Source organism: Entelurus aequoreus, linkage group LG18 (assembly GCF_033978785.1).
Source record: "Entelurus aequoreus isolate RoL-2023_Sb linkage group LG18, RoL_Eaeq_v1.1, whole genome shotgun sequence".
Taxonomy (NCBI): Eukaryota; Metazoa; Chordata; class Actinopteri; order Syngnathiformes; family Syngnathidae; genus Entelurus; species Entelurus aequoreus.
In genome coordinates this window covers 43638789-43913788 of record NC_084748.1, presented here as the reverse complement: position 1 = coordinate 43913788, position 275000 = coordinate 43638789, and the positions used below count along the sequence as shown (strand labels likewise).

Here is a 275000-nt window from a genome sequence, read left to right as displayed (position 1 = left end):
AAGAAGCTTATGACTACGGCATCAGTGTCAGGTTCAAACACTGATGACATCTATCAAACAGACAAGAAGCAAGGAATCATGCAGAGACAGAGTTCAATTTAGCTCATGAGGAGAACGCATGGAGCTGCACACTTAGTCACAGTCTCGCCCTACGCTCTAATGTACAGCTCCTGCGTCCCTCTATTTATTCAGGAGTTCCCCAGTCGACATCACTGAGGCCGCCTCTAAAAGGAGTGGTCACACGTATCATGCAAAGCAGCTCCAGTACGCACAATACGTGACGGAATGTGTTGGGCCTTGTGATTTCATCTTGTCTCTGTTTCGTCTGCGTGCTGTCGTCTTTCCTAGGCTGTTAGCGGGCTAAAACAAAGATAAACATCTGCGGCTGAGGCCACCCCTCTGACAAGAAGTTTTGTCCTTGCACAGATAGAAAAAGTACAGCTTGAGCACAATAGCTAATAACTATAGCAACGGACTTTAAGCATACTAAAGTTGTGAGATAACTTACACATAATTATTCAGCACGGACTAAATGGCGGACTTGCACACATTGTCATGCTATGTATTAAGATCGTGTGGCAAATGTATCAGGATAGATTGGGAACTAGATCCACACAAACCACATGTATTTGACTTGATAACCATATAATATGAAAACACACTTTGACTGATGAATGAGCATCCCATTTGTGGTTTTGGATTTATTTTTGTTTCCCCCTTTTGATTTACCCTCTGTTTATTACTGGTGTGCATGCTGTCAACTGGTAGAACAATGGAGGTGCAGTTGATGCCGATGAACTAGCTGAATCGCTCCATCGTGTTAATACCGACAACGGCCTCAAAGAGTCAGACCCTCTCTCTGGATCTGTGACCAACGTCCACGGCGCCACCTACAGGGTAACAGCACAATCTACAGCGTGTGTCGGCATGTCTGCGTGAGCATGTAGCATGATGCAACCAGTGTGTTGGAAGGCCCTCACCATAGAGAACCAAAGGAATGGTGTCAGCAGAGTAAAGAATAAGCATAACAATTCAAAGTACTGACATTTTACCAGCTGTAAGTTGTTGATTTATTGAAACCTCAAAAATAGCAATACGAAGTATTCATATGTGCAACATGAAACAGAGCAGTTGGGATTATCGACATGTACAGTATAAAACATGAGTGGACAGGTCATAGATGGGGTTAGAATGAAACATACTGTACATTTTAATGGAATAAACCATGAACATTTAATTCACAATTATTACTATTGATACACAAATACAGTCGAACCTCGATTTACGAACGGAACTGTTTACCATGAATTGATTAACGTTGAACAAGTTGAAAAACGTATTGGGGTGTTACCATTTAGTGGTCAATTGTACGGAATATGTACTGTACTGTGCAATCTACTAATACAAGTTTCAATCAATCAGTCAAAACCCACGGAAGGATTATGACCTTTTTCAAGAGGAGAGTTTAATATTTCTGTGAAACTAAGACTTATCTCGTACTCTCTAAAGACCATCTGTCTGCACACAACAATATTTTTCTAATATTTAAAAAAGATATGATGAAGGCAATCAATGTATCCTTCAGCTTCGCGCCACGGAATGGAGAGAGTATGTCAATACCAGATGATTCGACGGTGAGGTTGCTAGTCGAATCGGACTCCTCTGAATGGAATCATCAAATCGCAGACTATTTGTCTTATCAGGTAGTGCTGTAGTCGTCTGTAGTACATTTGCCAGCAAAATTACAACCCAGTAGAGTAGCCGTAGCCTTTCCTGAAATAGGGATTGGGTCCATTGGTCATAGATGTGGTTAGAATGAAACATACTGTACATTTTGATGGAATAAACCATGAACATTTAATTCACAATTAATACTATTGATACACAAATACAGTCGAACCTCGATTTACGAACGTAACTGTATACCATGAATTGATTAACGTGGACTCCGACTTAAATAAGTTGAAAAACGTATTCGGGTGTTACCATTTAGTGGTCAATTGTACGGAATATGTACTGTACTGTGCTATCTACGAACCCCGTTTCCATATGAGTTGGGAAATTGTGTTAAATCATTTTCAACCCATATTCAGTTAAATATGCTACAAAGACAACATATTTGATGTTCAAACTGATCTTTTTTTTTTTTTGCAAATAATCATTAACTTTACAATTTGATGCCAGCCACACGTGACAAAGAAGTTGGGAAAGGTGGCAATAAATACTGATAAAGTTGAGGAATGCTCATCAAACACTTATTTGGAACATCCCACAGGTGAACAGGCAAATTGGGAACGGGTGGGTGCCATGATTGGGTATAAAAGTAGATTCCATGAAATGCTCAGTCATTCACCAACAAGGATGGGGCGAGGGTCACCACTTTGTCAACAAATGCGTGAGCAAATTGTTGAACAGTTTAAGAAAAACCTTTCTCAACCAGCTATTGCAAGGAATTCAGGGATTTCACCATCTACGCTCCGTAATATCATCAAAGGGTTCAGAGAATCTGGAGAAATCACTGCACGTAAGCAGCTAAGCCCGTGACCTTCCATCCCTCAGGCTGTACTGCATCAACAAGCGACATCAGTGTGCAAAGGATATCACCACATGAGCTCAGGAACACTTCAGAAACCCACTGTCAGTAACTACAGTTGGTCGCTACATCTGTAAGTGCAAGTTAAAACTCTCCTATGCAAGGCGAAAACCGTTTATCAACAACACCCAGAAACGCCGTCGGCTTCGCTGGGCCTGAGCTCATCTAAGATGGACTGATGCAAAGTGGAAAAGTGTTCTGTGGTCTGACGAGTCCACATTTCAAATTGTTTTTGGAAACTGTGGACGTCGTGTCTTTCGGACCAAAGAGGAAAAGAACCATCCGGATTGTTATAGGCGCAAAGTGTAAAAGCCAGCATGTGTGATGGTATGGGGGTGTATTAGTGCCCAAGACATGGGTAACTTACACATCTGTGAAGGCGCTATTAATGCTGAAAGGTACATACAGATTTTGGAGCAACATATGTTGCCATCCAAGCAATGTTATCATGGACGCCCCTGCTTATTTCAGCAAGACAATGCCAAGCCACGTGTTACATCAACGTGGCTTCATAGTAAAAGAGTGCGGGTACTAGACTGGCCTGCCTGTAGTCCAGACCTGTCTCCCATTGAAAATGTGTGGCGCATTATGAAGCCTAAAATAGCACAACGGAGACCCCCGGACTGTTGAACAACTTAAGCTGTACATCAAGCAAGAATGGGAAAGAATTCCACCTGAGAAGCTTCAAAAATGTGTCTCCTCAGTTCCCAAACCTTTACTGAGTGTTGTTAAAAGGAAAGGCCATGTAACACAGTGGTGAACATGCCCTTTCCCAACTACTTCGGCACGTGTTGCAGCCATGAAATTAAAAGTTAATTATTATTTGCAAAAAAAAATACAGTTTATGAGTTTGAACATCAAATATGTTGTCTTTGTAATCCATTCGATTGAATATGGGTTGAAAAGGATTTGCAAATCATTGTATTCCGTTTATATTTACATCTAACACAATTTCCCAACTCATATGGAAACGGGGTTTGTACTAATAAAAGTTTCAATCAATCAATCAATTCCTGAACAAGGGTCGTAAATAAAAAAAGTTTGTATCGTGAAGCAAATTTCTCCATAAGAAACAATAGCTATGTGCACATGGACACATTTAATTGGATTAAAAGCCTAACCGAATTAAAAATGCTTCATGTAAACACGCCATTTGGAATATTCTGACCCGATGAAACACGTAAAGATCGAAACGGGTGGCTTATGCCGAAAGTCATTCGGATTATATATAGCGCATGAAAACACGTTTTCCAAAATCCGGGTTAGAATGATCCTTACTGCGCATGTCTTTGATGTCAGCTATACTTTGGTGGTGAAGCGGGGACTAAAATTATTAGTCTCGGAATGAAGCGATTGTCTTGCTGCTGTCTTGCCCCATTCAACATGTAATGAAATAGTGTTATTTACTGTTGAGTTTGTTGCTTTAAAACGAGACTAGCAAAAACAAAAGTGTGGTCTGGAGTGTCATATGTCGATGTAACAATAGAAGAAGGGATCCAGTTGTCATCTTAGTGAGCTGTTTTATTCACGATATTACATCTACTCCAAATGCTAGCCACAAACACACACACACACACACACAATGTTGAAACATGTACATAATCACAACATAAAAGTCACAGAAAAGCTCCATTTCAAAAAGAGAGGTAAAACAAAAGTAGTGAACAGAAGGGAAAAATGACAAATGCTGTGATAACGTCGGACAAGCAGAAATGCACAGAGCCATGTTTGTTTACAGTGGAAGTTGGTGGTTAGTCAGCACCTGCAGGGAGCAAACTCGTCCAAAAGATGGCGCCATACCACAAATAACAACACACCTTCCCGTTTATGCTCGGCTCCGCACATGTCAAAATAAAGTATTCCGATTTAAGGTGTGATTTTTTTTTCAGGGTCCATGCACACAGGAACATTCTAATCCGAATGATGATCAGATTAAATAAATGTCCATGTACACGTGGCTATTGTAAATAAGTATAATGGGTTCCAGCCTTGACAAAAGTCCATATTTTAGTGAAGGTTCGTACACTTTGAACACAACATAAAGTGCTATACAAGTACTGTTTATCGGACAAACGTAACAAGGAGGTGGCGGATCAACTATCTCTTTATTAACAAGCCAAAACAACAACGGCAAGCTGAACTTGTGCATGTGCTACTCTGCTAACATGTGCGCACACACAGAAGTCCCTTTGGTGCCCTCATAAAGAATTTTTAAAAAATCACAAAAATCCTTAACTTTAACAACCATTTTGCTACAATTATAAACATTTTTAAAAACGTAAAATCCCACTTTACATTGTCATCGGCAAATAGGCAGGAGGAGGGGTCGTTTGTCCGTGCGGCGTCGTCACTGAACGAGTGTTTTCCCGTCCGCTGTGATTTAATCCACTTTGGCACAGTGTTGTCCTGATACCAATATTTTGGTACCGGTACCCCAAAATTATTGTGATACTTTTCGGTACTTTTCGGTACTTTTCTAAATAAAGGGGACCACAATAAGAAGCATAATTGGCTTTATTTTAACAACAAATCTTAGAGTACATTAAACATATGTTTCTTATTGCAAGTTTGTCCTTAAATAAAATACTGAACATACAAGACAACTTGTCTTTTAGTAGTAAGTAAACAAACAACAACTCCTAATTTAGTCTGCTGACATATGCAGTAACATATTGTGTCATTTATCATTCTATTATTTTGTCAACATTATTAAGGACAAGTGGTAGAAAATGAATTATTAATCTACTTGTTCATTTACTGTTAATATCTGCTTACTTTCTCTTTTAACATGTTCTATCCACACTTCTGTTAAAATGTAATAATCACTTCTTCTTCTGTTGTTTGATACTTTACATTAGTTTTGGATGATACCACAAATTTGGGTACAATCCGATACCAAGTAGTTACAGGATCATACATTGGTCATATTCAAAGTCCTTATGTGTCCAGGGACATATTTCCTGAGCTTATAAACGTAATATAATTTTTTTAAAATACGAAATATGATGTTGTCGACGTAATCATAGTAGTATCAACTAAAAACGCTCCTGTACTTGGTATCATTACAGTGGATGTTAGGTGTAGATCCACCAATGGCGTTTGTTTACATTTTGAGGCCCGTGAGCTACGGTGTGTAGTGAAGCATGTTTAGCTATTCCTCGTCCTGCAGGGGATGATACTTGTAAGAAACGTACTTTATTTGTCGCCATGGAGACGAGGATTAGTGATTTAGAAGTAGCTAAAAACACTGCAGACTTTGGCTGGACTTTAGCCGCTAGATATCTTACAGCACCTTTTCCAGTGTTATAACTTCACCTTTATTGTTAGTTTTTAAGCCAAAATGTGTCCGTTCTCCCTTTTCTGTCTACACACTGTGTCTGTTTGTAAGTACTCTGTGATTGTGCGCTGCCGAACTTGCTCGTAAACCAGCAATGTCACGACGTGACGACGACGGGGGGACCGGTACTTTTCAGAGGCAGCATAGTACCAAGTATGATTCTTTAGTATCGCGGTACTATACTAATACCGGTATACAGTACAACCCTACTTTGGCATAATTGTCCAGAAAAGTCTAGTCTAATCACAATTAAAAACTTGCTGTGGCTAGAAGCCCGCTTTGTCATTCCCTTTAATACGAGCAACCACACTTTGACTAGGTTGTGAATCGAAAAGTTTGCAAAAAGAGGGGTTCGTAAGTCGAGGTTCCACTGTACTGTATACAGTCGTGGTCAAAAGTTGTAAAGAACATCATGTCATGGCTGTCTTGAGTTTCCAATCATTTCTACAACTCTTATTTTTTTGTGATAGAGTGATTGGAGCACATACTTGTTGGTCACAAAAACATTCATGAAGTTTGCTTCTTTTGTGAATTTATTATGGGTCTACTGAAAATGTGAGCAAATGTGCTGGGTCAAAAGTATACATACAGCAATGTTAATATTTGCTTACATGTCCCTTGGCAAGTTTCACTGCAATAAGGCGCTTTTGGTAGCCATCCACAAGCTTCTGCTTGAATTGTTGACCACTCCTCTTGACAAAATTGGTGCAGTTCAACTAAATGTGTTGGTTTTCTGACATGGACTTGTTTCTTCAGCATTGTCAACACGTTTAAGCCGGGACTTCTGGGAAGGCCATTCTAAAACCTTCATTCTAGCCTGATTTAGCCATTCCTTTACCACTTTTGACGTGTGTTTGGGGTCATTGTCCTGTTGGAACACCCAACTGCGCCCAAGACCCAACCTCCGGGCTGATGATTTTAGCTTGTCCTGAAGAAATTGGAGGTATTGGATTCTAAAACCTCAATACTAGCCTGATTTTGTCACGGCGGGGTTGCAGCTCGCTGCCAAGTTTGTCCCCCCGGGATGCAAACGGATCACTCCGGACAGGACTTGCAGGTAGGAGCATGGTTTATTAGTGATGGGTCCGGCAACACCCTGTGTCGGTGCGCGTACCGCTTTTAGAAAGTCACGTGACCGATCATGAGCTGTTTTGGTCACGTGATCGATACGCGAACTGTGTCGCACTGACGCCTCCTCTGTGCCCTGTGAGGGTCTTTTCTACAGCCGGAGAAATAATAACTAAGAAGAGAAATGGTCTAAAATTGAATACGTTGAAAAAACTTTTTTTTTTTAATAAAAATGTGTAAAAAAAAAAAAAAAAAAAAAATTCCCAGTCCACAAGCATCCTCATTCACAACACGTTCTCTTAGATTCCCATGTTATGATACATGTTCACATTATTTATTGACTGTATCTAAAAAAAGATACAAATATATTTTTACTTAAATGAAGATATGAAATAATCCTAAATGAAATACAATGACTTGGTTTATATTATTGTATATACTAGGTCAGGGGTCGGCAACCCGCGGCTCTAGAGCCGCATGCGGCTCTTTAGCGCCGCCCTAGTGGCTCTCTGGAGCTTTTTCATAAATGTATGAAAAATGGAAAAAGATGAGGGGGAAAAAAATATATTTTTTGTTTTAATATGGTTTCTGTAGGAGGACAAACATGACACAAACCTCCCTAATTGTTATAAAGCACACTGTTTATATTAACATGCTTCACTTATTCAAGTATTTGGCGAGCGCCGTTTTGTCCTACTAATTTTGGCGGTCCTTGAACTCACCTTAGTTTGTTTACATGTATAACTCTCTCCGACCTTCTAGGACGTGTTTTATGCCACTTCTTTTTCTGTCTCATTTTGTCCACCAAACTTTTAACGTTGTGCATGAATGCACAAAGGTGAGTTTTGTTGGTGTTATTGACTTGTGTGGAGTGCTAATCAGACATATTTGGTCACTGCATGACAGCAAGCTAATCGATGCTAACATGCTATTTAGGCTAGCCATATGTACATATTGCATCATCATGCCTCATTTGTAGCTATTTTTTAGGTAATTTAGTTTACTTTAAGTCATCTTAATTAAATGTATATCTCATGACACACTATCTGTATGTAATATGGCTTTTAATTTTTTGCGGCTCCAGACAGATTTGTTTTTGTATTTTTGGTCCAATATGGCTCTTTCAACATTTTGGGTTGCCGACCCCTGTACTAGGTCATAAAATCAGTGTCAATTGAGTCGGTCCATAGGTTGCCTGTAGGGATTTTTAATGTCCAGCAGATGTCAGTACTTAGTGACACAGTATCAATACAGTTTTGCAATGTGTCGAAACGCTTCATGACGCCTCATCAACCCATCACTACCGATCGCACTTGAAGCTAAGGCAAAAACTTAGCGCAGGAAACATAGAACTATGGACATGGAACACTCGCGAAACTGTGGCATGAGACAAACAAAACTTACGTGACTAGCATACAGCAAACAATGACGCCAGGCCGACTGACCGGCAAAGGCAGGCTTAAATAATGCCTCTGATTAGTGCTCGGGCAGCAGGTGAGCGGGCGAACACTAATCAGAGGCAGGTGGAAATAATAAGTGACCATGGTAACTAAAACAAACAAGGGTGCACAAAAACAGGAACTAGTGGAGTCCAAAACTAGCAGAACATAACAAAACATGATCCGGACCACAGATCATGACAGTTTTAGCCATTCCTTTACCACTTTTGACGTGTGTTTGGGGTCATTGTCCTGTTGGAACACCCAACTGCGCCCAAGACCCAACCTCCGGGCTGATGATTTTAGCTTGTCCTGAAGAATTTGAAGGTAATCCTCCTTTTTCATTGTCCCATTTACTCTCTGTAAAGCACCAGTTCCATTGGCAGCAAAAAAGGCCCAGAGCATAATACTACCACCACCATGCTTGACGGTACACTGCAAAAACTGAAATCTAAGTAAGATTAAATATCTCAAATAAGGGTGATATTTGCTTATTTTCTGTCTGATAAGATAATTCTTCTCACTAAGCAGATTTTATGTTAGAGTGTTTTACTTGTTTTAAGGGTTTTGGTCCTAAATGATCTCAGTAAGATATTACAGCTTGTAGCTGATATTTGATGACCTATATTGAGTAAAACATGCTTGAAACTAGAATATCAACTGTTGCAAAGCTGTGTCATCAACACTCACAAGTATAAAACTACTTTTTTAAAGGCCTACTGAAATGAATTTTTTTATTCAAACGGGGATAGCAGATCCATTCTATGTGTCATACTTGATCATTTCGCGATATTGCCATATTTTTGCTGAAAGGATTTAGAAGAGAACGACGACGATAAAGTTCGCAACTTTTGGTCTCTGATAAAAAAAAAGCCTTACCCCTACCGGAAGTAGCGTGACGACACCGGAGGAAGGACTGCTCATATTTTCCTATTGTTTACACCAGCAGCGAGAGAGATTCGGACCGAGAAAGCGACGATTACCCCATTAATTTGAGCCAGGATGAAAGATTCGTGGATGAGGAACGTAAAAGTGAAGGACTAGCGTGCAGTGCAGAACGTATCTTTTTTCGCTCTGACCGTAACTTAGGTACAAACTGGCTCATTGGATTCCACACTCTCTCCTTTTTCTATTGTGGATCACGGATTTGTATTTTAAACCACCTCGGATACTATATCCTCTTGAAAATGAGAGTCGAGAACGCGAAATGGACATTCACAGTGACTTTTATCTCCACGACAATACATCGGTGAAGCACTTTAGCTACTGAGCTAACGTAATAGCATCAGGCTTTACTGCATATACAAACAAAACAAATAACTCCCTGACTGGAAGGATAGACAGAAGATCAACAATACTACCAAACTCTGGACATGTAAATACACGGTTAATGCTTTCCAGCTTGGCGAAGCTTAACAATGCTGTTGCTAACGACGCCATTGAAGCTAACTTAGCAACGGAACCTCGACAGAGCTATGCTAAAAACATTAGCTCTGCACCTACGCCAGCTCTCATCTGCTCATCACGACCCGTGCTCACCTGTGTTCCAGCGATCGACGGGAGGACGAAGGACTTCACCCGATCACCGATGCGGTCGGCGGCCCGGAGACGGAGGAAGTCAAGGTGAGGTCGTTCGGCTAGCGCGTCTTCTATCCTCAAAGTGCTCCTGGTTGTGTTGCTGTAGTCCGCCGCTAATACACCGATCGCACCTACAGCTTTCTTCTTTGCAGTCTCCATTGTTCATTAAACAAATTACAAAAGATTCACCAACACAGATGTCCAGAATACTGTGGAATTTTGGGATGAAAACAGAGCTTTTTTGTATTGGATTCAATGGGTCCGAATACTTCCGTATCAACCGTTGACGTCACACGCATACGTCATCATATCTAGACGTTTTCAACCGGAAGTGTGGCTGGAAATTTAAAATTGCACTTTATAAGTTAACCCGGCCATATTGGCATGTGTTGCAATGTTAAGATTTCATCATTGATATATAAACTATCAGACTGCGTGGTCGGTGGTAGTGGCTTTCAGTAGGCCTTTAAAGTAATCATTTCTTACTTCCAGCATGAAAAAAAAAATCATGATGCCGAGCGCATATCATTATGTCAAGATAATGACACTAGCATTTGTTTAATTTAAGAATATTTTTCAACATATTGAGCAACAAAAGGTCTCTTTTTTTTCTACCACAAAAAGTGCACTTGTTATTAGTGAGAATATACTTATTTTAAGGTATTTTTGGGGTTCATTGAGGTTAGCTAATTTTACTTGTTTTGGAAAGTCTTGACAAGGCGAATTTTCTTGTTCTATTGGCAGATAATTTTGCTTAATTAAAATAAAATACCCCTAATTTTGTATCTTTTTTCTTGTTTTTGAACACTGACTTTTTGCAGTGTAGACATGGTGTTCCTGGGATTAAAGGCCTCACCTTTTCTCCTCCAAACATATTGCTGGGTATTGTGGCCAAACGGCTCAATTTTTGTTTCATCTGACCACAGAACTTTCCCCCAGAACAGGGGTGGGCAATGAATTTTTACCGGTGGCCGCATGAGCAACTCGAGCATTGCTGGAGGGCCACATCGACAATATTTCAATTAAATTTTGCTCAATATTATTTTTGATATATACCGTAAGATAAATAATAATAATAATAATAATAATAATACTTTCATTTAACCTAACTTAACTTTATACCAAAAGCACTGCTTTGGAAATCATTTGTACCCCTTTCAGAGATCACATTTAGTTTCCCTTAAACATCCTCATGTTGCACAATGACATGTAAGCATAGGATGAAGTGTGCAATCCTGTAACTTTCTCTAGTAACAGCATTCCATGATTAATATCAATAAATTAACATTAATAATAAATGACAGTAAAATAAGCACACGTATGACTGAGGAGTCATAGTGTAACTTTGTGTGGTGTTTGAGTTATCCGACTTTTTGTGTGGCCATAAACGCACCAGTGGTTTAGTGGTATGCGTGCTGGTGACAGATGACAAGTTGGTTTTGGCCTGGTTTGTATGGCAGAAAATTACTAGTTTTTCGAGATAGGAGTGTTTTACTCATGTTTTTGGTGTGGTTATGGCCGAATATAAACAGTTTTGTTCAATAAAGTGATCGATATAATTCCTGGCCTCGAAGCATCTCGATAGACGTTACAATAATTGAACGGTGTTGACGAACACCGTTAGGGCCGCTTGTTGTCACTGTCACTCAGAGTTGCATTGCAAAATTACACAGAATAAATGTGTTTATTTTGTTTGGAATTCAGATGGGATTTGATTTGGTGCGCGGCATATATTTGCTGTGCGCAGAGGACGCTTGAGCAGCGCGCACCTTAGAGGGAACGTTGCTTGGCAGTCCATGTCTTGTTGAAAACACGCCATTCGTCATCAACTTTTCTCTTTCTAGCGTCTCGGGGGTAAACCGTGCATCACTTGTCGCTGTGCACCTTCACTCACAGGTTACACCCGGACATACGCCCATAAATAACACTTTTCAAAATAAAAGCAGCACGACATAGATGTTTTTTTCAACTTTATTTTGTCATTTGTGATGGCAGCTGTTCACATTCACTCACAATCACGCACGCGCATACGTCCACACGGAAGTAATACAAATAACGCTTTTCAAAACAAAAGCAGCACCGTTGTATTGCAACACTCGACATAGATACTTTTTAAAATGTATTTTGTAATTTATGATTGGCCTCACGCGGGCCGGACAGGGTCGCACAAAGGGCCGGATGTGGCCCGCGGGCCGCAGAATGCCCAGGTCTGCCCTAGAAGGTCTTATCTTTGTCCATGTGATGTCAAAAGTGCCTTATTGCAGTGAAACTTGCCAAGGGACATGTAAGCAAATATTAACATTGCTGTATGTATACTTTTGACCCAGCACATTTGCTCACATTTTCAGTAGACCCATAATAAATTCATAAAAGAACCAATCTTCGTGAATGTTTTTGGTAACCAACATTTACTCTCTGTAAAGCACCAGTTCCATTGGCAGCAAAACAGGCCCAGAGCATACTACTACCACCACCATGCTTGACGGTAGGAATGTTGTACCCGGGATTAAAGGCCTCACCTTTTCTCCTCCAAACATATTGCATATAGATTTGCTCACATTTTCAGTAGACCCATAATAAATTCATAAAAGAACCAAACTTCATGAATGTTTTTTGTGACCAACAAATATGTGCTCCAATCACTACATCACCAAAAATTGTAGAAATGATTGTAAACTCAAGACAGCCATGACATTATGTTCTTTACAAGTGTATGTCAACTTTTGACCACGACTGTATATTTGTGTTATTCTACATAATATAGAACATAAATCAATTTATACAATACTTCTTGACAGAAACTAAAGATCTTTTTTCAAAGATCTTAAGAATAAGCTTGGCCAGTATGATAATAAGACCCCCTGGTGTGTCCAACAGGAAGGGGAAGGACAGGAGAGCAGGCTGACCTCCGCGGCGGCTGTGACCTCCACTCCCAGCAACAGCAAGGACTCCAAGGCCAGCACTAACAATACCGTCACTGTGCTGAACACTTCGGGGGCGACAGCAAACGCCACCCAAAACCCCCCAGGAGTGGCTTCCCGTGGAGGCGGGAGAAGCACAGAGGAAATGAGAAAGTTATTCATCGACCGCGCCAAAAAGATTGACACGGTATCAAGGGCCGGTTTCCCCCTGGCCTTCCTCTTTTTCAATATATTCTACTGGGTTCTTTATAAAATCCTTCGCCATGAAGATGTACATAAGTAATGGAGCATTTGACACTGTATACAGTAAGCACACACACACACATACTGGTTATCATTTGGAATGGGGACCAAGTTTTTGATCATCACTTGTGGGGACCACCCTTTCTACAAAAAATGAGGTAAAACGGCCACGGCCCAGTTAGCTCATACACGTCTTTAAATCTCTGGATTGATGAAGTAATGTGCTGATCATTCTTACTGGGGACCCTGGGGGAAAAAGAGTTAATATGGTTCATGGGGACCAAATTTAAATAATTTTGCATAATTCACACAAATTTGTACGTGACTACTGAGGACCATTTATTAAAAAAAAATTTAATAAAAAGTTCAAATCAAATATGACATGATCCTCAGAATACTACGGAGCCCCTAAAGGGACATGGGGGGGGGAAAAATTGTTATAATTTTTTTTATTTTTTTTTTATTTTTTTTTTAGACATGTATTTCGTGCACACGAGAATTTTTTTATAAAGTTATAAAAAATAAAAATAAAAATTTTATTATTTTATTTTATTTTTTTACACATGTATCTCATGCGCACTAGAAAGTTTCTCGTATGCACAAGATAGTTTCTTGTGCGCACGAGATACATGTCTAAAAAAAAAAAAATTGAATTATTTTTTTTGTGCACGAGATACATGTCTAAAAAAATTTGAATTTTTTTTTTTTTTTTAGGACTTTATAAAAAGTTTCTCGTGCACACGAGATAGTTTCTCGTTATAAAGTTATAAAAAATGTTTTTAAAAATGTTATAATTTTTATTTTATTTTATTTTTTAGACATGTATCTCATGTGCACAAGATATTTTCTCGTGCGCACGAGATACAGTATATGTCTAAAAAAAAAAGTTATAATTATTTTTTTGTGCACGAGATACATGTCTAAAAAAAAAAATTATAATTTTTTTGTTTTTTTTTGGAACTTTATAAAAAGTTTCTCGTGCACACGAGAGTTTCTCGTTATAAAGTTATAAAAAAAAATTTAAAAAATGTTATAATTTTTATTTTATTTAATTTTTTAGACATATTTTCTCGTGCGCACGAGATACAGTATATGTCTAAAAAAAAAGTTATAATCATTTTTTTTTTGTCCACAAGATACATGTCTAAAAAAAAATTATATTTTTTTTATTTTTTTGGAACTTTATAAAAAGTTTCTCATGCGCACGAGAAAGTTTCTCGTACGCACAAAAGAGAGTTTCTTGTGCGCACGAGATACATGTCTAAAAAAAAAAAATTTGAATTTTTTTTTGTGCACGAGATACATGTCTAAAAAAAAAAATTGAATTTTTTTTTTTTAGGACTTTATAAAAAGTTTCTCGTGCGTACGAGATAGTTTCTCGTTATAAAGTTATGAAAAAATTGTTTTTAAATGTTATAATTTTTATTTTATTTTATTTTTTAGACATGTATCTCGTGCGCACAAGATATTTTCTCGTGTGCACGAGATACAGTATATGTCTAAAAAAAAAAGTTATAATTATTTTTTTTGTGCACGAGATACATGTCTAAAAAAAAAAATTATAATTTTTTTTTTTTTTTTGGAACTTTATAAAAAGTTTCTCGTGCGCACGAGAGTTTCTCGTTATAAAGTTATGAAAAAAAAATTAAAAAATGTTATAATTTTTATTTTATTTTATTTTTTAGACATGTATCTCGTGTGCACAAGATATTTTCTCGTGCGCACGAGATACAGTATATGTCTAAAAAAAAAGTTATAATTATTTTTTTTTTGTCCACAAGATACATGTCTAAAAAAAAATTATAAATTTTTTATTTTTTTGGAACTTTATAAAAAGTTTCTCATGCGCACGAGAAAGTTTCTCGTACGCACAAGATAGTTTCTTGTGCGCACGAGATACATGTCTAAAAAAAAAACATTTTAATAATTTTTTTTTGTGCACGAGATACATGTCTAAAAAAAAAATTTGAATTTTTTTTTTTTAGGACTTTATAAAAAGTTTCTCGTGCGTACGAGATAGTTTCTCGTTATAAAGTTATAAAAAAAATTTTTTTAAATGTTATAATTTTTATTTTATTTTATTTTTTAGACATGTATCTCGTGCGCACAAGATATTTTCTCGTGTGCACGAGATACAGTATATGTCTAAAAAAAAAAGTTATAATTATTTTTTTTGTGCACGAGATACATGTCTAAAAAAAAAAATTATAATTTTTTATTTTTTTTTTGAACTTTATAAAAAGTTTCTCGTGCGCACGAGAGTTTCTCGTTATAAAGTTATAAAAAAAAATTTAAAAAATGTTATAATTTTTATTTTATTTTATTTTTTAGACATGTATCTCGTGTGCACAAGATATTTTCTCGTGCGCACGAGATACAGTATATGTCTAAAAAAAAAGTTATAATTATTTTTTTTTGTCTACAAGATACATGTCTAAAAAAAAATTATAAATTTTTTATTTTTTTGGAACTTTATAAAAAGTTTCTCGTGCGCACGAGAGTTTCTCGTTATAAAGTTATAAAAAAAAATTTAAAAAATGTTATAATTTTTATTTTATTGTATTTTTTAGACATGTATCTCGTGCGCACAAGATATTTTCTCGTGCGCACGAGATACAGTATATGTCTAAAAAAAAAAGTTATAATTATTTTTTTTTTGTCCACAAGATACATGTCTAAAAAAAAATTATAATTTTTTTTTTTTTTTGGAACTTTATAAAAAGTTTCTCGTGCGCACGAGAGTTTCTCGTTATAAAGTTATAAAAAAAAATTTAAAAAATTTAATATTTTTTATTTTATTTTATTTTTTAGACATGTATCTCGTGTGCACAAGATATTTTCTCGTGCGCACGAGATACAGTATATGTCTAAAAAAAAAAGTTATAATTATTTTTTTTTTGTCCACAAGATACATGTCTAAAAAAAAATTATAAATTTTTTATTTTTTTGGAACTTTATAAAAAGTTTCTCGTGCGCACGAGATAGTTTCTCGTTATAAAGTTATAAAAAAAATGTTTTTAAATGTTATAATTTTTATTTTATTTTATTTTTTAGACATGTATCTCGTGCGCACAAGATATTTTCTCGTGTGCACGAGATACAGTATATGTCTAAAAAAAAAGTTATAATTATTTTTTTTGTGCACGAGATACATGTCTAAAAAAAAAAATTATAATTTTTTATTTTTTTTTGGAACTTTATAAAAAAAGTTTCTCGTGCGCACGAGAGTTTCTCGTTATAAAGTTATAAAAAAAAAATTTTTTTATTTTATAATTTTTATTTTATTTTATTTTTTAGACATGTATCTCGTGCGCACAAGATATTTTCTCGTGTGCACGAGATACAGTATATGTCTAAAAAAAAAGTTATAATTTTTTTTTTGTGCACGAGATACATGTCTAAAAAAAAATTATAATTTTTTTTTTTTTTTTGGAACTTTATAAAAAGTTTCTCGTGCGCACGAGAGTTTCTCGTTATAAAGTTATAAAAAAAAATTAAAAAATGTTATAATTTTTATTTTATTTTATTTTTTAGACATGTATCTCGTGCGCACAAGATATTTTCTCATGTGCACGAGATACAGTATATGTCTAAAAAAAAAAGTTATAATTTTTTTTTTTTGTCCACAAGATACATGTCTAAAAAAAAATTATACATTTTTTTTTTTTTTGGAACTTTATAAAAAGTTTCTCGTGCGCACGAGAGTTTCTCGTTATAAAGTTATAAAAAAAAAATTAAAATTTTTTATAATTTTTATTTTATTTTATTTTTTAGACATGTATCTCGTGTGCACAAGATATTTTCTCGTGCGCACGAGATACAGTATATGTCTAAAAAAAAAAGTTATAATTATTTTTTTTTTGTCCACAAGATACATGTCTAAAACAAAATTATAAATTTTTTATTTTTTTGGAACTTTATAAAAAGTTTCTCATGTGCACGAGAGTTTCTCGTTATAAAGTTATAAAAAAAAATTTAAAAAATGTTATAATTTTTATTTTATTTTATTTTTTAGACATGTATCTCGTGTGCACAAGATATTTTCTCGTGCGCACGAGATACAGTATATGTCTAAAAAAAAAGTTATAATTATTTTTTTTTTGTCCACAAGATACATGTCTAAAAAAAAATTATAAATTTTTTATTTTTTTGGAACTTTATAAAAAGTTTCTCGTGCTCACGAGAGTTTCTCGTTATAAAGTTATAAAAAAAAATTTAAAAAATGTTATAATTTTTATTTTACTTTATTTTTTAGACATGTATCTCGTGCGCACAAGATATTTTCTCGTGCGCACGAGATACAGTATATGTCTAAAAAAAAAGTTATAATTTTTTTTTTTGTCCACAAGATACATGTCTAAAAAAAAATTATACATTTTTTATTTTTTTGGAACTTTATAAAAAGTGTCTCGTGCGCACGAGAGTTTCTCGTTATAAAGTTATAAAAAATGTTTTTAAAAATGTTATAATTTTTATTTTATTTTATTTTTTAGACATGTATCTCGTGTGCACAAGATATTTTCTCGTGCGCACGAGATACAGTATTATGTCTAAAAAAAAAGTTATAATTTTTTTTTTTTGTCCACAAGATACATGTCTAAAAAAAAATTATAAATTTTTTATTTTTTTGGAACTTTATAAAAAGTTTCTCGTGCGCACGAGAGTTTCTCGTTATAAAGTTATAAAAAAAAAAAAAAAATTTTTTAAATGTTATAATTTTTATTTTATTTTATTTTTTAGACATGTATCTCGTGTGCACAAGATATTTTCTCGTGCGCACGAGATACAGTATATGTCTAAAAAAAAAGTTATAATAATTTTTTTTTTGTCCACAAGATACATGTCTAAAAAAAAATTATAAATTTTTTATTTTTTTGGAACTTTATAAAAAGTTTCTCGTGCGCACGAGAGTTTCTCGTTATAAAGTTATAAAACATTTTTTTTTAAATGTTATAATTTTTATTTTATTTTATTTTTTAGACATGTATCTCATGCGCACGAGATACACTACCGTTCAAAAGTTTGGGGTCACATTGAAATGTCCTTATTTTAGAAGGAAAAGCACTGTACTTTTCAATGAAGATAACTTTAAACTAGTCTTAACTTTAAAGAAATACACTCCATACATTGCTAATGTGGTAAATGACTATTCTAGCTGCAAATGTCTGCTTTTTGGTGCAATATCTACATAGGTGTATAGAGGCCCATTTCCAGCAACTATCACTCCAGTGTTCTAATGGTACAATGTGTTTGCTCATTGGCTCAGAAGGCTAATTGATGAGTAGAAAAACCTTGTGCAATCATGTTCACACATCTGAAAACAGTTTAGCTCGTTACAGAAGCTACAAAACTGACCTTCCTTTGAGCAGATTGAGTTTCTGGAGCATCACATTTGTGGGGTCAATTAAACGCTCAAAATGGCCAGAAAAAGAGAACTTTCATCTGAAACTCGACAGTCTATTCTTGTTCTTAGAAATGAAGGCTATTCCACAAAATTGTTTGGGTGACCCCAAACTTTTGAACGGTAGTGTACATGTATAAAAAAAAATTTAAAAAATTAGAATTTTTTTTTTCCCCCCCCATGTCCCTTTAGGGGCTCCGTAGAATACAGCACTACAGCTGTCCTCCTATAGGAAGTTTCACCACGTAAATGTTAAAGAAAATCTCACACTCAAAACATGTTTTATGGGCCCAAAGCTTAAAAAAATCACTTAGGCATCTTCAGAGTGGATCTGACTATCATATAAAAAGGCTTCCCTTTAGGGGGACCTGTTTTTTTGTCCCCATACCGTCAGAGGTCCCCTAAAGGTGACTGTGTAAACCGAGCGATGTCCCCATTAAGTTAATTACCAGAACACAAACACACACACACACACACCTTTGTACTGCAGCTCCTTTCCACTCTTTCCAATAACCTGTGATTCTTCACCTCACAATGCTAAGTCCCAGTCCATCTAGACCAGGGGTGTCAAACGTACGGCCCGAGGGCCGGGTCAGGCCCGCGAACAGGTTTTATCCGGCCCGCGGGATGACTTTGCTAAGCATAAAAATTAACCTTCAATTTTTGAATGAAAGAAACTGCTGTTCTAAATGTGTCCACTGGATGTCGCAATAAATAATAATGATAATAATGAATTACATTTGTAACGCACTTTACATTTGTTAAAATCTCAAAGTGCTACAAAGTATAAAAATATTGACGTAATCAGTAGTATCGACTAGATACGCTCTTGTACTTGGTATCATTACAGTGGATGTCAGGTGTAGATCCACCCATGGCGTTTGTTTACATTTTGACGCCGGTGAGCTACGCATGTTTAGCTATTCCTCATCCTGCAGGGATGATACTTGTTAGAAACGTACATTATTTGTCGCCATGGCGACGAGGGAAAAAAAAGGTAAAATAATAAAAATAAAAAGTTAGAATATATTATAGAAAATTAAAATAGAAATAAAATACATGAAAAGCAATAGCAATTTTTTGTATCAAAAATAATTGCTACATACACGTTTACATACGGTATAGCTCGGTTGGTAGAGCGGCGGTGACAGCAACTTGAGGGTTCCAGGTTCGATCCCCGCTTCCGCCATCCTAGTCACTGCCGTTGTGTCCTTGGGCAAAGTTAAGTTAAAGTACCACACTAGGTGTGGTGAAATTTGTCCTCTGCATTTGACCCATCACCCTTGTTCACCCCCTGGGAGGTGAGGGGAGCAGTGAGCAGCAGGCGGTGCCACGCCCGGGAATCATTTTAGGGGATTTAGTGATTCAACCCCCAATTCCAACCCTTGATGCTGAGTGCCGAGCAGGGAGGTAACGGGTCCCATTTTTATAGTCTTTGGTATGACTCGGCCGGGGTTTGAACTCACAACCTACCCATCTCAGGGCGGACACTTTACCCACCTGCTCCCAGTGCCACACCCACACTGGTGTAACTGTAACTTGGGTTTCACTGTGTAAAAGCGCTTTGAGTCACTAGAGAAAAGCGCTATATAAATATAATTCACTACAAAATATAAAACCACATGTTAGTGCACCATTCGAGGAAAATGAGAAAACTACATCCTGTAATTTGATTTTGATATTTTTTTTATCTTCATAGATTGAAAAATTAATAACATAATTTATTCAGAAAGTATAAATAACGACAAATAAAGATAGAATACTATTAACCGCAACATGTAAGTGTAAAAAAACAACAACAACATTATGATTTGTACATTTTCAGAATGTGCTTGTTCTATTTTTAAACAAAGAAAACAATCTGAAGTTGTCTTTATTTTTAAGTTATCGTGCCGTGATTTTACCAGTCCGGGCCCACTTGGGAGTGGATTTTTCATCCATGTGCCCCCCCCCCCCCATCTAAAATGACTTTGACACCCCTGCTCTAGATCATTCTCATTGGGATACATGTAAAGGAAGGGGAAAAAAAGCACCCACACAGATATAAAATAGCCATGAATTAGAGTAGTTAGTGCAACACTAGTGTAGAGTTAGGTGAGATTCAGTATGATGCAATAATGTTTTGGTAACCCTAAGCCTGGTTTACACTACAGATACAATTAAGTGCCTTTTTTAGTTCCGTCAACATCACTTATGTCAACACCTGAAACCTAATATTGGGCAGTGCCAAATTAGAAGTGAGGCTTAGCTGCTATTACCCATTGTTTTCTGTGTAGTAAATAACCCATGAACCCTTAGAGGTTGTGCTAAGTTTAAGTTTATGTTTAAGTTTGGTGTTTTCCGAGTTATAGAGAGCACCGGAATTCAAGCCGCACCCACCAAATTTTAGAAGAAGTAAATATGTTTACATATATTAGCCGCAGGTAAATACTGGTGCAAAATATTTTGGTGAATGTTTATTTTCGCACATTAATAGTTTTGAAACTGCAGTAAAACGGCTGATCAAACAAAACAGAAGCCACCGTCATGCAGGAAGCCAAAAAGCTTAACCGACTCAATAACTCCACGGTGACGTTTCGAATTTTAGGAAATTGAAACAATACAAAAAGAATGTCTTTGTAAGTTAAAAATACTAACACAGCGTGTTAGCATATTGGCTAATGCTAACGACGCTAGCTTGATGACATTACGATAGCGTACAAATATGCATGAAAACACTCATGGGACGGTTTAGTAAGTAAGAATTGTTTTAGTTGTATTGAAAGGCTTACAAACGTTGCTTGGAGTGATGAATGAAGAATCCCTTTGAGCAGAAACGTTATGGACGGTTATACTTCCGGTTCGAGGAACGAAACAGCACCTGCAGTGAGCGAACTCGTCCCAAAAAATGATACACCTTTTTAGTGTCTCTCTCGGTGTAATATGAAAGCATTTTGTTGAATACAAAACATAAAAAAATCCATAAATTAGCTGCCCTGTTTTACAAGCCTTAGGGTTCAAAGCGCAGGAAAAAAGTAGCTGCTTACAGTCCGGAAAATGGGGTACTATTTTCTGAGACAGTCGGTTGTGTAAATACCATTAGAGGGGAACTGCACTTTTTTTTTTAAAAATCTGCCTGTCATTCACAATTCTTTGAACTCACAATCTAATTCATGATTAGGGCTGCAACTAACAACTAATTTGATTAGCGATTAATCTGTCGATTACTTCGATTGATCGATTAATAATCGGATAAAAGAGACAAACTACATTTCTATCCTTTCCAGTATTTTATTGGAAAAAAAACAGCAAATTGGCACCATAATTATTTTGATTATTGTTTCTCAGCTGTTTGTAAATGTTGCAGTTTATAAATAAAGGTTTATAAAAAAAAAAAATTTAAAGTAGCCTCTGCGCATGCGCATAGCATAGATCCAACGAATCGATGACTAAATTAATCGCCAACTATTTTTATAATCGATTTAATCGATTAGTCGTTGCAGCCCTATTCATGATGGTATGCATCAATTTCACAAACGCATCACGACGTTCGCTATTTCCTTCGACAACATCGCTGATTACTGCTCATTACGGACATCACGAGAGCCCACAAACGTAATAAAACATCACTTACTGTACAATGTCTGCTTTCATGAGGATGCCGACTGATGGAATGTTGATATATTCCCGTTTTTAGATGAAGAACGACTCTCGACATAGCGAGGGAAATTGTCTTTTCGGGTCTTTTTCGACATTTCTGGGTCCAGGTTGACTGTACAAACTTCTCCGTTTATGTCCTCATCATTTTAATATGCAGGTAAGAGGCATTATTTGTAATCTGGAATAAACTTTCACAAGCTTAGAGGTGAGAAAGCAGCTCACCTCTCTCTGATCAATGCGTTTCTAATTGTAGGTCCTTAACATTAGCGCTTATAATAATAATAATAATAAAACAGAGAAAAAACTGCTTTTTAGAGGAATACTCAGACAAAACTGCTTATAACTTCCGGTAGGAACGTCTTAGAGACATGAAACAAATACCTCTATGTAGGTCTCGCCTAGACCTACATTTCATAGATTGACATCCTTCAGCAAAAATCGACAGGAAGTTTGCTATTCCTCCTTCAAAACAACATTTTTGTTACATACGGTCACCAAACATCAAACGTTATCTCCTCTGAGCGCGTTTGTTGTTTCGGCTTCAAACTGCTACAGGAGAGAGATTGAACCCTTCTGATTAAACTGTCTGTACGGATTTTTAATAAGTGCTACCGTTTTGATTTTACGAGCCTTCAAAGACCCGCAGCACTAAAGTTGCTCCGGTGCCAAAAATGACAACGAAAAATTGCTCTAGAGCACAATTTTGAGTTTCGGGGTTCGATTATTTTTTGAGATCACAATTTCTACCAGTCTCGATGTGTGTGAGAAGTTTGGTGAGTTTTGAAGTATTTTAAGGGGGTCAAATTACAGCTCAAAGAGGCAAAAACGAGTTTTTTTAGTACAAATTTGTCTTGAAGGGGAAATTGACAACTTCCTGTTGGTTTTTGCCCGAGGATGTAAAATTATGAAATGTAGGTCTAAGTCTGACCTACATAGAGGTTTTTGTTTCATGTCTCTACGACCTTCCTAGTGGGAGTTACAGGCAGTTTGTTTTTATTTTTTCCTAGGGGGCGCTAGAGCGCAATTTTTATTTTTGGGGTTTGGTTTTGTTATTAACTTGCAATTTTCGCAGGTCCTGATTTGTGTGTCAAATTTGGTGAGTTTTGGAGCATGTTAAGTGGGTCAAATTGCTGCTCGAAGAGGCGGCCGGTATAATAAAAAGAAGAATAATAAACATTACAATAACAATAGGTTCCTTTGTAACCAGTACAAAGGACTCCCTGAGGGAGTCCTTTGTACAGGGTACAGGGCGGACCCTAATAATATCGCTAATACTTAGTCAATATTCAAGTCACAAATTGTAAATTGAATATTGTTGGCACTTTTTTGGATGGTTACTTTAATGGGTTTTATGGTCGAAATAGTCCAAATAGATGCAATTACGTAATTTGTCCCCCTGCCTCCAATGTAAGCAGACTTGTATTTACATTTATTTACAAGTTCAAATGGATTTTTAAAATAAGTGTTGCTGTCTCTCATAAGAATTGTGAATTGTGGACAGGAATTGGAAATTCCCCCACCAAAAAACTAGTTCAGAAGGGATTGACTTGAATTGATTTGACATCTTTGCCTGCCCAGCCCTCGAATGTGACATTACACAACAAAGTGATGTATGGTAACTGGAAATTTAAAGAAATGTACCTCCACCTTATTGCAAGTAAGACTGCTCTGTTATTTTCTCACACCACTACAAAGAACCGCTGTCATTTCTACACCAAAAACTAAGCAGGGCTAGACATCAGTGTCGTTGGACGGTAATAGTAATCAAAGAAATGTTTTATTTACAATTATTTCTTCCCTATTTTTCTTGTTAAAAATACATGATTCTACAGGGGCTACTCCAAGGAACTTCGAACTTCCACTGCCTCTTACTAGAGGTTGAGGTGCCGGGACCATAATAGCTGAATACACAAGCGTTTTGTCAATAACAAATCTCTAACCAACACATTTTACACAGAAATTAGGCTATTTTCAGGAAGAAGTACGTCATGCCTGCGTACAATATCACAACAAATGGCAATCATATGGTTATTGTCAGTACTATCAGAGACTAAAACGAACTACAACCAACACTAGCAAAGGTTATACTGGTGAAAATAAGTAGAGCATGCTTAGCAGCCTAATGTACGCCCAAAGCTACTGTTTCAAACGTTTCAGATTGCCATATAACTTGGTACATGTAGTCCATAATATGCATACGCGTCACATTGCCATGATGACAGCCGTGCTAATGTCGGAAGCCATTTCCTCAGCGTATCAGCATATTGAGAAGGAAATAGGCACTGACACTACCCACATCCACATAGGTTTTATTTGTCAAAAATATATTTTGCCTTGTCAGTTCGATTAAACATCGACACACATATATAATATACGGGCATATATTTCCCCCATTAGCCTGTACGTCAAGCATTGGTTGCAGGAACATACTAGCTTTGTTAGACAAGGTCATAGACTGTATTGGACAATATAGTTTACATACAAAATGTAAATTTACATTTATTACAAGTAATAAGAAAACGTAAATGCCCGACTTACCTATCAAGGAGGAAATTAGCAAGTTTGGCGTCAGATGAAAAAAATCTTCTGCGCCTTCAATCGTCTCCATTTTTCAAAGGCATCCCCCATACAAATCCTCGTTTTGTTCCTGGCTTTGTCACGAATAAGTTGAGAATGGTAACGACACCTTTTAGATTTACTAAGGTCTGACATGTTTAGTAACTTTACCAGTGGCAGTAGCCAGACGAAGATGACGGTGTGTAACTGGCAACCTGGATGTGACACACTCACAGACTTTCTAATTGGTTAAAACGGTGGAGGGCGGGACATCGAAATGGAAACAATAAGATTTCGGGGCTGTAAATCTAATTTTGAAATGAGCATATCCCGGCTGAACTACTGTTATCAGTTATAAAGTTATTGGAAAAGAATGTCTTTTGACATATCATGGCCATTTAATGACTTGACATGAAATGATTACATACTGTATGGCTCCTTTAAAATATTCTACACTCTACTGCCGTCTTGAGTCTGTAGTGGATAGTGCATCCCCCCCTTCCCAATTTGTCAGGTTTCCGTGTCGGGTAAATCGCGATAAATGGGGCCATATAAATCCCCTTCCTACTCTAGTAATAAAAAAAATAGACCACTATGCTCAACCAAAATATGCACAATATTATGTACAATAAAGGCCTCTTTCTCTCAAATATTGTTGACAAATCTGTCGAAATCTGTGTTATTGAGCTCCGCCTCAATAAAAACGATCCTAAATAGTTGTTCAGTACGGTAGCATTGCTAACCCAACAAGGGACTCCTCCCAGTAGCTCCACGCACTCGGCAGATGACTTCATGAATTTCTTTAATAAGAAAATTGAACGCATTAAAAAGGAGATTAAAGACAATGCGTCCCAGCTACAACTGGGTTCTGTTAACACAGATATGAAGTATATACGACGGATATTGCCCTCTTTTTGATGAAATAACATTAGAGGAACTCCTGTGACGTGGAAACGGGACAAAACAAACAACATGTTTACTTGACCCACTTGCTGGGAAACTTATCAATGAACTCTTTGTAGTATTAGGACCATCAGTGCTAAATATTATAAACTGTTCCCCTAGCATTCAAAAAAGCGGTTATTCATCCTCTGCTCAAAAGACGTAACCTGGATCCTGACCTCGTGGTAAACTACCGGCCGGTGTCCCACCTTCCCTTTATCTCGAAAATCCTCGAAAAAATGTGACCTCGGAGTATGTTAAGGTAACGTGTGGAGTTCCATAGGGTTCGGTTCCTGGCCCTGTGTTAGCTTTCACTGTTTTGCTGATGACACCCAACTCTACATGCCCCTAAAGCTGACCAACATGCTGGATTGTAGTCGCCTGGAGGCGTGTCTTAATGAAATTAAACAACGGATGTCCGCTAACTTTTTGCAACTCAACGCTAAGAAAACATACATTCTGATTATCAGTCCTCTCACATTATTAACTAGATCCACTCATTGCACCGGGCGCACCTGTGCATTAATTATGCTGTTTATTCATCATCTTGATATGCCACACCTGTGAGGTGGCATGGATTATCTTGGCAAAGAAGAAATGCTCACTAACACAGATTTAGACAGATTTGTGAATAATATTTGATAGGAATAAGTATTTTGTGTATATAGTAAAAGTTTTCGATCTTTGAGTTTAACTCATGGAAAATGAGAGCATAAACAAACGTGCTGCAATTATAATTAATCAGTCCAAATTAACCCTCCTGTTTAAAAAAAATTTAAAAAAATGCACCTAATTTATTTCACATTGTATGTGTATTTAATAGCCACTATTGGCTAATGTATATATATAAGGTGGGAGTTTAGCCTGCATGGAAAAGTCCAAAGGAAACATGCTCCAGCTTAAAGAACTAAAATCAAACAAGCAAAACAATGCTGTGTCAATAAAGGCAAAGTTTGCAAGGGTTTTTCTTTGTATCCATTCCTGCCTTCACTAACACAACAAGTTGTTACATAACCCAGAAACCACCCAGGTAGGCTTGTGCCATCATTGGTAATTGCACTGTTTATGTTATAGCAGCAGAAAACCAAACCTAATGCCAAAACAAAGACTTTAAGAGGTGCAAAGTAGAACTTTCAGCCAAGGACACAATTAAAATCCGGGGCAGAGGACCAAGTCGTTCTTTTTACCACAATTCCTGTGTTTGTCGTCATGTTTAGTTTTTATATGCCAGTGATGTCTAAATGTCAAATTTGTTTATTTATAAATAATTTTTTAATAATTTATAAATTTATCAAATCATTTATTATCATTATTATTTATTTATCATTTATTTTTTTGTGATAGAGTGATTGGAGCACATACTTGTTGGTCACAAAAAACATTCATGAATTTTTTTATTTTTTTTAATGAATTTATTACGGGTCTACTGAAAATGTGAGCAAATCTATATGCAATATGTTTGGAGGAGAAAAGGTGAGGCCTTTAATCCCGGGAACAACATGCCTACCGTCAAGCATGGTGGTGGTAGTAGTAGGCTCTGGGCCTGTTTTGCTGCCAATGGAACTGGTGCTTTACAGAGAGTAAATGTTGGTCACCAAGAACATTCATGAAGTTTGGTTCTTTTATGAATTTATTATGGGTCTACTGAAAAGGTGAGCAAATGTGCTGGGTCAAAAGTATACATACAGCAATGTTAATATTTGCTTACATGTCCCTTGGCAAGTTTCACTGCAAAACGGCGCTTTTGGTAGCCATCCACAAGCTTCTGCTTGCATTTTTGACCACTCCTCTTGACAAAATTGGTGCAGTTCAGCTAAATGTGTTGGTTTTCTGACATGGACTTGTTTCTTCAGCATTGTCCAGTCAGGACTTTGGGAAGACCATTCTAAAACCTTAATTCTAGCCTGATTTAGCCATTCCTTTACCACTTTTGACGTGTGTTTGGGTGTCATTGTCCTGTTGGAACACCCAACTGCGCCCAAGACCCAACCTCCGGGCTGATGATTTTAGATTGTCCTAAAGATTTTGGAAGGTAATCCTCCTTTTTCATTGTCCCATTTACTCTCTGTAAAGCACCAGTTCCATTGGCAGCAAAACAGGCCCAGAGCATAATACTACCACCACCATGCTTGACGGTAGGCATGTTGTTCCCGGGATTAAAGGCCTCACCTTTTCTCCTCCAAACATATTGCATATAGATTTGGTCACATTTTCAGTAGACCCATAATAAATTCATTAAAATGAATGTTTTTGTGACCAACAAGTATGTGCTCCAATCACTCGATCACAAAAAAATAAGAGTTGTAGAAATGACTGGAAACTCAAGACAGCCATGACATTATGTTCTTTACACGTGTATGTAAACTTTTGACCACGACTGTATCTGTCAGTCAATCCCATATGGAAGCGCTAAAAACTACAAGACAGTTGAAGTGGAGGCACGTAAGTAAAACAGTGCACCCTGGATAGACGGTCAGAAAGTGGTTTAAAGGTGGTCTGTAAAACATCATCTATGCAAAATGTTTACCAAAGAACCGCCATTACATGTTATGTAGAAAAAAATCATAAGACCTTTTTAGAGTGTATTTTCCTGAAAAATATTCTTGCATTGGAAATAAATAAATAAAAAGCATCCTCGGTTCAACTATAGTGTCGGAGTGATGGGAATGGAACTGCACTGAGGTGAAAAGAAAAATGTCATCGATATTCATGTCTCAAATTATGGAATCTTCCTATCTAAATGTGTATTTTTCTCAATTGAGAGTTTTGCGATTGCACTATGTTTATTAAATGTTTCACGGTTGGGTATTTGTATTGACGGTTGAAATGTGGTCAAAGGATTTTCATTAAAAAAAACAGAATGGAAAAACAAAGTTGACTTTATATGCTTCATTGTGTTTCATTGTGTCCATTAAACCGCATCCAATTGTATACAATCCACAAAGTATGTGACAATACAGTCTACACATCACAAAATGCCACAATTTCAGACGGCCAATTATTCAGTGACTTTGAGTTGATGAACAATTGACTTGTTCATTCATGATGTTTGAATCAATGTTTCAAATTTTTGGGAAGCTGCATGTACACTTTACCAGATCTTCAGTTTTTTGCAGTGTGATTTCGTTAACTAATCATTTTTGTCTTAGTTATCGTCAACAACCTGAACAAACAGTTAAAGGCCTACTGGAATGAATTTTTTGTATTTAAACGGGGATAGCAGATCCATTCTGTGTCATACTTGATTATTTCGCGATATTGCCATATTTTTGCTGAAAGGATTTAGTAGAGAACATCGACGATAAAGGTCGCAACTTTTGGGCGCTGATAAAAAAAAGCCTTGCCTGTACCGGAAGTAGCGTGACGACACCGGGGGAAGGACTGCTCATATTTTCCTATTGTTTACACCAGCAGCGAGAGAGATTCGGACCGAGAAAGCGACGATTACCCCATTAATTTGAGCGAGGATGAAAGATTCGTGGATGAGGAACGTAAAAGTGAAGGACTAGCGTGCAGTGCAGGACGTATCTTTTTTCGCTCTGACCGTAATTTAGGTACAAGCTGGCTCATTGGATTCCACACTCTCTCCTTTTTCTATTGTGGATCACGGATTTGTATTTTAAACCACCTCGGATACTATATCCTCTTGAAAATGAGAGTCGAGAACGCGAAATGGACATTCACAGTGACTTTTATCTCCACGACAATACATCGGTGAAGCACTTTAGCTACGGAGCTAACGTGATAGCATCGGGCTTTACTGCATATAGAAACAAAACAAATAAGTCCCTGACTGGAAGGATAGACAGAAAATCAACAATACTATTAAACCATGGACCTGTAACTACACGGTTAATGCTGTACCGCCTGGCGAAGCTTAACAATGCTGTTGCTAACGACGCCATTGAAGCTAACTCAGCTACGGAACCTCGACAGAGCTATGCTAAAAACATTAGCTCTGCACCTACGCCAGCTCTCATCTGCTCATCACGACCCGTGCTCACCTGCGTTCCAGCAATCGACGGTACGACGAAGGACTTCACCCGATCACCGATGCGGTCGGCGGCCCGGAGACGGAGGAAGTCAAGGTGAGGTCGTTCGGCTAGCGCGTCTTCTATCCTCAAAGTGCTCCTGGTTGTGTTGCTGTAGTCCGCCGCTAATACACCGATCCCACCTACAGCTTTCTTCTTTGCAGTCTTCATTGTTCATTAAACAAATTGCAAAAGATTCACCAACACAGATGTCCAGAATACTGTGGAATTTTGGGATGAAAACAGAGCTTTTTTGTATTGGATTCAATGGGTCCGAATACTTCCGTATCAACCATTGACGTCACGCGCATACGTCATCATATCTAGACGTTTTTAACCAGAAGTGTGGCGGGAAATTTAAAATGTCACTTTATAAGTTAACCCGGCCGTATTGGCATGTGTTGCAATGTTAAGATTTCATCATTGATATATAAACTATCAGACTGCGTGGTCGGTAGTAGTGGCTTTCAGTAGGCCTTTAAGGATGCACCTTAACTGGTTGGTGGTATAGCTCGGTTGGTAGAGCGTCGGTGCCAGCAACTTGAGGGTTCCAGGTTCGATCCCCGCTCCCGCCATCCTAGTCACTGCCGTCGTGTCCTTGGGCAAGACACTTCACCCACCTGCTCCCAGTGCCACACCCACACTGCTTTAAATGTAACTTAGATATTGGGTTTCACTATGTAAAAGCGCTTTGAGTCACTAGAGAAAAGCGCTATATAAATATAATTCACTTCACCTTGAAACAAAAGTGGCTGAGTCATGTTTCTTAATTTTTAGCGGCTACATTATTAAATCTTTTGGGAAGGGATGAAAGGGCCACATTGAATATAGGGGACACTCCGTGTTGCATCCACCAATTTGTTTTCTAACAAGCAACCACACAGAACCACTCTCATGTCTCAACCAAAAGCTAAACTGAGATTTTCACATATAATAACGTCACCTACAAGTTACGGAACACATTAAAGCAAAGGGTTGATTATATTCACGAAATATATACATTTTTTGGTTGAAAGTGCAGAGGAGCTCCAACTACTGCTCCACCAATTACTATAACCGTGAGTAGGACTTCTATTGGACACAAATGATCAGCTTGAAATAAAACAAGTGTCCCCAATGGGGGGGATATTTAATATCCATCCATCCATCCATTTTCTTCCGCTTATCCGAGGTTGGTCGCGGGGGCAGCAGCCTAAGCAGAGAAGCCCAGACTTCCCTCTCCCCAGCCACTTCGTCCAGCTCCTCCCAGGGGATCCCGAGGCGTTCCCGGGCCAACCAGGAGACATAGTCTTCCCAACGTGTCCTGGATCTTCCCCATGGCCTCCCTAGGGAGGCGTTCGGGTGGCATTCTGACCAGATGCCCGAACCACACTCATCTGGCTCCTCTCCATGTGGAGGAGCAGCGGCTTTACTTTGAGCTCCTCCAGGATGGCAGAGCTTCTCACCCTATCTCTAAGGGAGAGCCCCGCCACCCAGCGGAGGAAACCCGTGATCTTGTCCTTTCGGTCATAACCCAAAGCTCATGACCATAGGTGAGGATGGAAACGTAGATCGACCGGTAAATTGAGAGCTTTGCCTTCCGGCTCAGCTCCTTCTTCACCACAACGGATCGATACAGCGTCCACATTACTGAAGACGCCGCACCGATCCGCCTGTCGATCTCACGATCCACTCTTCCCTCACTCGTGAACAAGACTCCGAGGTACTTGAACTCCTCCACTTAGGGCAAGATCTCCTCCCCAACTTGGAGATGGCACTCCACCCTTTCCTGGGTGAGAACCGTGGACTCGGACTTGGAGGTGCTTTACACTCGGCTGCGAACCGATCCAGTGAGAGCTGAAGATCCTGGCCAGATGAAGCCATCAGGACCACATCCTCTGCAAATAGCAGAGACCTAATCCTGCAGCCACCAAACCGGATCCCCTCAACGCCTTGACTGCGCCTAGAAATTCTGTCCATAAAAGTTATGAACAGAATCGGTGACAAAGGGTAGCCTGGGTGGAGTCCAACACTAACTGGAAACGGGTCTGACTTACTGCCGGAAATGCGGACCAAGCTCTGGCACTGATCGTACAGGGAGCGGACCGCCACAATCGGACAGTCCGATACCCCATACTCTCTGAGCACACCCCACAGGACTTCCCGAGGGACACGGTCGCATGCCTTCTCCAAGTCCACAAAGCACATGTAGACTGGTTGGGCAAACTCCCATGCACCCTCAAGGACCCTGCCGAGAGTATAGAGCTGGTCCACAGTTCCACGACCAGGACCAAAACCACACTGTTCCTCCTGAATCCGAGGTTCCGAGGTATTTAATATCATTATACAGAAATGAAAAGAAGAAAAGCCTGCTCAGTTTGAATTTGGAAAACAAATAATCAAAGAACTACAAAGGGAATAAAGCTGGCTTAGTGGTGAGAGTGTTCGCCCTGAGATGGGTAGGTTGTGAGTTCAAACCCCGGCCGAGTCATACCAAAGACTATAAAAATGGGACCCGTTACCTCCCTGCTTGGCACTCAGCATCAAGGGTTGGAATCGGGGGTTAAATCACCAAATATGATTCATGGGCGTAGTCACCGCTGCTGCTCACTGCTCCCCTCACCTCCCAGGGTTGATCAAGGGTGATGGGTCAAATGCAGATAATAATTTCGACACACTTAGTGTGTGTGTGACAATCATTGGTACTTATAACTTTTTTCTTCAGGAACACACTAAATAATCTTGGGAAACGAAAACTGGAATACAATAATACAACGGAAAAAAAAAACAATACAAATTTGAATGCAAATTTTGAACATGGCATAAAAAATGTGTGACATGCTGAATGTAGCACTTAAGACAATAGAAACAATACAAGCAATTAATGCAATAAAACAGTTAATAATAGAATAAACAGTAATAAAATAACAGCATATTTCTGTTGAAAAAAACAAAACTGTTGAGGTAAAAACAATATAAAGCCAAGAAGTTATTTGCGGAAAGCTTGAGAAAATAAGTGAGTTTTTTAGCAGGGTTTTTAAAATGCTCTGGTGCAGGTGTGTCAAACGTACGGCCCGAGGGCCGGATCAGGCCCGCAAACAGGTTTTATCCGGCCCGCGGGATGAGTTTGCTAAGTATAAACTCAGGGTGGACCACTCATCTGTGCATCAGTTGGGGACGTCTCTGCTCTGCTGACCTGTCTCCACTCAAGATGATCTCCTGCTGGCTCCACTATGGACTGGACTCTCACACTATTATGTTAGATCCACTATGGACTGGACTCTCACACTATTATGTTAGATCCACTATGGACTGGACTCTCACACTATTATGTTAGATCCACTATGGACTGGACTCTCACTATTATGTTAGATCCACTATGGACTGGACTCTCACTATTATGTTAGATCCACTATGGACTGGACTCTCACACTATGATGTTAGATCCACTATGGACTGGACTCTCACTATTATGTTAGATCCACTATGGACTGGACTCTCACACTATTATGTTAGATCCACTATGGACTGGACTCACACTATTATGTTAGATCCACTATGGACTGGACTTTCACACTATTATGTTAGATCCACTATGGACTGGACTCTCACACTATTATGTTAGATCCACTATGGACTGGACTTTCACTATTATGTTAGATCCACTATGGACTGGACTTTCACACTATTATGTTAGATCCACTATGGACTGGACTCTCACACTATTATGTTAGATCCACTATGGACTGGACTCTCACACTATTATGTTAGATCCACTATGGACTGGACTCTCACACTATTATGTTAGATCCACTATGGACTGGACTCTCACACTATTATGTTAGATCCACTATGGACTGGACTCTCACTATTATGTTAGATCCACTATGGACTGGACTCTCACTATTATGTTAGCTCCACTATGGACTGGACTTTCACACTATTATGTTAGATCCACTATGGACTGGACTTTCACACTATTATGTTAGATCTACTATGGACTGGACTCTCACTATTATGTTAGATCCACTATGGACTGGACTCTCACTATTATGTTAGCTCCACTATGGACTGGACTCTCACACTATTATGTTAGATCCACTATGGACTGGACTTTCACACTATTATGTTAGATCCACTATGGACTGGACTTTCACACTATTATGTTAGATCCACTATGGACTGGACTCTCACACTATTATGTTAGATCCACTATGGACTGGACTCTCACACTATTATGTTAGATCCACTATGGACTGGACTCTCACACTATTATGTTAGATCCACTATGGACTGGACTCTCACACTATTATGTTAGACCCACTATGGACTGGACTCTCACACTATTATGTTAGACCCACTATGGACTGGACTCTCATTATTATGTTAGATCCACTATGGACTGGACTCTCACACTATTATGTTAGATCCACTATGGACTGGACTCTCACTATTATGTTAGATCCACTATGGACTGGACTCTCACTATTATGTTAGCTCCACTATGGACTGGACTTTCACACTATTATGTTAGATCCACTATGGACTGGACTTTCACACTATTATGTTAGATCTACTATGGACTGGACTCTCACTATTATGTTAGATCCACTATGGACTGGACTCTCACTATTATGTTAGCTCCACTATGGACTGGACTCTCACACTATTATGTTAGATCCACTATGGACTGGACTTTCACACTATTATGTTAGATCCACTATGGACTGGACTTTCACACTATTATGTTAGATCCACTATGGACTGGACTCTCACACTATTATGTTAGATCCACTATGGACTGGACTCTCACACTATTATGTTAGATCCACTATGGACTGGACTCTCACACTATTATGTTAGATCCACTATGGACTGGACTCTCACACTATTATGTTAGACCCACTATGGACTGGACTCTCACACTATTATGTTAGACCCACTATGGACTGGACTCTCATTATTATGTTAGATCCACTATGGACTGGACTCTCATTATTATGTTAGATCCACTATGGACTGGACTCTCTCACTATTATGTTAGATCCACTATGGACTGGACTCTCACACTATTATGTTAGATCCACTATGGACTGGACTCTCACACTATTATGTTAGATCCACTATGGACTGGACTCTCACACTATTATGTTAGATCCACTATGGACTGGACTCTCACACTATTATGTTAGATCCACTATGGACTGGACTCTCACACTATTATGTTAGATCCACTATAGACTGGACTCTCACACTATTATGTTAGATCCACTATGGACTGGTCTCTCACACTATTATGTTAGATCCACTATGGACTGGACTCTCACACTATTATTTTAGATCCACTATGGACTGGACTCTCACACTATTATGTTAGATCCACTATGGACTGGACTCTCACACTATTATTTTAGATCCACTATGGACTGGACTCTCACTATTATATTAGATCCACCATGGACTGGACTCTCACTATTATGTGAGCTCCACTATGGACTGGACTTTCACACTATTATGTTAGATCCACTATGGACTGGACTCTCACACTATTATTTTAGATCCACTATGGACTGGACTCTCACTATTATGTTAGATCCACTATGGACTAGACTCTCACTATTATGTTAGATCCACTATGGACTGGACTCTCACTATTATGTTAGATCCACCATGGACTGGACCCTCACTATTATGTTAGATCCACTATGGACTAGACTCTCACTATTATGTTAGATCCACTATGGACTGGACTCTCACACTATTATGTTAGATCCACTATGGACTGGACTCTCACACTATTATGTTAGATCCACTATGGACTGGACTCTCACACTATTATGTTAGATCCACTATGGACTGGACTCTCACACTATTATGTTAGATCCACTATGGACTGGACTTTCACACTATTATGTTAGATCCACTATGGACTGGACTTTCACACTATTATGTTAGATCCACTATGGACTGGACTCTCACACTATTATGTTAGATCCACTATGGACTGGACTCTCACACTATTATGTTAGATCCACTATGGACTGGACTCTCACACTATTATGTTAGATCCACTATGGACTGGACTCTCACACTATTATGTTAGACCCACTATGGACTGGACTCTCACACTATTATGTTAGACCCACTATGGACTGGACTCTCATTATTATGTTAGATCCACTATGGACTGGACTCTCATTATTATGTTAGATCCACTATGGACTGGACTCTCTCACTATTATGTTAGATCCACTATGGACTGGACTCTCACACTATTATGTTAGATCCACTATGGACTGGACTCTCACACTATTATGTTAGATCCACTATGGACTGGACTCTCACACTATTATGTTAGATCCACTATGGACTGGACTCTCACACTATTATGTTAGATCCACTATGGACTGGACTCTCACACTATTATGTTAGATCCACTATGGACTGGACTCTCACACTATTATGTTAGATCCACTATAGACTGGACTCTCACACTATTATGTTAGATCCACTATGGACTGGTCTCTCACACTATTATGTTAGATCCACTATGGACTGGACTCTCACACTATTATTTTAGATCCACTATGGACTGGACTCTCACACTATTATGTTAGATCCACTATGGACTGGACTCTCACACTATTATTTTAGATCCACTATGGACTGGACTCTCACTATTATATTAGATCCACCATGGACTGGACTCTCACTATTATGTGAGCTCCACTATGGACTGGACTTTCACACTATTATGTTAGATCCACTATGGACTGGACTCTCACACTATTATTTTAGATCCACTATGGACTGGACTCTCACTATTATGTTAGATCCACTATGGACTAGACTCTCACTATTATGTTAGATCCACTATGGACTGGACTCTCACTATTATGTTAGATCCACCATGGACTGGACCCTCACTATTATGTTAGATCCACTATGGACTAGACTCTCACTATTATGTTAGATCCACTATGGACTGGACTCTCACACTATTATGTTAGATCCACTATGGACTGGACTCTCACACTATTATGTTAGATCCACTATGGACTGGACTCTCACACTATTATGTTAGATCCACTATGGACTGGACTCTCACACTATTATGTTAGATCCACTATGGACTGGACTTTCACACTATTATGTTAGATCCACTATGGACTGGACTTTCACACTATTATGTTAGATCCACTATGGACTGGACTCTCACACTATTATGTTAGATCCACTATGGACTGGACTCTCACACTATTATGTTAGATCCACTATGGACTGGACTCTCACACTATTATGTTAGATCCACTATGGACTGGACTCTCACACTATTATGTTAGACCCACTATGGACTGGACTCTCACACTATTATGTTAGACCCACTATGGACTGGACTCTCATTATTATGTTAGATCCACTATGGACTGGACTCTCATTATTATGTTAGATCCACTATGGACTGGACTCTCTCACTATTATGTTAGATCCACTATGGACTGGACTCTCACACTATTATGTTAGATCCACTATGGACTGGACTCTCACACTATTATGTTAGATCCACTATGGACTGGACTCTCACACTATTATGTTAGATCCACTATGGACTGGACTCTCACACTATTATGTTAGATCCACTATGGACTGGACTCTCACACTATTATGTTAGATCCACTATGGACTGGACTCTCACACTATTATGTTAGATCCACTATAGACTGGACTCTCACACTATTATGTTAGATCCACTATGGACTGGTCTCTCACACTATTATGTTAGATCCACTATGGACTGGACTCTCACACTATTATTTTAGATCCACTATGGACTGGACTCTCACACTATTATGTTAGATCCACTATGGACTGGACTCTCACACTATTATTTTAGATCCACTATGGACTGGACTCTCACTATTATATTAGATCCACCATGGACTGGACTCTCACTATTATGTGAGCTCCACTATGGACTGGACTTTCACACTATTATGTTAGATCCACTATGGACTGGACTCTCACACTATTATTTTAGATCCACTATGGACTGGACTCTCACTATTATGTTAGATCCACTATGGACTAGACTCTCACTATTATGTTAGATCCACTATGGACTGGACTCTCACTATTATGTTAGATCCACCATGGACTGGACCCTCACTATTATGTTAGATCCACTATGGACTAGACTCTCACTATTATGTTAGATCCACTATGGACTGGACTCTCACACTATTATGTTAGATCCACTATGGACTGGACTCTCACACTATTATGTTAGATCCACTATGGACTGGACTCTCACACTATTATGTTAGATCCACTATGGACTGGACTCTCACACTATTATGTTAGATCCACTATGGACTGGACTTTCACACTATTATGTTAGATCCACTATGGACTGGACTTTCACACTATTATGTTAGATCCACTATAGACTGGACTTTCTCACTATTATGTTAGATCCATGGTGTGGTATAAACTAAACTTTCCGTCCTCGTGGCTCACTAGAAAGCCCGCCAAAGAGTTAGGTGTTATATTTTATGGATAGGTATAAAATATATGTTGAAAACTCTGTATTACAAACCACAGATTCATGTCATTTTGTAGTTTATTATGACGGTGATTGTGCAGAGAAAACAAAAGTAAGAGGAGGGAAAGAGTGCAGGAAAAGAGGGAGGGGACGAGGGAATTGGAGGAGATCGCAGGGCAGGTTGCAATCAACCTGTAATTATTTTCCAGCTGTTTACTCAGGCCACATGACGCTCACACACACACACACACACACACACACACACACACACACACACACACACACAGAATATTGGGACAGACTAATAAGCAGAGTGAGAGTGAGAGCCAATGTAAAAAAGGGGGAGGGAAAGAAAGAAGGAGGAGGACGACCCAACCAAAAGAGTTAAAAACACAGACTGGAGAGCGAGCCTCTGAAGTTTGTCAAGTCAAAGGTGTGTGAGACAACCCAAGGCAGACGTAGAGGTCTTGGATCATGTCTCTTTGTGGGAAGGTGGCTCTGGTGACCGGGGGTGCTCAGGGCATTGGCAGGGCCGTGGTCCAGTCTCTCCTGCAGAGCTCAGCAAAGGTCAGTCCTGTTCCGGTTTATTTCCCCCGCCACTTCTTTTAACCACGTTTGCCGTCGCTTATGTGACTTGGCTATTCGACGTACCCTGTGTGTGTGTGTGTGTGTGTGTGTGTGTGTGTGTGTGTGTGTGTGTGTGTGTGTGTGTGTGTGTGTGTGTGTGTGTGTGTGTGTGTGTGTGTGTGTGTGTGTGTGCGCACGAACCGAGTCAACTCTTACACAACTGAAAGTACTTCTTATTTGCCGCACAACCTGTTTTGACCTCACTACTTCTCCCGTCAGTTCAAAGTCCTCACGGTGTTGGGTATCACTGATCAAGGGGTGTATTGCTGTGACACTTCTCGTGGTTCTCGCAGCCTTTTGACGTACTGAATCGAACGCACGTTGATAGACGAGCGAAGAAAGCAGCGAGTTTTTTGTCCCGTGAACTTAAAGCTATTGTGTCCTTAAGGTATCTGTGGTCGACCTGAACAAGATCTGTGGTGAGGAGTGCAAGACACAGCTGGACGCTGAGTTTGGAGAGGGCAACAGCACTTTTATTCAGTGTGATGTGTCCGATGGAGACTCACTGCGAGGTAACCCTCACTTACCGTGTGTGGTGTGACATGATAACCACAACTACACTGTGCATACACTGTTGGGATTTTAGCAATACATACAGTCCTGGTCCAAATTTGACATAGACTTGTAGTAATGTCATGGCTGTCTTGAGTTTCCAATCATTTCTATCACTCTTTGTGATAGAGTGATTGGAGCACATACTTGTTGGTCACAAAAAAACATTCATGAAGTTTGGTTCTTTTATGAATTTATTATGGGTCTACTGAAAATGTGAGCAAATCAAGAGTATACATACAGCAATGTTAATATTTGCTTACATGTCCCTTGGCAAGTTTCACTGCAATAAGGCACTTTTGGTAGCCATCCACAAGCTTCTGCTTAAACTTTTGACCACTCCTCTTGACAAAATTGGTGCAGTTCAGCTAAATGTGTTGGTTTTCTGACATGGACTTGTTTCTTCAGCATTGTCCACACGTTTAAGTCAGGACTTTGGGAAGGCCATTCTAAAACCTTAATTCTAGCCTGATTTAGCCATTCCTCTACCACTTTTGACGTGTGTTTGGGGTCATTGTCCTGTTGGAACACCCAACTGCGCCCAAGACCCAACCTCTGGGCTGATGATTTTAGGTTGTCCTGAAGAATTTGGAGGTAATCCTCCTTTTTCATTGTCTCATTTACTCTCTGTAAAGCACCAGTTTCATTGGCAGCAAAACAGGCCCAGAGCATAATACTACCACCATCATGCTTGACTGTAGATATGGTGTTCCTGGGATTAAAGGCCTCACCTTTTCTCCTCCAAACATATTGCTGGGTATTGTGGCCAAACGGATCAATTTTTGTTACAACTTTCCTCCAGAAGGTCTTATCTTTTGTCCATGTGACGTCAGATAAAACAAAAATTGAGCTGTTTGGCCACAATACCCAGCAATATGTTCGGAGGAGATAATTTCACTGAACTGCACCCATTTTGTCAAGAGGTGTGGTCCTAAATTCAAGCAGAAGCTTGTGGATGGCTACCAAAAGCGTCTTATTGCGGTGAAACTTTCCAAATATTAACATTGCTGCATGTTTGATTGATTGAGACTTTTATTGGTAAGTTGCACAGTGGAGTACATATTCCGTACAATTGCACACTAAATGGTAACACCCGAATAAGTTTTTCAACTTTAAGTCGGGGGTCAACTTAAATTGATTCATGATCCAGATATATACCATCAGATATATACTATCATCATAATGTATACCTTTAGATCAGGGGTGTCAAACATACGGCCCGAGGGCCGGATCAGGCCCGCGGACCGGTTTTACCCGGCCCGCGGAATGAGTTGGCAAAGTATAAAAATGTAGCTGAAATTTTTGAATGAAATAAAACGCTGTTCTAAATGTGTCCACTGGATGTCGCAATAGCAATTATTTGTCTTTGTAGATACAGATGTACAAAATAAACCACATGATGTTAGTACATCAGTCGAGGAAAATGATGGAACTACATAAATAACATCCTGTAATTTGATTTTGATATTTTTTTATCTTGATAGATTGAAAAGTAACACCAATGATTTGACTAATGAACATTTATTCAGCAAACATTAACGACAAATACAGTATATATACTATTAACCGCAACAGGTAATTGTAAAAGAAACCCAACAACATTATGATTTGTACATTTTCAGAATATGCTTGTTCTATTTTTTTAAAAAGAAAGCAATCTGAAGTTGTCTTTATTTGGAAGTTATCGTGCCGTGATATTACCAGTCCGGCCCACTTGGGTGTAGATTTTTCTCCAAGTGGCCCCCGATCTAAAATGAGTTTGACACCCCTGCCTTAGATCCAGCATATTTGCTCACATTTTCAGTAGACCCATAATAAATTCATAAAAGAACCAAACTTCATGAATGTTTTTTTGTGACCAACAAGTATGTGCTCCAATCACTCTATCACAAAAAAAAAAAAAGAGTTGCAAACTCAAGACAGCCATGACATTACGTTCTTCACAACTTTTGACCAGGGCTGTATTTGTCATTGTCGTGAACCAATCCACTTGCAATGGACCCGGACTAGCAGCTAAAGGGTTAAATTACAGTACCATAGAATAAATAATACTAGGTATATTTGAAATAGGCTAAGGACAAGCTGCTTCACAACACGGCAGCAAACACACAAAAGTTGTGTGTCCATCAAACGTCCTTGTGACGAATTGGGCGAAGTTTTGTGGCAAGCTTTAGAACGGTTGTACTGCGAGAGGGCGATCCGTGACAATCTGGTCACCTGTGCATCTCACCGACAAGCTACAATCAGGGTTCAGTTCATAGAAGGCCTGTCTGGTCTTGCTTGTTAGTCACATGACTGCTTGTTTCGCTGCATTTCAGCTGCTGGTTCAACACTGGCGCTGACTGCAGACTGTGCACAGTCTATGGTCAAACGGGACTCCGTTCAGACGAACCAGTTTTCATTGGTTTCATTACGTGTCACGCAAAAAAGGTAATGCTAAAGGAATGCTGTTTGATACGATGAGCCTACCAGTGTGTGGGTGCAGAACGGATGAGTCTGGTAAAGTCGGGTATGTGTGCAATTGCGGGATGTCTAAGTATGGAATGCAGCCAATGTTGACAGATGCAGGTTTTACCACCTCAGGTTTCATTAATAGTTTATGTAACCCGATGTGTCTGTAAAGCAGGGGTCACCAACCTTTTTGAAACCAAGAGCTACTTCTTGGGTAGTGATTAATGCGAAGGGCTACCAGTTTGATACACACTTAAATAAATTGCCAGAAATAGCCAATTTGCTCAATTTACCTTTAACTCTGTTATTAATAATTAATTATATTTACACTTAATTGAACGGTTTAAAAGAGGAGAAAACACGAAAAAAATTACAATAACATTTTGAAACATAGTTTATCTTCAATTTCGACTCTTTAAAATTGAAAATTCAACCGAAAAACTAGCTCATTCGAATCGTTTTGAAAAAATTCAAAAAATAATTTATGGAACATAATTTGTAATGTTTCCTGATTTAGATTAATTTTAGAATTTTGATGACATGTTTTAAATAGGTTAAAATCCAATCTACACTTTGTTAGAATATATAAGAAATTGGACCAAGCTATATTTCTAACAAAGACAAATCCTTATTTCTTCTAGATTTTCCAGAACAAAAATTTTAAAAGAAATTCAAAAGTCTTTGGAATAAGATTTAAATTTGATTCTACAGATTTTCTAGATTTGCCAGAATGTTTTTGAATTTTAATCATAAGTTTGAAGAAATATTTCACACAACAGAAGCTAAAATGAAGAATTAAATTAAAATATATTTATTATTCTTTACAATAAAAAAAATTTACTTGAACATTGATTTAAATTGTTAGGAAAGAAGAGGAAGGAATTTAAAAGGTAAAAAGGTATGTTTTTAAAAATCCTAAACATTTTTAAGGTTGTATTTTTTTCTCTAAAATTGTCTTTCTGAAAGTTATAAGAAGCAAAATAAAAAAAATTATGAATTTATTTAAACAAGTGAAGACCAAGTCCTTTAAAATATTTTCTTGGATTTACAAATTCTATTTGAGTTTTGTCTCTCTTAGAATTAAAAATGTCGGGCAAAGCGAGACCAGCTTGCTAGTAAATAAATACAATTATAAAAAATAGAGGCAGCTCACTGGTAAGTGCTGCTATTTGAGCTATTTTTAGAACAGGCCAGCGGGCTACTCATCTGGTCCTTACGGGCTACCTGGTGACCCCTGCTGTAAACTGTAAACAGGGGGGGGGGGGGCAAGACACTTCACCCTTGCCCCTGACGGGTCGTGGTTAGGGCTTTGCATGGCAGCTACCGCCATCCGTGTGAATGTGGAAATAGTGTCAAAGCACTTTGATTACCTTGAAGGTAGAAAAGCGCTATGCAAGTATAACCCATTTACCATACAAACGTGATGGTTGCTGGTTGTAGTGGTCAATGATCTCTATATCCATTTTGATGAACTCATAGCTTTCTAAGGAACTGTCCTTAACTCCTTAGTGCAGGCGTGTCCAAAGTGCGGCCCGAGGGCCATTTGTGGCCCCCAGCTAATTTGTTAGCGGCCCCCGGCACATTCTGAAAATACCACGATAAAAATGTAAAACATAAAAAAGTGTAATAAAAGAGCAAACAGGTTAAATGGAACAAGAAAAAGTGGCAATGTTGACACTAATAACACAAAGCTGCCATGCGGACTGTTATCGACCTATTGACGGCTCCAATTACTTCACTGGAACAATTCCACTTGGAAATATTGCATATTTTGTGCGAAACAAAGTTTCTTTCACAAAAAGGGCAACAAACAAACAAAAAAATTAAAAAGTAATAAAATCTTATAATCAACAGGGGCCGTACTTATCAAGCTTCTTAGAATTACTCCTAAGAAGTCTGCTAAGAGTTGACTTAAGAGTAAATAAATTCTTCGCTGAAAGCTGCACTTAAAAGTTAGTTATCAAGCGTCTTACTCACACTTTCAGCGAAGTGTAGGACTGAATCTTAAGTGTCACACTCAGAGCTGAATTACGACATTACTATGTGCCGTAAACGCAATTTTAGGTGACGTCATTTCTGTGTCCATAGAAATGACCAATCACGGAAGGGAATCCGTTGTCTAAGAATAAAGAAATATCTTGGAAATATTTAAGTGGACAATGGGAGTGTATATTTTGACAATAAACTACAAAATAATACAAAACAAACTAGTCCCCGCCGGCACTCACGCTACCGCTCCCTCTTCTGTCGCCCACACACTTACTGACGTCACTCACCTCACGGCCACACACATACGCTACTGTCATAGCATTTTCTTTCCAATTCATTAATTAGGCAACTAATTTGAAACTGGTGTGGGTGGCTCTATATATACTAGCCCACTGCAGCCACATGCAGAAATCAACAAGGAATCGAAAAGTATTAAATCTGTGACAAAAATAATATCCGCTCTGTCTAAACGATACCGTTTGATCAGCTGCTCGTCATCAAAAAAAACAAAACATTGTTCCGTTCACTGAACGTTCGCGCACGTCTCTCGCCTCAGTGCCATCCCCTGCTGGCAACTCCTAACCACTTAAGACACCTCTGAAGGTCTCTTGAATATCGTGGAGAGTAGGAGTGATTCTTAGACTTAATAACGTTGATAAAAAGCTTTTATTCTTAAGTTTGAGAGTAGGACTAAATTTCGCAAATTCTCAAGACTTAAGGGTAAAATGGCACTCTAAGAAGCTTGATAAGTACGGCCCCAGATCTACAGACTTAAGCATTAAAAGTAAAACATATATACATTTGGCTTATTTTCAACACTTATTCTTTTTCTTTTTTTATTATGAATTATTGACCTATTTAAGGTTACAATTACTTCACATCAAATATTTCACTTTGAAATGTTTTGGGGGGGAAATGTTGCATAGTTTGTGTGTTTAACATATAAATAAGGGTTTTGACATAAAAGGCATAAACATAAAAACGTTATAACGACAGACAGACCTGAAGTTGATAATGAGATTCAAGCGTTAAATGAAAAAAAAATAATTTGACTTATTTCTAACATTTTTTTATGACCGAGACCCTTCCGGGGACCAAACTTGAAAGCCATAAAGGTTAAAAAAAAAAAAACACACAACCTATATATTGTATTGGTTTTAAAAAAGGAAAAATATAAAAATGGCCCCTGCATGCTTTGATTTTTCAGTCTGTGGCCCTGACTGGGAAAAGTTTGGACACCCCTGCCTTAGTGTCTTTTTATAACAACCAACTGCTGAACATTTTTAGCTGACAAAATGTTCATTTCGGAATCTGAGTAAACGGTATTAGTTAAGTTAATTTAATCACAGGTGCCTCCAAAGGGCTGCACAAACCACAATGACGTCGCTGGTCTGAACCTCACGTACAGGCAAGGGAAAAACTCAAAGCCCAAAACCCCTTTTTTATTCATTAAATCACGATTTTTGAAATTAAACGATTTGGTGCAAACGGCTAAAGGGATGTACAAAGCAAACTATAACCTGCTACCCAAGAATGTACAACAATTCTTCTCAACAAAAGAGGATTATAACCTTAGAGGAAAATCTAATTTAAAACATTTGTATGCTCGTACAACACTTAAAACCTTTTAATATATCCCTACTCGGTGGCCTAGTGGTTAGTGTAGTGGAATTGGGTAGTTAAATCACCAAAAATGATTCCCGGGCGCAGCCATTGCTGTTGCTCACTGCTCATCACCTCCCAGGGGGTGATCAAAGGTGATGGGTCAAAGGCAGAGAATAATTTCGCCTCACCTAGTGTGTGTGTGTGACAATCATTGGTACTTTAACTTTAACTTATTTAGTACATAGTGTGATAAGTGTGACCAGTAGATGGCAGTCACACATTAGAGAAATGTGTAAACTGCAAGCAGAGGGTTGTAAGCGGTCTCCATCTCGGTCATAGAGTAGTTGTCCTATGTATGTATGTTATTTTATTTTTTATAAATTTGCTAATTTTTAAAGGGAAACTTGGAATTTTGCCTATGGTTCACAATTATGATTTTTTTTTTTTAATGCATCCTAAATATTAAATAAACCGCCCATAAAATCCAATAACCAACCATCCAAAAAGCACCAACAATACTCCATTTACATTTCCTGACATGAATATTAACCAAGTCTTGGTGATATCATTAGTACTTTAACTTAACTTATTTAGTACATAGTGTGATAAGTGTGACCAGTAGATGGCAGTCACACATTAGAGAAATGTGTAAACTGCAAGCAGAGGGTTGTAAGAGGTCTCCATCTCGGTCATAGAGTAGCGGTCCACGCTGGGACATGACTTAGAACAGCGAACGCCCCCTCCAGACCCGGTATCTCTCCAGGGATTGTCTGGGGCCACCTAGTAACCTCCCTATGCAGGAGAGAAGGTAAAACAAGAGAAGTGGCAGGTCAACTGGTTCAAAAGCCAGAGTTTATAGATGAGTTTTAAGGTAAGGTAATGCTTCTAAAGCTACTGGTTCCAACGTAGGAAATCGGCATATCAAGTCATTTGATATTGTAGCCCATGTCATTTGGTCTATTTAAAAAATAATAATAATAATAATAAAATACTTAAGGCCCTAGTACAGAGGCGTCAAACGTACAGCCCGCGACCCTTTTTTAAATTTTTTAATTTAATTTTATTTCCCCCCCATTGTTTACCTGTATCTTACCTTTTTTGTAAGGGGCGCCGGAAGTTGGCAGACCCGTCAGCGATCCTGTTCTGTCTCCCTGTAAAGTTTGTCTGATCTTGAATGGGATTGTGCTGAAAATTTTAATTTCCCTTCAGGGATTAATAAAGTATTTCTGATTCTGATTTTATCCGGCCCCGTGGGATGAGTTTGCTAAGTATAAAAATGAGCCAAAATTTTTGAGTGAAAGAAAATGCCGTTCTAAATGTGTCCACTAGATGTCGCAATAGCAATTATTTGTAGATGATGCTACATATGTACAAAAATAAATAAAAATAAACCATGATCTTAGTGCACCAGTCGAGGAAAATTATCAAACTACATAAATAACATCCTGTAATTTGGTTTTGATATATTTTTTAATCGTGAATGAATTTTAACACCAATGAGTTGACTGATAAATTTGCGCATAATTTATTCAGAAAGTATAAATAACGACAAATAAAGATATATAATATTATTAACTGCAACATGTATGTGTAAAACATGAATTTGTAAATTTTCAGAATGTGCTTGTTCTATTTTTAAACAACGAAAACAATCTGAAGATGTCTTTATTTTTAAGTTATCTCGCCGTGATTTTACCAGTCTGCCCCACTTGGGGGTAGATTTTTCCCCAGTGTGGCCCCCCCATCTAAAATGACTGACACCCTAGTACAGGGGTCGGCAACCCGCGGCTCTAGAGCCGCATGCGGCTCTTTAGCGCCGCCCTAGTGGCTCTCTGGAGCTTTTTCATAAATGTATGAAAAATTGAAAAAGATGAGGGGAAAAAAATATATTTTTTGTTTTAATATGGTTTCTGTAGGAGGACAAACATGACACAAACTTCCCTAATTGTTATAAAGCACTGTTTGTATTAAACATGCTTCACTGATTCGAGTATTTGGCGGGCACCGTTTTGTCCTACTAATTTTGGCGGTCCTTGAACTCACCGTAGTTTGTTTACATGTATAACTTTCTCCGACTTTCTAGGACGTGTTTTATGCCACTTTTTTTTCAGTTTCATTTTGTCCAAACTTAACGTTGTGCATGAATGCACAAAGGTGAGTTTTGTTGATGTTATTGACTTGTGTGGAGTGCTAATCAGACATATTTGGTCACTGCATGACTGCAAGCTAATCGATGCTAACATGCTATTTGGGCTATCTATATGTACATATTGCTACATTATGCCTCATTTGTAGCTATATTTGAGCTCATTTAGTTTCCTTTAAGTTATCTTGATTCAATTTATATCTCATGACACACTATCTGTATGTAATATGGCTTTTAACTTTTTGCGGCTCCAGACAGATTTGTTTTTGTATTTTTGGTCCAATATGGCTCTTTCAACATTTTGGGTTGCCGACCCCTTCCCTAGTAGTATAGTGTATTCACAATTTCATTGTTACAAAAACAAAAAAACACGACCGACTAGCAAATTATATTATCAGTAGTTTAAAAGAGCAGATTATATATTTTTTTTAAATTCTCAATTACAAATAAGATTGTATAAAAAAAAAAAAAAGTATGACAGTCATCCATGACTGTCTTACATACACACATGCCCAAAGAATTGTACGCCTCTATTCCTGTTGAACCTGTTGGTGACATGTGCTTTTGTGGCATGACATCATATTGTCACTGATCTCCTGCGCGTGTAATGTCGGGTGTTGCTTACAATGCTCGGAGCTGCGTGTTGAAAAGTTGACTCCCTCTAGGCACCTGTAAGTGTGGCAAACAAACCCCTTTTAACACTAACCTGCGATCATGTGAGTCGAATGTATCGACCTATTATCGGCGCCGATATTTAGTGTTTCAGTATTTTATTTATGCCTTTATTTGACAGGGACAGTAGAATTTTAAACATTGCTACCCACAGGTAGCCCATGTCAAAGTACACAGGCTAATTTGCAACCTTTGTCCCTGGTTAGGCTTTTTTAAGAAAAAGTTGAGAAACGTGAAAAACACAAACAAAAGGATTAAGAGTACAAAAAAAATAAAAAAAATGTTGGGAAGCTGGACAAAGTGGTTGAGGAGAGGGAAGTCTGGGCTTCCCTGCTTAGGCTGCTGCCCCCATGACCCAACCTTAGATAACCGGAAGATGATGGATGGATGGATAAATTAAAAATAAACTATTATAAATAAATAAATATCTGCCTTTTTTATCGGTATTTTAAAAATTAAAAAAAATTAAAAGGGATTGATGGATAAAATAAAAATAAACTATTATAAATAAATAAATATCTGCCTTTTTTATCGGTATCGGTATTTTAAAAATGGAAAAAAATTAAAAAGAAATTACCACAACGGAACTACATCAGATTTTATTAAACTAAGAAAATAATTTCTCAAATTGTCAATTCTCCACAAATGTGTTGATATCTGACAATATATTTTTTTGAATTCTTGTGAGAATTTTTCCTCAGTCTGCTCAGCTGCTTATACTGCGTCGCTCACTACTGCTTATAATGCAGTGCAGATCACCTACAGTACGTGTCTTCTGTATACCTGTCAAAACTTGCCGTTTTTGCGGGGAAATCCGGTTGTTTTCTTGTCCCATTTCAGGGTCAAATTATTACCTATTGCTCTGCTTTTGCTTGCTGCGCGTACACGTGCTGTTCTGAGTATTTAATCTCCACAAAATAAATTCAGTGTCTTGTGCACTCGCCTTCTTTTGTTTTTTTCCCCCACTCCCTGATGAGTGCGCTTTCTTTTGATCATCCATCCATTTACTACCGCTTGTCGTCAAATATTTTTTCTCTGTCTGGTGCATCTTGGGGTCATGGCACTAAACCTAGGTTCTAGATCAGGGGTCCCCAAACTACCGGCCCCGCCAGCGTCCAAAATCCGGCCCTCTAGAAGCCCCAAGTTTAAAAATAAATAAATTAAAAAAAATAAAAAATTAATTACTTAAAAAAATGAATTCTATTTATTTTAAAATCTGTCCTTTCTAATCCATTTTCTACCGCTTGTTACTCTCGGCGTCTCCTAGCCACTCAGACAAATCATATTGTCCAAAAATGCTTTTTTCCATCGATAATGTGACATCAAGTCAACTTTCAGTCAATAAGTGTGCTATGTATGTACGTACATTTTATTTTAGTTTTTAAATTTTGATAAATTTGCTAATTTTTTTAAAGAAACTGCCCTTTTTTGGGGAATTTTGCCTATTGTTCACAATAATGATTTTTTTAATGCATTCTAAATATTAAATAAACTGCCCATAAAATCCAATAACTAACCATCCAAAAAGCACCAACAATACTCCATTTACATTTCCTGACTTGAATATTAACCAAGTATTAGTGATATTGTTATCATAAGCCAGGGGTCACCAACGCGGTGCCCGCGGGCACCAGGTAGCCCGTAAGGACCAGATGAGTAGCCCGCCGGCCTGTTCTAAAAATAGCTCAAATAGCAGCACTTACCAGTGAGCTGCCTCTATTTTTTAAAATTGTATTTATTTACTAGCAAGCTGGTCTCGCTTTGCCCGACATTTTTAATTCTAAGAGAGACAAAACTCAAATAGAATTTGAAAATCCAAGAAAATATTTTAAAGACTTGGTCTTCACTTGTTTAAGTAAATTCATTAATTATTTTACTTTGCTTCTTATAACTTTCAGAAAGACAATTTTAGAGAAAAAATACAACCTTAAAAATGATTTTAGGATTTTTAAACACATACCTTTTTACCTTTTAAATTCCTTCCTCTTCTTTCCTGACAATTTAAATCAATGTTTAAGTAAAACAATTGTTTTATTATTGTAAAGAATAATAAATAAATTTTTTAATTTAATTCTTCATTTTAGCTTCTGTTTTGTCGACGAAGAATATTTGTGAATTATTTCTTCAAACTTATTATGATTTAAAATTCAAAAAAATTATTCTGGCAAATTTGGAAAATCTGTAGAATCAAATTTAAATCTTATTTCAAAGTCTTTTGAATTTCTCTTAAAATTTTTGTTCTGGAAAATCTAGAAGAAATAATGATTTGTCTTAGAAATATAGCTTGGTCCAATTTGTTATATATTCTAACAAAGTGTAGATTGGAGGATTTCAACCTATTTAAAACATGTCTTTAAAATTCTAAAATTAATCTTAATCAGGAAAAATTACTAATTATGTTCCATAAATTCTTTTTTTAAGTTTTTCTCTTTTTCGGTTGAATTTTGAATTTTAAAGAGTCGAAATTGAAGAAACAGTTTCAAAATTTAATTTCGTGTTTTCTCCTCTTTTAAACCGTTCAATTAAGTGTAAATATCATTAATTATTAATAATATAGAGTTAAAGGTAAATTGAGCAAATTGGCTATTTCTGGCAATTTATTTAAGTGTATCAAACTGGTAGCCCTTCGCATTAATCAGTACCCAAGAAGTAGCTCTTGGTTTCAAAAAGGTTGGTGACCCCTGTTATAAGCGCTAACACAGACAAACTATTTATAGCGGCGACGTGATCACAAGCCTGTGTACAATTTCGACATGATCGACTGGTGAGGTGTTTCCTCGCGTCCTTGCTTCCTGGAAGTTTTATTGTAGATCATAAATCATGCCTCTCACCTGGAAAGTAGATGGTTGAGGATGTAATCCGACAAGTTGGTACACTACGACAGCCATTTAAGCCTCGGAACTGGCGAGAACGGCACGAAAAGACCCCACCCCAATCGAATTTATGGAATTTTCTTTAAAGAGAAATAAACAAATGATATTTAGTAGTGTTTAATGACTGGTTAGCGTAGATACCAGTAACACGTTACCCTAACATGACCACGTTCTACAGTAACAAATAATCGAACACGTTGCTAATTCCAGTTCTCAGTTTAAAGTTACTTATCCAAAGTCACTTTGCGTTACTATTTTTGTGTTTTCCTTAGCAGAAACATGTATTTGCTTTCCTCTTGCATCTTGGACGGACTGCACACTCGCCACAAGTCACATTTTCAGCACAATGACCACAAGTAAAGCGGCAATCAGGAAATTACCTGCGGCCAAATATTTCATGAGGACACTAAATGTCTCATAAAAACGATAAATACAATTTGTTTTCCTGAAACCCATCATTCATATATTTTGTCTTTATTTGTGTTAATACATCTACAGTCGTGGTCAAAAGTTTACATACACTTTTAAAGAACATGATGTCATGGCTGTCTTGAGTTTCCAATATTTACTACAACTCTTATTTTTTTTTTGTGATAGAGTGATTGGAGCACATACTTGTTGGTCACAAAAAAACATTCATGAAGTTTGGTTCTTTTTATGAATTTATTATGGGTCTACTGAAAATGTGACCAAATCTGCTACTACATATAATCTTTTTTTCTTTATTTTATTTCAAACATGAACACACTTGCAGTATAATACATCACACAGTTTCATATAATTTCCCTCTACATCATGTCCGAAAAGGAGTAGGAAGAAGCAAAGCTTATTTAATCCTACCCCTTTCCCACTTCAGAGCGTTTACAAATATATAGAATCATTTACTGACTTTTTTTTTTTTTTTTTAAATTACGGACCATAGAACTTTCCTCCAGAAGGTCTTATCTTTGTCCATGTGATGTCAGATGAAACACAAATTGAGCTGTTTGGCCACAATACCCAGCAATATGTTTGGAGGAGACAAGGTGAGGCCTTTAATCCCAGAAACACCATTCCTACCGTAAAGCATGGTGGTGGTAGTGTTATGCTCTGGGTTTGTTTTGCTGCCAATGGAGCTGGTGCTTTACAAAAAGTAAAAAAAGGAGGATTACCTCCAAATTCTTCAGGACAACCTAAAATCATCAGCCCGGAGGTTGGGTCTTGGGCGCAGTTGGGTGTTCCAACAGGACAATGACCCCCAAACACACGTCAAAAGTGGTAAAGGAATGGCTAAATCAGGCTAGAGTGAAGGTTTTAGAATGGCCTTTCCCAAAGTCCTGGACAATGCTGAAGAAACAAGTCCATGTCAGAAAAACAACAATTTAGTCTATTGGTCAAAAATTCAAGCAGAAGCTTGTGGATGGCTACCAAAAGCGCCTTATTGCAGTGAAACTTGCCAAGGGACATGTAAGCAAATATTAACATTGCTGTATGTATACTTTTGACCCAGCACATTTTCAGTAGACCCATAATAAATTAATAAAAGAACCAAACTTCATGAATGTTTTTTGTGACCAACAAGTATGTGCTCCAATCACTCTATCACAAAAAAATAAGAGTTGTAGAAATGATTGGAAACTCAAGACAGGCATGACATTATGTTCTTTACAAGTGTATGTCGACTTTTGACCACGACTGTATGACAGTTTTCAAATTGCCACGCACCCTTTCTCAATGCAATGGACCATACTATGATACCGGCACGTACAGACTTGAATAAGGGAGATCAAAACATTTTTATGAAAACGAGGCAGTTAGTCAAGTAAAGCGGAGAATAGAATAAAAAAAGTGATCAGACCTTAAATGTCGACTATGATAGATTAGGGACTTCAACTGGAATATGGTCAGGTAAATAAGAGGAGACATGTTTGTGGGTCTTTCATCGAGTCTGCTTTAAATCTGTGGCTGCACTATTACTTCTACATTATTACTGCTACTTACACCACTAACCATGCTACAGAAGAGGTCCGTTTAGAATAATACATAATGTTGGATGTAGAGAACATACAAACGCTTTATTTATTGAATTAAAAATATTGAAATTCAATGATTTGATGCATTTGCAGACAGCAAAAAGTATGCACACAAGGCAAACTGTAACACGCTACCCGGAAATGTACGACAATCATTCTCAATAAGGAAAATCTAACCTAAAACATTTGTATGCACGTACAACACTTAAAACATTTTAGCATATCTGTATGTGGAATTAAACTATGGAATGATTTAAGAAAAGTCAAACTAAGTACTAATATGATCCACTTAAAGATGCTGTTCAAGCTAGGAAGAATAATTCTATCTTGAATTTTATTAAATTATGTATAATTCACCTCATTATATGAATCATAACCGACTAAACTATTTATTCAAGAGAACTGTTTTATTAAGAATTCTTTGATGTCCAAAACCAGGAAGTTGGCACGTTGTGTAAATAGTAAATAAAAAGAATACAATGATTTGCTAATCCTTTTCAACTTATATTCAATTGAATAGACTGCAAAGACAAGAAACTTAATGATCTGAGACTTTTTTTTTGTTGCAAATCATTAACTTAGAATTTAAAGGCAGCAACACATTGCACTGTGTTACATGGCCTTTCCTTTTAACAACACTCAGTAAAGGTTTGGGAACTGAGGAGACACATTTTTTAAGCTTCTCAGGTGGAATTCTTTCCCATTCTTGCTTGATGTACAGCTTAAGTTGTTCAACAGTCCGGGGGTCTCCCTTGTGGTATTTTAGGCTTCATAATGCGCCACACATTTTCAATGGGAGACAGGTCTGGACTACAGGCAGGCCAGTCTAGTACCCGCACTCTTTTACTATGAAGCCACGTTGATGTAACACGTGGCTTGGCATTGTCTTGCTGAAATAAGCAGGGGCGTCCATGGTAACGTTGCTTGGATGGCAACATATGTTGCTCCAAAATCTGTACGCACCTTTCAGCATTAATGGTGCCTTCACAGATGTGTAAGTTACCCATGTCTTGGGCACTAATACACCCCCATACCATCACACATGCTGGCTTTTCCGGATGATTATTTTCCTCTTCGTTCCGGAGGACACGATGTCCAGTTTTCAAAAACAACTTGAAATGTAGACTTGTCAGACCGCGTCCATCTTGGATGAGCTCGGGCGTTTATGGGTGTTGTTGATAAATGGCTTTCGCTTTGCATAGTAGTTTTAACTTGCACTTACAGATGTCGTGACCAACTGTAGTTACTGACTGTGGTTTTCTGAAGTGTTCCTGAGCCCATGTGGTGATATCCTTTACACACTGATGTCGCTTTTTGATGCAGTACAGCCTGAGGGATCGAAGGTCCCTAATATCATTGCTTACGTGCAGTGATTTCTGCAGATTCTCTGAACCTTTTGATGATATTACGGTACCGTAGATGGTGAAATCCCTAAATTCCTTGCAATAGCTGGTTGAGAAATGTTGTTCTTAAACTGTTGGACAATTTGCTCACACATTTGTTGACAAAGTGGTGACCCTCGCCCCATCCTCGTTTGTGAACGACTGAGCATTTCACGGAAGCTGCTTTTATACCCAATCATGGCACCCACCTGTTCCCAACTAGCCTGTTCACCTGTGGGATGTTCCAAATAAGTGTTTTGATGAGCATTCCTCAACTTTCTCAGTCTTTTTTGCCACTCGTGCCAGCTTTTTTGAAACATGTCGCAGGCATCAAATTCCAAATGAGCTAATATTTGCAAAAAATAAACAGTTTACCAGTTTGAACGTTAAGTATCTTGTCTTTGCAGCCTATTCAATTGAATATAAGTTGAAAAGGATTTGCAAACTATTATATTCTCTTTTTATTTACCATTTACACAACGTGACAACTTCTCATTGCAGGGCCAACACAGACAAAATTCACACTTATGTGTTATTAGTTACTATGATACGAAAAGTGTCGGATTAAATAAGCTTTACTTCTTCCAACTCCCTTGCAGACATGTCAGGACAAATGGGGGGAAAAAAATGCAATGTACCATATTGTAACTGTATACATGTTCAACATAAACTTACCACCTCTGTATTATTACTATTACTTACTACTGCTACAGTATAAACATGTGTTTAATTTATTTACAGTACATATGTTTATATTATAGTTATTGGAAAATGTGAAAACAGGGGAAGAATAGCTCATTTTTAGCTGAAATCATTTGCTGATAGTTTGTTCCCCCAGTTAAAAAAAAAAAAAAAAAAAAAAAAATCTCATTGCCACCCGATGTAATACATACACAAAAAATTTATTTTTTGTTGGCGAAAAATAAGAGTAAGGTTTGTTGTCCACTCTGTACTGACAACAATATGTAACAAAGTAACTTTTAATCTAACTGAATTACTTTTCAAATACAGTACCGTATTTTTCCGACCATAGGGCGCAACGGATTAAAAGGCGCACTGCAGATGAGCGGGTCTATTCAGGTCTATTTTAATACAAGGCGCACCGGATTATAAGGCGCATTAAAGGGGTCATATTAGGATTTTTTTCTAAATGTAAAAGACTTCCTTGTGGTCTACATAACATGTAATGGTGGTTCTTTGCTCAAAATGTTGCATAGATGATGTTTTACAGATCATCTTCAAGCCGCTTTCTGACAGTCTCTTCCGGATGCGCTGTTTTGTGGGCGGTCTTATTTAAGTGGCTTGGACAGCGTCATCTTTGTTGTAGCGGTGTAGCGTGCAAGGGCGGGAGTGGAAGAAGTGTCAAAAGATGGCGCTAACTGTTTTAATGACATTCACACTTTACTTCAGTCAATAACGGAGCAGCATCTCCTCATCCGGAAATGTGTCCCATGAAAAACCGGAACTCTCTAATAACTAAAGTTCCTTGGGTGAATAATGTAAACTCAGCACACCGGTATGTTTTAGCGCTTTCATGGCGAGTTTACTGACTGATATAAGAACTTTACACTACTTTATATTAGAAATGGCAACAGCGGAGGGTGAATGTCCCATAAAAAGAAGCATATCGACTACGGTGTCGGCACAGACCACAAAGGCGGACTCGCTCAAATTTTCAGTACTTATGCAGATCCCAAATACAGATCAGCAGCTACAAGAAGGTAAGAAAAGTTGGTTTTGCATAATATTGCGGAATAAGACGCAGGATAGTCTTGCCTAAAACACACGCCATAATAATACTCGTATGTTTAATGCACCGACAATCCATCAAGCGGTGCGGCTTCATAGCTTACCGAAGTAATGCTAAAATTATTTTGACAGATTTTTGAGCGCCGTGTGTAATGTTCTATATTCTCAATGGAACATTTAAAGTTTTGGTGTTTACTAGCCTCATCTTGCAGTTTACATGTATCTCTAATGTGTGACTGCCATCTACTGGTCACACTTATCACACTATGTACCAAATAAAGTTAAAGTACCAATGATTGTCACACACACACACACACACACACTAGGTGTGGTGAAATTTGTCCTCTGCATTTGACCCATCCCCTTCTTCACCCCCTGGGAGGTGAGGGGAGCAGTGAGCAGCAGCGTCCGGGAGTCATTTTTGGTGATTTAACCCCCAATTCCAACCCTTGATGCTGGGAGGTAATGGGTCCCTTTTTTATAGTCTTTGGTATGACTCGGCCGTGGGTTTGAACTACCGACCTCAGGGCGGACACTCTAACCACTAGACTGAGTAAATAAAATAGCTTTGAGGTCGGTAAGCACAACCAGACTTCTGCCGTACATTAGGCGTACCGGGTTATAAGGCGCACTGTCGATTTTTGAGAAAATGAAAGGATTTTAAGTGCGCCAAATAGTCCGAAAAATACAGTAATCAATAAAGTGACTAAGTTACTTTCTACAGGAGTAATCGGATTACTTTTTCAAAGTAGCGGTGGCAACATTGCTGGTCACTAGGTGTCAGTAACATCACATGAGTGTGCTCTAGCACTTGTATGTTCGAATAGTTTCAAGTTAAATAAAGTTCTTAAAAAGTAGATCTCATTTGTGACTTTTTACACCCCGTTTAGCCACCGATGCGCAATTTTATAGTTTGCACACGCTGCTTAGCACTTGCTGTTTGGGATCTGAGTAGATCAGGGGCCGTACTTATCAAGCTTCTTAGAATTACTCCTAAGAAGTCTGCTAAGAGTTGACTTAAGAGTAAATAAATTCTTCGCTGAAAGCTGCACTTAAAAGTTAGTTATCAAGCGTCTTACTCACACTTTCAGCGAAGTGTAGGACTGAATCTTAAGTGTCACACTCAGAGCGGAATTACGACATTACTATGTGGCGTAAACAGAATTTTAGGTGACGTCATTTCTGTGTGCATAGAAATGACCAATCACGGAAGGGAATCCGTTGTCTAAGAATAAAGAAATATCTTGGAAATATTTAAGTGGACAATGGGAGTGTATATTTTGACAATAAACTACAAAATAATACAAAACAAGCTAGTCCCCGCCGGCACTCACGCTACCGCTCCCTCTCTTCTATCGCCCACACACTCACTGACGTCACTCACCTCACGGCCACACACATACGCTACTGTCATAACATTTTCTTTCCAATTCATTAATTAGGCAACTAATTTGAAACTGGTGTGGGTGGCTCTATATATACTAGCCCACTGCAGCCACATGCAGAAATCAACAAGGAATCGAAAAGTATTAAATCTGTGACAAAAATAATATCCGCTCTGTCTAAACGATACCGTTTGATCAGCTGCTCGTCATCAAAAAAAAAAAACATTGTTCCGTTCCCTGAACGTTCGCGCACGTCTCTCTCGCCTCAGTGCCATCCCCTGCTGGCAACTCCTAACCACTTAAGACACCTCTGAAGGTCTCTTAAATATCGTGGAGAGTAGGAGTGATTCTTAGACTTAAGAACGTTGATAAAAAGCTTTTATTCTTAAGTTTGAGAGTAGGACTAAATTTCGCAAATTCTCAGGACTTAAGTGTAAAATGGCACTCTAAGAAGCTTGATAAGTACGGCCCCAGGCGTATAAATGTACATAGAATACGTGAAATGTTGGGTCTCAGGAAGGTAACACTTTTGTAATGTGGGTCTTGAGCTGATAAGGTTCCGAAAACCCTGCAGTTTATCGCAAGGGGGTGGCTACTTGGGGCCCAAGCCCTGAATATTTTGTCCAAAAATAAAATAATTTGAATTTTACTTTTGAGTGATGGGGGGAAAAAAAATGTAATGTCCGGTACCGGAGTCCAACTTAGCGGCAGCCTGCCTGAGTGTGAGAATATTTGTAAACATAAATATTCTAAAGTTGGGAAACGGGAGGGAAATTCAGGGAATTTGGAGCGCCAACTGCAAAAATGTACATCAAACAAGCAAGAGTCCTAGTTGTCAATAACATCAAGGATCTGGACGAATATTAGAACTCCCAGAGCAACCACAACAACAATGATAATGGAATCTGAAGGAAAACAAACATTGACATTCAACTACAAATAAACATGTACTGTTTTTGAGCAAAATTTGTATGTTTTATAGTGATGTCCGATAATATCGGACGATAAATGCTTTAAAATGTAATATCGGAAATTATCTGTTTCAAAAAGTAAAATTTAAAACGTCGCTGTGTACACAGACGTAGGGAGAAGTACAGAGCGCCAATAAACCTTAAAGGCACTGCCTTTGAATGCCGGCCCAATCACATAGCTACAGCTTTTCACACACACAAGTCAATGCAAGGCATACTTGGTCAACAGCCATACAGGTCACAGTGAGGGTAGCCGTATAAACAACTTTAACACTGTCACAAATATGCGCCACACTGTGAACCCACACCAAACAAGAATGACAAACACATTTTGGGAGAACATCCGCACCGTAACACAACATAAACACCACAGAACAAATACCCAGAACCCCTTGCAGCACTAACTCTTCTGGGATGCTACAATATACACCCCCCGCTAACCCCACCCACCTCAACCTCCTCATGCTCTCCCAGGGAGAGCATATCCCAAATTCCAAGCTGCTGTTTTGAGGCATGTTAAAAAAAAATAATGCACTTTGTGACTTCAATAATAAATATGGCAGTGCCATGTTGACACTTTTTTTCCGTAACTTGAGTTGATTTATTTTGGGAAAACCTTGTTACATTGTTTAATGCATCCAGCGGGGCATCACAACAAAATTAGGCATAATGTGTTAATTCCATGACTGTATATATCGGTATCAGTTGATATCGGAATCTGTAATTAAGAGTTGGACAATATCGGATATTGGCAAAAAAGCCATTATCGGACATCTGGGGCCGTACTTATCAAGCTTCTTAGAGTGCCATTTTACACTTAAGTCCTGAGAATTTTGGAAATGTAGTCTTACTCTCAAACGTAAGAATAAAAGATTTTTATCAACGTTCTTAAGTCTAAGAATCACTCATACTCTCCACGATATTTAAGAGACCTTCAGAGGTGTCTTAGGTGGTTAGGAGTTGCCAGCAGGGGATGGCACTGAGGCGAGAGACGTGTGCAAACGTTCAGGGAACGGAACAATGTTTTGTTTTTTTTGATGACGAGCAGCTGATCAAACGGTATCGTTTAGACAGAGCGGATATTATTTTTGTCACAGATTTAATACTTTTCGATTCCTTGTTGATTTCTGCATGTGGCTGCAGTGGGCTAGTATATATAGAGCCACCCACACCAGTTTCAAATTAGTTGCCTAATTAATGAATTGGAAAGAAAATGTTATGAGAGTAGCGTATGTGTGTGGCCGTGAGGTGAGTGACGTCAGTGAGTGTGTGGGCGACAGAAGAGAGGGAGCGGTAGCGTGAGTGCCGGCGGGGACTAGCTTGTTTTGTATTATTTTGTAGTTTATTGTCAAAATATACACTCCCATTGTCCACTTAAATATTTCCAAGATATTTCTTTATTCTTAGACAACGGATTCCCTTCCGTGATTGGTCATTTCTATGGACACAGAAATGACGTCACCTAAAATTCCGTTTACGGCACATAGTAATGTCGTAATTCAGCTCTGAGTGTGACACTTAAGATTCAGTCCTACACTTCGCTGAAAGTGTGAGTAAGACGCTTGATAACTAACTTAAGTGCAGCTTTCAGCGAAGAATTTATTTACTCTTAAGTCAACTCTTAGCAGACTTCTTAGGAGTAATTCTAAGAAGCTTAATAAGTACGGCCCCTGTTTTATATTTGGTAGTATCTGTAAAAGTGTAAACAATAACCATCCCTAGTGATTATGGTGAGAGTCGATAAGTATTCCAACCCCTTTCAATTTTTCACTCTTGGTTACTTTGCAGCCATTCCTTAAAATCGAAAAAGTTAATTTTATTTCTCATTAATGTACACTCGGCACCCGCATCTTGACAGGAAAAGAACAGAAATGTAGAAATGTTTGCAAACGTTTTAAAAACGAAAAAATGAAATATCACATGGTTAAGTATTCAGGCCCTTTGCTGCGACACTGATATATGTTATAGACATAATATAATATATCTGTATATAAATTATTCTGTACATGTATGTATATATGTTAGATTTTTTTATAGCTATATTAGTCTATTTATACCTGCATTGTCCTTTCCATCCTTACCCTTTCCATCATTGTAACTGAGCTACTGTGTTGAACAATTTCCCTTGTGGATCATTAAAGTTTAAGTCCAACATTTAACCCACATGCTGTCCATTTTCGTGTGATCCTCCTTGAGATGGCTCTGCTCCTTCATTGGAGTCCAGCTGTTTATTTAAACTGATTGGACTTAATTCGGAAAGGCACAATCCTGTCTATGTAAGACCCCACAGCTCACTAGTGGTGTAGGCCTTCTCTGCTGGCCTAACATCACCAGAAATCATGATCATAATTAAAGATAAAAGTCATTTTTACTTTACTTTCCCTAAATATCTAAAAGTATTCATATTCTCTTCATGTCATTATGTTGTTGTTTTTATCCAATCAGAATTCAGCTGGCTTATGTTGCCAAATCTGCCCGTGGCCTTCAGAATCAACAATGCGTGCGGCTGTGCACTGTAAGCGAACCCGCACATACAGTTGATAGATAATTGCGATAGCCGATCAGATCGCGAGTTGTCCGTAAGGCCTTCTAGCTGGCCTCACGTTGAACGTGACATTTACGCGTCCTGTGATTGGATACTCGTTGGTTTGAGCCGCGGCGGTGCTATGCAGATCAGCAGAGCCACACCCGGGACGGCATACTTGCCAACCCTCCCGAATTTTCCGCGAGACTCCCGAAATTCAGCGCCATCTCCCGATTTTCAGCCGGAGCTGGAGGCCACGCCCCCTCCAGCTCTGGCTGAGAATCAGGATATTTTCAGGAGAATATTTGTCCCGGGAGGTTTGCGGACCTGAGTGAGGACAGGCTTTTTTTTCACGTCCGCTTTCCCACGATATAAACAGCGTGACGTAGGGCATCTCCAGGCGTTTGCCCAGCTCATGGAGCCATCCTCGGGGAAGAGACGGGAGGACAACAGGGTGACAAGAACTAAATCATCCAGACTACAGAAATTGTATTGTTTATTTTACCTAAAAATAAATATATATATATATATATTTTTTTTAAAACTAAATACATTTTTACTATATTTTGCTAAAAACATCAAAATTAATTGTATTTTTATTTGTATTTTTTTCTGACTCCTTATTACATCCAGCCACAGAATTATACATTAAAATTTAAGTAATTTACTTTAAATGATCATAATTCATTTAAAATTACCATATTTAATTATTAAAATAATTGCTTGTTTATCAACAACTTTAGCATTTTATTCATTGCATTTTGAATCTCTCAGAAGCCAAGTTATGTTGTATTCCTTAAGATTTATTTATGCAAGTTAAAAGTATCAATTATCTAAACAGTTTTGTTTGCATATTTTCAGGATGTGTATATGTATGTATGTATGTATATATACATACATACACTACCGTTCAAAAGTTTGGGGTCACATTGAAATGTCCTTATTTTTGAAGGAAAAGCACTGTACTTTTCAATGAAGATAACTTTAAACTAGTCTTAACTTGAAAGAAATACACTCTATACATTGCTAATGTGGTAAATGACTATTCTAGCTGCAAATGTCTGGTTTTTGGTGCAATATCTACATAGGTGTATAGAGGCCCATTTCCAGCAACTATCACTCCAGTGTTCTAAAGGTACAATGTGTTTGCTCATTGGCTCAGAAGGCTAATTGATGATTAGAAAACCCTTGTGCAATCATGTTCACACATCTGAAAACTGTTTAGCTCGTTACAGAAGCTACAAAACTGACCTTCCTTTGAGCAGATTGAGTTTCTGGAGCATCACATTTGTGGGGTCAATTAAACGCTCAAAATGGCCAGAAAGAGAACTTTCATCTGAAACTCGACAGTCTATTCTTGTTCTTAGAAATGAAGGCTATTCCACTAAATTGTTTGGGTGACCCCAAACTTTTGAACGGTTATGTATGTATGTATGTATGTATGTATGTATGTATGTATGTATGTATATATGTGTATATATATAGGAAATACTTGACTTGGTGAATTCTAGCTGTAAATATACTCCCCTCTTAACCACGCCCCCACCCCACCACCGTAAATGTGTCTTATTGCAGGTCACGACGCAGCTTCAGCCTCTCGGTACATCGGCTTTGTAAACATGCGCTGCATGTTGCTTCCTGGCTTTGCAGTATTTCTGCTGTGGAATATTTCCACACGGCGGGGACATGTTGTGATGAGCTTCAGTGCCACTCAATTATAGAGTTACACAGAGTTCAGGGAAAAGGGAAAATGTATTGGAGTAAAAGTACTCATTTTACGTAGGAAATGTAATTTGGTAAAAGGGAAAGTCCATATAAATTAACGTACGGATATGTACAAATGATACTCTAGCTCTGTACAGTAAGTATTATACTTAATTACTTTACTTTACAACACTGTTTATAAATATAATCCGGTGATTTTTGTCTGCTGTATCAATACAAAATGCACAAAAGTATAAACATGCTCAAAAATCCATCAGTCATCTGGGCTAAGCGTTGGACCTTCTTCAATCCTAAATTGTCCCCGCAGTCGCTTGTAGTGTTAAAAGTTTCACACACTTCTCATCAAATGTATAATTGACTGATGGCTTTTGTTTTTGTTTTTTTTGTATATGGTTTAGAAGCCTTCCGGAGCACGGTGGACCTGTTTGGTCGCCTGGACATCGTCATCAACAATGCTGGAATCAACAATGAAAAGAACTGGGAGAAGACCATACAAGTTAACCTGGTGAGGTGTCAAGATGATTGGCGGTTTGATGGAAATATTTGTGAAAAGACTAAAATCTAAACTTAGTCTATACAGCGAAACAAAAGGCATTCTTATTGGTTATCTCTCAACTCGACGTGCTGATTTAATCCCAGTATCCCCTGCAGTCCTTTGAAGTTCCCTTGAACTTGGCCTTCTGCCCATGATGTCGTTCCTTGCATGGAAACGTGCGCAATAATCACTGCGTCAATAGAGAATGACACATCCTAAACATGCTTTAATTATCTTCCATTTTAGTTACGGCCCTGGAAACAAATGTTACAGCTGACTATGAAAATATCCAACACTTAACTTAAAACATGGCTCTGACCAATACATTAAAAGATGAATGTAGCTAAGGTGGGTTGTATTGCAAATGTGTTTCTGACCAATTTGTTTATAAAAAAAAAATGTGACCAACAATATATACTGTACTTTTGTATACAATATATAATTAAAAAGATAGTGATCAACAATATCAACAAAATAATTCATATTATTCTGTAATTGATTTCATCCAGTTGCTTGAGCAAAATTATTTAAGCAAAACCACAAAACAATAGACTCAAGTATTCCCCTGAAACTATTGTTTTTGTTTGCAATATCCCCCCAAAAATATTGATAATATAACAGGGCATTTAATCGATCGCAACTGGACTGTTCAGTTTGCATTACACAATCCTTGCAACTATTCCTAAAAGGCTCAGCGGTTCTACTCAGACTTAGATTGTTCAGATCTAGTCTAGATGCTGGTGCCAAAGCCCCAACTATTTACCTTCCAACAAAAGGAGGGCGTGCACAGACACGGATGGTTCATCACTATTGTATTGAAAAAAAACAGCTGTTGAGATGCGAAAGAGAAACTCTTGTGTCAATGCCAACAGTCGTTAAAACGGAATTCCCCCTCGTTAGCTTGGAGGCAACGTGTGGCAAAGCGATCATTGCGGAACAACCACTACCAGCCCAAAATCAGTCATTGGACTGGAATCACCCACGTTAACATTCCATTCAGTTGTAAAAAAATGGCACAAAAGGAGCACCTGGAAATGGAACGTTTCTAACGACAGTACAAATATAGCTCATGAACAGAGGCGGTGGTTTGCAACACCACATACTCCTACATACAACACAACCCTTTCAAGCATTCCTAAAAGGCTCAACAAGTTTGCGTCCGACAAATCACAAGAGTTAGGAACTTTCCGGTTCTCCCTACCAGTTCTTTTTCAAGAGGTACAGTGTTGTCCCTCACAGCCCAGTGGCCTGTGACTCGTACAGTATACCTTTTTGGAGGGTGGGCTCAGGGGCCGTACTTATCAAGCTTCTTAGAGTGCCATTTTACACTTAAGTCCTGAGAATTTGCGAAATTTAGTCCTACTCTCAAACTTAAGAATAAAAGCTTTTTATCAACGTTCTTAAGTCAAAGAATCACTCCTACTCTCCACGATATTTAAGAGACCTTCAGAGGTGTCTTAAGTGGTTAGGAGTTGCCAGCAGGGGATGGCACTGAGGCGAGAGACGTGCGCGAACGTTCAGGGAACGGAACAATGTTTTTTTTTTTGATGACGAGCAGCTGATCAAACGGTATCGTTTAGACAGAGCGGATATTATTTTTGTCACAGATTTAATACTTTCCGATTCCTTGATTTCTGCATGTCTGCAGTGGGCTAGTGTATATATAGAGCCACCCACACCAGTTTCAAATTAGTTGCCTAATTAATGAATTGGAAAGAAAATGTTATGACAGTAGCGTATGTGTGTGGCCGTGAGGTGAGTGACGTCAGTGAGTGTGTGGGCGATAGAAGAGAGGGAGCGGTAGCATGAGTGCCGGCGGGGACTAGTTTGTTTTGTATTATTTTGTAGTTTATTGTCAAAATATACACTCCCATTGTCCACTTAAATATTTCCAAGATATTTCTTTATTCTTAGACAACGGATTCCCTTCCGTGATTGGTCATTTCTATGGACACAGAAATGACGTCACCTAAAATTGCGTTTACGGCACATAGTAATGTCGTAATTCAGCTCTGAGTGTGACACTTAAGATTCAGTCCTACACTTCGCTGAAAGTGTGAGTAAGACGCTTGATAACTAACTTTTAAGTGCAGCTTTCAGCGAAGAATTTATTTACTCTTAAGTCAACTCTTAGCAGACTTCTTAGGAGTAATTCTAAGAAGCTTGATAAGTACGGCCCCAGGTGTGTAATTCCTTCGTGTTGCTACGATGGAACGTGGATGGACGTTGTTGAGCTACTAGTCTGGATTGTGCCAAATTAGTGAGTCTCAAACGGGTGTGTGCACGTTATGAAATTGTAGTTGAGAATGTTTCCCAAATTTGAAGTTTTAATTGAACTTCAATAGAGGCTGCAACAGCAAGTATAAATGCATTTCCAATACGAATTTAAAAATTCCATATAATTCTAATGATTATTTTTGGTTGCTTTGTGGACTTGGAGAAGGCATTCAACCGTGTACCCCGGGAAGTCCTGTGGGGAGTGCTCAGAGAGTATGGGGTATCGGACTGTCTGATTGTGGCGGTCCGCTCCCTGTATGATCAGTGTCAGAGCTTGGTCTGCATTGCCGGCAGTAAGTCGGACCAGTTTCCAGTGAGGGTTGGACTCCGCCAAGGCTGCCCTTTGTCACCGATTCTGTTCATAACTTTTATGGACAGAATTTCTAGGCGCAGTCGGGGCGTTGAGGGGATCCGGTTTGGTGGCTGCAGGATTAGGTCTCTGCTTTTTGCAGACGACGTGGTCCTAAAGGCTTCATCTGGCCAGGATCTTCAGCTCTCACTGGATCGGTTCGCAGCCGAGTGCGAAGCGACTGGGATGGGAATCAGCACCTCCGAGTCCATGGTTCTTGCCCGGAAAAGGGTGGAGTACCATCTCCGGGTTGGGGAGGAGATCTTGCCCCAAGCTGGGAAGTTCAAGTACCTCGAAGTCTTGTTCACGAGTGAGGGAAGAGTGGATCGTGAGATCGACAGGCGGATCGGTGCGGCGTCTTCAGTAATGCGGAAGCTGTATCGATCCGTTGTGAAGAAGGAGCTGAGCCGGAAGGCAAAGCTCTCAATTTACCGGTCGATCTACGTTCCCATCCCCACCTATGGTCATGAGCTTTGGGTTATGACCAAAAGGACAAGATCACGGGTACAAGCGGCCGAAATGAGTTTCCTCCGCCGGGTGGCGGGGCTTTCCCTTAGAGATAGGGTGAGAAGCTCTTCTTCAAACTAAAGCCGCCGCTCCTCTACACCGAGAGGAGCCAGATGAGGTGGTTCGGGCATCTGGTCAGGATGCCACCCGAACGCCTCCCTAGGGAAGTCTTTAGGGCACGTCCGACCGGTAGGAGGCCACGGGGAAGACCCAGGACACGTTGGGAACGCCTCGGGATCCCCCGGGAGGAGTTGGACTAATTGGCTGGGGAGAGGGAAGTCTGGGCTTCCCTGCTTAGGCTGCTGCCCCCGCGACCCGACCTCTGATAAGCGGAAGAAGATGGATAGATGGATTATTTTTGGTGTATTCCACAATCAGTTTTTTTTTGTATATTTAATACATGATTGTTTCACATAGCAATATTATCGCAATGACCCTCATGTACATTACATTTTAATTACCGCCAAGATTGTTCTTAAACAATTAAGAAAAAAAAAGCGTATCCTTTTAAACAAAATAAATGTGATGTATCAAAAAAATAACATGATTAAAAGAAAATACACATTTGACCAGAATGCTGTAACAAAGTATTCAAAATTTTACAAAATTGTTTGATTTAGGTTTGTAAACAATTTGTATTTTAGCCAAAAACGTTATTCGTGACACATTTTATTTTGACACTAAATTATCTGAATTGCAACAGATTTAATTCTACTTCCTGTGATTCTAATTCAAATGTTACTTCAACATCCTATGTGTTGAAGCCAATTCAATTCATATTTTGATTCAAAATGGAAATGTTGCACTAATATAGTGGCTACATGACGATAGCTTGATATTAGGATGGTGTTGTGATTTGATGGTTCTTCCAGCCAGCTGCCAGTGTCGAATTGTGCAATGGTCTTGTATGCAGTGATTTAGTTTTCTTTAATTCTTTGGAGTGGAAACCCAACATCTGCAAACGGGATGGGCTGGCATTGAAACTCTTGTAATTCTAACCAGGTGTTCTTGTGTGTGTTCTTGTATTTCTACACTTCTTGAGACATCGAAAAGTAGCTTCCATATGGGGACCGGTGAACAAGTTAGGACATAAATCATGGTCCCAATATGGAAAACCATTGCATCCGATAGAGAGCCAAATACTAGAGTCCGTGAACATTGCTCCAAAGTCAGGATTTGTTAGTTGATTTAATGTGCATACAAAATTAAACAGACAGGTGCTATTCATCCCCGAAAAAACTCGGCAGGTGAACAGCTGATTTTACGACTTCCGGTGCTGACGCAAGACAACCCGCGTCCCATATGTGACCCTAGGATTAACAAATACACTGCGGCTCTAAGACTATAGTGGCCATTAACAGTTAGTTTCTACAGCTGGGTTGACCAAAGTGTGGCACAGGGGCCATCTGTGGTCCGTGACTCAATTGTCATCAGCCTTAAGCACATTACAAAAACAAAAAATTGATCATTTGTACCCCTCGTGGTGAAATCTATCAAAATTAGGGTGGTCCCAAAAAGGAGGGATTCTTCAAATTGACTGTTTTAAAAGGGCTCCCCCTCTGGTCAACATATGAAATAAGTGTGTAAGAAATTGAAATGTGCCGCCTTTGGCCAAAATGAATACAAAAAATATGTATATAGAGACATACTTTAATAATTTGAAGTAAATATTGAAGATTAAAAACCAATTACAAACAATAAATTCAACAAAAAAATTAAAGCTTTTTTATATTTGCATAGTTTGTATATATTAATGTTGTAAATGCAAATATGTATACATCTAGAAAGGGTGGTCCTACAGAGGTAGGCAGGTCTCAAGAAGGTAACAAATACGTGTGTGTGTGTGTGTAATGCAACACAGCAGGTCCATGAAATTATCCTTGGGCATCTTCTATTTATTATGCTGAAGAACTTCATGTTCTGTATTTTCCTTTGCACAACCGACAAATGTGGATCCCTTTTGCCATCTTCGTGCGTCGAGGAGGAAATTCCTCATAAACAGACATAATCAGCACAGGCTTCCGAGAGGCTCTATCTAGTGTTCTATCTTGTTTTCTTGCGTGTGCCGGGAGGAAAATATAGACAGACATCTTGCCTCTTGTTAGTCCAGTGGTTCTTAACCCCTTGTGTGGTGTTCGGGTCTGTGGGACCTGTTTTCATTTTTTTATTAAAAAGAAAAATGATACAATTAATTGATCTTTCAAACAGACTCACTGACTTTGGCTCATTTTCTGTGAAGAACATAAATCAGAATACATATTTAATGACCATACCCCCCCCCCCCTACACATTTATATTACATATAAGATGTCCGGGTCTAGTAGAAGTGTGGAAATTGATGTTCTGTGTACCGCACACATACACAGCAGGCCTAAACAGGAGGAGGACAGAGTGTAGGTACACAGAACGTCAGAGGGTCAAATGTGCGAGAAAATGAGAGCAGACCGTGTTGACAAACAATGTTGCAACCTTGTGTGCAGGTGCAGAAACACAAAAGAAGAATCCCTGTGGGATGCGGAAACTGGCAGAGAAATTTTCCGTGCAACGTTCATATTGTTACTCAGCCAGTGTTTGTGGGTCTGATGGACCCGTTGCATTTTGTGGCTTTTAATGCCTCACAATCAAACACTTTTATGTTAAAATACTGAACAGCTGTTTACCTTATCCCAATAAACGTCTGTTCAGTATGCAAAATGCAACGGGTCCATCAGACCCACAAACGCTGGCTAACAATATGAGCATTACACAAGGGTTAAGCACGGGGGAGAGGGGTTAGTGCATCTGCCTCAAAATACGAAGGTCCTGAGTAGTCCTGGGTTCAATCCCGGGCTCGGGATCTTTGTGTGTGGAGTTTGCATGTTCTCCCCGTGACTGCGTGGGTTCCCTGCGGGTACTCCGGCTTCCTCCCACCTCCGAAGACATGCACCTGGGGATAGGTTGATTGGCAACACTAAATGGTCCCTAGTGTGTGAATGTTGTCTATCTGTGTTGGCCCTGTGATGAGGTGGTGTACGCTGCCTTCCACCCAAATGCAGCTGAGAGGCTCCAGCACCCCTCGCGACAAGCAGTAGAAAATGGATGTATTTTTTTCATTTAATTTTTTTTTTACTCAATATTACATTTATAATGACTTAAAGGCCTACTGAAATGAATTTTTTTTATTTAAACGGGAATAGCAGATCCATTCTGTGTGTCATACTTGATCATTTCGCGATATTGCCATATTTTTGCTGAAAGGATTTAGTAGAGAACGACGATAAAGATCGCAACTTTTGGTATCTGATCAAAACAACCCTTGCCCGTACCGGAAGTAGCGTGACGTCACAAGACAAAGGATTCCTCACAATTCCGCTTTGTTTACAATGGAGCGAGAGACATTCGGACCGAGAAAGCGACGATTACCCCATTAATTTGAGCGAAGATGAAAGATTCGTGGATGAAGAACTTTAGAGTGAAGGACTACAGTGTAGTGCGGGGTGTATCTTTTTTCGCTCTGACCGTAACTTAGGTACAAGCTGGCTCATTGGATTCCACACTCTCTCCTTTTTCTATTGTGGATCACGGATTTGTATTTCAAACCACCTCAGATACTATATCCTCTTGAAAATGAGTCGAGGAATGCGAAATGGACATTCACAGTGACTGAACATGTAAATACACGGTTAATAATTTTCAGCTTTGCGAAGCTAAAAAAAATAGAAGCTAACTTAGCTACAGAGCTAACGTGATAGCATCAGTCTCAAATGCAGATAGAAACAAAATTTAAAAAAAACCCTGACTGGAAGGATAGACAGAAGATCAACAATACTATTAAACCATGAACATGTAAATACACGGTTAATTTTCAGCTTGACGAAGCTAAAAAAAAATAGAAGCTAACTTAGCTACGGAGCTAACGTGATAGCATCAGTCTCAAATGCAGATAGAAACTAAATTAAAAAAAAACGACTGGAAGGATAGACAGAAGATCAACAATACTATTAAACCATGAACATGTAAATACACGGTTAATTTTCAGCTTTGCGAAGCTAAAAAAATAGAAGCTAACTTAGCTACAGAGCTAACGTGATAGCAGGCTCAAATGCAGATAGAAACAAAATTTTAAAAAACCCTGACTGGAAGGATAGACAGAAGATCAACAATACTATTAAACCATGAACATGTAAATACACGGTTAATAATTTTCAGCTTGACGAAGCTAAAAAAAAATAGAAGCTAACTTAGCTACGGAGCTAACGTGATAGCATCAGTCTCAAATGCAGATAGAACCTAAATTTAAATAAAAAAAACCCTGACTGGAAGGATAGACAGAAGATCAACAATACTATTAAACCATGAACATGTAAATACACGGTTAATAATTTTCAGCTTGACGAAGCTAAAAAAAAATAGAAGCTAACTTAGCTACGGAGCTAACGTGATAGCATCAGTCTCAAATGCAGATAGAACCTAAATTTAAATTAAAAAAACCCTGACTGGAAGGATAGACAGAAGATCAACTATACTATTAAACCATGAACATGTAAATACACGGTTAATAATTTTCAGCTTGACGAAGCTAAAAAAAAAATAGAAGCTAACTTAGCTACGGAGCTAACGTGATAGCATCAGTCTCAAATGCAGATAGATCCTAAATTTAAATTAAAAAAAACCCTGACTGGAAGGATAGACAGAAGATCAACAATACTATTAAACCATGAACATGTAAATACACGGTTAATAATTTTCAGCTTGACGAAGCTAAAAAAAAATAGAAGCTAACTTAGCTACGGAGCTAACGTGATAGCATCAGTCTCAAATGCAGATAGATCCTAAATTTAAATTTAAAAAAACCCTGACTGGAAGGATAGACAGAAGATCAACAATACTATTAAACCATGAACATGTAAATACACGGTTAATTTCAGCTTGGCGAAGCTAAAAAAAAATAGAAGCTAACTTAGCTACGGAGCTAACGTGATAGCATCAGTCTCAAATGCAGATAGATCCTAAATTTAAATTTTAAAAAACCCTGACTGGAAGGATAGACAGAAGATCAACAATACTATTAAACCATGAACATGTAAATACACGATTAATAATTTTCAGCTTGACGAAGCTAAAAAAAAAATAGAAGCTAACTTAGCTACGGAGCTAACGTGATAGCATCAGTCTCAAATGCAGATAGAACCTAAATTTAAATAAAAAAAACCCTGACTGGAAGGATAGACAGAAGATCAACTATACTATTAAACCATGAACATGTAAATACACGGTTAATAATTTTCAGCTTGACTAAGCTAAAAAAAAATAGAAGCTAACTTAGCTACGGAGCTAACGTGATAGCATCAGTCTCAAATGCAGATAGATCCTAAATTTAAATTAAAAAAAACCCTGACTGGAAGGATAGACAGAAGATCAACAATACTATTAAACCATGAACATGTAAATACACAGTTAATTTCAGCTTGGCGAAGCTAAAAAAAAAATAGAAGCTAACTTAGCTACGGAGCTAACGTGATAGCATCAGTCTCAAATGCAGATAGAACCTAAATTTAAATAAAAAAAACCCTGACTGGAAGGATAGACAGAAGATCAACTATACTATTAAACCATGAACATGTAAATACACGGTTAATAATTTTCAGCTTGACGAAGCTAAAAAAAAATAGAAGCTAACTTAGCTACGGAGCTAACGTGATAGCATCAGTCTCAAATGCAGATGGATCCTAAATTTAAATTAAAAAAAACCCTGACTGGAAGGATAGACAGAAGATCAACAATACTATTAAACCATGAACATGTAAATACACAGTTAATTTCAGCTTGGCGAAGCTAAAAAAAAATAGAAGCTAACTTAGCTACGGAGCTAACGTGATAGCATCAGTCTCAAATGCAGATAGAAACTACATTTTAAAAAAAAAACCCTGACTGGAAGGATAGACAGATCAACAATACTATTAAACCATGAACATGTAAATACACGGTTAATAATTTCCAGCTTGGCGAGGCTAAAAAAAATAGAAGCTAACTTAGATGCGGCGGCGGGCATTGTACGCTTTTGACGACACCCCGGCCGCCATGAGTCGGCAAACATATTTTTCCCCAAAGTTGCGTACGTGACATGCACATATCGACACGCATGTACGGGCAAGCGATCAAATGTTTGGAAGCCAAAGCTGTACTCACCGTAGTGCGTCTGCTATCCTGCTCAAAACACAACACAACCTCCTGGTGTTGCTGCAGCCAGCCGCTAATACACCGATCGCACCTACAACTTTCTTCTTTGCAGTCTCCATTGTCCATTAAACAAATTGCAAAAGATTCACCAACACAGATGTCCAGAATACTGTGGAATTTTGTCGAAGAAAACGGAGGTATTTGAATTGGGTCCAAAAACTTCCCTTGACCTCGTGACGTCACGCGCATACGTCATCATACCGCGACGTTTTCACGAGGAAGTTTCCCGGGAAATTTAAAATTGCACTTTATAAGTTAACCCGGCCGTATTGGCATGTGTTGCAATGTTAAGATTTCATCATTAATGTATAAACTATCAGACTGCGTGGTCGGTAGTAGTGGCTTTCAGTAAGCTACCATAGCTCAGGGTCACTATAGTTGCTGGTAGAATTAAATTGTGTCACGTGGTTAAAAAGTGATTCTGAAGCGTAGACTTTGCACATCTCTTCCTCCAGTGGTCCCCAGATAAATTGCGTTTGCGATCTCTGGGCTAGTCCCAACTGCAACTCGAGACCTAAGCGAGGGATCTGTGCATAAAGCCCCAAAACAAAATCTGTACCAAGAGACGGCTTACTTCGAAACAGGATCCCCCCCCACTGCAGCAAAGCCCCCAGCTAAATCAAAGGGTAATGTGGCCCTGCCGCACCCCGCCATGTCATAAATGGGCGTGTGCCAGCCACCCATAAGACTTTGGGCCTGGTCTATGAAATGTTTGCATGTATTAAAACACGTGCAAACTTGATAGCGCGCGTAAAGCGGATCTACTAAGCTTGCGCGCAAAGTATTGAGTCTCTTAAATGAGCAAAATGGACCGCATAATCCATTTAGCGTATTTGTCTTCGTGTAGGTCAGGGGTGTCCAAACTTTTTCCACTGAGGGCCGCAAACGGAAAAATTAAAGCATGTGGGGGCCATTTTGATATTTTTTATTTTCAAACCATAACAAAATATATGGATTTTTTGTATTTATTTTACCTTTAGGGGTCCCGGGGACCATAAAGGGTCTCAGTTATTAAAATGTTAAAAATAAGTCTAATTTGTATTATTTTGTAACGCTTACAGTAAATTTCTATATCAACTTAAAAAAAAAAAAGGTTTTATGGCTTTTCTGTCACACTGTTTTTTAGAGTAAAACCGAAATATGCAGTATTTAGTAATTAGAGCCCTAAAATATAAATAATGCAGGACACCGTTGATTTTAATTATTTAATATTTGAGTCATTACAGGGAAAAGATAAACAAAATACCACTGAATGTATTTGGGATCCAAAAATTGCCCCACTCATAAAGTGATACATTTTTATTTTTTTTACTTTGATCACTTAAGTTACGAGATCAACTTCAGATATATCTGTCGATTTTTACGTTTGAACTATTTTGTTTGTTTTATGCTCTTTAGTCAAAGAAAACATTGTTTTTATATGGCAACTACACAATATATGCAATATTTACCATTATGAAACACTTTAAAGTGAAAAATTTGAACTAATTGGAGCTTTGAAAATAATTATAACATGGATTTTTTGTCATTTTTTTCTTTTTTGAGCAGTGGCAAAAAAGAAACAAAAGAAAAAAAAAACAGCCTGCATGGCAGCTTTGTGTCAACATTGCAACTTTTTCTCGTTAGATTTCACCTCATTCCACTTTTTTTAATGTTCATTTTTGTTTTTTGCAATAGCATTTCCAGAATGTGTGGCGGGCCGGTAAACAATTAGCTGCGGGCCGCAAATGGCCCCCGGCCCGCACTTTGGACACCCCTGATGTAGGTAGATGCAGAATATATGCTGATTATCAGAACAGCCACAATACTTGGAGGAGATGCCCATATTGGAAACCCTAACCCCTATTTATCACACACAATGTGATTTATTAAGACTAAAACCTATTTAGCTATAATCTGGTACAGAACATATCTGTCTTTGAGCTTAATGTTTCTGTGCATTGTCCCTTCAAATAAAGACTAAACTAAACATTCTCACCATCTCCCACCGCTGTTAGTTAATGCGTTAGACCAGGGGTGTCCAAACTTTTTCCACCGAGGGCCGTACACGGAAAAATTTAAGCATGCGGGGGGCCATTTTGATATTTTTCATTTTCAAACCTTAACAAAATATATGGATTTTTTTTTTTTTAAATTTTTAACCTTTAGGGCTCCCGGGGACTATAAATGGTCTCAGTCATTAAACTGTTAAAAAAAAAAGTTTTTTTGTTTTTTTTTAATTTAACGCTTACAATAAATCTCTATATCAACTTGAGGTTGATATAAAGTAAAAAAAAAAAAAAAAGTTTTCTGTCAAAGACAACTTTGTTTTTTATAGTAAAACTGAAATATGCAGTATTTAGTAATTAGAGCCCTAAAAGATCAATAATGCAGGACACCATTGATTTTAATTTATTCAATATTTTTGAGTAATCACAGTAAAAGGTTAAATAAAATCCTACTAAATATATTTGGGATCCAAAAGGTCCCCCACTCATAAAGTGATACATTTTTATTAGTTTTTTTTTTAACTTTTCACTTAAATTACGAGAAACTTCAGATATGTCGATTTTACGTTTGAACTATTTTGTTTGTTTTATGCTCTTTTGTCGAATAAAACTTTGATGTTTTTATATGGCAACCACACAATATATGCAATATTTTTTCCACATAAAACATTTTAAAGGGATATGTTTAAATAATTCATTATAACATAGATTTTTAGTCTTTTTTTTTTAGCAATGGCAAAAAAAAGACAAAAGAAAAAAATCAGCCTGCATGGCAGCTTTCTGTCAACATTGCAGCTTTTTCTTGTTAGATTTCACCGCATTCCACTTTTTTAAAATGTTTTTTTAAATTTTTGCAATATTATCAATTTTGCAATTTTTGCAGAATGTGTGGCGATTAGCTGCGGGCCGCAAATGGCCCCCGGGCCGCACTTTGGACACCCCTGCGTTAGACACTAATGGCCTGATCTATCAAAGGTTTTGCGTGTACTAAAACACGTGAAAACTTGATATCACACGCAAAGCTGACTGTCTCTCTTAAGTGAGCAGAATAAGGAGCGCAATCCATTGTGCGTGTCTGCCTTCATGAATATGCAGAATTTATTCTGATCATCAGAATTCCCACAATACGGAAATGTAAATCTAACCATTCAGCATGTGCCTTATGATTTATCAAGGCTGATCACTCTTTTGCATCTTTATTTAGCACCTCTGAGAAGTGCAAACTCTCTCCATCAGTTTGGGGGTCTTTGGCCTGGAAAACGCTGAAGATCCCGGGTCGCACATTGAAAAATCAAAGCTAGCGGGGGCCGTTTTGATATTTTTTATTTTAAAAACCAATACAACATATGTATAAAAAAATATACATTCAGGCTTCCACTCAGGCTTTATCCCGGGGACCCCAAAGGGTTTTAGTCTAAAAAATATTTTAAAAATTTGTCATTATTCAGTATTTGTTATTATTGAAGTTTTTAAATCTCTAGATCAACATTAGGTCTGTCAATATAAAAAAAAATTAAGATTTAAATTGTATCCTTTTTGTCAAAGAAAACCCTTTTTTTTAATGAAAAAAATACAAAATATGCAATGTTTTCACCCAATAAATTTTTTAAGTGGGATATTTGAGATTATATAATTGGCAAAGACACTTAAAAACTAATCACACTAAAATTGTAGGGGATCCAAAAGGGTCCTACTCATTAAAGTGTTAAAAAATATATATATATTTTTTTTTTTTTACTGTTTACTTTTAACACAATCTTGAGATCAACTTCAGATCGGTCAATTATAAGTTTTGTTTATTTTTTTTTGTTCGTTTTAGGCCCTTTAAAAAAAAAAAAAAAGAGCTCGTTTTTTTACATGGCAAACACAAAATATGCAACATTTTCCCCCCAAAATATCTCAAAATATTAAATGTGATGTAATTGGAGCCTTGAATAGGTCAATAATTCATAATGACATTGATTTTAATTCATTATTTTTTGAGCAATGACACTTAAAAACTAATCACACTAAAATTGTAGGGGATCCAAAAGGGTCCTACTCATTAAAGTGTTAAAAAATATATATATATATATATTTTTTTTTTACTGTTTACTTTTAACACAATAATCTCGAGATCAACTTCAGATCTATCTGTCAATTATAAGTTTTGTTTATTTTTTTGTTTGTTCGTTTTAGGCCCTTTAAAAAAAAATAAAAAAAAGAGCTCGTTTTTTTACATGGCAAACACAAAATATGCAACATTTTCCCCCAAAAATATCTCAAAATATTAAATGTGATGTAATTGGAGCCTTGAATAGGTCAATAATTCATAATGACATTGATTTTAATTCATTATTTTTTGAGCAATGACACTTAAAAACTAATCACACTAAAATTGTAGGGGATCCAAAAGGGTCCTACTCATTAAAGTGTTAAAAAATATATATATACATATTTTTTTTAACTGTTTACTTTTAACACAATAATCTCGAGATCAACTTCAGATCTATCTGTCAATTATAAGTTTTATTGTTGTTTATGTTTTTTGTTTGTTCGTTTTAGGCCCTTCTTTAAAAAAAAAAAAAAAAAGCTTGTTTTTTTTACATGGCAAACACAAAATATGCAACATTTTCCCCCAAAAAATATCTCAAAATATTAAATGTGATGTAATTGGAGCCTTGAATAGGTCAATAATTCATAATGACATTGATTTTAATTCATTATTTTTTGAGCAATGACACTTAAAAACTAATCACACTAAAATTGTAGGGGATCCAAAAGGCTCCTACTCATTAAAGTGTTAAAAAATATATATATATTTTTTTTTTTTACTGTTTACTTTTAACACAATAATCTCGAGATCAACTTCAGATCTATCTGTCAATTATAAGTTTTATTGTTGTTTGTTTTTTGTTTGTTCGTTTTAGGCCCTTTTAAAAAAAAACAGCTCGTTTTTTTTACATGGCAAACACAAAATATGCAACATTTTCCCCAAAAAATATCTCAAAATATTAAATGTGACGTAATTGGAGCCTTGAATAGGTCAATAATTCATAATGACATTGATTTTGATTCATTATTATTTTTTAAAGAAAGAAACAGCCTGCATGGCAGCTTTGTGTGATTAGAGTAAACATAACTGTTTTTAACTTTTAACTTTTAACTGCTTTTTATCTAACAAAATTGTTCTAAGGGTAATTTTGTATTTGCTTTTTTAATGTGTATCTTACTTCTGTTAATTTTTTTTTTTAGTCTGTCCTTTGCCTTTATTTCTTTGTGGTGTACAGCCCTTTGTTTTTCAACTGTGGTTGTTTTTAAAGGGCTTTATAAATAAAGTTGGTATGGTATAGCTATATTTTCTTGTTACATTTCACCTGTTTGCTCTTTAAATACCACTTTTAATGTTTTGTTTTTTTTTCAATCGTATTTTTAAAATGTACCATGGGCCGCAAATGGACACCCCTGCCTTAACCTGAAGCATAATTGGTCAAGAGACAGCTCGTACCCCAAAAAACTTGTGAGTGGGGGCACTCGTAAGCCAAAGTAGCATTTAATATGTACACCATGTTTCAATGTCTGCCAGGCAGACACGATTTTACTGAGATTGACTTTTCAACGCCTTACGAGCAGGTTATTCAACATTTCGCACCTTTGGCAGCTGCGTTTGTATGTTGTGACAAATGTTAACAATGACAACCTTGTCCCTTTCCTTACAGACCTCTGTAATAAATGGAACTTACTTGGCTCTGGAACACATGAGTAAAGAGCACGGAAAGGAAGGAGGCACAATAATCAATGTATCTTCTATGGCAGGTAACAGTTACACACTCTTATACATACAATGCATGTGAATACTGTAGGGCAGGGTTTTTTTTTTTTGGTTTTTTTTACCTTGGGGTCCAACTTTTCCACTATAGAGGGAAACTCATAAATGAACACTATACTAGTAATCTTACTGTTTATTTTAATCGTATTCAATAATTACATCCACCCTATTTACAGCTTACAATAGGGTACCGGTACCAAAATGTATTTCGATACTTTTTGATACTTTTCTAAATAAAGGGGGTGACAAAAAATGGCATTATTAGCTTTATTTTAACAGAAAACCTTACGGTAAATGAAACGTATATTTCCTATTGCAACTGAAGAACAATTTTGGCCTTAAATAAAATAAGTGAACATACAAGACAACTTGTCTTTTATTATTAAGTAAGCAAACAAAGGCTCCTAATTTAGTCCGCTGACATATGCAGTAACATTGTGTCATTTATCTACCTATTTTGTCAACATTATGAGGGACAAGCTGTAAAAATGTATTATTAATCTACTCGTTTATTTACTGTTAATATCTGCTTACTTTCTCTTTTAACATGTTCTACCTGCACTTGTGTTAAAATGTAATAATCACTTATTCTTCTGTTGTTGGATACTTTACATTAGTTTTGGATGATACCACAAATTTTGGTATCAGTCCGATACAAAGTAGTTACAGGATCATACATTGGTCATATTCAAAGTCATCATGTGTACAGGGACATATTTCCTGAGTTTATAAACATAACATAGAATTTTTTTAAATTAAAAGATTTTGTGATGATAAAAAAATTTGTGCGTGTGATTTCATCCCTACAAGCCTGTTTTGCAGGCTTGTAGGGATGAAATAGCCTTTATTTCTTTCAAAAAATTGGGTTAAAGTGTGTGTAAAAACAGAGGCTATTTCATTCCTACAATCCTGCAAAACAGGCTTGTAGGGATTAAATAGCCTCTTTCTTTCTCTTTTTTTCTTCCACCCATCCATTTTCTACCGCTTGTCCTTTCTTTCTCTTTCTTTTTCTTTTTCTTTTTCTTTCTCTTTCTTAGCACGATGTCACATGATAGATTGGAAAATATATTTTTAGACAATATGATTTGCCTGAGCGGCTAGGAGACACCGAGATTAACAAGCGGTAGAAAATGGATTAGAAAGGACAGATTTAAAAAAAAATAAAAAACAGTAATCAAAAAATATATATATATTTTTTTTTCAATCAATCAATGTTTATTTATATAGCCCTAAATCACAAGTGTCTCATTTTTAACTTGGGACTTCTCGCGGGCTGTAGTTTGGGGACCCCTAACCTAGAGTATTAGTATCATTAGTTACCTTGTGTTTTGTTTTTGTTTTTTTTTCTCCCCAGCCTTCTGCCCGATTGTAGCTGAGATAGGCTCCAGTGACCCCGAAGGGAATAAGCGGTAGAAAATGGATGGATGGATGAGTTTTTTTTTTTGTTTTTTGTTTTTTGGAGGGGTTCTTAGAACGGTTGCCTTAAAGGCCTACTGAAAGCCACTACTACCGACCACGCAGTCTGATAGTTTATATATCAATGATGAAATCTTAACATTGCAACACATGCCAATTTTAAATTTCCCGCCACACTTCCGGTTGAAAAACTCCTTTGGATATGATTTATGCGCGTGACGTCACAAAATCCACGGAAGTGGTTGTACCCCATCGACCCGATACAAAAACCTCTTGTTTTCTTCGACAAAATTCCACAGTATTCTGGACATCTGTGTTGGTGAATCTTTTGCAATTTGTTTAATGAACAATGGAGGCTGCAAAGAAGAACGTTGTAGGTGGGATCGATCGGTGTATTAGCGGCTAAGCACAATACTTACAGCAACACAACAAGGACTACTTACTACGCCTAGCCGATGCTTGCCGCCAAACCCACGGATGAAGTCCTTCGTCGCGCCGTCGATCGCTGGAACGCAGGTGAGCACGGCTGTTGATGGGAAGATGGATTGGCGTAGGTGGAGCGCTAATGTTTTTATCATAGTTCTGTGAGGTCCGGTTGCTAAATTAGCCTTAGCGTCATTAGCAACAGCATTGTTAAGCCTTACCAGGCTGAGAATTTTTAACCGTGTAGTTACATGTACATGGTTTTATAGTATTGTTGATCTTCTGTCTATCCTTCCAGTCAGGGGTTTATTTGTTTTGTTTCTATCTTCATTTGAGAACGATGCTATCACGTTAGCTCAGTAGCTAAGTGTGTCACCGATGTATTGTCGTGGAGATAAGTCACTTTAAATGTCCATTTCGCTTTCTCGACTTATTTTCAAGAGGATATAGTATCCGAGGTGGTTTAAGATACAAATCCGTGATCCACAATAGAAAAAGAGTGTGGAATCCAATGAGCCAGCTTGTACCTAAGTTACGGTCAGAGTGAAAAAAGATGTCTTGCACTGCATTCTACTCCTTCACTCTAACGTTCCTCATCCACAAATCTTTCATCCTCGCTCAAATTAATGGGGTAATCGTCGCTCCGAATCTCTCGCTCCATTGTAAACGGGGAATTGTGAGGAATACTAGCTCCTGTGACGTCACGCTACTTCTGGTACAGGCAAGGCTTTTTTTTATCAGCGAGCAAAAGTTGCGAACTTTGTCGTCGATTTTCTCTACTAAATCCTTTCAGCAAAAATATGGCAATATCGCGAAATGATCAAGTATGATACATAGAATGGATCTGCTATTCCCGTTTAAATTAAAAAAAAAATTCATTTCAGTAGGCCTTTAATCTCAGAATGAAGATAACATGGAAGAAGCTTAAATCTAAGTTGACATACTAATAAAACATAATGGAAAGCGGAAATTGAGGCCATCCATAGGGAAAAAATGACTTTCGTAGTGGCCCGCTTTACTCGTGACCCCATTTGGCTCCCTCTCCTCAGCCAGACCATTAATTAGTAAAGATGGAAACCAAACATGCCGGAGCAGCTGCAAAGCAGATGTGCTGCAGCGCCATCATGCTGACTTCAAGTGTGACATTGATGCGCTCTAACAAGACAACCATTGCAAAACAACAGACTGCAAAAAAATAATCATCTTAACGGGCCTGCCATGTGTCTCAGGAGCATGATCCACTACCCCAGGTGGTCCGGCAGGACATTGCTCCAACGTTAGTCTTCTGGTTGAACCATTTTTTTTTTTTTTGTCAACTTCAGATCAGATACGACAGATTGTGACATTCATACACAAGGAAGTTGCGTAATAATTGAGCTGGGAAGATTTGCATAACAGCATTGCAGCAGTAATTAGTGCAGTCACAGAAGACAACATTACATTTTTGGACTCTGCTTCCTCCTTTTTACTACAAATGAAGAAGTAATGTTTTCATATGATCAGATTAGCTTTGTGTTAAAAAGTGGGCATGTTAACATGTTTTCCTTTTGTTAAAGCATCAGTTTGTGTGTGTGTGTACGTGTACAGTCGTGGTCAGAAGTTGACATACACGTGTAAAGAACATAATGGCATGGCTGTCTTGAGTTTACAATCATTTTCTATCTTATTTTTTTGTGATAGTGATTGGAGCACATACTTGTCGGTCCCAAAAAATATTCATGAAGTTTGGTTCTTTTATGAATTTATTATGGGTCGTCTGAAAATGTGAGCAAATCCGCTGGGTCGTGCGTGTGCAAAATATAAAAATCCTATGCAATTTACCGCAGCATGTTTGCACGCCCCGCGACCCAGAAAGGGACAAAGCGGTAGTAAATGGATGGATGTTTTTCTCTAGTTGCAAGTGGACTTCTTGTAGGCTGAAATGTGAACATTTCTACTGACACAGATGACAGCACATGATATAAATGTTCTTTTTACTCATTTCAAAGTAATCATTGAAGATTTGTGCTGCCTTGTCTGACATGTCACTTTTTACGGTCAGTAAGTTTCAATGCACTAAATGAGTCGGATTTGTCAAATAATTCAGTTTCTTCTATTCTCACATCTACATGTGGAGTTCTAGTTTCTGTGCCCTATATCTAATGTGAGTGTTGGCCATGCAGTGTGCCTCTCATACACTAGGGGGCGATTGTGGTCATTTAATCTTATTTAGCTATGTTAGAATGTAAATACAGTAGAGGAGCAGGCCTGGCCCTAACCAATCTGCCCCCCCCCCCCCCCCCAGAGAATACTACCACCACCATGCATGACAGTAGGATGGTGTTCCCAGGATTAAAGGCCTCACCTTTTCTTCTGCAAACATATTGCATATTGTCGCCAAACAACTCAATTTTTGTTTCTTTGACATCACATGGACAAAGATAAGACCTTCTGGAGGAAAGTTATACACAGTCAAAAATAAGAGTTGTAGAAATGATTGGAAACTCAAGACATCCATGACATTGTTCTTTACAAATGTATGTAAACTTTTGACCACGACTATGTGAATCAATTATTAAAGAGAGAGACTTTGCACAAGTTTATTATTCTGTTTTACGTCACTTAACTATAAGGATATCAACTGTTATTCTTTGTAGGTATGGTGTTCCTGGGATTAAAGGCCTCACCTTTTCTCTTCCAAACATATTGCTGGGTATTCTGGCCAAACAGCTCCATTTTTTGTTTCATCTGACCACAGAACTTTCCTCCAGAAGGTCTTATCTTTGTCCATGTGATGTCAGATGAAACAAAAAGCTACATTTGTCAATTATTTTTGCTGGTTCAAGTGAGTGGTAATGAACACCGTACAGTAACCCCTTGTTTATTGCGTCTAAATAGTTCCGGGCCTGACCGCGGTAAATGAATATTTGCGAAGAAAGATTCCTTTTTATTAGGACTGTCAAAGTTAACACAATAACACGTTAATTATAAGGTGCATTAATGGCACAATTTTTTTTTAACGCACTATTAATGCGCATACGTCCTGACTCCTCTTTGACTCTCGGTCCAAAATGTAATGGCGTTCGAAAATAGCGAGCAGAAATGCATAAGGAAAAGGGTACATTATTGAAATCTCAGATCCATAGCCATGGCAGGTTTTCCCGACAAGACTATTTTATTTTGGCAATTATTTTGACTTGGAGGGGCCCAAATTTAGAGACAAAAAATGTCTGGGGGCCGGTATATCTGATTTTTAGGCACACTAATACAAAACCTCAATGTCTGATTAAATGCTAAAAACGTTATGACAGACCACCTTAAAAAACGGAATGCAATTTTAAGTTTTTTTTACTGAATGAGACACCCAGAATGTACATGAAAATGTACATTAACTATGAAGGATAAAACACTGAATATTGACAACACATGAACGTCACACCCCCTCTCCGTCCACATATTTTACAATCAACAAAAATGCAACAAACACAGCGAAATATGAACGCAAAGGGTAAAAAAATAAAGCCACCTACTATCTGATATATCAAAGCTTTAGAACTTTGTTGTAAAAATCTCCTTCCGCGTCTGTCCCTGACACCCGCATTTCAGGCTGGCCGCTCTGGAAACACTCTGTGGAAACGCTCCCCACCCACACTGCTTGGTGCCTCGTCTGAGCTGCTGTGACTTAGATGACCATAGTAACTAATTAGATTACCATAGTAACTAGTATATCATGCAAAAGCACAGATTCCAACCATTGAAATACTTTGTATAGTTCAGGGGTCACCAACCTTTTTGAAACCAAGAGCTACTTCTTGGGTAGTGATTAATGCGAAGGGCTACCAGTTTGATACACACTTAAATAAATTGCCAGAAATAGCCAATTTGCTCAATTTACCTTTAACTCTGTTATTAATAATTAATGATATTTACACTTAATTGAACGGTTTAAAAGAGGAGAAAACACGAAAAAAATTACAATTAAATTTTGAAGCATAATTTATCTTCAATTTCGACTCTTTGAAATTCAACCGAAAAAAAGACAAAAACAAGCTAATTCGAATCTTTTTGAAAAAATTAAAAGAATTTATGGAACATCATTACTAATTTTTCCTGATTAAGATTAATTTTAGAATTTTGATGACATGTTTTAAATAGGTTAAAATCCAATCTGCACTTTGTTAGAATATATAACAAATTGGACCAAGCTATATTTCTAACAAAGACAAATCCCTATTTCTTCTAGATTTTCCAGAACAAAAATTTTAAAAGAAATTCAAAAGACTTTGAAATAAGATTTAAATTTGATTCTACAGATGTTCTAGATTTGCCAGAATAATTTTTTTGAATTTTAATCATAAGTTTGAAGAAATATTTCACAAATATTCTTTGTCGAAAAAACAGAAGCTAAAAGGAAGAATTAAATTAAAATTTATGTATTCTTTACAATAATAAACAAAAATGTTTTACTTGAACATTGATGTAAATTGTCACGAAAGAAGAGGAAGGAATTTAAAATGTGTTTAAAAATCTTAAAATCATTTTTAAGGTTGTATTTTTTCTCTAAAATTGTCTTTTTGAAAGTTATAAGAAGCAAAGTAAAAAAAATTAATGAATTTATTTAAACAAGTGAAGACCAAGTCTTTAAAATATTTTCTTGGCTTTTCAAATTCTATTTGAGTTTTGTCTCTCTTCTAATTAAAAATGCCGGGCAAAGCGAGACCAGCTTGCTAGTAAATAAATAAAATTTAAAAAATAGAGGCAGCTCACTGGTAAGTGCTGCTATTAGAGCTATTTTTAGAACAGGCCAGCGGGCTACTCATCTGGTCCTTACGGGCTACCTGGTGCCCGCGGGCACCGCGTTGGTGACCGCGGGCACCGCGTTGGTGACCCCTGGTATAGTTCAAGACTTACGGTCATTAGAAAACATCACTGCACATCATAATGGCAGCTACACTTTCCATCTTAAAGATCTAAAAAAAAAAAAATTTGGTAATGTCCGGCGGGCCAGATTGGAAAGCTCCTTAATTTGCCCAGATCTACCGTAAAACGACATTGGCGTAAACGCCTGCTGGTGCAATTTACTTCTTGTAGAGAGGTGGAGCTTTACTTCCATGTTTAGGTTACGATTGAGTGCATTGGTAGTTTAAAATGTAGATGTTACACTAACTGCTTTAGTAAAATAGTATAAAAGTTAAGCTGAAAAGAGACAGTAAACCGGAAGTATAGTATATATATATATTTTTTAGAGACTTCCATGTCATCTAAATATGTCAAGACATCTTTTCTCATACCAATCTAGTATTTTCCTGATACCAATATTTTGGTACCGGTACCAAAATGTATTTTGATACTTTTCGGTACGTTTCTAAATAAAGGGAACCACAAAAAATTGCATTGACTAACATATGTTTCTTATTGCAAGTTTGTCCTTAAATAAAATAGTGAACATATAAGACAACTTGTCTTTTTAGTAGTAAGTAAACAAACAAAGGCTCCTAATTTAGTCTGCTGACATATGAAGTAACATATTGTCATTTATCATTCTATTATGTTGTCAAAATTAAGGACAAGTGGTAGAAAATGAATTATTAATCTACTTGTTCATTTACTGTTAATATCTGCTTACTTTGTCTTAACATGTTCTATCTACACTTCTGTTGAAATGTAATAATCACTTATTCTTTTGTTGTTTGGATACTTTAAATTAGTTTTGGATGATACCACAAATTTGGGTATCGATCCGATACCAAGTAGTTACAGGATCATACATTGGTCTTATTCAAAGTCCTCATGGACATATTTCCTGAGTTTATAAACATAATATACCTTTTTTTTTAAACGAAATAAGATTTTGTGATAAAAATATCGATGCAATCATAGTAGTATCGACTATACCTGAGAGCACCACAGACTGTAGATGCTTTTAAAAAAGGCTAAAAAAAAAAACTTAAATCTTTTTTTTAGATATATGCATACTAGTTCGAGCTATTTGGCTGTTGTAGTTTTTATTTGTATTTATTTATTTATTTTTTGTTTAATACATTAGCACTTTGAGGTTGTTTACTCAATATAAAGTGCTTTTTACAAATAAAATCTATATTATTCTTATTATACGCTCCTGTACTTGGTATCATTACAGTGGATGTTAGGTGTGGATCCACCAATGGCGTTTGTTTACATTAGTACGGTGTGTAGTGAAGCATGTTTAGCTATTCCTCGTCCTGCAGTGATAATGATACTTGTAAGAAACATACTTTATTTGTCGCCATGGAGACAAGGATTAGTGATTTAGAAGTAGCTAAAACACTGCAGACTGACTACACTTTAGATTCTGGGGAAGTTATGTGATAAACAGGAGGTAAATGTTAGAATAATTATTCTAACAGAGGCTTAAAGACAAATGATGAACTTCTGGTGAGTGGACTGTGATTCTCATGTTTCCTCTGGTTCTTTCAAATCCAGCCTTTTTCCACTCGCCTCACCAGCCCGTCTACACTGCCACGAAACATGGCGTGATTGGCTTCACAAGGGTTATGGCTGTAAGACACCACACGCAATGCAATACGTGGTGCAAAACCAAAAAAAAAAATGTACACTTGAGTGTTTTCTGTCATCTTTCGCAGGACGCATCGTCCCAGAGCGACTACGGCGTCCGCATCAACGTGCTGTGTCCGGCCTTCGTCGACACCCCTATGCTGCACTCCGTTGAACAAGAGGAATACATGGGGAAATTTGTCAAGTTCAAGGACGATTTCAAACTCAGCATGAACAAGTTTGGAGTTTTACAGTGAGTTTGTCCTTCACCACACATGCAAACATCTTAATACATCACACCAGTGTTTTTCAACCTTTTTTGAGCCAAGGCACATCTTTTGCGTTGAAAAATCCGGAGGCACACCACCAGCAGAAATCACTAAAAAAACAAAACTCGGTTGACTGTAAAGTCGTCGTCGCAATTGTTTGATATGACTATAAACCATAACCAACCATGCATCAATATAGCTCTTGTCTCAAAGTAGGTGTACTGTCACCACTTGTCACATCACCCCCTGACTTATTTTGAGTTTATTGCTGTATTCCTGTGTAGTGTTTTAGTTCTTGTCTTGCGCTCCTATTTTGGTGGCTTTTTCTCTTTTTTTGGTATTTTCCTGTAGCAGTTTCATGTCTTCCTTTGAGCGATATTTCCCGCACCTACTTTGTTTTAGCGTTCAAGACTATTTAAGTTGTTGCTATCCTTAGTTGATTGTCATGTCATGTTCGGATGTACATCGTGGACGCAGTCTTTGCTCCACAGTAAGTCTTTGCTGTCGTCCAGCATTCTGTTTTTGTTTACTTCACAGCCAGTTCAGTTTTAGTTTCGTTCCGCATAGCCTTCCCTAAGCTTCAATGCCTTTTCTTAGGGGCACTCACCTTTTGTTTTTGGTTAAAGCATTAGGCACCTTTTTACCTGCACCCTGCCTCCCGCTGTTTCCGACATCTACAAAGCAAGTAGCTACCACCTACTGATATGGATATGACATACTAGCTCATTAGATGACCGTAGTAACTCATTAGATGATTGTAGTAACTCATTAGATGACCGTAGTAACTCATTAGATGACCGTAGTAGCTCTTTAGATGACCGTAGTAGCTCTTTAGATGACCGTAGTAGCTCTTTGGATGGCGACCGTAGTAGCTCTTTGGATGGCGACCGTAGTAGCTCTTTGGATGGCGACCGTAGTAGCTCTTTGGATGGCGACCGTAGTAGCTCTTTGGATGGCGACCGTAGTAGCTCTTTGGATGGCGACCGTAGTAGCTCTTTGGATGGCGACCGTAGTAGCTCTTTGGATGGCGACCGTAGTAGCTCTTTGGATGGCGACCGTAGTAGCTCTTTGGATGGCGACCGTAGTAGCTCTTTGGATGGCGACCGTAGTAGCTCTTTGGATGGCGACCGTAGTAGCTCTTTGGATGGCGGCCGTAGTAGCTCTTTGGATGGCGGCCGTAGTAGCTCTTTGGATGGCGGCCGTAGTAGCTCTTTGGATGGCGGCCGTAGTAGCTCTTTGGATGGCGGCCGTAGTAGCTCTTTGGATGGCGGCCGTAGTAGCTCTTTGGATGGCGGCCGTAGTAGCTCTTTGGATGGCGGCCGTAGTAGCTCTTTGGATGGCGGCCGTAGTAGCTCTTTGGATGGCGGCCGTAGTAGCTCTTTGGATGGCGGCCGTAGTAGCTCTTTGGATGGCGGCCGTAGTAGCTCTTTGGATGGCGGCCGTAGTAGCTCTTTGGATGGCGGCCGTAGTAGCTCTTTGGATGGCGGCCGTAGTAGCTCTTTGGATGGCGGCCGTAGTAGCTCTTTGGATGGCGGCCGTAGTAGCTCTTTGGATGGCGGCCGTAGTAGCTCTTTGGATGGCGGCCGTAGTAGCTCTTTGGATGGCGGCCGTAGTAGCTCTTTGGATGGCGGCCGTAGTAGCTCTTTGGATGGCGGCCGTAGTAGCTCTTTGGATGGCGGCCGTAGTAGCTCTTTGGATGGCGGCCGTAGTAGCTCTTTGGATGGCGGCCGTAGTAGCTCTTTGGATGGCGGCCGTAGTAGCTCTTTGGATGGCGGCCGTAGTAGCTCTTTGGATGGCGGCCGTAGTAGCTCTTTGGATGGCGGCCGTAGTAGCTCTTTGGATGGCGGCCGTAGTAGCTCTTTGGATGGCGGCCGTAGTAGCTCTTTGGATGGCGGCCGTAGTAGCTCTTTGGATGGCGGCCGTAGTAGCTCTTTGGATGGCGGCCGTAGTAGCTCTTTGGATGGCGGCCGTAGTAGCTCTTTGGATGGCGGCCGCAGTAGCTCTTTGGATGGCGGCCGCAGTAGCTCTTTGGATGGCGACCGCAGTAGCTCTTTGGATGGCGGCCGTAGTAGCTCTTTGGACGGCGGCCGTAGTAGCTCTTTGGACGGCGGCCGTAGTAGCTCTTTGGACGGCGGCCGTAGTAGCTCTTTGGACGGCGGCCGTAGAAACTCATTGGATGGCGACCGCAGAAACTAGTACATCATGCAAAACCCCAGATTCCAAGCATTGAAATACTTTGTATAGTTCAAGACTTGCGGTCATTAGAAAACATCACTGCACATCATAATGGCAGCTACACTTTCCATCTTAAAGATTTTAAAACAATTATTTGGGAATGTCCGGCAGGCCAGATTGAAAAGCTTAACGGGCCGCATGTGGCCCCCTGGGCCTTAATTTGCCCAAGTCTGCCTTAGAGCCTGTTGAAGATGAATTTGGGTTTTCTATCAGACAATAAAGGTTATCTATCTATCTCTTGGAGACTATCAGCGGCTGCTGGTCTTTCAAGGAGAGGAAGCTCATTTTCAGCTACTCTCTAAACACGAATAGTGTTTCCATTAACAGATAAAATATAGAAAGATGCTACATTTTACAAAGAAAACATCCCTTACATGATTGTAAAATTCTCCTAAACACAGAATGGAATGAAAGTGGAAAATTGCTCTGGCAGTGGTTTATACAAAACCCAAAACCAGTGAAGTTGGCACGTTGTCTATCCATCCATTTTCTACCGCTTGTCCCTTTCGGGGTTGCGGGGGGTGCTGGAGCCTATCTCGGCTGCATTCGGGTGGTAGGCAGGGTAAACCCTGGACACGTCGCCAGCTCATTGCAGGGCCAACAGACATTCACAATAGGGCCAATTTAGTGTTGCCAATCAACTTCTCCCCAGGTGCATGTTTGGGAACTGAGGAGACCAATTTTTGAAGTTTTTCAAGTAGAGTTCTTTCCCATTCTTGCTTGATGTACAGCTTAAGTTGTTCAACAGTCCGGGGGTCTCCGTTGTGGTATTTTAGGCTTCATAATGCACCACACATTTTCAATGGGAGACAGGTCTGGACTACAGGCAGGCCAGTCTAGTACCCGCACTCTTTTACTACGAAGCCACGTTGTTGTAACACGTGGTTTGGCATTGCCTTGCTGAAATAAGCAGGGGCGTCCATGATAACGTTGCTTGGATGGCAACATATGTTGCTCCAAAACCTATATGTACCTTTTCAGCATTAATGGTGCCTTCACAGATGTGTAAGTTAGCCATGCCTTGGGCACTAATACACCCCCATACCATCACACATGCTGGCTTTTACACTTTGCGCCTAGAACAATCCGGATGGTTCTTTTCCTCTTTGGTCCGGAAGACACGACGTCCACAGTTTCCAAAAAAAATTTGAAATGTGGACTCGTCAGACCACAGAACACTTTTCCACTTTGTATCAGTCCATCTTAGATGAGCTCAGGCCCAGCGAAGCCGACGGCGTTTCTGGGTGTTGATAAACGGTTTTCGCCTTGCATAGGAGAGTTTTAACTTGCACTTACAGATGTGTGGAACCACAGAGGGGTTTTTTTGTCCTCTTCGGGCTGTTCTGTTTACATTCCGGTTTCAGTCAAGTTGTTTATATTGACTTGTCTAAGGAATGTTGTTTTGTCTTTCGGAATTCCATTTTCCTTTATTCATATACAAGTTAACCAGCCAAAGGTGGCTTGTGTTACTTTTTTTGTTTGAAAAAGTTTTAAATAAATAAATAAAATAATAATAATAATATAAGTGACATGAAATAGCCTACATAAATCTGCATATTGTAGATGAGGGCTTTTTTGAGACTGGTGTTTTTTGCTTTAAAGCAGAACTGCACCTCTTTTTTTTCCCGGAATTTGGCCTATCATTCACAATCCTTACGCAAGACAAGAATACATGTTTTTTTTTTTCCTTTTTTATGCATTTTAACTCGTAAATAAATGCCAGCAAAAGCCGGTTTACAACGTAACCTTTGGGAGTCGCTCTATACTGCCTAAAAAGCGCTTAAAAATCATCTAAACACCATCAACATGGTGTGTATATATACCAGGGGTCACCAACGCGGTGCCCGCGGGCACCAGGTAGCCCGTAAGGACCAGATGAGTCGCCCGCTGGCCTGTTCTAAAAATAGCTCAAATAGCAGCACTTACCAGTGAGCTGCCTCTATTTTTTTTAATTTTATTTATTTACTAGCAAGCTGGTCTCGCTTTGCCCGACATTTTTAATCCTGAGAGACAAAACTCAAATAGAATTTGAAAATCCAAGAAAATATTTTAAAGACTTGGTCTTCACTTGTTTAAATAAATTCATTATTTATTTTACTTTACTTCTTATAACTTTCAGACAGTTTTAGAGAAATACAACCTTAAAAAGGATTTTAGGATTTTTAAACACATATACCTTTTTACCTTTTAAATTCCTTCCTCTTCTTTCCTGACAATTTAAATCAATGTTCAAGTATTTATTTTTTTATTTTTATTGTAAAGAATAATAAATTAAATTTTAATTTAATTCTTCATTTTAGTTTCTGTTTTTGACGAAGAATATTTGTGAAATATTTCTTCAAACTTGTGATTAAAATTCAAAAAAATTATTCTGGCAAATCTAGAAAATCTGTAGAATCAAATTTAAATCTTATTTCAAAGTCTTGAATTTCTTTTAAAATTTTTGTTCTGGAAAATCTAGAAGAAATTATTTCTTTGTTAGAAATATAGCTTGGTCCAATTTGTTATATATTCTAACAAAGTATAGATTGGATTTTAACCTATTTAAAACATGTCATCAAAATTCTAAAATTAATCTTAATCAGGAAAAATTACTAATGTTCCATAAATTCTTCTTAATTTTTTCAAAAAGATTCGAATTAGCTAGTTGTCTTTTTTTCGGTTGAATTTTAAAGAGTCGAAATTGAAGGTAAAATGTTTCAAAATTTAAAATTTAATTGTCATTTTTTTCGTGTTCTCTCCTCTTTTAAACCGTTCAATTAAGTGTAAATATCATTAATTATTAATAACATAGTTAAAGGTAAATTGAGCAAATTGGCTATTTCTGGCAATTTATTTAAGTGTGTATCAAACTGGTAGCCCTTCGCATTAATCAGTACCCAAGAAGTAGCTCTTGGTTTCTAAAAGGTTGGTGACCCCTGGTGTATACAGTCTAAGTTTATATGTAATGTAGTGACAAGCACATTCATAATAACATGTCATATTTATGTATTCTGCTCATTTTAAACATATGGCGGGACAACATTCGCTTTTTCCTTTTGACTACTTCACTGCAGATATCATGAGAGAAAACAAACATTATTTACTGTACAATGTCTGCTGTCATTAGGATGTTGATATATTCCCATTTAGATGAAAAATTGAGAAAAAAACAAAAAACCGTTTTTTTTGGTGTCTTTCTCACCATTACCGGGTCTAAATTGGATGCCAAAATTGACCAACTTGTCGGATTATGTCCTCATCCTTCTACTATCAAGGTGAGCGGCGTTCTTTTTGATCTGGGATAAACTTTCACGAGCACCGAGGCGAGAAAGCAGCTCACCGGCCAATGATGTCAACAACCTATAAGCTAGTTGGCTCTTTCTGATTACAGCGCCGCTATAACTATAAAATATCACTAATACTTGGCTAATATTCAAGTCAGGAAATGTAAATGCAGTATTTTTGGCGGTTTTTAGAGGGCTTTATGGGCGGAACTAAAGACGTCCTATTAACTTCATTATAAGGTGACTTTTATTTACGTTTACTTTGTAGTAGTAGTTTATTTGGACATGTTAAGTCATTTTGAAAAAACATTTTAAATCTTGATAACCTTACATGTTAAAAACAAAGCAAAATAAATACCGTATTTTCCGGACCATAGGGCGCACCAGATTACAAGGCGCACTGCCGATGAATGGTGTATGTTTGATCTTTTTTCATATATTAGGCGCGCCGGATTATAGGGCGCATTAAAGGACTAGTTGGGGGTTTTTTTTTTCTAAATGTAGAACACTTCCTTGTGGGCTACATCAGTGGTCCCCAACCACCGGGCCGTGGCCCGGTACCGGTCCGTGGACCGATTGGCGGCCGCACAAGAAATAAAAATTTTTTTTTTAATTTTTTTTAATTAAATAAACATAAAAAGCACAATATATACATTATATATCAATATAAATCAATACAGTCTGCAGGGATACAGTCCGTAAGCACATGATTGTATTTCTTTATGACAATTTATTTTTTATTTTATTTTATTTTTTTTTTAAACTACCCCCCCCCCCCCCCGGTCCGTGGGACAAATTTTCAAGCATTGACCGGTCCGCAAGTACAAAAAGGTTGGGGACCACTGGTCTACATTACATGTAATGGTGGTTTTTTGGTCAAAATGTTACAGATTATGTTTTACAGATTTTCTGACAGTCTCTTCCGGATGCGCCATTTTGTGGGCGGTCTTATTTACGTGGCTCACCTTCGGCAGCATCTTCTCCCCGTCATCTTTGTTGTAGCGGTGTAGCGTGCAAGGACGGGAGTGGAAGAAGTGTATATTGTAGTGTCCCGGAAGAGTTAGTGCTGCAAGGGGTTCTGGGTATTTGTTCTGTTGTGTTACGGTGCGGATGTTCTCCCGAAATGTGCTTTTGTCATTCTTGTTTGGTGTGGGTTCACAGTGTGGCGCATATTTGTAACAGTGTTAAAGTTGTTTATACGGCCACCCTCAGTGTGACGTGTACGGCTGTTGACCAAGTATGCTTTGCATTCACTTGTGTGTGTGTGTGTGTGAAAATTATCGAACATCCCTATTCGTGTGGCTTAGGCTAAATTATTTAAGGGGTTATCCGACATAGCCTTAACGTGAGAGGCTCCACACGACCAGTACACAAATCCTCCATATGCAAATTCCAAGTGCTTATTTGTAAAATTGTTTTAATTCCTACCTTTCCTTGCTCCCCCCCCCCCCCCCCCCCCCCCCAGGCCGTCATTCATAGCTGAAGGCATGATGAGGCTGATCTCCGACACCAGTCTAAACGGTGCAGTCATGAAGATCACATGCGCCAAAGGAATCCACTTTCACACCTACGAACCCCCGTCTGTTTGAGTACCGGCTAACGGACTCCACCCTGCACCGGAGAGCCGTAGCGAGCACAATTGTCAGCATTTTGGACAATAAGCAGGGGCGGTGTGAAGAGCAGAACCCCCCACCCCCAAAACCCCTGCACCCATTAAGTTTAACATTAATTTATGTATTGTAATGATGTAAATACAACACGACTCAATTACTCTGCTGGTGAAAGGATAATGATAAGACGTTCTATTGCAGCTTAAAATGCTAAATATGGACACCAAAAAACTGCCGTTTTCAGTGTTTCCATGCATTCAAACATCAGAGTTGATCACGTTGCTTCTGTAAATCAGTGTTATTCTTAGTCACGATTGCTATTTAAGAGGTGACTGGTATGGAAAAAAAAACCCCGTGGGATTGATTGCATGTATTGTTTGTGTTTACATAGACCCGGGGCCCCATGGATCAACATTTGCCCCTTTTTCCACGGCAAAGTTGAGGTGTATTGGGAGGGAACTGTGGGTATTTTGGAGACACTTGGAAGGGATCCTGGGTAAACTGTTGAAATAAAGCAAATTGTCAAAGAAGTACTTCTCAGACTGATTGACGTGCACACCGGAGAACAATTCATGGTAAACAAATGGATATTGAAGCATGGAGCACACTGAGGTTCCACGGAACTTGGGCGTTCCAGAGAGAGCTGACCAACTGATCAGGATTGATGATGTGAGATCATTTGGAGTTACAAACACAGTCTGAGATATTTAGATTCTTGCCTTTTTTTTTTTTTTTTTTTGGTATATATTTCCCTGGAGCATACTGTATTTTCCGGACTATAAGGCGCACTTAAAATGCATTTTTTTCCCCCTAAAACTCGACAGTGCGCCTAATGCAAGGAATACGATTGGTTGAGCTTACCCACCTCGAAACGGTTTAATTTGGTACATGGTGATAATAAGTGTGACCAGTAGATGGCAGTCAAACATAAGAAATGTGTACACAGCACTATGATTGCAAGTAAACACTATTTTACAGTGCAAAAAGTCAGTGTTCAAAAACAAGAAAAAAAATATATACAAAAATGAGGGGTATTTTATTTGAACTAAGCAAAATGATCTGCCAATAGAACAAGACAATTCGGCTTGTCGAGACTTTCCAAAACAGGTAAAATTAGCTAACCTCAATGAACCCCAAAAATACCTTAAGTATAATTCTCACTAAGTGCACTTTTTTTTGGTAGAAAAGATATTAGACCTTTTTGCTCAATATGTTGAAAAATATTCTTAAATTAAGTAAACGCTAGTGCCATTATCTTGACATAATGATATGCGCTGAGCCAACCCCTTAAACAGTGATTAAAAACATGATTCAAAGGTAGATAAAAACAGTAAAAAGGGTTTTTGTGTGTATGTATATATATATATATATGTATATGTATATATATATATGTATATGTGTATATATATATATATGTATGTGTAAGTGTATACACTGCAAAAAGCTCATGTTCAAAAACAAGAAAAAAATTAGTATTTTACTTGAACTAAGCAAAATTATCTGCCAATGGAACAAGAAAATTTGGCTTGTCAAGATTTTCCGAAACAAGTCAAATTAGCTAACCTCAATGAACCCAAATATACCTTAAAATAAGTATATTCTCACTAATAACAAGTGCACTTTTCTTGGTAGAAATAATAAAATAAGACCTTTTTTCTCAATATGTTGAAAAATATTCTTAAACGAAGTAAATGCTAGTGCCATTATCTTGACATAATGATATGCGCTTGGCATCATGATTTTTTTTTTCATGCTTGAAGAAATGATTACTTAAAAAAAAAAAGTAGTTTTATACTTGTGAGTGTTGCAACAGTTGATATTCTAGTTTGAAGCATGTTTTACTCAAACGCTAGTGCCATTATCTTGGCATCATGATTTTTTTTTTTCATGCTTGAAGTAAGAAATGATTACTTTAAAAAAAAAAAAAAGTAGTTTTATACTTGTGTTGCAACAGTTGATATTCTAGTTTGAAGCATGTTTTACTCAATATAGGTCATCAAATCTCAGCAACAAGCTGTAATATCTTACTGAGATCATTTAGGACCAAAACCCTTAAACAGTGATTAAAAACATGATTCAAAGGTAGATAAAAACAGTAAAAAGGGTTTTTGTATATATATATATATATGTATGTGTGTGTGTGTGTGTGTAAGTGTATACACTGCAAAAAGTTCATGTTCAAAAACAAAAAAATAAAAATTAGGAGTATTTTACTTGAACTAAGCAAAATTATCTGCCAATAGAAGAAGAAAATTTGGCTTGTCAAGATTTTCCGAAACAAGTCAAATTAGCTAACCTCAATTAACCCAAAAATACCTTAAAATAAGTATATTCTCACTAATAAGTGCACTTTTCTTGGTAGAAATAATAAAATGAGACCTTTTTTCTCAATATGTTGAAAAATATTCTTAAATGAAGTAAACACTAGTGCCATTATCTTGACATAATGATATGCGCTCGGCATCATGTTTTTTTTTTCATGCTTGATTACTTTAAAAAAAAGTAGTTTTATACTTGTGTTGCAACAGTTGATATTCTAGTTTCAAGCATGTTTTACTCAATATAGGTCATCAAATCTCAGCAACAAGCTGTAATATCTTACTGAGATCATTTAGGAGCCAACCCCTTAAACAGTGATTAAAAACATGATTCAAAGGTAGATAAAAACAGTAAAAAGGGTTTTTGTGTGTGTATATATATATATATATATATATATATATATATATATATATATATATATATATATATATAATATGTGTGTGTGTGTGTAAGTGTATACACTGCAAAGAGCTCATGTTCAAAAACAAGAAAAAAATTAATAAAAATTTGTATTTTATTTGAACTAAGCAAAATTATCTGCCAATAGAACAAGAAAATTTGGCTTGTCAAGATTTTCTGAAACAAGTCAAATTAGCTAACATCAATGAACCCAAACATACCTTCATTTAGGAGCCAACCCCTTAAACAGTGATTAAAAACATGATTCAAAGGTAGATAAAAACTGTAAAAAGGTTTTTTTGTATATATATATATATATATATATATATATATATATATATATAAATTGTGTATATATATATATATATATATATATATATATATATATATATATATATATAAATGTGTAAGTGTATACGCTGCAAAAAGTTTATGTTCAAAAACAAAAAAAATAAAAATAAAAATTAGGAGTATTTTACTTGAACTAAGCAAAATTATCTGCCAATAGAACAAGACAATTTGGCTTGTCAAGATTTTCGAAACAAGTCAAATTAGCTAACCTCAATGAACCCAAAAATACCTTAAAATAAGTATATTCTCACTAATAAGTGCACTTTTCTTGGTAGAAATAATAAAATGAGCCATTTTTTCTCAATATGTTGAAAAATATTCTTAAATGAAGTAAATGCTAGTGCCATTATCTTGACATAATATGTGCTCGGCATTACATTTCCTGAAACCGGCAAACGTATTCTAAAAACTAATGTATTGTTCTTAATGGAAAGGCAACAAGTTTCCTTCATATTGTCTAAAAATGCATTTTTCCATCGACAACATGACATCGCGCCAAGTGCGTGATCTTTCAGTCAATTAGTGCGCATATAAACAGCCCGGCCCCCAGCCAACATTATTTAATTGTAATTTTGAGGAATTTACCTGAATGTGCATGAACTATTTCTGTTCAAAATTGTTAGAAATGTTAAATGTTTAAATATTAACTGTCAGTTTACTGTACTGTGCCAACTGTACTACTATATGAGTACTTATTCTAATTGTTTCATTGAACCTAAAACAGCAAAGTCCATTTGGCTGTCATCTGTTTTAATATGAGACACTTTTGTGTCAAAGTCATGATTTTTTTTTTTCATGCTTGAAATAAGAAATGATTACTTTAAAAAAGTAGTTTTCTACTTGTGAGTGTTGATGACACAGCTTTGCAACAGTTGATATTCTAGTTTCAAGCATGTTTTACTCAATATAGGTCATCAAATCTCAGCAACAAGCTGTAATATCTTACTGACATCATTTAGGACCAAAACACTTAAAACAAGTAAAACACTCTAACATAAAATCTGCTTAGTGAGAAGAATTATCTTATCAGACAGAAAATAAGCAAATATCACCCTTATTTGAGATATTTCATCTTTCTTAGAATTCAGTTTTTGCAGTGTGCTAAGGCAGTAGATGGCACATAGGCCAGTAGGCTGAGTACAAGTAATGATAAAATGACATAAGAGATAAATACAATCCATAAATTATTAAACAGTGATTAAAAACATGATTCAAAGGTAGATAAAAACAGTAAAAAGGGTTTTTGTGTATATATATGTATGTGTAGGTGTATATATATATATATATATGTTTTTGGAATATTTGTATCCGGGTGGATGAGATCCGCCCGGAGTTCCTTAAGGCTCTGGATGCTGTGGGGCTGTCTTGGTTGACAAGACTCTGCAACATGGTGTGGACATCGGGGGGCGGTACCTCTGGATTGGCAGACCGGGGTGGTGGTTCCTCTCTTCAAGAAGGGGAACCAGAGGGTGTGTTCCAACTATCGTGGGATCACACTCCTCAGCCTTCCCGGTAAGGTCTATTCAGGTGTACTGGAGAGGAGGCTACGCCGGATAGTCCAAACTCGGATTCAGGAGGAACAGTGTGGTTTTCGTCCTGGTCGTGGAACTGTGGACCAGCGCTATACTCTCGGCAGGGTCCTGGAGGGTGCATGGGAGTTTGCCCAACCAGTCTACATGTGTTTTGTGGACTTGGAGAAGGCATTCGACCGTGTCCCTCGGGAAGTCCTGTGGGGAGTGCTCAGAGAGTATGGGGTATCGGGACTGTCTGATTGTGGCGGTCCACTCCCTGTATGATCAGTGTCAGAGCTTGGTCCGCATTGCCGGCAGTAAGTCAGACCCGTTTCCAGTGAGGGTTGGACTCCGCCAAGGCTGCCCTTTGTCACCGATTCTGTTCATAACTTTATGGACAGAATTTCTAGGCGCAGTCTTGATGGGTCAGTTGAGGGGATCCGTTTGGTGGCTGCAGGATTAGGTCTCTGCTTTTTGCAGATGATGTGGTCCTGATGGCTTCATCTGGCCAGGATCTTCAGCTCTCACTGGATCGGATCGCAGCCGAGTGCGAAGCGACTGGGATGAGAATCAGCACCTCCAAGTCAGAGTCCATGGTTCTCGCCCGGAAAAGGGTGGAGTGCCTTCTCCGGGTTGGGGAGGAGACCCTGCTCCAAGTGGAGGAGTTCAAGTACCTCGGAGTCTTGTTCACGAGTGAGGGAAGAGTGGATCGTGAGATCGACAGGCGGATCGGTGCGGCGTCTTCAGTAATGCGGACGCTGTATCGATCCGTTGTGGTGAAGAAGGAGCTGAGCCGGAAGGCAAAGCTCTCAATGTACCGGTCGATCTACGTTCCCATCCTCACCTATGGTCATGAGCTTTGGGTTATGACCGAAAGGACAAGATCACGGGTACAAGCGGCCGAAATGAGTTTCCTCCGCCGGGTGGCGGGGCTCTCCCTTAGAGATAGGGTGAGAAGCTCTGCCAACCGGGGGGGAGCTCAAAGTAAAGCCGCTGCTCCTCCACATCGAGAGGAGCCAGATGAGGTGGTTCGGGCATCTGGTCAGGATGCCACCCCAAATGCCTCCCTAGGGAGGTGTTTATGGCACGTCCAACCGGTAGGAGGCCACGGGAAGACCCAGGACATGTTGGGAAGACTATGTCTGGGAACGCCTCGGGATCCCCCGGGAAGAGCTGGACGAAGTGGCTGGGGAGAGGAAAGTCTGGGCTTCCCTGCTTAGGCAAATTGTTATTATATACATTTCCCCCGCGACCCAACCTCGGATAAGCGGAAGAAGATGGATGGATGGATGGAATATTTGTAAAATTGTTCAACTCCAGACATTGTATTTTGTAGAAGAAGTCTGTCAGTACGTGATATGAAAAAAAAGCCGATGTAACGCTGTTTTAATTGTTTTGCAGCTTGATCCTGAAAAATAAACAAAAGAGTTGGCCCATCTTTCGTTGTGAATAAAATGGATAAAATAGTGATTAATTGTGGGCCTCACAATAAGAAGGTCCTGGGTTGGATTCCCGAGCTCGGGTCTTTCTGTGTGGAGTTGGCATGTTCTCCCCATCACCGCGTGGGTTCCCTATAGGTCAGGGGCCGTACTTATCAAGCTTCTTAGAGTGCCATTTTACACTTAAGTCCTGAGAATTTGAGAAACTTAGTCCTACTCTCAAACTTAAGAATAAAAGCTTTTTATCAACGTTCTTAAGTCTAAGAATCACTCCTACTCTCCACGATATTTAAGAGACCTTCAGAGGTGTCTTAAGTGGTTAGGAGTTGCCAGCAGGGGATGGCACTGAGGCGAGAGAGACGTGCGCGAACGTTCAGGGAACGGAACAATGTTTTGTTTTTTTTGATGACGAGCAGCTGATCAAACGGTATCGTTTAGACAGAGCGGATATTATTTTTGTCACAGATTTAATACTTTTCGATTCCTTGTTGATTTCTGCATGTGTCTGCAGGGGGCTAGTATATATAGAGCCACCCACACCAGTTTCAAATTAGTTGCCTAATTAATGAATTGGGAAGAAAATGTTATGACAGTAGCGTATGTGTGTGGCCGTGAGGTGAGTGACGTCAGTGAGTGTGTGGGCGAGAGAAGAGAGGGAGCGGTAGCGTGAGTGCCGGCGGGGACTAGTTTGTTTTGTATTATTTTGTAGTTTATTGTCAAAATATACACTCCCATTGTCCACTTAAATATTTCCAAGATATTTCTTTATTCTTAGACAAGGGATTCCCTTCCGTGATTGGTCATTTCTATGGACACAGAAATGACGTCACCTAAAATTGCGTTTACGGCACATAGTAATGTCGTAATTCAGCTCTGAGTGTGACACTTAAGATTCAGTCCTACACTTCGCTGAAAGTGTGAGTAAGACGCTTGATAACTAACTTTTAAGGTGCAGCTTTCAGCGAAGAATTTATTTACTCTTAAGTCAACTCTTAGCAGACTTCTTAGGAGTAATTCTAAGAAGCTTGATAAGTACGGCCCCAGATCTGGGCAAAATACGGCCCGCGGGCCGTTAAGGTTTACAATCCAGCCGACGGACGTTCTGCACATTTTTTTTTTTAGACCTTTACCATCAAAACTGTCGCCGCCATTATGATGTGCAGTGCTCTTTTAAATGACCGTAAGTCTTGAACTATACAAAGTATTTCAATAGTTGAAATCTGCACTTTTGGGTGTTATATGAGTTATTACGGTAATCTACGTCACGGCAGCTCAGACCAGGAACAAAGCAGAGTGGGCGGGGCTTGTTTTCAGCGTGTCAGAAACACATTTTTACAACAAGTGTCTGCATAAAAGTGATGACCTATCATATTGTTGGTGTTTATTACCCTTTGCATTCACATTTTGCTCTTTTGTTACATTTTTGTCGTGTTTTGTAAAAGATAGTTCAAGTTAACGCACCACTGGAGGGGTGGTGAAATTTGACCCATCCCCTTGTTCCACCCACCTGAGCAGCAGCGGTGGCCACGCTCAGGAATAATTTTTTGGGTGATTCAACCCCCAATTCCAACCCTTGATGCACACAACTATGGAGGAGCTGGTCTGAGAAGTAAAAGAGGATACGATGTTCATATGTTGTAGATATTCAGTATTTTATCGTTCATAGATAATATTGTAAATCCCACTTTCTTTATTTTCATGTACATTTTTGGGTGTCCCATTCAGTAAAAAAATTTAAAATCCCATTCCGTTTTTTTGAGGTGGTCTAGTCTTAACTTTTTTAGAACTCTATCGGACATCGTGACTTTTGGTATTAGTGTTCCTGGGTAAAAAAGGGACCCAAAAACCCATACTGTACAGCTAAAGTTAAAGTACCAATGATTGTCACACACACACTAGGCATGTTGAAATGTGTCCTCCGCATTTGACCCATCCCCTTCTTCCACCCCCCTGGGAGGTGAGGGGAGCAGTGAGCAGCAGCGGTGGCCACGCTCAGGAATAATTTTTTGGGTGATTCAACCCCCAAGGTCACGGGCTTAGCTGCTTACCTGCAGTGATTTCTCCAGATCCTCTGAACCCTTTGATGATATTACGGAGCGTAGATGGTGAGATCCCTAAATTCCTTGCAATAGCTGGTTGAGAAAGGTTTTTCTTAAACTGTTCAACAATTTGCTCACGCATTTGTTGAACAATTTGTTGGAATCTACTTTTATACCCAATCATGGCACCCACCTGTTCCCAATTTGCCTGTTCACCTGTGGGATGTTCCAAATAAGTGTTTGATGAGCATTCCTCAACTTTATCAGTATTTATTGCCACCTTTCCCAACTTCTTTGTCACGTGTTGCTGGCGTCAAATTCTAAAGTTAATGATTATTTGCCAAAAAAAATGTTTATCAGTTTGAACATCAAATATGTTGTCTTTGTAGCATATTCAACTGAATATGGGTTGAAAATGATTTGCAAATCATTATATTCCGTTTATATTTACATCTAACACCATTTCCCAACTCATGTGGAAACAGGGTTTGTACCTACAAACGAGTCATAATGATGCAATATGCCTAAATAGCATGTTAGCATCGATTAGCTTGCAGTCATGGATTGGCCAAATATGCCTGATTAGCACACCACACAAGTCAATAACATCAACAAAGCTCACCTTTGTGCGTTCACGCACAGCATAAAATGTTTGGTGGACAAAATGAGACAAAGAAAGAGTGGCATTTCTGTGGCCGCATCGGAGAAAGTCATACATGTAAACTACTGAAATTAGCAGGACAAAACGGCGCTCGCCAAATACTCTCATCAGTGAAGCATGTTTCGTATAAACAGTGGGATTTCTAACAATTAGGAAGGTCTGTGTCATGTTTGCTCTCTAACAGAAACAATATTAAAACAAAAATTCTTATTTTTTTCCACCATCTTTTCCATTTTCACACATTTTTTCAAAAGCTCCATGCAGCCACCAGGGCGGCGCTAAAGAGAGCCGACCCCCGACTTAAATGAATGCATTTTATTTGTTTTTTTCCAGTAACTGCATGTACACAACTGTGAAGATTGCCACGTTATTGTGTTGTTGTTGTTGTGTCTTTTGTGACTGTTGGTAATAACTTAGCACTAGATAGGAAACACAAGGTAAGCCATTGAATGATAGCTTTATTTCAGCTTTTTAAGTGATTGTTTACTACGATGTAAGAAACTATGACTCACATTCTATCTTAGCATCGTCCTACAATAGAGTGAGTCTGACACTGGCAAAGTTAAAAAAATAATAAAAAAGGAACTTTAAAGAAAAAAAAATGTTATGTCTATATAATCACAAATACTTTAAAGGATTTCACATTTGTTGGCTCAGTCGTGTTTTACCAGTAATAACACTTTTATTTTGCTCATCTTTGTGTTTCACTACAATGCCCGGTGGATGTGTGTGTGTGTGTGTGTGTGTGTGTGTGTGTGTGTGTGTGTGTGTGTGTGTGTGTGTGTGTGTGTGTGTGTGTGTGTGTGTGTGTGTGTGTGTGTGTGTGTGTGTGTGTGTGTGTGTGTGTGTGTGTTCTGGCAATGCTTACTTAATGGGGACTTCGCTCTGTTTACACAGTCACCTTTAGGGGACCTCTGACAGTATGGGGACAAAAAAACAGGTCCCCTAAAGACCCTGTTAATGTGCAGTGTGTGTGTGTGTGTGTGTGTGTGTTGTTTTTTTTCTCTGGCAATGCTTACTTAATGGGGACATCTCTCTGTTTACACAATTACCTTTTCACAGTCACCTTTAGGGGACCTCTGACGGTATGGGGACAAAAAAACATAATGTGCAGTGTGTGTTTGTTCTGGCAATGCTTACTTAATGGGGACATCGCTCTGTTTACACAGTCACCTTTAGGGGACCTCTGACGGTATGGGGACAAAAAAACAGGTCCCCTAAAGGCCCTGTTAATGTGCAGTGTGTGTGTGTGTGTTTTTTCTAGCAATGCTTACTTAATGGGGACATCTCTCTGTTTACACAATTACCTTTTCACAGTCACCTTTAGGGGACCTCTGACGGTATGGGGACAAAAAAACATAATGTGCAGTGTGTGTGTGTGTGTGTGTGTTCTGGCAATGCTTACTTAATGGGGACATCGCTCTGTTTACACAGTCACCTTTAGGGGACCTCTGACGGTATGGGGACAAAAAAACAGGTCCCCTAAAGGCCCTGTTAATGTGCAGTGTGTGTGTGTGTGTGTGTGTGTGTGTGTTTTCTGGCAATGCTTACTTAATGGGGACATCTCTCTGTTTACACAGTTACCTTTTCACAGTCACCTTTAGGGGACCTCTGACGGTATGGGGACAAAAAAACAGGTCCCCTAAAGGCCTTGTTAATGTGCAGTGTGTGTGTGTATGTTCTGGCAATGCATATTTAATGGGGACATCGCTCTGTTTACACAGACACCTTTAGGGGACCTCTGACGGTATGGGGACAAAAAAAACAGGTCCCCTAAAGGCCCTGTTAATGTGCAGTGTGTTGTGTGTGTGTGTGTGTGTGTTCTGGCAATGCTTACTTAATGGGGACATCGCTCTGTTTACAGAGTCACCTTTAGCCCTGTTAATGTGCAGTGTGTGTGTGTGTGTGTTCTGGCAATGCTTACTTAATGGGGACATCACTCTGTTTACACAGTCACCTTTAGCCCTGTTAATGTGCAGTGTGTGTGTGTGTGTGTTCTGGCAATGCTTACTTAATGGGGACATCGCTCTGTTTACACAGTCACCTTTAGCCCTGTTAATGTGCAGTGTGTGTGTGTGTGTGTGTGTGTGTGTGTGTGTGTGTGTGTGTGTGTGTGTGTGTTAGAAAGGGTTGATGCGCACTCCTGTTCCCAGTGGGGAGAAAGGGTTGACTTTAGCCCACATTAAAGCATCATTCAGGGAAATTGCAGATTTTCCATCTTCAAGTAAAAAGACAGGACCCTGGATGGAAAAGAGGAGAGAAAAGATTAAAACCCCTCATTAGTAAGAGGCCATGACATGAGGTACACCTGCACAATAATAGGAACGTGCATGGAACAGCTCTGCCGAAACAAACATAATACCGTATTTTCCGGACCATAGGGCGCACCGGATTATGAGGCGCGCTGCCGATGAATGACAGTTGTGACATTCAGACTTTACTTCATTTAAAAAAAAAACGTCCGAACGGTAACGCTCTAATAACTAAAGTTCCTTGGGTGAATAATGTGAACTCACTACACCGGTATGTTTTAGCACTTTCATGGCGAGTTTACTGACAGATTTAAGTAAGAACTTTACACTACTTTATATTAGAAATGGCAACATCGGAGGATGAATGTCCCATAACAAGAAGATAAACAAAAAGAAGATTATCGACTACGGAGTCGGCACGGACTACAAAGGCGGACGCGCGCGATTTTTCAGGATTCATGCAGATCCCGAATACAGATCAGCAGGTACCAGCAGGTAAGAAAAGTTGTCTTAAAATAATTATATATAAGTTGTCACACAACTCTTTTCATGCAAAGGCACATAACTTGTTATCTTCCACTGCAAGTTAGGAGTTGCCACGCCGCAGATGTTTCTGTTTTTCAGCCTGCTAACAGCCAAGGACGGACCTCAAGTACCTCAACGAAGACAAAGCAGAGACAGGACGAAATCACAAGGTTTAGCACATTTCCATTCCGAATAATCACGTATCGTGTCTACTGAGCTGCTTGCATAATATGTGACCCCTCCCTTTGAGAAGCAGCCTCAGCGATGTAACTAGGGAACTCCTGAATAAAATGGAGGGCGCGGGGGCTGTTCCTCAGAGCGTGAGGGGGAGACTGTAACTGAGAGTGCAGCTCCATGCGTTCTCCTCATGAGCAAAATGTATCCCTGTCTCTGCCTGATTCCTTGCTTATTGTTCTGTTTAATAAATAGTTCGGTGCTTAAATCTGACAAGTTGCTTTTAATAATAATAATAATAATAATAACTGGGATTTATATAGCGCTTTTCTAAGTACCCAAAGTCGCTTTACATGTTAAAAACCCATCATTCAATCACACCTAGTGGTGGTAAGCTACTTTCGTAGCCACAGCTGCCCTGGGGTAGACTGACGGAAGCGTGGCTGCCAATTTGCGCCTACGGCCCCTCCGACCACCACCTATCATTCATTCATTCAACATTCATTCACCGGTGTGAGCGGCACCGGGGGCAAGGGTGAAGTGTCCTGCCCAAGGACACAACGGCATGGTAAGAGGCGGGGAGCGAACCTGCAACCCTCAGGTTTCTGACACGGGCGCTCTACCCACTACGCCATGCCGCCCCATTTTTTTGCATAATATTGCGAAAAAAAACGCTACATAATATGTCTTACCTTATACACACACCATAATAATACTCGTATGTCCATCAAGCGGTGCTCACCAAAGTCGTACTAAAACATTTTGATAGATTTTTGAGCGCCGTGTGTAATGTTCTATATTTTCAATGGAACATATAAAATGTTGGTGTTTACTTGAGTCACATTGCCATCATACGGCAGTCTACATGTAGCTCTTATGATTGACTGCCATCTACTGGTCACACTTTTTACACCATGTATCAAAAAAAAATTGCTCCGAGGTCGGTAAGCAAAACCAGGATTATTCCGTACATTAGGCACACCGGGTTATAGGGCGCACTGTCGAGTTTTGTGGGGAAAAAAGGATTTTAAGTGCGCCTTATAGTCCGGAAAATAGGGTAATTAGTTTTGATTAGTAGTTCACGTGTGACTACAGGTGTACATAGCAGTTGTGTTAACTCCAGTATTTTTACGTTTGTATTAGTAACAGCTGTTCTCTTTATATAAATAAAATGGACCTTCATAAGGGGTGTTTGAATCACATTAGAGCAGGTGTGCCCAAGCGTTTGGCCTCCAAGGTCCATAGTGAAAATGTGCCAATGGTCCACCAGCCAAACGGCGTATTTTACCATGCAACAGCACCACCAGTAAGGAATTACCGCCATAAAGTTGTGGTCAAAAGTTGACTTGTAAAGAACATAATGTCATGGCTGTCCTAAGTTTCCAATCATTTCTACAACTCTTATTTTTTTGTGATAGAGTGATTGGAGCACATACTTGTTGGTCACAAAAAAACATTCATGAAGTTTGCTTCTTTTATGAATTTATTATGGGTCTACTGAAAATGTGAGCAAATCTGCTGGGTCAAAAGTATACATACAGCAATGTTAATATTTGCTTACATGTCCCTTGGCAAGTTTCACCGCAATAAGGCACTTTTGGTAGCCATCCACAAGCTTCTGCTTGAATTTTTGACCACTCCTCTTGACAAAATTGGTGCAGTTCAGCTAAGTTTTCTCCTCCCAACATATTGCTGGGTATTGTGGCCAAACAGCTCAATTTTTGTTTCATCTGACATCACATGGACAAAGATAAGACCTTCTGGAGGAAAGTTCTGAGGTCAGATGTAACAAAAAATGAGCTGTTTGGCCACAATACCCAGCAATATGGTGTTCCTTTAATCCCAGGAACACCAATTCCTACCGTCAAGCATGGTGGTGGTAGTATTATGCTCTGGGCCTGTTTTGCTGCCAATGGAACTGGTGCTTTACAGGGAGTAAATGGGACAATGAAAAAGGAGGATTACCTCCAAATTCTTCAGGACAACCTAAAATCATCAGCCCGGAGGTTGGGTCTTGGGTGCAGTTGGGTGTTCCAACAGGACAATGACCTCAAACACACGTCAAAAGTGGTAAAGAAATGGCTAAATCAGGCTAGAATTAAGTTTTTAGAATGGCCTTCCCAAAGTCCTGACTTAAACGTGTGGACAATGCTGAAGAAACAAGTCCATGTCAGAAAACCAACACATTTAGCTGAACTGCACCAATTTTGTCAAGAGGAGTGGTCAAAAATTCAAGCAGAAGCTTGTGGATGGCTACCAAAAGCGCCTTATTGCAGTGAAACTTGCCAAGGGACATGTAAGCAAATATTAACATTGCTGTATGTATACTTTTGATTTGCTGACATTTTCAGTAGACCCATAATAAATCCATAAAAGAACCAAACTTCATGAATGTTAGGATTAGACTGAATTTTTTTTTTCCTCACCCTGCCCTATCCCCAGGGTTTACCTGTTTCTCACCTTTTTTGTAAGGGGTACCGGAAGTTGGCAGACCCGTCAGCGATCCTGTTCTGTCTCCCTGTAATGTTTGCCTGATCTTGAATGGGATTGTGCGGAAAATCTTAATTTCCCCTCAGGAATTAATAAAGTGATTCTGATTACCATAAAATTTACCGTGGTTTTTACACCAAATTACTATAAATTGAAAAACTGGACCACTGTTGTTTTTATGTTAAAATTGTAGTGATTAAGCTGCCGGGTTTTTTTACTGTAAAATCTATGGGCCAATTTTTTTTTACAGTGCATTACTAATATATTGAAAAACTGTTCCACTGGTATTTTTACCACTACATTTTTTACCGTAAAATCTACATTCCCTTTGTTCACTACTGTAAATGGAAAAATTGTACCGCTGACGATTTTACTGTAAATTTCAGGCGACTGAGCTGCCTGGACACTGGCTGAGAGTTGGTGGGCGGCTCTCTTGGTTGCTTTGTTGGGTCTGCTCCCTGTCTCTGGCCATGCTCCCCCCACCCCAGCAGACGATGGCATGGAACACCGCAGAGGCCACCACAGTGTATATTTTGTTTTTGTTGTTGTTGTTTTACTTTTGTGGCTGTGTGTAGAAGTGGCTGGTTGCATCAGCTTTAATGTCCTTTGTGTTCTTTGATGTTTCCCTCTTACACAAATGTTTATGTGTGCTATGGCTATGAGGTTTTTTTCCCCTTGGCCTCAGTCTGGACCCCCTCTCCAGGGGCCCAGGCTTAGACTGAATTTTTTATTATTTTTTTCTCACCCCCTAAGCGTTTACCTGTTTCTCACCTTTTTTTAAGGGCCGCCGGAAGTTGGCAGACCCGTCAGCGATCCTGTTCTGTCTCCCTGTAATGTTTGTCAGATCTTGAATGGGATTGTGCTGAAAATCTGATTCTGCCAAGTTTTTACAGTAAAATATTTAGACTTTTTAACAGTGTGGCCCTGCGATGAGGTGGCGACTTGTCCAGGGTGTACCCCGCCTTCCGCCCGATTGTAGCTGAGATAGGCTCCAGCGCCCCCCGCGACCCCGAAGGGAATAAGCGGTAGAAAATGGATGGAAGAGTGTGGCCTTGCGGACCTGCCGTCAATAACTTTGCAGCTTGAGAAAAGGTCATTATGATGAATAATGTATTAAATTTGGTAGCCACCTTTTGGCGGGCCCCGCTTTGGGCATCCCTGCATTAGCGTTTGCACATGTACCTCAGCAATGTCCGCCAGGTTGACGGCACCAGTCGGTGAACAGAAAGACTCACCTGTATTCTGTGACCGGTGAAACAGGAAAGCTGAACATCGGAGTGGCTCGGAAGATTGGAACCCGTCACATAATCAGCACCACACAACACTAACGGAAGGAGAGAAGGTGGTTTGATTAGATTTTGGTCAACATTTTAGAGGTTAAGGTTAGGGATGATGTTTGATAAGAAATTATCGAGTTCGAGCCCATTATCGAATCCTCTTATCAAATCGATTCCTTATCGATTCTCTTATCGAATCCAGATAGGTTGTTGTATACGGAAAAAAACTAAAAAATATTTGGTTTAACAAAAGCTCACTTTTATTTTATAAGAAAAAACTAAAATAAATTAAATAAATAAATATTGACTGTTAAAAAAAAAAAAAAAAAATATTGACTGTTGTTACCCAAAGTATATTAAGTGGGATTTTTCAGAAAAACAAATATATACAGTAACAAAAAAACAACCTGTCTCTGAGATCACTATAGGTGTATAAATAATAATATAGTGTTAAATAAAATCAGTCCCTTGGGCACAAAACTAAAAATAATACAGCTCTCCAAAAAGTGCACTTCTGCTGCTATTGGAACATACTAACTACACACACAGGCAGACAGCTAACAAACAATCCAAGACGTCTAATAAAGTTCCAAAGCAGATTAATCCATTTAGGCTCTCTATTGTTGTTGATCTTGCTTTGTCTTTTCCTATCTTTACTTTTGTCTTGCACTGGTTATTTTGTATTTTTTTAAACTGAAATACACACAATGACAAATGTATAAGCTATGTGATCCAATTAACATACTGAAATGTGTAAATATTAGCTTCACACAAATATACAGTACTATCATCAAACAAATACTTCTGAGTGTTGAAACTATTTCGATGGTGGAAATACACGACTGGCAGCCATTTTAAGTCCTCAAAACATCCATTGAAACAGTGCACAAAAATCGTTTTTCAATAAACATCTTACTATCAAATTTAACCACTTTCCACCTTAATATTGAGTTACATAAACAAGTTAAACAGTTTACTTACAGACTTATCTTTTCCAAGGCTTGTAAGAGCTAACACAACTTGTCTACTTCTCGTCACCAACCCGGAAGTGCCCAAACTATTGACGCGTAGTATTTTCATACCGCCACAAGGTGTCAGTAAGAGTCTACAATCAGATGGGCATAACATTGCCCATTTGGGATTCGTTCCCAGGGATTCGAATAAAGAACCAACTCTTTTCTTTACTATAACAGGTACCGGTTCTCAAAAAGGGATTCGAGTCCATAGAATTGGTTCTTTTCTTATCGAACAACCGGGAGAATCGGTTTCGAACATCATCCCTAATTAAGGTCAGTTCTTACAATACCTGCGTTCAAAGGCAGGATTCTCCTCTCAAGGCTTTGGAACTTTTCTTTCTGACACTCTGATGGAGGACTGTCAAAGAGGCAGACATACAGTACATGTGTGCTTATACCATACTTGCCAACCCTCCCGTTTTTAGCGGGAGAATCCCGGTATTCAGCGCCTCTCCCGACAACCTCCCGGCAGAGATTTTCTCCCGACAAACTCCCGGTATTCAGCCGGAGCTGGAGGCCACGCCCCCTCCAGCTCAATGCCGACCTGACTGGGGACAGCCTGTTCTCACGTCCGCTTTCCCAGCAGCTTGCCTGCCCAATGACGTCATAACATCTACGGCTTTTAGAGAGTAGAGTGCACAACAAGGAGAGAGAGTTCTTGGTTTCTTATGCGGGTTTATTGTTAGGCAGTTTCATTAACGTCCTCCCAGCGCGGTAACAACACACAACAACAGCAGTCACGTTTAGTCTACCGTAAAGCAGTTCGTCTGCCGTAAACAGCAATGTTGTGACACTCTTAAACAGGACAATACTGCCACCTACTGGATAGCCTGCAGAACACTGAAATTCAAGTATGTCTTTTATTTATATGTATAATAAAATAAAAAATAAAAAATATATACATATATATATATATATAGCTAGAATTCACTGAAAGTCAAGTATTTCATATATATAAATATATATATATATATATATATATATATATATATATATATATATATATATATATATATATATATATATATATATATATATATATATATATATATATATATATTATATATATATATGAAATACTTGATTTGGTGAATTCTAGCTGTAAATACACTCTCCTCTTAACCACGCCCTTAGCCACGCCCCAACCACGCCCCCGCCCCAAACACGCCCCCCCCCACCTCCCAATATTGGAGGTCTCAAGGTTGGCAAGTATGGCTTATACAGTACAGTATTGAACTGTAACAAACTTTTTTTTGTAACATGTAATGAATGTTTAAGTGAAATATTTCTACTTGGGCTGTTAAAATTAGAGCATTAATAGGGATGAATTAATTTGCCTGATTAACCTAATCTTAACAATGAGTCGTAATCCCTCAACCACTGGCACGTGTTTTTACACGATATTGACCAAAAGTATTTGAACACCCATCCAAATGATGAGAATCAGGTGTCCTAATCACTTGGCCCGGCCACAGGTGTGTAAAATCAAGCACTTAGGCATGGAGACTGTTTCTACAAACATTTGTGAAAGAATGGGCCGCTCTCAGTGATTTCCAGCGTGGAACTGTCATAGGATGCCACCTGTGCAACAAATCTCAGGGTTTCCCACACATTAATTTATTTGTGGTGGCCCGCCACGAAAGAATGACGTCCGCCACAAATTAAAAAAAAATATATATATATAAATGTATTTATTTATTTATTTTTTTTTTTCCTCTCCAGGCAAATCATATAGTTGATGTAGATGCCCATATCGCCTGTTCAGATTTACTTTACAAAAGAGAAGTGTAGGATACTTCTCTTGTTGCCTTATTTGTATTTGACTTTATTAAATGTATTTATATTAGAAACACAACATGTGTATATAAAAAAGGGTGCAAAGTCTGCAGGCAGTAGGGAACACATGGTTAAGTGTAGGGAGTAAAACTGATGGCAGTCTAAAGTTCAAGCTTTTTGGAGCTCTTTGTTCAGTGGATCAGATGTTTGATGAAGCTTTGTGTCTATCTACCACCACTACTGTTTTCTGTTTATTTGTTACTGACTGTGGCAGGACACCTCTGCCTCTGTTTCACTTTATGTTGCTGGTAAATAATATGGTTGTAGTAGTAGGCTAAAGTTAAATTATTTAGTATGCACTAATTAAAGGGGCAGAGCTTTGAGACATTTTAGCTTTTATATTTTATAAGATATATTTTTTGTAAGAACCACAATTAATAAATATATTCCAGTGAATAACTTATTGTTCAAATCTGTATATAAATATGTACATAAAGTGTTGTAATTATATTGTAAAATGGATGGATGGATGGACGTTTAAAACAAAACTGTTATTATTAATTAGTAAGTATACATTTTTTGAGCCTTTTTAGAGAAAATCAAATCATTGTAGTAAATTATGCAAATTACTCGATGATGTCATGGTGACCACGCCCATAGCCACGCCCCCACCGCCACAGGTATCTTGGCAGTTTATGGGAAACACTGAATCTAGTCGTGAAATTTCCTCGCTCCTAAATATTCTGGGTTTGGAGGTACGTTTCGGACTGCATAGTGCCGAATGTGGAAATTTGGTGGAGGAGGAATTATGGTGCTTTTCAGGAGTTGGGCTTGGCCCCTTAGTTCCAGTGAAATGAACTTTGAATGCTCCAGGATACCAAAATTATTTTGGACAATTCCATGCTCCCAACCTCGTGGGAACAGTTTGGAGCGGGCCCCTTCCTCATCCAAAATGACATAAAGCAAGGTCCATAAAGACATGGATGACAAGAGTCTGGTGTGGATGAAATTTGACTGGCCCGCTACGCTGTAGCATAAGCGACAACAGCTTGCTCCTCCTCCTGCTAAACTTGACGTGGACCCACCAAAAATTGTAACTTTCGACTCCAGCAGTGACGCGGACCGCAGAGCTGTGATTGGTCAGCTTTTGCTGAGACGGGTCCCCGAAGCACTGGAGGACGATGTCATGCTTGAAATGCATAAATGATTGTGTGTGTGAAAACAGCAGTCAGTGAACATTTGCAAAATAAAAACTGTGCCTCAGTGTGCTGACTTGGTTGTTTGCAGTGACGCTTGATTTGCACAAAAAGTTAGCACAACAATATACAGTCGTGGTCAAAAGCTGACATACACGTGTAAAGAACATCATGTCATGGCTGTCTTGAGTTTCCAATCATTTCTACAACTCTTATTTTTTTGTGATAGAGTGATTGGAGCACATACTTGTTGGTCACATAACACATTCATGAAGTTTGGTTGTTTTATGAATTTATTATGGGTCTACTGAAAATGTGAGCAAATCTGCTGGGTCAAAAGTATACATACAGCAATGTTAATATTTGCTTACATGTCCCTTGGCAAGTTTCACTGCAATAACACACTTTTGGTAGCCATCCACAAGCTTCTGGTTAGATTTTTGACCACTCCTAGTGACAAAATTGGTGTAGTTCAGCTAAATGTGTTGGTTTTCTGACATGGACTTGTTTCTTCAGCATTGTCCACACGTTTAAGTCAGGACTTTGGTAAGGTCATTCTAAAACCTTCATTCTAGCCTGATTTAGCCATTCCTTTACCACTTTTGACGTGTGTTTGGGGTCATTGTCCTGTTGGAACACCCAACTGCGCCCAAGACCCAACCTCCGGGCTAATGATTTTAGGTTGTCCTGAAGAATTTGGAGGTAATCCTCCTTTTTCATTGTCCCATTTACTTTCTGTAAAGCACCAGTTCCATTGGCAGCAAAACAGGCCCTGAGCATAATACTACCACCACCATGCTTGACGGTAGATATGGTGTTCCTGGGATTAAAGGCCTCACCTTTTCTCCTCCAAACATATTGCTGGGTATTGTGGCCAAACAGCTCCATTTTTGTTTCATCTGACATCACATGGACAAAGATAAGACCTTCTGGAGGAAAGTTCTGTGGTCAGCAATATGTTTGGAGGAGAAAAGGTGAGGCCTTTAATCCCAGGAACACCAAACCTACCGTCAAGCATGGTGGTGGTAGTATTATGCTTTGGGCCTGTTTTGCTGCCAATGGAACTGGTGCTTTACAGAGAGTAAATGGGACAATGAAAAAGGAGGATTACCTCCAAATTCTTCAGGACAACCTAAAATCATCAGCCCGGAGGTTGGGTCTTGGGCGCAGTTGGGTGTTCCCACAGGACAATGACTCCAAACACACGTCAAAAGTGGTAAAGGAATGGCTAAATCAGGCTAGAATTAGGGTGCTAGAATGGCCTTCCCAAAATGTGGACAATGCTGAAGAAACAAGTCCACGTCAGGAAAACTGACAAATTTAGCTGAACTGCACCAATTTTGTCAAAAGGAGTGGTCAAAAATGCAAGCAGAAGCTTGTGGATGGCTACCAAAAGCGCCTTATTGCAGTGAAACTTGCCAAATATTAACATTGCTGTATGTATACTTTTGACCCAGCACATTTGCTCACATTTTCAGTACACCCATAATAAATTCATAAACTTCATGAATGTTTTTTGTGACCAACAAGTATGTGCTCCAATCACTCCATCACAAAAAAATAAGAGTTGTAGAAATGATTGGAAACTCAAGACAGCCATGACATTATGTTCTTTACAAATGTGACCACGACTATAAATAGTTCTTTAACAGTTTTGTTAGTTTACAATAACACAACTCTCTGGTGTCCCACAGCCCAAACTGCCTAATAGCGTTGCAAATTTGACCGTCCTCTGCCGCAACTCGTTCAGGGCTTGGGCAACCTGCGGCTTCCTTTTCTTGGTAACGTGTGCATAATAAACTAAGATGTTCTTTTCCATTAGATTTTTCTTTAGTTATTTAGAATTTTGGTACAGTAAAAACCTTTTAAACAAAGTGTTTGCTAGTGAAATTTTCTGAAATTGGTAGGTATATTCATGCTATCGTTTACATTTTCAGAATGCATAATATTGTTTTTTAGAGAAATGTTTTGACATTTTGTCATTATTGTTAATATTATCAGGAATTAATTTTCGGCAGCAGCAATGTGGCCATTTGGGTAGTTTTTAGCTCTAAAAGGGGTATGTCAACAAGTAAACAGTACAGTAGGTACTTGATTTTAAATATATGTAATGCTCATAAAGGTATTCTAGTAAAATATGCAGAGATGAAATGTGTCAATATCAAAATATTACTTGAAATCAATTTTCGGCAGCAGCAATATGGCCATTTGGGTAGTTTTTAGCTCCAAAAAGGGTATTTCAACAAGTAAACAGTACATTAGGTTTTTGATTTTGATATATGTAATGCTCATAAAGGTATTCTAGTAAAATATGCAGAGATGAAATGTTTCAATATCAAAATGTTACTTGAAATAATTTTTTGGCAGCAGCAAAGTGGTCGTTTTGGTAGTTTTTAGCTTTGAAAAGGGTATTTCAACAAGTAAACAGTACAGTAAGTACTTGATTTATATACTGTATATGTAACGCTAATAAGGCTATTCTAGTAAAATATGCAGAGATTAAATGTGTCAATATCAAAATATTACTTGAAATCAATTTTTGGCAGCAGCAAAGTGGCCATTTAGGTAGTTTTTAGCTCTCAAAAGGGTATGTCAACAAGTAAACAGTACAGTAGGTACTTGATTTTAAATATATGTAATTTCATTAAGGTATTCTAGTAAAATATGCAGAGATGAAATGTGTCGATATCAAAATGTTACTTGAAAACAATTTTTGGCAGCAGCAAAGTGGTCGTTTGGTAGTTTTTAGCTTTGTAAAGGGTATTTAAACAAGTAAACAGTACACTAGGTACTTGATTTATATATATGTAATGCTAATAAGGCTATTCTAGTAAAATATGCAGAGATTAAATGTGTCAATATCAAAATATTACTTGAAATCAATTTTTGGCAGCAGCAAAGTGGCCATTTGTGTAGTTTTTAGCTGTAAAAAGGGTATTTCAACAAGTAAACAGTACAGTAGGTACTTGATTTTAAATATATGTAATGCTAATAAGGCTATTCTAGTAAAATATGCAGCAATAAGATGTGTCAATATCAAAATATTACATGAAATCAATTTTCGGCAGCAACAAAGTGGCCATTTGGGTAGTTTTTAGCTCCAAAAAGGGTATTTCAACAAGTAAACAGTACAGTAGGTTTTTGATTTTGATATATGTAATGCTCATAAAGGTATTCTAGTAAAATATGCAGAGATGAAATGTTTCAATATCAAAATGTTACTTGAAATAATTTTTTGGCAGCAGCAAAGTGGTCGTTTTGGTAGTTTTTAGCTTTGAAAAGGGTATTTCAACAAGTAAACAGTACAGTAAGTACTTGATTTATATACTGTATATGTAACGCTAATAAGGCTATTCTAGTAAAATATGCAGAGATTAAATGTGTCAATATCAAAATATTACTTGAAATCAATTTTTGGCAGCAGCAAAGTGGCCATTTAGGTAGTTTTTAGCTCTCAAAAGGGTATGTCAACAAGTAAACAGTACAGTAGGTACTTGATTTTAAATATATGTAATTTCATTAAGGTATTCTAGTAAAATATGCAGAGATGAAATGTGTCGATATCAAAATGTTACTTGAAAACAATTTTTGGCAGCAGCAAAGTGGTCGTTTTGGTAGTTTTTAGCTTTGTAAAGGGTATTTAAACAAGTAAACAGTACACTAGGTACTTGATTTATATATATGTAATGCTAATAAGGCTATTCTAGTAAAATATGCAGAGATTAAATGTGTCAATATCAAAATATTACTTGAAATCAATTTTCGGCAGCAATAAAGTGGCCATTTGGGTAGTTTTTAGCTCCAAAAAGGGTATTTCAACAAGTAAACAGTACAGTAGGTACTTGATTTACATATATGTAATGCTAATAAAGGTATTCTAGTAAAATATGCAGAGATGAAATGTGTCAATATCAAAATGTTACTTGAAATCAATTTTTGGCAGCAGCAAAGTGGCCATTTGGGTAGTTTTTAGCTCTAAAAAGGGTATTTCAACAAGTAAACAGTACAGTAAGTACTTGATTTATATATATGTAACGCTAATAAGGCTATTCTAGTAGAATATGCAGCGATAAGATGTGTCAATATCAAAATATTACTTGAAATACATTTTTGGCGGCAGCAAAGTGGCCATTTGGGTAGTTTCCCTCAGGAGACACTGCCACCTAGCGTTTTGGATGGGAATTACAAGTCCCGTCCTCAAGACTACGACTCTGGTAGCATCACAATTGGAGCATTAAGGAGTCGTAGAGTGCTGAATCTCATCGTCAGAAGTTGATAAAGTGAATATAAGTTGTGCATTGTTGGATTTATAGTACTACCGGACATAGACCACCCAATGTATTGTTGTACCCTTTGTGTGTGTGTGTGTGTGTGTGTGTGTGTGTGTGTGTGTGTGTGTGTGTGTGTGTGTGTGTGTGTGTGTGTGTGTGTGTGTGTGTGTGTTGACCTACTTGCCGTTACTTTGAGTGCACGCCCGCCAGGCATCCAGCTCCATCGACAGCTGCTCAATTTTCAGAGGAAGACTCACTTCTCTCCGCTTCAATAACTGACTGCGTAACAGAGAGGGAAACTTAAGTCATTGTTCAATTTACCGGTAGTATTGTTTTGTTTTTTACATCATCTCAAATATTATACTGTTAGGAAACTTTACTGCTCTCAGATGGGTATTACAAAACCCAAAACCAGTGAAGTTGGCATGTAAATGGTAAATAAAAAGAGAATACAATGATTTGCTAATCCTTTTCAACTTATATTCAATTGAATAGACTGCAAAGACAAGATATTTAATGTTCACACTGAGAAACTATTTTTTTTTTTTCCCCAAATAATCATTAAATTTAAATTTAATGGCAGCAACACATTGCAAAAAAGTTGGCACAGGGGCATTTTTACCACTGTGTTACATGGCCTTTCCTTTTAACAACACTCAGTAAACGTTTGGAAACTTCCGAGACCACATTTTCGAGTTTTTCAAGTGGAATTCTTTCCCATTCTTGCTTGATGTACAGCTTAAGTTGTTCAACAGTCCGGGGGTCTCCGTTGTGCTATTTTAGGCTTCATAATGTGCCACACATTTTCAATGGGAGACAGGTCTGGACTACAGGCAGGCCAGTCTAGTACCCGCACTCTTTTACTACGAAGCCACGTTGATGTAACACGTGGCTTGGCATTGTCTTGCTGAAATAAGCAGGGGCGTCCAAAACCTGTATGTACCTTTCAGCATTAATGGTGCCTTCACAGATGTGGAAGTTATCCATGCCTTAGGCCAGGGGTCACCAACGCGGTGCCCGCGGGCACCAGGTAGCCCGTAAGGACCAGATGAGTAGCCCGCTGGCCTGTTCTAAAAATAGCTCAAATAGCAGCACTTAACAGTAAGCTGCCTCTATTTTTTAAATTGTATTTATTTACTAGCAAGCTGGTCTCGCTTTGCCCGACATTTTTAATTCTAAGAGAGACAAAACTCAAATAGAATTTGAAAATCCAAGAAAATATTTGAAAGACTTGGTCTTCACTTGTTTAAATAAATTCATAATTTTTATATAACTTTCAGAAAGACAATTTTAGAGAAAAAATACAACCTTTTTTAAACACATATACCGTAATTTCCGGACTATAAGCCGCACCAGCTAAATTTAGGGGAAAATACAGATTGCTCCATATATAAGCCGCACCCGACTATAAGCCGCAGGGTTTTGATGTGTAATTACCGTAGTATAACTATAAATCTTTCAATCATTCAATTCAAACTTTCACATCTTTGACATGGCGAACAGCATCCGTGCAGAGTACAAATAATACAACGGTGCAAAGTAGTACAAAGTGCTCGCCTGTACGTTATCAAAATAACCAGCCTACCGGTATATGAAAAGTCAGTCTTTAATCATTGTGTCATCGTCTTCCTCCTGCGTACTAAAACCACCGAAATCCTCTTCGTCGGTGTCGGAGAAGAACAGGCCGTAAATAAGCCGCACCCTTGTATAAGCCGCAGGGACCAGAACGAGGGGAAAAAGTAGCGGCTTATAGTCCGGAAATTACGGTACCTTTTTACCTTTTAAATTCCTTCCTCTTCTTTCCTGACAATTTAAATCAATGTTCAAGTAAATTTATTTTTTTTATTGTAAAGAATAATAAATACATTTTAATTTAATTCTTCATTTTAGCTTCTGTTTTTTCGACGAAGAATATTTGTGAAATATTTCTTCAAACTTATTATGATTACAATTCAAAACAATTATTCTGGCAAATCTAGAAAATCTGTAGAATCAAATTTAAAATCTTATTTCAAAGTCTTTTGAATTTCTTTTAAACATTTTATTCTGGAAAATATAGAAGAAATAATGATTTGTCTTTGTTAGAAATATAGCTTGGTCCAATTTGTTATATATTCTAACAAAGTGCAGGTCGGATTTTAACCTATTTAAAACATGTCAACAAAATTCTAAAATTAATCTTAATCAGGAAATATTACTAATGATGTTCCATAAATTCTTTTTTTAATTTTTTCAAAAAGAATCGAATTAGCTAGTTTTTCTCTTCTTTTTTTCGGTTGAATTTTGAATTTTAAAGAGTCAAAGTTGAAGATAAACTATGTTTCAAAATTTAATTGTCATTTTTTTTGTGTTTTCTCCTCTTTTAAATCATTCAATTAAGTGTAAATATCATTAATTATTAATAATAACATAGAGTTAAAGGTAAATTGAGCAAATTGGCTATTTCTGGCAATTTATTTAAGTGTGTATCAAACTGGTAGCCCTTCGCATTAATCACTACCCAAGAAGTAGCTCTTGGTTTCTAAAAGGTTGGTGACCCCTGCCTTAGGCACTAATACACCCCCATACAATCACACATGCTGGCTTTTCAACTTTGCGCCTATAACAATCCGGATGGTTCTTTTCCCTCTTTGGTCCGGAGGACACGACGGCCACAGTTTCCAGAAACAATTTGAAATGTGGACTCGTCAGACCACAGAACACTTTTCCACTTTGCGTCAGTCCATCTTAGATGAGCTCGGGCCCAGCCAAGCCGGCTGATTTTTTTGGGTGTTGTTGATAAATGGCTTTGGCTTTGCATAGTAGTGGTTTAACTTGCACTTACAGATGTAGTGACAAACTGTAGTTACTTACAGTGGTTTTATGAAGTGTTCCTGAGCCCATGTGGTGATATCCTTTACACACTTGATGCAGTACCGCCTGAGGGATCGAAGGTACGTAATATCAGTGATTTCTCCAGATTCTCTGAACCTTTTGACGATATTACCGACCGTAGACGGTGAAATCCCTAAATTCCTTGCAAAAGATCATTGAGAAATGTTGTTCTTAAACTGTTCAACAATTTGCTCACGCATTAGTTGACAAAGTGGTGACCCTCGCCCCATCCTTGTTTGTGAATGACTGAGCATTTCATGGAATCTACTTTTATACCCAATCATGGCACCCACCTGTTCCCAATTAGCCTGTTCACCTGTGGGATGTTCCAAATAAGTGTTTCATGAGCATTCCTTAACTTTCTCAGTCTTTTTTGCCACTGGTGCCAGCTCTTCTTGAAACATGTTGCAGGCATCAAATTCCAAATGAGCTAATATTTGCAAAAAATAACAACGTTTTCCAGTTTGAACATTAAATATCTTGTCTTTGCAGTCTATTCAATTGAATATAAGTTGAAAAGGATTTGCAAATCATTGTATTCTGTTTTTATTTACTATTTACACAACGTGCCAACTTCACTGGTTTTGGGGTTTGTACATACAGAGGAGGGATGTGCCCCGGAGCAGCAGGGTTTTGGTGCTTTGCTCAATGGCATCTTGGCAGTGCTAAAAGCTTTAGAGCCACAGTAGACAACTATATTGGTTGTTAATTTGTTTGGATTTATATTTAGATTCAAATTAGATATTGTCTTTAGAGAACCAACTACCCAGGCAACTTCTAGCTCAACTTAGTTTCACACAATGTCTTATTATTAGACCAGTAATCAGGGGGAGGCAGTCATGCAACCTGTGTAATGTGTTCCATGTCAATGTGTGATGTAATCATTTTGTCTGATCGGACAATAAAATACACTATATTGTTAAAAGTATTGGGCCACCTGCCTTGACTCACATATGAACTTGAAGTGCCATCCCATTCCTAACCCATAGGGTTCAATATGATGTGGGTCCACCTTTTGCAGCTATATTACAGCTTCAACTCTTCTGGGAAGGCTGTCCACAAGGTCGCGGAGTGTGTTTATAGGAATTTTCCACCATTCTTCCGATTGGTGGAGAAGGCCTGGCTCTCAGTCTCCGTTCTAATTCATCCCAAAGGTGTGCTATGGGGTTCATGTCAGGACTCTGTGCAGGCCAGTCAAGTTCATCCACACCAGACTCTGTCATCCATGTCTTTATGGACCTTGCTTTCTGCACTGGTGCACGGTCATGTTGGAAGAGGAAGGTTGGGAGCATGGAATTGTCCAAAAATGTTTTGGTATCCTGGAGCATTCAAAGTTAATTTCACTGGAACTAAGGAGCCAAGCCCAACTCCTGAAAAAAACAACCCCACACCATAATTCCTCCTCCACCAAATTTCACACTCGGCACAATGCAGTCCGAAATGAACTTAGGGGCCAAGCCCAACTCCTTGAGCGGGTCCCTTCCTCTTCCCGCACAAAAAAAGGTCCATAAAGACATGGATGACAGAGTCTGGTGTGGATGAACTTGACTGGCCTGCACAGAGTCCTGACCTGAACCCGATAGAACACCTTTGGGATGAATTAGAACGGAGACTGAGAGCCAGGCTTTTGGAAGAATGGTGGAAAATACCTATAAACACACTCCGCAACCTTGTGGACAGCCTTCCCAGAAGAGTTGAAGCCGTAATAGCTGCAAAAGGTGGACCGGCGTTATATTGAACCCTATGGGTTAGGAATGGGATGGCATTTTAAGTTCATATGTGTGTACTTTTGGCAATATAGTGTACGTAAAAAAAAACAATACCACGTCACTGGATCATTTACTTTGAAATGTGGCTTCACATTTAATCAGTATAACTTGAAAACATACCTAGGAAGGTTCCAGAATGTCGGAAACATTTTTTTGTTGTTTGCCAAACTCTTTTTCTGTTCCATTCTATTTTTATATAGTTTTCAGAAAATCCAATCTAACTTATTTCGAATTTTGTATCAAATTATTGTACTTTACTATGTGGCAAAGGTTTGACTCTCAAGGCAGAGGGAACGGATTACTGGAGAGAAGCTGGTTTGTTTCCGGAGTACTTACAGAGTGCCCTTCAGCAAGGCACCAAACTCCGGAGTCGCCCAGGGCTGACATCTCCCCTTTTCCTAACTGTGCATTGTGCGGTGCAATACATGCAACAAAAATATGCATCAAGGTGAATAAATAAATAGTAAGAAGTCCAATAGCTTCCAATTAGCTTCCAATTAGTCGTACGTTCTCATAGTGAATCCGTGCGTCTACCTGGTGTATTCATACAGAGCAGGTACGATGCTCGAGTACTGTCTCCGTATGGCCAGCAGACTTCCGATGTAACCACACAGGATCAGCAGCTCGCTGCGAGCTCTGCAAACACACATGAGGATCGTGTCAATTCTGACAATGTACGGAAAGTAACCATAAAGTGAGGAAAACAATGAATATTTCCATAACCACAAGGTGTTTACTCTGTGAACTTGGCCATGAGAAGTCGGTCCGTTCGGATATAACTCAGCAAGTCCAGGATTGGACGAACACTGTCCACTGTCCAATCGGATCCACTCATCTGGTCTGGCGGGAATGAGAATAAAACAAGCATGTAATTAATTGTATCAAGTAAGCAGTACTTTCGTAGTGATGCCACGTGCACCTAACAAACGGTATAATTGTAATGTCTGTCAGAATAATTGTTTCTAAGTTATCACCAAACTTTGTGTTGCCACGAGTTCCCAGGGAGAAGACAAAAGCTGTCTTTGATCCTACCAAGAAGAAGGCTTGTAAAAACTCCACTGTGTAGGATGGGTGTCAGGTTCAAACACTGATGACATTTATTAAACAAGACAAGAGGCAAAGAATTAAACAGAGACAGAATTCAAAATTTGGACTCAATATATTGAGGAGAGTCGCCCGGACATTGTATCCTTCTACAAACCCCGTTTCCATATGAGTTGGGAAATTGTGTTAGATGTAAATATAAACGGAATACAATGATTTGCAAATCCTTTTCAACCCATATTCAATTGAATGCACTACAAAGACAACATATTTGATGTTCAAACTCATAAACTTAATTTTTTTTTTGCAAATAATAATTAACTTAGAATTTCATGGCTGCAACACGTGCCAAAGTAGTTGGGAAAGGGCATGTTCACCACTGTGTTACATGGCCTTTCCTTTTAACAACACTCAGTAAACGTTTGGGAACTGAGGAGACACATTTTTGAAGCTTCTCAGGTGGAATTCTTTCCCATTCTTGCTTGATGTACAGCTTAAGTTGTTCAACAGTCCGGGGGTCTCCGTTGTGCTATTTTAGGCTTCATAATGCGCCACACATTTTCAATGGGAGACAGGTCTGGACTACAGGCAGGCCAGTCTAGTACCCGCACTCTTTTACTATGAAGCCACGTTGATGTAACACGTGGCTTGGCATTTTCTTGCTGAAATAAGCAGGGGCGTCCATGGTAACGTTGCTTGGATGGCAACATATGTTGCTCCAAAACCTGTATGTACCTTTCAGCATTAATGGCGCCTTCACAGATGTGTAAGTTACCCATGTCTTGGGCACTAATACACCCCCATACCATCACAGATGCTGGCGTTTCAACTTTGCGCCTATAACAATCCGAATGGTTATTTTCGTCTTTGGTCCGGAAGACACGACGTCCACAGTTTCCAAAAAAAAATTGAAATGTGGACTCGTCAGACCACAGAACACTTTTCCACTTTGTATCAGTCCATCTTAGATGAGCTCAGGCCCAGCGAAGCCGACGGCGTTTCTGGGTGTTGTTGATAAACGGTTTTCGCCTTGCATAGGAGAGTTTTAACTTGCACTTACAGATGTAGCGAACAACTGTAGTTACTGACAGTGGTTTTCTGAAGTGTTCCTGAGCCCATGTGGTGATATCCTTTACACACTGATGTCGCTTGTTGATGCAGTACAGCCTGAGGGATGGAAGGTCACGGGCTTAGCTGCTTACGTGCAGTGATTTCTCCAGATTCTCTGAACCCTTTGATGATATTACGGACCGTAGATGGTGAAATCCCTAAATTCCTTGCGATAGCTGGTTGAGAAAGGTTTTTCTTAAACTGTTCAACAATTTGCTCACGCATTTGTTGACAAAGTGGTGACCCTCGCCCCATCCTTGTTTGTGAATGACTGAGCATTTCATGGAATCTACTTTTATACCCAATCATGGCACCCACCTGTTCCCAATTTGCCTGTTCACCTGTGGGATGTTCCAAATAAGTGTTTGATGAGCATTCCTCAACTTTATCAGTATTTATTGCCACCTTTCCCAACTTCTTTGTCACGTGTTGCTGGCATCAAATTGTAAAGTTAATGATTATTTGCAAAAAAAAAATGTTTATCAGTTTGAACATCAAATATGTTGTCTTTGTAGCATATTCAACTGAATATGAGTTGAAAATGATTTGCAAATCATTGTATTCCGTTTATATTTACATCTAACACAATTTCCCAACTCATATGGAAACGGGGTTTGTACAATCTCCAGCACGCTCTGCCCAAAGATTGCACTCCTCCTTCTTTATTTGACTTTCTCCCCCCACCTGACCACAGCTGCTTCCAGAGGGAAGGGGGTCGTAAACAGCGTTGCCTTTGGTTACCGAACAGTTCAAAAAAAGAGGTCGTAAAATAGTTCAAAAAGAGTTCCATGAAATAGTTCAAAAAGAGTTCGTAAAATAGTTCAAAAAGAGTTCGTCTGGAAATTGGGCAGATCCTTGGTTCTCTCCGCTTTGAAGTCCTTGGGCCAGAACAACATCCTTCTGTTGATTACCATACGTGAGAGAACACAGGAACACCATCTTGCTTCCCCCCCTCCCCTACACAGTGGAGTTTTATGAGCCTTACTCTTGGTAGGTTTCAAAAGACGGCCTTTTGTCTTCTTGTCAGGAACACAACGTAATACAAAGTTTTTGTGATAATTTAGAAACAATTATTCAAACAATGGGAAGCAACATGAAGGTGTTCTGTTTCTTTGATGTATTGTAATCCACAGAAATATTTTGTCTTGACCCGAGAACTACAAAGCGGAGAGGAAACAGGACCAGACTCCCCTCCAGGGACCTTTTCTTTGAACCGTTTAACGACCTTTTCTTTGAACTGTTTTGTGGCCAAAGGCAGCACTTGTTTACGACCCCCTTCCTTTAGAAACAGCTGTTGCCATGTAATCAGGGAAAGTCCAAATAAAAGAGGAGGCGTACAATCTTTCGTCAGAGGGTGGTGGAACTGTGCAAAGAGTACAGTCCAGGCGTTTCTCCTCAATTGAGCCAAATTTTAATTCTGTCTCTGTTTAATTCCTTGCTTCTTGTCTTGTTTAATAGATGTCATCAGTGTTTGAACCTGACAATGTCATTTCTCTCAATGGATTAATGAAGTAATAAATATAGATACAAACATCTGTCTGGACGTGCAAAATAAAAGAAACAAATAGTGATAACACAGGGGTGTCAAACTCATTTTAGATGGGGGGCCACATGGAGAAAAATCTACTCCCAAGTGGGCCGGACTGGTGAAATCACGGCACGATAACTTAAAAATAAAGACAATTTCAGATAGTTTTCTTTGTTTAAAAATAGAACAAGCACATTCTGAAAATGTACAAATCATAATGTTGTTTTTTTTTTTTACACTTACGTGTTGCGGTTAATAGTATTCTATCTTTATTTGTCGTTATTTATATTTTCTGAATACTAATATTCATTACGTGATAATGTTCACCAGTCAACTCATTGGTGTTAATTTTCAATCCATCAAGATAAGAAAATTATATCAAAATCAAATTACAGGATGTTATTTATGTAGTTTGATCATTTTCCTCGACTGGTGCACTAACATGTGGTTTATTAATTTTTTTACATACGTAGCATCATCTACAAAGATACAAAGAATTGCTATTCCGACATATTAAGAACAGCAGTTTATTTCATTCAAAAATTGCGGCTCATTTTTTATACTTAGCAAACTCATCCCGCGGGCCGGATAAAACCTGTTCGCGGGCCTGATCCGGCCCTCGGGCCGTACATTTGACACCCCTGTGTTAGGGAATTTTAAAAATGGATATATCTTTTCTTACACGTTATATAATGTATATGTGGAGGGAGATGTGGCCAGCGCTGCCTGCAGGAGCAAAGGTCACCGCCTCTGTCCATGGTGCTGAGGACAGAGCACCATCAGACGAGGGTGTGGCAGTGCTGACGGCGAGACACAGCTGGCAGGTGATTAGATTTCACAGGTGGTACGTGTTAATCTAATCATCTGTTGTCTTTAACAGTAAGCGGCCGGGAGCAAGAGGGGAGAGAGGATACGGACGTGACTGAAAAGTCACGTTCTGCGGGAGAAAGACTTGGAGAAAATCTATGTACATTAAAAACTTTGCTCAACTTTGCACGCCTGGCTCCTGTGAAGTGTCTGTCAGTGGGACCGCTAGGAAGCGACTTCCACAGTATATTATTCCAAATCTAATCCGTCTTAATCCACATGACAATTTAGACATTTGGTGGGTTTTGTGTCCATCTTCAATAGTCATTTCCTATGCTGTTTTTATTTTTATTTTCTGCTAAAAAATGAAGAGTGCTTTTGATTGCATCCGCAATCATGCCATTGCATCCTTGGATCATGGCAAACATGGCAGAATGAACTGAGCAAGGAGACGTGACTCAGCAGAAAGGACAAACTGCGACAGACGGGGGAATTTCGATGCTGTTCTTAAAGCCAAAGGAGGCCAAATGCAAGAAGTATTGGTCGGAGGAGTCTGACTTGTCCCCAAGTACTTGGTGAGTATGACTCAGTGTGCAGCAGCCGTCACTCATCCCATTCTGCTCCAGTTCGAGGTTGGATCAACTCCAACTTGACCTCAGCATGAGACTGAGGTCAGGTCACCTCTAGATGTCAAATCGTTTCAAGTTCTGGTTCACAGCTTCCCAAAGCTCAGCTCAATCCAGGTCTTGTTCCGGCTCCACAGGACAAACTGTTGCTTTTGGGTGGGTGGTCAGAGCGGGATGGACCCATTGTTATTCAGTCATTGTGTCATGATCCGATGCCCGGATCCTGTTCGGTTTAGTTTTGGACTCCCTCGGTTCCTGTTTTGTGCACCCCTGGGTTTGTTTTGGTTACCATGGGTGCTGATTGATTTCACCTGCCTCTGATTAGTGTTCGGCAGGCTCATCTGCTGCCGGGCACTAATCAGAGAGCTACTTATTCACGTAGCTGCTGAAGTTCTGGCACCACTCGCGTCCACCTTCTCGATGGCCAGTGGCTGTTCCGTGGTCGCCTGCCTCGCCAGCCTTGCCAGCCTCGCCAGCTGCAGCAGCGTTCCACTTGCCGCCGCCACTTGACTTGTCCTCGGTGGATTCTGGGACACTGGGCCTGGCGACCCACCACCAAGTCCCCCCTCCGCCCGCCCATGACTTTGGAACTTTTTCTTAGTTGTATCAGGGGACATCTGTCATGATCCGTTGCCTGGATCCTGTTCTGTTTAGTTTTAGACTCCCTAAGTTCCTGTTTTGTGCACCCCTGGGTTTGTTTTGGTTACCATGGGTGCTGATTGATTTCACCTGCCTCTGATTAGTGTTCGGCAGGCTCACCTGCTACTCACTAGTCAGAGAGCTACTTATTCACGTTGCTGCTGAAATTCTGGCGCCACTCGCGTCCACCTTCTCGACGGCCAGTGGCTGTTCCGTGGTCGCCCGCCTCGCCTGCTGCAGCGGCATTCCACTTGCCGCCGCCACTTGACTTGTCCTCCGTGGATTCTGGGACGCTGGGCCTGGCGACCCACCACCAAGTCCACCCTCCGCCCGCCCATGACTTTTGAACTTTTTCTTAGTTGTATCAGGGGACATCTGGAATCTGTCCTTAAGGACGGGGGGTACTGTCATGATCCGTTGCCCGGATCATGTTCTGTTTAGTTTTGGACACCCTCAGTCCCTGGGTTTGTTTTGTTTACCATGGGTGCTGATTGATTTCACCTGCCTCTAATTAGTGTTCGGCAGGCTCACCTGCTGCCGGGCACTAATCAGAGCGCTACTTATTGACGTTGCTGCTGAAGTTCTGGCGCCACTCGCGTCCACCTTCTTAACGGCCAGTGGCCGTTCCGTGGTCGCCCACCTCGCCTGCTTGACTTGTCCTCTGTGGATTCTGGGACACTGGGCCTAGTCCCACCAATGTGTCCTCGGTCTTCCTCGTGGCCTCATTCATTTGCTCAAATTTGGTAACAAAATTAGCTAGGTCAGTCAGGGTGTGTTTTGAAGGACATGTTGCCACCGAGCGTGCTGGCAGTATAACAACACACCTTTTAGGTAACCATCCGCGGTTAAGGTAAAGAAGCACGTCAGATCAAAATAAATTAGGTAATCAATCTGATCAACGTAATTAATCTGATCAATGCGAAATAATTTAGGATTAGTACAATCCATCCATCCATCCATCTTTTTCCGCTTATCCGAGGTCGGGTCGCTGGGGCAGCAGCCCAAGTAGGGAAGCCCAGACTTCCCTCTCCCCAGCCATTTCGTCTAGCTCCTCCTGGGGGATCCCGAGGCTTTCCCAGGCCAGCTGGGAGACATAGTCTTCCCAGCGTGTCCTGGGTCTTCCCCGTGCCCGAAACACCTCCCTAGGGAGGCGTTCGGGTGGCATCCTGACCAGATACCCGAACCACCTCATCTGGCTCCTCTCCATGTGGAGGAGAAGCGGCTTTACTTTGAGCTCCTCCTGGATGACAGAGCTTCTCACCCTATCTCTAAGGGAGAGCCCCGCCACCCGGTGGAGGAAGCTCATTTCGGCCGCTTGTACCCGTGATCTTGTCCTTTCGGTCATAACCCAAAGCTCATGACCATAGGTTGGAACGTAGATCGACCGGTACATTGAGAGCTTTGCCTTCTGGCTCAGCTCCTTCTTCACCACAACGGATCGATACAGCGTCCGCATTACTGAAGACGCCGCACCGATCCGCCTGTCCATCTCACGATCCACTCTTCCCTCACTCGTGAACAAGACTCTGAGGTACTTGAACTCCTCCACTTGGGGCAGGGTCTCCTCCCCAACCCGGAAATGGCAATCCACCCTTTTCCGGGCGAGAACCATGGACTCGGAGGCGCCGATTCTCAATTAGTACAAATAACGATTAAATATATGGTTGCATTCATATTTTTTGACAGGGGTCAATACCTTTGATATGATCTATCCCCATCTTAAGGGCGTTTTCGGGTTCAGAGGTCAGAAGGTGATATTTAACGGCTGAAAACAGATCTCCATCGCACATGGCTTCCTCTGCCAAGGCTTTACACTCTTCTACTGAGGGAAGACAGCACTGAAATGAGAAAAATCATTTGGTTTTGTTCTTGATATGATGACGTGATGAAGACAAAGGCTTACACATGATTTACTATCATAATTATGATCTAAAGTGGAAATTCCAGAATTCAGTCCGAGGCCGTTTAATCAGCGTCAGTAAGTATTTTTGCAGAATGGATCACTTTTGCAAAATGTATACAAAATTGGCTCATTAAAGGCCTACTGAAAGCCACTACTACCGACCACGCAGTCTGATAGTTTATATATCAATGATGAAATCTTAACATTGCAACACATGCCAATACGGCCGGGTTAGATTAGTAAAGTGCAATTTTAAATTTCGCGCGAAATATCCTGCTGAAAACGTCTCGGTATGATGACGTCACGGATTGTAGAGGACATTTTGGGACAGCATGGTGGTCAGCTATTAAGTAGTCTGTTTTCATCGCAAAATTCCATAGTATTCTGGACATCTGTGTTGGTGAATCTTTTGCAATTTGTTCAATGAACAATGGAGACAGCAAAGAAGGAAGCTGTAGGTGGGAAGCGGTGTATTAGCGGCCGGCTGCAGCAACACAAACACAGCCGATGTTTCATTGTTTACATTCCCGACAGATGACAGTCAAGCTTTACCATTGGCCTGTGGAGAACTGGGACAACAGAGACTCTTACCAGGAGGACTTTGAGTTGGATACGCAGACGCGGTACCGTGAGTACGTACGCAGCTGCGGCTTCCAAACATTTGATCGCTTGCCCGTACGTGCGTGCCGCTATGTGCATGTCACGTACGTAACTTTGGGGAAATATATGTGCTGTATGAACTTTGCGGAGGTGAACGGTACTTTGGGCTGTGGGATTGAGTGTGTTGTGCGGGTGTTTGAGTTGTATTGGCGGGTTATATGGACGGGAGGAGGGAGGTGTTTGTTATGTGGGATTAATTTGTGGCATATTAAATATAAGCCTGGTTGTGTTGTGGCTAATAGAGTATATATATGTCTTGTGTTTATTTACTGTTTTAGTCATTCCCAGCTGAATATCAGGTCCCACCCGCCTCTCATAGCATCTTCCCTATCTGAATCGCTTCCACTGCCCTCTAATCCTTCACTCTCACTTTCCTCATCCACGAATCTTTCATCCTCGCTCAAATTAATGGGGAAATCGTCGCTTTCTCGGTCCGAATCGCTCTCGCTGCTGGTGGCCATGATTGTAAACAATGTGCAGATGTGAGGAGCTCCACAACCTGTGACGTCACGCTACTTCCGGTACAGGCAAGGCTTTTTTATCAGCGAGCAAAAGTTGCGAACTTTATCGTCGATGTTCTCTACTAAATCCTTTCAGCAAAAATATGGCAATATCGCGAAATGATCAAGTATGACACAGAATGGACCTGCTATCCCCGTTTAAATAAGAAAACCGCATTTCAGTAGGCCTTTAACTTGAGGGATAAGAGCGCTCCTTGTCTGCAAATAATAAATGTTTTTGTTTCAATTCAGAAAAATTGCCGCAAAGTGATTTCATTGAGTGATTATTGTCGTACAACGTTGGCCACTCACCCGTTCATGCATTTGGTTGATTTCCGCAGCACTTCCTGTGTAAAATGCACACACCTTAGCCAGTAAAGTATGGTTCTCAGGAATCATTGTGAGTATATCAGCTGAGAGCTCCCTGGATGTGAACACAGCAAAGATAAATCAGTCCGTGAACAATGCCGTATAACCAGTAATATGTAAACGTTCAATGAATCAAATATCTAATTACAAGGGCCTTTAAAGAACTTTGAAGAAACTCAAGGTATTGCGGCTAACGTTAGAGCAAACATACACTATATTGCCCCTTCCTCTTCCAACATGACTGTGCACCAGTGCACAAAGCAAGGTCCATAAAGACATGGATGACAGAGTCTGGTGTGGATGAACTTGACTGGCCTGCACGGAGTCCTGACCTGAACCCCATAGAACACATTTGGGATGAATTAAAACGGAGACTGAGAGCCAGGCCTTTGGAAGAATGGTCGAAAAATTCCTATAAACACACTCCGCAACCTTGTGGACAGCCTTCCCAGAAGAGTTGAAGCTGTAATAGCTGCAAAAGGTGGACCGACATCATGTTGAACCCTATGGGTAAGGGACGGGATGTCACTTCAAGTTCATATGTGAGTCAGGGCAGGTGGCCAAATACTTTTGGCAATATAGTGTATGTATATCAAGTACTGTAATTATCACCACTGATTGGGACGATAACACCATTGACAATTATTTTCAGTAAATAAATGAATAAGTCAAAGTAGATGTTATACATAATTGTAAGGACTGGAGACAAAAAATATTAGGTGGTACCTAGATTTTGATTAGTAATCTGATCCAAAAGGTCCAACAAATAAAATGTTCCTATAAGAAATAATGCAGAACAATTCATTCGTTCCAGACACCCAAAAATAATGTCAAAAAACATTTTATAAAGAAAACCGGATCATACAAAAACTGTATACTCATACTGGGAATATAGATCAACTTTGTCTGGTAAGGACCCTTACCATGTCGACGGGGCCATGTACTTCCTGGCCAGGAGCTCAAGGCAGTAAGCGGTGCTATGATCAGCCGGCGGTCCAAGAACTATACCCATACACGCAGCCAGCTCCAGCTCATTACCCCTGATCAGGCTAGACATGGCCAGCTAAAAACACAAACAACACGGGTGTTGAAGGTCAAACATTGTGGCCCGGCCTCCAAGACGCCAAACAGTCGCCCCACCACGGACCTCAAAACCCTGATATACTGTAGAACAGTAATTCTCAAACTAGTGGTACATAAATAATCACTTAATTAAATATTTAAACACAGTGTTACTGTTCAAACTGGGTGTAATGTAATGTTGTCCTGGTACTAAAATTATTTTGATACTTTTCGGTACTTTTCAATATTTTTCTAAATAAAGGGGACCACAAAAAATGGCATTATTTGCTTTATTTTAACAACGTATCTTAGGGTACATTAAACATATGTTTCTTATTGCAAGTTTGTCCTTAAATAAAATAGTGAACATACAAGGCAACTTGTCTTTTAGTAGTAAGTAAACAAACAAAAGTTCCTAATTTAGTCTGCTGACATATGCAGTAACATATTGTTCCAATTATCATTCTATTATTTAGTCAACATTATTAAGGACAAGTGGTAGAAAATGAATTATTAATCCACTTGTTCATTTGCTGTTAATATCTGCTTACTTTCTCTTTTAACATGTTCTATCTACACTTCTGTTAAAATGCAATAATCACTTACTTTACATACTTTACATTAGTTTTGAATGATACCACAAATTTGGGTGTCAATCCGATACCAAGTAGTTACAGCAGGGGTGTCCAACGTGCGGCCCGGGGGCCACACATTCTGGAAATGCTATTGCAAAAATTAAAAAAAAACATTTAAGAAAGTGGAATGCAGTTGGCACAAAGCTGCCATGCAGGCTGGTTTTTTTTCTTTTGTCTTTCTTCATTTTTCTTTTTTTGCCATTGCTCCAAAAAAAAAAAATACCAAAAAATCAATGTTATAATGAATTATTTTTAATTCTCCAATTACTGTCACTTTAAAACGTTTTGTGTGGAAAAAATATTGCATATATTGTGTGGTTGCCGTATAAAAACATCAAACAAAGCATAAAACAAACCAAAATAATTGTTCAAACGTAAAATTAACAGATATATCTGAAGTTGATCTCGTGTTGAAAGTAAAAAATAAATAAATAAATGTATCATTTTATGAGTGGGGCACCTTTTGGATCCCAAAGATATTTAGTGGGATTTTATTTATCTTTACACTGTGATTACTCAAAAATAATAATGAATCAATGGTGTCCTGCATTATTGATTAACTACTGCATATTTCAGCTTTACTATAAAAAACTGAAATGTTGTCTTTGACAAAAAAAGGCACAAAACCTTTTTTTTTTTTTTTTTTTACTTCATATCAACCTGAAGTTGGTATAGAGATTTACTGTAAGCGTTAAATCAAATCCAAAAAATTATAATTTGACTTATTTTTAACATTTTAATGACTGAGACCCTTCATGGTCCCCGGGAACCCTAAAGGTAAAAAAAATAAAATTAAATCCATATATTTTGTCATGGTTTGAAAATGGAAAATATCAAAATGGCCCCCGCATGCTTTAATTTTTCCATGTGCGGCCCTCAGTGGAAAAAGTTTGGACACCCCTGAGTTACAGGATCATACATTGGTCATATTCAAAGTCCTCATGTGTCCATGGACATACAGTATTTCCTGAGTTTATAAACATAATATACATTATAAAAAAAACAAAGAAAATGTTGTGATGCCAAAATTAATTATAGTAGTATTGACTAGATACACTCTTGTACTTGGTATCATTACAGTGGATGTTAGGTGTAGATCCACCAATGGCGTTTATTTACATTTTGACGCCGGTGAGCTACGGTGTGTAGTGAAGCATGTTTAGCTATTCCTCGTCCTGCAGGGATGATACTTAGCTTAGATTAGTGATTTAGTTTGGGGGCCGGTACTTTTCAGAGGCGGTATAGTACCGAATATGATTAATTAGTATCGCAGTGCTATACTAACATCGGTATACCGTACAACCCTAGTGTAATGTTACAGTGGCCAAAAATATGAAATAGACTTCTACATCTGCCTTGTTTTTCATGAATACTTAGACCTACTGCGCTACTGTATTTGAAATGTTGGTCATTAGTGTCACGGCGCGGGCTCGAACCCGCTTTTCCCCGGCAGCTCTACACAACACTTGGTAACACACACTACAGCTAACCACTCACACAGCCACACACACACACACACACTCTTGGGTTTTGTCACACACACCATTCTATAGTTGTTTGTTAGTATTGTTTTATTATTTTATATATATATATATATATATATATATATATATATTGTCTATATATATATAATAAATCCTAGATCTTTACTTCCCCTTTGTGTCTGTGTCGTCAACTCCCTCCGGTAAACATAACAATTACGGTGGTACTTGGGATAGCCAAGTGTTTTCTTAGGTGGTACGTGTGAGCTAACCACTCACACAGCCACACACACACACACACACACACACTCTTGGGTTTTGTCAGACACACCATTCTATAATTGTTTGTTAGTATTGTTTTATTATTATATATATATATATATATATATATATATATATATATATATATATATATATATATATATATATATATATATATATTGTGTCATGTCTGTGTGATCATGTTTTGTTTTAGTTATGTTCGGTTTTGTTTTTGGACTCTTTGTGCACTCTTGTTTGTTTTGTCACCACAGCGACCATTAGTTTTCATCTGTCCTCATGTCACGCACCTGTCTCACGTTTTGCACTCGCGCACCTGTCACTAATCATGTCACTGTTATTTAAGCCTGTCTTTTTCTGTTGATCGTCCTGGTGACATTATCCTTACTACCTCTGCTCACTTCATGCCATGCTACTTCTGATATTAATGCCTGTTCATAGTTATGCTTCTTGCCATGCCCCATAAGTTTTGTTTTTTCATGTCACTTTTTTATAGTAATAATAAAATATGTCCTTACCTTCACTTTCCTTTGCATTCCGGGAAAACAAAACACCTCATAGACCACGCATTGACATATTGTCTATATATATAATAAATCATAGAGCTTTACTGCCCCCTTGTGTCTGTGTCATCAACTCCCTCCGGTAAATATAACAATTACGGTGGTACTTGGGATAGCCAAGTGTTTTCTTAGGTGGTACATGTGAGCTAACCACTCACACAGCCACACACACACACACACACACACTCTTGGGTTTTGTCACACACACCATTCTATAGTTGTTTGTTAGTATTGTTTTATTATTATATATATATATTGTCTGTATACAGTATATAATAAATCAAAGAGCTTTACTGCCCCCTTGTGTCTGTGTCGTCAACTCCCTCCGGTAAACATAACAATTACGGTGGTACTTGGGATAGCCAAGTGTTTTCTGAGGTGGTAAGTGGTGAATAAAGTTTAAGAACCACTGCTGTGGAACATACAGAATATGACAAATTGTCTTCAACTCACACCAGCCGATTTCTGGAAACATGAAGATAATAGTTTGTCGAAATTGCTAGGTATGCACTTCAAATGTATTACCGTATTAAATGATACGTATGCCCTAATAAGATTTATTTGGAGTCATGGAGCATAGACCAGGGCAGCAAATGAAATGTTCATGTTCAGTCGTTTTAGTAACTACGGTCGTTCACTGAGCTATTTCTTATTTTGATTTGGTTACAGTTTGGATTGTGATACAACCCAAAAATGCACACTTGCACGTACCTTCACGTTATCCACCGCCAGGTGGCAGCATGCAGCCAGGACAGCGCAACCATCTTGGAAATACCATTCAGCCAGCTGTTCGCATACCTTATGGAGGAGACTGGGGTAAAAACATATCTTTGTTTATCTCGATAAACCACATTTGTATCAAATATTAAATGTTTACATACCATTAGTATTCCAAACACTTTTAACAGCTATCACAGTAGAACAAGTGCTTTTTATGTCGCAACACGTTCACTCCACGTTCACAGACTTGACCCAGTTCCAGATTGTAGCTTTAATGGTTTGTGCTTTACCTTTGGTATTGTTGTTTGTTGTCCACATCGTTAATCGTATGGTTGATCGAGGAGGTTTGAGGTGGACGGATGTTTCCCTCGCATGCTCCCTACAATAAAAAAATGTTCAGAAGAGTTATTCCCGAAATACAGTTCTTTTAGTTCAACGTGTACCGTGCGTGCCTCAACTAAGAAGATAGCACACACGTTTAGGTAAATACATACATTTCAATTCTAAAACATATAGTAGGCCACGATTTATAGTCTTGTATTTTTGCCTTTTGAATCGGACTGCGCTACAAGGGGTGGCACTTATTGGACTTCTGTGCTGATTTTTGGTGTTTTTTTGTGAACTTTTGGATATACAGTCATGGTCAAAAGTTTACGAACATCATGTCATGGCTGTCTTGAGTTTCCAATAATTTCTATATCTGTTATTTTTTTGTGATAGAGTGATTGGAGCACATACTTGTTGGTCACAAAAAATATTCCTGAAGTTTGGTTCTTTTATGAATTTATTACGGGTCTACTGAAAATGTGAGCAAAGGTGCTGGGTCAAAAGTATACATACAGCAATGTTCTGGTTGAATTTTTGACCACTCCTCTTGACAAAATTGGTGCAGTTCAGCTAAATGTGTTGGTTTTCTGACATGGACTTGTTTCTTCAGCATTGTCCACACGTTTAAGTCAGGACTTTGGGAAGGACATTCTAAAACTTTAATTCTAGCCGGATTTAGCCATTCCTTTACCACTTTTGATGTGTGTTTGGGGTCATTGTCCTGTTGGAACACCCAACTGCGCCCAAGACCCAACCTCTGGCTGCAGTGCCCTCTGCTGGTTGTTCAGGGGAGTTTGTAGGTCACATTTATTTGGGCATCTGGTTTGTGGGAGGAATGTCTCATCGACACAAAAGCAAAAAAGCGATCCACATATGCAAATTCAATACAAATACAAAATCAAGCATATTTATATTCAAATCTCAAAAATATATTTACAAATACATGTTTATTTATACAAATTCTTGATTTATTTGTATGTCACATTTTTATATTTATACATTTTATTTGTATATATTTTAAAAGCATTAATTTATACAAATTATTTATTTATTTGTATATCACATTTGTATTTGTGTATTTATTAATATATGCATAAGTATTAATATTATATTGATATATATATAAGTTGATGTGAGACAATTCTACTACCATAGTTTTTCCCTTCACCGACAAGCTCTTTACTAATCCTCTCTATCTTGGGGGAAAAAAAAATACTGTACCTGTGCAATGAGTAAAGCTTCAACCAGTTGTCCTCTGCCAGTGAAGAAGGTCACAAGTTTCTTTATATCTGCTGTGGCAATGCAGTATGGGATTGCATCATCGTTATCCTCTGCCATCAGCTGGTCAGCTCTCCTGCATTAAAAGCATAACACACACCTTTATGTTCTCAGTACCGCCGACAGGTTTTTGAGCAATACACATGAATTAAAATGCATAACAAATATTCAGTGACAAACAGCCGGAACAAACAGAGCTTTGCTTGCTATTCTGAAAAATAAAATAATAATAATAATAACAAAATGAATAAGTCTACTGGTCTGTGCTATATATATATATATATATATATATATATATATATATATATATATATATATATATATATATATATATATATATATATATATATATATATATGTTTCATGAGGGGTTTCCCTTAATCATCAGGAGATCTCCTGATGATTGAGGGAAACCCCTCATGAAACAGGCCTGTAGAGATGAAATAGTCTTATGATTTTTCCCACACATACATATTACACTCTACCACGGTATCGAGCACTATTTTTTTGGATAAACTAATTAAGATATATATATATATATATATATATATATATATATATATATATATATATATATATATATATATGTATGTGTGTTTTCACTTGTTTTGTGTGATTGATCAATATAATATTTGCAGATTATACATTGTGGAGGGAGAGTGTGACCAGCGCGCCTACAGTCATGTTGGAAGAGTTCCAGTTCCAGTGAAAGGAACTTTGAATGTTCCAGGATACCAAAACATTTCGGACAATTCCATGCTCCCAACCTTGTGGGAACAGTTTGGTGCGGGCCCCTTCCTCTTCCAACATGACTGTGCACCAGTGCACAAAGCAAGGTCCATAAAGACATGGATGACAGAGTCTGGTGTGGATGAACTTGACTGGCCTGCACAGAGTCCTGACCTGAACCCGATAGAACACATTTGGGATAAATTAAAACGGAGACTGAGAGCCAGGCCTTTGGAAGAACGGTGGAACATTCCTATAAACACACTCCGCAACCTTGTGGACAGCCTTCCCAGAAGAGTTGAAGCTGTAATAGCTGCAAAAGGTGGACCCACATCATATTGAACCCTATGGGTTAGGAATGGGATGGCACTTCAGGTTCATATGTGAGTCAAGGCAGGTGGCCAAATACTTTTGGCAATATAGTGTATCTGCTTGTCACCTTGTCAAGCTGTTAAAATAATCAAATGCACAGGCAATTGTGTAATCATATCATGAAGCGCTTATACATTTATATTTATTTATATTCATCGTTATTAGCAGCCACAATGACAACACATTTGACACTCCTGCTTTACTCTTATTCTTCAATGTGACATTAAACCGTAAATAAAAGTGTAAATAAAACGTACCTCTGCATCAGTTTTTTCCAGTACTTCATGGATACTCCTGGTGCTACAGCTAATGCCTTCTCCCACTGCCCAAGAGACAAATACTGCACTTTAACAGTCATTAACCAAGCCATTCCATTCTTCATGATACATATAACAACTAACAATGCATTTCCATCATGGGTATGTCCTGTTGGCTCACAGGCACGTGTTTAAAGTCGTTGCTCTACTCATCAAGTGCATACAATGATGCCTCAACTTACAAAGCCCAAAACCAGTGAAGTTGGCGCGTTGTGTAAATGGTGAATAAAAACAGAATACAATGATTTGGAAATCCTTTTCAACTTATATTCAATTGAATAGACTGCAAAGACAATATATTTAATGTTCAAACTGAGACATTTTTTGTGCAAATAATCATTAACTTAGAATTTAATGGCAGCAACACATTGCAAAAACTTTTTTACCACTGTGTTACTGCACTTTCCTTTTAACAACACTCCGTAAACGTTTAGGAACTGAGGAGACCTATTTTTGAAGTTGAATTCTTTCCCATTCTTGCTTGATGTACAGCTTAAGTTGTTCAACAGTCCGGGGGTCTCCGTTGTGGTATTTTAGGCTTCATAATGTGCCACACATTTTCAATGGGAGACAGGTCTGGACTACAGGCAGGCCAGTCTAGTACCCGCACTCTTTTACTACGAAGCCACGCTGTTGTAACACGTGACTTGGCATTGTCTTGCTGAAATAAGCAGGGGCGTCCATGGTAATGTTGCTTGGGTGGCAACGTATGTTGCTCCAAATCCTGTATGTACCTTTCAGCATTAATGGTGCCTTCACAGATGTGTAAGTTACCCATGTCTTGGGCACTAATACACCCCCATACCATCACAGATGCTGGCTTTTACACTTTGCGCCTATAACAATCCGGATGGTTCTTTTCCTCTGTTCCGGACGACACGACGTCCAGTTTCCAAAAACAATTTGAAATGTGGACTCGTCAGACCACAGAACACTTTTCCACTTTGCATCAGTCCATCTTAGATGAGCTCGGGCCCAGCGAAGCCGGCGGCGTTTCCGGGTGTTGTTAATAAACGGCTTTCGCTTTGCATGGTAGAGTTTTAACTTGCACTTACAGATGTAGCGGCGAACTGTAGTTACTGACTGTGGTTTTCTGAAGTGTTCCTGAGCCCATGTGGTGATATCCTTTACACACTGATGTCGCTTTTTGATGCAGTACCGCCTGAGGGATCGAAGGTCCGTAATATCGTCACTTCAGGCAGTGATTTCTCTAGATTCTGTGAACCTTTTGATGATATTGCGGACCGTAGATGGTGAAATCCCTAAATTCCTTGCAATAGCTGGTTGAGAAATGTTCTTAAACAATTTGCTCACGTATTTGTTGACAAAGTGGTGACCCTCGCCCCAACCTTGTTTGTGAATGACTGAGCATTTCACGGAATCTACTTTTATACCCAATCATGGCACCCACCTGTTCCCAATTAGCCTGCTCACCCGTGGGATGTTCCATATAAGTGTTTGATGAGCATTCCTCAACTTTCTCAGTCTTTTTTGCCACTTGTGCCAGCTTTTTTGAAACATGTTGCAGGCATCAAAGTCCAAATGAGCTAATATTTGCAAAAAATAACAAGGTTTTCCAGTTCGAACGTTAAATATCTTGTCTTTGCAGTCTATTCAATTGAATATAAGTTGAAAAGGATTTGCAAATCATTGTATTCTCTTTTTATTTACCATTTACACAACGTGACAACTTCACTGGTTTTGGGTTTTTGTACTGGCAAGTATTTTTCAAACCATATTTCTCATCCCAAAGTTTTTTTTTAAGAGGTATTTCACATGTTAAAATTGTGAAATGTTATTTTGGAGGGGCAAGCACGGATTAAATTGATTTTTAATTCAATTCAATGGGCGTGGTTGATTTGAGATATTAAGTGTTTCGAGTTACAAGCTCAGTCATAAAACCGACATAGCTTAGTTGAGGTACCAGTGCATTCTATAGCACATGATTAGAGAAATAAATAACAACACACACACCTGTCCAAGCTCCACCATCAATTCACAGTATCGTTGAATCTGTCCCAGCCTCAGGTGGATATCTGCTGCTTCTTTGAGGCGCTCTTCTTTACTGGGAGCGCCGATCCCACCGCCAAATTTCGACATCTTGACGATTGTCAGTTCCTGAGCCTCGGACTGTAAGAGAACATGAAAAGGTTCAACGTACTATAATTTGGGAATGTGGAAATGTTACTTAGGCGGGATGAAAACTGCTTTGCATACATATTTACATCACACAATACTTTTGCTCATGCAAGGCATTTATCACATTTTCTTATAGTGATAACACGGACCTTTATTTTGACAGGGTGATGGCAGAAAGGATGTGTGAATTGGAGACTCTTACTGTTTTAAACTTCAGCAGGTGCTTCATGTGCATCACACCCCTGCTGTAGCTGCCTGGTAGCAGCGAGTCATCCTGCCCATTAATGACCGACACCAAGTCCCACAGGTTGCTGCTGCCCCCTGGTGGCTAGTGGAACAAACACATGCATTAAGGCATATTCCAGACTAGAAAAAAAAAGATGAGGTTGAAGATATGGTTTATGTGTTGCAACATGAAGTGAAATTACATTTAAATATAGAGGCAAATTGTTTTCTTTATTACAAAAAAAAATTATTTTACGTGAAATTTTTGCGTTTCAATTTTGTCAACTGAATTTACATGAAATTATGCTGACAATTCAATTGAATTTGTGAGCAAAATGTGTGTTCAAACATTCAGATCATAAAAAAATTGTGTCCAAAAATGTGCTGTTTTAAAAATCTATGTACAAAAAAAAAAATGAGTGAATAAAAATTCATTCTATAAAAATTTGTTGTAAAATAATTCAGTACTAAAAAATTTGGAATTTTTGGTTTTGTTTTAATTCCCTGCTTCAAAAATAGTGTCTAAAAATGTGCTGTTTTAAAAATTCAGTGTATAAAAATTCAGTGTATAAAAATTTGTTGTAAAATAATTCAGTACTAAAAAATTTGGAATTTTTTTGTTTGTTTTAATTCCCTGCTTCAAAAATAGTGTCTAAAAATGTGCTGTTTCAAAAATTCAGTGTATAAAAATTCTGTGAATAAAAATGTGCTGTTTTAAAAATTCAGTCTACAAAAATTTGTTGTAAAATAATTCAGTACTAAAAAATTTGGATTTTGTTTTTGTTTTGTTTTAATTCCCTGCTTCAAAAATATTGTCTAAAAATGTGCTGTTTTAAAAATTCAGTCTATAAAAATTTGTTGTAAAATAATTCAGTACTAAAAAATTTAGATTTTTTTTGTTTTGTTTTAATTCCCTGCTTCAAAAATAGTGTCTAAAAATTTGCTGTTTTAAAAGTTCAGTTTATAAAAATTCAGTGAATAAAAATTCAGTCTATAAAAATTTGTTGTAAAATAATTCAGTACTAAAAAATTTGGAATTTTTTTTCTGTTTTAATTCCCTGCTTCAAAAATAGTGTCTAAAAATGTGCTGTTTTAAAAATTCAGTGTATAAAAATTCTGTGAATAAAAATTCAGTGAATAAAAATTCAGTCTATAAAAATTTGTTGTAAAATAATTCAGTACTAAAAAATGTAGATTATTTTTTTTTTGTTTTAATTCCCTGCTTCAAAAATAGTGTCTAAAAATTTGCTGTTTTAAAAGTTCAGTTTATAAAAATTCAGTGAATAAAAATTCAGTCTATAAAAATTTGTTGTAAAATAATTTAGTACTAAAAAATTTGGAAATGTTTTTCTGTTTTAATTTCCTGCTTCAAAAATAGTGTCGAAAAATGTGCTGTTTTAATAATTCAGTGTATAAAAATTCAGTGAATAAAAATTCAGTGAATAAAAATTCAGTCTATAAAAATTTGTTGTAAAATAATTCAGTACTAAAAAATTTGGATTTTTTTTGTTTTGTTTTAATTCCCTGCTTCAAAAATAGTGTCTAAAAATGTGCTGTTTTAAAAATTCAGTCTACAAAAATTTGTTGTAAAATAATTCAGTACTAAAAAATTTGGATTTTTTTGTTTTGTTTTAATTCCCTGCTTCAAAAATTGTGTCTAAAAATTTGCTGTTTTAAAAGTTCAGTTTATAAAAATTCAGTGAATAAAAATTCAGTCTATAAAAACTTGTTGTAAAATAATTCAGTACTAAAAAATTTGGAATTTTTTTTCTGTTTTAATTCCCTGCTTCAAAAATAGTGTCTAAAAATGTGCTGTTTTAAAAATTCAGTGTATGAAAATTCTGTGAATAAAAATTCAGTGAATAAAAATTCAGTCTATAAAAATTTGTTGTAAAATAATTCAGTACTAAAAAATTTGGATTTTTTTGTTTTGTTTTAATTCCCTGCTTCAAAAATAGTGTCTAAAAATGTGCTGTTTTAAAAATTCATTGTATAAAAATTCAGTCTATAAAAATTTGTTGTAAAATAATTCAGTACTAAAAAATTAGGAATTTTTTTTGTTTTAATTCCCTGCTTCAAAAAGCACAACTGTATACTCCTGAGCTGTGACTCAAGAGTTGGGCTGTAGGGGGCAGTGGCGTACTGTATGTCTGCTACTTATACCTGCACATGCTTAGTGGATCAGGGGCCTCATGTAACAAGCATTTCTACAAGCTGTGGATACTTTAGCGACACACAGAGGTGATGCTGGGTAACAGTTCATATTAAAAAAAAAGCGCCAACTTTTATTCCTCAGACTGATTGATGTGCCCATAAGAGACATGTGCACGTTAATGTGCAAAACATATGCAAACTGGCAACGTTGTGCACAAATGGTGTCTCCCAGAGAGCACCTTTGGTATGCTAAATAGTTGTCTAGGTAACGGTGGAGCAGCGCTTCTACAAAACCCAAAACCAGTGAAGTTGGGTAAATCGTAAATAAAAACAAAATACAATGATTTGCAAATCCTTTTCAACTTATATCTAATTGAATAGACAAGATATTTAACTTTGTTATTTTTTACAAATATTAGCTCATTTGGAATTTGATGCCTGCAACATGTTTCAAAAAAGCTGGCACAAGTGGCAAAAAAGACTGAGAAAGTTGAGGAATGCTCATCAAACACTTATTTGGAACACAGGTGAACAGGCAAATTGGGAACAGGTGGGTGCCATGATTGGGTATAAAAGTAGATTCCATGAAATGCTCAGTCATTCACAAACAAGGATGGGGTGAGGGTCACCACTCTGTCAACAAATGCCTGAGCAAATTGTCCAATAGAACAACAACATTTTTCAACGAGCTATTGCAAGGAATTTAGAAATTTCACCATCTACAGTCCGTAATATCATCAAAGGGTTCAGAGAATCTGGAGAAATCACTGCACGTAACATTGAATGCCCGTGACCTTCGATCCCTCAAAAAGCGATATCAGTGAGTAAAGGATATCACCACATGGGCTCAGGAACACTTCAGAAAACCACTGTCAGTAACTACGGTTTGTCGCTACATCTGTAAGTGCAAGTTAAAACTCTACCATGCAAAGTGAAAGCCATTTATCAACAACACCCAGAAACCCTGCCAGCTTCGCTGATCCCGAACTCATCTAAGATGGACTGATGCAAAGTGTAAAAGTGTTCTGTGGTCTGACGAGTCCACATTTCAGAATTGTTTTTGGAAACTGTGGACGTCGTGTCCTCCGGAACAAAGAGGAAAATATTAACATTGCTGTATGTATACTTTTGACCCAGCACATTTGCTCACATTTTCAGTAGACCCATAATAAATTCATAAAAGAAGCAAACTTCATGAATGTTTTTTTGTGACCAACAAGTATGTGCTCCAATCGCTCTATCACAAAAAAATAAGAGTTGTAGAAATGATTGGAAACCCATGACATTATGTTCTTTACAACTTTTGATTGCGACTGTATATATAAATATATATATATATATATATGGTTAAGGTGCGCCTTATATACCGGTGCACTCCATAGACCGGAACACAGGGTATATCAGGCCCTAATTGTAAAACCACATCAATCAAAAACATCCGTACAGTATTAACGAAATAGTTACCGAAAAGCATTCTGAGAACCATCGCAGCTTCTTGGTGGTGGCGTCACAGTTCAGTTTCTCCAGCTCCTGTTTTATGTCTCTTGAGACTTTACCACAGAGGAGTGGTGGAGAGCCAGGAACCATAGCGGTATCTGCAGAGACACATAGTCAGCCTGGGTCCATTGCTATTCAAACTTCAGACAGTGAAATTGAATTGATCTGAAAATGAGTTGACCATACCAGTGTTTCCTATGATCTTTTCCCAGGGTTGGTTGGTGAGGATGTTTACCAGCAGAGGAGAGATGAGCGGCGTCAAAGACCAGAGTCGTACTGTACTATCTCTGCTACAACTGGCCATGGTGAATGGGCGACTCTGATGGCATGTTAACCCTACACACTCACACACAACACACAAAGTTTGATACGGTAATCAAATTACAGAGATCAAAGGGGAATCTATTCCCAAGTGGGCCAGAATGGTAAAATCATGGCATGATAACCTAAAAATAAAGACAACGTCAGGTTAGTTTTCTTTGTTTTAGCTGTTCACAAAAGCACCAAGTCATTGAATTTCAATGTTTCATTCAATAAATAAAGAGTTTGTATGTTCTCTATCATTCTAACTGACAATTTTTGCAACCCCATTGGCGAGTGAAGTGTACTTTTGAAGTCATTTCCCCATTATTTCTGCACAATAACTCAGATTCCCAAGTGGGCCGGAATGGTAAAATCATGGCATTATAACGTAAAAATAAAGACAACTCCAGCTTGTTTGCTCTGAAAATGTACAAATCACAAATATATAAGGCACTTTTGGTAGCCATCCACAAGAAGGTTATTCTAAAACCTTAATTCTAGACCAGGGGTCGGCAACCCGCGGCTCCGGAGCCGCATGCGGCTCCTTGACCACTCTGATGCGGCTCAGCTACATACATGCCGACCCCCCCGATTTTCCCAGGAGACTTATGGATCTCAGTGTCTCTCATAGATCACTCCCAGGGAAAAAATAATCCTATTTACACTATAATTACTAAATAAAGGGCGTGCCCTAACTGCACTGCAGTAATTGTCCTCTATAGCATTTACATACAGCGTGCCAGTCAAGCCACATGTTGCATGTTGTTATTACTTGCACACACAGGAGACAGCAAAGCATACTTAGTCATCAGCCACACAGCTTACACTGACGGTAGCCGTATCAAACAACTTTAACATTGTTACGTTACAAATATGCGCCACACTGTGAACCCACACCAAAAAAGAATGAAAAACACATTTCTGGAGAACATCCCACCGTAACACAACATAAACACAACACAACCATTACCCAGAATCCCATGCAGCCCTAACTCTTCCGGTCTACATTATACACCCCCGCTACCACCAAATCCCCCCACACATCAACCCCCCCCCCCCTCTCCGTGCGTTGGTTGAGCGGAAGAGTTAGGGCTGCATGGGATTCTGGGTATTGGTACCGTCAGTGTAAGATGTGTGGCTGCTGAGTTAGTACGCCTTGCTGTCACTTTCGTGAGCAAGCTGAAATTGCATTCTAGGTGTGGTCGAGCAGGTACACTGTTAGGGCAGACTGTAGAGGGCGCCAAATGCAGTGTCATCACGCTCTGATATTCGGGAGTCTCCCGGGAAAAATGAGAAGGTTGGCAAGTATGACGCTATCAAGCGCCATTCATTCAAAACTCGCGGGCTGCACTAACATCAAATTTCCACATTAAAGTGCGTGCCGGTGCGTGTGTCGGAGACCCCTGGTTAACATAGCACAAAGCATTTAAGCTTTGTATGCAGTGTTTTTCATTTTAAATTTAAAATATTTTTTTGTGGCTCCCATTACTTTCTTTAATTTGTGAAACTTGCCAAAATGGCTCTTTGAGTGGTAAAGGTTGCCGACCCCTGTTCTAGACTGATTTAGCCATTCCTTTACCACTTTTGACGTGTGTTTGTGTCAAGCCGGGTTTTTTTTTCGCAGTTTACTGCGAGATTTGTTCTCCCGGGATGCAATCGGACTATTCCGGACAAGGCTTTAAGGTAGGAACATTTTTAATTATTCTATAAAACTCAACAAAGTACAAAAAAAACCAGAAAAACAATCCGAAGGCAAGCGTGTCTATCGCACGCCGGAAGCTAAGGCAAAAACTTAGGACAATGAAACATGAAACTAAAGACATGAAACCCGCACTAAACTGTGACATGAAACAAATAGCCTTAACTATGAAAAGGAGCAACATAAACTGTGGCATCGCATGAATCGAGCATGAATCTGTGGCATGAAACGAGCAGCATGAACTATGGCAACGCATGAAAACAAGCAATGACGCCAGGACGACTAACTGGCAAAGACAGGCTTAAATAACGGTCTGCTGATTAGAAACGGGTGTGTCCCGAACGCAAGAGGCAGGTGAAAATCATAAGTCGCCCTGGAAACTAAAACAAACAAGGGTGCACAAAAACAGGAACTAACTGTTAAACATAACAGAAAGTAACAAAAACATGATCCAGACCACAGATCGTGACAGTTTGGAGTCATTGTCCTGTTGGAATACCCAACTGCGCCCAAGACCCAACCTCCGGGCTGATGATTTTAGGTTGTCTTGAAGAATTTGGAGGTAATCCTCCTTTTTCATTGTCCCATTTACTCTCTGTAAAGCACCAGTTCCATTGGCAGCAAAACAGGCCCAGAGCATAATACTACCACCACCATGCTTGACGGTAGGAATTGGTGTTCCTGGGATTAAAGGTCCTCCAAACATATTGCTGGGTATTGTGGCCAAACAGCTCAATTTTTGTTTCATTTGACATCACATGGACAAAGATAAGACCTTCTGGAGGAAAGTTCTGTGGTCAAATGAAAAAAAATGTTGCTGTTTGGCCACAATACCCAGCAATATGTTTGGAGGAGAAAAGGTGAGGCCTTTAATCCCAGGAACACCACACCTACCGTCAAGCATGGTGGTGGTAGTATTATACTCTGGGCCTGTTTTGATGCCAATAGAACTGAGATTCCCAAGTGGGCCGGAATCGTAAAATCATGGCATGATAACGTAAAAATAAACACAACTCCAGGTTGTTTTCTTTTGTTTTACTTTGGCCAAAAATAGAAACAAGCCCATTCTGAAAATGTACAAAATCACAAAAAAAAATCCTCTGGACAAAACACTTAAATTTTGTTGAAAATTCTGAGGAAATTTCAAAAATACAATGAGCGCCATTCAGCACTGCAATTTATTGAGTTCAGTTAAATGCCAAGTGTTCTAAAATACTGTATATGTTGTTTTTATTCTTCAATCAGTTAACACAAACATATTTGACATTAAATATGTTATCGAACGTAATAGCATATAAAATAACTAAATTAAAAATGACGTCACGGTTACTTTGCTGAGTAACTTATTACTCTTACAATGAGGTAACTGAGTTACTAACTCAATTCCTCAATTACTTACTTTTTGGGAGAATTAATTTGTAACTGTATTTAATTACTTTTTAAGGTAAGATGACCAACATTGATGGTGAGTTGTATTTTTCAATGCACTTAATTTTGCTGTATTTATCCGGTCCAGTAAAATATTGCCTGAATGAGACTGGTCCCTAGTGCAAAAAAAGCTTGAGTACCCCTGACTTCGAAGTATGCTGATGTAATATACATCAAATTTCAGTCAGTCATACTGCCTTACCATAGACATCGGCACCATGGTCATAGACCGTGTCCAAGCAAGTCCCGTCTCTTGTGTCCCAAACTCTGATTGTATAATCCCAAGAACCTAGAAAAATAAAGACCATCAAATAGTGGACCACTTAGTTAAAAGTCTGAATCAGGAATATAACGCATGAGTAAACACAGACCATCACAGAGTAGAGTATACATTATTAGATCTGACACACACGCACATACAGAACTTTCCTCCAGAAGGTTTTATCTTTGTCCATGTGATGTCAGATGAAACAAAAATTGAGCTGTTTGGCCCGCGGGCCGTGAGTTCGACACCCCTACTGGCTTTTTAACTTAGTGCCTATAACAATGCGGATGCTTCTTTTCCTCTTTGGTCCGGAGGACACGACGTCCACAGTTTCCAAAAACAATTTGAAATATGGACTCGTCAGACCACAGAACACTTTTCCACTTTTCCGCACTTTGCCCAGCGAAGCCGGCCGGCAGCGTTTCTGGGTGTTGTTGATAAATGGCTTTCGCTTTGCATAGTAGAGTTTTAACTTGCACATACAGATGTAGCGACGAACTGTAGTTACTGACAGTAACTGTATAATAAACTGTATTTATATTATTCACATGTGAATAATACTGTATAATAAACTGTATTTATATTATTCACATGTGAATAATACTGTATAATAAACTGTATTTATATTATTCACATGTGAATAATGCTGTATAATAGACTGTATTCATATTATTCACATGTGAATAATGCTGTATAATAGACTGTATTTATATTATTCACATGTGAATAATGCTGTATAATAGACTATATTTACATTATTCACATGTGAATAATGCTGAATAATAGACTGTATTTATATTATTCACATGTGAATTATGCTGTATAATAGACTGTATTTACATTATTCACATGTGAATAATGCTGTATAATAGACTGTATTTACATTATTCACATGTGAATAATGCTGTATAATAGACTGTATTTACATTATTCACATGTGAATAATGCTGTATAATAGACTATATTTACATTATTCACATGTGAATAATGCTGAATAATAGACTGTATTTATATTATTCACATGTGAATTATGCTGTATAATAGACTGTATTTACATTATTCATATGTGAATAATGCTGTATAATAGACTGTATTTACATTATTCACATGTGAATAATGCTGTATAATAGACTGTATTTACATTATTCACATGTGAATAATGCTGAATAATAGACTGTATTTACATTATTCACATGTGAATAATGCTGTATAATAGACTGCATTTATATTATTCACATGTGAATAATGCTGTATAATGAACTGTATTTATATTATTCACATGTGAATAATGCTGTATAATAGACTGTATTTACATTATTCACATGTGAATAATGCTGTATAATAGACTATATTTACATTATTCACATGTGAATAATGCTGTATAATAGACTGTATTTACAATATTCACATGTGAATAATGCTGTATTTCACTAAACTTTAGTGAAATCTTTCGGGGTGTATCATAACAGTCCCGACGCCCACTAACGTTGGGGAGGCTCGTCACTAAATGTTTTGCTCGCAACTCAAAGCACAATTAGCCAAGAGACCGCTTGTATCTCAAAACACTCTTAAATTGGGGCACTTGTAGGAACTTGGTTCACAAATACTTCAAAACTCAAGCTACCTGAAATTTACCTGAAATTAGAAGATATGGGACCTCTGTGTTCCACATTAGGCCTCTAACTGGAGATGTGTGACCACTCAGCACATTGATGCATGCATCCTGGGTGTAATCCCATATACGAACAGTCCTGTCCAGAAAGAAACACAAAGGTGCATATATGTTTTCACGACAGAAAACCTGGATACATGTTGACTGTACTTGAATGTATAATAGACTGTATTTATATTATTCACATGTGAATAATGCTGTAAAATAGACTGTATTTATATTATTCACATGTGAATAATGCCGTATAATAGACCATATTTACATTATTCACATGTGAATAATGCTTAGACTTAGACTTAGACTTAGACAAACTTTAATGATCTACAAGGGAAATTGTTCAACACAGTAGCTCAGTTACAATGATGGAAAGGACAATGCTGAAAGGATAATGCTGTATAATAGACTGTATTTATATAATTCACATGTGAATAATGCTGTATAATAGACTGTATTTATATTATTCACATGTGAATAATGCTGTATAATAGACTGTATTTACATTATTCACATGTGAATAATGCTGTATAATAGACTGTATTTACATTATTCACATGTGAATAATGCTGTATAATAGACCGTATTTACATTATTCACATGTGAATAATGCTGTATAATAGACCGTATTTACGTTATTCACATGTGAATAATGCTGTATAATAGACTGTATTTACGTTATTCACATGTGAATAATGCTGTATAATAGACTGTATTTATATTATTCACATGTGAATAATGCTGTATAATAGACTGTATTTATGTTATTCACATGTGAATAATGCTGTATAATAGACTGTATTTATATTATTCACATGTGTATAATGCTGTATAATAGACTGTATTTATATTATTCACATGTGAATAATGCTGTATAATAGACAGTATTTACGTTATTCACATGTGAATAATGCTGTATAATAGACTGTATTTACGTTATTCACATGTAAATAATGCTGTATAATAGACTGTATTTATATTATTCACATGTGAATAATACTGTATAATAGACTGTATTTATATTATTCACATGTAAATAATGCTGTATAATAGACTGTATTTACATACAATAGTTTTTTTTCTTCCATCCAAAGCAGACACAAGTTTGTGTGTTTTATCTCACCCATCATCTGATCCAGAACAGAGTATCCCCTCTCTGAGTGGAGACCAGCGCACATGAAATACTTTAGCGAGGTGTCCTGCAAAGACCTTGAGCGGCTGGTCTGAACTGGTGGCCAAGTAGTACACGCGCACGTTCTTATCCTCACAACCAGTTGCAATCATATCTCTGCAGGGAAAGCGGAGCGTTCCACAATTATTGAAAAAAATAAAAACAACCATGAGTTATTTTAGCTGTCTTAAATGGTACATACAGTCGTGGTCAAAAGTTGACATACACTTGTAAAGAACATAATGTCATGGCTGTCTTGAGTTTCCAATCATTTCTACAACTCTTATTTTTTTGTGATAGAGTGATTGGAGCACATACTTGTTGGTCACAAAAAACATTCATGAAGTTTGGTTCTTTTATGAATTTATTATGGGTCTACTGAAAATGTGAGCAAATCTGCTGGGTCTAAAGTATACATACAGCAATGTTAATATCTGCTTACATGTCCCTTGGCAAGTTTCACTGCAATAAGGCGCTTTTGGTAGCCATCCACAAGCTTCTGCTTGAATTTTTGACCACTCCTCTTGACAAAATTGGTGCAGTTCAGCTAAATGTGTTGGTTTTTCTGACATGGACTTGTTTGTTCAGCATTGTCCACACGTTTGAGTCAGGACTTTGGGAAGGTCATTCTAAAACCTTAATTCTAGCCTGATTTAGCCATTCCTTTACCACTTTTGACGTGTGTTTGGGGTCATTGTCCTGTTGGAACACCCAACTGCGCCCAAGACCCAACCTCCGGGCTGATGATTTTAGGTTGTCCTGAAGAAATTGGAGGTAATCCTCCTTTTTCATTGTCCCATTTACTCTCTGTAAAGCACCAGTTCCATTGGCAGCAAAACAGGCCCAGAGCATAATACTACCACCACCATGCTTGACGGTAGGCCTGGTGTTCCTGGGATTAAAGGCCTCACCTTTTCTCCTCCAAACATATTGCTGGGTATTGTGGCCAAACAGCTCAATTTTTGTTTCATCTGACATCACATGGACAACGATAAGACCTTCTGGAGGAAAGTTCTGTGGTCAAACCGGCCCAAAACCCGGAGGTTGGGTTTTGGGCGCGGTTGGGTGTTCCAACAGGACTCCAAACACACGTCAAAAGTGGTAAAGGAATGGCTAAATCAGGCTAGAATGAAGGTTTTAGAATGGCCTTCCCAAAGTCCTGACTTAAACGTGTGGACAATGATGAAGAAACAAGTCCATGTCAGAAAACCAACAAATTTAGCTGAATTGCACCAATTTTGTCAAGAGGAGTGGTCAAAAATTCAAGCAGAAGCTTGTGGATGGCTACCAAAAGCGCCTTATTGCAGTGAAACTTGCCAAGGGACATGTAAGCAAATATTAACATTGCTGTATGTATACTTTTGACCCAGCAGATTTGCTCACATTTTCAGTAGACCCATAATAAATTCATAAAAGAAGCAAACTTCATGAATGTTTTTTGTAACCAACAAGTATGTGCTCCAATCACTCTATCACAAAAAAATAAGAGTTGTAGAAATGATTGGAAACTCAAGACAGCCATGACATTATGTTCTTTACAAGTGTATGTCAACTTTTGACCACGACTGTAGTGTTTATCTTAACAGAATGTGCATAATAATTACAATTACAATACAATGATACTAAAAAAAACAATATTGATGTTTTCGAGGTCTTACTTGTTGTTCTGACTCCAGTCACAGCCAAAAACTGCAGCCGGGTGTTTGTACTTATGAAGGATTTTACCATCGATGGTCCGAATGATACTGGAAAGAGAGACAGAATTAAAAAAAAAAAAAATCAAGTATCTGTAAAAGATGCAGCCTAAAAGTGAACACTTACCAGAATCCATCCCCACTACAAGTTGCAATCCTCTTTGAATCTTTATGGCTCCAGGATATACAAAATATACCATTTTTACCATGCTGGAAGAAGACACAGCACCACCATATAAACGGTTACGTACGGTAGAACTGATAAGCCTATTACAAATGTTTCATATATTAAAATACAACTTCTCCCAATGATAACCATCACGATATCATCACTACCATAACTTTTCTACTTTAAAAAAAAATTCATATTGAGCAGAAGTTAAACAAAAAATATAACAAAAAAAGAACATTCAGTCTTGAATTCACAGATTAGTATGTGGTTTATAATAGTTGGCAGCAGGGGTGTCCAAACTATGGCTCGCGAGGCATCCCTATTTCAATATGAAGTCTGAATGAATTATCTATGGCCCCACTATGGACTGGACTCTCACTATTATGTTAGATCCACTATGGACTGGACTCTCACTATTATGTTAGATCCACTATGGACTGGACTCTCACTATTATGTTAGATCCACTATGGACTGGACTCTCACTATTATGTTAGATCCACTATGGACTGGACTCTCACTATTATGTTAGATCCACTATGGACTGGACTCTCACACTATTATGTCAGATCCACTATGGACTGGACTCTCACTATTATGTTAGATCCACTATGGACTGGACTCTCACTATTATGTTAGATCCACTATGGACTGGACTCTCACTATTATGTTAGATCCACTATGGACTGGACTCTCACTATTATGTTAGATCCACTATGGACTGGACTCTCACTATTATGTTAGATCCACTATGGACTGGACTCTCACTATTATGTTAGATCCACTATGGACTGGACTCTCACTATTATGTTAGATCCACTATGGACTGGACTCTCACACTATTATGTCAGATCCACTATGGACTGGACTCTCACACTATTATGTCAGATCCACTATGGACTGGACTCTCACTATTATGTTAGATCCACTATGGACTGGACTCTCACTATTATGTTAGATCCACTATGGACTGGACTCTCACTATTATGTTAGATCCACTATGGACTGGACTCTCACTATTATGTTAGATCCACTATGGACTGGACTCTCACTATTATGTTAGATCCACTATGGACTGGACTCTCACACTATTATGTTAGATCCACTATGGACTGGACTTTCACAATATTATGTTAGATCCACTATGGACTGGACTCTCACTATTATGTTAGATCCACTATGGACTGGACTCTCACACTATTATGTTAGATCCACTATGGATTGGACTCTCACACTATTATGTTAGATCCACTATGGATTGGACTCTCACACTATTATGTTAGATCCACTATGGACTGGACTCTCACTATTATGTTAGATCCACTATGGACTGGACTCTCACTATTATGTTAGATCCACTATGGACTGGACTTTCACAATATTATGTTAGATCCACTATGGACTGGACTCTCACACTATTATGTTAGATCCACTATGGACTGGACTTTCACAATATTATGCTAGATCCACTATGGACTGGACTCTCACACTATTATGTTAGATCCACTATGGACTGGACTTTCACAATATTATGTTAGATCCACTATGGACTGGACTCTCACACTATTATGTTAGATCCACTGTGGACTGGACTCTCACTATTATGTTAGATCCACTATGGACTGGACCTCTCACTATTATGTTAGATCCACTATGGACTGGACTCTCACAATATTATGTTAGATCCACTATGGACTGGACTTTCACAATATTATGTTAGATCCACTATGGACTGGACTCTCACACTATTATGTTAGATCCACTATGGACTGGACTCTCACTATTATGTTAGATCCACTATGGACTGGACTCTCACACTACTATGTTAGATCCACTATGGACTGGACTCTCACACTATTATGTCAGATCCACTATGGACTGGACTCTCACACTATTATGTTAGATCCACTATGGACTGGACTCTCACACTATTATGTCAGATCCACTATGGACTGGACTCTCACACTATTATGTCAGATCCACTATGGACTGGACTCTCACTATTATGTTAGATCCACTATGGACTGGACTCTCACTATTATGTTAGATCCACTATGGACTGGACTCTCACTATTATGTTAGATCCACTATGGACTGGACTCTCACTATTATGTTAGATCCACTATGGACTGGACTCTCACTATTATGTTAGATCCACTATGGACTGGACTCTCACTATTATGTTAGATCCACTATGGACTGGACTCTCACTATTATGTTAGATCCACTATGGACTGGACTCTCACACTATTATGTTAGATCCACTATGGACTGGACTTTCACAATATTATGTTAGATCCACTATGGACTGGACTCTCACACTATTATGTTAGATCCACTATGGATTGGACTCTCACACTATTATGTTAGATCCACTATGGATTGGACTCTCACACTATTATGTTAGATCCACTATGGACTGGACTCTCACTATTATGTTAGATCCACTATGGACTGGACTCTCACTATTATGTTAGATCCACTATGGACTGGACTTTCACAATATTATGTTAGATCCACTATGGACTGGACTCTCACACTATTATGTTAGATCCACTATGGACTGGACTTTCACAATATTATGCTAGATCCACTATGGACTGGACTCTCACACTATTATGTTAGATCCACTATGGACTGGACTTTCACAATATTATGTTAGATCCACTATGGACTGGACTCTCACACTATTATGTTAGATCCACTGTGGACTGGACTCTCACTATTATGTTAGATCCACTATGGACTGGACCTCTCACTATTATGTTAGATCCACTATGGACTGGACTCTCACAATATTATGTTAGATCCACTATGGACTGGACTCTCACTATTATGTTAGATCCACTATGGACTGGACTCTCACAATATTATGTTAGATCCACTATGGACTGGACTTTCACAATATTATGTTAGATCCACTATGGACTGGACTCTCACACTATTATGTTAGATCCACTATGGACTGGACTCTCACTATTATGTTAGATCCACTATGGACTGGACTCTCACACTACTATGTTAGATCCACTATGGACTGGACTCTCCCAAATACCGCTGCCGATATTTTTTTCTATATTTTTATTGTAATCTTTTCAGAATGTAATTGTTCTATTTTTGGCCAAAGTAAGACAAAGAAAATAATTTGAAGTTGTCTTTATTTTTTTTTGTTTTAATGTAATGATTTTAATAGTCCGGCCAGCGTGTGCACAGACTTTCCTCCATGCGGGGCCCTGAGCTAAAATGAGTTTGACACCCCTGATATAGAGCATCCGGAAAGTATTCACAGCGCTTCCCTTTTTCCACATTTTGTTATGTTACAGCCTTAGTCCAAAATGAAATAAATAAAAGTCCTCAAAATTCTACACGGAACCCCATTATGACAATGTGACAATTTTCCCCCAAATGTATTTAAAAAATAAATAAAATAAAAGCATGTACCGTATTTTCTGGACCATAGGTCGCACCGGATTATAGAACTATCATCGAGTCATAAAAATGAGGTCCCTCGGTAAATTTTTGGGGTCCCACTTTTTTGTAAGCGTTTTGAAAACAAATGATAAATGTATGCATCATCCTGTTGTATCACACATTCTATATTGTGTTTTAGAAAAAAGTTTGTCATAAACGTTACTTAATTCATTTTTAAAAAATTATACAAACGAAAACACATTTTTTATGCATATGTAAATTCATTTATTTATAAACATTCATTCACTTTCTGCTTTCCTTTACCACTGCCGGTATTCTTTTCTATATTTTTATTGTAATATTTTCAGAATATTAGACAAAGAAAATAATCTGACGTTGTCTTTATTTATTTAGTTTTAATGCCATGATTTTAATAGTCCGGCCCGCGTGTGCACAGATTTTCCTCCATGCGGCCCCCTGAGCTAAAATGAGTCTAACACCCCTGCTCTAGAGTTTAATTTCAACAACATTACAGTTTGATCGCTGCCAAAATACTACATCAGTGAGGACCGGGACAGCTTTGTTAGCCATTAGTTTTATGTTAGCTGCACCAATTTTGTCAAGAGGAATGGTCAAAAATTCAAGCAGAAGCTTGTGGATGGCTACCAAAAGTGCCTTATTGCAGTGAAACTTGTAAGCAAATATTAACATTGCTGTATGTATACTTTTGACCCAGCAGATTAAGTCACATTTTCAGTAGACCCATAATAAATTCATAAAAGAACCAAACTTCATGAATATTTTTTTGTGACCAACAAGTATGTGCTCCAATCACTCTATCACAACAAAAATAAGAGTTGCAGAAATTATTGGGAACTCAAGATCTTTACAAGTGTATGTAAACTTTTGACCACGACTGTATATACTTATAGCATACATCGATGGAGGTTTTTGGGAGTTTTTAGAGCACTTTATAGGCAGAATAGTTTGAATCCCCATTATCTGCATTGTTGGCCACCTCTTGCTAGAGTGTCTTTATGAATTAGAATGCATAAAAAAGACAAACAGGATGTGTTTTTGTGTCACAAAAGGGATTGTGGATGTAGTTTTCCTTTAAAAATGGCGTAAAGTTACCTCATCAAAGCGAGTGACGATCTTTCCTTTCCTGACGTCCCAAATGAAAGCTCCGTTGCGAGATGTCGCTCCTGCTATGCAGTTCAAGTCCCCTTCAAAACACACACAAGGGGTAGTCCACCATGTTGACTGTTGGGTGTGCTGGTGTGTGTGTACCTGGAGCCCAAGACAGGGAGTAAACCACTCCTTCATTGCCAGGGGAGGTGTAAACAGCTGTCAGGGTATTTGTGTCCCAGATTTTGATGGTTCCGTCGAAGCTCGCCGTGGCCAGCAAGTTTGGGTCATCCGGTTTGAACTTGCAGTCAAAGATGGTCTCGACATGACCCTGGAAAAAAGGACGACAGTCGTCAATTCGTCAACGTGTTAGGGTCCTGTGATCACATCAGTTTGTACTACTTTTAGCATAAACACAGTATTTAGAGAGTTGTGTGATACCAAGTCACGTAGGAAGTCCCACTTCTTAGCTCCCATGTCGTACAGTCCCACTCCTCCATCCAAGAAACAGCACACGGCGTGACCAGGAGGCAAAGAGAAGGACCGACTCTCTGAAAGGGTTGGTGGGGGTACGGCCTCACTGGTGGAGCTGGTGTGCTGGCTTTTACTGGGAGAGCAGAAACTCTGAGCTGTAAACAAGAGGGGGGAGAGTACAATAACATTGACATATACTTAAAAGAATGGTTTAACGTGATTAAACACGTCATTTGATTATGATTGTACAAACCCCGTTTCCATATGAGTTGGGAAATTGTGTTAGATGTACACTACCGTTCAAAAGTTTGGGGTCACATTGAAATGTCCTTATTTTTGAAGGAAAAGCACTGTACTTTTCAATGAAGATAACTTTAAACTAGTCTTAACTTTAAAGAAATACACTCTATACATTGCTAATGTGGTAAATGACTATTCTAGCTGCAAATGTCTGGTTTTTGGTGCAATATCTACATAGGTGTATAGAGGCCCATTTCCAGCAACTATCACTCCAGTGTTCTAATGGTACAATGTGTTTGCTCATGGGCTCAGAAGGCTAATTGATGAGTAGAAAACCCTTGTGCAATCATGTTCACACATCTGAAAACAGTTTAGCTCGTTACAGAAGCTACAAAACTGACCTTCCTTTGAGCAGATTGAGTTTCTGGAGCATCACATTTGTGGGGTCAAATAAATGCTCAAAATGGCCAGAAAAAGAGAACTTTCATCTGAAACTCAACAGTCTATTCTTGTTCTTAGAAATGAAGGCTATTCCACAAAATTGTTTGGGTGACCCCAAACTTTTGAACGGTAGTGTATACTAAAAGAATGGTTTAACGTGATGAAACACGTCATTTGATTATGATTGTACAAACCCCGTTTCCATATGAGTTGGGAAATTGTGTTAGATGTAAATATAAACGGAATACAATGATTTGCAAATCCTTTTCAACCCATATTCAGTTGAATGCATTACAAAGACAACATATTTGATGTTCAAACTCATAAACTTTTTTTTTTTTTTGCAAATAATAATTAACTTAGAATTACATGGCTGCAACACGTGCCAAAGTAGTTGGGAAAGGGCATGTTCACCACTGTGTTACATGGCCTTTCCTTTTAACAACACTCAGTAAACGTTTGGAAACTTCGGAGACCAAATTTTCGAGTTTTTCAAGTGGAATTCTTTCCCATTCTTGCTTGATGTACAGCTTAAGTTGTTCAACAGTCCGGGGGTCTCCGTTGTGGTATTTTAGTCTTCATAATGCGCCACACATTTTCAATGGGAGACAGGTCTGGACTACAGGCAGGCCAGTCTAGTACCCGCACTCTTTTACTATGAAGCCACGTTGATGTAACACGTGGCTTGGCATTGTCTTGCTGAAATAAGCAGGGGCGTCCATGGTAACGTTGCTTGGATGGCAACATATGTTGCTCCAAAACCTGTATGTACCTTTCAGCATTAATGGCGCTTTCACAGATGTGTAAGTTACCCATGTCTTGGGCACTAATACACCCCCATACTATCACAGATGCTGGCTTTTACACTTTGCGCCTAGAACAATCCGGATGGTTCTTTTCTTGTCTTGTGTTTGCAGTCTATTCAATTGAATATAAGTTGAAAAGGATTTGCAAATCATTGTATTCTGTTTGTATTTACCATTTACACATTGTGTCAACTTCACTGGTTTTGGGTTTTGTAATTCCCTTGGTGGTCAACAACCTTGAGAGAAGCGTTAGTAAATGAAGTGCGTTCAAATCGAGAGATAGAAAATACCTTTTAATAGAGTCCCGACTGAAGAGGTTTATAAACGGAAAAAGTCAGGGAAATTACAAAAGCATTTAAGTCCCAACTTAAAACTCATTTGTATACTCTAGCCTTTAAATAGACCCCCTTTTTAGACAAGTTGATCTGCCGTTTCTTTTCTTTTCTCCTCTGCCCCCTCTCCCTTGTGGAGGGAGGAGACACAGGTACGGTGGCCATGGATGAAAAGCTGGCTGTCCAGAGTCGGGACCCGGGGTGGACCGCTCCCCTGTGCATCGGTTGGGGACATCTCTGCGGTGCTGACCCGTCTCCACTTGGGATGGTCTCCTGCTGGCCCCACTATGGACTGGACTCTCACTATAATGTTAGATCCACTATGGACTGGACTCTCACTATTATGTTAGATCCACTATGGACTGGACTCTCACACTATTATGTTAGATCCACTATGGACTAGACTCTCACTATTATGTTAGATCCACTATGGACTGGACTCTCACACTATTATGTTAGATCCAGTATGGACTGGACTCTCACTATTATGTTAGATCCACTATGGACTGGACACTCACTATTATGTTAGATCCACTATGGACTGGACTCTCACACTATTATGTTAGATCCACTATGGACTGGACTCTCACTATTATGTTAGATCCACTATGGACTAGACTCTCACTACTATGTTAGATCCACTATGGACTGGACTCTCACACTATTATGTTAGATCCAGTATGGACTGGACTCTCACTATTATGTTAGATCCACTATGGACTGGACTCTCACTATTATGTTAGATCCACTATGGACTAGACTCTCACTATTATGTTAGATCCACTATGGACTGGACTCTCACACTATTATGTTAGATCCACTATGGACTGGACTCTCACTATTATGTTAGATCCACTATGGACTAGACTCTCACTATTATGTTAGATCCACTATGGACTAGACTCTCACTATTATGTTAGATCCACTATGGACTGGACTCTCACACTATTATGTTAGATCCACTATGGACTGGACTCTCACTATTATGTTAGATCCACTATGGACTAGACCAGGGGTCACCAACGCGGTGCCCCCGGGCACCAGGTAGCCCGCAAGGACCAGATGAGTAGCCCGCTGGCCTGTTCTAAAAATAGCTCAAATAGCAGCACTTACCAGTGAGCTGCCTCTATTTTTTAAATTTTATTTATTTACTAGCAAGCTGGTCTCGCTTTGCCCGACATTTTTCATTCTAAGAGAGACAAAACTCAAATAGAATTTGAAAATCCAAGAAAATATTTTAAAGACTTGGTCTTCACTTGTTTAAATAACTTCATTAATTTTTTTACTTTGCTTCTTATAACTTTCAGAAAGACAATTTCAGAGAAAAAATACAACCTTAAAAATGATTTTAGGATTTTTAAACACATATACCTTTTTACCTTTTAAATTCCTTCCTCTTCTTTCCTGACAATTTAAATCAATGTTCAAGTAAATTTATTTTTTTTATTGTAAAGAATAATCAATACATTTTAATTTAATTCTTCATTTTAGCTTTTGTTTTTTCGAAGAAGAATATTTGTGAAATATTTCTTCAAACTTATTATGATTAAAACTCAAAAAAATTATTCTGGCAAATCTAGAAAATCTGTAGAATCAAATTTAAATCTTATTTCAAAGTCTTTTGAATTTCTTTTAAAAGATTTGTTCTGGAAAATCTAGAAGAAATAATGATTTGTCTTTGTTAGAAATATAGCTTGGTCCAATGTGTTATATATTCTAACAAAGTGTAGATTGGATTTTAACCTATTTAAAACATGTCATCAAAATGAATCTTAATCAGGAAAAATTATTAATGATGTTCCATAAATTCTTTTTTTTATTTTTTCTAAAAGATTCGAATTAGCTAGTTTCTCTCTCCTTTTTTTCGGTTGAATTTTAAAGAGTCGAAATTGAAGATAAACTATGTTTCAAAATTTAATTGTAATTTTTTTCAAGTTTCCTCCTCTTTTAAACCGTTCAATTAAGTGTAAATATCATTCATTATTAATAATAACATAGAGTTAAAGGTAAATTGAGCAAATTGGCTATTTCTGGCAATTTATTTAAGTGTGTATCAAACTGGTAGCCCTTCGCATTAATCACTACCCAAGAAGTAGCTCTTGGTTTCAAAAAGGTTGGTGACCCCTGGTATAGAGATTTACTGTAAGCGTTAAAAAAAAAAAAAAAAAAAAAAATGTGACCTATTTTTAACATTTTAATAACTGAGACCCTTTATGGTCCCCGGGACCCCTATATATAATAATAAATAAAATAAAGTAAATAAAAATAAAAAATAAAATAAATAAATTAAATAAATAAATTAAAAAAAATAAAAATAAAAAAGAATAAATGAAAAATTCCATATATTTTGTTATGGTTTGAAAATGAAAAATATCAAAATGGCCCCCACATGCATTAATTTTTTTTGTAATTTTTCCATTCCAGACCAATGCTTCTTAAGCCTCGCAATTTGTAAACCGTACCTTTCTTGGCCAGAGGAGAGTTGAGGACGTGTAAAGCGTGGAACCCAGTCTTCTTCAGTTTAATGCTGTCCAAAGGTGTCGGGCGAGACACATTCCATATTCGCAATACTCCAACCTGGGAATCTGACAAGAGAAACGATGGAAATTCATGTTAGGAATCCACAACTAATACAACATCAAGTTCATCAAGGCAAGTGTGCAAACAAAAACATGTTTTTTTTGGTGTGTTTACCTCCAGTAATGAACATGCCTGGGGCGGAGGGAACCCAAGCCAGACACTGAACTGATGCAGCAGCTGAGGGGAAGCAGAAGGACGTGATGCAAGCCAAGGCCTCGCTGTCCACCAGTCGTATACCGTTGTTGAGGTTGGAAACTGGGAAAAGAGTCACCTTGTTTGTCATAAGACAATCATAGATACGTTACAATCTTCATTACTCCTGCTATGACGCCATTCAATAAATATACCCACAATGTCACTGAAAAATGAACACTTGGATGTTAAGACAGCTATCACAAAGACAACAAGGCTTATTAAAGAATCAATATGCCCTTGAGCAAGGCACATAAGTGGTTATTAGTAGAGATGTCCGATAATATCGGCCTGCCGATATTATCGGCCGATAAATGCTTTAAAATGTAATATCGGAAATTATCGGTATCGTTTTTTTAATTATTGGTATCGTTTTTTTTATTAAATCAACATAAAAAACACAAGATACACTTACAATTAGTGCACCAACCCAAAAAACCTCCCTCCCCCATTCACACTCATTCACACTAAAGGGTTGTTTCTTTCTGTTATTAATATTCTGGTTCCTACATTATATATCAATATATATCAATACAGTCTGCAAGGGATACAGTCCGTAAGCACACATGATTGTGCGTGCTGCTGCTCCACTAATAGTACTAACCTTTAACACTTAATTTTACTCATTTTCATTAATTACTAGTTTCTATGTAACTGTTTTACTTTCTTTTTTATTCAAGAAATTGTTTTAAATTTATTTATCTTATTTTATTTTATTAATTAAAAAAAAAGGACCTTATCTTCACCATACCTGGTTGTCCAAATTAGGCATAATAATGTGTTAATTCCACGACTGTATATATAGCAATTAGGGATGTCCGATAATGGCTTTTTGCCGATATCCGATATTGTCCAACTCTTTAAAAACCGATATCAACCGATACCGATATCAACCGATATATGCAATCGTGGAATTAACACATTATTATGCCTAATTTGGACAACCAGGTATGGTGAAGATAAGGTACTTTTAAAAATATAATTAGTAAAATAAGATAAATAAATTAAAAACATTTTCTTGAATAAAAAAGAAAGTACAACAATATAAAAACAGTTACATAGAAACTAGTAATGAATGAAAATTAGTAAGATTAATTAATTAGTGGAGCAGCAGCACGCACAATCATGTGTGCTTACGGACTGTATCCCTTGCAGACTGTATTGATATATATTGATATATAATGTAGGAAACAGAATATTAATAACAGAAAGAAACAACCCTTTTGTGTGAATGAGTGTAAATGGGGGAGGGAGGTTTTTTGGGTTGGTGCACTAATTGTAAGTGTAAAAAATCGAACATGACAAAAACAAAACATGATCACACAGACATGACAGTTCCTTTGGCAGCAAAACAGGCCCAGAGCATAATACTCACACCACCATGCTTGACGGTAGGAATGGTGTTCATGGGGTTAAAGGGTTAAAGGCCTCGCCTCTTGGGCACAGTTGAGTGTTCCAACAGGACAATGACCCCAAACACACGTCAAAAGTGGTAAAGGAATGGCTAAATCAGGCTACAATTAAAGTTTTAGAATGTCCTTCTCAAAGTCCTGATTTAAACGTGTGGACAATGCTGAAGAAACAAGTCCATGTCAGAAAACCAACACATTTAGCTGAACTGCACCAATTTTGTCAAGAGGAGTGGTCAAAAATTCAAGCAGAAGCTTGTGGAGGGCTACCAAAAGCGCCTTATTGCAGTGAAACTTGCCAAGGGACATGTAAGCAAATATTAACATTGCTGTATGTATACTTTTGACCCAGCAGATTTGCTCACATTTTCAGTAGACCCATAATAAATTCATAAAAGAACAGAACTTCATGAATGTTTTTTGTGACCAACAAGTATGTGCTCCAATCACAAAAAAATAAGAGTTGTAGAAATGATTGGAAACTCAAAGACAGCCATGACATTATGTTCTTTACAAGTGTATGTACACTTTTGATCGCGACTGCAAATGTGAGCCAAGTTACATTTTTAAGAAAGTTCCCAACCTAACAAATAGTCTGTCGACAGGGCATCCCATTCAAGAGCGCTGACGGGGTCCTCCTCGTCCGTCCCCTCTAAAGACTCAGGACGCAACACGTGCTTTTGACTCTTGCATCCTACACATTGGAAGAAAGAGAAATGAATGATAATGTTTCTCTTGCAAGCACCACACTGCAAAAACTGAAATCCAAGTAAGATGAAATATCTCAAATAAGGGTGATATTTGCTTATTTTCTGTCTGATAAGATAATTCTTCTCACTAAGCAGATTTTTTTACTTGTTTTAAGTGTTTTGGTCCTAAATGATCTCAGTAAGATATCACAGCTTGTTGCTGAGATTTGATGACCTATATTGAGTAAAACATGCTTGAAACTAGAATATCAACTGTTGCAAAGCTGTGTCATCAACACTCACAAGTATAAAACGACTTTTTTTAAAGTAATCATTTCTTATTTCAAGCATGAAAGAAAAAATCATGACTTTGACACAATTGCGTCTCATAATTAAAACAGATGACAGCCAAATGGACTTTGCTGTTTCATTTTCAATGAAGTATAAGTCGGAGTATAAGTCGCACCGGCCGAAAATGCATAATAAAGAAGGAAAAAACCATATATAAGTCGCACTGGAGTATAAGTCACTTTTTTGGGGGAAATGTATTTGATAAAAGCCAACACCAAGAATAGACATTTGAAAGGCAATTTAAAATACGTATATAAAGAATAGTGAACAACAGGCTGAATAAGTGTACGTTATATGAGGCATAAATAACCAACTGAGAACGTGCCTGGTATGTTAACGTAACATATTATGGTAAGAGTCATTCAAATAACTACAAACCCCGTTTCCATATGAGTTGGGAAATTGTGTTAGATGTAAATATAAACGGAATACAATGATTTGCAAATAATTTTCAACCCATATTCAGTTGAATATGCTACAAAGACAACATATTTGATGTTCCAACAATTTTTTTTTTACAAATAATCATTAACTTTAGAATTTGATGCCAGCCACACGTGACAAAGAAGTTGGGAAAGGTGGCAATAAATACTGATAAAGTTGAGGAATGCTCATCAAACACTTATTTGGAACATCCCACAGGTGAACAGGCAAATTGGGAACAGGTGGGTGCCATGATTGGGTATAAAAGCAGCTTCCATGAAATGCTCAGTCATTCACAAACAAGGATGGGGCGAGGGTCACCACTTTGTCAACAAATGCGTGAGCAAATTGTTGAACAGTTTAAGAAAAACCTTTCTCAACCAGCTATTGCAAGGAATTTAGGGATTTCACCATCTACGCTCCGTAATATCATCAAAGGGTTCAGAGAATCTGGAGAAATCACTGCACGTAAGCAGCTAAGCCCGTGACCTTCCATCCCTCAGGCTGTACTGCATCAACAAGCGACACCAGTGTGTAAAGGATATCACCACATGGGCTCAGGAACACTTCAGAAACCCACTGTCAGTAACTACAGTTGGTCACTACATCTGTAAGTGCAAGTTAAAACTCTCCTATGCAAGGCGAAAACCGTTTATCAACAACACCCAGAAACGCCATCGGCTTCGCTGGGCCTGAGCTCATCTAAGATGGACTGACACAAGGTGGAAAAGTGTTCTGTAGTCTGACGAGTCCACATTTCAAATTGTTTTTGGAAACTGTGGACGTCGTGTCCACCGGACCAAAGAGGAAAAGAACCATCCGGATTGTTATAGGCGCAAAGTGGAAAAGGCAGCATGTGTGATGGTATGGGGGTGTATTAGTGCCCAAGACATGGGTAACTTACACATCTGTGAAGGCACCATTAATGCTGAAAGGTACATACAGCTTTTGGAGCAACATAGGTTGCCATCCAAGCAACGTTACCATGGACGCCCCTGCTTATTTCAGCAAGACAATGCCAAGCCACGTGTTACATCAACGTGGCTTCATAGTAAAAGAGTGCAGGTACTAGACTGGCCTGCCTGTAGTCCAGACCTGTCTCCCATTGAAAATGTGTGGCGCATTATAAATAAATGATAAATGGGTTGTACTTGTATAGCGCTTTTCTACCTTCAAGGTACTCAAAGTGCTTTGACACTATTTCCACATTTACCCATTCACACACACATTCACACACTGATGGCGGGAGCTGCCATGCAAGGCGCTAACCAGCAGCCATCAGAGGCAAAGGGTGAAGTGTCTTGCCCAAGGACACAACGGACGTGACTAGGAAGGTAGAAGGTGGGAATTGAACCCCAGTAACCAACAACACTCCGATTGCTGGCCCAGCCACTCTACCAACTTCGCCACGCCGTCCCTTATGAAGCCTGTTGAACAACTTAAGCTGTACATCAAGCAAGAATGGGAAAGAATTCCACCTGAAAAGCTTGAAATTTCCCAACTCATATGGAAACGGGGTTTGTATAACATATAGAACATGCTATACGTTTACCAAACAATCTGTCACTCCTAATCGCTAAATCCCATGAAATCTTAAACGTCTAGTCTCTTACGTGAATGAGCTGAATAATATTATTTGATATTTTACGGTAATGTGTTAATAATTTCACACATAAGTCGCTCCTGAGTATAAGTCGCACCACCGGCCAAACTATGAAAAAAACTGCGTTTTATAGTCCGAAAAATACGGTACTCGTTTTTCAACCTTTTTTGAGCGAAGGCACATTTTTTGCGTTGAAAAAATCCGGAGGCACACCACCAGCAGAAATCATAAATTCAGTTGACAATAAAAAGTCGTTGTCGCAATTATTGAATATGACTTTAAAGCATAACCAAGCATGCATCAATATAGCTCTTATCTCAAAGTAGGTGTACTGTCACCACCTGTCACATCACACTCTGACTTATTTGGACTTTTTTGCTGTTTTCCTGTGTGTAGTGTTTTAGTTCTTGTCTTGCGCTCCTATTTTGGTGGCTTTTTCTCTTTTTTTGGTATTTTCCTGTAGCAGTTTCATGTCTTCCTTTTGAGCGATATTTCCCGCATCTACTTTGTTATTGCAATCAAGACTATTTCAGTTGTTTTTATCCTTCTTTGTGGGGACATTGTTGATCGTCATGTCATGTTCGGATGTACTTTGTGGACGCCGTCTTTGCTCCACAGTAAGTCTTTGCTGTCGTCCAGCATTCTGTTTTTGTTTACTTTTTAGCCAGTTCAGTTTTAGTTTTGTTCTGCATAACCTTCCCTAAGCTTCAATGCCTTTTCTTAAGGGCACTTACCTTTTGTTTATTTTTAGTTTCCGACATTTACAAAGCAATTAGCTACCGGCTGCCACCTACTGATATGGAAGAGTATTACACGGTTACTCTGCCGAGCTCTAGACAGCACCGACACTCAACAACAACACATCATTTGCAGACTATAATTACTGGTTTGCAAAAAATATTTTTAACCCGAATAGGTGAAATTACATAATCTCCCACGGCACACCAGACTGTATCTCACGGCACACTAGTGTGCCACGGCACAGTGGTTGAAAAACACTGTAGTAGTGCACTTGTTATTAGTGAGCATGTACTTATTTTAAGGTATTATTGGGTTCATTGAGGTTAGCTAATTTGACTTGTTTTGGAAAGTCTTGACAAGCCAAATGTTCTTGTTCTATTGGCAGATAATTTTGCTTAGTTGAAATACAATACCCCTAATTTTATTTTATTTTTTTCTTGTTTTTGAACACTGACTTTTTGCAAAAATAGAAATGTCATCAATGTGGTTAATGTGGGAAACACATCAGTACCTGGCTGAAAAATAGACAGACTTCCATCCGTGTGTCCAAACACGAGCCTTCCCTTTTTAGTGGGGTGCCATCTGAAGATGCATATATCCGACAAGAAGGAGTGGGCCTCTTTATGTACCGTGACCCCTTGGTCGGAATTCCCATAGACCCAAATGTACAGCGGCCCCCGCTGGGAGACAAACGCCACTCCGTCAGTGGAGTTCCAGCACCAACTGACTGCCGTGGGAACGCCTGAAAGAGAAAGGGAAGGCCGTGATGTGATTGCGTCCGCAGTACGACACGGATCATACCTTTAGTGTTGTCGAGTCGCGCTACGGCCTTTTGCTCCGCCACGTTCCACACGATGAGCAGGTTGTCGGCGGAGGCTGACGCAAAGAGATCGGGGTTGTCAGGACACCAGCTGATGGCCGTGATGGTCTTCTTGTGTTCCGACATGATGGACCTCAGCTTGAACTCATTGTACTGCTGGTCCAACTTAAAGAGACAGGTGGAAATGATCAGCCATTTTCAGTACAGTATTGGATCGTTAACTGGACAATTACATGACTAATGATACCTGTCAGAAAAATTGCATGTAAATTATCAAAAAACTTTCCGTTCTCTGAGTTCCCAATGAACAGAAAAGAGGCCGTCTTTGTTGCACCAAGCCAAAGGCTTGGAAAATTCCATTGTGTACGATGGGAGGAGACGGGAGGGGGTTTATCTATTGTGATCCAAGACCTGCCCAAGGCATCTTTTTCTTTTGTGTTAATGTGACCGAAAACAATGGCTGTTTACATACCCCCCCATTCCTTTAGAAACAGCTGTTGTTATGTAAACAGGGAAAGTCCAAATAAAAAGAGGTGGCGTACAATCTTTCGCCAGAGCGTGGGTGACACTGTAAGAGGTTACAGGTCGACACGTTCCTCCTCAATTGAGCCAAATTGAATTCTGCCTCTGTTTGATTCTTTGCTTCTTGTCTTGTTTAATAGATGTCATCAGTGTTTGAACCTGACAATACCTAAGCATGTTTGTTTATTAGTTAGTATGGAGATATGTGTTGTATACTATGTGCAGGGTTCGTACATCCTTTCCATGGCCAAATTCAAGCACTTTTTAAGGAGTTCCGAGATACATTTTCCAGTTTTTCCAGTACTCTTCTTTTTTTTAAACTTAAATTTTTATTCTGTCACATGCATACATATATCAACAGGGTCAACATCTTACAATATTTACATAGTCAATTTATATTCCATATCAAGCATTTGTGGTGTCATTTTCCTGAGTTTTGTATTCAGTCCATTTTGTCCATTTCTCAAGAAATAGTTCCTCCTGTATTCTGAGTCTATGTGTAAATCTTTCCATTACATATAGTTCTTCCACAATGCACAGCCACTGTTCACAGGTCGGTGAGCTGCTACTACGCCACAGTCTTGTAATTGCCTTTTTGCTGGCTGCTAACAAAACCTTGACTAAATAGAAATCATCGAATTGCATATATTCCTGCGTCAAGTTTCCCAAGTATAGTATCATACTTGTTTTTGGAATGTCATATTGTAGTACTTCTTTTATCACTGACCACACGTCATACCAATATTTTTCAATATTGGGACAGTTCCAGAACACATGTTCGTGGTCAGCGTCCATATTTCCACATAGCCTCCAACATGGTTGTTTCTTTGCTGCGACTCTTCCGCTTATTTTTGGAGTTATAAAGTATCTAGTCATGTTTTTCCAGCAAAACTCCCTCCATACCCTAGAACTCGTGGCCGTGCACTGCGTTTTACAAATATTATACCAGTCCTTTTCAGTGATCTGCTCCCCAAATCCTCTTTCCCATTTCTCTTTAATGTACATGGTTGAAGTCCCCTTGCTTGTCATCAATCCCTGGTAAACAGCTGAGATCACTCTACATTTTTTATTATTATAAGCTTGTACCATTATTCTAATTAGCGGGTTCATTGATGCCCTTTTAATTTTTTTAATATAGTAGTCCCTTATCTGTAAATACCGGAAGAACTCATGTTTGTCTAGATCATATGTCGCCCGTAGGTCTTCGAAACTCCTCATCTGCCCATCTTCCAACAGTGTGCACATTGCCGTCAAGCCTTTTCGTTCCCACTGTTTAAACCCATGATCTTCGAACCCAGGCTTGAAATTGGGATCACGTGTCAACCATCCTAGTATCTTTCTTTCATCCTCTAATTTGTATTTTTTTGAGATATTATTCCAAATTCCAATTGTAAATTTAGTAATCGGACTCAGTTCTGCCTCTACTCTCTTTTCTATTGTTTTATTTGCCAACAAGTTTTGGATAAGATCTCTCCCCTGGTCTAATTCAATTCCCTTCCATTTCGCTTCGTATTCTGGTCTACACCAGCATACTAGATACCGAAGTTGGGCTGCATGGAAATATTCTTTCAGATTTGGCAATGCCATTCCCCCTTTTACCTTGGGCAGCTGGAGAGTTTCGAACCTAATTCTGGGTCTTTTACCCCCCCATATGAATCTCGATATATTTTTATCCCACTCATCAAATTGTATTTGTGGTACTGCTACTGGTAGGGATTGAAACAAGTACAAGAGTCTCGGCAACACATTCATCTTGATTATTTCTATTCTTGAGCTTAAGTCCAGACACATCACTGACCATCTCTCCAGATCCATTTTAAGCCTCAGATTTATCGACCCATAGTTGGCTTCATATAGTTTATCTCTTTCCTTTGTTATATTAACTCCCAAATATTTGACCATTTCCAGGTCCCAATTTAGTTTATACGTCTCTCTAATTTCTAATGAGGGGTTATAGTTTAACAATAATATTTGTGTTTTTGTGACATTTAACTTATACCCCGAATATCGTCCATAATCTTCGAGGGTTCTCATTAATCTAGGGAATGTTTCTTCTGGATCTCGGAGATAGATCAGTACATCGTCTGCAAAAAGCCCCACCTTGTGTTCATTATGTCTAATCTGTATACCTTTAATTTCCTTGTTTTCTCTAATCAGTTGGGCTAATGGTTCTATAAATAATGCGAATAACGTCGGGGATAAACAGCAACCCTGCCTGGTAGACCTCTCCAATTTGAAGCTTTTCGAAAGACTTCCATTTATTTTGACTCTAGCTGATGGTTCTTGGTATAGTGACTTTATTATCTGTACTGATTTTTTGTTAAAGCCTAGTCTTTCCATTACTTTATACAGGTATAACCAATTTACACTGTCGAATGCTTTGTGAGCATCAACACTCACGAGCATAGCACTTGTTTTTGTCTTCTGTATTTCATCAACTAAATGTAAGGCTCTCCTTATGTTATCCTGAGTTTGTCTTTCCCTAATAAATCCAGTTTGGCAGTCCTCTATTAGATCCGACATAAAGTTTTCAAACCTTTTTGAAATAATAGATGTATACAACTTGTAGTCCACATTCAGTAGCGAAATAGGTCTATAATTGTTACAGTCTTCTTTATCTTTACCTTCTTTATGTATTACTGATATAATCGCTTCTTTCCATGAGGGGGGAATTTTTCCTTTTTTAAGGGTGTAATTAAAGGAGGTCTGTAATAAGGGAATCAACTCTTCTTTAAATGTCTTGTAAAATTCGGCACTAAAGCCATCTGTCCCCGGGGATTTGTTATTTTTGGTCCTTTGTATTGCTTCTTCAATTTCCCCAATTGTTATATTAGCGTTTAGCATCTTGTTTTGGCTAACTCCCAATGAAGGCAGGTCCAATGAATTTAAGAGAAGTTCCATTTCCTCCTCTCTTGCCGCAACTGGTTGTGTATATAGTGTTCGATAATAATTTTCAAATACGTTTTCAATCGCTTCTGGATCGTATAATAGGTTGTTGGTCTTGGGGTCCCTTATTTTGTGAATATTATTTAATGTTTGTTGTTTTTTCAGTCTCCTAGCTAACATCTTTGTTGCTTTAGAGCCTCCCTCGTAGTATGTTTGTTTCACAAACCTGGTCTTTTTTTCGACCTCATCCATAAGCATTTCGTTTACTTTTTTTCTCATGTCTTTAATCTGATCCATTATCTCAGAGGTTCCCACTGTTTTATGTTGTTGTTCCAAATCTTTCAATTTTCCGATTCGTTTTTGATATAATTCTAATCTTGCCTTTTTCATAAAAGATGTTTGAGCTATCAACTTCCCCCTTAAGACCGCCTTCAGAGCATCCCATAAAATTGTCGGCTCCACCTCCCCGTTATCATTCTCTTCTAAATATGAGGTTATATCTTTTTTTGTTGATTCTATCACACTTTCACTATTCAGGATGCCCACATTCAATCTCCATAACGTGTTTTTCTTCCTACTATTTAGATGAATTGTCAAGTATATGGCACTATGGTCTGAGAGATCCGTTACTCCTATGTTGCACTCCTTCACTCTGTGTATTTCTTCTTTGTTCATCAGATACATATCTATTCTACTGTACATTTGATGTGGTGCTGAGTAATGAGTATAGTCCTTCTCCAACGGGTGTAGTTCTCTCCATATGTCTATTATTCCCAATTCCTTCATCATTATGTTCACATATTTGCTAATGTGTTCCTTACTTCTAATCGTGCTTGTCGTGTCTAAGTTATAATTCAAAGTCAGATTAATGTCACCTCCACACAGCCAAACCCCCTCTGCTTCTTTGTTAATAACATCAAATATTTTCTCATACGTGGATTTACCGCTATCTGGGGGGACATAGACATTAATTAACGTTACTGTTTGGTTTTCCAATTTCCCTTTCACTATTATATATCTCCCCTCTTTATCACATATTTCCTTGATTAATTCAAATTTAACTGAGTTCGATATTAATATGGCGACACCCCTCCTATTACTCTGTTTTAAGAATGTACTGTAAAATGTATTGTTGTACCCGAGTTTCCTGAATTTTTCATGTTCCTGTTTAGATAAGTGCGTTTCCTGTAAATATATTACCTGCATCTTTTCCTTTTTGAATTTAGCCAAGACTTTGCTTCTCTTAATCGGATTGTTTAACCCATTAACATTCAATGACACCACCCTTACTTCATTACTTTGCATAAAGGTTTTCCTTTCGTACTTTTTCTGTCTTCCCTGTATCACGTCTGTTGCATGTTTCAGTTAAATTTTTTTGAATAATGAAGAAAATAAAAATAAAAATAAAACAAGAAACAAAAGATGACCCCCAAGGTACAGAGGCTCGCTCGCGTGATCCTCTCCAATCCTCAACCTGGCTAGCTTTAACCATTTCCTATCTCTATCGCACAGCGAGCGACTCTCCTCTACACAGGTCCCTCAACCATAACATTGTGAGTTAGAATAAAAGAAAAGATAAACAAAAACCCCTAAGAGGGTATATAGGAGAAAAGTCAATGTTCCAATAAGAAAACAAAAAGTATCAATATCCACGGTTCATGATTCTATATCAAAGTTAAATCTCTGGGATTATATCTATATCAGGACAGAGAGCATATTCCTAGTTATACTACCTAGTAACCAGTGTTCTTTTTTGAACATGAGAGACAAAAAAACAAAACAGAAAAAAACCGGTAATATATATGCGGACCTATATGTGCACATACATGTAAATACATATACGCACTCACCCACAACCACGCATATATTCACTTGAAAAAAGGAATGTGGTAGTATTCATTTCGCATATCAAACTACTTCCATTGCACCAGGGTACGTATAGACCTGTCTCCCGAGCGCCCCAACGGGCGCCACCGCAGCACCACAACACTAAACCGGCTGTCGACCCAGCTACGGCAGCACCCACCACAGCGCCCCGGAGACAAGCCCACCGGGAACGAGGACAGGGGAGCCCCTCTACGCTAGCATGTCCAGTGTAAAACAAAGTCAACAACTTATCCATAATATTGATGTATATATAGATCGGTCTCATCCTCAACATATATGCAGTACAACTGAGTAATAAAATAGAAAATAATAAAAAATATAAACAAATAGAAAAAAATATAGAGGGAGAGAGGGAAATAGGTGGTGAAAGCAGAGACAACAATCGAGCTGAGACGAAGGGGAAATGCCTTCCAGATCCCTCTTTTAGTACACAAGAGTATGAAAAGATATTCAAGTTGAACCCTGTACAGATCAGGTTCCATAATGTTTTGTCGCCTGTATGATATCCAATGTTCAACCAATTTAGTCCCTTAAATATTATACATTCTCCCTTATACCGTCATCTTTCCTCTCTCCCTCCGTGGAAAATATAAATAAAAAAGGTTTACAGTAAAATACATAAAGGATCATTACAAACATGTAGTGCTTCTAAATGTTTATCAGATACCCACGTAAAATCCCATTCACACATACATATGCATACAAAAACATGCGAACTTGCCCACATTCCCACAAAAGCACCCACACACGATCCATGTCCTGATGTGGATACTCACGCACGCACCCACACACATATGTATGAATGGATACACACACACGCACACACCCACACACACACACACCCACATACTCACACACACACACAAACAGAACAAAACAAAAAAAAAGGTTTGTATTCTATCTGATTCCAGATCTAATATCTTATAGAATGAGAGTTCAAACATAGACTAAACCAATAAACCATACCAGCGTTTCCCTTATTTCCCCTGACCATCCCCCTCCCCCCCGTGAGTCCCAAGTTCTTGCAAAAGTCCAAAAGAAAGTAAATCTCTGTCCGTTTCCCATCAGTCTATTCCCTTCAATGTGTCCATTTCCTTGGCAGGCAACCGTGGATGTGTCTATTTACATAAGTGTCAGTTGTAGTGGTGTTCTTACCCCATTTCTCGGATCAATGCTACTCAGTACCGTCATTCTCGTCCAGAGCCCCCATGTTGTCTCCGGACTCGCTGCCGCTGCCGCCGTCTTCTTCTTCGCCGTCGTTCACCTCGTCGTTATATTCTCCTTCCACGCTGATGCCTCCCATCGCCTCGTCCTCTCCTCCCGGACCGTTCTTCCCGTGCGTTCCATCCTCTTCGTTGCCTAGTCCAGCGCCGTTCTCCTCCTCTCTCTCCCGGCCGGTGTCGCCTCTCTCCTGGGTGGTGGCGCGCCCTCTTCTCGCTGGTTTGGTAGTTGTGTTTCTCTCCATGTCCGGGAGTCTGGCTATACGCCGGTCATAGAATCGTTGTGCTTCATCAGCGGTCTTGAATGCATGCGTTTTGTTTTTAAATTCCACCTTTAAAACAGCTGGAAAGACGAGGCGGAATAGGACATTCTTCTTCCACATTTGAGCTTTTACCTTGGTGAATGTGGCACGAAGTTTCACAGTAGCTGGCGCATAATCTGGATAGAGCATAATTTTCTGTCCCTTCCATTGTAGCAGGCTCCTGTCTGCCCGTAGTGCACGCATCTTGTCCTGAAAGTAATGGAAGCGGACAATCATCACTCTAGGCCTCGGGTTGGGCCCCGGATTTTCCTGACCGATCCTGTGCGCTCTGTCTAGTATGGGTGGCTCGGTGAACACGTCCCCAAGTACTGTGGCAAAAAAGTTTTGCATGAATTGAACACAGTCGTTCCTTTCCCCAGGACTCGGTAGTACGTTCGTGACGCGCAGGTTGCAGCGTCTAGACCTGTTAGAGGCGTCTTCCATGCGTTCGTTCAGTGACTCGTTCTGGGTCAAGAGCTGCTCACATATAGCCTCAAGAGCGGTGACTCGTTCAGTTAGCTGCGTTGCGTTTTCTTCCAAGTCGACGATCCTTTTGCCTTGATCCTCCACAATTATCTTCACTTCATCCATGGTCCTCTTCAGCGGAGCTATTATATTCTCCATTGATGCGGTCATGAGTCGGTGTAGGCTCTCCATTTCTGGGGGTAGGCTGGCTGCGGTCATGCTACCAGCATTAGCCTCTTTAGCAGCTACAGAGCTACTAGCTGGAGAGGCTAAGCTAGTCCCACTGTTTGTAGTGGTAGTTTTACTATGCCGAGTAAAGTGCGCCTTTATCCCCTGCTGTGGAGTTTTGCCGCCCCGCGAAGCCATAGTGTGCCTATAATCACTTATGTTCTCCTTTCAACTCGAATTTCCTCACAATATGTGGTTTTTATACAATTTGAGTGTCAAATTCACGGAGAGTCGCTCGGACGCGTCCTCCCTCCTTCACATCTTAACCGGAAGCTTTTCCAGTACTCTTCAAAGGGCGAAAACCAGTGTGAACCTGTATGGCTGTTGATTGAGTATGCTTTGCATTCACTTGTGTTTGTGTAGAAGCCGCATATATTATGTGACTGTTTGTATGGAGGAAAAGCAGATGTGACGACAGGTTGTAAAGGACGCTGAAGGCATTGCCTTTAATGCACACCCCCAATATTGTTGTCCGGGTGGAAATCGGGAGAAATTCAGGAGAATGGTTGCCCCGGGAGATTTTCGGGAGGGGCACTGAAATTTGGGAGTCTCCCGGGAAAATCGGGAGGGTTGGCAAGTATGAACCAGGGACCTCCCAAATAAATAGAGGGGCACGTGGGACTGTAGCTTAGAGCGTAGGTTAGAACTGTAACTAAGTGCGCAGCCCAATACGTCTCTCCTCATGAGTAAAATGTAACTCTGTCTCTGCGTGATTCCTTGCTTCTTGTCTGTTTAATAGATGTCAGCAGTGTTTGAGCCTGACACCTATTGAGTCAGACTGCCGAGAAATGTGATGAACATTTCCAAGCATTTTTACAAGCGCTTCACCCAAAATTCAAGCATTTTTCAAACCTCGAAAACACAACCTTATAATCCAAGCATTTTCAAGGTTTTTAAGCACCCGTACGAACCCTGCATGTGTGACTTTCATATACACTCAGCTTAGATGCACTATGATTAACATCCAGTGACATCAAACCCTCATTTAGAGCCATTTAAATGTTTACAATTTGCAGAATTACTCTTTTGTGTCATTTGAACAATGCATCTTTATCAAATTCATATTTTCCTTCATCTTGTCATCCTGATTGCTCCCATGTGTTAAATGTATAGGACTTTATTTCGTTAAATCATGTTGCCTTTGAGCTGGCGGCATACATTCCCATTTTTCATTCATGAGCAGTGATGCACACACACTCACACGGTTTACCTGGTAAATGTATATTGCGAGGGTGGCACAGTAGGCAAAGCGGTCTCCACTAGCGGCACAGACGTCGTTATTCCAGGGCTGACAGCCTGCTGCCAGCAAACCCACCTGCTTCACCTTGGTCATGTTCGCCTACACACATAAAAACATGAAGAGAGGAGAGTTACGGTTTCCTAGCATTCTTGTGAGTCATTTAAATTGCTGGCTTAGTAGGTGTACTGTAAACGTTTTTGGGTCTCCTTTGTGGTATTTTAAGCTTCATAATGTGCCACACATTTTCAATGGGAGACAGGTCTGGACTACAGGCAGGCCAGTCTAGTACCCGCACTCTTTCACTATGAAGCCACGCTGTTGCAACACGTGGCTTGGCATTGTCTTGCTGAAATAAGCAGGGGCGTCTATGGTAACGTTGCTTGGATGTCAACATATGTTGCTCAAAAACCTGTATGGTGCGTTCACAGATGTGTAAGTTACCCATGTCTTGGGCACTAATACACCCCCATACCATCACAGATGCTGGCTTTTCAACTTTGCACCTATACCAATCCGGATGGTTCTTTTCCTCTTTGTTCCGGAAAACACGACGTTCACAGATTCCAAAAACAATTTGAAATGTGGACTCGTCAGACCACAAAAAACTTTTACATTTTGCATCAGTCCATCTTAGATGAGCTCGGGCCCAGCGGGTGTTGTTGATAAATGGCTTTTGCTTTGCATCGTAGAGTTTTAACTTGTACTTACAGATGTAGCGACGAACTGTAGTTACTGACAGTGGTTTTCAGTTTTTGTTTCATCTGACTTCAAATGGACAAAGATAAGACCTTCTGGAGGAAAATTCTGTGGTCAGATGAAACAAAAATTTTGCTGTTTGGCCACAATACCCAGCAATATATTTGGAGGAGAAAAGGTGAGGCCTTTAATCCCAGGGACACCAAACCTACAGTCAAGCATGGTGGTGGTAGTATTATGCTCTGGGCCTGTTTTGCTGCCAATGGAACTGGTGCTTTAGGTTGGGTTTTGGGCGCAGTTGGGTGTTCCAATGACGCCAAACACACGTCAAAAGTGGTAAAGAAATGGCTAAATCAAGCTAGAATTAAGGTTTTAGTAATCAAGGCCTTCCCAAAATCCTGACTTAAACATGTGGACAATGCTGAAGAAACAAGTCCATGTCAGAAAACCAACACATTTAGCTGAACTGCACCAATTTTGTCAAGAGGAGTGGTCAAAAATTCAAGCAGAAGCTTGTGGATGGCTACCAAAAGTGCCTTATTGCAATGAAACTTGCCAAGGGACATGTAAGCAAATATTAACATTGCTGTATGTATACTTTTGACCCAGCACATTTGCTCACATTTTCAGTAGAGCCATAATAAATTCATAAAAGAACCAAACTTCATGAATGTTTTGTGTGACCAACAAGTATGTGCTCCAATCACTCTATCACAAAAAAATAACAGTTGTAGAAATGATTGGAAACTCAAGACAGCCATGACATTATGTTCTTTACAAGTGTATGTCAACTTTTGACCACGACTGTAAATGTGTAAATTGTTCTTTCAATGCAACAAAAATAGCCCAATTTTATTTTAATCTTCATTAAAGGCCTACTGAAAGCCACTACTACCGACCACGCAGTCTGATAGTTTATATATCAATGATGAAATCTTAACATCGCAACACATGCCAATACGGCCGGGTTAGATTAGTAAAGTGCAATTTTAAATTTCGCGCGTAATATCCTGCTGAAAACGTCTCGGTATGATGACGTTTACGCGTGACGTCGCGGATTGTAGAGGACATTTTGGGACAGCATGGTGGCCAGCTATTAAGTCGTCTGTTTTCATCGCAAAATTCCACAGTATTCTGGACATCTGTGTTGGTGAATCTTTTGCAATTTGTTCAATGAACAATGGAGACAGCAAGGAAGAAAGCTGTAGGTGGGAAGCGGTGTATTAGCGGCCGGCTGCAGCAACACAAACACGTAGCCGGTGTTTCATTGTTTACATTCCCGAAAGATGACAGTCAAGCTTTACCATTGGCCGGTGGAGAACTGGGACAACAGAGACTCTTACCAGGGGGACTTTGAGTTGGATACGCAGACGCGGTACCGTGAGTACGCAACCAGAATGTTGCCATAAGCACTTTGTTTAATTTGTATGTGTAACGCAGTACGCAGCTGCGGCTTCCAAACATTTGATCGCTTGCCTGTACGTGCGTGCCACTATGTGCATGTCACGTACGTAACTTTGGGGTAATATATGTGCTGTATGAACTTTGGGGAGGTGAACGGTACTTTGGGCTGTGGGATTGAGTGTGTTGTGCGGGTGTTTGAGTTGTATTGGCGGGTTATATGGACGGGAGGGGTGAGGTGTTTGTTATGCGGGATTAATTTGTGGCATATTAAATATAAGCCTGGTTGTGTTGTGGCTAATAGAGTATATATATGTCTTGTGTTTATTTACTGTTTTAGTCATTCCCAGCTGAATATCAGGTCCCACCCGCCTCTCACAGCATCTTCCCTATCTGAATCGCTTCCACTGCCCTCTAGTCCTTCACTCTCACTTTCCTCATCCACAAATCTTTCATCCTCGCTCAAATTAATGGCCTTTAAAGGCCTACTGAAATGATTTTTTTTTATTTAAACGTGACGTCACAGGAGCTAGTATTCCTCACAATTCCCCGTTGTTTACAATGGAGCGAGAGAGATTCGGACCGAGAAAGTGATGATTACCCCATTAATTTGAGCGAGGATGAACGATTCGTGGATTGGGAACGTTACAGTGAAGGACTTGAGAGGCAGCGATGGACGTATCTTTTTTCGCTCTGACCGTAACTTAGGTACAAGCTGGCTCATTGGATTCCACACTCTCCTTTTTATATTGTGGATCACAGATTTGTATTTTAAACCACCTCGGATACTATATCCTCTTGAAAATGAGAGTCGAGAACGCGAAATGGACATTCAGTGCCTTTTATCTCCACGACAATACATCGGCGAAATGCTTTAGCTACGAGCTAACGTGATAGCATTGTGCTTTAACTGCATATAGAAACAAAAGAAATAAACCCCTGACTGGAAGTATAGATAGAAAATCAACAATACTATTAAACCGTGGACATGTAAATACACGGTTAATGCTTTCCAGGCTGGCGAAGGTTAACAATGCTGTGCTAACGACGCCATTGAAGCTAACTTAGCAACCAGACTGCACAGAGCTATGCTAAAAACATTAGCTCTCCACCTACGCCAGCCAGCCCTCATTTGCTCATCAACACCCGTGCTCACCTGCGTTCCAGCGATCGGCAGAAGGACGAAGGACTTCACCCGATGCGTTTGGCGGCCCGGAGACGTAGGAAGTCAAGGTGAAGTCGGCGGCTAGCGCGGCTAGCGCTCCAACAAAGTCCTCCTGGTTGTGTTGCTGTAGTCCGCTGCTAATACACCGATCCCACCTACAACTGTCTTCTTTGCAGCCTTCATTGTTCATTAAAAAAATTGCAAAAGATGTCCAGAATACTGTGGAATTATGAAATGAAAACAGAGCTTTTTGTATAGGATTCTACGGGGTACCATAACTTCCGTTACTCGGACTTCGTCACGAGCATACGTCATCATACCGCAATGTTTCAGCCGGATATTTCCCGGGAATTTTAAAATGTCACTTTATAAATTAACCCGGCCGTATTGGCATGTGTTGCAATGTTAAGATTTCATCATTGATATATAAACTATCAGACTGCGTGGTCGGTAGTAGTGGCTTTCAGTAGGCCTTTAAAATAGTTCTTTCAGTCCAATAAGAACCACATGTTTAACGTATCCTAATATGTTTTTGTTAAAATAATGCCGGAAATGATTTATGTTTTTTTGTCGTCCCCTTTATTTTTGAAAAGTATCGAAATGTATTGAAATACATTCTGGTACCAGTACCAACACATTGGTATCGGGACAACCCTAGTATGAAGGAAAGGAATAGTTGATCAAAAGCACAGCATGTGGCAAACATCAGGGTCCTGTATGGCTACAACGGGCTTACCTTTGTTTACATATTGACTGCTGACAGAAATAATATTCAACCAAATGCTGCCAAAGATAGGATTGGGCTTTACGCTACAGACCGATAATACCATGTCAAATATCGCATACATCATTTAAACATTTTGAAGTTAAATAAAGTATTCTTCTGAATGGCCCCAACAAGATACCATGTGTTTACTTATGTTGTCTACCATACTAATCTCCAAAGAGAAATTCCTCTGTGCGCGGCACAAAGCAGCGACCTCACTTGCAGGAATGCAAGATGAGACGACAGAGGGAAGAGGATTGCATTAATCTGAGCAGTGATTGGCTACAATTCTGCTAATCTCCTGATTAACGTGACAATAGGGAATTGTCCACAGCAACAGTAGAAATATACCGTAGGTTGCTCTGTTTCTTTTTTGTTTGTTGTGGTGTTGTTTGGTTTATATTCTTTGATTGTTTCATCTGTATGAGTGTTTATGCTATTTCACTATGTAAATGTTTTCCTTAACTTTAGAATGTGTTTGGAATGGATGTATTGCATTAACTCAGGGGTGTCCAAAGTGCAGCTAATTGCTTACCGGCCCGCCACACATTCTGGAAATGCTATTGCAAAAATAAAATAAAAAACATTTAAGAAAGTGGAATGCAGTTGGCACAAAGCTGCCATGCAGGCTGTTTTTTTTTTTCTTTTGTCTTTCTTCATTTTTCTTTTTTTGCCGTTGCTCCAAAAAAGAAATTACCAAAAAATCAATGTTATAATGAATTATTTTTAATTCTCCAATGACTTAAAAAATGTCACTTTAAAACGTTTTGTGTGGAAAAAATATTGCATATATTGTGTGGTTGCCATATAAAAACATCAAACAAAGCATAAAACAAACCAAAATAATAGTTGAAACGTAAAATTAACAGATATATCTGAAGTTGATCTCGTGTTGAAAGTAAAAAATAAATAAATAAATGTATCACTTTATGAGTGGGGCACCTTTTGGATCCCAAAGATATTTAGTGGGATTTTATTCATCTTTACACTGTGATTACTCAAAAATAATAATGACTCAATGGTGTCCTGCATTATTGATTATGGCTCGAATTACTAAATACTGCATATTTCAGCTTTACTATAAAAAACTGAAATTTTGTCTTTGACAAAAAAGGCATAAAACCTTTTTTTTTTTTTTTTTTACTTCATATCAACCTGAAGTTGATATAGAGATTTACTGTAAGCGTTAAATCAAATTAAAAAAATAAATAATTTGACTTATTTTTAACATTGTAATGACTGAGACCCTTTATGGTCCCCGGGAACCCTAAAGGTAAAAAAAAAAAAAAAATCCATATATTTTGTCATGGTTTGGAAATGGAAAATATCAAAATGGCCCCCGCATGCTTTAATTTTTCCATGTGCGGCCCTTAGTGGAAAAAGTTTGGACACCCCTGCATTCAGGCGCGCCGCTAGGGATTTTGGGCCCCATGGAAAGAATCTTTATAGGGCCCCCTGTATTATAATTTCATCATCATTAGGGGCCTCTCTGGGCCCCCCTCCATCATGGGCCCCTAGAATCTGTCTCCTTTACCCCCCCCCCCTTTTCGGCACCCCTGCCTGCATTAACTGGAGTGCGCCGATGCCTTTTACTTGCACCAGGCTTTTCAGCACCCTGGACAGCATCCTCATATGCACGTTTTCATTCATTTTTTTGTCTGTCCCTTAGAATTTTTTTTTTTTTAAATTACCTGAGAGATTCTGTATAAACATTTAACCAGCTAACACTTGTAAAAAAAACAATTAAAACGTATTGCTGTAATGCTTGCGCAATAGGCTGTGATCAAACAAACTTGTTGAGTTGGACACGTTTCTTGAAAGTTAAGGACTGGGTGGGGAACCTCTTCCTTTAATATCGTTCTTATCCTGAGAACCAGCAGTCTCTGTATTGGACATTTGTTTTTGGTCTATTTCTTTTGTCAGAGTTAAACATTTCAGGAAAAAAATAGCTTGATTATGCAAAATACAAGTGTCCATAAGGGGTGTAACGGGACAGTTCGTACCTCAGTTGTTGGACCATGATTTTGGTTTATTGTTAGTAAATTTTTCATGTTTAAGAGGAATATTTTTTTGTCCAATCCAATCTGCATTTTGCAGTAAACAAAGTATCAGTAGTGTACTAAATACAATAACACTTTTCTTAAGTTAACAGTAACTAAAAACACTTAATTTGGCTATTATGCTGACATTTTGACAATTGTTTTGATTATATTATGATTGCAATAATTGAATGGCGATAAATGAATGTGTTGTGGCAGTTGCAGATGTCACCAAACTCTCGATTGCTTTCCCAAACACGTCTTTAATTGTAAACTGCCAACATGACAATGCTAAACAGTAAGAGCTTAAAGTTGAATGACTTTTTGAATACACTGAGACAAAGTTTAAGTTCATTGTGTTATTTATGGTGTTTTGAAACTGCACCAATTTTCTTCAGAATTTTCAACAAACTTTAAGTATTTTGTTTTATTTTTGGCCAAAGTAAGACGAATAAAACAACTTTGAAGTTGAAGAATGGTTTATTTTAAATTACCTGAGAGATTCTGTATAAACATTTAACCAGCTAACACTTGTAAAAACAATTAAAAGGTATTGCTTGTGCAATAGGCTGTGATCAAACAATCTACAGCACAACTTGTTTAGTGGGACACATTTCTTGAAAGTTAAGGACTGGTTGGGGAATCCTGAGAACCAGCATTCTCTGTATTGGACATTTGTTTTTGGTCTATTTATTTTGTCAGAGTTACACATTTCAGGAAAAAAATAGCTTGATTATGCAAAATACCAGTGTCCATAAGGGGTGTAACGGTACAGTTCGTACCACGGTTTTGGTTCATTTTTAGTAAATTTTTTGTGTTGAAAGGAATAACTTTTTGTCCAATCGAAACTGCATTTTTCCCTAAACAAAGTATCAGTAGTGTACTAAATACAATAAGACTTTTCTTAAGTTAACAGTAACTAAAAATCAACATTTTCAAATAGTAAATTTCCTCTTATTCTATTAGACTACTTGTATACGTCAGTGCTACTCACCAGTGGTAATGGCAAGCGGTGATCATAATTGCAGATTTTTTTTTTTACTCAAATAGCCTGTATTTAATAAAAAATATTCAAGGTAAAAAAAGATTTTCAAGGTAAAAAAAAAAGATTTTCAAGGTAAAAAATGATTTTCAAGGTAAAAATTGATTTTCAAGGTAAAAGTTGATTTTCAAGGTAAAAAATGATTTTCAAGGTAAAAAATGATTTTCAAGGTAAAAAAATATTTTCAAAGTAAAAATGTATTTTCAAGGTAAAAGTTGATTTTCAAGGTAAAAATGAGTTTCAAGGTAAAAAAAAATATTCTCAAGGTAAAAAATTAGTTTCAAGGTAAAAAATTATTTTCAAGTAAAAAAGGATTTTCAAGGTAAAAAAGGATTTTCAAGGTAAAAGTTGATTTTCAAGGTATAAAATGATTTTCAAGGTAAAAAAAATGATTTTCAAGGTAAAAAAAATGATTTTCAAGATAAAAAATGACCCCAAAGGGAATAAGCGGTAGAAAATGGATGGATGGACATTAAAGTGCAGCTTGAATTTGAGGCAGTGCGAAATAAATAACAATATGTGATAGCATAAAACAAGTTCAATGATCATTTCAGGAATACATTTTTATCCACAAGTTGTGGATGAAAACTTATTTTGTGACAAAACACAAACTCAAAAGTACATGTTATATTTGAGGAGTTGAATTTAAGCAGACCCGAAAATCAAAAATGTGATTATATAAACTACAAAAATATGTGACTAACTCAGTAGGTACATTTAATCTCCCAATCTGGACCAATAGTTCTTCCTTTAATATCATTCTAATCCTGAGAACCAGCATTCTCTGTATTGGACATTTGTTTTTGGTCTATTTCTTTTGTCAGAGTTACACATTTCAGGAAAAAAATAGCTTGATTATGCAAAATACAAGTGTCCATAAGGGGTGTAACGGTACAGTTCGTAATTCAGTTGTTGGACCATGATTTTGGTTTATTGTTAGTAAATTTTTCATGTTTAAGAGGAATAACTTTTTGTCCAATCCAAACTGCATTTTGCAGTAAACAAAGTATCAGTAGTGTACTAAATACAAGACTATTCTTAAGTTAACAGTAACTAAAAACACATTGGTTAAGTTTGTAGGTATGTTATCTTTAATTCGGCTATTACGCTGACATTTTGGCAATTGTTTTGAGTATATTACAATTGCAATATTTCAATGGCGATAAATTAATGTGTTGTGGCAGTTGCAGATGTCACCAATGAGAGCAAACACTCGATTGCTTTCCCTAACACGTCTTTAATTGTAAACTGCCAACATGACAAAGCTAAACAGTAAGAGCTTAAAGCAGGGGTCGGCAACCCAAAACGTTGAAAAATACAAAAAACTAATCTGTGTGGAGCCGCAAAAAATGAAAAGCTGTATATAAGTGTTATAATGATGGCAACATATGACGTAAGTGTCTATATTAGCTATAATAGCCTACTATCAAAATGACTGTGTCGCAGGCTAAAGTAAATCTTCGTTGACAGAAATGTTGAAATGTAATATTTATTCTACACATTTTTACAACATTAGAAACCTTTAGTAAATCAGAGGCTACTCAGAAGGTGAGATAACTTCTGGAAATGACTGGCTTTTAATGGCTGTTTCTACAAACATTTGTGAAAGAATGTCCAAAGTCAACCGTCGGCTTTATTATAAGAAAATGGGAGAGTTTGGGAACAACAGCAACTCAGCCACCAAGTGGTAGGCCACGTAAACTGACACAGAGGGGTCAGCGGATGCTGAAGCGCATAGTGCAGAGACTTTCCTCACAGTCAGTTGCTACAGAGCTCCAAACTTCATGTGACCTTCCGATTAGCCCACGTACAGTAACCAGAGATCTACATGGAATGGGTTTCCATGGCCGAGCAGCTGCATCTAAGCCATACATCACCAAGTCCAATGCAAAGCGTGGGATGCAGGGGTGTAAAGCACGTCGCCACTGGACTCTAGAGAGTGGAGACGCCTTCTCTGGAGTGATGAATCATGCTTTTCCATCTGGCAATCTGATGGACGAGTCTGGGTTTGGAGGTTGCCAGGAGAACGCTACATTTTGGACTGTATTGTGCCGAGTGTGGAATTTGGTGGAGGAGGAATTATGGTGTGGGGTTGTTTTTAACGAGTTGGGCTTGTGAAAAGGAACTTTGAATGCTCCAGGGTACCAAAACATTTTGGACAATTCCATGCTCCCAACCTTGTGGGAACAGTTCCTCTTCCAACATGACTGTGCACCAGTGCACAAAGCAAGGTCCATAAAGACATGGATGAACTCGACTGGCCTGCACAGAGTCTTGACCTGAACCCGATAGAACACCTTTGGGATGAATTAGAAACGGAGACTGAGAGCCAGGCCTTCTCCACCAACATCAGTGTGTGATCTCACCAATGCGCTTTTGGAAGAATGGTGGAAAATTCCTATAAACACACTCCGCAACCTTGTGGACAGCCTTCCCAGAAGAGTTGAAGCTGTAATAGCTGCAAAAGGTGGACCCACATCATATTGAACCCTATGGGTTAGGAATGGGATGGCACTTCAAGTTCATATGTGAGTCAAGGCAGGTGGCCAAATACTTTTGGCAATATAGTGTACCACTCGTCAGAGTCGTGTATAGAGAGAGTATGTCCGACTAAAGGAGAGGCATTGGAGTCGTTTAACTTCTGACGTACGTTTTTCTGGCAAAATCAACCACAACAAGCAGTCCAAATAGAAATCTAAACATACACCAGCTCCTAAACTTACAATAAAACGTGCTTTTATTTGGTCAAATCAAAATTCTGCGGCTGTATTTCATGCACTCTGCAGCTCCATTCATGCAGGGTTTAGTGCAGTGGTTCTTAACCTGGGTTCGATCGAACCCTAGGGGTTCGGTGAGTCGGCCTCAGGGGTTCGGCAGAGCCTCCGCCGCGGAGGTCAAGACACGCCCGACTCATCGTGTAAACAAAAACTTCTCCCTGTCGGCGTATAATGGATACCCCCCAAACAATGTCCCCTCTAATTTTCCATATGTGTGAGCAAACGCAAAAACTCCTTGAGCATTCAGTGGAGCGCATGTGAGCGACGTCAGACCTGCAGCACACCTGTCCCAAACCTGACTAAATAACAAGTTCAATGTTTTATTATTGTGATCAAATGACAGCAGTCATTTCCATAGGATTATTTTCTAATATAAGTGTTTTGGCCCACTTACAATGACCATAACATATTGTTTTTCATGAGCTGTGTACTAGTATTATACACGTTTGTATGTCTGGGTTGGGGTCCTGCTTTGGAAATAATGTGTATCCCTTTCAGATGTCGCATTTAGTTCCCACTAAAACATTCACATGTTGCACAATGAGATGTAAACATGGGATTATGTGTACATTCCTGTAACTTTCCGTTTGTAAAATATATCTTTATTAGTATTTCTTTAAAGGCCTACTGAAATGACATTTTTTTATTTAAACGGGGATAGCAGATACATTCTATGTGTCATACTTGATCATTTCGCGGTATTGCCATATTTTTGCTGAAAGGATTTAGTATAGAACAACGACGATAAAGTTCGCAACTTTTGGTCTCTGATAAAAAAAGCCTTGCCTGTACCGGAAGTAGCGTGACGACACCGGAGGAAGGACTGCTCATATTTTCCTATTGTTTACACCAGCAGCGAGAGAGATTCGGACCGAGAAAGCGACGATTACCCCATTAATTTGAGCGAGGATGAAAGATTCGTGGATGAGGAACGTTAGAGTGAAGGACTAGAACGCAGTGCAAGACATATCTTTTTTCGCTCTGACCGTAACTTAGGTACAAGCTGGCTCATTGAATTCCACACTCTCTCATTTTTCTATTGTGGATCACGGATTTGTATTTTAAACCACCTTGGATACTATATCCTCTTGAAAATGAGAGTCGAGAACGCGAAATGGACATTCACAGTGACTTTTATCTCCGTGACAATACATCGACGAAACACTTTAGCTACGGAGCTAACGTGATAGCATCTGGCTTAACTGCAGATAGAAACAAAATAAATAAATCCCTGACTGGAAGGATAGACAAAAAATCAACAATACTATTAAACCATGGACATGTAACTACACGGTTAATGCTTTCCAGCTTGGCGAAGGTTAACAATGCTGTTGCTAACGACGCCATTGAAGCTAACTTAGCTACGGAGCTAACGGGATAGCATCGGGCTCAAATGCAGATAGAAACAAAATACATAAACCCCTGACTGGAAGGATAGACAGAAAATCAACAATACTATTAAACCATGGACATGTAAATACACGGTTAATGCTTTCCAGCTTGGCGAAGCTTAAAAATGCTGTTGCTAACGACGCCATTGAAGCTAACTTAGTAACGGGACCTCACAGAGCTATGATAAAAACATTAGCGCTCCACCTACGCCAGCCAGCCCTCATCTGCTCATCAACACCCGTGCTCACCTGCGTCCAGCGATCGGCGGAAGGACGATCATCCGTGCGGTCGGTGGCTAGCGTCGGCTAGCGCGTCTGCTATCCGAGTCAAAGTCTTCCTGGTTGTGTTGCTGTAGTCCGCCGCTAATACACCGATCCCACCTACAACTTTCTTCTTTGCAGTCTTCATTGTTCATTAAACAAATTGCAAAAGATTCACCAACACAGATGTCCAGAATACTGTGGAATTATGAGATGAAAACAGAGCTATTTTGTATTGTATTCAAAGGGGTACCGATACTTCTGTTTCACTGGTTACGTCACGCGCATACGTCATCATACAAAGACGTTTTCAACCGGAAGTTTAGCGGGAAATTTAAAATTGCACTTTATAAGTTAACCCGGCCGTATTGGCATGTGTTGCAATGTTGAGATTTCATCATTGATATATAAACTATCAGACTGCGTGGTCGGTAGTAGTGGCTTTCAGTAGGCCTTTAATATAACAACATCATTTTATGATTACGGTTCGGGTTCGGTGGGATGCGCGTATGAAACTGGTGGGGTTCGGTACCTCCAACCAGGTTAAGAACCACTGGTTTAGTGACTCTATAACATACACTCGACGGTGCAAGAAACGTTAGAAAAAAATGCACAAAACGACCAAAAATATAACGTATTAACCTCATTTTGCCAAATTCTTCATTAGCTTTGGACAAACAATAATGACAAAATTATTACTTTTATGTGAAGTATATCAACCGTAGTGGCTGCCTCCGTCGTACAGTGTCCGCCCTGAGATCGGTAGGTTGTGGGTTCAAACGTCGGCCGAGTCATACCAAAGACTATAAAAATGGGACCCATTACCTCCCTGCTTGGCACTCAGTATTAAGGGTTGGGATTGGGGGTTAAATCACCAAAAATGATTCCCGAGCGCGGCCACCGCTGCTGCCCACTGCTCCCCTCACCTACCAGGGGGTGATCAAGGGTGATGGGTCAAATGCAGAGAATAATTTCGCCACACCTCGTGTGTGTGTGACAATCATTGGTACTTTAACTTTAACTATGCCTGCGCTTTTAGATTTAGGCAGACCTCATTAAACCACTATCATCTATTATTACACACACAATCTGGTTTATTTTACTCTTTCAACGTCTACTCCGTCTATTTGTATTTGTGTTTGACTTTCTCTTCTGCTAGCATTACCTCAGATTTACTGAGATCCGGGGATGCTTCACCTTGGCGCATTCACGCACAGCATAAAACGTTTGGTGCGCAAAATGAGACAAGGTCTTTCTGTGGCAGCATCGGAGAAAGTTGTACATGTAAACAAACTACGATGAGTTCAGGGATCGCTGAAATTAGTAGGACAAAACGCTGCTTGCCAAATACTCTCATCAGTGAAGCATGTTTAACATAAACAATGGGGATTTCTAACAATTAGGAAGGTAGAAAACATATTTAAACAAAAAACATATTTTTTTACTCATCTTTTTCCATTTTCACACATCTCTGAAAGAGGTCCAGGGAGAGCCAATAGGGCATTTTTGTTAATCCATCTCGTTAATGTGTTCATTTCTTCTGTTATTATTTGTCTTATCTTCGGTGTGTCCTCTCCTGAAAAACACGCAGACGCGGAACAAACCTCTACTTCTCATATTTGTCTTCTTTCCGGGTTGTTATGAAAGCTTTGTAAAACTAACGAGGGCACATACGCTATATTGCCAAAAGTATTTGGACACCTGCCTTTACTCACATATGAACTTGAAGTGCCATCCCACGGAATTGTCCAAAAATGTTTTGGTATCCTGGAGCATTCAAAGTTCTTTTCACTGGAACTAAGGGGCCAAGCCCAACTCCTGAAAAACCAACCCCACACCATAATTCCTCTTCCACCAAATTTCACACTCGGCACAACGCAGTCCGAAATGTACCGTTTTCCTGGCAACCTCCAAACCCAGACTGGTCCATCAGATTGCCAGATGGAAAAGAAGTGATTCATCACTCTAGAGCAGTGGTCCCCAACCACCGGACCGATTGGTACCGGGCCGCACGAGAAATTTAAAAAAAAAAAAAAAATTTTTTTTTTTTTTTTTTATGAAATCAACATAAAAAACACAATATATACATTATATATCAATATAGATCAATACAGTCTGCAAGGATACAGTCCGTAAGCACACTTGATTGTATTTATTTATGTAAAAAAAAAAAAAAAAAAAAAATTTTTTTTTTTTTTAAATACACCCCCCCCGTGGGACAAATTTTCAAGCGTTGACCGGTCCGCAGCTACAAAAAGGTTGGGGACCACTGCTCTAGAGTCCAGTGGCGACGTGCTTTACACCAGGTAAAAAAAAAAAAATTTTTGTCATAAAGAAATACAATCATGTGTGCTTACGGACTGCATCCCTGCAGACTGTATTGATTTAAATTGATATATATAAATATATATATATATATATATATATATATATATATATATATATATATATATATATATATATATATATATATATATATATATATATATATACATATATACATATATATATACATATATATATATATACATATATATATATATATATATATATATATATTGTGTTTTTTTATGTTGATTTAATTTTTTTTTTTAATTTTTTTATTTCTTGTGCGGCCACGGCCCGGTAACAATCGGTTCACAGACCGGTACCGCGCGGCCCGGTGGTTGGGGACCACTGCTTTACACCACTGCATCCCACGCTTTGCATTGGACTTGGTGATGTATGGCTTAGATGTAGCTGCTCGGCCATGGAAACCCATTCCATGAAGCTCTCTGCGTACTGCACGTGGGCTAATTGGAAGGTCACATGAAGTTTGGAGCTCTGTAGCACCTGACTGTGCGGAAAGTCTTTGCACATGTCAGTTTACGTGGCCTACCACTTGGTGGCTGAGTTGCTGTTGTTCCCAAACTCTTCACTTTTCTCATAATAAAGTTGTCTTTGGAATATTTAGAAGCGAGGAAATTTCACGACAGGTGGCATCCTATGACAGTTCCACGCTGGAAATCACCGAGAGCGGCCCATTCTTTCACAAATGTTTCTAGAAACAGTGCTTGATTTTGTACACCGGGCCAAGTGATTAAGACACCATTAGGACATCATTTGGATGGGTGGCCAAATACTTTTGGCAATATGGTGTAGCATCAGGTCAAAGTTGTCGCAGTCATGGCGCCCTGTCGTCACATGAGTGCCTTTTGGCCAATTAGATGGCCTGAAACCGAGTTGGCCATACTCTCTTTAAACAGGACTCTTGCCACCAGTGGTATGCGGGCTCCATCTAGTGCGGGGGTCAGCAACCTAGTGGCTCCCCTGGACCTCTTTCGGAGATGTGTGAAAATGGAAAGACATGAGGAAAAAAAAAAAAAAATTCTGTAGGAGAACAAACATGACACAAACTTTCCTAATTGTTAGAAATCCCACTGTTTATGTTACACATGCTTCACTGATGAGAGTATTTGGCGAGCACCGTTTTGTCCTACTAATTTCAGCGATCCTTGAACTCATCGTAGTAAGTTTACATGTACAACTTTCTCCGCCGCTGCCACAGAAAGACATGTTTTATGCCACTCCTTCTTCGTCTCATTTTGTCCACCAAATGTTTTATACTGTGCGTGAATGCTTTGTTGATATTATTGATTTGCTGGAGTGTTTGCCAGGCATATTTGGTCAATCCATGACTGCAAGCTAATCGAAGCTAACATGCTATTTAGGCTAGCTGTATGTACATATTGCATCATTATGTTTGTAGGTATATTTGAGCTCATTTAATTCCCTTTACTTATGTCCTCTGTGTATATAATTTATATTTGCATGTCTCATGACACATTATCTGTATGTAATATTGGCTGCATTTCTGATAGTTGTTTGTGTGCCATGTTGTTCCAGACCACAGCAAACGTTACCCAGCTTGCAAATATTGTAATAAATCCATTAGAAGAAGACAGCCTGCCGTTTCCTTTAACTTGGACACACACATCTATACCTTTGGCCATTGTGAGCCAGTAACTTCCAGAAGTTATCTCATCCTGTGAGAAGCCTCCATTTTACTAATTTAGAATAAAAATCTAAACACCACATTTCTTTCAAAAAAGATTTGCGCCAGCCTTTGATAGTAGGCTAATATCGCTAATATAGACACTTACATCACGTGTTGCCTTCATTATAACACTTTTAATATTTTGCGGCTCCAGACAGATTATTTTTTTGTATTTTTGGTCCAATATGGCTCTTTCAACATTAGTGGTAAGCCAAAGAGTCACTTAATAAAATATTCAAACACAGTGTTACTGTTCAAACAGTGCGTAATGTTACAGTGGGCAAAAATATTAAATATACTTTTTAAATAACACCTCTGCCTTGTTTTTAATGAATATTCAGGCTGACTACGCTACCGTATTTTAATGTTGGCCTTTATGGTGGTACTTGGAAAAGTATAGTGTTTTCTGGGGTGGTACTTGGTGGGGGAAAAAAGTTTGAGAACCAGTCTCTTAGACAGATTGACCCATTGTATCAAGTATGGATGTTATTGTGACCAAAATTATTAAAGTTATTTTTGTAAAAAAAAAAAAAAAAGAAAAATAGACACCTTATGTCTATATATTTACAGTGGTGGTCAAAAGTTTACATACACTTGTAAAGAACATGATGTCATGGCTGTCTTGAGTTTCCAATCATTTCCACAACTCTTATTTGTTTGTGATAGAGTGATTGGAGCACATACTTGTTGGTCACAAAAAAACATTCATGAAGTTTGGTTGTTTTATGAATTTATTATGGGTCTACTGAAAATGTGAGCAAATCTGCTGGGTCAACATACAGCAATGTTAACATTTGCTTACATGTCCCTTGGCAAGTTTCACTGCAATAAGGCGCTTCTGGCAAGCTCCTGGTTGAATTTTTGACCACTCTTGACAAAATTGGTGCAATTTAACTAAATTTGTTGGTTTTCTGACATGGACTTGTTTCTTCGGCATTGTCCACACGTTTAAGTCAGGACTTTTGGAAAGGCCATTCTAAAACCTTAATTCTAGCCTGATTTAGCCATTCCTTTACCACTTTTGACATGTGTTTGGGCTCATTGTCCTGTTGGAACACCCAACTGCCCCCAAGACCCAACCTCCGGGCTGATGATTTTAGGTTGTCCTGAAGAATTTGGAGGTAATCCTCCTTTTTCATTGTCCCATTTACTCTCTGTAAAGCACCAGTTCCATTGGCAGCAAAACAGGCCCAGAGCATAATACTACCACCACCATGCTTGACAGTAGGAATTGGTGTTCCTGGGATTAAAGGCCTCACCTTTTCATATTGCTGGGTATTGTGGCCCAACAGCTCCATTTTTGTTTCATCTGACATCACATTGACAAAGATAAGACCTTCTGGAGGAAAGTTCTGTGAGGGGCTACCAAAAGCGCCTTATTGCAGTGAAACTTGCCAAGGGACATGAAAGTTTGGACACACCTTCTCATTCAATGTGTTTTCTTTATTTTCATGACTATTTACATTGTCGATTGTCACGGAAGGGATCAAAACTATGAAAGGAATGGCTAAATAAGGCTAGAATGAAGGTTTTAGAATGGCCTTCCCAAAGTCCTGACTTAAATGTGTGGACAATGCTGAAGAAACAAGTCCATGTCAGAAAACCAACAAATTTAGCTGAACTGTTCCAATTTTGTCAAGAGCAGAAGCCTGTGGATGGCTACCAAAAGCGCCTTATTGCAGTGAAACTTGCCAAGGGACATGTAAGCAAATATTGACATTGCTGTATGTATACTTTTGATTTGGTCACATTTTCAGTAGACCCATAATAAATTAATAAAATAACCAAACTTCATGAATGTGTTATGTGACCAACAAGTATGTGCTCCAATCACTCTATCACAAAAAAATAAGAGTTGTAGAAATGATTGGAAACTCAAGACAGCCATGACATTATGTTCTTTACAAGTGTAAAACTTTTGACCACGACTGTATAAATATTTACATATATATATATTCATATACACATACACTACCGTTCAAAAGTTTGTGGAATAGCCTTCATTTCTAAGAACAAGAATAGACTGTGGAGTTTCAGTTGAAAGTTCTCTTTTTCTGGCCATTTTGAGCGTTTAATTGACCCCACAAATGTGATGCTCCAGAAACTCAATCTGCTCAAAGGAAGGTCACTTTTGTAGCTTCTGTAACGAGCTAAACTGTTTTCAGATGTGTGAACATGATTGCACAAGGGTTTTCTAATCATCAATTAGCCTTCTGAGCCAATGAGCAAACACATTGTACCATTAGAACACTGGAGTGATAGTTGCTGGAAATGGGCCATCTATACACCTATGTAGATATTGCACCAAAAACCAGACATTTGCAGCTAGAATAGTCATTTACCACATTAGCAATGTATAGAGTGTATTTCTTTAAAGTTAAGACTAGTTTAAAGTTATCTTCATTGAAAAGTACAGTGCTTTTCCTTCAAAAATAAGGACATTTCAATGTGACCCCAAACTTTTGAACGGTAGTGTATGTAAACACATATGTATATATATACATATATATACATATAAGAGGGCCAAGTGGTAGAAAATGGATGGAAATATATGTATTTGTGTAGAGATATATAGAAATGTGCTGTGTATCGTAGCAATATTTGATGACGATGATCGTTCAATCAGCGTCAAAAGAAGAAGCTAACCTGCTGTTAGCATCTTAAAGACAACATGTCGCCCTGGCGTGTTAACAGTCTGCTTTAAGAGTCACATTCGCTTGAAAAAGCGTCCATAGATGCCATCAACAGGTTTCAGCACCAACTAATCCTCAGGTATTGCGATGTGTCGCAGATCGCCTTCGTCTCGTCAGCTGGTGTTAACACACTGTCGGGTGGAATGTAATGGCGATTTTAATACTCCGGCTGTGACGATACACACATGTCTTTGTACACTGGGCACACAAACGGGGCTTGTGGAATGTTGTCCTTACCGTCAGTTGCAGGCACGCCGCGGCACAACGAACAGCTCCTCGGTTCTGATGCTGCGGGATCCTCTTGGTTAAGGCAGGCCTCAAGGACGTCTGTGATTGGTCGATGCTGACGCTCGTTCTGAGCGGCTATTGGCTAGACCCGACTGTCAATCATCTCCATGTCCGGATTCGCGAACACTCATGATGTGCAGCCGTGTTTACTTCCCTTTATGTGCACCACTGCTAATGTATTGTAACATACAAGATGAAGTAAATTACCATCATTGTCATTATTTGACCTTATATAGCTGAAGTAGGTTGGCTTTAATCACAAATATAGGACACATGACTTTCAGGATCGCAACCAATATACAAAAACTTTATTACAAAAAGTGTTCTACATGAATGTTTTGACAGTAAGATGGCAGTGGACAAGGAGCACCACTCAACAAAACTAAGCAGTGCTTTTGAGAAGCCAAACATCTCTTTAAAATCATGCCGATATACTGCTGTCCAGTCACTGTAGGGCAGACTAAGTCCTCTGTAATATCAATCAGGTACACCGACTCAAAAGTTAACTGTTTTTAATATCGCAACAATAATCTAATGACACACAAAAACAAGTTTAAGAAATGATTAAAGGGACTAATTGAGGAAAAACTAAATCCCTGAATTGGACAAGGAATTACAGGTCTGCTTACCCAAAAGAGGCGGACCAACAGCAGGTTATACAGTTTGAATATGCACAGAACAAACTTAGCTTAATGCATTACAAACATTATATATAACCGCTTAATCGTCATCTTCATCATCGTCGTCATCTTCGTCATCGTCCTCGTCATCATCATCATCGTCGTCATCTTCAACTGGTTGCGGCTTTTTGGGCCTGCCTGGGCCACCCTTCTTTCCGGTGTCGGCCTTCCCTGAGCCAGTGGACGCTTTATATGCGGCAACATCCTGGAAATAACATTATGACCGTGATTTAAAAACGTGGCACACGCCGGAAATAAAAACATGACAATAACTGATGCAAATAACCTCACCTTCTCATACTTTTCCTTCAGCTTGGCGGCTTTCGCCTCAAACGGAATCTTGTCTTTGGCAGACTGTAAAGACCACAGCTCACCAAGCTTCTTGGCAATGTCACCAATGGAAATACCCGGATGGTCCTCCTTGATCTTGGGACGGTGTTCCGAGCAGAAGACGAAGAAGGCGGAACTACAAAGAAGGAACTATATTAATGCATGAAAAGCATAATTTAGATAAAAACTAAGATCTTGTCCACTTACGGTGGCCTTTTGGGGGCATTGGGATCCTTCTTCTTCTTCCCCTTTTTAGCACCTTTAGGGGGGATGTATGTCTTCATCTCCCGATCGTATCGGACCTTGTCATTCTTCGCCAGGTCCTCAAACTTCAGCTTTTCCTTGCCGGACATAGTCTGCACAACACAGATGATTAAGTCAGCCTCAAAGCATATTAATGTACAGACAAATTACTAATCACTACATTGCATGCAGGCAGCTTGAGACAATTAATGTTGCCTAGAGTAGTGACTCCAACTACGGCACACTAGCGTGTCGTGAGAGATCAGATTTGCCAGAAGTCCACATATTCACTGAATTTGTCAGAAAATCATACACAGGCTTTCTGCAAATATAATTTAATGCAACTTAAAACAAATGTAATGCCCATGTGCTACTACAGATTGTAACAGCCAAAAGCATACAGTTACTGTCTGTATAGACAAATGTAACATTTGACAATGATGTTGAATTATCTGTAGCCAAATTTAGCACAAATGTAATCATAATTACATAATGCAAGTAACCCTTTCAAATGCACTTAACATGTAATCACTGTTGTCATTTTATAACAATTGTAAGTCAATAACTAATTATTCTAAATAGGTAAACAAAATAAAATGGACTCAAATATCCATTGACAAAAATTGCACGTCAATATTGACCATCTTGAAGTGCAGTCCTACAGATTGGAAAAACCGGGTCAGGTAGTTTGTTTTGCTCTTTTTTAACCAGGGGAGACTACTACAAGTTTGTTTAAATAACGAACCCTTTATCCGCAAGGGCCACATACTGGAAAATCAAAGCAGGCAGCAGCCATTTTGATATATATTCTTTTTCACCTTTCAGACTTTTGAGTTTGGTCAAGGGAACTCGTAAAAAGAACTCAGTCTTTTTTCTTTACTATCAATGCTTAAATATGTAGATCAAGTAAAAATACAATGTGTGTTTTACTGTGGGGGAATACATAAGAGAAACATAAAGGCATTGTATCAACTACAGAAAAGAGCTATAAGGATTATTCATAAAGTAGATTACTTAGAACACACCAACATTATTTATTAATTCTGCTTTATTGAAACTACAGGAGCTAGTTAAGTTACAGACATATGTTATGTTTAAGGTTAAAAGTAAAACATTACCAGCAAACTTACAAAAAATGTTTGTCATCACTTCTGAGAATGAAGAGCGTAGAAGAAAAGGTCATTTCAAACATCAGTATTCAAGGACAACTTTAAAACAAATGTGTATATCAGTGGTGGGGGTTAACTATGGAATTCTCTTTACAATGAGATAAAAGACAAAATATAATCAAATTGAAAAAAATATATAAAGACAAAACAATAAGATCATATGGACAGCCATAAGTGTTTACATTTTGCTTAATATTTATTAGTTTACTTGTTTTTTTGTCTGGTTTTGTATCATCCCGTGAGGTGTATATTACTTTTTTTGTTCGGGTTGTACTTCATGAAGTTTTGCACTTGTGTTTTTTTGTTTGTTTTCATTATATTTGGATATATCTGCTTGGTTTGTATGATATCCATTGAATAAGACTATGTATTATGTTGAAGGGGGCAGGAAAATATAAGATTTTTCTTCATCCTGCTCCTTCTCAGGCATTGGTGTGTAAATGTTTGTTTAGTTTCTGAGGTTTAATTGTCTACCGATCAAAGATGCACATCAATGAAGGAGATAAATACAAAATTTAAATGAAAATCCAGTTTTATGGCAAATTAAAAATATGCATAATTTTCTTCAAAAAACTCTTTACATATTTTTTAATGTGAGGTTATTGGACCTTAAAATAGGTCACCAATTCATAACATTGATTTTAATTTATTATTTGTGAGCAAAGACCGGAAAAAAACTTCATTTATCAGTAGATAAATGTAACGTTTATTGTTAAATTTGTACTTTGTCATACAACTTTATTATGGCAATTTAAATTATGGAATATTTATCCCAACATATATTTGCTGTGAAGTAATTGGAGCCTCCAACAGGTTTATAAATGTCAACATTTATTTGAATTCACTATTTAATTAACAATGACCCAAAAAAGTCTGCATGGCAGCTTTGTTGTATTAGTCACCATTGCAACTTTTTCTTCTTACAGTTCCCCTGTTTTCTTTTTAATGTGTCTTTATTTTAAGAATATATTTAAAATGAGCCGTTAAAAAAATAGCTTCTGGTCGCAATTGTGAACACCTCTGCCTTTATTCACACGTCAAGTTGGACTGTAGATTACCTTCCATCTTTCTGAGCATTTCTTTGAAAACTCAGCAAAGCCCACACTTTACATAATTTTTCATGTGAGGTAATTGGACCTTAAAACAGGTCACCAAATAATAACATTGATTTTAATTTATTATTTGTGAGCAATAACCAAAAAAAAAACTAATAAAATCATTGGGGATCCCAAAAGACCCTGATAAAAGTGTTAAAAATAAGCCTATTTTTTTAAGCCTACATCAACTTCAGCACTATCAGTATATAAATGTAACGTTTATTGTTAATTTTGTTCTTAACTTAAGCACTTTCAGTAGATTAATGTAACATTTGTTAATTTTGTTCTATGTCATACAACTTTATTTGTTATGGCAAATTATGGAATATTTATCCCAACAAATATTTGCTGTGAAATAATTGGAGCCTCCAATAGGTTTATAATTCACAACATTCATTTGGATACATTTTTTGAACAATGCCAAAAAAAAAAGTCTGCATGGCAGCTTTGCGTTATTATTCACCACTGCAACTTTTTCTCCTTACATTTCCCCTGTTTATCCCACTTTTTAATGTGTGTCTTTATTTTTATTTTATATTTAAAATGAGCCGTTAAAAAATTACTTCTGGTCGCACTTGTGGACACCTCTGTCTTTATTCATACATCAAGTTGGGACTGTATATTACCTTCCATCTTTCTGAGCATTTCTTTGAAAACTCAGCAAAGCCCACACTGGTTCCAGGGTGCTTCTTTTTGTGCTCCTCGCGGCAGGTCGCCACAAAGAAGGCGTAGGATGAGGTTTTGCCTCTGGGCTTGTTTGGATCCTTCGTCATGGCTGCTTCCTGGACATAAAAAAAACAAAAACAGAACCGACTAAACGATTACGTAAAGTCGAGAAATGGTTGAAACGAAACAATATTTGTTCGGTTAATACTGCATGGGGTTGAAGAAAAAACGGCAAATGATGTTGAATACGCTACCCGTAATACAAAATGGGGCACGGAAAGATGTTTCATGACTCTAATCGGCTTTCTTCCTTGTAGGGACAAAAAGACGCGACTCCATTTTGTATCTTCCCGCCTAAACTCACCCTCGCCACAAACTTGTTTAACTAAAGTGACGAGACGAGCCCTCTAACCCCCCACCCAACATAACGAGTCATAATACTTTAAACATAAAAAAGACGAAAGACACAAACAAAAAGGCGACGTTGGCGTCAGTTTGTTCCCTTTTAAAAGTTGAGCGCGTGGCCATTGTACAAAGGCCTAAGCAGTCAACCAAATGGCGTTTGGGCTTCGTCTTGTTTACCAAGAAGCTCAGTCCGCCGCCGTTAAAAAAGTCTCCATATAACGGTTGCTTAGTACGTTAATATAAAATTACACGTTTTAATAAAGTACATAAAAACAAAAAATATTATGGCGAAATACGAAACGTACATGTCGAAATATCCGGTAAAACCGTAGCAAATAAAACCCCACCGTACACTTCAAGGACGACGGGTAAAGACGTTAAGAAGGCGAAGAAGGTTCTAGAAAGAAGCAAAATGCGGGACACTTACCAGTAACAAGCGAGACAAAGTGTGGCGGAGTGAACGGAGGAAAAGGCTTTGAAGGTTTTCGCTGCGGTCTGCTGCGTCGCACTAACTTGCCTACAAGTACATCCGCAACTCCTCCCCCCTCGGCCGGGGATTGGCCGGATTCCGTCGTTTCAATTTGAAACCCAGCGCACGGGACAGAAAGGCGCCTTTTGATTGGTCCCCGACGGGAGAAGCCAAAACAGCACGTTTTCTGTCTCGCCTGAACGCGGATTGGTTAATGGCGGGCAGGGGTTTTAAACAACAGGGCGCCAAATGTTCTTTTTTTTGTTTTGTTCATTAAAAAAAGTAACAATGAGGTTTCGTCGTCATCGGCTGTTAAGACTTTACCAGACGTTTTGAGCATTTCCTCTTTAGACAACAGCTTGTACTTTAGCTTTTACTACTCTACGTATAAAATACTATACGGTCTGATTCCCAGAACCCCCAAAAAGTCTGCTATAGAGTGTTTTCTATTCGAGCTGGAATGTCCTCCCGGTAACAGTTAGACATAATAATAATAATATATTTTATTTTTAAAAGCACTTTACATTGAACAAACAATCTCAAAGTGCTACAGTGCATTTAAAAAAACAAAGCTGGAACAACAAAGTGGTTATAGAGCGTTTTGTTTTGGAGCTCCAGTACTATGGAATGCCCTCCCGGTAACAGTTAGAGATGCTACCTCAGTAGAAGCATTTAAAGGCCTACTGAAATGAATTTTTTAAATTTAAACGGGGATAGCAGATCCATTCTATGTGTCATACTTGATAATTTCGCAATATTGCCGTATTTTTGCTGAAAGGATTTAGTAGAGAACCAAGCCTTGCCTGTACCGGAAGTAGCGTGACGTCACAGGTTGAAAGGCTCCTCACATTTCCCCATTGTTTACAATACAGCGAGAGCGATTCGGACCGAGAAAGTGACGATTACCCCATTCATTTGAGCGAGGATGAAAGATTTGTGGATGAGGAACGTGAGAGTGAAGGACTACAGTGCAGTGCAGGACGTGTCTTTTTTCGTTCTGACCGTAACTTAGGTACAAGGGTTCATTGGATTCCACACTTTCTCCTTTTTCTATTGTGAATCACGGATTTGTATTTTAAACCACCTCGGATACTATATCCTCTTGAAAATGAGAGTCGAGAACGCGAAATGGACATTCACAGTGACTTTTATCTCCACGACAATACATCGGCGAAGCTCTTTAGCTACGGAGCTAACGTGATAGCATTGTGCTTAAATGCAGATAGAAACAAAATAAATAAACCCCTGACTGGAAGGATAGACATAAAATCAACAATACTATTAAACCATGGACATGTAAATACACGGTTAATGCTTTCCAGCCTGTCGAAGCTTAACAATGCTGTTGCTAACGACGCCATTGAAGCTAACTAAGCTACGGGACCTCACAGAGCCATGCTAAAAACATTAGCTAACCACCTACGCCAGCCAGCCCTCATCAACACCCGTGCTCACCTGCGTTCCAGCGATCGACGGAGCGACGAAGGACTTCACCCGATCATCGATGCGGTCGGCCGCCCGGAGACGGAGGAAGTCAAGGTGAGGTCGGCAGCTAGCGCATCTGCTATCCATCTCAAAGTCCTCCTGGTTGTGTTGCGGTAGTCCGCCGCTAATACACCGATCCCACCTACAGCTTTCTTCTTTGCAGTCTTCATTGTTCATTAAACAAATTGCAAAAGATTCACCAACACAGATGTCCAGAATACTGTGGAATTATGTGGTGAAAACAGAGCTTTTTGTATTGGATCCAATGGGGTCCGAATACTTCCGTTCACTACGTGACGTCACGCGCAAACGTCATCATACCGATACGTTTTCAACCGTAAGTTTCTCTGGAAATTTAAAATTGCACTTTATAAGTTAACCCGGCCATATTGGCATGTGTTGCAATGTTAAGATTTCATCATTGATGTATAAACTATCAGACTGCGTGGTCGGTAGTAGTGGCTTTCAGTAGGCCTTTAAGTCCCATCTTAAAACTCATTTGTAAATGCTAGCCTTTTAAATAGACCCCCCTTTTAGACCAGTTGATCTGTTGTGTTAGATCCAATATGGACTGGACTTTCACTGATATGTTGGATCCACTATGGACGGGACTTTCACAATATTATGTCAGACCCACTTGACATCCATTGCTTTCGGTCTCCCCTAGAGGGGGGTGGGGGGTTACCCACATATGCGGTCCTCTCCAAGGTTTCTCATAGTCATTAACATCGACGTCCCACTGGGTTGTGAGTTTTTCCTTGCCCTTATGTGGGCTCTGAACCGAGGATGTCGTTGTGGCTTGTGCAGCCCTTTGAGACACTTGTGATTTATTGTGTATATTGTAGCATCCCGGAAGAGTTAGTGCTGCAAAGGGTTCTGGGTATTTGTTCTGTTGTGTTTGTTGTGTTACAGTGCAGATGTTCTCTCGAAATGTGTTTGTCATTCTTGTTTGGTGTGGGTTCACACAGTGTGGCGTATATTTCTAACAGTGTAAAAGTTGTTTATACGGCTACCCTCAGTGTAACCTGTATCGCTGTTGATTAAGTATGCATGGCATTCACATGTTTGTGCATACAGACGCCGCACATATTTTGTGATCGGGCCGGCACTTTGTTAGAATGGATGAAAAGCAGACGTGACGGCAGTTCGTAGTCGACGTTAAAGGCAGTGCCTTTAAGGCACGTCCCCAAGACTGTGGTCCCAGCGGACTACGAGATATAATGACTGATGAACACCTTCGTTGGATAATGAAGGTTGCCTCAGCTCAAAGCCTGAGCCCTGACATTAATGAACTAGCATCCCAGAAAAGATGCCAGGTATTTGGCTTGGACACATCAGATTAGATCAGTGTGTTGCAAACTGAGCAGTTTAAAGTCCTGAATGGTTGGTTTATTCATTGTGATTTTATTTTCAAATTTATTAAAAAGTTAATGTTGATATTTACCTCAGAAGGCTGCAAATAGAAAAGAGGCATTCAATTTTTATTTAAATTGTATTTGATATGTCATTGATATTTTTTAATTATTATTATTATTATTTGAAACTCGATTTTGCATGTCACTATAAAGTTATATAAGCCTTGCTTGTTCAATATTCAATGCAAAACTTGTTTGGGTCCCTATTAAAAGGTTAATTTGTTCAACCTTGGCCTGCGGCTTTGTTCAGTTTTAAATTTTGGCCCACTCTGTATTTGAGTTTGACACCCCTGGGTTAGAATGTCTGCCCTGAGATCGGTAGGTTGTGAGTTCAAACCCCGGCCGAGTCATACCAAAGACTAAAAAAATGGGACCCATTACCTCCCTGCTTGGCACTTACCATGAATTGATTAACGTGGACCCCGACTTAATTAAGTTGAAAAACTTATTCGGGTGTTACCATTTAGTGGTCAATTGTACGGAATATGTACTGTACTGTGCAATCTATCAATAAATGTTTCAATCAATCAATCAGTCAAACTCAGCATCAAGGGTTGGAATCGGGGGTTAAATCACCAAAAATGATTCCTGGGCGCGGCCACTGCTGCTGCTCACCTCCCAGAGGGTGATCAAGGGTGATGGGTCAAATGCAGAGAATAATTTTGCCACGCCTCGTGTGTGTGTGTGACAATCATTGGTACTTTAAATTGAACTTTAAATAGCTGCCCCCAACAAGTAAAATAAATAGTAAAATTAAATAAAAACTAGAATGGTAAATGGTAAATGGGGTTGTACTTGTATAGCGCTTTTCTACCTTCAAGGTACTCAAAGCGCTTTGACACTATTTCCACATTCACCCATTCACACACTGATGGCGGGAGCTGCCATGCAAGGCCCTAACCACGACCCATCAGGAGCAAGGGTGAAGTGTCTTGCTCAAGGACACAACGGACGTGACGAGTTTGGTAGAAGGTGGGGATTGAACCAGGAACCCTCAGGTTGCTGGCACGGCCACTCTCCCAACCTAATAGCTCGAACTAGCACACATACATGTAACAAAAGGCTTTTTAAAAAAGAAGGGTTTTTAAGCGGGCAGCACGGTGATACAGGGGTTAGTGCGTCTGCCTCACAATACGAAGGTCCTGGGTTCGATCCTGCGCTCGGGAGTTTGCATGTTCTCCCCGTGACTGCGTGGGTTCCCTCCGGGTACTCTCGGCTTCCTCCCACCTCCAAAGACATGCACCTGGGGATAGGTTGATTGGCAACACTAAATTGGCCTTAGCGTGTGAATGTTGTCTGTCTATCTTTGTTGGCCCTGTGATGAGGTGGCGACTCGTCCAGGGTGTACCCCCGCATTCCGGCCGATTGCAGCTGAGATAGGCTCCAGCACCCCCCGCGACCCCGAAAGGGATAAGCCGTAGAAAATGGATGCATGGATGGAGGGTTTTTAAGCCTTTTTTAAAAGCATCCACAGTCTGTGGTGCCCTCAGGTGGTCAGGGAGAGCGTTCCACAGACTGGGAGCGGCGGAGCAGAAAGCCCGGTCTCCCATGGTTCGGAGCTTTGTCCTCGGAGGTTGGAGGAGGTTAGCCTGTCCGGAGCGGAGGTGTCGTGTGGAGGATTTGGGGGTGAGCAGTTCTTTGAGGTAGAGGGGGGCATTTCCATGGAGGCACTGGTAAGTTAGTAGGGATACTTTGTATTAAATCTTGAGTGGAACAGGAAGCCAGTGAAGGGATTTGAGAACCGGTGTGATGTGGCCGTGTTTCCGCACTCTCATCAGGATCCTAGCAGCACTATTTTGTATGTACTGCAGCTTCTGGTTGTTCTCTCTGGGGATCCCGACAAGAAATGAGTTGCAGTAGTCTAGCCTGGAGGAAACAAAGGCTACCTCAGTAGAAGCATTTAAAGTCCTGTCGTCGTATTCGTTTAATCTGGAGCCAGAAGATGTTTAAAGAGGACACGATGCATTAACTTAAAAACAGAAGTATTTATTCCCTATTGGATACAATTCTAATACAATTTGTCTGAGCGCTATCTGTCCCTAGTAGCATTCAATACGCCGACTTACACAGGGCTGTCTGGAGGCGCCCTCCCCCTCGCGCTCTTACAATATGTATCACAATGTATGAATATGCGATGAGGTGTCTGCGTGGAATCGTCCTCTGACTTCTCTTTCCTGGAATCCGACTTCATATCTGGTGTTGTCCTTCAGACCTCGGCGAAGAAACCACATCAACAGTAGCAAAAATGTGGACGATAAGAGTGAATGTGCCTGTGCTTGAACTTGGACCCAGTTCCAACTGGAACTTAGAGGATATGATTAGTTGCACGGCCTATTCTAAGCATATATATATTAAACATTTCTTAATCACTTCATCCTTCATATTATATCCCAACATAATCATCATCATCGGCGGTCACTCGAACGAGTATGACGATCCTCCTGGTAGGGGTGTATCCCTTCATGGAGGATGCCTGTGCGTGACTTTGTTTTACGTGGGGAGACTGGTGCACAGACAGTCACCACACGATCCTTGACAGACTCGGGTCAGGGTCTAGTGGCATGCAGCCTTCTTCCGCCATCGCAGCCGTTGTGGTTCTTAAAACTACCGTCTTCCGCCTGCTCCGCCGTTGAGGTCTTCACCGTATCTCTGGCCATGGGGCAGTCAGGCACTAGGCCTTTGCCAAGGGCCACCTGGGGTAACAGTAGTAAAGGGGTTAACCTCCTAGTGCCCCCAAGACCCCATAGAGGAGCCTCCACTGCCGGACGCACTTTAACGTCATGCCCAGGACACCCCAACATAATATATCCCAACAGTCCCATCTTAAAACTCATTTGTATACTCTAGCCTTTAAATAGACCCCCTTTTAGACCAGTTGATCTGCCGTCTCTTTTCTGCTCCACGCAGGAGAGGGGGGACACAGATTAGGTGACCAAAGATGACACGCTAGCTGTTCAAAGTCGGGACCCGGGGTGGATCACTCATCTGTGCATCAGTTGGGGACGTCTCAGTGCCGCTGACTTGTCTCCACTCAAGATGAGTGGCCCCACTATGGACTGGACTCTCAAACTATTATCTAGATCCACTCGACGTCCATTGCACCGGTCGCCCAGGGGAGGGTCCCCACATCTGCGGTCCCCTCCGAGGTTTCTCATTGTATCCCATTGGGTTGAGTTTTTTCTTGCCCTGATGTGGGATCTGAGCCGAGGATGTCGTTGTGGCTTGTGCAGCCCTTTGAGACACTCTTGATTTAGGGCTATATAAATAAACTTTGATGGATTGATATATGTAGAAAATTATTTTTATAACATGCCAGTAATTCAGGTAATGCTTTATCTTGGTTTTATTTCAATAGGAGTGACAATATGATAGATCAAAAACAGTTCGGCCATTTATGCCTTGACTCACATATGAACTTTTAGCTGTTTGCAAATGCACCAAATCGTTGAATTTCAATAAATAAAGGGTTTGTATGTTCTCTATATCCAACATTATGTATTATTCTAATTGATCTTTTTTTGTAACAAATTTGTAGTTGTTTCCCCATATTTCTACACAATAACTCAGATATGTAACACTAGTGAGCAGTAGAGAATATGAAGTGATTTTTGGTCAAAAACATATTTTGCTTTATTCATTATTGACGTGTTTCTTGCTACTTTATGTTGTATATTCTTTACATGAGATTTCCAGTCTATTTAATCATCTATTATTACACCCAAAAATATGTTTTATTTCACCCTTTCAATACACCGTCTATTTGTAATTGTGTTTGACTTTCTCTTCTACTGTTACCAAATAGCATCATTTTAGTCTTACTGAGAGTCAAAGATAGTCTGTTTTTGTCAAACCATCTTTTTAATTTGTTCATTTCTTCTGTTATTATTTGTATAAGCTTCTGTGTGTTCTCTCCTGAACACTTTGTCACTGTAGTTTTTGTGTGGGACTCACTTTAACACACTCATTCAAATGGTATTTATGCGGTTATTGTAAGCCATTTTTCATTGTTTTGGCAGGGTTGGACCGGATGTGACGTAACGCGCCATCATCGTGGAGCCGGAAGTGTGTGTGTGTGTGATTCAAGGGGAGAATGACGTGACAGTTTATAAAAGAAAAGTGCCTTTTTGGTTCGCTGCTCAATTTCAAACCCTAAGTTACATTATTATTGATACTTTTGTGTATTGTACACTCAACTAGCAGTGCGTTATCTTTGTTTATATTCACCATCTGTAACGTAGTAGTTTCCATTTAAGACTGCTGAGCCGTTTGTTCGTGTTTCTGTCCTGTAAAACAAATAGTAAATTATTAAATAACGTTAGTTTTGTTTGTAATGTTCGAAATTAAATGTTACCGAAATATAAAGACTACAAAAAGAATACCATGGTAACAGCAGGATGCCGTAAAGCAAGTTGACAAGAAGTGACGTGTTCTTTGCCGCATGTACCCTCTTCGAGTAGATTGTGCGCATGCGTGGACCGGTTGCGTACTGACAGGAGCCACGACACTGAAGAGAAAGAGTTGATTGAGATTGGTAGTGAAATCCTGGATAAAAGAGCGACAAACCTCGGGAAGAGGCGAGGATTAACTGCGTGCATCGGAGGAAACGACGAGTCTGTGTGTTAACTATTTTTGGGAGAATCAAGATGGGTGAAGTGTCGGTGGACTCCAGCACACTTTGTCTATTTGACGTTGACGGCACTCTGACGGCTGCAAGACAGGTAAACAATGACTGAAATACTACCTGTTGTTTTATGAAAACTATCATTAATATCTGCAACGTAGACACTATTTACAGTATTTTCTGTGAGGTACTTGGGCAGCCAATGATCCCACTCGGGAAGTTCAATCCAATGTTTTAACAATTCAGAATAAGATTATAATTGTATTACCCTATTTATAATTACAATAAAGTTTAATGCAACCGTTTATCACAAGCTTAATGCTGGAAATGTCTGTAGTTTGGAGAAATAGAAAATTGATTAAACTATGTCTGATGTCTACGGTGGCCGAAAGGGGCAAACGCGCTGCAAAGTCCAAAACACGTGTGTATGTTTTGGCACCAAATCAATACAAACATTGAAAAAACACGCAGCTTCACAAAACACATGCAACTTAACAAACACATGCAACTTAACAAACACATGCAACTTAACAAGCACATGCAACTTAACAAGCACATCCAACTTAACAAAACACTGCAACTTCGCAAAACACATGCAACTTTACAAAATACATGAAGCTTTACAAAACATATGCTTGCAACTTTACAAACACATGCATGCAACTTTACAAAACACATTCATGCAACTTTACAAACACATGCATGCAACTTTACAAAACACATGCATTCAACTTCAAAAAACGCATGCATGTAACTTTACACAACACATGCATGCAACTTCACAAAACACATGCATGCAACTCCACAAAAACAGAAGCCTGCAACTGTACAAAACACATGCATGCAACTTAACAAAACACATGCATGCAACTTAACAAAAACACATGCATGCAACTTTACAAAAAACATGCATGAATCTTTACAAAACACATGCATGCAACTTTACAAAAACAGATGCATCCAACTGTACAAAAAACATGCATGCAACTGTACAAAAACAGATGCATCCAGCTGTACAAAAAACATGCATGCAACTGTACAAAAACAGATGCATCCAACTTTACAAAAAAATATGCATGCAACTTTACAAAACACATGCATGCAACTTTACAAAACACATGCATGCAACTTTACAAAACACATGCATGCAACTTTACACAACACATGCATGCAACTTCACAAAACACATGCATGCAACTCCACAAAAACAGAAGCCTGCAACTGTACAAAACACATGCATGCAACTTAACAAAACACATGCATGCAACTTAACAAAAACAGATGCATGCAACTTTACAAAAAACATGCATGAATCTTTACAAAATACATGCATGCAACTTTACGAAAACAGATGCATCCAACTGTACAAAAAACATGCATGCAGCTGTACAAAAACAGATGCATCCAGCTGTACAAAAAACATGCATGCAACTGTACAAAAACAGATGCATCCAACTTTACAAAAAAATATGCATGCAACTTTACAAAACACACGCATGCAACTTTACAAAACACATGCATGCAACTTCACAAAACACATGCATGCAACTTTACAAACACATGCATGCAACTTCACAAAACACATGCATGCAACTTTACAAACACATGCATGCAACTTTACAAAACACATGCATGCAACTTCACAAAACACATGCATGCAACTTTACAAACACATGCATGCAACTTTACAAACACATGCATGCAACTTCACAAAACACATGCATATAACTTTACAAAACACATGCATGCAACTTTACAAACACATGCATGCAACTCTACAAAACACATGCATGCAACTGTACAAAACACACGCATGCAACTTTACAAAAACAGCTGCCTGCAACTGTACAAAAAACATGCATGAAAGTTTACAAAACACATGCATGCAACTTTACAAAAACAGATGCATGCAACTGTACAACAAACATGCATGCAACTTAACTAATGAGTTGTGTTTTCCCTCGCATAGCATCTGTTTTGGGGGTATGTGTGTATTTTGGATGTTTGCCCCGCACTTGTGAGTTGTGTATTATGCAATAACTTGTGTTACTGTTATTATAAGCACTCACACAACCAAACTACTTTTAGCGGCGCGGTGATAACGGAGAGTTAACTATAGCTTGTGTGGCTATGTTGGCATCACCGGCTGGTGAGCTGCTTTCTCGCCTGGGTGCTCGTGAAAGTTTATTCTAGCTCATTAATAATGCCACAATGGAAACAAGCCTTTTGGCTTTTTGTGCCATCAATTTGCATTTTTAAAGCATTACATGGATTCAATTCTTTAAGATGTCAATAAACTTCTCAATCAATCAAAGCTCTCACCTGGATAGTAGAAGGATGAGGACATAATCCGACAAGTTAGTCAACTTTGTGGCTATAATTTGAGTTATAGCAGGCGAAGTAGAACATCGTGTTTCAGCAAGATTGCTTGTAAACCACCAAAACCATGGACCCGCCTCATTTAAAACTGTTTTGTTTATATTTTTGCTGGGTGGTTGGCGGTTGCTATCATTTATACCCTGCGCAGTTAGACAATCACATTAAATGACACCTCAATATTAACTTATATTCTCACAGACGCATGACTTTAAGTGGAGTAACAGTTTCAACTGTGCAATATGGCAGCTATCTTTTATATCTTAAAATCAACCCCATTGATTCAATGGTAATATCTATTACCTGCCTGAATATACTCGCGGGTGAGTCAGTTTACTGTGAATGTTCACTGTTTGGATTGTTTTAAGTCCCTTTGTGTATATGTTATTAATAATATGTTATTCGCATGTGAATAATGCTGTATAATAGACTGTAGTTATATTATTCACATGTGAATAATGCTGTATAATAGACTGCATTTATATTATTCACATGTGAATAATGCTGTATAATAGACTGTATTTATATTATTCACATGTGAATAATGCTGTATAATAGACTGTATTTATATTATTCACATGTGAACAATGCTGTATAATAGACTGTATTTATATTATTCACATGTGAATAATGCTGTATAATAGACTGTATTTATATTATTCACATGTGAATAATGCTGTATAATAGACTGTATTTATATTATTCACATGTGAATAATGCTGTATAATACTGTATTTATGTTATTCACATGTGAACAATGCTGTATAATAGACTGTATTTATATTATTTACATGTGAATAATGCTGTATAATAGACTGCATTTATATTATTCACATGTGAATAATGCTGTATAATAGACTGTATTTATATTATTCACATGTGAATAATGCTGTATAATAGACTGTATTTATATTATTCACATGTGAATAATGCTGTATAATAGACTGTATTTATATTATTCACATGTGAATAATGCTGTATGATAGACTGTATTTATATTAGTGACATGTGAATAATGCTGTATAATAGACTGTATTTATATTATTCACATGTGAATAATGCTGTATAATAGACTGCATTTATATTATTTACATGTGAATAATGCTGTATGATAGACTGTATTTATATTATTCACATGTGAATAATGCTGTATAATAGACTATTTATATTATTCACATGTGAATAATGCTGTATAATAGCCTGTATTTATATTATTCACATGTGAATAATGCTGTATGATAGACTGTATTTATATTATTCACATGTGAATAATGCTGTATGATAGACTGTATTTATATTAGTCACATGTGAATAATGCTGTATTATAGACTGTATTTATATTATTCACATGTGAATAATGCTGTATAATAGACTGTATTTATATTATTCACAGGTGAATAATGCTGTATAAATAGACTGTATTTATATTATTCACATGTGAATAATGCTGTATAATAGACTGTATTTATATTATTCACAGGTGAATAATGCTGTATAAATAGACTGTATTTATATTATTCACATGTGAATAATGCTGTATAATAGAATGTATTTATATTATTCACATGAAAAAAATACCGAAGTGTTTATTGTGAGCGAACTGTGGTGCTAAATTTCCCCCAGGGATCAATAAAGTACTTTCTATTCTATTCTATTTAAAGGGGTGGCGGTTATCATTAAGAACTGGTGAACAGGAATCACATTACAGACATTCTCTTTTGCTTGCATGCATGTGCAAGACCCAATGTGCATTTGACATTATTTTGTGTTAGAATTACTCAGGTTAATGCGGCTGGAGGCATAATTGTCTGCTCTTGTATTTTCATGATATGAAAAACATTACTTAAAGGTTAACTGAAAAATAAGCATCTCATTAAAGATTGAAGACTTGCATTGATAACTCACAGCGAGTTGTGCTAACATCTATTCCTGTGTCACATTTTCAGCCTATAACTCCTGGGATGTCCACGTTCATTGATAAGTTGAAGACTCGGGTTCGTGTCGGGGTGGTCGGAGGGTCCGACCTCTGTAAAATCAAAGAGCAACTTGGAGATGACGGTGAGACCCAGCATGACACAGTGTGAAGCCGCTCTTCTGAGTTAAAGGGGACTTAAGATAAATCTGCAGTGCAATCACATCATTTCCCTGCTGTGGGATAAAGAAAGTCTTTCCTGTCCTATCCTAAAATGTTGAATATTCACTCGTGGTAAACAATGCTTAAGTGTCAAATCATAAGGTTCATGTATTTTGGTGTGGTCAATAAACCTTAAAGGCACTGCCTTTGCGTGCCGACCCAATCACATAATATCTATGGCTTTTCACACACACAAGTGAATGCCATGCATACTTGGTCAACAGCCATGCAGGTCACACTGAGGGTAGACGTATAAACAACTTTAACACTGTTACAAATATGCGCCACACTGTGAACCCACACCAAACAAGAATGACAAACACATTTCGGGAGAACACCCGCACTGAACACAACATAAACACAACAGAACAAATACCCAGAACCCCTTGCAGCCCTAACTCTTCCGGGATGCTACAATATACACCCCCGCTAACCCCTATCCCCTCCACCCCCAACCCCGCCCACCTCAACCTCCTCATGCTCTCTCAGGGAGAGCATGTCCCAAATTCCAAGCTGCTGTTTTGAGGCATGTTAAAAAAAATAATGCACTTTGTGACTTCAATAATAAATATGGCAGTGCCATGTTGGCATTTTTTTTTTCCATAACTTGAGTTGATTTATTTTGGAAAACCTTGTTACATTGTTTAATGCATCCAGCGGGGCATCACAACAAAATTAGGCATAATAATGTGTTAATTCCACGACTGCATATATCGGTATCGGCTGATATCAGAATCTGTATTTAAGAGTTGGACAATATCGGAATATCGGCAAAAAAGCCATTATCGGACATCTCTTATTGCCATCATATTGCAGTTTGCACTTATCGCTTATGTTTGACTGCCATCTACTGGTCACACTTATCATTATACCATGTACCAAATAAAATAGTGGGTAAGCTCAACCAAACATATTCCTTACATTCGGCGCACTGGGTTATAAGGCGCACTGTTGAATGTTGAGGGGAAAAAAAATATTTTAAGTGCGCCTTATAGTCGGGAAAATACAGTATTATTGACTTCCTTTTGACCAAAAAATGTATGTATGTAAGAGAATAAGGGACAAGTTTATGTATTGTGTTGCTATTGTCAATAGCACTTTCCATAAATAAATATTGGTAGTTACAGTTAATACATGTGATTGGTGTTGGCCGATTCCACTCATTGACGATCGGAATCCACAACATGAAACCCTAATCGAGGCATGTGCTGACTTTAGTGACATACTACTAATAGTTGCTCAACTTCAAGACAGCTCATGGACTTACCATGAATTGATTAACGTGGACCCCGACTTAAACAAGTTGAAAAACTTATTCGGGTGTTACCATTTAGTGGTCAATTGTACGGAATATGTACTGTACTGTGCAATCTACTAATAAAAGTGTCAATCAATCAAAAAAAACCCACCTCTGCTTTGTGTCTGCAAACAGTCATCCAGAAGGTGGACTATGTGTTTGCAGAGAATGGTCTCGTGGCCTACAAGGAGGGACAGTTACTTTCTGTTCAGGTAAGACATTGTCCTCACCTTCATCCTGTGCACAGGGCAGGTATATTTACCGTATTGTTCTTAGTCCATCCAGGCCCACATGGGAGAAGACGTACTACAAGAATTGATCAACTTCTGTCTCAACTACATGGCCAAGATTAAACTGCCCAAAAAGAGGTAGTCATTCCACTCATCCATGCAGTGTTCTTCACACAAGTCACCTTGTTGAGTGTCATTTTACGAGTAAAAAAAATCTCAGTTGTGCATTGGTTAAGGCAGGGGTGTCAAAGTTAGGCCCCGTGGGCCAGATCCGGCCCGCGAATGAATTATCTATGATATTTGATTAGTTTTATGAATAACTGCAAAATCAATAGTCTTAAGATTTTCATAACAGAAGAGCGCTGCTGTTTTTAGGAATCTGCTATAAGAATAATGTTTTTAAGGACCTACCAAGTCAAAGATCTTCTACGTCAGTGGTCCCCAACCTTTTTGTAGCTGGGGACCGGTCAACGCTTGAAAATTTGTCCCACGGACCAGGGGGTGGGGGTGTTTTTTTTTGTTGTTTTTTTTTTTTTTCCATAAAGAAATACAATCATGTGTGCTTACGGACTGTATCCCTGCAGACTGTATTGATCTATATTGATATGTAATGTATATATTGTGTTTTTTATGTTGATTTAATTAAAAAAAAAAAAAATATATATATATATATATATTTTTTTTAAATACCAATCGGTCCGCGGACCGGTGGTTGGGGACCACTGTTCTACGTGACGAGAACAACAAGCTGTTTATTAGGAATAACTGCAGAAACACTAGTCTAAGATATTTCCTATGACGAGAGCGCTTTACTGATTTTAAGATTTTCCTACCAAAACGCTTGATTTTAAGATTTTGCTACCAAAACGTTTGTCAAAGATCTTCTATATGACAGGACACAGGAGTCCTCTGCCATTTTTAGTAACTGCCTAGACCAGGGATGTCAAAGTCAAGGCCCTAGGGCCAGATCCGGCCCGCGAATGAATGATCTATGGTCCCCGGGATGATATTTGATTAGTATTATGAGTAACTGCAAAATCAATAGTCTTAAGATTTTCATAAAAGAAGAGTGCTGCTGTTTTTAGGAATCTGCTTTAAGAACAATGTTTTTAAGGACCTACACTGCAAAAACTGAAATCTAAGTAAGATTAAATATCTCAAATAAGGGTGATATTTGCTTATTTTCTGACTGATGAGATAATTCTTCTCACTAAGCAGATTTTATGTTAGAGTGTTTTACTTGTTTTAAGTGTTTTGCTCCTAAATGATCTCAGTAAGATATTACAGCTTGTTGCTGAGATTTGATGACCTATATTGAGTAAAACATGGTTGAAACTAGAATATCAACTGTTGCAAAGCTGTGTCATCAACACTCACAAGTACAAAACTACTTTTTTAAAGTAATCATTTCTTATTTCAAGCATGAAAAAAAAGAAATCATGACTTTGACACAATTGTGTCTCATAATTAAAACAGATGACAGCCAAATGGACTTTGCTGTCTTATTTTCAATGAAACAATAGAAAATAGGTACTCATATAGTAGTACACTTGTTATTAGTGAGAATATACTTATTTTAAGGTATTTTTGGGTTCATTGAGGTTAGCTGATTTTACTTGTTTTGGAAAGTCTTGACAAGCCAAATTTTCTTGTTCTTTTGGCAGATAATTTTGCTTAGTTCAAATAAAATAGCCCTAATTTTTGTATTTTTTTGCTTGTTTTTGGACACTGAATTTTTGCAGTGTACCAAGTCAAAGATCTTCTACATGACAAGAACAACAAGCTATTTATTAGGAATAACTGCAAAAACCCTAGTCTAAGATATTTCCTATGACGAGAGCGCTTTGCTGATTTTAAGATTTTGCTACCAAAACGTTTGTCAAAGATCTTCTATATGACAGGACACAGGAGGCCTCTGCCATTTTTAGTAACTGCCTAGACCAGGGATGTCAAAGTCAAGGCCCTAGGGCCAGATCCGGCCCGTGAATGAATGACCTATGGCCCCCGGGATGATATTTGATTAGTATTATGAATAACTGCAAAATCAATAGTCTTAAGATTTTCATAAAAGAAGAGTGCTGCTGTTTTTAGGAATCTGCTATAAGAACAATGTTTTTAAGGACCTACACTGCAAAAACTGAAATCTAAGTAAGATTAAGTATCTCAAATAAGGGTGATATTTGCTTATTTTCTGTCTGATAAGATCATTCTTCTCACTAAGCAGATTTTATGTTAGTTTTACTTGTTTTAAGGGTTTTGCTCCTAAATGATCTCAGTAAGATATTACAGCTTGTTGCTGAGATTTGATGACCTATATTGAGTAAAACATGCTTGAAACTAGAATATCAACTGTTGCAAAGCTGTGTCATCAACACTCACAAGTATAAAAGTACTTTTTTAAAGTAATCATTTCTTACTTCAAGCATGAAAAAAAAAAGAAATCGTGACTTTGACGCAATTGTGTCTCATATTTAAAACAGATGACAGCCAAATGGACTTTGCTGTTTTATTTTCAATGAAACAATAGAAAATAGGTACTCATATAGTAGTACAGTTGTTATTAGTGAGAATATACTTATTTTAAGGTATTTTTGGGTTCATTGAGATTAGCTAATTTTACTTGTTTTGGAAAATCTTGACAAGCCAAATTTTCTTGTTCTATTAGCAGATAATTTTGCTTAGTTCAAATAAAATACCCCTCATTTTTGTAGGTTTTTTTTTTTTTTTTTTAACACTGAATTTTTGCAGTGTACCTAGTCAAAGATCTTCTATGTGACAAGCACAACAAGCTGTTTATTAGGAATAACTGCAAAAACACTGGTCTAAGATATTTGCTGATTTTAATATTTTTCTACCAGAACGCTTGTCAAAGATCTTCTATAAGACAGGACTCAGGAGGCCTCTGCCATTTTTAATAACTGCCTAGACCAGGGATGTCAAAGTCAAGGCCCTAGGGCCAGATCCGGCCCGCGAATGAATTATCCATGGATGATATTTGATTAGTATTAGAACCGGCCCGCAGGCCACAGCCTCCTGCTGCTGTTTTGCACGCACCAATACCCCATCAGTGTTGGTGCTAGGAATTTTCAAAATGTGGTCCCAGAGACCCCATTAAGTCATAGAAATGGGGTCCCACTTTTTTGTAAGCATTTTGAAAAACAAATGATAAATGTATGCATCATCCTGTTATATTCTCTATATTGTGTTTTAGAAAAGGGTTGTCATAAACGCTACTTACCGTATTTCCTTGAATTGCCGCCGGGAATATAGTATTCGCCTGCCTAGAATTACAGACGGGTCAAACTCGTTTCGCAAAATAATTAGCGCATGCTTGGCACTTCCGCCGGGTCAAACTCGTTTCGCAAAATAATTAGCATATGCCTATAATTTCCGCCGGGTCAAACTCGGCACGTCACGAGTGACACTTCCCCTGTCATCATTTTTAAAATGGAGGAAGCTGATTTCAGTAATTTGAAATCGCATAAAGGGAAGAAAAATATCAATATTGCGTGTGTGAAATATGAGTCATTAAATGACTCCCGCCTCCTGGTGGTAGAGGGCGCTAGTGATCCTTCTAACGACTACCGGTACTGCAGAAGACCGGTGCTGCAGAAGAAGACAACAAGCAGCAACAAGGAAGCGATCGTTTGCTTGCACTTTTAACATGGAGGATTACATATCTAAAATAAAACAGTTTTCTAAACTGGACTTTCAATCGAAGCAGGAGGTAATAATTAAAGGAATATCTCCATCGAGACAGAGAGACTTTTAAAACTGAAGAAAGATAAGGAAGACTTCTATAAACAAGTTATCGATGCTTTTGGTCAGAAGGAGCTGTGCATGGACTCATTTACAAGTAAAGGTAAGACCATAATAAAGTTTTTTTTAATTAAATGTGCTTTTCATGATAAGGTAAGCGCCGGAGTGAGAAGAGGTTTTAAAATAATTAGCGCATGCTTGCCTATCCCGCATGCTTTTGGTAAGCGCAGGAGTGAGAAGAGGTTTTAAATTAATTAGCGCCCCGGCGGCTATTCAAGGAAATACGGTAATTCCTTAAAAAAATAATACAAAAGAAAACACATTTTTATGCATATGTAATTGTATTCAATTATAAACATTCATTCACTTTCTTCTTCATGGATCTAAACTCTACCGCTGCAGGTATTTTTTTTCGATATTTTTATTGTAATATTTTCATAATGTGTTTGTTCTATTTTTGGCCTAAGTAACACAAAGAAAACAATCTGAAGTTGTCTTTATTTTTTTAGTTTTAATGCCATGATTTTAATAGTCCGGTCCCGCGTGTGCACAGATTTTTCCTCCACGCGGGCCCCTGAGCTAAAATGAGTTTGACACCCCTGGGTTAAGGCGAACGGAGATGAATTCTGCTCTGTTATTCTCACAGGGGCACATTCGTTGAATTTCGCAATGGCATGTTGAACATTTCCCCAATTGGACGCAGTTGCACGCAGGAGGAAAGGAATGAGTTCTATGAGCTGGACCAGGTAAGGTAGCCCTTCAACACAGGACACCATGTGTTAACAAATGCATCATTTCCGCCTCCACACAAAGTGATTGAGTTAAAAAAGTCACAGCCAGAAACAGTGTAACGTTATCTTTGAATTACTGGCTTTGGGGTCTTTTAAAAGATGATGTCATTTTCAGAATCTGGCTTAAAAGTTTGCTCAAAGTAATATTTTTCAAACCAAAAACTACAACAAGAACACCACAGCTATCTTATGTTACCATTGGTGGTTTACCAGAATATATACTTTTTAAAGTATCTATATTACTCACAATTACTAATCGTATTGAAGACATATTCATTTTATTTGGTGTACACAGAAGGAGCGCATGAACATACACAAAAGCAGTCCAGGAGAAACAACTAACAATTTACAGTTTTATGTAGGGATGTCCGATAATGGCGTTTTTGCCGATATTGTCCAACTTTTAATTACCCATTCCGATATCAACCGATACCGATATACACTACCGTTCAAAAGTTTGGGGTCACCCAAACAATTTTGTGGAATAGCCTTCATTTCTAAGAACAAGAATAGACTGTCGAGTTTCAGATGAAAGTTCTCTTTTTCTGGCCATTTTGAGCGTTTAATTGACCCCACAAATGTGATGCTCCAGAAACTCAATCTGCTCAAAGGAAGGTCAGTTTTGTAGCTTCTGTAACGAGCTAAACTGTTTTCAGATGTGTGAACATGATTGCACAAGGGTTTTCTAATCATCAATTAGCCTTCTGATCCAATAAGCAAACACATTGTACCATTAAAACACTGGAGTGATAGTTGCTGGAAATGGGCCTCTATACACCTATGTAGATATTGCACCAAAAACCAGACATTTGCAGCTAGAATAGTCATTTACCACATTAGCAATGTATAGAGTGTATTTCTTTAAAGTTAAGACTAGTTTAAAGTTATCTTCATTGAAAAGTACAGTGCTTTTCCTTCAAAAATAAGGACATTTCAATGTGACCCCAAACTTTTGAACGGTAGTGTATACAGTCGTGGAATGAACACATTATTATGCCTAATTTTGTTGTGATGCCCCGCTGGATGCATTAAACAATGTAACAAGGTTTTCCAAAATAAATCAACTCAAGTTATGGAAAAAAAAAGGATTTTTTTTGCCTTATTTATTATTGAAGTCACAAAGTGCATTATTTTTTTTAACATGCCTCAAAACAGCAGCTTGGAATTTGGGACATCCTCTCCCTGAGAGAGCATGAGGAGGTTGATGTGGGGGGGAGGGGGGGGGGGGGGTAGCGGGGATGTATATTGTAGCGTCCCGGAAGAGTTAGTGCTGCAAGGGGTTCTGGGTATTTGTTCTGTTGTGTTTATGTTGTGTTACGGTGCGGATGTTCTCCCGAAATGTGTTTGTCATTCTTGTTTGGTGTGGGTTCACAGTGTGGCGCATGTTTGTAACAGTGTTAAAGTTGTTTTTACAGCAACCCTCAGTGTGACCTGTATGGCTGTTGACCAAGTATTCACTTGTGTGTGTGATAAGCCGTAGATATTATGTGATTGGGCCGGCACGCAAAGGCAGTGCCTTTAAGGTTTATTGGCGCTCTGTACTTCTCCCTACGTCCGTGTACACAGCGGCGTTTTAGAAAGTCATACATTTTACTTTTTGAAACCGATACCGATAATTTCCGATATTACATTTTAAAGCATTTATCGGCCGATAATATCGGCAGTCCGATATTATCAGAAATCCTTAGTTTTATATTGTTGTTATGATAGAATATATTCAACGATAGCCAACGCTAGCAATACAAAACTCTATTATTGGCTAAGAAAACATAAAGCTAATAATGTGCGTGCATGCGTACTGAAAAATGGAAACAGGCAGGAAGGATCCAGCACAAACTTTTGAGACAAGTTTGTGAGCATCACCTAATTAAACTACAGCAGTGACGTATTTAGTATGGATGTCAAAACATGTTTTTCTTTTTCGAATGAATCACGATTATTAATGTATTCAAAAATATTTTAAATCAATTTTGAAGAAAAAAAAATCTGTACTGTCCAGCCATTCAGGCAAATCATGTTGTTAATATACAGTCGTGGTCAAAAGTGTACATACACTTGTAAAGAACATCATGTCATGGCTGTCTTGAGTTTCCAATCATTTCTACAACTCTTATTTTTTTGTGATAGAGTGATTGGAGCACATACTTGTTGGTCACAAAAAACATTCATGAAGTTTGGTTCTTTTATGAATTTATTATGGGTCTACTGAAAATGTGAGCAAATGTGCTGGGTCAAAAGTATACATACAGCAATGTTAATATTTGCTTACATGTCCCTTGGCAAGTTTCACTGCAATAAGGCGCTTTTGGTAGCCATCCACAAGCTTCTGCTTGAATTTTTGACCACTCCTCTTGACAAAATTGGTGCAGTTCAGCTAAATGTGTTGGTTTTCTGACATGGACTTGTTTCTTCAGCATTGTCCACACGTTTAAGTCAGGACTTTGGGAAGGCCATTCTAAAACCTTAATTCTAGCATGATTTAGCCATTCCTTTACCACTTTTGATGTGTGTTTGGGGGTATATGTCCTGTTGGAACACCCAACTGCGCCCAAGACCCAACCTCCGGGCTGATGATTTTAGGTTGTCCTGAAGAATTTGGAGGTAATCCTCCTTTTTCATTGTCCCATTTAAAGCACCAGTTCCATTGGCAGCAAAACAGGCCCAGAGCATAATACTACCACCACCATGCTTGACGGTAGGCATGGTGTTCTTGGGATTAAAGGCCTCACCTTTTCTCCTCCAAACATATTGCTGGGTATTGTGGCCAAACAGCTCAATTTTTGTTTAATCTGACCACAGAACTTTCCTCCAGAAGGTCTTATCTTTGTCCATGTGATGTCAGAGTTGTAGAAATGATTGGAAACTCAAGACAGCCATGACATTATGTTCTTTACAAGTGTATGTACACTTTTGACCATGACTGTAGATGCCCATATCTGTTGTACAGATTTACTTAGAAAGGAGAAGTGTGGGATACTTCTCTTGTTGCCTTATTTGTATTTGACTTAATTCAATGTTTGGGTATAATAAACAAAACCAGTTTTCTTACAAATAATATAGCTCATGGAGAGAATGCCAAAAGTGTGCAAAGCAGTAATCAGAGCAAAGGGTGGCTATTTTGAAGAAACTAGAATATAAAACATGTTTTCAGTTATTTCACCTATTTTTGTCAAGTACATAACTCCACATGTGTTCATTCATAGTTATGATGGTTTAAGTGACAATCTACAATGTAAATAGTCATGGAAATAAAGAAAACGCATTGAATGAGAAGGTGTGTCCAAACTTTTGGCCTGTACTGTATATCACAAAAAACAAATTTTTGCAAACTAAAACTAATGTTGCAATAGAAGTATTAGTATAAGTGCTATATTTATTTGTAACATTTTTTGTCAAGAAAATAGTAATGAAAAACCCCGAGCAATGGTCAAGTATACTCGGAGCATTCAATCCATCGCAACTGGACTGTTTGCTTTGTCTTGGAAGACGTTTAATCCGAGTAGGCTTCCTCAGTTCGTGCTCATAGACTTAGATCAGTCAGTTCTAGTCTAGCGGCTGGTGCAAAAACCCAAATATTTATATTCCAAAAAACCAGGAGGGTGATTTTGCTCTATCGCAGTGAGAAAAACAAATGTTTTGATGCAAACGAGCAATCCTAACTGTCAAAGCCGACGACAGTCGTTAAAGTGTAAATTCCCCGCGTTAGCATTGAGGTATTGTGTGGCAGAACGATCGCTGTGGATCGACTACTACCGCTCCAAAATAGTCTGAATCCCCCGCGTAAGCATTCCATTCGCTTGTAAATAGAGATGTCTGATAATGGCTTTTTTGCCGATATTGTCCAACTCTTAATTACAGATTCCGATATCAACCGATACCGATATATACAGTCGTGGAATTAACACATTATTATGCCTAATTTTGTTGTGATGCCCCGCTGGATGCATTAAACAATGTAACAAGGTTTTCCAAAATAAATCAACTCAAGTTATGGAAAAAAAATGCCAACATGGCACTGCCATATTTATTATTGAAATCACAAAGTGCATTATTTTTTTTAACATGCCTCAAAACAGCAGCTTGGAATTTGGGAGCGGGGGGTTTATATTGTAGCGTCCCGGAAGACTTAGTGCTGCAAGGGGTTCTGGGTATTTGTTCTGTTGTGTTACGGTGCGGATGTTCTCCCGAAATGTGTTTGTCATTCTTGTTTGGTGTGGGTTCACAGCGTGGCGCATATTTGTAACAGTGTTAAAGTTGTTTATACGGCAACCCTCAGTGTGACTTGTATGGCTGTTGACCAAGTATGCGTTGCATTCACTTGTGTGTGTGAAAAGCCGTAGATATTATGTGACTGGGCCGGCACGCAAAGGCAGTGCCTTTAAGGTTTATTGGCGCTCTGTACTTCTCCCTACGTCCGTGTACACAGCGGCGTTTTAAAAAGTCATAAATGTTACTTTTTGAAACTGATACCGATAATTTCCGATATTACATTTTAAAGCATTTATCGGCCGATAATATCGGCAGTCCGATATTATCGGACATCTCTAGTTCATAGTTGTTGTTCATTATTTCCGTGTACATTCTGAGTGTCTTATTCAGTAAAAAACCTAACATTTGATTCAGTTTTTTATATTGTCTGTTATAATGTTTTAGTAGTAATCATTGTTGTGTGAGTGTTTGTACCATTTGGTGATCAGTTGTTATCCTTTATTGCGGAATTTTTTCCCCCACTGATGCACGTAAACTTCCACTGTTTAAAGTGTTCTCAAAGGGATCCAAGCACTCATAGAGTAGATGACATGGCCTGTGGGTGTGGCCGCATGACCCGCCCTCTTTTTAAGTCACGTGACTTCAAACTTGGACACCTCATTGGCTGGTACTGGGACAGGATCGATCGCTTCAGTCGTATTTTACCGGAAGTGTGTCTTGTGTTTCGACGCAGCAACATTTTCTGCACTGATTTTTTTAGCGATTAATTTTTATACATTTTATTTTTATATACTGACATTTTTTTACACTGAATTTTTTACATTGATTTCTTATACAAATAATTTTTAAAACACTGAATTTTTCCACAATAATTTTTTTTAAATTAAATTGTCAGCCCAATTTGATGCAAAATATTCAGTGTTAAAAAAAGAAGCTTTTCTAATAGACACAAATCAACCTCCATAGTTAAGGACCTCGTTTGTTTAGAGAGCCAATTCCCTTATGCTGCTTTTTGATTGATTGATTTAATTTTTATATACTGACATTTTTTTACACTGATTTCTTATACAAATAATTTTTAAAACACTGAATTTATACAAAAAACATTTTTTCAATTAAATTGTCAGCCCAATTTGATGCAAAAAATTCAGTGTTAAAAAAAAAGAAAAAGCTTTTCTAATAGACACAAATCAACCTCCATAGTTAAGGACCTACTTTGTTTAGAGAGCCAATTCCCTTATGCTGCTTTTTGATTGATTGATTGAATTTTTATATACTGAATTTTTTTACATTGATTTCTTATACAAATAATTTTTAAAACACTGAATTTATACAAAAAACATTTTTTCAATTAAATTGTCAGCCCAATTTGATGCAAAAAATTCAGTATTAAAAAAAAAAAAAGCTTTTCTAATAGACACAAATCAACCTCCATAGTTAAGGACCTACTTTGTTTAGAGAGCCAATTCCCTTATGCTGCTTTTTGATTGATTGATTGAATTTTTATATCCTGACATTTTTTTTACACTTAATTTTTTTACATTGATTTCTTATACAAATAATTTTTAAAACACTGAATTTTCCACAATAATTTTTTTTAAATTAAATTGTCAGCCCAATTGGATGCAAAATATTCAGTGTTAAAAAAAAGAAGCTTTTCTAATAGACACAAATCAACCTCCATAGTTAAGGACCTCGTTTGTTTAGAGAGCCAATTCCTATATGTTGCTTTTTGATTGATTGATTGAATTGTTATATACTGACGTTTTTTTACACTGAATTTTTTACATTGATTTCTTATAGAAATAATTTTCAAAACACTGAATTTTTACACACTTTTTTTTTTTTAAATGAAATTGTCAGCCCAATTGGATGCAAAATATTTAGTGTTAAAAAAAAGAAGCTTTTCTAATAGACACAAATCAACCTCCATAGTTAAGGACCTCGTTTGTTTAGAGAGCCAATTCCCTTATGCTGCTTTTTGATTGATTGATTGAATTTTTATATACTGACATTTCTTTTACACTGAATTTTTTTACATTGATTTCTTATACAAATAATTTTTAAAACACTGAATTTATACAAAAAAACATTTTTTCAATTAAATTGTCAGCCCAATTTAATGCAAAAAATTCAGTGTTAAAAAAAAAAAAGCTTTTCTAATAGACACAAATCAACCTCCATAGTTAAGGACCTACTTTGTTTAGAGAGCCAATTCCCTTATGCTGCTTTTTGATTGATTGATTGAATTTTTATATCCTGACATTTTTTTTTACACTTAATTTTTTTACATTGATTTCTTATACAAATAATTTTTAAAACACTGAATTTTTCCACAATCATTTTTTTTTAAATTAAATTGTCAGCCCAATTGGATGCAAAAAAATCAGTGTAAAAAAAGATTTTGCAATAGACACAAATCAACCTCCATAGTTAAGGACCTACTTTGTTTAGAGAGCCAATTCCCATATGCTGCTTTTTGATTGATTGATTGAATTTTTATATACTGACATTTTTTTTACACTGAATTTTTTTACATTGATTTCTTATACAAATAATTTTTAAAACACTGAATTTATACAAAAAACATTTTTTCAATTAAATTGTCAGCCCAATTTCGTGCAAAAAATTCAGTGTTAAAAAAAAAAAGCTTTTCTAATAGACACAAATCAACCTCCATAGTTAAGGACCTACTTTGTTTAGAGAGTCAATTCCCTTATGCTGCTTTTTGATTGATTGATTGAATTTTTATATACTGACATTTTTTTTACACTTAATTTGTTTACATTGATTTCTTATACAAAATATTTTTAAAACACTTAATTTGTACAAAAAATATTTTTTCAATTAAATTGTCAGCCCAATTTGATGCAAAAAAATCAGTGTAAAAAAAAGAATTTGTAATAGACACAAATCAACCTCCATAGTTAAGGACCTACTTTGTTTAGAGAGACAATTCCCTTATGCTGCTTTTTGATTGATTGATTGAATTTTTATATACTGACATTTTTTTTACACTGAATTTTTTTACATTGATTTCTTATACAAATAATTTTTAAAACACTGAATTTATACAAAAAACATTGTTTCAATTAAATTGTCAGCCCAATTTGATGCAAAAAATTCAGTGTTAAAAAAAAAAAAAAAAAAAGCTTTTCTAATAGACACAAATCAACCTCCATAGTTAAGGACCTACTTTGTTTAGAGAGCCAATTCCCTTATGCTGCTTTTTTATTGATTGATTGAATTTTTATATCCTGACATTTTTTTTTACACTTAATTTTTTTACATTGATTTCTTATACAAATAATTTTTAAAACACTGAATTTTTCCACAATAATTTTTTTAAAATTAAATTGTCAGCCCAATTGGATGCAAAATATTCAGTGTTAAAAAAAGAAGCTTTTCTAATAGACACAAATCAACCTCCATAGTTAAGGACCTCGTTTGTTTAAAGAGCGAATTCCTATATGCTGCTTTTTGATTGATTGATTGATTGATTGAATTTTTATACAATGACATTTTTTACACTGAATTTTTTACATTGATTTCTTATAGAAATAATTTTCAAAACACTGAATTTTTACACACTTTTTTTTTTTCAATGAAATTGTCAGCCCAATTTGATGCAAAAAAATCAGTGTAAAAAAAGATTTTGCAATAGACACAAATCAACCTCCATAGTTAAGGACCTACTTTGTTTAGAGAGCCAATTCCCTTATGCTTCTTTTTGATTGATTGATTGAATTTTTATATCCTGACATTTTTTTTTACACTTAATTTTTTTACATTGATTTCTTATACAAATAATTTTTAAAACACTGAATTTTTCCACAATCATTTTTTTAAAATTAAATTGTCAGCCCAATTGGATGCAAAATATTCAGTGTTAAAAAAAAGAAGCTTTTCTAATAGACACAAATCAACCTCCATAGTTAAAGACCTCGTTTGTTTAGAGAGCCAATTCCCTTATGCTGCTTTTTGATTGATTGATTGAATTTTTATATACTGACATTTTTTTTTACACTGAATTTTTTTACATTGATTTCTTATACAAATAATTTTCAAAACACTGAATTTTTCCACAATAATTTTTTAAAATTAAATTGTCAGCCCAATTTCATGCAAAAAATTCAGTGTTAAAAAAAATAAGCTTTTCTAATAGACACAAATCAACCTCCATAGTTAAGGACCAACTTTGTTTAGAGAGCCAATTCCCTTATGCTGCTTTTTGATTGATTGAATTTTTATATACTGACATTTTTTTTTACACTGAATTTTTTTACATTGATTTCTTGTACAAAGAATTTTTAAAACACTGAATTTTTACAAATTTTTTTTTTTTTAAATTAAATTGTCAGCCCAATTTGATGCAAAAAATTCAGTGTAAAAAAAATAATTTGTAATAGACACAAATCAACCTCCATTTTAAGGACCTTCTTTGTTTAGAGAGCCAATTCCCTTATGCAGCTTTTTGATTGATTGATTGAATCTTTTATTAGTAGATTGCACAGTACAGTACATATTCCGTACAATTGACCACTCAATGGTAACACCCGAATAAGTTTTTCAACTTGTTTAAGTCGGGGTTCCACGTTAATCGATTCATGGTATTGACAACCTCAGTTTGTGAGCTCCTGCATCGCCTCTGAGCTTGTGAAAGTTAATCCTGGATTATAAACTCTCAACTTGATGCTAAAATGGTAAACTGACAAGTTGGTACACATTTTTTTTTTTTTGGTTCACTCAGACCAAAAAGACACTTTGTTCATCATCTAAATGGGAATATATCAACATCCCAGTCAGAGCAGACATTGTACAGTAAGTGATGTTGAATTGTTTGTTGGCTCTCATGTGTGTAGTGTGTAGTAATCAGTTATGTTGTCGAAGAAAAAAGCAAAATACGTAAATATTACACGTCATTATGAATATATCTGTTAGTACATTATATATATACTTACAGCATGTGTATATAAAACCTTTATAGGCGGAATAGAGCAACTCCAATAGGAGTGAGACGTCTTCTCACATGCATTATATATAGTGTATAAAAAAAGATAGGTGATCTTGTCTGGTAGGCAAAATTTGAAAAAAGTGTAGTTCTCCTTGAACTAATTTTAGGATCCACATGGAAACGTATGCAGCTTCTGTGTTTTTTTGGCCCAACAGAAAGAAAAAATCCGTGAGAAGTTTGTGTCCGTTTTAAAGGAGCACTTCAGTGAAAAGGGATTGTCGTTCTCAATCGGTGAGTCAAGAGACGCCAACAAGATTCTGTGGTGTGATTGGAAATTGGAAATGTTACTTGCTCTGCAGGAGGGCAGATCAGCTTTGACGTGTTCCCTAACGGTTGGGATAAAACATACTGTCTGGGTTTCTTTAAGGACGACAAGTATTCCACCATTCACTTCTTCGGGGACAAGACTAAGCCTGTGAGTATGCTGATAAGCCATCCTTTCTAAGGTTGAAGATTGCTTTCCTTTATTTTGGGTGAATCACAAAGACAACAAGTTTACATACACTTGTAAAGAACATAATGTCATGGCTGTCTTGAGTTTACAATCATTTCTACAACTCTAATTTTTTTGTGATAGAGTGATTGGAGCACATACTTGTTGGTCACAAAAAACATTCATGAAGTTTGGTTGTTTTATGAATTTATTATGGGTCTACTGAAAATGTGAGCAAATGTGCTGGGTCAAAAGTATACATACAGCAATGTTAATATTTGCTTACATGTCCCTTGGCAAGTTTCACTGCAATAAAGCACTTTTGGTAGCCATCCACAAGCTTCTGCTTGAATTTTTCTTGACAAAATGTGTGCAGTTCAGCTAAATGTGTTGGTTTTCTGACATGGACTTGTTTCTTCAGCATTGTCCACACGTTTAAGTCAGGACTTTGGGAAGGCCATTCTAAAACCTTAATTCTAGCCTAATTTAGCCATTCCTTTACCACTTTTGACGTGTGTTTGGGGTCATTGTCCTGTTGGAACACCCAACTGCGCCCAAGACCCAACCTCCGGGCTGATGATTTTAGGTTGAGTTTTTTGACCACTCCTCTTGACAAAATTGGTGCAGTTCAGCTCCATTTTTGTTTCATCTGAAATCACATGGACAAAGATAAGACCTTCTGGAGGAAAGTTCTGTGGTCAGATGAAACAAAAATGGAGCTGTTTGGCCACAATACCCAGCAATATATTTGGAGGAGAAAAGGTGAGGCCTTTAATCCCAGGAACACCAACCTACCGTCAAGCATGGTGGTGGTAGTATTATGCTCTGGGCCTGTTTTGCTGCCAATGGAACTGGTGCTTTTAAATGGGACAATGAAAAAGGAGGATTACCTCCAAATTCTTCAGGACAACCTAAAATCATCAGCCCGGAGGTTGGGTCTTGGGCGCAGTTGGGTGTTCCAACAGGACAATGACCCCAAACACACGTCAAAAGTGGTAAAAGAATGGTTAAATTAGGTTTTTTGTACGGCCTTCCCAAAGTCCTGACTTAAACGTGTGGACAATGCTGAAGAAACAAGTCCATGTCAGAAAACCAACACATTTAGCTGAACTGCACCAATTTTGTCAAGAGGAGTGGTCAAAAATTCAAGCAGAAGCTTGTGGATGGCTACCAAAAGCGCCTTATTGCAGTGAAACTTGCCAAGGGACATGTAAGCAAATATTAACATTGCTGTATGTATACCGTATTTTTCGGACTATAAGTCGCAGTTTTTTGCATAGTTTGGCCGGGGGTGCGACTTATACTCAGGAGCGACTTATGTGTGAAATTATTAACACATTACCGTAAAATATCAAATAATATTATTTAGCTCATTCACGTAAGAGACTAGACGTATAAGATTTCATGGGATTTAGTGATTAGGAGTGACAGATTGTTTGGTAAACGTATAGCATGTTCTATATGTTATAGTTATTTGAATGACTCTTACCATAATATGTTACGTTAACATACCAGGCACCTTCTCAGTTGGTTATTTATGCCTCATATAACGTACACTTAATCAGCCTGTTGTTCACTATTCTTGATTTATTTTAAATTGTCTTTCAAATGTCTATTCTTGGTGTTGGCTTTTATCAAATACATTTCCCCCAAAAATGCGACTTATACTCCAGTGCGACTTATATATGTTTTTTTCCTTCTTTATTATGCATTTTCGGCCGGTGCGACTTATACTCCGGAGCGGCTTATACTCCGAAAAATACAGTAATCATCAACTTAGAATTTAATGGCAGCAACACATTGCAAAAAAGTTGGCGCAGGGGCATTTTTACCACTGTGTTACATGGCCTTTCCTTTCAATGGGAGACAGGTCTGGACTACAGGCAGGCCAGTCTTTTACTATGAAGCCACGCTGTTGTAACATGTGGCTTGGCATTGTCTTGCTGAAATAAGCAGGGGCGTCCATGATAACGTTGCTTGGATGGCAACATATGTTGCTCCAAAACCTGTATGTACCTTTCTGCATTAATGGCGCCTTCACAGATGTGTAAGTTACCCATGCCTTGGGCACTAATATACCACCACAGATGCTGGCTTTTACACTTTGCGGATGGTTCTTTTCCTCTTTCGTCCAGAGGACACAACGTCCACAGTTTCCAAAAACAATTTGAAACGTGGACTCGTCAGATCACAGAAAAATGTTCCACTTTGCATGAGTCCATCTTAGCCGGCGGCGATTCTGGGTGTTGTTGATAAATGGCTTTGGCTTTGCATAGTAGAGTTTTAACTTGCACTTACAGATGTAGCGACAAACTGTAGTTACTGGCAGTGGTTTTCTGAAGTGTTCCTGAGCCCATGTGGTGATGTCCTTTACACACTGATGTTGTTTTTTTTTTTTTTTTTTTTTTTACTCCGGAGCGACTTATACTCTGAAAAATACGGTACTTTTGACCCTGCAGATTTGCTCACATTTTCAGTAGACCCATAATAAATTCATAAAAGAAGCAAACTTCATGAATGTTTTTTTGCGTGACCAACAGGTATGTGCTCCAATCACTCTATCACAAAAAAATAAGAGTTGTCGAAATGATTGTAAATTCAAGACAGCCATGACTTTACAAGTGTATGTCAACTTTTGACCACGACTGTCTAAGCTCCTCAATATCGCTCCCATCCCCAACATGTTCCTATGGATCACCTCGTAGCAAACTCACCTTTGCACATAGAATGTTTCTTTGACGTCTGGGAATTTACCCTTTTTGTCTTGAATCTTCATGGAGTTTTTAAAAGGCGGATTCTGTGTGTCAGGGAGGGAATGACTACGAGATCTACAGCGACCCTCGCACCATTGGCCATGAAGTCTCCAGTCCGGAGGAAACACAACGCCTTTGCCAGGAGCTTTTCCTTTCGTGAAGCAAGAAGGGGTCCACTGCAAAAAAGAGAGGCGGTTTGGGTCTAACTGCTTATGTTGACTTAAAAAGTGTGCTAATGAAAATGAAAGTACTAATTTAAATTAAAGCTGCAAGCAGCGTTGGTCGGGTCCGCATTTTGGCAGGTGCTAGTCTTAGGTGTCCCAATACTTTTGTCCAGTGGTAGTCCTGAGTGAGACCTACATAGAGGTTTTTGTTTCGTGTCTCTACGATATTCGTACTGGGAGTTGGATACTTTTGTGTGGTGTACCTACCTTCTACGTCTAGGGGAGACCTACATAGAGGTATTTGTTTCATGTCTCTTAAGACGTTCCTACCGGAAGTTACAAGCAGTTTTGTCTGAGTTTTCCTCTGAGAAGCAGTTTTGTCTCTGTTTTATTCAAAAATTGCGCTAGAGCACAATTTTGAGTTTTTTTTTTAGATCGCAATTTCCACCAGTCCCGATGTGTGTGAGAAGTTTGGTGAGTTTTGAAGTATTTTAAAGGGGTGAAATTACAGCTCAAAGAGGCAAAAATGAGTGTTTTTAGTAAATTTTTGTCTTAAATTGGAAATTGACAACTTCCTGTTGGTTTTTGCCCGAGGATGTGTCATTATGAATTGTAGGTCTAAGTGAGACCTACATACAGGTTTTTGTTTCATGTCTCTACGACCTTCCTAGTGGGAGTTACAGGCAGTTTGTTTTTGTTTTTTCCTATGGGGCGCTAGAGCGCAATTTTGATTTTTGGGGTTTGGTTTTTTGACTAAAGTGTGCTGTCCCAGTTGTTGTATGTGTGTAAACAATTTGGTGAGTTTTGAAGCATGTTAAGGGGGGGCAAAGTAGTGCTAGAGCACAATTTTGAGTTTTGGGATTCTGTTTTTTTTTTTAGATCGCAATTTCCACCAGTCCCGATGTGTGTGAGAAGTTTGGTGAGTTTTGAAGTATTTTAAGGGGGTGAAATTACAGCTCAAAGAGGCAAAAATGAGTGTTTTTAGTACATTTTTGTCTTAAATGGGAAATTGCCAACTTCCTGTTGGTTTTTGCCCGAGGATGTGTCATTACGAATTGTAGGTCTAAGTGAGACCTACATACAGGTTTTTGTTTCATGTCTCTACGACCTTCCTAGTGGGAGTTACAGGCAGTTTGTTTTTGTTTTTTCCTACGGGGCGCTAGAGCGCAATTTTGATTTTTGGGGTTTGGTTTTTTGACTAAAGTGTGCTGTCCCAGTTGTTGTATGTGCGCACTACTTTGCCCCCCTTAACATGCTTCTAAACTCACCAAATTTTAAACACACATAGAAAAACGTGCCCCAACCAATTTAGTAAAAAAACCTAACCCCAAAAATGAAAATTGCGCTCTAGCGCCCCCTAGGAAGAAAACTGCCTGTAACTCCCACTAGGAAGGTCGTAGAGACATGAAACAAAAACATGTATGTAGGTCTGACTTAGACCTACATTTCATAATGACACATCCTCGGGCAAAAACCAACAGGAAATTGGCTATTTCCCCTTCAACACAAAAAATGACTAAAAACACTCATTTTTGCCTCTTTGAGCTGTAATTTGACCCCCTTAAAATACTTCAAAACTCCCCAAACTTCTCACACACATCGGGACTGGTGGAAATTGCGATCTAAAAAAAAAAACCGAACCCCAAAACTCAAAATTGCGCTCTAGCGCGACTTAGACCTACATTTCATAATTTCACATCCTCGGGCAAAAACCAACAGGAAATTGGCTATTTCCCCTTCAACACAAAAAATGACTAAAAACACTAAATTTTGCCTCTTTGAGCTGTAATTTGACCCCCTTAAAATACTTCAAAACTCACCAAACTTCTCACACACATCGGGACTGGTGGAAATTGCGATCTAAAAAAAAAAAACCGAACCCCAAAACTCAAAATTGCGCTCTAGCGCGACTTAGACCTACATTTCATAATTTCACATCCTCGGGCAAAAACCAACAGGAAATTGGCTATTTCCCCTTCAACACAAAAAATGACTAAAAACACTAAATTTTGCCTCTTTGAGCTGTAATTTGACCCCCTTAAAATACTTCAAAACTCACCAAACTTCTCACACACATCGGGACTGGTAGAAATTGCGATCTAAAAAAAAAACCGAACCCCAAAACTCAAAATTGCGCTTTAGCGCGACTTAGACCTACATTTCATAATTTCACATCCTCGGGCAAAAACCAACAGGAAATTGGCTATTTCCCCTTCAACACAAAAAATGACTAAAAACACTAAATTTTGCCTCTTTGAGCTGTAATTTGACCCCCTTAAAATACTTCAAAACTCACCAAACTTCTCACACACATCGGGACTGGTGGAAATTGCGATCTAAAAAAAAAACCGAACCCCAAAACTCAAAATTGCGCTCTAGCGCGACTTAGACCTACATTTCATAATTTCACATCCTCGGGCAAAAACCAACAGGAAATTGGCTATTTCCCCTTCAACACAAAAAATGACTAAAAACACTCAGTTTTGCCTCTTTGAGCTGTAATTTCACCCCCTTAAAATACTTCAAAACTCACCAAACTTCTCACACACATCGGGACTGGTGGAAATTGCGATCTAAAAAAAAAACCGAACCCCAAAACTCAAAATTGCGCTCTAGCGCGACTTAGACCTACATTTCATAATTTAACATTCTCGGGCAAAAACCAACAGGAAATTGGCTATTTCCCCTTCAACACAAAAAATGACTAAAAACACTCATTTTTGCCTCTTTGAGCTGTAATTTGACCCCCTTAAAATACTTCAAAACTCACCAAACTTCTCACACACATCGGGACTGGTGGAAATTGCGATCTAAAAAAAAAACCGAACCCCAAAACTCAAAATTGCGCTCTAGCGCGACTTAGACCTACATTTCATAATTTCACATCCTCGGGCAAAAACCAACAGGAAATTGGCTATTTCCCCTTCAACACAAAAAATGACTAAAAACACTAAATTTTGCCTCTTTGAGCTGTAATTTGACCCCCTTAAAATACTTCAAAACTCACCAAACTTCTCACACACATCGGGACTGGTGGAAATTGCGATCTAAAAAAAAAACCGAACCCCAAAACTCAAAATTGCGCTCTAGCGCGACTTAGACCTACATTTCATAATTTCACATCCTCGGGCAAAAACCAACAGGAAATTGGCTATTTCCCCTTCAACACAAAAAATGACTAAAAACACTCAGTTTTGCCTCTTTGAGCTGTAATTTCACCCCCTTAAAATACTTCAAAACTCACCAAACTTCTCACACACATCGGGACTGGTGGAAATTGCGATCTAAAAAAAAAACCGAACCCCAAAACTCAAAATTGCGCTCTAGCGCGACTTAGACCTACTTTTCATAATTTCACATCCTCGGGCAAAAACCAACAGGAAATTGGCTATTTCCCCTTCATCACAAAAAATGACTAAAAACACAAAATTTTGCCTCTTTGAGCTGTAATTTGACCCCCTTAAAATACTTCAAAACTCACCAAACTTCTCACACACATCGGGACTGGTGGAAATTGCGATCTAAAAAAAAAACCGAACCCCAAAACTCAAAATTGCGCTCTAGCGCAACTTAGACCTACATTTCATAATTTCACATCCTCGGGCAAAAACCAACAGGAAATTGGCTATTTCCCCTTCAACACAAAAAATGACTAAAAACACTAAATTTTGCCTCTTTGAGCTGTAATTTGACCCCCTTAAAATACTTCAAAACTCACCAAACTTCTCACACACATCGGGACTGGTGGAAATTGCGATCTAAAAAAAAAAACCGAACCCCAAAACTCAAAATTGCGCTCTAGCGCGACTTAGACCTACATTTCATAATTTCACATCCTCGGGCAAAAACCAACAGGAAATTGGCTATTTCCCCTTCAACACAAAAAATGACTAAAAACACTCATTTTTGCCTCTTTGAGCTGTAATTTGACCCCCTTAAAATACTTCAAAACTCCCCAAACTTCTCACACACATCGGGACTGGTGGAAATTGCGATCTAAAAAAAAAAACCGAACCCCAAAACTCAAAATTGCGCTCTAGCGCGACTTAGACCCTACATTTCATAATTTCACATCCTCGGGCAAAAACCAACAGGAAATTGGCTATTTCCCCTTCAACACAAAAAATGACTAAAAACACTCATTTTTGCCTCTTTGAGCTGTAATTTGACCCCCTTAAAATACTTCAAAACTCACCAAACTTCTCACACACATCGGGACTGGTAGAAATTGCGATCTAAAAAAAAAACGAACCCCAAAACTCAAAATTGCGCTTTAGCGCGACTTAGACCTACATTTCATAATTTCACATCCTCGGGCAAAAACCAACAGGAAATTGGCTATTTCCCCTTCAACACAAAAAATGACTAAAAACACTAAATTTTGCCTCTTTGAGCTGTAATTTGACCCCCTTAAAATACTTCAAAACTCACCAAACTTCTCACACACATCGGGACTGGTGGAAATTGCGATCTAAAAAAAAAAAACCGAACCCCAAAACTCAAAATTGCGCTCTAGCGCGACTTAGACCTACATTTCATAATTTCACATCCTCGGGCAAAAACCAACAGGAAATTGGCTATTTCCCCTTCAACACAAAAAATGACTAAAAACACTAAATTTTGCCTCTTTGAGCTGTAATTTGACCCCCTTAAAATACTTCAAAACTCACCAAACTTCTCACACACATCGGGACTGGTGGAAATTGCGATCTAAAAAAAAAAAACCGAACCCCAAAACTCAAAATTGCGCTCTAGCGCGACTTAGACCTACATTTCATAATTTCACATCCTCGGGCAAAAACCAACAGGAAATTGGCTATTTCCCCTTCAACACAAAAAATGACTAAAAACACTAAATTTTGCCTCTTTGAGCTGTAATTTGACCCCCTTAAAATACTTCAAAACTCACCAAACTTCTCACACACATCGGGACTGGTAGAAATTGCGATCTAAAAAAAAAAACGAACCCCAAAACTCAAAATTGCGCTTTAGCGCGACTTAGACCTACATTTCATAATTTCACATCCTTGGGCAAAAACCAACAGGAAATTGGCTATTTCCCCTTCAACACAAAAAATGACTAAAAACACTAAATTTTGCCTCTTTGAGCTGTAATTTGACCCCCTTAAAATACTTCAAAACTCACCAAACTTCTCACACACATCGGGACTGGTAGAAATTGCGATCTAAAAAAAAAACGAACCCCAAAACTCAAAATTGCGCTTTAGCGCGACTTAGACCTACATTTCATAATTTCACATCCTCGGGCAAAAACCAACAGGAAATTGGCTATTTCCCCTTCAACACAAAAAATGACTAAAAACACTAAATTTTGCCTCTTTGAGCTGTAATTTGACCCCCTTAAAATACTTCAAAACTCACCAAACTTCTCACACACATCGGGACTGGTGGAAATTGCGATCTAAAAAAAAAAAACCGAACCCCAAAACTCAAAATTGCGCTCTAGCGCGACTTAGACCTACATTTCATAATTTCACATCCTCGGGCAAAAACCAACAGGAAATTGGCTATTTCCCCTTCAACACAAAAAATGACTAAAAACACTAAATTTTGCCTCTTTGAGCTGTAATTTGACCCCCTTAAAATACTTCAAAACTCACCAAACTTCTCACACACATCGGGACTGGTAGAAATTGCGATCTAAAAAAAAAAACGAACCCCAAAACTCAAAATTGCGCTTTAGCGCGACTTAGACCTACATTTCATAATTTCACATCCTCGGGCAAAAACCAACAGGAAATTGGCTATTTCCCCTTCAACACAAAAAATGACTAAAAACACTAAATTTTGCCTCTTTGAGCTGTAATTTGACCCCCTTAAAATACTTCAAAACTCACCAAACTTCTCACACACATCGGGACTGGTGGAAATTGCGATCTAAAAAAAAAAACCGAACCCCAAAACTCAAAATTGCGCTCTAGCGCGACTTAGACCTACATTTCATAATTTCACATCCTCGGGCAAAAACCAACAGGAAATTGGCTATTTCCCCTTCAACACAAAAAATGACTAAAAACACTCATTTTTGCCTCTTTGAGCTGTAATTTGACCCCCTTAAAATACTTCAAAACTCACCAAACTTCTCACACACATCGGGACTGGTAGAAATTGCGATCTAAAAAAAAAACGAACCCCAAAACTCAAAATTGCGCTTTAGCGCGACTTAGACCTACATTTCATAATTTCACATCCTCGGGCAAAAACCAACAGGAAATTGGCTATTTCCCCTTCAACACAAAAAATGACTAAAAACACTAAATTTTGCCTCTTTGAGCTGTAATTTGACCCCCTTAAAATACTTCAAAACTCACCAAACTTCTCACACACATCGGGACTGGTGGAAATTGCGATCTAAAAAAAAAAAACCGAACCCCAAAACTCAAAATTGCGCTCTAGCGCGACTTAGACCTACATTTCATAATTTCACATCCTCGGGCAAAAACCAACAGGAAATTGGCTATTTCCCCTTCAACACAAAAAATGACTAAAAACACTAAATTTTGCCTCTTTGAGCTGTAATTTGACCCCCTTAAAATACTTCAAAACTCACCAAACTTCTCACACACATCGGGACTGGTGGAAATTGCGATCTAAAAAAAAAAACCGAACCCCAAAACTCAAAATTGCGCTTTAGCGCGACTTAGACCTACATTTCATAATTTCACATCCTCGGGCAAAAACCAACAGGAAATTGGCTATTTCCCCTTCAACACAAAAAATGACTAAAAACACTAAATTTTGCCTCTTTGAGCTGTAATTTGACCCCCTTAAAATACTTCAAAACTCACCAAACTTCTCACACACATCGGGACTGGTGGAAATTGCGATCTAAAAAAAAAAACCGAACCCCAAAACTCAAAATTGCGCTCTAGCGCGACTTAGACCTACATTTCATAATGACACATCCTCGGGCAAAAACCAACAGGAAATTGGCTATTTCCCCTTCAACACAAAAAATGACTAAAAACACTCATTTTTGCCTCTTTGAGCTGTAATTTGACCCCCTTAAAATACTTCAAAACTCACCAAACTTCTCACACACATCGGGACTGGTGGAAATTGCGATCTAAAAAAAAAAACCGAACCCCAAAACTCAAAATTGCGCTCTAGCGCGACTTAGACCTACATTTCATAATGACACATCCTCGGGCAAAAACCAACAGGAAATTGGCTATTTCCCCTTCAACACAAAAAATGACTAAAAACACTCATTTTTGCCTCTTTGAGCTGTAATTTGACCCCCTTAAAATACTTCAAAACTCACCAAACTTCTCACACACATCGGGACTGGTGGAAATTGCGATCTAAAAAAAAAAACCGAACCCCAAAACTCAAAATTGCGCTCTTTTCGAATAAAACAGAGACAAAACACAGACAAAACTGCTTGTAACTTCCGGTAGGAACGTCTTAGAGACATGAAACAAAAACCTCTACGTAGGTCTCACCTAGACCTACATTTCATAGATTGACATCCTTCAGCAAAAATCAACAGGAAGTTTGCTATTCCTCCTTCAAAACTACATTTTTGTTACAACCGGTCCCCAAACATCAAACATTATCTCTACAGGAGAGAGATTGAACCCTTCTGATTAAAAGTTGACGAAAGTGTTTTGATCGGTAGTACGGTTTAGTTTTTTTCCTTCAAAGACCCGCAGCACTAAAGCTGCTCCACTGCTGTGATTTTACGCGCCTTCAAAGAAAACAACCACTGTGCCGCAACACCCAGGAAAAAAACACAAGACACAACTTCTTCTAACTCCGAGTACGAATATCGTAGAGACACGAAACAAATACCTCTATGTAGGTCTCGCACAGGACTACCACTGGACAAAAGTATTGGGACACCTAGGACTAGCACCAGCCAAAATGCGGACCCGGCCAACGCTGCTTGCGGCTTTAATTTGTTTAGTTTTTGGGTGTTTTTTCTGGCTTCACTTCCTGTTTTGCGCTCTTATTTTGGTTCCCACCCAATATTTACTATTACTGGCTATAATTCAACCAAGATTAGAACACTACATCAATTGTGAATCACATATTTAATTATGTAAATGCTCAACAGGATTATGTGGTGTTGCTGTATAGATAGACCTTGAGAACGTTATTTGCTTTATGGTACATATCCAAGACAAATAACATTTTTATCCTCTGCTACAAAGTCTTTGGGGTTAGTATTTCGTTTTTTTTTTTTACACATTTAAGTGCTTATGGTCCTACTATTGTACTGGAAGTTGCTAATGATGAAGAACTTCATGCAAACTGTCTGTTCATACTTTTAAATCACATTTAGATTGTGGCATGATTAAAAAATGACTGGAAAAGCTGCCAATATTCCTGAAATCATTGCATCGTTTGGTGTACATTTTTGTTATTACAGTCGTGGTCCAAAGTGTACATACACTTGTAAAGAACATAATGTCATGGCTGTCTTGAGTTTCCAATCATTTCTACAACTCTTATTTTTTTTGTGATAGATTGGAGCACATACTTACAATACATACAAAACAGGCCCAGAGCATAATACTATCACCACCAAGCTTGACGGTAGGTGTGGTGTTCCTGGGATTAAAGCCCTCACCTTTTCTCCTCCAAACATATTGCTGGGTATTGTGGCCAAACAGCTCCATTTTTGTCCCATCTGACCACAGAACTTTCCTCCAGAAGGTCTTATCTTTGTCCATGTGATGTCAGATGAAACAAAAAGTGTATGTAAACATTCGACCACGACTGTATGTGATTGAATGCTAAAAACGTTATGACAGACCACCTTAAAAAACGGAATGGAATTTTAAATTGTTTTACCTAATGAGACTTACCCAGAATGTACACTACCGTTCAAAAGTTTGGGGTCACATTGAAATGTCCTTATTTTTGAAGGAAAAGCACTGTACTTTTCAATGAAGATAACTTTAAACTAGTCTTAACTTTAAAGAAATACACTCTATACATTGCTAATGTGGTAAATGACTATTCTAGCTGCAAATGTCTGGTTTTTGGTGCAATATCTACATAGGTGTATAGAGGCCCATTTCCAGCAACTATCACTCCAGTGTTCCAATGGTACAATGTGTTTGCTCATTGGCTCAGAAGGCTAATTGATGAGTAGAAAACCCTTGTGCAATCATGTTCACACACCTGAAAACAGTTTAGCTCGTTACAGAAGCTACAAAACTGACCTTCCTTTGAGCAGATTGAGTTTCTGGAGCATCACATTTGCGGGGTCAATTAAACGCTCAAAATGGCCAGAAAAAGAGAACTTTCATCTGAAACTCGACAGTCTATTCTTGTTCTTAGAAATGAAGGCTCAAACACAAAATTGCTTGGGTGACCCCAAACTTTTGAACGGTAGTGTACATGAAAATAAAGAATGTGGGATTTACAATATTAACTATGAAGGATAAAACACTGAATATTGACAACATATGAACGTCACTCCACATATTTTACAATCAACAAAAATGCAATAAACACAGCGAAGTATGAGCGCAAAGGGCACAAAATAAACCCATGCTTGACGGTAGGCATGGTGTTCCTGGGATTAAAAGGCCTCACCTTTTCTCCTCCAAACATATTGCTGGGTATTGTGGCCAAACAGCACCATTTTTGTTTCATCTGACATCACATGGACAAAGATAAGACCTTCTGGAGGAAAGTTCTGTGGTCAGACTCATAATAAATTCATAAAAGAAGCAAACTTCATGAATATTTTTTGTGACCAACAAGTATGTGCTCCAATTACTCTATCACAAAAAAATAAGAGTTGTAGAAATGATTGGAAACTCAAGACAGCCATGACATGATGTTCTTTACAAGTGTACGTCAACTTTTGACCCATTGAAATGTGTCACAAACTGTCTTCTAAATTGTGTTGCAACCTTAAAGATAACATTTATTGACTGAGCATCCACAGATACAGACCACATCACAGACCAGTGTATTGTACAGAAGGAAAACAAATCTAATGTTCCTCTCAATCCGTCTTAAGATGTCAACTGTGTGACTGTTCATATTTTGACAGGAAGGGAGCGCAACTTAAGTATTCCAAAGACACTACACAACAATGCTGGATGAAGTACTGCAGTACTTTGTACACCTGCTCGACCTAAACGTGCTCCCCGTCAGCCTCCAAAACATACAAATGTCAAAGGAAATAAATTATATTGCACAATAAACGCTTTCAGTCTTGGATGTAAACAATGTTCATATTTTGTTAGTTTTAAGTTCAATTTGAAATACTGCCAAACGTCCCCTTGTCTTACATGAATTCACGCATTAGTCACAATAATCCTCGTCTACATAACATAACGTTTGCAGGAAAACACGACTCTGACCGGCAACACAAGGTAAGATGCATGAATCTTCTTACCGTGTAAGACGCATGAATCTTCTTACCCTGAAAAACAATTTCTCCTTTTTCCACTGCACCAGGCTGTGTGGAATACAATCGACACAGGGTGGGGTGGGGGGGGTACTGTTACGTCCAGGGGTGTCAAACGTACGGCCCGGGGGCCGGAACAGGCCCACGAACAGGTTTTTATCCAGCCTACGGGATGAGTTTGCAAAGTGTAAAAATTAACCTGAAATTTTTAAATGGAAAAAAAACTAACTGCTGTTCTAAATGTGTCCACTAGATGTCGCAATAGCAATTATTTGTATCTTTGTAGATGATGCTACATACACTACCGTTCAAAAGTTTGGGGTCACATTGAAATGTCCTTATTTTTGAAGGAAAAGCACTGTACTTTTCAATGAAGATAACTTTAAACTAGTCTTAACTTTGCTAATGTGGTAAATGACTATTCTAGCTGCAAATGTCGGGTTTTCGGTGCAATATCTACATAGGTGTATAGAGGCCCATTTCCAGCAACTATCACTCCAGTGTTCTAATGGTACAATGTGTTTGCTCATTGGCTCAGAAGGCTAATTGATGAGTAGAAAACCCTTGTGCAATCATGTTCACACATCTGAAAACACTTTAGCTCGTTACAGAAGCTACAAAACTGACCTTCCTTTGAGCAGATTGAGTTTCTGGAGCATCACATTTGCGGGGTCAATTAAACGCTCAAAATGGCCAGAAAAAGAGAACTTTCATCTGAAACTCCACAGTCTATTCTTGTTCTTAGAAATGAAGGCTATTCCACAAAATTGTTTGGGTGACCCCAAGCTTTTGAACGGTAGTGTATGTACAAAACTAGTGCATCAGTCAAGGAAAATGATCAAATTACATAAATAACATCCTGTAATTTGATTTTGATATCATTTTTTTATCCTGATATATTGAAAATGAACACCAATGAGTTGACTGGTGAACATTATCACATCATATATTTAGAAAATAACGACAAATAAAGATAGAATACTATTGACTGCAACATGTATGTGTAAAAAACAACAACATTATGATCTTTACAATTTCAGAATGTGCTTCTTCTATTTTTAAACAAAGAAAACAATCTTTATTTTTAAGTTATTGTGCCGTGATTTTAGACTTTTCTCCAGTTTTTGCAGAACAGAAACCCGTTTGTTCATCACACCAAAGCCCAGTACTAACTTTGACGAATTACCCAGGATGTGACAAAAGTATTTCCATGTATTGTTTTTTAGTTGTCAAGCAGCTGCCATAGCAGTGCAAAGGTGACTACATGGGTGTTGTTTTACAAACCCCGTTTCCATATGAGTTGGGAAATGGTGTTAGATGTAAATATAAACGGAATACAATGATTTGCAAATCCTTTTCCAACCCATATTCAGTTGAATATGCTACAAAGACAACATATTTGATGTTCAAACTGATAAACTTTTTTTTTTTGGCAAATAATCATTAACTTTACAATTTGATGCCAGCAACACGTGACAAAGAAGTTGGGAAAGGTGGCAATAAATACTGATAAAGTTGAGGAATGCTCATCAAACACTTATTTGGAACATCCCACAGGTGAACAGGCAAATTGGGAACAGGTGGGTGCCATGATTGGGTATAAAAGTAGATTCCATGAAATGCTCAGTCATTCACAAACAAGGATGGGGCGAGGGTCACCACTTTGTCAACAAATGCGTGAGCAAATTGTTGAACAGTTTAAGAAAAACCTTTCTCAACCAGCTATTGCAAGGAATTTAGGGATTTCACCATCTACGCTCCGTAATATCATCAAAGGGTTCAGAGAATCTGGAGAAATCACTGCACGTAAGCAGCTAAGCCCGTGACCTTCCATCCCTCAGGCTGTACTGCATCAACAAGCGACATCAGTGTGTAAAGGATATCACCACATGGGCTCAGGAACGCTTCAGAAACCCACTGTCAGTAACTACAGTTGGTCGCTACATCTGTAAGTGCAAGTTAAAACTCTCCTATGCAAGGCAAAAACCGTTTTATCAACAACACCCAGAAACGCCGTCGGCTTCGCTGGGCCTGAGCTCATCTAAGATGGACTAATACAAAGTGGAAAAGTGTTCTGTGGTCTGACGAGTCCACATTTCAAATTGATTTTGGAAACTGTGGACGTCGTGTCCTCCGGACCAAAGAGGAAAAGAACCATCCGGATTGTTATAGGCGCAAAGTGGAAAAGCCAGACATGGGTAACTTACACATCTGTGAAGGCGCCATTAATGCTGAAAGGTACATACAGGTTTTGGAGCAACATACGTTGCCATCCAAGCAACGTTACCATGGACGCCCCTGCTTATTTCAGCAAGAAAATGCCAAGCCACGTGTTACATCAACGTGGCTTCATAGTAAAAGAGTGCGGGTACTAGACTGGCCTGCCTGTAGTCCAGACCTGTCTCCCATTGAAAATGTGTGGCGCATTAAGAAGCCTAAAATACCACAACGGAGACCCCCGGACTGTTGAACAACTTAAGCTGTACATCAAGCAAGAATGGGAAAGAATTCCACCTGAGAAGCTTCAAAAATGTGTCTCCTCAGTTCCCAAACGTTTACTGAATGTTGTTAAAAGGAAAGGCCATGTAACACAGTGGTGAACATGCCCTTCCCCAACTACTTTGGCACATGTTGCAGCCATGAAATTCTAAGTTAATTATTATTTGCAAAAAAAAAAACAAAGTTTATCAGTTTGAACATCAAATATGTTGTCTTTGTAGCATATTCAACTGAATATGGGTTGAAAAGGATTTGCAAATCATTGTATTCCGTTTATATTTACATCTAACACAATTTCCCAACTCATATGGAAACGGGGTTTGTATGTTGAGAGGGTTCTAATGTGTAATAATTTAGAAGCTCGTAAACAGTTTAAATGCTCAAAATATGAAAATGTATTAATATTAAACCTACTTTGCGGATATGCGTTTACCACAGTCAGTCCTGGAACGAGTTGGCTGCAATCTGTGTTGGCCCTGTGATGAGGTGGCGACTTGTCCAGGGTGTACCCCGCCTTCCGCCCGAATGCAGCTGAGATAGGCTCCAGCACCGCCCGCCACCCCAAAAGGGACAAGCGGTAGAAAATGGATGGATGGAGCGCCCCCGGTCTAAAATGAGTTTGACACCCCTGCTGTAAAGTAAGCAAGTCAAGTGATTTCTTTTAGCGGTAAATCATGTAAGCGTTCACTTTCACTTTCACTTTCAGTTCAGGCGGCTTACACAACTTTTCCTGCCCCACAGCAAAATTGTATTTCTTCCAGCAAATCACACAATTTTCTTAAATAGTCAGGCAAACTCCCACCTTGCCTTCATCACCAGAGGGACGTTTTAGTTGCTCACCACAGACAATCCAAGTGGTAGCGACGAGACCCAGATGGTCTTAGCGAGGACCAGCCCACCTTCAGACAAATAGCGAGGGTAAGTCATGTCAAGGTTTTAAATATACTTCAAATCATAAAAACAGTATTTTTTTTCTCCCCAAAGAGAAACATCTTTCCGCTATTGTTGTAATCTTTCTGAATGTTGGCGTTTGAAGAAATTGGCGCCGGCGGTGGTGAACCCCGTCTCTGGGTCCTTGCACTCGTCCCCGGCCAGGACCGCCGCGCCCGATTCCGGGTCCGTAGAGACGGGGCGATGGTCTCTGCTGAAGTGCTTGACCTGGGCGGGCGGAGAGAGAGAGGGGTTCTTCGTCTTAGCGTTCTGACTGACTGCTTCCTGTGCGGGGACTTGGTGCGTCGTGGGGGGGTCCGGCCCGCGGTGTCTCGGCTGCGCGATCCTCCTTTTAACCTCGACTTTCGCCCACGTGATTGGCTTCCCTGTCAGCGCAGCTATCCTCTGCATGAGGGAGCAAAAAGGAGAATTTTGTTATTAAAGTGCATGGCACCAAACATCGGGCCCCATTCAGCAATAAGTTCCTAACTTTTCCTCTTATCTTTCTTCCTAAGTGAAGTCCATTCAAATTCATGACGTGTTCTTAAACAGCCAAATTGTTCTGACCTGCTCTTCTTAAGTTGCTGAATGCCAAATGGTTAGGGGGTGCGTGTCTATCATAATTTGCATATAAACACGCCCTTATTTCCCAATATGCATATGTAAACACCCTTAATTCCTTAATATGCATACGTAAACACCCTTATTTCCCCAATATGCATATGTAAACACCCTTAATTCCTTAATATGCATACGTAAACACCCTATTTCCCCAATATGCATATGTAAACACCCTTAATTCCTTAATATGCATACGTAAACACCCTTATTTCCCCAATATGCATATGTAAACACCCTTAATTCCTTAATATGCATACGTAAACACCCTTATTTCCCCAATATGCATATGTAAACACCCTTAATTCCTTAATATGCATACGTAAACACCCTTATTTCCCCAATATGCATATGTAAACACCCTTAATTCCCCAATATGCATATGTAAACACCCTTAATTCCTTAATATGCATATGTAAACACCCTTATTTCCCCAATATGCATATGTAAACACCCTTATTTTCCCAATATGCATACGTAAACACCCTTATTTCCCCAATATGCATATGTAAACAACCTTAATTCCTTAATATGTATACGTAAACACCCTTATTTCCCCAATATGCATATGTAAACACCCTTAATTCCTTAATATGCATACGTAAACACCCTTATTTCCCCAATATGCATATGTAAACACCCTTAATTCCTTAATATGCATACGTAAACACCCTTATTTCCCCAATATGCATACGTAAACACCCTTATTTCCCCAATATGCATATGTAAACACCCTTAAATCCTTCATATGCATACGTAAACACCCTTATTTTCCCAATATGCATATGTAAACACCCTTAATTCCTTAATATGCATACGTAAACACCCTTATTTCCCCAATATGCATATGTAAACACCCTTATTTCCCCAATGTGCATATGTAAACACCCTTAATTCCCCAATATACATATGTAAACACCCTTAAATTCCCCAATATGCATATGTAAACACCCTTAATTCCCCAATATGCATATGTAAACACCCTTAATTCCCCAATATGCATATGTAAACACCCTTAATTCTTCAATATGCATATGTAAACATCCTTATTTCCCCAATATGCATATGTAAACACCCTTAATTCCCCAATATGCATTTGTAAACACCCTTAATTCCCCAATATGCATATGTAAACACCCTTAATTCCCCAATATGCATATGTAAACACCCTTAATTCCCCAATATGCATATGTAAACACCCTTAATTCTTCAATATGCATATGTAAACATCCTTATTTCCCCAATATGCATATGTAAACACCCTTAATTCCCCAATATGCATATGTAAACACCCTTAATTCCTTAATATGCATATGTAAACACCCTTATTTCCCCAATATGCATATGTAAACACCCTTATTTTCCCAATATGCATACGTAAACAACCTTATTTCCCCAATATGCATATGTAAACAACCTTAATTCCTTAATATGTATACGTAAACACCCTTATTTCCCCAATATGCATATGTAAACACCCTTAATTCCTTAATATGCATACGTAAACACCCTTATTTCCCCAATATGCATATGTAAACACCCTTAATTCCTTAATATGCATACGTAAACACCCTTATTTCCCCAATATGCATACGTAAACACCCTTATTTCCCCAATATGCATATGTAAACACCCTTAAATCCTTCATATGCATACGTAAACACCCTTATTTTCCCAATATGCATATGTAAACACCCTTAATTCCTTAATATGCATACGTAAACACCCTTATTTCCCCAATATGCATATGTAAACACCCTTATTTCCCCAATGTGCATATGTAAACACCCTTAATTCCCCAATATACATATGTAAACACCCTTAAATTCCCCAATATGCATATGTAAACACCCTTAATTCCCCAATATGCATATGTAAACACCCTTAATTCCCCAATATGCATATGTAAACACCCTTAATTCTTCAATATGCATATGTAAACATCCTTATTTCCCCAATATGCATATGTAAACACCCTTAATTCCCCAATATGCATTTGTAAACACCCTTAATTCCCCAATATGCATATGTAAACACCCTTAATTCCCCAATATGCATATGTAAACACCCTTAATTCCCCAATATGCATATGTAAACACCCTTAATTCTTCAATATGCATATGTAAACATCCTTATTTCCCCAATATGCATATGTAAACACACTTAATTCCCCAATATGCATATGTAAACACCCTCAATTCCCCAATATGCATATGTAAACACCCTTAATTCCCCAATATGCATATGTAAACATCCTTATTTCCCCAATATGCATATGTAAACACCCTTAATTCCCCAATATGCATATGTAAACACCCTCAATTCCCCAATATGCATATGTAAACACCCTTAATTCCCCAATATGCATTTGTAAACACCCTTAATTCCCCAATATGCATATGTAAATTGCATAAGTAATTGCCCTTAAATCCCCTCATAAGTGAAGTTAAAGTTAAAGTACCAATGATTGTCACACACACACTAGGTGTGGTGAAATTTGTCCTCTGCATTTGACCCATCCCCTTGATCACCCCCTGGGAGGTGAGGGGAGCAGTGGGCAGCAGCAGTGGGCAGCAGCAGTGGGCAGCAGCAGTGGGCAGCAGCAGTGGGCAGCAGCAGTGGGCAGCAGCAGTGGGCAGCAGCGGTGGCCGCGCCCGGGAATCTTTTTTTTCCCTTCAAATTCATGACGTGTTCTTAAACGGCCAAATTGTTCCCACCTGCTGTTCTTAAGTTGCTGAATGCCAAATGGTTAGCGCGTGCGTGTCTATCATAATTTGCATATAAACACGCCCTTATTTCCCCAATATGCATATGTAAACACCCTTAATTACATAATTTGCATAGGTAATTGCCCTTAATTCCCCTCATAAGGGCACAATTCCGGCGTAAAAGCCGAACATCAAACACACGGACAAAACACAGACAGATTACAAATTCGTATTATCCCGCGGGGGAAATACATCATGTCAAAACATAAGTTTAAGAAAGGGGGGACTGCTGAGGTAGCCTAAAGCGTTCAAATAAATATTCGTCACTTCGGGCAAATAGGTCTACATGGTCGTGGAATATGCGCTCCCTCCCCAGGGTGATTGTGTGTGTGTATTGCTCATTTCGCTTTATGTCTGTCAGTCTTATTTATATCTATCGATCTAGCTATCTATATATCTATCTATCTATCTACGATACTAATTGAACATTAGACAATAGAAGTAAGGGAACTTGTCACACTTAAGAACAAATAGGCCCTAAGAGTGCTCTGGAGCACTCGTGGATTTTGTTCTTACCTACGAACAAACATTGGTGGAAAAACTTTGCAAGTGGGCCTAAGAACATTTGTTCTTAAGAACGGTTGCTGAATGGCGCCCATTAAGTCCCAACATTGCACAGTTTGGGGTATCTGAGTGAAAAGGTCAAAAAGAAGTAGAAGGTTGCTAGGAAAGATTTCTCGTGGTGTTTTTGTATGCCTTGTCTGGAGCCCGGGTGGTGGTGAGCGGTTCCTCCTGGTGGTACCTCCTGGTGATTGGTCAGTTCCTCCTCCAGCTGCTGGGACTCCTCCCTCACGGCAGTCAGGAAGTCGGCGGGTGACTGGCGAGGAGGCGTCGACCGCTCCACGTGGTTGTAGAGACCCTTCCACATTCTGAAGGAACGGAAAAGGGGAAACATGTGAGCTACTGCAGATCTGAGCAAATTAAGGCCGTTAAGATTTTCATTACCAAATAATTTTTACAGATCTTTAAGATGGAAAGTGTAGCTGCCATTATGATGTGCAGTGATGTTTCTAAATGACCGTAAGTCTTGAACTATACAAAGTATTTCAATGGTTGGAATCTGTGCTTTTGCGTGATATACTACTTACTACGGTAATCTAATTAGTTACTATGGTCATCGAATTAGTTACTAGGGCCATCTAAGTCACAGCAGCTCAGACGAGGCACCAAGCAGTGTGGGTGGGGAGCGTTTCCACAGAGTGTTTCCAGAACGAGCCTGAAATGCGGGTGTCAGGGACAGACGCGGAAGGAGATTTTTACAACAGAGTTCTAAAGCTTAGTGATATATCAGATACAGTCGTGGTCAAAAGTGTACATACACTTGTAAAGAACATAATGTCATGGCTGTCTTGAGTTTCCAATCATTTCTACAACTCTTATTTTTTTTGTGATTGGAGCACATACTTGTTGGTCACAAAAAACTTTCATGAAGTTTGGTTCTCTTATGAATTTATTATGGGTCTACTGAAAATGTGAGCAAATCTGCTGGGTCAAAAGTATACATACAACAATGTTAATATTTGCTTACATGTCCCTTGGCAAGTTTCACTGCAATAAGGCGCTTTTGGTAGCCATCCACAAGCTTCTGCTTGCATTTTTGACCACTCCTCTTGACAAAATTGGTGCAGTTCAGCTAAATTTGTTGGTTTTCAGCATTGTCCACACGTTTAAGTCAGGAGTTTGGGAAAGCCATTCTAAAACCTTAATGCTAGCCTGATTTAGCCATTCCTTTACCACTTTTGATGTGTGTTTGGGGTCATTGTCCTGTTGGAACACCCAACTGCGCCCAAGACCCAACCTCCGGGCTGATGATTTTAGGTTGTCCTGAAGAAATTGGAGGTAATCCTCCTTTTTCATTATCCCATTTACTCTCTGTAAAGCACCATTGGCAGCAAAACAGGCCCAGAGCATAATACTACCACCACCATGCTTGACGGTAGGAATTGGTGTTCCTGGGATTAAAGGCCTTACCATTTGTCCTCCAAACATATTGCTGGGTATTGTGGCCAAACAGCTACATTTTTGTTTAATCTGACCACAGAACTTTCCTCCAGAAGGTCTTATCTTTGTTCATGTGATCAGCAGCAAACTTTAGACGGGCCTTAAGGTGTCACTTCTGGAGCAAAGGCTTCCTTCTTGCATGGTAGCCTCTCAGTCCATGGCGATGCAAAACACGCTTGACTGTGGACACTGACACCTGTGTTCCAACCGCTTCCAATTAATTGCAGACCTGCTTTTGGTGGTTCTCGGTTGACTCTTTATGATCCTGACCAACTTTCTCTCAGCAGCAGGTGATAGTTTGCGTTTTCTTCCTGATCGTGGCAGTGACAAAACTGTGCCATGCACTTTATACTTACGAACAATTGTCTGCACAGTTGCTCTTGGGACCTTAAGCTGCTTTGAAATGGCTCCAAGTGACTTTCCTGACTTGTTCAAGTCAATGACTTTCCCATTGTCACGTTTGTAACCGAGTCTAATGACTGCACCACATGAGCCCTGTTTAAATGGGCTCAGAGAAGTCAACAGGTGGTGTCAATCATAATCACTCACATGAAGTTAAGAGGCCATGCCAAGAAGCTAATTTGATTGTAACTTTTCTACATCACCAAAATTGATAATGTATGTTGCTGTATGTATACTTTTGACCCAGCAGTCTTTCAGTAGACCCATAATAAATTCATAAAAGAACCAAACTTCATGAATGTTTTTTGTGACCAACAAGTATGTGCTCCAATCACTCTATCACAAAAAAATAAGAGCTGTAGAAATGATTGGAAACTCAAGACAGCCATGACATTATGTTCTTTACAAGTGTATGTCAACTTTTGACCACGACTGTATATACCAGCCCCCAGACACATTTTTTTTCTCCAAATTTGGCCCCTGAGTCAAAATAATTGCACAGGCCTACGCTACTAGAACTTATTCATGAGAGATGCTGCAGTGACTTACTTGAAACAGTAGGGGGAGGTGTTGGGCCTCAGCACACCCTGACATTGACTGAGCTCCGCCTTATACAGTAAGTTGGTGAAGTCCGCTCGGTCCTGCCACAGCTGGGGCCACACGGAATGACTCCGTTTATGAAGCCTGTTTCCAACACACAGATTTGTATTCATTAAAACAATAACAAATACACTGCATGTTTTTTTTTTTAAAAGGCCTTAACTTTTAGCACAGAAAACCAAAAAAACTCACAAAACAAATCCAATGTAGATCTTATCTAAGTGCTATCTTAAACAAAAAAGCAAATTCGTAGAATATCTGATAATAGAACGACGGTCCATACAAACCATGAGCCCGACCACAAATTAGTGACATTTTAGAGAGGATAAAACTACGAGCAGTGAAAATGAACAGGGACTTATTGGACATTTTTAAATCAGATTTAATGTAAATTAGGAACCTGTGTTCATCTATCGCTTCGCCCCGCCTTGGTAACTATGGTAACTCTCCCGGGTTATCCCAGGCCAGTGCAGACAACACCTGAGACAGGAAGGTGACAACTGATTGTCCCACCCATGCAGGGAGAGCGAGGGGGAGGGAGAGAGACAGCAACAATTGAAAAAAATAGAAGTAAAAAAACGAAAAGGCAGTGCAGAAAAATGAAGATATGTATATCATTACAGCGAGTTAGCACATGATCTGAGCACGGATTTTTGTGGAGTGGAAGTCAAAACGCACACACATGCATGCATGCAAGCAATAACATCGTGGAGAGAAGGAATGACAAAAAAAACGGCAATTCTACTCGTTAATACAGAGGGTGCAGTCGTGGTCAAAAGTTTCCATACACTTGTAAAGAACATAATATCATGGCTGTCTTGAGTTTCCAATCATTTCTACAACTCTTATTTTTGTTGTGATAGAGTGATTGGAGCACATACACTACCGTTCAAAAGTTTGGGGTCACATTGAAATGTCCTTATTTTTGAAGGAAAAGCACTGTACTTTTCAATGAAGATAACTTTAAACTAGTCTTAACTTTAAAGAAATACACTCTATACATTGCTAATGTGGTAAATGACTATTCTAGCTGCAAATGTCTGGTTTTTGGTGCACTATCTACATAGGTGTATAGAGGCCCATTTCCAGCAACTATCACTCCAGTGTTCTAATGGTACAATGTGTTTGCTCATTGGCTCACAATTGATGAGTAGAAAACCCTTGTACAATCATGTTCACACATCTGAAAACAGTTTAGCTCGTTACAGAAGCTACAAAACTGACCTTCCTTTGAGCAGATTGAGTTTCTGGAGCATCACATTTGTGGGGTCAATTAAACGCTCAAAATGGCCAGAAAAAGAGAACTTTCATCTGAAACTCGACAGTCTATTCTTGTTCTTAGAAATTAAGGCTATTCCATGCGAGAAATTGCGTGACCCCAAACTATTGAACGGTAGTGTACTTGTTGGTCACAAAAAACATTCATGAAGTTTGGTTCTTTTATGAATTTATTATGGGTCTACTTTGGGTCTTGGGCGCAGTTGGGTGTTCCAACAGGACAATGACCCCAAACACACGTCAAAAGTGGTAAAGGAATGGCTATATCAGGCTAGAATGAAGGTTTTAGAATGGCCTTCCCAAAGTCCTGACTTAAACGTGTGGACAATGCTGAAGAAACAAGTCCATGTCAGAAAACCAACACATTTAGCTGAACTGCACCAATTTTGTCAAGAGGAGTGGTCAACAACAGCGGTCCCCAACCTTTTTGTAGCTGCGGACCGGTCAACGCTTGAAAATTTGTCCCACGGACCGGTGGGGGGGGGGTGTATTTAAAAAAAAAAAAAAAAAATTTTTTTTTTTTACATAAATTAATACAATCATGTGTGCTTACAGACTGTATCCCTGCAGACTGTATTGATCTATATTGACATATAATGTATAAATTGTGTTTTTTATGTTGATCTCATAAAAAAAAATAAAAATTTTTTTTTAAATTTCTTGTGCGGCCCGGTACCAATCGGTCCGCGGACCGGTACCGGGCCGCGGCCCGGTGGTTGGGGACCACTGTTCAACAACACCCATTTCTGGGTGTTGTTGATAAATGTCTGTGGCTTTGCATAGTAGAGTTTTAACTTGCACTTACAGATGTAGTGACCTACTGTAGTAGCGGTATAGCTCGGTTGGTAGAGCAGCCGTGCCAGCAACTTGAGGGTTGCAGGTTCGATCCCCGCTTCTGCCATCCTAGTCACTGCCGTTGTGTCCTTGGGCAAGATACTTTACCCACCTGCTCCCAGTGCCACCCACACTGGTTTAAATGTAACTTAGATATTGGGTTTCACTATGTAAAGCACTTTGAGTCACTTGAGAAAAAGTGCTATATAAATGTAATTCACTTCACTTCACTTCACTGTAGTTACTGACTGATGTCGCTTTTTGATGCAGTACAGCCTGAGGGATTGAAGGTCACGGGCATTGCCGCTTACGTGCAGTGATTTCTCTAGATTCTCTGAACCTTTTGATGATATTACGGACAGTAGACGGTGAAATCCCTAAATTCCTTGCAATAGCTCACTAAGAAATTTTCTTCTTAAACTGTTCGACAATTTGCTCACGCATTTGTTGACAAAGTGGTGACCCTCGCCCCGTCCTTGTTTGTGAATGACTGAGCATTTCATGGAAGCTGCTTTTATACCCAATCATGGCACCCACCTGTTCCCAATTAGCCTGTTCACCTGTGGGATGTTCCAAATAAGTGTTTGATGAGCATTCCTCAACTTCCTCTGTCTTTTTTGCCACTTGTTCCAGCTTTTTTGAAACATGTTGCAGGCATGACATTCCAAATGAGCTAATATTTGCAAAAATTCAACCAGAAGCCTGTGGATGGCTACCAAAAGCGCCTTATTGCAGTGAAACTTGCCAAGGGACATGTAAGCAAATATTAACATTGCTGTATGTATACTTTTGACCCAGCACATTTGCTCACATTTTCAGTAGACCCATAATAAATTCATAAAAGAACCAAACTTCATGAATGTTTTTTGTGACCAACAAGTATGTGCTCCAATCACTCTATCACAAAAAAATAAGAATTGTAGAAATGATTGGAAACTCAAGACAGCCATGACATTATGTTCTTTACAAGTGTATGTAAACTTTTGACCACGACTGTATTTGGGAGGGGAGACTCCGCACAGCAAGTGTTGCTTTAAAACACGCCTCGCCAAATGTGGCGATTAGTATTACCACCTTTGCTTCAAACTTAGGTAAACATTTAAATAGTAAGAATTCAGATCTGCACAAAGAGTTATAAATATTGACAGGTAATAATGTCGTCGTTACACCTTTACAGCTGTTCGTCTCCCATGCAGACCGTAGTCGAGGAGCACAGGGCAGATGTTTTCATCGGGTGTAACGCCCTTCATGGTCTGCCAAGCTCCGCTTCCGGGTCAGACCGACGAGGCCGTCAAGTCGTGACAATCGCTTCATTATTAGTTTTCCAGGACACAACCGGACCCGTTCATCACTCTACTGCACAGTGCGCGCTACCCCTCTCTCTCTTTACTCGCCCACTCACTCACTGACGTCACTCAGCCAACACATGGCCATTCTCGCAAACACACATACTGTACGCTGATGTCATAACATAGGTAACCAGCTCCCGTGTTGTGCACATGTAGATACGTGGACACGCGCGCACAGCTGCCTGGCTCGATGCCAAACATTAGCGGAGCTAAAACCGTCCAATTAGCGTCAACTAATGCAAGTGAAATTACAACATTTTGTAACAAATTCCTACAATTTGTGTTTAATCTTTAACATTGTGTGTTTTTGAGTTTGCAAGCATACAACATGATACGTCACAATTTCCAGTTTCTCTTTTTAACTTGTTCGAAAAGGAGTAGGAAGAAGCAGAGTTTATTTAATCCTACCCTTCCCTTTTCTTTTACATAACAGTTGCTAAAACTTTAGTTCACTTCCTGTTCTCAATTTATTCACAATATACACTATATTGCCAAAAGTATTTGGCCACCTGCCTTGACTCACATATGAACTTGAAGTGCCATCCCATTCCTAACCCATAGGGTTCAATATGATGTGGGTCCACCTTTTGCAGCTATTACAGCTTCAACTTTTCTGGGAAGGCTGTCCCCAAGGTTGCGGAGTGTGTTTATAGGAATTTTCCACCATTCTTCCAAAAGCACATTAGTGAGGTCACACATTGATGTTGGTCGAGAAGGCCTGGCTCTCAGTCTCCGTTCTAATTCATCCTAAAGGTGTTCTATCGGGTTCAGGTCAGGACTCTGTGCAGGCCAGTCAAGTTCATCCACACCAGGCTCTGTCATCCATGTCTTTATGGACCTTGCTTTTGCACTGGTGCAGCTGTTCGGCCGTGGAAACCCATTCCATGAAGCTCTCTGCGTACTTTACGTGGGTTGATTAGAAGGTCACATTAAGTTTGGAGCTCTGTAGCAACTGACTGTGCAGAAAGTGGGCAACCTCTTTGCACTATGCGCTTCAGTATCCCCCCTCTGTCAGTTTACGTGGCCTACCACTTGGTGGCTGAGTTGCTGTTGTTCCCAAACTCTTCCATTTTCTTATAATAAAGTTGACTTTGGAATATTTAGGAGCGAGAACACTTCACCACTGAATTTGTTGCACAGGTGGCATCCTGTGACAGTTCCACGCTGGAAATCACTGAGAGCGGCCCATTCTTTCACAAATGTTTGTAGAAACCGTCTCCATGCCTAAGTGCTTGGTTTTATACACCTGTGGCCGGGCCAAGTGTTCAGGACAGCTGATTCGGATCATTTGGATGGGTGGCCAAATACTTTTGGCAATATAGTGTACTCCATAAGTAATCACAATAAAAATAAATAAATAATACTAATAATTACATTTCATATCGTGAGATGAGTAAGATTATTTTGAAAATGAATGGATGGATGAAATAAATTCATGGTTCTTCAAGGTTTTGCCAGCTAAATGGCCTTTTATCCATAGTTTTGTTTTTAATAATTAAGAATAATTGTATTTTTCTTAAAGCACCGACCAGGAGTGGCAACCATAAATCATAACTAGAGATGTCCGATAATGGCTTTTTTGCAGATATCCGATATTCCGATAATGTCCAACTCTTAATTACCGATACCGATATATACAGTCGTGGAATTAACACATTATTATGCCTAATTTTGTTGTGATGCCCCGCTGGATGCATTAAACAATGTAACAAGGTTTTCCAAAATAAATCAACTCAAGTTATGGGAAAAAATGCCAACATGGCACTGCCATATTTATTATTGAAGTCACAAAGTGCATTCTTTTTTTTAACATGCCTCAAAACAGCAGCTTGGAATTTGGGACATGCTCTCCCTGAGAGAGCATGAGGAGGTTGAGGTGGGGGGGCGGGGGCGGGGGGGGGGTGTAGGGGGTAGCGGGGGGTGTATATTGTAGCGTCCCGGAAGAGTTAGTGCTGTAAGGGGTTCTGGGTATTTGTTCTGTTGTGTTTATGTTGTGTTACGGTGGAAAATGTTTGGTGTGGGTTCACAGTGTGGCGCATATTTGTAACAGTGTTAAAGTTGTTTATACGGTCACCCTCGGTGTGACCTGTATGGCTGTTGACCAAGTATGTTTGCATTCACTTGAGAGTGTGTCATAAGCCGAAGACATTATCCGATTGGGCCGGCACGCAAAGGCAGTGCCTTTAAGGTTTATTGGCGTTCTGTACTTCTCCCTACGTCCGTGTACACAGCGGCGTTTTAAAAAGTCATAGATTTTACTTTTTGAAACCGATACTGATAATTTTGAAACTGATACCGATAATTTACGATATTACATTTTAAAGCATTTATCGGCCGATAATATCGGTAGTCTGATATTATCGGACATCCCTAATCATAACGCATTGTATATGTCAATAAAGCTTTTTTTTTTCTATTTTAACCTAATACTTGATTATGGCAGACTTTATGTAACATGGGAAATTGTAAATTATTCTGAGTGCAACAAGAAAAACCTTCTAAAGTTGTTTTTTTTAAGTGCAATAGGAAACATATGTTTAATGTATTGTAAGATGTTCTGTGTTGTGGTAATGCCATAGAATTACAAGAATCAGTGCGTTGTAGTCCTACCTCATATCCTTGCGTTCCTTTTGACAGTTGCCCAGGAAAGTGCCATACTGGCAGGAGTAGACATGCGTGTGTATGGCGATGAGGAAGCGCTCGTTAAATTCAAAGGCGCATGGAAACTGCTCCGACAGCTGCCACACGCACTCCAAGAACTGATCGATGACTGGGGACACCTCTTTAGGATCGCCGTCCAGGTGGGCGTACCTACGTGGACAAAAATGATTCAATAAAATACAACATTTTTTATTTCAAGTAAATATAATTATTTTCTGTGTATGAATCCAAAAATGATTTAGGCTTTAAAACATGTCATTAAGACAATTTCAAGGCACATAAGGACCATAATCTGACACTTAAAGTCAGGACGGACAGATCTTTAGCGGTTTTAATATTGGCGTAAGTACAGAAATGTATTGTATGTACAAAACCCAAAACCAGTGAAGTTGGCATGTTGTGTAAATGGTAAATAAAAACAGAATACAATGATTTGCAAATCCTTTTCAACTTATATTCAATTGAATAGACTGCAAAGACAAGATATTTAATGTTCACACTGAAAAACTTCAGTTTTTTTTTTGCAAATAATCATTAACTTATAATTTAATGGCAGCAACACATTGCAAAAACTTTTTTTACCACTGTGTTAAATGGCCTTTCCTTTTAACAACACTCAGTAAACGTTTGGGAACTGAGGAGACACATTTTTGAAGCTTTTCAGGTGGAATTCTTTCCCATTCTTGCTTGATGTACAGCTTAATTTGTTCAACAGTCCGATGGTCTCCGTTGTGCTATTTTAGGCTTCATAATGCGCCACACATTTTCAATGGGAGACAGGTCTGGACTAAAGGCAGGCCAGTCTAGTACCTGCACTCTTTTACTACGAAGCCACGCTGTTGTAACACGTGGCTTGGCATCGTTTTGCTAAAATAAGCAGGGGCGTCCATGATAACGTTGCTTGGATGGCAACATATGTTGCTCCAAAACCTGTATGTACCTTTCAGCATTAATGGTGCCTTCACAGATGTGTAAGTTACCCATGTCTTGGGCACTAATACACCCCCATACTATCACAGATGCTGGCTTTTGAACTTTGCGCCTAGAACAATCCGGGTGGATATTTTCCTCTTTGTTCCAGAGGACGCAACATCCACAGTTTCCACAAACATTTTGAAATGTGGACTCACCAGACCACAGAACACTTTTCCACTTTGCAGCAGTCCATCTTAGATGAGCTTGGGCCCAGCTAAGCATTTCTGGGTGTTGTTGATAAATGTCTTTGGCTTTGCATTGTAGAGTTTTAACTTGCACTTACAGATGTAGCAACCAACTGTAGTTACTGACAGTGGTTTTCTGAAGTGTTCCTGAGCCCATGTGGTGATATCCTTTATACACTGGTGTCGCTTTTTGATGCAGTACTGCCTGAGGGATGGAAGGTCACGGGCATTGCCGCTTACGTGCAGTGATTTCTCCAGATTCTCTGAACATTTTGATGATATTACGGACCGTAGATGGTGAAATCCCTAAATTCCTTGCAATACCTCGTTGGGAAATGTTGTTCTTAAACTGTTCGACAATTTGCTCACGCATATTGTTGACAAAGTGGTGACCCTCGCCCCGTCCTTGCTTGTGAATGACTGAGCATTTCATGAAATCTACTTTTATACCCAATCATGGCACCCACCTGTCCCCAATTAGCCTGTTCACCTGTGGGATGTTCCAAATAAGTGTTTGATGAGCATTCCTCAACTTTCTCGGTCTTTTTTGCCACATGTGCCAGCTTTTTTGAAACATGTTGCATGCATCAAATTCCAAATGAGCTAATATTTGCAAAAAATAACAAAGTTTACCAGTTTGAACGTTAAGTATCTTGTTTTTGCAGTCTATTCAATTGAATAAGTTGAAAATAATTTGCAAATCATTGTATTCTGTTTTTATTTACCATTTACACAACGTGCCCACTTCACTGGTTTTGGCTTTTGTAGTTGGAGCATGTGACAATTACAAACCTGTGAGAGAACTTGTGGCCAAAGGAAATCCAGTCTCTTTCTATTAGTACCTACAGTAAATAAGAAAAAAAAGAAACTAAGTACCGTTAAATATGACAAAAATTCAACTTGATAAGGCATACACAATGTTCATTTTACCGGCTGCACTACAGGTCAGTAGCGGAAGGTGGCAGGTTGCAGACAGTGATAAAAAAAGTCTTTATACACACTTAAATATTTACTGTATACCCTAATGATATTTGGTGAAAGCTTCTGGCATAATTCAGTACAGTATATAATTGCACCAGAAAATGTTGTGAGATTTTTCGCTTGTGGTTTTTAACAAATAAAAAAAGACACTAAGAAAATTAGAAAAGTCTCCATAATAACTCATAACACAATGAAACTTAAAAAATGCTCCGCTGGTGGTTTAAATTTCAAGACCGCTGATTCGCTCATTTCACTGTCAAAGAGATTCAGACTAATAATCATGTAGAAGCCCAACTTCCAGCTCAGCTGGCCTAAATGAATTGTTAATTAAGTTTTATTTATGTATTATATGCATTACAGTGCAGTATTTGTCTTATTTTCCACCCCAGTAATGAGAGTGCAACAAACTGTATTAAAAAAAATTTGTCCCTCCTTTCCTCTCATCCGAGTAGGCTTCATCAGTTCGTGCTCATGGACTTGGATTGGTCAGATCTAGACTTAGATTGGTGTGATCGAGTTTTAGACTTAGATGGGTCTGAACTAGCCTTAGACTTAGATTGGTCTCATCTAGCATTATACTTATATTGGTCTGATCTAGCCTTAGCCTGGTCTGATCTAGCATTAGACTTATACTGGTCTAATCTAGCATTAGACTGGTCTGATCTAGCCTTAGACTTAGATTGGTCAGATCTAGCCTTAGACTTAGAATGGTCAGACCTAGCCTTAGATGTAGATTGGTCTGATCTAGCCTTAGACTTAGATTGGTCAGATCTAGTACAGCGGTTGGTGCCAATATCTCACTAGGCTTATTCCGTTCATGCTCATAGTCTTAGATTGGTCTGATCTAGCCTTAGATTGGTCTGATCTAGTCTTAGACTTAGAATGTATAAATCTAGCCTTAGACTTAGATTGGTCTGATCTAGCCTTGGACTTAGATTGGTCAGATCTACCCTTAGACGTAGATTGGTCTGATCTAGCCTTAGATGTAGATTGGTCAGATCTAGCCTTACACTTAGATTGGTCTGATCTAGTCTAGCGGTTGGTGCCAATATCTCAGTAGGTTAATTCAGTTCATGCTCATAGTCTTAGATTGGTCTGATCTAGCCCTAGATTGGTTTGATCTAGCCTTAGATTGGTCTGATCTAGCCTTAGACTTAGATTGGTGTGATCGAGCCTTAGACTTAGAATGGTCTGATCTAACCTTAGACTTAGATTGGTCAGGTCTAGCCTTAGACTTAGATTGGTCAGATCTAGCCTTAGACTTATAATGGTCAGATCTAGCCTTAGACATAGATCGGTCTGATCTAGTCTAGCGGTTGGTGCCGATATCTCAGTAGGCTTATTTAGTTCATGCTCATAGTCTTAAATTGGTCTGATCTAGCCTTAGATTGGTCTGATCTATCCTTAGATTGGTCTGATCTAGCCTTAGACTTACAATGGTCTGATCTAGCCTTAGACTTAGATTGGTCAGATTTAGCCTTAGACTGGCCAGATCTAGCCTTGACTTGGATTGGACAGATCTAGCCTTAGACTTAGATTGGTTAGATCTAGCCTTAGACTTAGATTGGTCAGATCCAGTCTTAGACTTAGATTGGTCAGATCTACCCTAAGATGTAGATTGGTCTGATCTAGCCTTAGATTTAGATTGGTCAGATCTAGCCTTAGACTTAGATTGGTCTGATCTAGTCTAGCGGTTGGTGCCAATATCTCAGTAGGCTTATTTAGTTCATGCTCATAGTCTTAGATTGGTCTGATCTAGCCTTAGATTGAGAATGTTTAGATCTAGACTTAGACTGGTCTGATCTAGTCTAGCGGTTGGTGCCAATACGTCAGTAGGCTTATTCAGTTCATGCTCATAGTCTTAAGATATATATATGTATATACTAATTCATAGATGTTATTTTATTATATAAAAAGGTCAGTAAATGATTTTATATAATTGTAAATGCTTTGAAGTGGGAAAGGGGTAGGATTAAATAAGCTTTGCTTCTTCCTACTCCTTTTCGGGCATGATGTAAATGAAATTATATGAAATTGTGTGATGTATTATGATGTAAATGTGTTCATGTTCGAAATAAACTAAAAGAAAGAAAGAAAGAAAGAAAGAAAGATTGGTCCGATCTGGTCTAGCAACACCCAAATATTTATACTCAAATATATATAATTATACTCCTCTATTCCTTAAATTGCAAATGTTGAAAGCCACAGATGATGGAACAGGACACTATGTACTATATACTTTGCAGTGGTCTTTTCATCCACATCCGCATTAATACTGGCCTACATCAGCTGTACTTCAATGATCATAGCAGGGCCTGCTGCTGCACTTCACAAATGTTTGCATCTCATTGATATTATCTTGCAGCCTGTAATTTTGTACATGGAAGTAATTTCTTATTAGGATGTAATGTTGCAAATTTAACAAAGTCAAGAAAGCAGAATTGTCATTCTTAACCCTATTTACATGTATACATTTGATATATTTGACCCTCACGCTTTGGTGGGAGGAGCCAGAAGATTTACGATTGTAAGAGGATACGGGTCAGATGCCACAATAAATTATTTGTATGCCCTCTAGTGTGTTGCTATGACAGAAAACATCTGGTGTAGCAAATAGCCGCCCTCCAGCTCTATCACCGTGAGAAGCCACGTGTAAACAGCATATTGAAAAGATGTGTCTCATTGTGTTACCATCAGTCCTTTGATGGTGCGGTAGAACGGGTCCAAAAGGAGACTGGCTACAGAGCAGGCCTGAGCTGTCCGGTCCCAACCATCTGAACAGTGGACCAACACACTGACCCCTTCATCAGCAACTGCCTGAAACGAGCTATGTGTTAAATACAAGCACAAACAATATACTGTAGGAACCACTGGTAAAAACTAGATTTTGATCTGCAATGTTTAAATGCTGTAATTTCAATCCCAATTTTGTTTAAACGAATTACAGTCGCGATCAAAAGTTTACATACACTTGTAAAGAACATACCTGTAATTGTCTTGGGTTTCTAATAATTTATACAACTCTTATTTTTTTGCGATAGAGTGATTGGAGCACATACTTGTTGGTCACAAAAAACATTCATGAAGTTTGGTTCTTTTATGAATTTATTATGGGTCTACTGAGAATGTGAGCAAATCTGCTGGGTCAAAAGTATACATACAGCAATGTTAATATTTGCTTACATGTCCCTTGCAGTGGCGTGCAGTCACTAGAGGCAGGGGAGGCGGGGCCTCACCTGCCATCATGAAAAGAAAAAAAAAAGTAAAAAGAAAAAAAATTAATTAAATTTGTATATGTATCCAGTGATTATACTAAAGTTATTTTCCATTTAACTTAACCAGTTTTAGATTATTTTTATTTTCACATTTGCCGTTCAAATACTGAGAAGAGACGGTGCGGTGATCAGCAGCCAGTTGAGGCACGTCACTGCGTTGTGCCTCAACATGGATTGTGCGCAATGACTCGGCTAACTGCTGGCCTGCTGTGCAGTGAGACCGTATTGCTATATGAATTATATTATACATTTCCATAGTTTAGTTAGCTGAGGTACATAATGTACAGTGTATTTTGTCAACAACTGTATGTGTGTAACATATTTCTTGTGCTGAGCGATCATAAAACTGGAGGTTCGTCTCATAACCCCGCCTCCTGGTGCCAAGCACCTCCGCCGCAGAATGCACCGCCCGACGGGAGCGCCACACCAACCAAAGCCCACACCCAAACTCTCCACATGCAAGACCGAATCCACCCAAAAAAAGTCACTTACCAAGAAGCCAAAAAGTGCAAAAACAACAATGCTCGCGCGGCGCGCCGTAGGAGCCGTGAACAGGGACACAACATTAGGTACACCTGCAGACTGCAGCGCGGGTTTAATATTTCATTCATTCACAACTCTTCCAACACGAACACCACTGCTCCCGCACTTATAAGTAAAGGTAAGACCATAATAACGTTTTTTTTTTTAATTAAATGTGCTTTTTTGTGTGCTACAGTTTGTAAGTGTAAAGTTAAAGTTAAGTATACCAATGATTGTCACACACACACTAGGTGTGGTGAAATTTGTCCTCTGCATTTGACCCATTCCCTTGTTCACCCCCTGGGAGGTGAGGGGAGCAGTGGGCAGCAGCGGCGCCGTGCCTGGGAATAATTTTTGGTGATTTAACCCCCAATTCCAACCCTTGATGCTGAGTGCCAAGCAGGGAAGAATGCTGGTATGAGCTTTTAAACATAACCCGTTAACTGCTGCCAATGAAATGGTGAATAAGATACTCGTTAGGGTTCATATGTTTGTAAATCTGACTGTGATGAAGTCAGTGCCTCACCTGACATGAACCTCACCGCACGCCACTGGTCCCTTGGCAAGTTTCACTGCAATAAGGCGCTTTTGGTAGCCATCCACAAGCTTCTGGCTTTAATCCCAGGAACACAATTCCTACCGTCAAGCATGGTGGTGGTAGTATTATGCTCTGGGCCTGTTTTGCCGCCAATGGAACTAGTGCTTTACAGAGAGTAAATGGGACAATGAAAAAGGAGGATTACCTCCAAATTCTTCAGGACAACCTAAAATCATCAGCCCGGAGGTTGGGTCTTGGGCGCAGTTGGGTGTTCCAACAGGACAATGACCCCAAACACACATATAAAGTGTTAAAGGAATGGCTATATCAGGCTAGAATTAAGGTTTTAGAATGGCCTTCCCAAAGTCCTGACTTAAACGTGTGGACAATGCTGAAGAAACAAGTCCATGTCAGAAAACCAACACATTTAGCTGAACTGCACCAATTTTGTCAAGAGGAGTGGTCAAAAATTCAACCAGAAGCTTGTGGAGGGCTACCAAAAGCGCCTTATTGCAGTGAAACTTGCCAAGGGACATGTAAGCAAATATTAACATTGCTGTATGTATACTTTTGACCCAGCACATTTGCTCACATTTTCAGTAGACCCATAATAAATTCATAAAAGAACTAAACTTCATGAATGTGTTTTGTGACCAACAAGTATGTGCTCCAATCACTCTATCACAAAAAAATAAGAGTTGTAGAAATGATTGGAAACTCAAGACAGCCATGACATGATGTTCTTTACAAGTGTATGCAAACTTTCGATCGCGACTGTATGTGCCTTGCATACATAGTGAAGTAATTTTACAGATTGTACTTGGTAATAGTGGTTTGCCGTGTAATGTATATGTGAGCAAAGCCTGTGTGTGCGTGGGTGAAAGGGACTGTATATACCTTGGCAATGAAGACTCCAGCATCTAGAACAGCTTTAATGTGTTTTAGCCAACCAGAGTTTTCCAAACCCCAAAGGAAGTCAGTCATTGATGGAGATCGCATCTCGGTCACTGGTTAAGACGGAGGGAAATTTAACCACAAGCACATTGGCAAATAGTTCATCCTTCCTATATCATAGTTTTATGTTCTATAATTGAAATACACTACCGTTCAAAAGTTTGGGGTCACATTGAAATGTCCTTATTTTTGAAGGAAAAGCACTGTACTTTTCAATGAAGATAACTTTAAACTAGTCTTAACTTTAAAGAAATACACTCTATACATTGCTAATGTGGCAAATGACTATTCTAGCTGCAAATGTCTGGTTTTTGGTGCAATATCTACATAGGTGTGTAGAGGCCCATTTCCAGCAACTATCACTCCAGTGTTCTAATGGTACAATGTGTTTGCTCATTGGCTCAGAAGGCTAATTGATGTTTAGAAAACCCTTGTGCAATCATGTTCACACATCTGAAAACAGTTTAGCTCGTTGCAGAAGCTACAAAACTGACCTTCCTTTGAGCAGATTGAGTTTCTGGAGCGTCACATTTGTGGGGTCAATTAAACGCCAGAAAAAGAGAACTTTCATCTGAAACTCGACAGTCTATTCTTGTTCTTAGAAATGAAGGCTCAAACACAAAATTGTTTGGGTGACCCCAAACTTTTGAACGGTAGTGTACATTGGAAAATAGTTTGTCCTACCAAGATACTTTATTTTTTATTGCACCTAAAAGTACAACAAAACTTGTTTACAGTCAACCCGTCCAAGAAACAGAAACACACGACAGGGGGCGACAAGATAGGAAATGGAAAAACAAGAGGAGGAATGAGAGAGAGAGAAAGAGAGAGGGAAAAAAACACTATATATTCTGTAATTGAAATAAAGTGGTAAATAGTTTATCCTTCCTATGCCCAGTTTTAGACTCTAACTGAAATACATTGGCTAATGGTTCCTCCTTTCTATACCAGTGTCACTGAAAGGGAAACACAAAATCAAATTTACCATCTATAATTTTCTGCTGGCTGTTCCTCATCACATGAATGTTTTCTATGCCAATGAAGTGCAGCTTGATGTTGGTGTAGTGGTCCTCGTTCTCATAACCTTTACCAGCAGCTCTGTTCGCCATGGCATTCAGCTGGACACATTTATAGACAAATACAATGCAGTATTACAATTTATTTCCTGTAACTATTTCTCTCCGAAACAGTGGTAATAGAGGCTTTACCTTCGGTCTTGTGTCTACCACATAAATGTAGTCACTGCCGGGGTTGGATTTCATCACAGCTTGCAGTATCATCTCATCCTCCTGACAGCGTCCACTAAAGCCTGACAAAGGCTGACTGCACCTGCACACTGCCGCCTGAAGGGCGACAAAAACCGCCAACAGATTTACCATCAATATTACATACCTAGTAAATAAGGGTGTAACGGTACGTGTATTTGTATTGAACCGTTTCGGTACGGCGGTTTCGGTTCGGTTCGGAGGTGCACCGAACGAGTTTCCACACGGACATATTAAGTAGCGTACCGCACGTTGTGTAAGAACAATGCACACCGAGGCACAACACACGGCATGCTAGCGGCGACCGGGCTACGACAACAAAGCGAAAGTGGTTTGCCGACATTGTTCAGCAGCTGTAGGGTATGCTTCTGGCAACACGTCAAACACGCTAACCCATTTGAAGCGTCACCACCCCCAAGTGAACATCGCTTCAACTACGAGAAAGACGAGCGTCGTGCAAACACGGCATTCAAGCAGCCTCTCTTCGGCGAGTCAGGCAGGGCTAAAGCAATAACAAATGCCGTTGGTGTTTTTATAGCAGCAGATTTAAGTCCATATTGCATTAAAAACTAGATTTTGTTGCATTTGAACAATGGTACTGTTGATAATAAAGGAAAAGTATTGGTATTGTTTATTATCAGTAGCACTATTTCTATTGGTATTCATATTGCTCCATTTTTAGTGTAATAATGCTCATTGTCATTTCTGTATTATTTTTTTATTTTCGCTAACTGCTTATTTGCTATTACTTTTACCATCATATTTGTACATGTCGTATTTGCTGATGTTGCTCTGTTGTTGTTGTTGTTGTTGTTTTTGTCTCTCTGTCTAATCCCCCTCTTGTCCCCACAATTCCCCCCTCTGTCTTCCTTTTTTTTCTCTTTCCATCCCCTCCTGCTCCGGCCCGGCTGCACCAAATGATAATATAAATACATTTAATAAAGTCAAAATATAAATAAGGCAACAAGAGAAGTATCCTACACTTCTCTTTTGTAAAGTAAATCTGAACATGGGCATCTACATCTACTATATGATTTGCCTGAGAAACTGGGCAGGACAAAAAAAAACCCAAAAAAACTAGATTTTGACCCACATCTTCTTTCTGCAGACAATGTGGATAAACTGATTTTTCTGGCAAAAAACATGAAGATTGAGTGAAAGTCACCAGGGTTTAAGGCTGGGGGGGGGGGGGGGGGGGGGGGGGAAGAAAAGTTAATCTGAGGCTGAGTTGACTTGAAACTGTTTAATGTTGCACTTTTTATATGTAGAAGAAAAGTTTTGTCATTTTATTTAATCTGAGCAACAACTTGAGGCAGTTTAATGTTGATTAACGTGGACCCCGACTTAAACAAGTTGACAAACTTATTCGGGTGTTACCATTTAGTGGTCAATTGTACGGAATATGTACTGTACTGTGCAATCTACTAATAAAAGTCTGAATCAATCAATCAAAAAAAGCACTTTATATGTAGAAAGGTTTTGTTAAGAAACCATTCTGAGCCTTATATTATTTAGTTTTTATTTTATATATGTTGACCACATTAACCCTGGCAATGGACCCTGTGTGTATATGTACGTTATGCCATTGTTTACAAATTTGGTAAATAACCAAAACATTTACATTTTGTTGTTTTCTTACTGTACCGAAAATGAACCGAACCGTGACCTCTAAACCGAGGTACGTACCGAACCGACATTTTTGTGTACCGTTACACCCTTACTAGTAACCTATGCATGTCTGAAAGACTGACCAGAGTGTCTTGGTGAAAGTATGTCAGAGCGGGAAATCGTCCTCGGCTCCTGAACCTTGCGCTGCCTACAATGACTGTGGGTGTGGCAGACTTGGGAACAAACAGCTCCGAGGGATATGTTTCACATATCTGGGATGAGACGTATACACATACAGAAATAAGAATTCCCTTTTTTTCCATTCAGCTGGCTCATGGTGAAAATGCTCTAAGGTTGTTTGTTGCATGTTCTCATTGTTGTACAAAACCCAAAACCAGTGAAGTTGGCACGTTGTGTAAATGGTAAATAAAAACAGAAGACAATGATTTGCAAATCCTTTTCAACTTATATTCAATTGAATAGACTGCAAAGACAAGATATTTAATGTTCGAACTGAGAATTTTTTTTTCCGCAAATCATTAACTTAGAATTTAATGGCAGCAACACATTGCAAAAAAGTTGGCACAGGGGCATTTTTACCACTGTGTTACATGGCCTTTCCTTTCAATGGGAGACAGGTCTGGACTACAGGCAGGCCAGTCTAGTACCCACAGTTTTTTACTATGAAGCCACGCTGTTGTAACATGTGGCTTGGCATTGTCTTGCTGAAATAAGCAGGGGCGTCCATGATAACGTTGCTTGGATGGCAACATATGTTGCTCCAAAACCTGTATGTACCTTTCAGCATTAATGGTGCCTTCACAGATGTGTAAGTTACCCATGCCTTGGGCACTAATACACCCCCATACCACCACAGATGCTGGCTTTTCAACTTTGCGCCTATAACAATCCGGATGCTTCTTGTCCTCTTTGATCCGCAGGACACAACGTCCACAGTTTCCAAAAACAATTTGAAATGTGGACTCGTCAGACCACAGAACACTTTTCCATTTTGCAGCAGTCCATTTTAGATGAGCTCGGGCCCATCGAAGCCGGCGGCGTTTCTGGGTGTTGTTGATAAATGGCTTTGGCTTTGCATAGTAGAGTTTTAACTTTCACTTACAGATGTAGAGATAAACTGTAGTTACTGACAGTGGTTTTCTGAAGTGTTCCTGAGCCCATGTGGTGATATCCTTTACACACTGATGTCGCTTTTTGTTGCAGTACCGCCTGAGGGATGGAAGGTCCGTAATATCATCGCTTACGTGCAGTGATTTCTCCAGATTCTCTGAACATTTTGATGATATTACGGACAAAAGATGGTGAAATCCCTAAATTCCTTGCAATAGCTGGTTGAGAAATGTCGTTCTTAAACTGTTGGGACAATTTGCTCACGCATTTGTTCACAAAGTGGTGACCCTCGCCCCACCCTTGTTTGTGAATGACTGAGCATTTCATGGAAGCTGCTTTTATACCCAATCATGGCACCCACCTGTTCCCAATTAGCCTGTTCACCTGTGGAATGTTCCAATTAAGTGTTTGATGAGCATTGCTCAACGTTCTCAGTCTTTTTTGCCACTTGTGCCAGCTTTTTTTAAACATGTTGCAGGCATCAAATTCCAAATGAGCTAATATTTGCCGTTTGAACGTTAAGTATCTTGTCTTTGCAGTCTATTCGATTGAATATAGGTTGAGAAGGATTATCAAATCATTGTAATCTGTTTTTATTTACGATTTACACAACGTGCCAACTTCACCGGTTTTGGCGTTTGTACATATTAACTGATGACTCATGTGTAACAAATTGAACAGTATTAATGTACACATTGCAATGTTAGCATAGCGGTAGCGATGCTGGTTTTAATGTAAATCTATCACAAGTAAACCGACTGACCCTGTATTCGCTGTTGGCTGCTGTAGCAACCCACAGGTTATTAGGAACACCCATTCTTTTGTAGTCAGCCATGAGGTCTATGAAGTTCCATGACTCTTCCCTTTCTTCCTTGTTCACATTGGGATTAGAGGACAGACAGTACAGCTCACTGTACTTTTCTGAAAAGAGAAAATATATACTTATTTTCTTCTAATATTGCAAATTTTTAGGTTTTTTTTATTTTTTTTATTTACAAATAATGATATTGCATTGGAGATTGTATTTTAATTCTTTAAATTGTGTAGATGGAGAGTATTTTGGTTTGTTGCGTCCAAAATTATATATAATTTGTTCCTGCTTTATTCCACATGTATCAGGTGTGAATTACAAAAGAATCATTAATATCTTTTAAATTTAAAAAAAAAAAAATAGATACAAGTATGGAATACCATTATTTTCCCCTTCATGAAACAATGTTGGTGACAATGCAAACAGAGATTTAGCCCCTCAAAAACGAACAAACCTGGCCGTGACAACCTCAACAATGAGGAATGGATATCGAAACAGTCTTTCTCCTGCGGAATAAGAAGCTGGAAGATCCTGAAGTCTTTGCAATGCAGGATAAGGTGACTACCTGCTGGGGTGGTAGGCAACCTCTCCACACTGCTCACCATGCTGTGCAATACCTGAAACACATACACATTTCTTACATGTACTTTTTTAATTATTACCGTTTTAATGAATAATTATTTACTAGATCAGGGGTCAGCAACCCGCGGCTCCGGAGCCGCATGCGGCTCCTTGACCACTCTGATGCAGCTCAGCTACATACATGCCGACCCCCCCGATTTTCCCAGGAGATTTATGGATCTCAGTGTCCCTCATAGATTACTCCCAGGGAAAAAATAATCCTATTTACACTCTAATTACTAAATAAAGGGCGTGCCCTAATTGCACTGCAGTAATTGTCCTCTATAGCATTTACATACAGCGTGCCAGTCCAGCCACATGTTGCATGTTGCAATTACTTGCACACACAGGAGACAGCAAAGCATACTTAGTCATCAGCCACACAGCTTACACTGACGGTAGCCGTATCAAACAACTTTAACATTGTTACGTTACAAATATGCGCCACACTGTGAACCCACACCAAAAAAGAATGAAAGACACATTTCTGGAGAACATCCCACCGTAACACAACACAACCATTACCCAGAATCCCATGCAGCCCTAACTCTTCCGGTCTACATTATACACCCCCGCTACCACCAAATCCCCCCACACATCAACCCCCCCCCCCCCCCCCCCCCCCTCCGTGCGTTGGTTGAGCGGAAGAGTTAGGGCTGCATGGGATTCTGGGTATTGGTACCGTCAGTGTAAGATGTGTGGCTGCTGAGTTAGTACGCCTTGCTGTCACTTACGTGAGCAACTGAAATTGCATTCTACGTGTGGTCGAGCAGGTACACTGTTAGGGCAGACTGTAGAGGGCGCCAAATGCAGTGTCATCACGCTCTGATATTCGTGAGTCTCCCGGGAAAAATGAGAGGGTTGGCAAGTATGACGCTATCAAGCGCCATTCATTCAAAACTCGCGGGCTGCACTAACATCAAATTTCCACATTAAAGTGCGTGCCGGTGCGTGTGTCGGAGACCCCTAGTTAACATAGCACAAAGCGTTTAAGCTTTTTATGCGCTGTTTTTCATTTTAAATTTTTTTTTGTGGCTCCCATTACTTTCTTTAATTTGTGAAACTTGCCAAAATGGCTCTTTGAGTGGTAAAGGTTGCCGACCCCTGTACTAGATCATAATAGACTAGATGCAACTCCAGAAAACTCCCTGTTCTATGATGGTTGGTAGCCGTCAACTGATTAGGGCTGATTGCCGAACTGAGAAGAGACTTCAAGACACCAAAATCCGATGATCGAGGTCAGGCAAAGCCACGCCTCATAACTGTGTTCAAACTGTCAATGAAGAAGTAAAACTGACACCTTCTGAACAATCCTGAATCTATATGGTGATACCAACCCCAAAATCGAACCAGTTGTTCCTTATCCCATTTCTGACATTTCCGAGTTTCATCCAAATCTTCTTATTGTAAGAATAAATGTTTGTAAGTTATCACAAAAACTTTGTGTTACATCGAGTGCCTGGTGAGAAGACAAAAGCTGTCTTTGGAACCTACCAAGAGTAAGGCTCGTAAAATTCCACTGTGTAGGGGGGGGGAGCAAAATGAAGGTGTTCTGTTTTCTTTCATGTATGGTAATCAACAGAAAGATATTGTTCTAACTCAAGGACTTCAAAGCGGAGAGGAAGCAGGACCAGACTCCCCTCTAGGCGACCTCTTCTTGAACCTCCTTTTTGGACTGTTTTACGAACGTCTTTTTGAACTATTTTCATGGACCTCTTTTGGAACTATTTTACGAACTCTTTTTGAACTGACCTTTTCTGTGAATTGTTTACGACCTTTTCTGCGAACTTTTTGCGACATTTTTCCTTTGGAAACAGCGGTGGCCATGTGGTCGGGGAGGGTCCAAAGTAAAAGAAGGAGGCGTGCAATCTTTTGGCAGAGCGTGCTGAGATACTGTAAAGGCTACAGTGTACAGACGACTCTCCTCAATATTGAGTCCAAATTGAATCCTGTCTCTGTTTAATTCTTTGCCTCTTGTCTTGTTTAATAGATGTCATCAGTGTTTGAACCTGACACCTATAACTTTTTGAGTTTTGCTGTTAACAAACAAACAAACACTACATTATGGTAAAATGTATAGGTATTCACCACTAATGAATGCTAATGAACTATTATGAACCTCTCCAAGGTTTCTCATAATCATTCACATCGACGTCCCACTGGGTTGTGAGTTTTTCCTTGCCCTTATGTGGGCTCTGAACCGAGGATGTCGTTCTGGCTTGTGCAGCCCTTTGAGACACTTGTGATTTAGGGCCATATAAATAAACATTGATTGATTGATTGATTACGTCTGCCCTCCAAGGGCCACTTTTGATTTGATATATTTTATTTCAAATATGCAAAAAAACAAGAGCAAGCCTGATCCAATATAGTGCTATAGCCTCAAAAGCCATTATAACAAAATGAAAACAATGGAGAATAAAAACGAAAAAAATAAACAAAATGAGCAATGGACTTTATTATTTTTTTACATATTTGAAAAGGAGTGAGAAGAAGTTTACACTTATTTAATCCCGCCCCCTTTTCTTTAAATCATAAATTACTCTGAGCTAGAACTACCTGTTCACTCTATGTTCAAACTTAATGAACTTGTATATACATCAATTATAAATATATACATACATATGCACACTACACACTTGAATATATGATAAAAAAAAAAATTAAAAAAGGTATAAGGATTTGGCTCAAGCTATTGCATTATTGCCTAAGCATTTGATCATTCGCTTTTTTTTTGCGTTTGCTCAAAAAACCCAAAATAGATCTTAGTGTAAAAAAAACTCGCTCAGTTGCCAGATTTTTATTGTAAAAGTTGCAGTGTTACAGTACCACTCTTTTACAGTAAAATCTAGAGTTGTTAAATTTTATAGCGTAATACTTTAAACACAAACTGTACCAAAGTTGTTTTTTAGTGTGAAAAGTGAAGTGTGAAGTGAATTATATATTTATATAGCGCTTTTCTCTAGTGACTCAAAGCACTTTTACATAGTGAAACCCAATATCTAAGTTACATTTTAAACCAGTGCGAGGAATATGAGTTATTCTTCATCTAAACGGGAATATATTA

The 275000-nt window shown here is 38.7% G+C and overlaps 7 protein-coding genes and 1 long non-coding RNA gene across 17 annotated transcripts in view; 3 read left to right on the top strand and 5 right to left on the bottom strand.

Moving 5' to 3' along the window:
• Nucleotides 1-13538, top strand: part of glra3 (glycine receptor, alpha 3) — a 128490-nt gene extending 114952 nt beyond the window's left edge. Inside the window, exons 9-10 of one of the 3 annotated variants that reach the window (XM_062027207.1) lie at nucleotides 769-897; nucleotides 12893-13538. In XM_062027207.1, coding sequence (XP_061883191.1) covers nucleotides 769-897; nucleotides 12893-13219 — 456 coding nt within the window. In that variant the 3' untranslated portion in view covers nucleotides 13220-13538. Of the gene's footprint in view, nucleotides 1-768; nucleotides 898-9987; nucleotides 10061-12892 lie in introns of all 3 variants that reach the window. The other 2 variants (XM_062027210.1, XM_062027208.1) reach the window with 2 other exon arrangements.
• A 25045-nt stretch (nucleotides 13539-38583) lies between these two features.
• hpgd (15-hydroxyprostaglandin dehydrogenase) lies at nucleotides 38584-94867 on the top strand. The gene is made up of 7 exons (XM_062027202.1): nucleotides 38584-38836; nucleotides 39285-39408; nucleotides 63331-63437; nucleotides 78506-78602; nucleotides 86896-86972; nucleotides 87057-87220; nucleotides 94203-94867. Exons 1-7 carry the CDS (start codon nucleotides 38744-38746, stop codon nucleotides 94324-94326), a joined length of 786 nt encoding a protein of 261 aa, XP_061883186.1. The 5' UTR covers nucleotides 38584-38743; the 3' UTR covers nucleotides 94327-94867.
• Nucleotides 94868-103506: 8639 nt separating this feature from the next.
• On the bottom strand, nucleotides 103507-197020 carry wdr17 (WD repeat domain 17). Of its 6 annotated transcripts, none has more exons than XR_009821882.1 (33): nucleotides 196941-197020; nucleotides 178407-178535; nucleotides 169668-169851; nucleotides 169378-169608; nucleotides 165643-165753; nucleotides 163573-163713; nucleotides 163341-163463; nucleotides 159027-159214; nucleotides 158748-158916; nucleotides 158592-158683; nucleotides 154004-154086; nucleotides 153841-153927; nucleotides 152135-152299; nucleotides 150981-151096; nucleotides 149283-149369; nucleotides 145837-145986; nucleotides 145618-145748; nucleotides 141977-142102; nucleotides 141610-141765; nucleotides 139576-139658; nucleotides 138161-138293; nucleotides 136903-136991; nucleotides 136604-136703; nucleotides 132796-132935; nucleotides 131816-131927; nucleotides 130137-130278; nucleotides 123424-123526; nucleotides 123221-123322; nucleotides 118224-118322; nucleotides 111091-111158; nucleotides 109743-109831; nucleotides 104806-105306; nucleotides 103507-104675 (listed from the first exon to the last, which is right to left on the bottom strand). XR_009821882.1 is itself a non-coding variant. In XM_062027184.1 (32 exons), exons 2-32 carry the CDS (start codon nucleotides 178527-178529, stop codon nucleotides 105187-105189), a joined length of 3843 nt encoding a protein of 1280 aa, XP_061883168.1. In that variant the 5' UTR covers nucleotides 178530-178535; nucleotides 196941-197020; the 3' UTR covers nucleotides 103507-105186. The 6 variants fall into 6 exon arrangements, 2 of the variants coding, with proteins under 2 accessions (XP_061883168.1, XP_061883169.1); XR_009821883.1 differs by having other exon boundaries at nucleotides 103507-104515; XM_062027184.1 differs by having other exon boundaries at nucleotides 103507-105306.
• LOC133634139 (uncharacterized) lies at nucleotides 175342-177460 on the bottom strand. Of its 2 annotated transcripts, XM_062027183.1 has the most exons (3): nucleotides 176779-177460; nucleotides 176597-176713; nucleotides 175342-176460 (listed from the first exon to the last, which is right to left on the bottom strand). In XM_062027183.1, exons 1-3 carry the CDS (start codon nucleotides 177332-177334, stop codon nucleotides 176156-176158), a joined length of 978 nt encoding a protein of 325 aa, XP_061883167.1. In that variant the 5' UTR covers nucleotides 177335-177460; the 3' UTR covers nucleotides 175342-176155. The 2 variants fall into 2 exon arrangements, with proteins under 2 accessions (XP_061883167.1, XP_061883166.1); XM_062027182.1 differs by having other exon boundaries at nucleotides 175342-176500; nucleotides 176597-177460.
• Nucleotides 197021-197284: 264 nt separating the features above from the next.
• Nucleotides 197285-202173, bottom strand: hmgb2a (high mobility group box 2a). Of its 2 annotated transcripts, none has more exons than XM_062027204.1 (5): nucleotides 202009-202173; nucleotides 201137-201292; nucleotides 198209-198357; nucleotides 197963-198137; nucleotides 197285-197876 (listed from the first exon to the last, which is right to left on the bottom strand). In XM_062027204.1, the coding sequence occupies exons 2-5, from the start codon at nucleotides 201281-201283 to the stop codon at nucleotides 197712-197714; spliced, it is 636 nt and encodes a 211-aa protein (XP_061883188.1). In that variant the 5' UTR covers nucleotides 201284-201292; nucleotides 202009-202173; the 3' UTR covers nucleotides 197285-197711. The 2 variants fall into 2 exon arrangements, with proteins under 2 accessions (XP_061883188.1, XP_061883189.1); XM_062027205.1 differs by lacking the exon at nucleotides 202009-202173 and adding an exon at nucleotides 201887-201911.
• Nucleotides 202174-206947: 4774 nt separating this feature from the next.
• LOC133634153 (uncharacterized) lies at nucleotides 206948-210110 on the bottom strand. Its single transcript, XR_009821886.1, has 4 exons — nucleotides 209514-210110; nucleotides 209330-209454; nucleotides 209175-209233; nucleotides 206948-207643 (listed from the first exon to the last, which is right to left on the bottom strand). It is a non-coding gene; the product is annotated as an uncharacterized LOC133634153 (long non-coding RNA).
• Nucleotides 208970-232861, top strand: pmm2 (phosphomannomutase 2). Its single transcript, XM_062027203.1, has 8 exons — nucleotides 208970-209668; nucleotides 213894-214005; nucleotides 215514-215590; nucleotides 215655-215746; nucleotides 220014-220113; nucleotides 229537-229612; nucleotides 229681-229796; nucleotides 232623-232861. The coding sequence occupies exons 1-8, from the start codon at nucleotides 209594-209596 to the stop codon at nucleotides 232725-232727; spliced, it is 753 nt and encodes a 250-aa protein (XP_061883187.1). The 5' UTR covers nucleotides 208970-209593; the 3' UTR covers nucleotides 232728-232861.
• A 13039-nt stretch (nucleotides 232862-245900) lies between these two features.
• Nucleotides 245901-275000, bottom strand: part of mtmr7b (myotubularin related protein 7b) — a 44146-nt gene continuing 15046 nt past the window's right edge. The window contains exons 3-14 of the mRNA XM_062027193.1: nucleotides 271767-271929; nucleotides 271265-271422; nucleotides 269514-269642; nucleotides 267706-267840; nucleotides 267483-267615; nucleotides 266441-266550; nucleotides 263900-264025; nucleotides 261020-261069; nucleotides 259017-259217; nucleotides 252895-253029; nucleotides 250685-250811; nucleotides 245901-246961 (exon numbers count right to left, since the gene is read on the bottom strand). Coding sequence (XP_061883177.1) covers nucleotides 246626-246961; nucleotides 250685-250811; nucleotides 252895-253029; nucleotides 259017-259217; nucleotides 261020-261069; nucleotides 263900-264025; nucleotides 266441-266550; nucleotides 267483-267615; nucleotides 267706-267840; nucleotides 269514-269642; nucleotides 271265-271422; nucleotides 271767-271929 — 1803 coding nt within the window. The 3' untranslated portion in view covers nucleotides 245901-246625. The remainder of the gene's footprint in view (nucleotides 246962-250684; nucleotides 250812-252894; nucleotides 253030-259016; nucleotides 259218-261019; nucleotides 261070-263899; nucleotides 264026-266440; nucleotides 266551-267482; nucleotides 267616-267705; nucleotides 267841-269513; nucleotides 269643-271264; nucleotides 271423-271766; nucleotides 271930-275000) is intronic.

What these genes read in the sequence shown, in the direction of transcription:
- wdr17 (XM_062027184.1), bottom strand. Translation starts at nt 178,529, where the DNA reads ATGACCAAGGTGAAGCAGGTGGGTTTGCTGGCAGCAGGCTGTCAGCCC. An exon ending in TGTTCTGGATCAGATGATGG is followed by an intron (nt 151,097 to 152,134) that starts GTGAGATAAAAC and finishes CTTTCTGGACAG; the next exon opens with GACTGTTCGTATATGGGATT. An exon ending in CCCATATCTTCTAATTTCAG is followed by an intron (nt 149,370 to 150,980) that starts GTAAATTTCAGG and finishes TTATTTTTCTAG; the next exon opens with GTTCTTGGGATTATACAATC.
- hpgd (XM_062027202.1), top strand. Translation starts at nt 38,744, where the DNA reads ATGTCTCTTTGTGGGAAGGTGGCTCTGGTGACCGGGGGTGCTCAGGGC. An exon ending in TCCTGCAGAGCTCAGCAAAG is followed by an intron (nt 38,837 to 39,284) that starts GTCAGTCCTGTT and finishes TGTGTCCTTAAG; the next exon opens with GTATCTGTGGTCGACCTGAA. An exon ending in CAATGTATCTTCTATGGCAG is followed by an intron (nt 78,603 to 86,895) that starts GTAACAGTTACA and finishes TTTCAAATCCAG; the next exon opens with CCTTTTTCCACTCGCCTCAC.
- pmm2 (XM_062027203.1), top strand. Translation starts at nt 209,594, where the DNA reads ATGGGTGAAGTGTCGGTGGACTCCAGCACACTTTGTCTATTTGACGTT. An exon ending in AGAGCAACTTGGAGATGACG is followed by an intron (nt 214,006 to 215,513) that starts GTGAGACCCAGC and finishes GTCTGCAAACAG; the next exon opens with TCATCCAGAAGGTGGACTAT. An exon ending in ATTAAACTGCCCAAAAAGAG is followed by an intron (nt 215,747 to 220,013) that starts GTAGTCATTCCA and finishes TTATTCTCACAG; the next exon opens with GGGCACATTCGTTGAATTTC.
- hmgb2a (XM_062027204.1), bottom strand. Translation starts at nt 201,283, where the DNA reads ATGACGAAGGATCCAAACAAGCCCAGAGGCAAAACCTCATCCTACGCC. An exon ending in AATGCTCAGAAAGATGGAAG is followed by an intron (nt 198,358 to 201,136) that starts GTAATATACAGT and finishes TGTGTTGTGCAG; the next exon opens with ACTATGTCCGGCAAGGAAAA. An exon ending in TGAAGGAAAAGTATGAGAAG is followed by an intron (nt 197,877 to 197,962) that starts GTGAGGTTATTT and finishes TGTTATTTCCAG; the next exon opens with GATGTTGCCGCATATAAAGC.
- LOC133634139 (XM_062027182.1), bottom strand. Translation starts at nt 177,334, where the DNA reads ATGGCTTCGCGGGGCGGCAAAACTCCACAGCAGGGGATAAAGGCGCAC. An exon ending in TTCGTGCCACATTCACCAAG is followed by an intron (nt 176,501 to 176,596) that starts GTAAAAGCTCAA and finishes CATGCATTCAAG; the next exon opens with ACCGCTGATGAAGCACAACG.